This window comes from Vanessa atalanta, chromosome 11 (genome assembly GCF_905147765.1).
Source record: "Vanessa atalanta chromosome 11, ilVanAtal1.2, whole genome shotgun sequence".
In the NCBI taxonomy this organism is placed as follows: domain Eukaryota; kingdom Metazoa; phylum Arthropoda; class Insecta; order Lepidoptera; family Nymphalidae; genus Vanessa; species Vanessa atalanta.
In genome coordinates this window covers 4,246,150-4,534,507 of record NC_061881.1, presented here as the reverse complement: position 1 = coordinate 4,534,507, position 288,358 = coordinate 4,246,150, and the positions used below count along the sequence as shown (strand labels likewise).

The window sequence follows — 288,358 nt, the reverse complement described above, 5'->3', positions numbered from 1 at the left end:
TGAAGAATAACAATGAGAGGATACTTCAATAGAGTGAAAATTTTAAGACATATTTTGTAGGCCCGTTTTTGATATTACATGAGTATCCATGGCTTTAAATAAATCGTCGTACTTTATAAGATGCTGCGGTCCTGGGCTCCAGGTCGGGCGAATCAAAACTATCGCATTACACTATCAAGAAAGTGGGAGTTAACAGCCTGGTGTTAGGGAGTTGGTAGCAACACACTGATGTATCATGAAAACTCGAAAAGCTGTCGATCCTACACCAGATCTTGTTACCGTTATATCAGATTGTCTTTTAGAAGTCTTTCTGTTTTTGTAAATGCACTAAAATGTCTACCGTGCAGTTCGACTGAGAGACGTCACGAGGACTGTATGCGCACATGACTCTATCTGAGATGCAAGATGTGCCGCCACATTAGAGGGTACCTCATCGATGATGGCCAAGAGGAACCATCGAAATTGGACCTTTGAATCTTTTCTTAGTTGTATCGTCAGATCTTAACTTGCAACCGGGCGCCTATTGTGCTTAAGATGGGGCTGTAATCACATCTGCTAGATCACGGTAAACATCGCTATAGTAAAAAAAAAAACGTACTAAAAAGAGATTTTAAATCAGTTAAATCAATATAAAAAAAAATATTTATTTTTACAATACTAATGAAATCACAATAAAATGAAACACATATATAAATAACTCATACGTATAACGCTATTATGTTAGCATAGAAATTTACATATACATATATTTATAGATATAATATGCATAAGTAAGAATCAGATACGCCATTTAGCTGTTTGTTTGTTTTCATATTATTGCTCGCTGGAATATACATGATAGGCACGTTTTAGGCAATGTTTGTTGCTTACACAAAGGGAGTTCAAAAAGTAAGCGTGAATTGTCTTATCAGCATCATGTTTAACGTTTGACGTTAAACACATTAAATTAACAAGCGTAATATAGCTACAGTCGCGTTACATTGTGATATTGAAACATATATAAATTTATTCATTTTTATTCATATTATTAAAAATAAATAAAATAATCTATTTAAAATATACTTTATTCAAGTTTTTATTAGCACTTGGGAATCCTCATTTTACAAAATTAATTTATGTAAGTGACGCTACCACCGGTTCAGAATGTAGATTCTACCGAGAAGAAATTCAAGAGTTACTATTTTCCAACATTTAAAATACAAAAGTTAAGTGAGTTAAATACAATTTTATAATATAATATAATTGTATTTAAGTGTAGTCTGTACTGTATATATTATATCCTGCTTGGAATTCAACAAGTACCTATTAACTCTACGCTTTTATCAGCATAATATGCTTTTTTTAATAATGTTGTTTTTACAAGTGATTTGAATTTATGAATCGGCATAGTTAAAAAATATCTGCGGTATGTTATTATAGAAATGGATCTGAGGATGTATTGACTTCGCAGAGTCGGAAACATGGCGTTATAAGCATATCCTTACGTCTTGAGTACATACAATTATTATCACTGATTCTTTCATAGTGTTACTATTACCCGTTTGTCCCGTTCACGTTTACGGGACAATAAGTGTTTACATACAACATTTAGATTAAAGAATATACATCATTTTTTTACGGCTAGGCAAGATGAAATAAATCCTCTTAAGGCACTCAGTTTATATTTAACGAAAGCCGCATCAAAATCCAATGCGTAGTTTAAATAGGCTAAGCGTACAGACAGCGGGGACCGATTTATTTTATACTAGGTTAGGTAGATATTATAAAAGCGTAATATATTTTACGATTATAATACCTATGGAGCTGGATAGTGGAAAATAAGGATTATCTTAAATTAGCTGCAAGAAACAACAATTGGGATTATAATTCCCTATATAAAATAATATTTTATTTGTTAAAAATTTAAAGCAATATGTTAAAGTTTCATTTTGTTATTTAAGTTATCAAAGACAGTTTTGCAAATGCAATCAATACTTCAGCAGAGCGGTGGCGCAGTATGCACTTGCAAAATGCACTTGTAAATATTGTACGTAGTGTTACAACCCTGCGTAAGATGGCGTTAGTTGATAAAGTAGTTATTTATATATAATTTATTTTTATTAACTTATTAAATTTATCCACATTAATAAATGTAATAATTACATATTACAACATTGAACATTTACTTAACACAGGGACTTAATAATTCAGCGTAGTTTTAAACTCGAACCAATCTCAACGTGTAATAGTTTTTGTATAAAGTCATAGATGGCGCTGGAGTGCCAGTTTAAAACCTGATTTCACCTAGGTCAGCAATTTAAATTTGTATAATTATAATGAATTTTAGTAAGTTTAAACAAAAATATTATAATGCTTAAAGCATTATGATTACAATATTTTAATAAACTAATATAAATTTTAGTAAGAATTTAGGTACTATTTAAAAAACAAATTCAGTGTTTATGTATTCGGTCTTTGTACAAAATTTACACACAAAAAGATAAAAGATAGGTCTTAGATCTTTGTTTGAAAACAATGAAAAATGATAAATTGAAGTTAACTGAATTCTAATATGAATATAAATAGGTTTAAAAGAATAATCCAGTATTAGACAGTCATCACTCACGTGCCTCTTAAACAAACGTCCACGTCAATATTTCGTATACCTATCTATTTTTACTCGCGTGTTTACTTTTAAACATTCTAACTGAACGTAGTAGGTTAAATGATTTGATTGAAGTATGCTTTGGACTTTTATTTTGATGTTATTCATTAAAAAAATATATTTTTTATGTAATACAACGCTAGCGCTAAGATATGTAATTCGAGTAATTATCTGTTTTATATATAAGCGTATATTGAAAATAAAATCATAGTATTTTTTTTAAAGCATAAACTCGTGCTTAATTCAAAGAATATACGTACCTCAGACTTGAAAAATACTCGCAGATGAATCTCAGTAGCTATTATAGGTACTTTTTAACGTTTGCTACAATTTATAATAGATACTATAAGACCAAATTTATTTATAAAAACTTTAAATTCTTGTTACTCCTGATATATTTCAATAAGGACTATTGACATATTTTAGTACACCAGTGTGATTGAAAATTAAAGTGCATTGTCTATACCCTTATTCTAATAATCATTCGGTAATAATATCGAATCCAGAAGCTCAGTCGAGGCAGTCGTTTTAGAATAGTAGGTAAAACAATTAAACGCAGTCTCCAACGTCTCTTTATTGAGAAAATGAGTAGTGGCAAAATATTTCTAAGATAACTAAACAAAAGGCCGAGAACAGGAGAACTAAAGTAAAAAGGTCAATTTTTAAATCCAATCATCTATTTCGGTGGAAAGTGGGTCCCAGTTTATAGCCTTACTATTAATGCAGCAGGTCGTATGTAAATTGTAACTACATATTACAAAGTGAACGTTTAATTTTTAATATTTCTTTTCCATAAGACGAATTTCCTTGCATTCTATAGATTCACCGTGCGGGTTTCTGGTCCATTGTGTGGCAGAGAGAGAAACTCCTAGCAGTTCCCGGGACTAGCGATCCGGGTGTAGTTTTATGGGTCCGCTTACAATGTACCCTTAATACTAATGTTACCCTTCTTGCTTGGCCAAATTTGATAAGAACCTATTAGCGTAGTTTTATTTCTAGCGAAGAAGTTAGTGCAATTTTCCACTGACCAAGGTGTTTTAGTAGGTTATCGAGAATTTTTTCTGGTTTACTTTTGTTCGCATTGTCACTGCATATAAATTAACCACATTACCGTAGATTATATCGTAATATTTGTTCATTTTTGAGTAGTGTAGCTCATTGTATCGCGGGAAAAATATACTTAATAATTTTCCCGCGATACAATGAGCTTTATAAGTAGAATAGGTCCGGTCTGGATAACGAAATCCTCATACAGTCCAGTCAGGTGCAATTCTTGAGATTGAGTAGGTCTTGCTTTTGGTGTTAGCCTTAGTTTTATAAAGTTAATTTTTATTTTATTTGTGGATATATCCTTTTTGAAGCCTTGCAACCTACCAATAAGTGCTTTGCAGAATTTTAAAAAGGCAGGAGACCAGTTTATTACAACGCGTCACACTTTAGGGCTAATAGGATGCAAAACTCACCTATGGTTAACCACTCAGCGATATATAAATATCCCGTGTAAAATACGTTACACCTTCTTGGTATACGTTTTTATATGTTGTTTTAGTATTTTCATTATGGACACATAAAAAAAGTTTCCTCATTTATTAATATAAGTAGATTATTATAATACTTATATTCATAAGATTGTGTAAGATGTAGAACTATTCTATAAGAGCATATGTATAACTCACTACAAAAAAGATCAAGGAATTTTTGAAAATGAATTGTAACATTTACTTTAATTATTATTAAAAAAGATACACGCATCCCAATAATACCGTAAATCCATTTTCAACATTCTACTTCATTCTTAATAACGACACTGAATCATAAAATTTGTAAACAAAAACTACTTATTTTGTTCACATGACCTTTTGAACTAACAGACAATATTTTGACTAGGCAGCTTAGGGTAGGTATTTAGGATATACCCAAATAAATTAAATTGTAAGTATAAAAAATTTAAAGGTTAAGGAAATATTGAAAAATATTTAAGTTAATTATGTTTGTTAATGTACCTACTTGTAAGAAAGATAATATTTAAAAATAATTTAATTTTTTTTTTTTTGAATATCAATGTAAAATTAATATAATGTATAAATTTGTAATTTATGTAAAGTCGACTTTCTTCGAATGAAACGTCTTTAACAAAAGTCTAGAGAAATCAAAATTCCAATGTCACCGTTCTTATCACGAAAACTGAACGAGAATCGTAAAAACCACTGAGAGTCTACTAAGTTCAAGATTACGAAATAAAATTACACGAATTTTGAGTGCTAACTCGTAATTTAACGTGAATATTACTAATTTGGATATATTTTTTTTTTTAAATAGTTAAGACAGCAAGTCAGGTGAGACACAATAATCAATAAACAAAAACGTACATAATGAGTAAAAATATAAGTGTTAACAAACTAATGTAATTTCGGTAATGAATTCTCATTAAAACTATAGTTATAGTAAGAATATTAACAAAAACTTCCTATAAGAAAGAGTTCTCTTAAGCTTCGAAACATAAAATCGATTCTTGCGAGCGATTTTTATTCTTACAAAATCATCGTAAATAACATCGATGTATCGCTAAATAAGAAATACCTTGATTGTCATGTCTCAAACATTTACTCCATCATACAAAAATGGCTTGATATGTCGTTACGTTCACGCATGCATTGTGTAATACATTCCTTCTCATCGAATAGAAAAATGATGAACCCGCAGATATATACAGGGAATTTATTAAATAATGTTTGTTCGTAAAAAAAACAAACGAGTTACTTTTGCACAACTTGTATCTTTTGTGTATCTCATTAGGTAAATAGAAAATTTTGAGATCGTTAAACAAAGCTTTTGACTAATAATAGTTTAGTAGCAATAATAAAATAGGAACAAAACCAGGTGTATGTTACTAGTATAGCATATATGTACCTTCTAAATGTCGCGTAAAAGTATTGGGAGCGAAAAGTCGCTAAATTTGAGGCGTTCTTGGAGGCTTTTGAGGAAAGCCCGAAGCTGGTGTTATAGGCAATGAGAGGGCCGGGAGGGAAGGCTCTATCGGCACTTTACACGCTCTACCGGAGCTAACCTCCGCCCAAATGTAATAACACGCCGCCTGCTCTCTGTTTCAATTTGGGAACAAATTGAAATTGTTTTTATTTGAATAATATTACTATAGCAGACTCTATGTGGATTGAGAAATGATAGTTATTGTATTGCTTACTGTCTCGGAATTATATTATTGTTCTCGGTCCGTCGTCACGGCTGGCCGCGTTTTTACGTACTTGCTTTTGTTTAATTTTATTTTTTTAATCTATGAATTCGTCTCTGACTTCATATAGAGTTAATGTGTTGGATGACCATTTAATGAAACGGCTAGAAGTTGTTGAATAACATTAATGCAATAACACATTTTTACATCATGTTTATGTAGATAATGTATTGTATGTTGTTTCTTATGCATGTTCTGTTTTAAAATATACTTTTGATGATTTTTGTAAAATTTTAATTGTTAACAGTAAAAGTTAATAATCAAACTATTAATACTATAGTAACTACTCAAAACATAAAGAATAATATTAACAGTTCCAGTCAGATAACCACGTTTTTCTAATTACCAGAAAGGATAAATATCTTCTTGTAATGCGAGCCTAGAGCTCATTCATTGGTAATGCAACAATCAACATACTCTTAACCTTACAGCCAAAGAGCCGAGGAGACTGAGTACATTTCAATCGATGAATACGATGTTACACCCAGACAAGTAGGGCTAGTCTTTCACGAGCTTAAATTATGTTAATACTTCAGCACACTTTCAGATTTTTTTTTACAGCAGTAAAGGAATAACCATACCTAGTAGTAGATTTACTTGCTATTAGTAAAGTATTCTTCATACAGTTTCACACCAGAAAATACAACACATGTATACAAATGTACTTAGATTTCTTTTAGCGGATACCACATATTACTAACCATTTTTTATAATAATTGAGCATTGGAGTCCAAATATATGTAGACAGAGCTGACCATAATACCATTACTTAAATAAAGATTTAGAATAAATTAAATAAAGATATTTATCCAATAGATCCTACGACTGGTACCTATAAAGTTACAGAATATAAACTGTTTATATTTAATTTAAAAAAAGTACACAGAAAATCTCAAACTCCTAGTTTACAAAAACCGGCCTTTACATTTACATACAGCAAAGCAAAAACCAGAACTCTATGAAAACTACTAAAATATAATTATTTCCTCACTCCCATTACACTCGCGTGTGAATTACATCTGTTTGATTATTTTTTTCGGGATAAAAATAATATATGTGCTTTTCCAGACTCTGCCAAAAAATTCATTAAAATCCATGCAGTCGTTCTGACAAATATCTATCCAAACTATCATATCTTTAATATTAGTAAGTTAGATTCATTATTATCAATGTCAGTTAGTCGTTTTATTTTTTGAAACGCGTATGGTCAAACGCTTTGTTTCTATCTTGTATGGCACCCCCATTGGACCGTGTCGAATCTTAAAACTACTGGAATTGAGACTCACACTGCAGCTTCGAAAACTAAGCCATTTTAATACCAGCTTAATTGCTTATTTGACTTATTACGTATTTGACTTTGGATAGTTTGTTTTATTGCTATTAAGCCCAAATTATTAATTATTATTTTTAACAATTTATTCGCTTACATCGTACAGCGTACTAGATTTTATTTGATATGATTGGATCCATTTGTCAACATCAGAAGGCATTAAAGCCGTATTTAATTGGAATGAAAAAAATATGCAAATAAAGATACTGTAAGAAATAATTCCGATACTACTGAATAAAGTTATTCATTATTGACTTGAAAGTGATCATAGTAAGTATAATGAGTTTTATAAATTAAATAGGTACACAACTATTTTCAAATATGTGAAGGAGGGAACCTATCGAGTTAGTCATTTGTTTTTCTACGAATTAGACAATCCCGATACTTTTATTTGCAACAAGTCATATCAAATTCCTAATTTGTTTCAGATTTTAGGTACATTGACCGTAGCATTGGCTGATTAATAAACTATTAATTAGTGTTGTTATATATTTATACTAAATAACATCATTTATACGTAATTCCTGTAGGAGAACATCGCTGCATCCTTTATCAAGGGGAGAGGGGCGTTGGAAAAATTGCACATAAATATTGAAGCTGCCACTTACACGTGCGCCCGCTGCTTTACTATAGCTAAATATGGATACACCCTGAATATATTTTACTGTTAATACTATTTAAATTCTAAAATGAATATCGTATTAAGCACAGACCGTGTAAAATTATTATTAAATTTTATTTTATACTAAATATATTTAAAATAAAAATGTTTTTTACAACATTAGGCGTTTTCAATTTTGAAAAAATAGTATAAAATTAGTTTTATTAGCCAATTTTGCTGATAAACGAACTTCTGTTAATATTTAATACTATTTAAATTCTAAAATGAATATCGTATTAAGCACAGACCGTGTAAAATTATTATTAAATTTTATTTTATACTAAATATATTTAAAATAAAAATGTTTTTTACAACATTAGGCGTTTTCAATTTTGAAAAAATAGTATAAAATTAGTTTTATTAGCCAATTTTGCTGATAAACGAACTTCTGTTAATATTTATATGCTTAACAAAAATCAATGAACCAAAAATCGTTTTATTATAACTTAAATTATTGTTTCACAAGCGCATATCATAATACATAATATATAAAAGCGTACAATTATTCAATAAGTACTAATAGGTACTTATTGAATAATTGTACTCTTTTATATAAATTGGTAGATAGCCTAGCTTTTGCCTCCTGATAGTATGTGATCACCACCCCCAATCATTTATATTACAAAAATAAATATTAAAAATCCCTTATATTATCAATGCTCAGCCAATATTGTGGAATAAAATTTCAGTTTCACTGAAGTTATACTGACTTATTAAGTATCAAATAATACTAAGAATTGTTTTTCAATTCTTAGTATTGTTGGTGGTAACAGAATATGTGAATATTCTACTACCACCAAAAATACTACTACACCGACAGACTTGTACAAATTATTTTTAACTATTAAATAAACAAATAACTAATAAACTTAACGTAACTTAATAACGTAATGTTATCACGTTCGTTATGTCAGATGACAAGTAGCAATGGTGATAGCCCATGAATGACAGGAATTTTGTACAAAAGCTAAGCACTAGATCAAGCAAAGCCTTTAAAGCATATTAGTAACATATTATAACAATTTCAGATATATACTAAAATTGTGTTTTATTAATAATTAATTGGACGATCTATATTAGTCCCAACCAGCTGGTACGGCGCGAGCCCTCCTTCTTTTTCTTGTAGCAAATTTCGCAACAATCTCACTTATTATGCCACACAAATATCCGCGCCCCCGGCCGCCTCTAGAAGTGAAATTAAAATTTCCCACTTACCCCCGCTTGTGTACGACGGTAATAGCTTAATAAATATTGTTTCCTGCCTAAGTACAAATTTACAAACTAAGATACACTTATATGTTGATATCTATTGGTATTATCTTCGTAAGATTTGGATAAGAAAAACGACATTTTCATGATTATGAAAATATTTCGGTTTTAATTGTTATAATGTCATATATAAACTATTTGTTTTTGCATATTTGACATTAAACTTCTGTTTAACGCCACAGAGTATAGATGTCTTAGTATTATACCTTATTAATCCCAATTGCATTCAACTGTTCTTTGAGCCGAGATGGCCCAGTGGTTAGAACGCATCTTAACCGATGATTTCGGTTTCAAACCCAGGCAGGCACCACTGAATTTTCATGTGCTTAATTTGTGTTTATAATTCATCTCGTGCTCGGCGGTGAAGGAAAACATCGTGAGGAAACCTGCATGTGTCTAATTTCAACGAAATTCTGCCACATGTGTATTCCGCCAACCCACATTGGAGCAGCGTGGTGGAATACATTTCATCAGTCTAACTGAAAAATAGTTACTTTACCTACCTAATATTTTCACTCGCAGTTAGTTTAATCGCAGTTGGTCCATTCCTTCATTGACATTAATTCCAATACTCTTAGGCAATAAGCATATTAAAATATTTTAAATATGTACTTAAGTCAATTACGATTTGCTCTGAATTTTAATCATATTTATTTTGTTCCAGGTGACATTACCGTATAGTAATATCAAAAAGGTAAGCAGAATATTTCACATCTTCAAAACGTAGATTTAATGCATATTATCATAAAAATATATAAAATTCTAATTAGAAAATTGTGTCTATTTTTAATAAGTAGGTACATTTATTTCCAAATGCAACAACAAATCCACTATAGAAGGGTAATTTGAATCAAAAGTAATCTGATACGATTAAATACAAATAAATTTAAAAATATCATTAAGATGTACTCCACGGGTACTTACAGCCTCGCTTCCCGCTTTGATGAGGTATTGCGAGTGACAAAACAAGTTCAAATCGAATTTAAAAGTGTTCGTTCTATAAACTGATCGTTAAATCTCGCTGGCGATAGTTGTAAATATCTTGAGGAGTTGAACATTTTTACGATTGACATTCGCTCCTCCCACCTGGGACCTCGTGCCCATGTGATGGCTCCTATACATCGATCCCCTATAAAACCTACCATCATGGCCTGTCGGCGATTCTTTGCTCCGAGCGAAATTTTACACACTATAAAAATTTTACACGATCTTTAGTCAATTAGTTATTTGTTCGTGTAATGTTTTACCACTTGAGTGTATAATCAAATACAATTCAGAGTTTATAGGTTTTTGAAAGTTGTTACATAAAACGATCATAAATTTGCAACACTGAGAACAAAGTAAATGTATATATAGATGTACCTATGTATGTATTTGTGTGTATGAATAATACTTACATTAATATCCTTGTAACTATTCACTGGATAGCCATCTGTTAGGCGGATTTATATAGTCATGTTAGAGCAAGAAATTTAATAGCAGTACATATAGTCTTACATTCATAAAATTGTTAATAAATATTGTTTATTTTTCATACAGTTAAAACTTAAATAGTTATTGCCAACTATTTATCGACCGTGATTCGTTCGCGTTTTAGGATGTTGTCTTGATTATAGTCTTAAGTTATTCTGATGTGTAATTTGTAGGTAGATATTATTATAAAGTTTCATTAAAATAAATTCCGTAGTTTTTGGATGGAAGAGTAACAAACATCCACACATACAAACTTTCGCCTGTTTAATATCAGTAAGGGTAACTATATGACAAGCAGATGTATCAAAATCAACAATTCCTTTATCAAAAATATCTCATATCTAAATTTGTTAAACAAAGTATTACTATTAAAAGTATAATTATTATAAGTATTACAAAGTATTACTATTGGTCAATATTTTGGATCCGTACACAGATGCGTCGTGAGCCAAGTTAGACTAAGATTTTATTTACTACTTAATGGAGATTTTTATTCAAGTGAGTCATATCTTAACTAAGTTGTGATATTAAAAATAACTAATGTATTATCTACATTACTATTTGTTAATGAGATTATTTGTCTTGTGGCCAGATAAAAATAAAAGTTTAATAGCACTACATTTAAATTTATAATAATGAATACATTAAAGTAAGTAATAAAGTTTTTGGTTTATATCCAATAAATATAATATATCTATTTATTTATCTTAATGTCAATAAGTAATCTATCTTTTGCATCTAAAGTGTGGTCTTATTATTTATTGATTTCTAGGCATTATATATAAAAATGCAATTGTACTTTACTGACATAGTCTATAATTAAAATCGTGGAAATGAATAATAACTGAGTTTCTCGCCGGTTCTCGGTAGAATCTACTTTCAAGCCGGTGGTAGCTTCACATTTAATTCAACATTGTAACATTACGATTCAAAAGTGCTTATATGAGCCTACTTGGATAAAGAATGTTACGATTTAGATTTTTTTTGATAATATCATATGGGTATATGTATTTATCTTATAGAAATTATAATCGGTGTATTTAATGCAAATTTTCTATTAAATACCTATGTTACAATTCTATCTTTGATTCCTATTAAAACGTATTATTATTGTATTTTTATTTTTTGACAAGTGAAATTGGAAATACTAAGGTTCGTTTGAAGGTAAGTTTCATCAATTTAGCTTGTAAAAATAACTTGTACCTACTTATGATTAAAAATGTAACTAAAGTCTTCTAATGTAATGTATACTAACAAGACTTAAATCAAATGGTCCGAAGTGTAAACAAAAAAACTGTTTTAAGATTAAAAACGAAAGTGCGTGTGTTTAGTGAAAATAGTTATTTTTTTATTTTACAGGTAAGTTATTACTTATTATTTTACTATAGTGTACTTTTCTATATACCTACTTACCGCATTAACTAGTAAATTTAATAATCAAATAAAATTAATATAAAAAAAATGATTTGTTTTAATAAAATATACCCATATGTCCTAGTTATTATTATTACATTGGCAGTAAAACATTATGATTTTATAATTGATTCAAAGTTTAGTTCAACAATAAATTATACTTTTTACCTACTTAGGTATAACTAGTTGTCGCAAGTGGATGTATGAGTGACAGATAAACAGACGAAGAGTAAAGCTTATTAGACTATTTTCATATATACTTAGGTGAAAATAAGTATTCTATACAGCATCACAATTTAATCTCATTTTATTTATAGCACTAAGGTATAATAAAAAAAAAGTTGGTGGTAGGACTGCGTGTTCGCTTTTTTAATATACTTAATTGATAAGATCAAAATAAACTAGAAAATAAATTCTTATATGAAAATCATACCTAATAAAGTTTTATAAAGTCTACTAATAATGAATAAGCATGGGACAAATCTGTATCTAATTACATACCTATATGAAATGACAAATTATTTATCATAGTATCATTAATATAGAGTTGTTCTATTTTTAAAATCTTATGACGTCATTTAATTTTTTTTTACAATCAAATACCTTGGTAGTATTTACCCACAACACTAAGTATTTTATTCAAACATTCTCAATGTCCCAAATTAAGCAAGATTTACATGTAAAATATATACCTATTTTGGAAGAAATGTATTCATTTGTTCTTCTGATATAAAGGTAAGTAATACCTATATAATTATACCTATATTATATATGGAGTAGTTTTATTGCTTGAATTTATTAAACGTGTGCTATGTTATGTTTTTAATATCAATTTCGCAAATTTAATAAACATTCAGTTTGGGAGTATATACATATATATTTAATTAACTCTTTATAATTCCTGCGTCCATTTAGTTGTTAATCTAAAATGTATCTCTGTAAATCTCTAATGTGACAATATTTTATACCTATTAATATCATAATTGGACTTAAAAGTACTTAGTTATCGATTTTATTTACAAAGATAACCTACCAATTACTTAACTTTTTTATTATTCTAACTTTTAATAATTTATCGATTCATTGATAAAATTAATAATTTTTATTCATAAAGTAATTATTTATTTATAAAACGAAGTAATTTATGGCATCAATGTGCTTTATTATCGTTTATTGATTAATAAACTTAAGCGTTATACTTCTTGTTTTGTATAAAAAAAAATCAATTGCCGAACAATAAAAAAATATGATCAAATCATAAAACGAATGACCTAAACTGTCCATATCAAGCTCTATATACATTTACGGCATAAACATCACAATAACAACATAAAACCTATACTTATGCAATGTTCTACTGCCACACCGTCGTACCGCCGACCTGATAAAGCTGAAAAGGCAAGTTAAGCCTATAAAAACCATGCACTAAACACTAACCAACAATCAAAACTGTAATAAATAAATAAACATCTCACGCAATAAACGGTTTTATTTAAATAGTCGTAAAGATTGTTATTGCTCACGTACTCGATGTTGTTACGACTTGTGAGTATGAATGAAATGTGTAAGAGAGATAGAACGTCTGTTAGAAAAGGATGCATGTTAGCAGTTCGACCACGTGGCCGGCGTAACACCGCTTAGTGCAATTCTTGTTGGATTTTATTGTAAAATTATTATTGATATTGCGGGTTTCTAATAAGTATTTTTTTATTATAAATAAATTATATTTTTCTATATAAATGGACAAAAAGGACAGCAAAAGATGTTTGGTTAAATTAAAAAAAAAAATTAAAAATTAAATTTTATTATCTTATCAAGAATTTATTTTTAATCATAGTTATATTACGATACAAATAATTTCCATGCGTATAAATCAAAACACGAGTGAAAATGAGATAAATGTATAATATGATGTTTTCTTAACATCCAATATAACTATAAAAATTAAGGTGAAAGTATACTCTGTATTTATGCTTTTTAAATATATTTTTATTAATACAACCGACAGATTATGTATCAATATATATACATTTTTTAATTATAAACTATTAAAAATTTACAAAATATATTACATTTATAAATATCACAGAAAAATACTGAACTCAAAATAATATAAAATTCTTGGTGCTGTACCGTTTAAGGCCATTCATTTTGACAGCTAGAAGTGCCGGAATGGTTTGTGATTGGCGGTGAATGTTCTGCACCGGAATACTATTGGCGTAGACGAGGAGAACGCGGGGTTGCGCGGGGCCTGGCGCCATTACGAACAATGGCCGGCTGAATGGTCGTTAGCAAAAAGCTTTTATCTCTTTCTAATATAAGCCACGCAGGTAGGAATTAATGAGACGGAGAGGTTTCTGGCGCGTCGTCGCTTACAATAAATGCGTCTCGCTCGCACGCACGTGCTACGTTTCGCCGTCTCACGTGCGGCGCGCGGCAGCGGTAACGCTCGCCACGACGGGAATTCAGAGTCGTAGAGCCTCATACGCGGGTCATAAACGATCCGCGGCCATAGTAGAGGTGCACGCGCGAGAATCGATCCGAATCGCCGGCGATAAACGCATCTCCCGCGAGGCGATCGTCGCGCGCCGCGTCGCCGCCGAGCGATGAGTTCCAAGTTCATCATCGATAGCATGCTCCCCAAGTACCACCAGCAGTTCCATCATCAGAACTTGTTCGCGGGTGCTGGAGCATCACCTATTGAGGCATCATTGTCCTCATCGCTGTCATCATCGTTGTCGACGTCGCTCTCCTCATCGTTGTCTGGCGGACTAGGGGCGGCTGCGCTGGGGGCCGGCTCGCCAGGGGCCGGGAGCCCGCAGCGCTCCTCTTCGTCATCGTCGGCGTCACCAGGCGCGCCGGCGAGGATGTACCCGTACGTTTCTCACCACCAGCAGTTCGGAGGCTCAGTGCCGTTTCCAACTGGCGGTGGTCTATCGGCTGACGACAAAAGTTGCCGTTACCCGACAGCTGTGGGAGGTGATCCGATGGTGAATTATGCACTGGGTCAACACAACGGCGGTGCGGCAGTATCGGCTGCGTCGGCTAGTATGGCAGCAGCGGCGCAGTTTTACCATCAAGCAGCAGCATCAGCAGCCTCAGCCGCTTCAGCAGCCTCAGTGGATGCAATGGGCGCAGCGTGCTCCCAACCCTCCGCCCAGCCTCTGCCAGACATACCTCGTTATCCATGGATGTCAATCACCGGTAAATGTTTTACTCCTTCACTGCATGACTTTTAACTGTTGAGTTTTTTTATGTTATTGCGCCTAGTTCTGAAATTTAATGTAATGTACTGTTTAAATAGGTACTTCTTCATTTATTTATTTCTTATAAAATAAGCTTATTGGCATTCTGTTAAATTTATGTTTGGCTGTGTTATTGATTTTAGTTCCACGTTTTTATTATTTCTACTTATAGTTATGCATGCTATAAATGTTGAATCTTAGATATTTTATTTAAAAGAAAACATTCGATTTTGTGGCATAAAAGTTTTTTTTTTATTATAATATAATCGATATTATAATCGAGCATATTCATTGGGTACTATTCAGTCTAATAACACTATGGTTATAATTATATATGTATATTTATAATACATTATCCATAGCCATAACGTACCTCCATTAAATTGAAATTTAGGTACTTATTACCAATTAATCTAATAAGAATAACTATAAAATAATTTCAATTAAGTTTTAATTGACAAATGATTTTAATTAAACACTAATATGTACCTAATTCAATAGTAATATACGTATATTTATTACATTTATATTATATGTATAATATAATTATATAACAGTCAAATTATAATTATTTAATATTAATATTATTTGAATAAAATTTAATATACTCTAAATGACATATCGGTAATAATTAGGTAACTATATATAAAGTCACAATATACTATAAAATTAAAAATCCCGACGGCACGCGGTGGTGTCTATAATAAGTTTATAGACACTTCAAACAACATAATAATTATAAACCTAAATAACTAATATACTAAATAAATATCTATAATAACTATTAAATAGTATAACAAATTTAAATTTTAAATATACATTTCTATTGTAACGACTTGTAATTAAAAAAAAAATAACAATAATAATTATTATATACCAAGACAAGTGATACATTGACGGGGTTAGATGGGTCACATATTAGCCACAATTAACAGCAAAGTAATACTTGATGACGTTATTATATTTAACAAAGATCATAAAATATAAATTTGTGCTTTTAGGCTTAACTTGACTTCTTTATATCAATTATTTTTTACCGTCGATAATTTTGTAGGTATGTCTGTTTTAGTCTTATTTACCGGATGATATATACGAAATTATAGCTTGGTTCATATATCTATAATTACTTAGTATCAAACAATGTCGCTTTCTGTCTGCATCTGGATCTTCGCTTACTTAAAACTGTACTGATCAACGGATTTCCGATACGATTTTCACTAATGGAAAGAGCGATCCTTATTCAGATCAATACGAAAATTACCTTAGGTAATTAATATTGATTGAAATTGTATTTTATTAAATATAGTTCGTAAATACATATCAGAATATATTACCATGTTTTTAAACTACTTGCAACCTAAGGTATAGTTCGCTGCTAATCAGTCGCTCGGATAAATGACTTTTATAATAATATTTCGAACATGGCAGTTAAAACAATCCAAATGTCAATCTGTAAGCCGCAGATACATTTATATGTATGTTTAACAAACGAATTACTACTCAACTATTTTTTTTATTACTCACATTTTTAATTTTTGGCATACATACCTACATACCTAGTTAAATACCAACATAGATAGTTAAAAACGTTATGAAATAAATATATCTACTTAATCTTGTCTAAACGAACATTTCTTTTCTTTGTTGATGTTCAACCGTGCGAAGCCAGAGGCAGGTCGCTAGTGTTAATACTTACTTACTTATCAAATACGTAATTAGTAGAAAATATATAATGATTATTGTGCACTTATAAATATTAATTTAAATCTTTTAATATATTTAAAGGGTAATTAAAATTTATATCAATAAACGAATTAAGAACAGTTACACAGGTATACAGTTATACGGTATAAATTTATATAGGTATATATAATATAGCAGAAAAATAGATAGAAAACGTCTAAAAATCTAGACTAGAACCCAAACAGAACTAACCTAGGTCATTAAGCAGATTTTGGACGTACGTCGACTCTACGTACGCGTATTTCACTTTTACATGTGAGGTCCACTTTGTACTCAAAAACGTCGATCCATTACAGCTAAACTACCTGTACGCTTTGAATACAATGGTACAATTATATTTATACGCGGTTTTATGTCTCTCAGCGCTATTCTGACCATACATTTGGCGACTTAATAATAATTATCTGTGCAACATATTATGAATATGAATATATTTTATTAATAATAATAGTCTACAAAGAAATATATGACTATTAGGTGCATAATAATTATTTACATAGAGGAATTATTTCATATCATATAATTTAATATACCTAGATAGGTTATATACATAACTCCAATTACCTATAATAGATATGCTTATAATTATAACAACTCGGGTTGAAAGGTGCCTTATTAATTATATTTTTATACGACAGTTATACTTCATACGTTTTCAAATCAAATAATTATTTGATTTATATTTATTTATTCTTTCTCAATTGTTCCAAATAACGGAATAATAAATTTACAATTGGATAATTTTTAATTGATCGTTGCAATGATAATGTTATATTGAACGTAGTTTTATGAAAGCAATATTATTTTTATAATTTTAAATTGTAAAGATTCATTTCAAAAATTATTTTTCTGCTTAATCTCGTTTTGTATAATTTATATACTTTTATATTTAATTTTGCAACCGAAACTCATCTCGTTAAATTTATTTATTTAAATTTAGAATATAAAGAAATAGACTAATTTACTGTTTACATGAATAACTTTGAAGTCGAATTCAAGAAATGTGTGAATCATAAAGATTTTTACATCTGAAGCGTAGCGGCCTTCCTGGCACATGACGGTCATCAATAAAGTAGAAATGTAAAAGAACCCATAATCAAAGCCGATATGCCAGAATAACGGGCTCGTAGCTCACTAAAATTATACAAAATGGCCTATAATCTACTTGTTTTTGTTTTAAATGCGATCATTTTCTTGATTTATTGGCAATGCTAGATTATAAGAATTACTGTGTGACAGAGGCGTCGAATACTCTCAAAAGATATAAAAATATATCAGCAGGTGCTGGCAACACGTGCTTTAAAAATTAAAATGGCATACATGTCACGCGTTGACATTTATTTTCAATAATGCTTAACATTCGCCATCTATTAGACAGTTATAATAATTGTACTGTGAGATCTACTTACGTCATAATATTATTACGTAGTCGTTCATCTTCCTAATTATTTTGTTACATAGAATTCTAAACAAAAATGTTTCTTTAAAATTGTAATTAAAATAAATCATAATATTTTATTTTAAATTAGTTTTATCTTGAAAATCATCGTTTAAGACCCCGTGTCATATCGCTATAAATAATAATAAACAACCAATTTATAAATAAAAAATATATTAGAGGAATTGAATTAATTAAAAACATAAAAAAGGAAAAGCGAGTTAGATGGTGCACGACACATCCCGCTTGTTTCTCTTGACGTGATATATCGCTAGAGATGAGCCAGTCACATGTGTGCGCGCGGGTACAGCGCATGCGCAACAAATATGGCCGACGTCACTGACCAATCACAGGGCCTCGTCGGGCAACTCACATGATAGCGACCGTTCTTAATGATATTGATTACTATTTGTAGCACATAGTATATTTAATTACTAGTTATTTTAATGGACGGTACTGCAAATAATTTAAAGCATTTTCTAAGAATTGGTTTTGTTTGCGATGGGTAGGTAGTTATGCAATAGAGTCCAATGTAAAATTAAAAATAGGTAACTAGTACATACTACATACCCTCCTTCAAATGTCTGCAAAAAATGAAAGCGGATAGAATAGTAAATTTATATATTTATTTAAATGTTAATACTTTATTTTAATTTTGAAAATTTTGACTATTTAATTTATTTTAAGTAGCCTACGTACCTTTGAGAACATTATAGTAATTCACAGATAAAATTAGAGTTATAACTATGATTTTTGTAAATTATACTTAATTTTGTATTAGAAATTCATAAATGTTAAGTAATTGGCTAAAATAATTCCATAAAAATAAATATCGTACGTGAAAAGTAAGTAATTCAGATTAACGATACTTATTATTTTTTGTGCAAGTACGATACTTAATTTTTTAGTTATTTATGCATGAGCTTATTATATAGGTATCTAATTATTACACATACTTAATCATAAGGTAGAATTATAATTAGTGCCAAATTATTATCTTTAAAAGAAAATAGAGCAGGAGCTGTTATTTAATTTTTTATATAGAGGTATATAAATTAGTATATTAGTAATAAAATAGAAGATAATATAGTTCAGATATCTTTATATGTTAAAGTATATTTAAAAATAAACCTATAAAGTTATTTACGAAAGAATTATTTTAAGATTTTACTTTCCAAATTGCTGTGTTATTAATCTCAGAATATAAGTAGGCATCGGTTCAAAAATAAAAAGATTATATAAGTATGTAGTTTGGTACCTACCTACTTACTTACCTCAATAGAAAAAAAAAAGTATTATAATTGTTTAATATATAATAACGTATTTTACGAGTTCGTTTGTTGGAAATCTTTTATTTAATTTATTTCACACATGTCAATGATTTATTATCTCAACCGAACAACTTTCTCGCCAAGTTTGTTTTTTTTTTAAGAAAGTTGATGTCAGTTTTTATCACTGATAATATCATGTATTTCGGTATTACGATGCACTGCCAATTCGATGTATCGAATAATCGAAATTTCGGAACACTTTAAACCATTAAAGATTATCCAATCAATGAATTTAATGTTTCCGATTGACACGACTTGCTTAATTTAAGACCACTAAAAAACCGGAGTGTGGTTTTTAATCGGTAATACGAAGGTACCTAAATTAGATTCTGTATTATTAGTGCATAAATTTTCATCGATATCAGTCATTCGGTATTGTACACTTGACATTTATTGATAAGGCTGCCTGCCTAATAGCCGGCCTATATATATATCAATGTTATGCGAAAATTCACTTGCATTTTTCGTACGTTACGTTGTTATTCTATAATTGCACTGCTTTTTTAACTTATAACTATTTAAAGATCTTAATACCTACCTACCTACATATATAAGCATTGCTATTATAAATATTGTAGTAAATGGTTAAAAAATTACGTATTGCATTCAAAAGCTATTCCTAAACCAAATTCTTTATGGTGATAATTAAGTACTAAAATTTAAACTCATAATATACATACAAAATTAAATTAATCACAAAGTATAACTGTATATTAACTAAATATTAAAAAAGCACGCTCCGAAAACACAGCCCTAAATATCCCTGACTACATCATAACATGCAAAGAATTTTTTTAAAACGAACTGCTAAATGTTAATAAAATATAAATAATCTAGGAACGTTAAAAAGGTGTTTCTTATCATCTAACAAAACGCGAATTAATTATAAAACTATAAAATTTAATTATAGAGGCAAAAGAAAATCTACGAATACAATAATGCGATTGCAAAGTAAGTTGTTACAATAAAAACTCGATCAATTCACATAGTTACCGGAATAATTCTTTTATCCATTTAATATTTATGTGAAATCTTCTATAAAGTTGCATGCGTATCGTTCTTAATAGTCTTTATTGTGTTTGCGTCGTGAAGTTTAGTAGCAACAAAAAGTATTGATTGCTCGAATAAAACTTTTTCTTTGCTCACTTCGTTAATATCTGAAGCAATCTCAATAGAGGCGCGTACAACAACAATCCGTGTACGATAGAAATGTATTTAAAAATAAAATTAAAATATAAAACCATTTATATTATTTTTTTGACCCAAGTCTTAATTTTAGCTACATTATATACCTAACTCGTTCAACACATAAAATTCTATTTTTCTTAATATTATTATATTCTGAGTAGGTTTGTGCAATTATTAATAATTGCTAATGATCAACATATATTTGATAACAAATTTCTTAACCCAGACAATTTCATAAACTGTCAATTTCACTTTAAATGTCACTGGTTTTTTTATTATTTTATAAGTTTCCTTATAATTTAGCATGTAATTAATTAAGTTAATTGAACACTGATTGTTTTAATTTTTAATTAAGTTTTTTTTAAAGTAAAGTTGTTAATTTATATTTACTCTGTTGTTAGTTGTAATCGTTTTCTATATATTAGTGCATGTATTTATATCGGAGTAAGAATATTCATTACGATTGATAATAGATTTTCCGTTTCCAGATTGGATGAGCCCCTTCGACCGCGTGGTCTGCGGTGAGTTCAATGGTATTTATCGTTTCAATTTTTATTTTTTTTTAGTTCTAAGTCCTTAGCTTAATTATAATTTAGATGACTATTAAGGCATTCATACACGTGCGTTCAATGAATTAATTGTTATAATTATTATAACCGATTAACAACGCATTGTAACGCTCGTGTATAAATGCCTAAGAACATGCCTTCCGTAAAATTTTGTTGCAATTATTCATTTGACATGGCTTCGTTGAATCATTGCAATTGATATTTCTACTGCTTTTTTTATATCAGCGCGGAAATATTTGTTGTAAACAATGAATTAACTTCAATTTGTTACGATGATTTGGTATTAAAATAAAATCGTCGATTGCTCAATCATATGTGTCCGGTTCATTTGAAATCAACACGTAAACATGATGAATCACTGTACAAATATTTCTCTAAAATATTTTATATTTCAATAAAGTCTCAAACGTCTGATACAAGTTCATTGCTGCCACTGTATAGTGTCAAGTCAGTTACGTCTCTATGTTTTCTGTTTATTTCAAATTGAATGGTCTCTTTACAACCGTGACTAATAAACGGCACTTTGAGTTTGCAAAAAAGTGACGGAAAGGGTTTAAGGATTCGCAATGAATAGAAACTTTCTCCAAAGACAATGAATCAATAGTTCAACGGGATTGCGCTAACCAAAGAAATTAAGGTACAAACATCGACGACGATAACTATCTTCTTTTTAAAGGATTCCGTATTATTTAAAAACAAGATATAAATACTTTTTACTTGTATGTAAATTTTTTTTTAATTTCACGAAATATTTTAATAGCCTATAGGTACTACTTTCATAAATAAGTTATAGTCGCTATTAATATTTTAATATGTATGTGTAATTGCATTGTAATTTAAACAACAATATTCAACATTATCTTCATAACTGTAAGGTTTATATTCAGTTTAAAGTTATCGATCGTTTAGTGAGTTTTATAGGAACTGAATTTCACTCGATCATATTTAGAGAAACAACGGAACCTTAATTTTGACAATTATTCGTTCACAGCTCTCACCATTTCGTAAAAAATAACTAACAAAAGATTCACGGCAATAGGGTTGTGCAATTTCTCTTTTTGTTAAAAATAGCAATCCTTTGTGCCCACGAGATGTTTACAAATAAGGTATAAGTCAAAGGGTTTTAAATCACGGTGTCGAAAGCTTTTAAAACAAGCTTAGAACAGGGGCCATTGTTTTGTTGGCACGCTCACAAATTGCTTTATTACTCGACGTTCCGCGGCCGTTCTGCGAAAGTCGATATCGCCAAAATCGCAGTCAAAACAACACATGACAATATGAAGTAGTACATCTCAAAGTTGTTAATCCCTAATAGTAAATTAAATCAGTATAATTTGCGTTTCTACATACAATCTCTCGATAAAACTGTCGCTTCCAACGTTTATTTATTATTACATGTATTTTGATTATTTCGCTGCGTAAACGTGGTTTTATAATCAATATATTACACTAATCGAGCAAACAAAACATATTACACGTTTAGGGTTTATAAAAGTTGCTTTATAGCGCTATAACAATTAATAACTAATCACTGTCAATCGTAAATCTACTGGTATAAAGCGATTGACGCTAGTATTGTGAAAAAAGTCAGTCCGCGAACAATAACGTCTGAGAATTGACCATAAAGTGACGACCTTGTGGCTATAAAAATTTAACGAGGCAAGCCCGTAGAGTAGTGTAGTATAAACATTCGGCCAGATTTGTGAACGTGACTGTCATAGAAACAGCTGGCTCAACATCTGTGTATCGCCTTAACGACAGCGAACAGCTCTTCGTCGTTTGGATTATAAAAATAAAAGAGTTAAAACAAGTAACACAAAGCCTCAAATGATTCATCAGATGATCGCATACAAATTTGTTTTAACTTTTTATATCATACGTTACATATAAAAAATCTTACCTGTCTACACACTAAATTGTTTTTATGTAACCTCAATCATAAAACCTATTATTAATATGTTTTTGTTTTAAAATCTTTCAACCGTCCAATTGTGGTACGAATTATACGGAATGTTTTATTTTTCATGACAATAATCATAAATCAAATATAAACGCGTTCCGTCGCAAATACTTAAATTATTATAGTGTCTTATAACAATTTTTTATATTTGTAATCCGTACTATGCACGGGTAAATTTAATAGTAAGATAAACAGGACGATATTGCCGAAGCCGTGAAAATGTTTAATATCTTATTTAGAGTTCACGAGTATGAATTGTCTGCGAATATTTAAAATCAAATGTCAATGCCAGTTTCGCGACGTGGTATTGTACTCGCGCGCGCTTGTACGTTTATACACATAGCATAACTTTCCATTGGGCGCATGCCGCTCCATACTGTACTGTGTATCTTGTCTACATATGTCGTTCAAGGCTATAGTTGTTGCCATTACACATATTACGCAATAAACTATTTTAGTTACGTTAAAAAATGCACTAGGGTTGTCGACCTCTGCGAATTAATACGTTATGCAGTCCATGAATCTCGCGCGTATGTGAGTTCGAGTTTATACATACCGCAACGCATTTGATAGCCTATGTCTAATAGTTAAACTTTGAAAATATAAGCAATGCTGCCTTTGTTTAACGATTATAGTTGCGTGTAGAAGCTTTTACGATTTGAAGACATTTGACAGAAGATATTCGGTTTTATGTTGAATGAATCCGGAGGTTTTAAGTGGGCTTTGGAAATGATAGATAGCATGCAAAGCAGACGAATGCTTTAGTGAAAGACTATAAGCATATAGATTCATTGTATATTTTGTTTTCTTTTTTATTTGCTTGTACCTAGACATGAAATATATTATAATAACCAATTAAGTTATCATTATTGATGAATTAATGAATATATTTTATATATTCATTTTTAAATGTTACTATTTTGCGCACGATCTGATAACGTCGAACGTAGCCATCGATTTATCGTAAAATCACTCATAATTTGAATCTATAAATATCTACAAAGCACGTTAAATCAACTTTCGTTCCAGTTTCGTCTTATTTCATCCGTCGTATTACCTTCGATAGTTCTAATATCAATAGAATTTCTCAAGCTCAGCTCAAGTGATCGTAAATAGAAAGTAATGTTATACAGTATCAGCTCACCATTTCCGCTGTGCAATTTACTCAGACGATTGCTGTTTCGCAAGGGTCAAAAGGTCTCTATCAAATATGAGTTTTGGTCAGTAAATTTGAAATAGGTATTACTCGACCCGAACCCTTGCTGAATAATATATTCAATTTTATTAAAACCTTAATAGATTTTTTTCTTAACATACGTATCAACGTCTATTTTATTCGTAATTTAAAATTTTATATTTAATTACGAATTTCTGACCTCAATTAAAATTAATTTATTTGAATGCATCCGTTATCTTTCAAGGCCTTCGAATGTCACAATTTTTTCTTTTTGCGTGAAATGATCTTAGTAATTTGTGGTTTGTTAAAGATCAACAGCTCTACCTTTTGTTAGTTATGTATTTGCCGTTGTGGGTATATACATCAAAATATCAGAATATCTTCCAAGAATGTTAGTTTTCTCATGACGAATTTTTACTTCGTTGAATATATAATATAAAGTGATGTTGAGTATAAAGTGATGGTTAGCTAAGCGGCGTTTGTTGTTGCTAGAAAAAATATTTGAGTCTATCATTGTGTGCTAATTAATACACAATTAAAGAATTAAAGAGACACAAATTTGCACATAATTAATGACTATTTGTTACAAATATATCATTGCAACTTTTTGTAAAATTTATTTTAGTATTACCATAGAGACACGAAGGGTAAACTATTTCTTACACCGTCAAATCGCTGTCGATCATATAGTTATATTATTATTAGCTCGCTTTAAGCCAAAACACAGTAACATACAGTACAGAGACGTAGCGGTTTGTATTGTCTAATGACAAGAAAGCTATGAACATTTTAAGACATTCTGTAGTATATGTAGCATCAGCATTGCACCCGTACGAAGCCGGAGCGGGTCGCTAATAATTCATAAAATCAAATTATACCAGAAGTGTCAAAAAAATTTACTAACAATACATTAATAAAAAAAAATTATCAACTTACCCCAATTATACAAATTAATTACTAGGCGATTAACAAAATACGTTGCTCTACGTACAAACACGCACGCCTACGTCGCAAGGTTTCTCTTTTAAATTGTTTTAGCAATCGTAATAATAATTTCAATGGACGTATTAATTAAATGCTCAGCGAATCTAGTATCGCATTGTAGATATTAAAATACCAGCTAAGGTTATAGCTTATTGAAGTGTCGTTAAATATAAACATTTCTGACCGTGTAATTTCTGTTAAATAATATATTACAAAGAAACTATGGTCATTATTAGATCATGACCAATAGCACATTGGATAATGGAAGTGTTCAATCAATAGAGCCAAAATTAATTCGATTGCTGCTCACATACGCGTCGACTTCCTCGCATAAATCAGAGGGAGAGGCCACATACTACTAACTACATGGATACATGCGAATATAGATGGGAGACCATCTCAAATATGTCTTTATCCGTTTGAATGATATCAATATATTTTTTTTTTATTTAATGGCTTTTATGATGTATCATTACACTATTTAAGTATATAATTTTTTTTAATTGTACTCGAAGAAATTTTGTATCATCTAAAAATATTCTTTTGTTGAATATTTACTTCAAAAACTATACCTAATATAATAATTATCGCTTGATAATCATTGACAATTTACTTATTATAAAATAGAATAAAATGTGGCTGTCACGGGACACCCGACAGATGTAAAATATAAAATTTGATGTTTATTGAAATAATTATTAATTGAGAAAAAAAAACAATAAATAAATACATTTAAACAGAATTTCATTAATAAAATGCCTAAGTATATCTTGCTTATTGTTATTATAAACTATATACAATAATACACGTCACATACAACACTAACACAACACACACACACACACACAAGCGAGTAGAGCGCGGCGGAAGGGGGAATGACGGCTTAAGAGAACGTCATACCGTATGTCGTTACGGCAAACGAGTCGGTCAAATTCCCAAGGCATAGGTACCAATGGACGTTTCACATTGAAAACAAAGGGCAAACTAGTAGTTAAATAATTTAACAATTTGTTTAGTTTATAATCACGTCAAATAGGTAATTTCCAACTCGCTACATTGCCCGATTCTCAACATATTAGATATGACTTGGCAAGCTTGGCTTAGCGTTTTGTAATAGAAAACATATGAAATTTTGCAATTTTAATTCATATCCTGTTGACATAAATGTATAATTTTATAACCATAGCTCAGACGTGATGGCGTTTACATATATCAAAGATATATATTTTCACCGAGAACACGTTGCAGCGGATGTAATGAACAATAGTAGCATGTGAAATGAAATTGTATGTATGTATGACTTTTAAATGAGGAAAACAAATTATAAATACATCCTAATAGACTTTATGCATTTAGATGCAAACGTGTCTAAAATACACTTAAATCTATAGATACCTTCGTCTTTTGCTGGCATAATAAATCTTTTCATAGATCTAAAGTGTTTAGAAACAAAACAAAAATTTAACATTATTTCAGTGACTGTGTTTATTGAAAAGTTTTAAGTAATTTGAACGTATATGTTTTTTTATACATTGTGTTTTAATTGCCTTAGTGATTTATGTGTTGAAAAAAACAATATGATATTTAAAATGTAACTTTAAAATTTTAATTAATGTAATAATTAATTCAAAATATTTCTGTACAAATTCTGTAAGATTATATCATATATAGGAAGTGTAGTAATTTGATATTTATGTATAAATTAATATGAAGTTATCGGTTTCACAGTTTTATTGCGAACCGTGGTTATTTTATCGAACGATCATATTGCGTTCAAATACAAGGAATATATCCTTCAAAATCTTCTATTCATATGAAGTTATAACATAACCTTCTGTTAGGTTTCATTTATTCCTTGAGATGTTTAATAATAAGCAAAAAATAATGTTGCAAATTTAGCTCAATTGGATTTACTAAATGTAGCTAGTAATTTACTTGGTAGTAGGGCTTTGTACAAGCCTGTCTAGGTACCACCAACTATTCAGATATTCTACCGCCAAACACCAACACTATTGTATTGTTGTCTTCTGGTCTGGAGGGTGACTGAGCCAATGTAATTACAGGCATATTATCTAGCGAAGTTGATAGCGCATTGGCTATGTAAGGAATGGTTCATATTTCTCACCCTATGGTAGTCACCACTTACAATCAGGTGGTTCGTTTGCTTGTCAACCTACCAATAGTATTAAAAAAATTCAAGCACTAACTATACATACGGACAGTCTGTTTTCTACTCCAATAACGACAAGTGTTAAGATTGAGATGATTTTGAAGGACGGAATGATACTTAATATTAATGTGTATAAAAGTAATAATACAACTCATATAAATGGCGGTTATGATGTAGGTATCGCAGCGGTTCGAGTCAGCTTTATTCTCGACGATGGTCACTCGTCTCGTACTATGAATACAGCAATAATTTAATCGACTCGACGTTTCATTTGCATATTGTTTAGAAAATCATGTCATTTGTTTTCTTATACATATTTTCTAACGAACGGTAGGTAATTGGAAATTATATTAATATGTCTCACGTTGTCTCACCCCGTGTACGGAATTTACATGATTCTTTTGTTTGTGATTTAAATCACTCGCCTCTTGGAAACAATAACAGCTACTAGGTGTAAGATTTATATAAAGATTGGATCTCAATTTTTTCCATGAACACATCGTGTGATTTGAATTGTAAATGTATTTTCTTATAAATATATACGAGAATGTGAAAAGAGTAAATCTATATAAAAATTCGGTAACAATCGTTATGATAAATTCATCGTGTCTTTAATAACAGTAACATAATTTTATCCATTAATAATAATAATATTATAAGACTATATATCAAGACTCTTCTTGTTTTCGTGGCACTAGCTTACATCTGTAGAGATTTCTAGCAGCTTTGTTTAATAATACCGACATTGCACGATCAACTTAGTCCTCTCTAGTTCTCCCGTTCCATGCCAAATACGTTATGCTAATTTTGATACTACTATGTCGTCTCCGACTACGCCAATTCAAATTTATTTTATTTGTCTGCCATGAAGCAAAATGCCTCTGCTGATGCTAATGTCACGTTCGAGACTGTTTATTATATGAAATTTAACGGTACATTTGTTAAAACGTATTAACTATGGACATATAAACAAGTGAATTTATGTGTTTATACATTGTATTATAACAGTAGCTGTTAGCTTAGGATCCTAGCGAGTAAGCTTAGGGTGATGTGACGTTTGTTTCTCGTTGCGTAAATATAGCGAAGCCCGAAAATCCACACATAATGAACTTCAGACGCCTGGCTCGCACGATAGCGATTTCATAATGCTAGGTGTCGATTGCTCTCAAAGGAATTAAATGCAATGCCTACAATTTATATCTCTATTAACGTTGAGTATTGTTTACACACGTCTGACCGCGGCCTCGGGCGCCGAGCGCAGACGCTTGTGAAAACATACGCTTCAAGATTAAAGGTAGACCTGGTAATGTACGCCACTTAAGTCGGATCCACCTGGCACGGCTCAGTTCTCATGTCTTACATCACAAACGATGAAAGCGTTTTCCCTTTCGAAGGTCAACGATGACTGGTCTTGCGAGTTTGTTTACGGCACCTCAACGTTTCCTACCAGTTTGCATAAGTGGAGGGTAGTCTCAATAAAAACAAATTGGCTGCCCGCTGGTCGAAGTTGAGCACTTACACACGTACAAGGAAGCGGAGCGACACGTCCGAAGATGATTTACAGCCGTTTCTCGCCGCTCGCATTGTTGCCTATAAAGAAATTGTTGAACACACTTTGATATTTATACTCATAACTTTAACTTCTTACTTAGTATTTTGTATATTCAATTTCTTTCAACCAGTAGTTGAGAATATCTACTATTAATCACAATCGGACAATTAAAATGTCAAAAATCTTTGTCTCAGTAATATTTTGGTGAGTATGATTCAATTAATTGCATTTTAAATCACTGCTATTAATATTCGTTTTATATATTTTTTTCGTACAACAATTAACAATTTAATACAGACATCTTTTATAATTTAGATATGAGAGCCGAATCAAATGTAATGCTATAAATAAGTCGAGGTAAATATGTAAATAAATTTTGAGATAAAGGCACGGAATAATGTTACAGGTTCGTAGGCTGGGCCGTAGCGACGCATTAATCTTGTAGATACAATCGTGAGCCGGCGAGTAAATCTGTGATAGGATCTTGAGATACAACAGGTCGGTAGGGGACATTTTCACCTTCGTAGGACACGTTTGCGGAATGAAAATACGTAAAGACCATTCCTTTGTTTCTTGGTATAACGTCTTATTTGCCGAGGTCATTTTTATTTTAATGTTTTTTTATTTATTACATTATATATATTAATACGCGAATAATGAATTATTTGTTTGTTTTATTTAGAGTTTATAAGACGTTAATAGGATTGAAACATATCTTTAGAAACGTAATCTGCAGTAGAAGTTTACAAAATGAGGTTGAATTTTATGGAAAAAAAAAACAACGACAATTCAACCACAAGCAATACTGGAATAAATTAAATACATAAAATTAGATTAATGATAAGCATAATATAATATGTAGGTATAATTAAAATTGCGCAACATTCGTTTTTCTCGTTTATATTCTAAATTCAATAATATTTTAACATATAAATAAATAGGTACTATATCTTATTATGAAGGAAAAACATTTCGAACAAAATTTTAACCAATTAAAACAACGTTAAAGTATTTCATTGCTGTAAATATGTAATTAAAACGCTACTTTATTGTAGAGAAGCTTAATTGCAAGTATTTGACGCGTTCTCCTTTTGTGGAAACCGACTGAACTCATTGCGACGTGCCTTGCATAAAAATATGAACAAACGATTCGATATATAACGCTTTTAATGACTTTATCTATAGAGAAACTCTTTGTATGTTAAAATACAACGGATTGAGTCATAAGACTTGTCAAGTATATACAAAATGTATTGTCTATTTTAGAATATTACATAAACATGTGTATTTAGAAAATAGTATTGTATTTTTTTTAAGTTAATATTTTTTCGAAAGAGATTTCAACTTATCAATATTGTAGTTACTGAACTATCTGAGTCATACTTTATTTCGCGAAATCGATTTATTAAAATACAGGAGACGCGAATGAGTTGACTGTTAATTTTGTTAATAGGTATAGGTAGGTATTTTACGTCGTCGATTTCGCGAAACTTATTTAACTGGAATACTTTTGATTAATTAAAACGGCACGATACAGGTAAAGCTAGCATATTTTTATTTGCAACATATTAGCATACTTCTTAGTAACCGACCGACAGAAAAGATAAATGTCATAATAATATTTACAAAGTGTACACACTTGATTATTCGCAATCGCATGTGCAAGCTTTCAGTAATCGTAAATATCTTAAGTCGGCTACTTTTGCCGGTCGCATTGCAATAAAAATGTATTCAAATCGAATTACTTGAGAAAGTTACATAACAAAGGAAGCGTCAAATTTTAAATTGTAATCTTATAATAAAATCTATGCAATTGATATAATTTTATTTAGACAGGTTCAGCCCTTAACATTCGAGCGGTGTAGCGTAATGTATGTTAGAAGGATTCGAGGGGATCCCCGGGTCTTAGGGTTGGCATCGGGGGACAAGGACAGGGTGCGCCTGACATTGAAGTAGTGCCAATAACAGTGGTATAAATAGAAGGGGCCGGCGGTGCGAAGGGCGTTACATCGGTACGAGATCAGAATATTTTGTTAGTTCGCCTGATATCGCATCCTAAACAACGGATTACAATGCGGGAAGGCTCGTCGATACCGATCCGAGTGCTTGATCAATTGCAAAGTCGATACAATTTATATCCTCCTCGCGCGAATTGATGCTTACTTTAACTGAGCACCTGTACAATATTGTACAATTATTGGATCGTAAATCGGAACGAGCCTCGTTTTGGTGCACAGAGTTTTCATTAATTAATTATAACGAATCGATTTTAAAACTCCCGTTTGATATCTGCTTACGAATCGAATTGATATATGAAACAATGACTCGAATAAATATAATCGCACAAAAATATTTCCTGGATCATTAAAATCGCTTCTGAAGGTGATAAATTATACGATGTAGGTTAATACACCGTAAGTAAATTATGAGTCACAGATGTCCGCTTCTGACTCAAAATCTTACCTATAAGACATTTACCGATCCACTGTATCTTTCGTAAAATGTGAATTTGTAGTCAATCATCTCACTGGGTTGATCAATTGTCTTCCAACAAAATGGTCTAAGTATAAATATTTAGACGTAACCGACATGTACAAAGGTAGTATTAACACCGATAGATGTAATAAAAACGATAAATTTTCCCCCCAAGAATCGAACACCCTCGAAGTAAAAAATGACCAGGATAAATTGGAATGGTAGTGGCGGGCTATAAAACATTCAGTTTATGGGGTGTCATATTTACATTCGGGTGATATCGGTGGGAATACTGATAAGTATTTATCTATTACAACGATAAAAGGACAACAAATGACAATAATTCGTTTGTATTGTTTATACAAATGCTTACAAACAATTACTGATTTTTTGTTACTGAAAAATATTTCAATAATAATAAAAATAATACATGAAGTTCGTGTATTGTTAAATATTTGGCAACCTCAAAACATTTTTAGATTAAAGACCCCTCTTTGAATCATAACGATTCTAGTATTATTTAAATTTACATGATATCAAAAAAAATATGTATATTCTTGATAAATAAAACTAAATTGATTAAAGTCGTAAATATTACTTTCGTATAAATAAATAGTATATGAGATTAAAAGAGCACTTAGACTGAATTACTGAAAGTAAACATCGGCGTAAATTTAGCTGTTCACATTGATTACGTAAATGTAAGTTAGGTAGAGGGGGCACTCTTCATTTTACAAAACGTTGCTTTCAATGATATTTCTTACTCTTTCATACCTTATAATAGTTATTCACGAAGAAAAGAGACGATCTCTTATATAAATGATTCATAGATTGGAATTTATGTCTAAGGAGTTGGTTCATTTAATTAAAGAACCAGTTCTTAATATGATAGGATATTTTGAAATTAACAAAATTGTCTATTATGTTAATTTACACACAAAATATCAACATTAATCGTATCTACATTTTTATGTACGAATAAAGGACATACATAATGTTAGTACCTAATCTTTTGCAAGAGCTCGCAGTCGAAGACCATACAGTAGTTCTAGCGTTACTACTCTTTTTTACTTCTTTATACACCTCAATCAATTTTTGGTTTAGACAAATAACTTCCAACATACAATAAAAATTACTTAATTCATTGAACTTTTAGGAAAACATTCAGACGTGTTGCAATTTACAATATTTATATTACAAAACAGTCGTGAACACCCTTTAAATTGAAGCTTAAGATTAGTCGGCGCCGAGTTACGGGAATAGCGTTGCTACCAAATAAAATGTTTAGGGTCATTTTGGCCGAGAACGAGCGAACCAGCTCCTCCAAATGCCGATAGGCCTATTCCACCCCACGCCCCTCGGGATTCTCTATAGGTACACGGCTATCATAAATTTTTGGCCGCAAATTTGCAATCGTATCTTTTTGCCGCGTTGTAGGGGGCTCGACATTAACATAACTGCTACTATAGCAATTTACCTTGTAACTTTATGGGTATACCTGTTTAATGGGGATTCACCAAATACTATAGTTAATTTAAACAATATCGCTCCAACTCTATTTAATTAGGTGCATCGCCTATCGGCTGTATCATTTTGGGGCGCTACCTGAAAATTCTCTTCAAACGTAATTGTTTGAAATTAGAACACAATTTGTATTAATAAATAAATAATTTAATATTCTTATATTACTATCTTTCCTCACAGCTACTCAACAGCTAACAATGGAATATAGTAATGGAACATATCTGCTCGAAGCTGGATTAAATTTTAATTATAATTGCGCCGTAGCAAATGGCGCCCGCTCAGCGAAGACGAGACTTGAATGCGTGAGATGCGCGATTTAATCGGTGGACTTATAACGAGGGTGAGGGAGCGTAAAACGCATTCTTGAATTATAAGGGCCACATAATTGCACATCTATATATTCTTTATTAAAATTTCTATTTACTTTCAAATGTATTTAAGTTTATACTAAACGAATTACTATTCGCTTATGTCGTCTATAAAGTCGAGCGTTTAAAATAGCCTCTAATAATTTACGTGTAGTTCTATGACACATAATTTAGCCGTTACGTAGTTTACAAGCACATTACAGCACATGCCTTCGTCGTTTCACACTTAAGGGCACATAACACCCTTGGAATAGAGCTCTTGTAATTAAAACCCTCTAAACGGACAATTATGTAGTATGAACATAGCAGCGTCTCTTGAGGAAGATTCAACTGTTACGCTACAAGCGCAGGAGTAAATTTAATATTTGCCAACTAAACTTAGTATACTTTACGCCAGACTCGTACTAACATATTATAATTAATATCTTATCGCATGCATTTAATAAACATCACAAAGATATAGAGTCGAGAGTTATTTTTATTAATATATTTTTGGCACGAATCATTTTGACAATATTAAAACATAATTGATATTAATGACCTATCGGTCAGCGTGCCTTCCATCGAAACTAATATTTTTAATTGCATCGAACCAATCAACGCATTAACTGCATCCACATTGAGCCGTCTGAGCCCGCATTAACTTCCAATCAAGAGAATTTATTCCGACCGACACATAATCTATAAATAACATCGTTGAATTAATAAGCGCACAATAGGACAGCTAACGAGCGCAGTTGGGGGCCAGTGTTGCCAGTGGTGTATTAAATTTGCATGTTAGCAACCCTATTATACCCTTGCCCCGCCTTGTCCATAGCCAAATGCTTCGGCCGCCATTTTTGGTCAATGCAAGGGTAAATGCAATTATATGCAGCTGTCTTTAATAGTCGCTACATTTACGATATTTGAATTTATATATTTCTCGATGTTATTATTTTATATTAAATAATAATACGTTGTCTCTTATATAAGACAATATACGGTTTGTGAAATTAAAAATATAAATTATTCTTTTAGTATCTTACAAATAGCTCAAATATTCACACTTTATATTTAATTTTCGATTTTAAACCCTTACAGTAAATAAGAATAATATGTAGTAAAAAATTTTCACCAATAAAAGCAACAATTTTCATACGAAACTCTCGAACATCGATACTATATTACATTAGGGAGAGTATTATACGAAACATTTGGGACTCAAGGAGAAAGAACCCGGTATATTATAAAATATAACAGCGTTCCTCCCTTTGTTTTTAAAAACGTATCAGGTACCTCCAGAATGGGGCGCGAGCATTGCGGTATTCAAATTTGCCAGTCTGTAGGGGAGGCCAATTTGTTTTAAATTACGTTACGATATTACATTCGGAGTTAAAATATTGCTGATATACTCGCACCTATAACGGGAGAGGGTTGGCATAAAATATGAACCTGTTCCGATGCTTAATTACATTATCTTATTATACGGACGCCCACATTCGTATAATTTATTCTAGATGCCTAGAATTATAAATGAGTTGTCATTATTCAAGATAAATAATTAATAAGCCCTGCACCTAAGCAACATTTATATGTATAAATGTAGTACAAATAAATTATCATTACAGTGTTAATGTATATAATAATGATTAAACAAACGTACAACAATGTATACATTATTTTATAGAAAAAGATTAAGACTTCAATATCCGATCTGTAGTAACCTAGGTAGCTAAACATATATTTTTTTCCGGCATAATTGCTAGATCGAACTATAATACGACGCTTAAAGTACAGACAGAGTAAATTTAATTTACTAGAGCAGGTGTACAGTTGATTGATATGTCTTATAAAAGTGATAACTCCAAACGAGTTCGGAGTTAAATCTTATTCACAATAAACGAGTCGAGACGAAACGAGAACGTTAATAAAGATATAATAATAAATATCTCGGGGAAAACCTTTCGGGATTCGAATCAAACTAAGGGTAGGAAAATTGCGACAGTCCCTGAGGAGGTGCGGGGCAAACGACAGCTGTAGCCTAATGTCCTTTCTATTTATCTGCGATCGGGGAAACGTGGGTATGTAGATATAGATATGTCATAATATAATATATATTACGAGTTATCCCCAACACATCGACTCACAAATCCCGTTTTGCACAGATGTGCCAATTTTATGACAGATTTATATCATTTTAACATTAGATTAACATGAAATTGTTATGAAATTGTTAGAAAGATGTCAAGCGTGCTAGGGCACTCTAAATTCGTTTTATTAATAATAAATATATCCGGCTTGCTTTATGATTTATATATACTAAAACCATTTGCCAAGCGCAAGCGAATTAGTTCATGTTCGATTGCTTACAAACTGACATTGCGTAAGCGATGACAATCTCAGTTTTATGAAGGAGACATCGTAAATGTCTATTAATATGAATGGGCTCCAATTACTTTTATGATTCGCGTTTTGTTGAGAGTTGCTCTAAAAAAAAGTTTACGATCATTCGCGCCCCCCATCTGCTTGACTTTATACCTCATGGGGGAAACGCTGGTAGACGCTTGGACAATCGACGTCTCAGGCAGATGTATCTCGAATTGGACCCACCTGTTTACACTTCGATACTGAAAGACATTTTGTTTTGAATGCTTAATAGAAATCCAGTTAACAAGCGTATGTTTCTTTCATTACGATAACATGTAAAGGACGCGCGTGCCGATGTCAAAGTCAGCCTAATCAATCTTCGTATTTATAAGTACTATGGCGTCCCTTGTTGAGTTTATTATTCAGAGTTTTATATTTTTGGAATTTATTTTGAATTTGTTATTTATGAACATCGATTCCTTGAGTTTTATATAATATGCGATACAATTATGAGAATATTTAAATTCTGCTCGTTTGATGAATTTATTTATAATAACTCAAAGCAACTATTAACATCGCTGAATATTCTTATGAAGTAGCAAACAATTTTATATAAATTTATTTGATCATACTCTTGGCTCGTTTAGTTTGAAACACAGCATCAGGAATCGTAAATCGTTTTTTAAGGCCATACCTAACAATATAATTACAAAACCCCACCAAAAGCACTAAATATCTCAGGTGCAAAGTGCGAGGAGTCTCCGAAAACGACTTATGAGTCATATAGCCTGAATTATACTCAATTCTGTAGGCAGTTATTGGCTCTCAAACACGTAAAACAAACAAAATCGACATCGGAACATCTGAAACGAACAATAATAGCCATTCACTGAATCAGAATGCGTTGATTTGAATGAATATCGCCCAATAACGAAATGCCGACTTCCTGTAGTCTGTGCCAGCGGGCCGGTGCGTCTATCAAATCATATGACCCGTTGAATGCGTCTTACTCCACTTTTATCGGTTGTATCAGTCATAAAATGCTAATGAACGAGCGTTTCGGACCAAACATCCGAGCGCGATATTCATATGACGGTATAAAACGTAACCCGAAGTCGACACTTCGTTGGAAACGTAATCGTAACCGCTGTGTGCGCTTTCAAAACATCGCGCGTAACTCGACCGTCTCAATGGCGGTTAAGATAGCGCAATGTTTTCAAAAGCTCTCTTATGTACGACTGATATATGCCAACAAATATACATTGTCGGGTTTCTTTGACTTCCAAGCTAGCGTTTAACGATAATATTAGCTTTTCTTGTGTCAATAAATCAATCGTTGTATTAATTCTTTCCCATAATTATCTATAACAGGGACGGTAAATTGATGATTAGAATTTCAATAAAAATGATATCCAGAAAATATGAGAAAAAAATGTCGACAGATTTCAATCTAAAGTTTAATATTAAACCGTATTATCAGGTTACCTTAACACGTTTACGAGTCACGGTAGAGTGTCATTTAGATTAGCTCACTTTTGTTACATTCGCGTTTTTAGGTTAATTGGTAATATTAGGATAGGTCATGTCATTGTTAGCAATAAAATATTCGATGTCAAGTCACATAATACGTGAATAGTTGTAATTGAAAATAATAATAATATCCGAGCTTTTATTCTAGAAAGGATAAGTATTATTTACATTGAAAAAGTTAAAGTTTTTTTTTTATATTTAAAATAGGTTGACAGTTGGTGTGATTATATATCGAAGCTTTAAACTTCACTTCACTTCTAGATAAATTAAATTACAAGCTACCACTGGTTTGGAATATACCCATAATCTATCTAGAAGAAACAGCAAATAACTAAATAGTAACTCTTTTTTCATCTTGTTCAAAATCAATGAAAAATAATTCCAAGATCTTTTATTGTACAAACTTATATTGTATTGTAATTTATTGTATAAAACAATACGTGTTATCGATTAATTTATTTATGTAAGATGATCTTGAAATTAATTTAGGTAAGGACAGTTATCACTGGAGCGCCTGTAACATACAGTAAAGCCTGTAAAATATCTATCAATGTCGTCTGAACAATATTTAGTTATTTTAACATGGTATGTGACACATAATACTGAGCGTAACAGTATTTTTTTGTGATACTCAGAGCACGTTATCGGTGAGTGATGGAGTCATTTTCAAAAATAAAACGTCCCTCTCTCCTTGTCAAGAGAACGTACGACCGCTTCACATTAATATATTATCAAAATAATGTTCTCTCTAAGCCGTACGTATGTTAGTAGATGCCCGAGCGAGTAGGCTTATCTCCAAACAAATACTCACAAATAATATCTAATAGGAAATGAAGTACGTACTTAGCGAGGTAATTTGAAGTTTTAAACATCCTGTTATAGTATTAACACGTGGTGGGCTAGTGTAAATATTGACGACGAAAAATTAAAGCAGAATAAGCCAATTGTTTCCGGACGTCCGAGATATACACAGATTCATAGAACAAATTCGGCTTGTTATTTCAACGAATCTTGAGTCTCATACATTCTTCGTAGGAGTTGCTCGATCGTTATAAATAACTAAGCTCATGATAAAACGTGTAAACATACGGCGAACGAAATATGCTTACGAAAAAGGTTTATCAAGAAAAAAATTAAAATTAATTGCTATTGCTCGAAGCTTTGTCTCCATTAAAACATCAGACGGAAAATGTTAATTATTCTCTCGGCATTCGCCAACAGTCGCTGCACTTGTTTTATTTTTGTAAGTAACGTTTGTTTCAGGACTAAGCTTAAAAGAGTTTTTTTACCTAGTGTGCTATTATTGCACACGAATAACATCTCTGTGTCGTAGGCACACGAATATCGTCTCTATAAACCAAAAAATAAAGCGAATTCTTCTTGCAAATAGGTTGAAATTCAGACGTTATTCTAGCTATGCAAAATTTCCCGTGCAAATTTTAGTTAATTATGTACGGAAAATTTAAGAACTCTGTAATAACTACTAAATATTTACTAAACTTTTTGCTTAATGCATACCTCTAGGCGATTAGTTCTTTGTTTGTTTCGAATTAGTTACCTACGAATATAATTCACAATGAAATAACGACATCATTTCATTATTATATTAAATGAATGTTTCTACCTGCTAATATTTATTGATATCAATCTAATTCACCGCACATTCGTTAAGGTAATTTTTAGAAAAAAAAAACCATACTAAATATTATAAATGTCTCCGTAACTCATATTCATAACAAAACCTTAGCTGTATTAATTGTGTCGTTTCTTGGATGACTTTAGAAAAATGTCCATAACTTAAAAAAGCGGGTCCCCGTTTCATTCACATTAATATTTGTGTATGTGCGTTTACATTGCCCATTCCGTGTGGGTTATGATGCGATTCGAGATGCGAAACCGGTTCGGTCGGCTACTGAGAGCTTTTACGGTGCACGACAATGATCTACAACGCCTTTTGAAAGATATCTGCATACGTGCCTGCAAAATATATGCATTTTCCTTCTCGAATGTACTCATGTGAAACTTATGCAGGGTCACTGTTGCGTTACTCGTAACTTCTGTTTAATTTCATCATATTTTCTAATGTGTTATATTTATTTTATCATTTGATATGTATAAATCATTATTTTAATTTTCTTAACCTGAATCTAGTGTAAATTGACAATAGTCATTCTGGCTGCAAATGTTAATAATTTCATGGAAAGTTACAACAATTCCGACAGTGTTTGCATTTTCCTTCTCCGTAAAACAAATACATATGTGTTCTAACTTTCATGGTAATCGATCAAACGGTATTAATATAAATATATGTACCATTAAAATAATTTCAAACAGATGTACTAATTGTTATTTTTATGAGTATATAAATATATTAATCTTTTAATATAGAGCTTAACTCTTCACGGTATGTTAAGAGACATTACCCATGATTTTCATTTCCTTGCAGTTTCAAATATTAGTAGTATACATATTGTATTAAACTTATTGACCGTTTAAACAGTTTTTTAATTATTTATGCAGATACTTATAGCATCAATTGGATAATCAACTAAATACTTTATTTTCAATATAACCTACGCTAATTCCTAATACAGTTTATTATAGTTTGTCAAAGGATTTCAATATGAATATTAGTACTTTTTGCATGTAAAGCCATAAGCACTTAATTACCGACTATAAAGACATATAAAACGCAGAAATTTTCATTAATAGGCAAACACAATGACAGGAGTGCATAATTTAGCATACGTAGAAATGCACCTTGCATGCGCGCAGACTGCTTACGAAAACAAGTATAAAATATGTAAAATATCGTTAATTAAAAACTAACAACGACCATTTAATTATAAAACGCCAAATACATAAAATGTCTCTATGTAAATAGTAACTCGCTTGTAAATATCTTATTTATATAAGGACTTAAGTATATACAACTTCATTTCGACCGACATACTTACAGAAACGAATAACGTAACTTAATCGCATTATAAAAATTTAATTTTATAAAAAGTGAAATAAACGAGCTTCATCAGAATGTATACTTAGACATTTTTTTTCATTAAATTTGATACCAATAAATGTGTGACAGTTTAACCCAGTCTTATCAAATTAAAGTCGATTATAAATAGTTACGAATAAGTAATGCTGTATAATGGAAACATTCAGACTAATTAAATCGAATATTATGTGTCATTTGCGATATCTTACGACCTTTTTATCTCGGGTATAGTCATCAATTTCAATAATAGTTCTCATAACGCTCTTTGTGTATAATAATTATACTGTTAGCTATAATAAAAAGCATTTTATAACTACAATATACGTGCAATCTGCGATTCAGTGACCACTGTCTTAGGATAGATGTGTGTTATGTATTTATAATTGAGTCGTTGATTATTGTAATAACTTTTCTTATCAGTAACGGATAATGTTTCTTACATAATAATGTTACTTAATACTTATCTTTTATTTACAAGTAATTCTTTCGTCTATATAAGAATTATAAAGCTCTTTGATTTTGAATTTATATTAATTATGACGTAATCGTACTATATCTAATGATAAATTATATTTACCTACATCTTAATTGTCTTTATGGTCTAGTAGCTTATAAGACTTCATCCCGAATCCAGGTCGGATCAATAACGAACAAAACTACACTCGAGTGTCACAGAAAGCACGTAAGGCTTTTAGTGCTGCATCTGACTTAGTCAAATTTTATCTATTGGAATAAAGAGTGCTCTGTTGTGCAGTTGGTTAGTCCTTGAGATTGACCGCTGTGGTGAATATACGCTTAAAGAAGGCTTTGCCCTGTACATAGGTAAAGGTTCGAACCACAACTTTACTTCTCCAAAGAATTAAAATCGTTGCGTCTTGATAGTATATCGGCATAGGCATTATATAGATTCCATTTTTTTTTCATTAACTACTGAATCTAACAATGCTAAAAACAAAGTCTTCACATATATAGTTGTTACAACTTTTATTATACCTCAACAGACTAGTCCTTTTTTCTTGTATTATAAAACACAAAAAATATAATATATAATATATCAAGCATACAAGTTCATAAAAAGAAATCCAAGCTTGAACATCAAATAAATTTAAAATCGAAAAATTACCGAGCTCCAAATTGCTTTGTTCATTATTCTGAATAATACTACAATATTTACTGTAAGATTTAGTATTCTTTATACAAAAATGTAATACCTACTGAAATACGCAAATCTCTTCGCATTTAAAAATAAACACATTCTGTTTCTGTTATAAATTGTTTTATTTTAACAGTTAAGTCGGGTAAATATCTCTATTTTGAAGAGCTAACTATATTATAAGAAGCAATAATTCTTATTTTATCTCGCTAAATAGGAATGTATTAGAAGATAAAGCTTACTTGATTGCTCGACTTGCGTCTATAAATCGTCTGCTGGCAACTAATGCATATTAAGAAAATCCGAGAGATTGTTCTTACAGAATATTCAAAAAGAACTTAATGGACGTAGAGCTCTTATTTTAAATTGTGACCTAAATTCTTTGACATTTTCAGTTTCTCGCATTGGCTCTTACTGCACGAATATTTCATTCATCAGTATTAAAAATACCATGACAAATATATATACATATAATAAAATAAATTTAACACTACATCACATTAACGTTAATATTTATAATATTTTACTGAATTTATGTCGTCAGAAACGTATCGCATTGAATTATTCTTAATAGAATATTTGATTTCTATTGTACATACATAATTATAACATTAATTCGAATTGCATCAAATATTTAATTAAATAATTTCTTTTGATTGACACTTTACATGCATGAATATGAATATATGAACAAATCATTAATTTTGGATCAATTTAAATCTTTTATATTATGTTTGATAGTTACACTATTTCCGATTTACTTTTCAAATTCATCATTATATTAAAATAATTCTGAAAGAAAAATAGTTCGAACTTAATGCAATATTGTAAAGTCCCATGCATAGACATTTAAATGCTTGAGGCGTTGACCCGTCGTGCACTAAATCAGGTTGTCTGCAGTTGTTAGTTCGTTTGTGCGTCCGTCCGGAGCTCGCTCAACTTCGTGCCTACAATTCTGAGTGCGAAAAGATTTATGCAACGTTTGCAAACACAGAAATTAAAAAGCTATGAAATATTTTTCAGTGATCAAAATTTAATTTAATTTATATCACTAATATGAAACTATTATATCGTTTCGATTCATGAATTTGAAATTTAAATATGCAATGATTTTTATATTATATTTTAATACTAATACGGAATAACGATGCGTTCACTCGGTAATAAATAGTATACTTACTTTTTAAGTGTTACGATAAGATAAATAAAGATTTATGATTTTTACATTAGAAAGTTGAATGTCAATGTTTTGTAAAATCGCTATTAATACTAGGAATACAATTTCGTAATGAAATAAATTTAAGAATGTTCCTGAAATTCAAATGTCAAGATATTGTGACAGCCCTATGTTCAAGGCAATGTCCTTTAACCAGTGAAGTACAGAACAACATTGTGATGATTTAACTGGCTCACACAACGAGCAAAAATAGGTCTTGCCGACTTGTACAAGCTGGAAACATTTATTCTGTAGGCAAATAAATTAAGTACTTCATCAGAAAATACGCTTTTCCTGCACAACTCGAGAAAGTCGTTTGTTTTATTTTATATTTTATAATTCAATAGTAAAATATATTGCATAACAATACTTTATACAATATCGTCTAATCTAAAAGAGTAAATTTGAACCATATCAAGATTTTCATTCTCTCTTGCAATACAGGTACATGAAATATTTGTACGTTCTTTTATTATGTGGTATACACATTAACGTTGAAATAATAGTCTATTAAACAGCAAAATCAGTTATTTCGAATACCAAACTATTAACATTAACGTGTTCTACGGCGCTAATATTAAGCTTACCGACCGAAACAATTCAAAACTCGTGGGTAATACGCGATTTCTTTTTTAACCTCTCAATTCATGTGAAATTAATTCATTATTTTTTTACCAAACGGTAATTTTAGTTCACTTTAATGAATTTATGGCTCATTATATCTAGATACACACATTAAAAGTATTAATAATTACGAGATAATTTGAATTTTATTACTAAAATAAAAAAATAATCTTAATATTTTGCACCTAACATTTATTGTCCTCACTTGTAAAAAATTTTCAAAGTTCCCATTCATTTTATTTAAAACTTCAAAGCGTATATCAAAATCAGACTCAGTTTTATAGATGTATACATTTCAAAAATCGAATGCAAACTATTTTAAGATGGCACTGGATGCAATAAAGGCGATTGTCGAGTTACGATGCTATAAAATGTCGCTAACACGCAGCTACAAAGCCCTTAATAATGAAGAGCCTTAAATGTCATTTAAATGAATACTAAATAATCAATAAACGTTATATATAATTACCGTTTAAGTATCACCATATTAAAATTATAACTTGCCTATTGCAAATATCTTCTCAATATTTGATATAATCTACATAAATCTGATTTATATTTTTTTAGGTAAATGACATTTATAAATTCTGACTTTTACACTTACTGTTAAAATAAATAGATGCCTATTAAATTTATCAATTTGTCATCATTTAAACTAAGCGCGTTTCGAAGTTACGAAACGTAATACAATGTATTCACAAAAACAATATAATGTACGTAAAACTCTACCAGCTTTCAATTAATCCAATAAATAAACATTGCCTTGTTATTCATGCAGATAATTATAATTAATTTTATGTGAACTGTCACACAATTAACCTTTAACGAATATTTACTTAGTACGTAATTTGATCATTTGAATACAATCGATCGTTAACACATTATTGAGTGAATTAATTGAGTTTACCACACCTATGTTTTGACACACCTACACTGACGTACAATAATTTAGGAAGAGTGAGACTCTAATCATGAGTTCTTATGACTGTAGCCGATGTAATGAATTAGCATGATCCTGGTAAAAACACGATGAAAATCACGATAAAATTATACTGAAACATTAATTCGAAGCATTCAAAATCATAATTCGTTCGGTAGAATTATTAAAAGCAGCTTTATCCGATTGAATATATCGCTAGCCATAATAGTTAATAATAATTCATCGCCTCATAGCAGTCACATAATTTCTTGTTTTCAACTATCTAGATACGGTCTCCAGAAGCTGACCCGAACTCGCTCTATAAATAACCCTCTTAGCAGGCCAGCGATATAATTCACAAACGGACCCTTAATATTCCACTCCGACGGGACATTTATCAAATGCTATGTAGAACGGGTTCGGTATAAAAGGTGAGCAGGTTTATACAAAGTTAAATAAAATAATAAATAAGCAAGAGTTAAGATTTATTTCAAAGAAAAAATGGAGGTAAGAGCCAGGTCTTGTCGCCGTATGTTTATAGTCGTCCGGTGTCGGCGCACGATATATACGTCTCTAATTAATGCCGCGCTCCTCCCCGAGATATATTGTGTTCGGCGTCCTCCTTTTAACTTATTTCTTTTAAATTCTAAGATTAGAAATAAATAATTGGATTGCTGCATTTTATCTGACGAGTTATCTTGTAACGAACTTTAGAAACAATACCCGCTCTACACTAATTCAAATGAAGAAACTGGGAAAATAAATGCTAATGAGCTTAGTCTGCATCCTGTATAGGTAATCTGTGTCGAGTCATGGGAAACGCTCGACGATATAAGAAAAAAAAAGAACAGGTACGCCATACATGGCCGACTTTACTCCCCGCGACTACAATGCAAAGAGAATAATGGGACCCAGCTGACGGGAGGTGCCTTCGACCGTTGTCATGGCGACCGAGCGAAGGGTGGCCAACCTGCCTGCGCTAACATATTACAAGCACCGACAAAAAGCGGATCATCTCACCCCACTACACACAGATTTAGACTCTGTGATGTAAACAAGAAGGATCTGTTTCAAAGAACAACACCATACTTTATGACCTTTCACTTTGATAGGATAATCGGGATGTGTGTATTGTTAGTTTGGGTTCCATCTTTGCTTTTTAAAATTAGAATAACTATTGCTATCTCGTTTCTGCTCATCTTTGTCGACATTACATCAACCGCAATATTATAATTACATACAATACTTCGTTTATGATGCTTTAAACATTGTTTTAGTTACTTTTTAACATCATCATCCGTAAATGTTATGCGACAATAAAAATGCGATTACAGTAATTTATCGTTCATAAAAATACCGTATCAGGTATACATTTTTGGTCACGTGATTTACCTGCTCGTTACATATTTATATTCAAGTAGGTTAAAAAATGTTTATAGCTCTTGAGAGATTCTTAAATGAATTTCATTGCTTTGTAAATAAGCAAACATTAATTACGTATCAAGTGTTCTTTTTTAAAATGCTTCCTTTGTTCTTTAATTAAAACCTGTAAAGTTAACATCACCTTTTAAAATAAATTTAAATCTAATCTGCTTGAAACTTGATATACGATTTTGTTTTTTCATTTAATGATTACAAAATGTTTCGTGTTTTTAAAACATTTGAATACGAAGTTTAGGACGATGTACCAAAAAAGTTCTTAATAGATCAAAGACCAATTCCCACATAAAGCTTAATTCTATAATAGCTGTATCTACCTTACGGTACTACCATATACTAAACGATTAAAACTAAATTTTAACTTACAACGTAATTAATTTAATTAATCTTTATTAATTAAAAATAAGTCACAAAATATCGTTTTGTAAATAGCACTTACGCAGGTATGTATAGAATGAGATGTTTATAAAATTTATTGCATTTTGGTCTCTATTCTTAGCGATGTAAGAGCTACTTAAAAGCTTTTAAAGTTACATTCCAACGGCTGGTCCACTATCAATTATACACGTAGGGTAGACTATTTATCTTGTCTTATTTATTGGCTGACTCAAAACCTGTCTGGGCTCGGCTCGACCGCCATGTAACCGAAGAGTAGACCCAAAGATGTATACCTACGGATATATCTAAGAAACGTGTTATAGGTATATACTCCTACTTAAGTTTTTGTTTCCGAAGTAACTTTTAATTATATTAAAGGATATATTAATGTTTTTTTAATTATGTCATCGTATAAATACATAATTTTATTACATTAAGTAAACGCTTTTAATAATTTTAAATTTCGTAAGTTGAATAATCTTAAACGTTGTTTGTACAATAACGCGATAAATTAAATTTGAATGTTTTATCTTTGTGACGGCAAAGGGTTAACTTTCACAGTTTCTTAGAAAAACTCTTTACCGTCCCAACACAAAGCGCCACCTCACAAAGAATTAGAAAGTTGTGCAACCCTTGCGCACTCGGACTTTTTTGTAACGATTTCTTTTTGAAATCCCCATTGTAAATACTTGGTCCATTTACTTCTCTTAACCCTTTCCGTTAGTTTTCTACTGTGAGAAAGGATCTTGTACTGACACTCGTACATTTAACGGTTCGTTTATTGATTTGTTGTTATCTAAATGTTACATCGTAAAACTATTTTTTAACCTAATTGTTAATCTATTAACTTCGGTATTTGATCTACTTTGAGGTTGGTCCCAGTAGCGGATAGCTCTAAAATTAACTTTACAACAGCGATAAAATATTAATGAGCTATTAAAATCTAAGATGCTATAAAAGTGAAATTTAATGGCCTGCTCGAAGCCTTTGCTTTGCGATTCGCAGGCTTCGCTACGGGCCAGTGATATATGTTCGCAATAAATCGAATTGATGTAAATGAAATTATTTACCTATTGTCATAAAACCGACCAGGATTCCGTTATCTCTTACGAATGTGACATTAATTTATTATTTTCTTTTCTCTTCAGGACCAAATGGCTGCCCACGACGGCGAGGACGACAGACATACACAAGATTCCAAACACTAGAACTAGAAAAGGAATTCCATTTCAATCACTATCTGACGCGCAGGCGTAGGATAGAGATCGCACACGCACTTTGTCTTACAGAGAGACAGATAAAGATATGGTTCCAAAATCGACGCATGAAGTTAAAGAAGGAACTGCGTGCCGTTAAAGAAATCAATGAACAAGCGCGCCGAGAGAGAGAGGAACAGGATAGAATGAAACAACAGCAGCAAGAGAAGCAAGCCAAGCTGGAGAGCCAACACCATGGCCATCACGTGACCCACCACCACGACCCAATGAAAATGCCCATCGACAAAGGTTCCAGCGACATCCTCAAAGTGAATAAAGTGCCGACGTAAGGCGCCTGCCTACCGCTTAGTAAATCCTGACTGATACTGTATCATATAGTGTGAATACATGAATGGAAGTGTTACGTCCATATGGACCTGCGGGCAGCGTTAGTCCTCTCGTATCCACTAGTTTTATGTTTTGCGGCTGATTTAGTAGGAGTGTCGCCTCGTTGTGGAGGTGTTCGTGACTTTTATTGTATTAATGTTCCTTTAGTGCGAAGGACTTGCCTCGGTGTCGTTCGCTGGTGGACAGGCTGGTGATGTGCTTTAAGCATTTATTTTGTTGCCATAACCACACCATGTATTGCAATAATATTTTACTAAATTTTACAAAAGCGTTAGTATCGCTCTAAGATTTACAACTCCGAGTGAACTTCGGTATTGTTAGTTAAGATTTAAAATCTGTGAATCTCATAGTATTTATTGCTACCATTTACTTTAATCCATTATGTTATATTTTTTTTATTAATAGATATTATATTATGTACATTTTGATGTATATTTTATTATTTGTCCACTTTTAGTGGACTGGTTATGTTTTGATAGTCACATTTTTTTTATGATCGTAAAATTTGTTGTATTTTATCAGTTGATTTCGAAAGAGTTGCTTTTATTATTTGTCCATATTGTGATTCAGTTGATAGTTAGGTTCGGAAATTGTTGTTTGATTTGAACGTATACATTTGCAATTATATAAATATAACATTTACTATTTCCATATGAGCGTTAGACGTATGATTGTAACAAAATACGTATTGAAGTACAATTGAGAGTAGGTTTCATCATGACGTATGTTGTGTTTTGTATTCAATGTTTTCATGAGAATATATAATTCGGTATTTTTGATGATAGTTCTACTTAAATCTTGTCCAGATGTTTAAAATTCTTATAATGTAAAAAAATAAAATAAACTGCATTGTGTCCATGCATCCCAAAACGTCAGATGTTCAAAATTATATACGTAACATTGATACATATATTAAACAATAATGTGACTAAAATAAATTTTACATGTAATTTTAAAGTTGACTAGCTTAAGTGTACTATACATAGATAATATACGTTCGACTTTAAGTATTGCTAAGACGAATAGAATGCCTACCGCGAGGTAGAACTTGAAATAACTACTTTGATTTGCCTAATGATGTTTCTGAAGCAGCTTTACCCTTAACCGACGATCAAATGCTCATAATTTCAACCATAAAATGTATTTATAATCATTTAAAACTTATTCAATTCAAAGTATTTAAATTTGATCGGTTTCGTGTACAACATTACTTTGCTCTCAAGTCCACGTTGTGCCAAAATATTATAAAAATTAGCTTCGTATCATGAAAAAATTACGAAACAAATGCACTAACAAAATCGTTTCGCTTTGAACAAATAATCATGTGTTTCTTTATATATAAATCAGAACAAATATTAAATAAGGGCTAAAAAAAAATTAGTATTCATAGTCACCATTATACGTAAATTAATGTCAGGGTAGAATTAAAGAAAATTTAAAATAAATATGTGTACTAAATTGAAATTATCGCTTAATTTTTATAATCATCACTCAATATACATCTGTCCACTGTAATGTTCGTATTATATCAATCAGTAGGTGTAATTTATATCTGGATATCATTAGCACAAGTCCTCTTTAGACTTAAGATATTCACGAGGACATTTTTTCTCAGATTACGAGCGAATCTTAGGAATCGTAATTATACTTTCTACGAATAATGAATAATCATATTTTTCCAAAACAAACAAAAGCAATATTTAGTTGTTAAAACGATTTCCATAGTTCGTTTCGATCTTCATTACGTTACGGAAAATAATCGTCAATTCGATACTGTTACTTAATTTAAATTAATAAATATTGAAAGAAAGTAAATATTACTCAAGTAACGAAACTTAGGGACTTAAAATCCGTTACGTAAAAACGCTGAAATATTAATGGAGTTTAGTTCATTTTACTCGTTTTACATTGAGATGTCGGCGATAGCCAGATATTTGCAATAAGAAATGAAAACATTTCATGAGCTATAGACGTCGCGTAAGATTACTATAAGGTTGTCATTAGTAAGTAAAATAGAACCTTTATCCCATCTTACTTTTAAATATGAATCGAGAATGATAATCGAACAAAATGTACTTAAGTAAATTTCGTATATGTAGGCTTTATAAGTTATAATGCATAGTTAATAAATAACTTAGACACTGGTAATAATATATAAGCGTAATAAACCAGGCGAAGTATTTGATTAAAAGCGCTTAAATACCTATTTAGTATCGTTCGTAATGATTATGATTGGAGGAAACGATAGTACTATTCGGAGTAGACGGGCGTACACACTCGCACACGCGTCGAGGACGGTAACTTTAGCGCAATGTGTGTATACGAACTTAAATTGTTGTTTCTGGATTTGATAAATAATATTCGATCCCGTTGTGAAAATTCGCTTTAACAATAACTGTTTCGTTACTCGTATGGGTCTGTGCAAATTAATAACTCCCTTTAATCTATACGATATCGCCTTTATGATTATTATTTACTGTTACGCGATTCCTAATTAAGTTTCGTTTCTAACAATAGGTAAAACTTTTAACGTATTAGTAATAATGTTTGTGTGTATGTTCGTCGGATGATTTATGTCAGGTTCTCTTTATTGTTTTTGCCTCGTAAAGAACTGTAGATAATTCACGAGGAACAATGAGCAATTTGCTAAATAGATTATATACGACCTCCATCCGTAATATTGTCTTGCCATACTGCTAGTGTTTCGTAGACTATAGGTATTAATATAATACCTGGCCGAATATAGATTTCAATATAATAATATACCCTACCGTATTAATCTTAATTATAATTTCTATTTCTCCATTTACATAAAATCAGGCGAGGTTTTCCAGTTCTGTAGATTACTTTATTTTATAATAGTTTTTAAAACATCGTTAAGTTGAAGTACCCATTACGCCATTTATTTTTTAAATATATATTTTAACAAGACTTATGTTCTGTTAGGTTATATCGAATGATTGTTAATTTTTATCTTAATATAATTGTAGTTATGTATGTATGTACCTATATCTATATTTTCGAAAATAGTAACTAAATCGTCGTAAAATTAAGTTATTGTAAATAGTCGTGAAAGTTTTATGTGGCGCATTATATGAATATATATCTTTTTGTTTTATGTTACGTATTTATGTAATGGACGTACGTGTTAAACGGATTTCACTTGACTAAGATGAAAAAGTTTACTGAAACTCTTTTAAATTAGTGAACAGCCGCCTTCTAAATTGTTTAAATCTTTTGCTGAATAATTGTATTTTATAATATTTGATGATATTTTTTATCATTATGATTAAAGTGTAACTTTTTTTGAAGTCTTTATTTAATACTAAACATATTTGAAATATTTTTATTTATAAGCAAAAATGTATTATGTTTTTTTTTAATAGTTATTATTGTAATATTTAGAAAGAGATCTGGTCAAGTGAAATCAAACGTACGACTCAACGTGACTGTGTCGTGTTAAACTAAGAAAATAGATGGGTGATTGTATATGAAGCCCGCATTCAATATTGTAATATTAATTTCGAAAATTCAAGAGAATAAAGAGTTAATGAAACAATTGATATTTTAATATTATAAACCTTACCCCTATCTTCAAATACATTGAGGAATTATTACCTATACGAATAATTTATTACGTCCAGTGTTGTTATATGTCAATATGCTTAGGTAAATAACAAATTATTGTTATAATCGATTATGTTTTTTTTTTCGATTAAACCACTAATTCGATTAACGTATAAGTACCTACAGTTAAAAAGATAAAAACATTTGGATATTGTCTTATTAAAATTATATTGCGAAAGTTTGGATGGATGTTTGTTAATCAATCACGACGGCTAAACGGATCTAAATGGTATATGGCCCGTAACTTTTATCCCGGAATAATGTACCTGCTATTTAAGTTAACATGCTATTATTAAACAAAACAATAAATAGTGATTACGAGAGCCATTTTTTCACATTTGTAATACGTAAATGATTCAGTTTTCAAATTCATAAACTGGACTATTAACACACATATATACGATATCTAAAATAATATAGGTACGAATTAAAGGAATTACTTCTTAAATACACTACCAATAAATTAATATTTTTAACAATCTTTGTACATTACAAACAATTTAACGTCAGTGAAATAGCTGAGAGGCATAAAGCGTCTCTGAACACACTCAAAGCTTTTGCGTTTGAGTTGCGCAATGTGACAATATACTCTTCGGACAAAACGTAGGTACGTCGTGGGGTAAATTGTAAGATGGCTGAATGTTACATGCAACTATATATACATATCTTCATTATGTTTGTAGTAATTGATGTAGTCTAAAATTCGGATGATTCCCGTGGCCATAGGAAATACATATAAATACCTAACCTCGGAGAATTAATTAAACATTTTGATTTACGTAGTCCCTCAGTTATAAGCGGGCTCGGTGGCTTAGCGAGATAATAATGATAATAAGTTTAACTAACCATACAAATATATATACAAAAGTAGCTCTGTCCGTCTTATACGTTAGTTCAGTTCACCGTTTGACTAATTTTAATGAACTTAATTAGTGGCATAATTTATCATGTATACGTACAAAATATAAGCAACTTGGTAAGACTAAAACAAACGATATAAGAATGATACCTATTAATGTTAATTATTAAAATAGAATAAATGACGTTGTATTAATAATATTTTAAAATAAAAAATGTCGATTCCTTTAATACATTAACATCATATTTATACTTATAAAGTATTAGAAAAATCTTAATTAAAACATTGTGACATAAGAATATTCGCCGACAAATATATTTTCAAACTTTCAATATCAATTACCCTTTTTCAAATTAAGGTTAAAGCTTGTGATATTTTATTATCATTACTTTCTACAGAAATCTATTTGTCGATGCAAATGAATTAGTTCTTACTTTGTATTTTAACTCATGCGCAATCACCTACATGAATCACACAGGACTGTGACGCTATTCCGATAATATAATTCTATAATACTAGCTTCATTGCCGACTTTGCAAGGGAAATATTAACCTAATTGTAGCTAGACATTGCTAGAATGTCATAGTTTAATCAATATCAATCCAAGCTATTTATTAACCCCTAGTGTTAACACAGCTTACCGCATATTTAGTAAATACCAAATTATAAACTGTAATTTATATCTACGTGCAAACAAGTAATATGTTATTTACCTATATCGATATTATTTTATTATTGACACAAGAAATGGTTAATGTTTTTTATCAATCGCATATATATGCTGTCATGAAAAGGTGTTATTCTTTAAAAGATTATTTGTGTTACGTGAAAACTACTGAACTTGAGTAGTATTGGAGACTATGACCAATCGATGCGGAGTCGTCCGTATGGTTAAAGGCCAATAGTTTTTTGAATTCCTTTAGACCTTCCCTTTTTTATTTAATGCACAGCGAAGCGGACGGGTGACAGCTAGTGTTAAATATTTTTGTGATGCATAACCCTCCTACATCTTCTTATATACATATATGTATATTAGTTATATACTTGGCAGCGTCCGCTTGAAACGCTCCCGGACCGACAATTTTCTCTCCAACTACGTGGACGTTGATATTAAAATATGTCTCTCTCAAAAATATGCATCACATGTCTAGGTAGGTACTTTGACCATTCTTAAGCTACAAGCTATCATAATGTAAATGTATAGAATTAATCGAATTCATACACTACATAGTTTTTTCATACTAAATACACCATGACTTAAAAAAGTATTATATCCAATAGTATTCGATTATAAATTATTTAAAACCGATTATAGCCCATGAAACATTTAAAGATAACATATTAAGACACATTTTAATAGACTTTATAAAATAATTAATTATAACAATAATAAATATACTTTCAATGGCTCTATCTTAGTACAATATCAAAGAAAAGAAAAATATGATTATTATTGGACCTTTTATGAAGTCTGAATTTCATAAATGTGAAAAAATGAGGTTCTGGACGTCACTAAAGACCCAATTTTCATAAAATAAAAGGTACTTAATTTTTTTTCTTCTTGTCAAACGATATTTAAAACAATATTAATTCCCACCGTAACTAACATTCACACTGTCGGCAACTCATTCTTATAACAATTTCTGTCACATATTTCACTATAAAAAAGAAAATGGCATTGCCCCTAATAGTTTAATGCCCCTAAATACCAATAACGTTTGTCGGATCCCCGCCAAAAACAAACCATGAGTTATATCCATAATGTAATGTATTCTGCCATTCCGCCATTTTCCATTCTCCACAGACACTGGTGCTGTCAAATAAATTTCAAACCTACAAAATTCACAATAGGTGGGATCGTTCTCCGTTGGACACAGAATTGCTCAGCAATCCACTTCCTTCTCTGAGCAAAAGCTATGCTAAATAGCTGCGAGCCGCAAGCGATTTTGCGCTCAAATTCATAAATATTTTTTGTATCGACCTTTCGTCTCATACTTTGCCTTATAATTTTTTGTTGATACTTTTTTGGAGTACCCCTATCGTTTGACATTACCTTTATGGCGCCCAGTATCTCGTGGTGTGATCGTAGCAAATTCTAATGGCAATTAAAAACAACTGTAGTAGCTTTTTATCGACAAGGAATATATAAGTGTAATTTTATTATATGTTTCAATTATAAAGACTCGATGTAGAAAAATTGTTACAGGAATAATTTAATTAATAATATTTAATAATAGTGTTTATGGTAGAGTTGTTCTATAATGATCATTTATAAAAATATCACCATCATAGCAAATGGATGCAAATCACGTAACATTTGATAAAATGTCTCTATGCTAAATAAGTATTTATTTAAATTTTCCATTCACATTCATATTTTAATATATTCAATACAAAGATATATCTAAGGCAATGGATTGATTTATGTCATTGGACATCTATATTTATTAATATTCATTATTTATAAATGATATTATAAATTATTTATTATAAAAAGTCAAATGGAAAACTAAAACTCAAATAAGATTACAATATGATATACTAAGGTCAGGACATCATGTCGGATTGATTAATTAAGTAATTATTTTACTTCCTTTTGCTAAGTTCGCATTGAGGTACACAAATTAAAGAAACAAGAGAAAATTTAAAAAATATGAAAATATATCCTTCAGGATATTCTTACTAATAATTAATTAACAAAAGGTTTCTACTTTAAATGAAGTCTAAAACAGAGGAATATTATTCCAACCTTACATTCATGAAATCAGCGTCGTCGTCATGAAGAATCAAAGGCATGTATTTAGCAATAGAAACGTAAACATAAGCAAAATATATCTTTAAACTTTATACCTATTATTATTATTTTTTAATGTACGAGATTTTTATCGATTTTAAAATTAAATTCGACTGAAATATATATCGATACAAATCCATTTCATTAGCATAAAAAAATACCTATTGTATGAGCGAAACCACGCTAAGTCCGTTAATTTATGAACAGAATGATAGCTTTAATCCTATTTGCGCTCACGATTAAGCTGCAGTGCGTCGAAATGGCATAGACTGAGCCAATTTCATGCTCTGACGCTCCCTCTCTGCACCAAAATCTCTTAATACGTATTGGAATAAAACAATAAAACTGCTATTGCCATTACCAATGAGACTTTAATCTATTTTTCTCTATATCTATAATTTAAAAAAAGCAGACGTTATAAATGTAATTTAATTAAATCAACTTTAATGATTTTTTCTTTCAAATTTCTCTCCTTGAAAATTTTATCGTATTTGCAAACGTCACTTTGAAATATTTTACTTAATAGCCGTTATAAGCACGTTTACGTTTTCATTTAATGTAGTTTTAAAATGTTATTGCTGCTGTAAAGTTCGTTAATGTGCAACGCTTAGATCGATTCGCATTTCAAAAGTATGTATATATAATATATAGACATCTATGTACGTAATAGGAGCCGAGCTGAATTGAACATGGCGACTGCGATCCGCTTGCAAACTATACCGGATACGATAGGAAACTCCATTCTTTTATTTTATTTCGGTTTTGTTTCTATTCAATCGGCGAAATTGTTTCGTTTCACCATTTTAACTTTCGATAGGGATTGGACAAAAATATTTATAAATCTGAATAATGAATTAAAAAAATAAAGATAAATATTCGAAATGATAAACCTACTAAATTACAAAGCTTCGTAATTTAATTAGATTAGAACAGTAAAAAGAAATGTTTCAAATAATAAGCAAATAGCAAGAAAATTCATAAAAGTTTAAATATTACCACGTAATATTCGAAAAAAAAATAGGTTTATAATGTTGACACGAAAAAACACCCAAAAAAGGAAAAAACCATATTTCTGTTAGAATTAGCAAAACTCGGCTTATTACGTTAAAGCTGAGACGAATAATAATCATTCCTCATATTTTATGTAGCTCCGTGCCGGAGATGACGTCCGAGGCATAAGGCTAAGTCAACCGACATTGCGTAGATTAATAATCTCAATATAAGCGCCAGCCTGCAGTAAAACAAGTTTCTACCGTCTTGCCTTTATAGATAGATACTTAGATTCTTTCGTCATAAAATAAAAAAAATCATTGTAATGGACGCATTTCTGTTCTTACCTTAATTTCTTAATCAATAATCTGATTATAACTGCAAATAATAACCAGTGGCTTACTTAGTTTAAAGTTAAGTCAAGATCTTTATTCAATATAGAAATATGGTAGGTGGGTACCTATACCTGCTTATTGGTTGTCGAATGTCTACCATCAAACTTGATTGGTACGAACAAAATCATGAATGATTATATCGTCAAGTATTAACAGCTTGTATTGCTATATTCCAGTTTGAAAGGTGAAATTACAGGCATAAGGGATGTAATATCTTAGGGCCTATAATAATAGGAAGCGCATTGACAATAAAGAGAGTGATTTATACGTCTTGCAATGCCGTGTCCGTAAACGAAAGTACCAAGTTACCATTTGAGCCATCTGCTTGTGTTTTCATAAAATAAATTAAAAAATATATGTACAGATTTAGGTACTGAAATGATTCGTCGTGGCTTAGTTTGTAAGTTGTGTAAATCAATGTTATTTGACCAAACAAAAGCAAGCAAGGATACAACAACGTAAATATTTGTCCTTTTTTTATTATAAAATAAATACTTATTATTCAATTAACAATTTAATACAACAATTATTCATGCTGTATTTAATGACTTTTATCTATGTTTTACGTCAAAGTTTAAATTTATCTAAATTTCGAACTATGTAGATACTGCTTTATGGTAAGTTTAAAATATAATACTTAAGTATGATGAAGAAGATGATTACTATTCATAATATCGTAACTATTCATGCTTTAGATGTAGTAACTGAATTTTATCTGTATTACATTCTCGAAGTTCTTCATTTTGAATCAGACTTGACCAACTTTACCTAATTTTGTTATGAAAATATGTTTATGTTTTACTAATTATTTATTAAACTATTCAAAGAACTAAAGCTACGGATTACTTATTTTTTATTCAATTCGTGGAGTGTGGATTCTGTTCCATAAGCTAAGGGATCACGAACGACGGAAAACGATTCACCGAACCAAAAAAAACTGTCAATTTAAAGACTACTACTCCATGTTGTATGTAGCGTTAATGAAGATGGCAATATAAAAATTGGTTATTTTATTGTCAAATTAAAAAATATTAAAAGAAGCTTCAAATGTGGATTCATAAAAGCTGTCAAATATTATGTCAAAAAAAATGTATAAATTACTTTTAAGATAATGTTGTCTTAGATTTTCGCGATTATTACACATTGAAATAAAACTAGTTTTTAACGGATTTAATCGCGTATTTTAATTATTTTAACATCCCGACGTTTCGAGCACTTTGCAGTGTTCGTGGTCACGGGCAGACGTCGGGATGTTAAAATAATTAAAATACGCGATTAAATCCGTTAAAAACTAGTTTTATTTCAATACTTTTAAGATAATTAAAGTAAAATATTAATAAGCAATTGTATTTTTCACCAATGAGTATTAGCGGAAAGCACCAGTTTTTCCGATGAATTTTACCGTATTGCTCATCCTTTTTATCACAATAAAATTGAAGCGCATAAAAAATTTTCTTTCTTCGTCATAGTTACATAGTATTAAATTTAGATTTCTCGTTATAACTCAAAGGAAATTAACTTAGGTACGTATACTACAGTGAAGTATTACACGATCGTTTCAGAGTATCGTAAAACTGTACAGCCGATGTACCTAAGCCTGGCTTCATAATAACTTAGTACATTCCTTATAATTTACTATCGTAAAAGGTCATAACTACAACAAGACAGGCTTAGATGAAGCCGAACACTTTGTAATTTTATAACTGTGTGAAAATATAATTTACGGGTCAGACCTTTACAGACCTCTTTCATATCATGGGAATATTAGTATTTGTATACAAAAAGTTCAGATAACGTAACATACACAACACGTAAGTACATATAGTTGTATTTTATTGAATACAACACATTATATAAATTAAATGAATGATTTCATGCTATTTATAAAAACCTGTGTGTTCCGAAATGCATTTTAACAATTATTCGATGTTATGAGTTATGACCTTTTGGATTAACATATGATCGGAAACGTTCTATCCCTGTTTATTGTTTCTGTCATCTTAACATTAACATAATCATAAAGTTAGTCGCTTATATCGTTAACTTTCTATTCTTCCGCTATCTGTATAAAGACAAAGAATACATTTATTATTACGAAAAATATTAAAGATCATGTTAACATTATTCGTTCTATTTCTGAACGAGGATTGCAAAGTTATTATAAGTTTGTAAATAATATATATTTTCTAAGTAAAGTATAATATAATTTACACTTAGTTAAAGTGTAAATTATATTATTGGATAGAAAAAGAAGTCAAGAAGATCAAACGATAGTTCGTTTGATCCTCAAGTATAGAAAAAGTATCTTGAACCATCATTAGTTTTATTAATTAGAGTTGCTATACTGAATTGAGATGATAGGCGATTCTAAATAACATGTAGATTTCCTTCCGTTTCGCGAAATATAATTTTGCCAGTATCATGCAATTAAATAACCAGATCCACAGGAAGAAATCCACGACACTGCATATATGCAAACAGACCGATAGAAAACTTAAATTTCTAATAACAATTTTTATCTTAGATATTGAAGCATATTATAAAACACAACGATAATTCTAAGTAATTTAACATAACTAACAATTCAATTAACCACATAATTGCTTAACATAAAGTAAGATAATCTAGCTAACATATATAAAGCTTATATTATATACTACACAGAGAACCGGGACTGCAGTATTGATTGGCGTATTGTAACTACTAGTATACCGTATACTTCACCTCCAAGGGCAATGCAAAAGTGAACGGAACACTTGGAACGGCTATTTGCAATATAATTTAAAATGCTTACCAAATAATCTCACAATCACTTTATTTCAATAACTAAAATTAAAATTTTCTTTTAATATATGTATAATAGATACTTAACTAAAAATACGATTATACATCGTTTTCTATTCAAATTGTTAATGAAATTATTAAGCTTGATCAACCGTTTGTTATAATTTGTATGTATTATGTTTGTCTCAAAACCGGTACTATGTCTACTTCACTCAACGTAAAATAATCATTGATTATGTTAATAATATTTCATCATAATAAACATAAGATATACCTTCACCTAGACTGGATTAAATAATGTAAAGAAACATACGGAAAAGTTATAACTTTACTAAATTTTTCATGTAAATCGCCACATCTACATAGGAAATGGCGTTCAAAAGCAAAGTTCCTCCAAACTGGTAGTCTTTCAACGTTTTGCGACTGCGCGAAAAGTTGCTAATGGCCACATTGATTTTGCAGATAGAACCCGGCTCGGTGAGCAAACCTACCTACTACTACAACTATAACAAAAACCGACCCTAATGACGCTAGCTGTATCCATAAATCCAAATGAATGCACTTTTTACAATCCTTTCATTGCCAACACGCAATGGATTGCGAAGCTAAAATAGAAACGAACTCTCTTAAAATCATGGTGAAAGTTTGACTGTGGATACGTATTAATATTATTACGTATGCTTCCAAGAGTAGCTGCTTTCCGCATCTATTTACCGTTGAAAAATCACACATGAGAATAAGCGAAAATTATATTAATTCCAATTTAGATTACAAATATAGGCACGACTTCTCACGACATTAATTCATTGCTTTGCTTTATTCCACAATGAAAACGGTAAGTATAACTGCGAATATCGTGTGTAGATTAGCTATTTTTAATAGCAAGGCTATTGGCATTACATTTTTATAGTCAAAAATTCCAATATTAATGAAGAGAAGATTCCAATTCCTAGCGGCCATTCGACAGTCCCCGTAAATACCTATGAAGTATAATTATACTCTATCCATAAAAATATTACAATAGTCCTCTACGGAGGTAAGTTTAAATTTTATAAAAAGGTATTTTAGTTGCAAAATCGTCACCTGCAAAAAAGCACAGTGCCAGCATAAATTCTTCCCAATTTAATCTGATGGTGTTACGTAACAGATCGTAGAGCGGGAGCCGCTGCAATATCGGCAGTTATTCGTACGCTTAACTATCCAACGCAAGTTACGGCCCGGTCTATTGTTCTGCTTACCCTTATTGCGATCAGCTTACGAGTCGCTGGCAAGTAAACTTGTACAAACGTTCAACGTGTTACAGACAAAGAACCTGAAAACTTAGATGTTTCTTCTACGTTTAAACTCTTTTCAGAAGGCATTGAATTTAGTTTCAATAAAAAGAGATTATTTTAATTTAACTAACTAACACCATCCGTCGTGCCATCGAAAGGTCTATAATAAACTTTAATACACTTTGAACGGTTGTTCCAAATTAAATAACAGATTCGAAGGATAACATAGTCATCTTAAACATAAAATTTGTAAACAATATTTCTTGGTACGTGTCGCAAAACAAAGATCTCCCGCAAAGGGAAATGCCTATTCTGGGCCCACTGTGTAGGTACATACTTTTGATCGAAATCATCTTATGCATTATTTTGTTACCGAAATTAACGAATTCTACATATTATTATTCATTCGTAACTTTAACAAGGAATAATTCGTATAAAAAGGGATATTTATTTGATATTTTTTAAATTCATTAAATATAATGTTACATAAAGCTGTGAGGAAATAAATGTTTGATTTTTAATTATGTATTATAGTTTTGGCTGCGCGTTAATATTCAGTCAGTCAAGACTCAGGACATTGCCATTTATATATAACAACTATTATCATTAATGCTAGGTACACTCGTTGGCATATTTGGTTAAAAATAAACGAATATAATGGACTTATTCGTATGAGTACAAAACAATTGGTTTTTTATATAACCTCAGAAACGTATTCCTGATATAATCTTATATTTGAAGATCCAGACTATACTAGATGCGTTTGACAAGCCAATGGTATATCAGAAGAAATATATTTCGATACACTTTATTAGTGTTAAAGTTTTGCAAAATTAATCTTTTCAAAGAATATTTAATCTTTATATGACCCTTAAATTTATGTTAAATGAATATAGATTTAAAAGCACGCTGTCACAGAAGAGAGAGATCAGTCACTACCGACCAATACCGTTACAATTTGACTTATATCCTTGAAACCGAAACACAGTATTGCTGTATTGTACTCAACAGCAACAATGCTCAGTATTGCTGCTCCTTGACAGACTAAATGGATGATACCTACCAGACATGAGGCTTGCTCAAAGCCACCTGGCTTCTGGTAGGTACCAAGTATTTATTATAAAATTTTATTGTTAATAGAGCAAAGAACCGAAATAAGTATACTGACTTATATGTTTTTTTCTTTAATTATCAGCCTTTATTTAGTCAGATTATATCTACTTAGAATATTATAAAACTTGTGATAAATGCTGTCAGTCTATCCGTCCGACAAATTTGTAGAAAAAAATTGGTGAATAACCTTGCTGTAAACAACATAACGGCGAATACATGATCAAAAGTGTTCATTAATGTCCATAAAACCACATGATACATGTAATTGAACCAGTGACGTTTTTTATACATAAGTAATAAGTACCTACCTATATTTGTACGTCACAATTTTCAATTATAGTAATTATAAAGCATCCCTCTGCTACTACGTATTTTTATGATAAATATTTAAAGCAACAAAAATAAAAATTCTCGTGACGTAACTAACTTTACAGTCGAGTAAAGAAAAATCACGTAACAGAGCAGAAAATCTTCATCCGTAACGCCGAAATAACAAAATTCGTTGAGCTAAGAACGACTGTATTTTTTCTCTTTGTTTACCTGCGTGTTAAATGTCGAGGGGAGAAGAAGTGGGTCTTGTTACGTTGGTCGCTGTTCTCTGTGTGTGGGTAGGGTTCTAACGTAATTCAGGTATGGCTGGATGTGTGTCCTTTTGGTGCACCACAGAATATATATTTGAACTTATAGAATGTTCGGACAGTTAATAGGAAAATATTATACAACACTTGGGCCAATCTTTAGTATCCTTTTCGATATTCATATAGATTAATCTGATAAAATCTTACAGCAATCTCATGTTAAGAACATCGAATGTGTAATATTATTTCTTAGTTAGTCTCGGTTCATGTTCGTAAATATGCAAAGATACTATTTTTATATTTTATAACGAAGAAGGTATCACGAAAAATAAGCGAACATCCTTGATACATACGCAACATTTAAAAAAGGTACATTATTTTATTGACTATTTTATTAACCATCATTGTTTTTAAAATATTTTATGTATTTGTTTATTTAAAATTACATTCGTAATTATTTATCAATAGAGGTAGATACTATAAAAACTATTCATATAGAAATGACTTTCTGAGACGATTGTACAAACGAGGGTCCGCTCATCGAACGAGTTTGAAAACTTAGATCGAAATGGCAAAAAGCTTCTACCAAAGCAAAGAAAAGAGTATCTATCTCTTTGTTATTAAGTGTCATTTTTGCTTCGCTGACTATGTGACATACGCCTTTTAAGTTTTAAGACAGGTGAAAATTCTATCGAACGAAACCGGAAGGTAATAAGTCGCTTTGTGGAACGGACTTATACGACTTTTGGAGGTAGAATGGAAATGGTCTTATCTCGCCTGTAGCAAGGTGATTTACTATAATTACAAAGATAGCGTTAGATGCCTTTTGTTATAATTTTCCAGGCTGGCTCACGAGCGTTTTCCCGTGCAAACTCGTGAAAACGCGGCCATTTTGTAATGTGCCTTGTTTTTTGATAAGGGTGTTAAAATAATGGTGGATTCGGACGGCTCTTTGCTTAGCTATAGAACGTATTTGCGTAGGCATTAGGTATTTGTATCTACGTGAGCTCCCATTTTGAATACTAATTTTCAGGCGTTAATGAAATTGAATGTATACAAAGGCTTCTCTGTAGATGCTGGAAATGTGTTTTATGTTAACTTATTGCTAGATGAAAATATACTGTACCTATTTCTATTCAAGATATACTTAATACTTATTTGACTCCATACATTTTTAGTATCAGAAATTAAAAAAATCACAAATAACTAATTTTGTTAATGTACTTGAAACTCAATTGTGTTTCACCTTGGTAGTACTAATCACTTCAAAGGTGAAACTGGAATATAAGTAAATTATTTTTTATTCAATCATCAAATGGTTTTGACCTAACCAAGGATACTAGAGATATTTTATTTATAGTGATCACTTCAGTTTTCTGATCCATGTATACTTATCGTTCAAGAGACGGGCGTAATTTCTCCGGCTCACCATGCGAACTACATAGCACATTTACGGTAATTTTCCTGAGGCTTTTCGAAGGGAAATCTACATTTGCGAGTAACAACGGCGCGAGTTTTTGTATAGCTCCGGTATTAATATCGCGATAATGCAAATTTCGTCGGTTTATGGCTCCGGAGCTCGTTTTAGACGCCATTACCGAGAATTCGGCAAGGTTTCCACTCTCGAGAGCTTTCTATATATTTTTGCTGCGTTATCAAGTGCCCTTTTAATATTGATAAATGTTTACTTTCGTTTTTTTTCTTTAGTTATATTGGAGGGTTAATTTTATTATACTTATCTGGAGAGATATTCCTTCAGGTATAGTAGTGTCTATAATAGAATAGTCGAAGATATAAGATTATTATATTTAACTGAATAAGTCTTATGTTTACGTTATTAACAAAACTTTAATATTTAAATCACAGTTTGGATTTCGACCAACCATTATTATAACCTATATTCATGTTTAACACTTTAGTAAAAAATAATATTACTTTTCCTCACGAAATAAATGAAATTGTTACAGTTGTAATTCACTTTTTCTACCCCTAAAATCATTTCAAAATCAAAACCAATAGATAATGTAAGTATACCGTTATGAACCTCTTTGTGTAGAAACATAATCGTATTGATAAAATTGGCACATTATAAGTTTTTACGATTTGGAAACTAAAATCTTAACTTTTGTAATGATAATTTAAACCGCAGAAATGAATAGTGCCCCCATAAAAATCCTATTGTGACGCCAACACACCGTAACGTATTCTATTCAATTGCATGGAAAATCAGCGGAATTTCAGCGGCCCACCCTGCTATCGCATCATTCGTCTGTCTCTCTCAGTCTCGGAAAATTCACATAAGTTGGAATGAGAGGCTCTGTGAAGTTAATGTAATTGAGGGCAATATCAGAATAGTTTTAGTCTAGACGAGTAAAGTTGTAAGTTGCAAATTACCGGCGTGATACGGCGCTGGTTAAAATATATTGTAATGGCACTTTGGCTCACGCTTACTTAAATTTATGCGCCTCGGGATAGTGTGGGACATTCTAGCTTCAAGTGCTTGCGAACAGCCCACGTATCTCAATATATACTTCAACACTCATATTCCTAGAGAAGCTACTGAGAAACCTTCAATGTTCTAACCAAATTTTATAATAAGCGCTCGAATTCTATGGTCGTGGCTTATGAAATAAAATGATGAAGTTGTTACACGAATAACAATATACTTTAGCTTAGCTTTATATTATTTACAACTGTTTCGTTATAATGATTTCTCGATATGTTGATTGCTTAACACAAGATAACGATGGATTCCTTATTAAAATAAAATTAAAGTTAATGATGGGGAATTCCAAATAACGTTCATTTTAATATATCCAAATAAAAATTCTCCTCATGTCTCCTTAAGAAGGGAATACAAAAATCGATTGCATATAGGATTCTACTTGAAACATACCTACCTATAAGAGGTCAATTATAAAATAATAAAAGACACATGGAAGAATCAAAACAAATACGGCCTTCAATCACCTGCCAACGCTTTATGAGCCTATAAACCGTCACAAGCACCCATAAAAGCATTATTGCCTATTAATTTCACACCGCATTAGCGAAACACACAATAAAAATTTAACATTTAGTTGTGACATTGATTCTAGTTTTGTTCTAAGCGCCATCTATGAGCGGAGGGCGGAGGCTTCGGTAGAAAAAGATTATAGCCTATAGCCGAGTTTTACGACGTCGTAAAAGTATGCCATAAACCCGAAGGGCACGCACGCCCTCTGTTAATCGTTCAGAAACCGATATTGCGAGGCCCCGAGATAGATTGCTTTGCGTTACGAATAACTTCTCGACATTTGTCTGTTTATGGTCACGAGCCGAATTGCGTATTTATGTGGTAACTGTAACCAGTCGGTACACATCTTGCATCCTAGATGCGTCTATTTTCATTAACCCCAGAACCTGGCAAACTTACATTTGATTTATCAAACGCTAATTAAAAAAAAGGAAAAGATGATTATAAAAAATAAATAAGTGCGTATAAATATAAATATGGCTTAAAACAATAATAACATTTTCACATCATCTTTATATTACCAGCGTACCAATAGTTGGAATCCTAACTCTTTTTATTATGCCTTGGTTAATTACATTAAAGGCTACAAACGAATTAGCTAGACCAGACGCGAAAAATAGACGAAGTTGGAAATTAACCTATCCCTAATCTAGTTTTCAATATTCCTTTGTTCTCTTTCTAAACATATAAATACAATTTACGTTAAAGATACATAATATTTTGAATTGAATAATTTAGCAATATATTGACTTTGTATGATAAATTTAATTAAATATTAAACTTTAATCACCGTCATCGTCGTATCGTGTTTCTGTGCACGCATTAACACCTCTACATCCGCCTCAAAGATCTAAACTCGAATATTTTCTTTTTTTTTTCGAAAGGAACAAAGTAGTACAGTAAAATACGTAACAATTTAATTCGAGCACCCTCACAATCGTTAAATTTTTATTGACTCCAAACGGCATGACTTTAAAAATACACAAATTTATGGTCACTCTGAGTGAAAACGATTATTCAACACGTCGTAACTATTTTATAGCTGAAATATAAACAACGGAACGGGACATCTATTAGGTTCGCATTATTATTACCAATGAATGCGGTCGTAATCACATAAAAGGAGATAAAAAATCAATATTATACAGCTCATAAAAGTAATATGATTACTACTTAAATTTTTTTACACAATTTTCCGGTTTATTTATTATTATATTCCATTCTTATATAAACGATTCAATCTACTTACGTATATTTTTTTAGACTTTACATAGTAGATGTAGTACCTATATATAATATGTACATTAAAAAGATAACATTTACATATTATTTTTAGATTTGTTTTAAAGATCGTCATTTTAAAACCAGTTTCAGACTAAAGAGCTTACAATCCTAGTACCACAGGATGTAAGTAAGTATAATATATTAGTTACGAATTACTATCAATACAAACAATGGGTTCAGGCGGGATTCGAACTCGTTACTATTGGCATTAAAAGATCTAAAATGGAGAACCGAACCGACTGTATAACTTACATTTTGAAAAGGTACTAAATATTTTATCATTAAATTTTTATATCTCATAATGGAAAGGTTTTTGGTATTAATAGTACCTAGGTCGGTAAATAAATTTTAGGTAAACTGTGTAAAATATTATTCGGGTTACCAGAACGCAGCCATTTTAAGTGTAACCCTACAAGGCTGTTAGGCCTCCTAAATGAAATAGGAGAATGCCTCTAGAACACAACAGTTACAATCTTTCAAGTGAAAGTGACTACTTAATTGACCGAGTTTTATAGGTAAGTTTTGTTATGTAGGACGTGTTTTAATAACTTAAATAAGTATATCACAGAATCAATTTTAAAAGCAAAGCAACAGCCCGTAAATCTCCCTCTGTTCGGCTAAGGCCCCTTTTTCCCTTGAGAAAAATATTTGGAGCTTTTTCCACCACCTGCTCCAATGGGGGTGTGGTGAATGAATTTGGTAGAATTTGATTTAAATTAAACATGAAGTTTTCTCACAATATTTTCCTTTACCACAATTTAAAGCATAATATTAATATAAATAATATATATCACGAATAAGAAAAATATAATGATATTAGGTATATCAAATTATTTTTAACGAGTAGGCTCATAAATAATATACTTACATTTATAAACAATACAATACCAGTACCCAGGTAATCAGGACCGGATCTACCGTATGGCTTTTTGGGTTTCAGCCCAGGGCCCCGTGGATTCAATGGGGCCCCAGCTAAGTCAAGTCAAAGTAAAAAATAGACGATAATGCGAAAGAATCCATAATTTTAATAAATTAAACAGATCGTATGGTTTGCAGCACTGCGAGTCCTGCAATTAATCAAACCCATTTAATTAATTGAATTCAAGTCTACGTTCAGATATGCCTTAGGTGGGCCATTAAATAGTGCTAGCCCAGGGCCCCCTAAAATTACAGTCCGACCCTGCAGGTAATAGTTAGTATACATTTAGTTAAAATGTTTCCTAATAACAAATAATATGAAATCTCTAAAAAATACTTAGTATTGTAAATATTACAATATTATAAACTATTAAACTATTATGTCTTTTTTTAAAAAAACTTTACATATAATTTGTATAGTTTTCATTAACAGCAGCATCTAGCGTCAAGTGCTAAAATCACGATTACGACAAGAAACTTTCGTTGCATGTGAATTCACTATAGTGTTGCGCGCATGCTCATAGATGGCAGCATAAGCGTTAAAACCGAACTAAAATATAACTGTGTAAATTGACATACTATCAATAGATGGTGCTTTAACGCAGTTTATGCATGACATTAATTTAATATTACATAACTTTTATTTTATTGCATATTTTGAATTCAGGTAAACTTAAAATTATTCTTGTATTTTTAAATATTTATATTTAAACTCTGGTTCATAATTTATTTAAAATAAATATGTTTATAGGTAATTAGTAAGGTTAATAATATTAATGATTATGCAAAAAATTTACAAAAATAAATGATTTTATAAAAAAGCTTATCTTTATTATAACTAAACAATGTTGTCATTACTTACCTATTTAAAAACTACTACTTAAATCGTTAAGTATTCCACAACATATCCCACTTAACACATTATATTTCTTTAAAAGACACAATAAGTATATACTTATTTTTTTTATTTCAATCTGCACAAACACTTCATTCCATGTAAGGTATATTAAATTAATTATTGATATTAAATTACATCGCTTTATCAACAAGTTAGCGTTAACTAAGACTAATCGGTTCTAAATAAAATTTAAAAGAGTGTAAAATTAGAAATTTACAAACTGTAATTTCGACCAGTGAAGGGTTTATTAACGCTTCCTACTTCTTTGTTCTCAAACTCTTTAAAGTACGCCGCTCTACTATTTTACTTAATTACTTACCAATAAAAAATCTCAACAAAATTTACAACGGTACTTTACATCATAAAAAATAATAAAAAAGAAAGTAAATGGTAAAGTTTTTTTTTAATATTATTTCAGGTAAAAAACTACAGCCTATAACTACAGATCAGCAGCTTAAATGTAAGTTAATTTAACTATTTTTTAAAGTTATATTGAGAGATATAGGTATATATATTCTTTCGGAAAGGTAATCGAGAATTTTGATTGTATTGTATTGTATCAATGGCTATTTAATAAAAGTAAACAAAAATCTAAGTATGTATGTATCACATAAGATACTTCAATACGAATTGTAAATCATCTCAATAATAGAGTAACTGTTTTAAAATCAAGGTAAGGCTTTAACGAGAAGATCCTAATTAATAATCCTACTACAAACCTTCTAATTTCTAAAATCATGTATAGACATTAAATAGGTGGACATATCCTAAACAATGACACCCTTTCATATATTCCGAGACTATAGAGCACACGAGAACATGGGGCTCAGCTGAAAACAGAAACTGCAATCGAAATAATATTTTTTCAAGTAATTATTTAAAAATATATTGCTAATACATAACACAATATCTACTGATTACATATATTCAAGTAGATAATGTTTCAATGTTAGATTCTCTTGACAATTAGATACTACAGTAGTTATTGAATTTGAATTGTAAAAATCAAAACGACAAAAAACTCGGTAGGTGACCTGCCTTACTAGTTTACTTTATTTTAAGTTACAATTAAATCTTACACGAAAACGAACAATTTAGTACGAATCGATCACGCTGTTTATAATCTCTCTATTTTTATACTTAATATTCAAGCACGAAAATAAATTTTCAAAGCAGCGTGTAACAACATAATTTTGTTTTAAATACCTACATTCCTTAGTTATTTATACTTTATACTACCAAGATATTGTTTCATATTATGACCTAATATGCGTACAGATTATTTTCTAATGAGAAGGTACACAGAGCCAAGTAATAATCTATAACCAATATTATAAGATATGCTTAGAAAATTAGCTATTGAAACAGCTTAAACCAACTTACATGATGTTTTTTTGTCATTTAAAAACACGTCGGCTCAATCCTATTCAATAAACCAGTCACGTAATATATTCACTTATATATGTCGCGGGATTAGATAATTCGAAATTTAAAAACACGACTAATTACACACCGGTAAAATGATTGTAATCTTACAAACTTGATAGTGCAAAAATGACACATACCTTTAACTACCATACCTTTATCCGATTTTAAAATTTGTTGATAAACAACCCAATTTTAAGATTTGTATTGAAAATATTATCATTATCTAAATATCCGAGTTTTCACAAAACTGCTAGGATTTTCACAAAAATTCTAATTATCAAATCATCCTACAACATATATATCTACTTATATGTAACGGCTATTTAGGTACTTCTTATGGTAAATTTCGTGTGAATATTTCAGTTAGGTACCACTTACGCAAACCCATAAATAGCTTTAATATCTTATCATAGAAAACATTAAGATTAATTAAGATGGTCTAATTTTGAAGATGAAACTACGATTAAAACATTTAAAATTCCTTGACGAAGCTAATTAAGTTACAATAAATTATTATAAAACCTACATATTTATTTCCATTTACATGGAGATAAGGTCGAATGCTAGGCCGACCTACACGATTCCACCCTTTTTTTTGTACCACAATAGGAATGTAGATATCTATACATAGGTAAGTAGTTAATTTTTTGTGTAACACCAATCATACAGTTTCGGGTTCTAGTTTTATAGTAAACAATCTTAATATAACGCTGATTTGTACGATAATTTTAGATTTAATAGCATTAATAGACAACTATTCTATCAGAATAGACTAGAACCTATTATAAGGTCTTATCGTCTCGTGTGTGGTCGAAATTAGCATAGGTATTTTAGTTTGACGGAGTCGACCAGTTTTTGTATGCCATAATTCCATTTGAATATAACTTTAATTCCTCCCTCATAAAATATATAGATATTAATAAATTTCGGATTTCCACTTGGGTACATATTACCTACCTTATTATTTTTTATTAACTTTTCAACCGAAACAGTTCCTTTTTAAAATCTAAATTTTGAATAATCATTTTGAGGATATCGATTTTCAACTGTTTATGAAAACAAATAATAACTGTGTGTAATGGTGGCTGGAACTTATCTGAGAGACAGAGATAATCGTTATTTTTATTAGTAGGAACTTATTAAAATATTTGTTGTACCACATATACAAAAAATTTGTTCAAAGTTAATTAAACTATTAATTCTTATAAACTATATATAGCTATTATTGTCATTTATATTATATCAATATAATTATTAATAACATCAATTAAACATATATTGATATAGGTATATCATGTTTAATTGACAGTATGTTGGTGTAATTTGAGATTAAAATTCGTTGGACACATTGGCACCTTACGATGGGACTTTAAAGCCTTTTGCAACGAATACCCAAGTATGAACTATGATAACAAGTTACTTATGAGTCGCAGCTGCCTGCTTTTAAAGTAATTTAAAACTAAAAAGACTAGACATAAGTTACAATATCAAGTAACTTGTATTATTAATTCTTCAAGTGCCACCTGCGGGACTATAAATAGGTTTTAAAGTGCGATGTATGTAGATAATTTAATTTAATATAACATTTTATGGTATCATAACAATAAAATTACATGTCAATATAAATCTGTCTATTACTGAGTATAATAAAGCGAAATTGAGTGATGTTTGTCGTATATTTCAGTACGAAAGTTTCTAAGAAAACAATGAATCTAGTACATTATTAGGACTTATTTTCCCACAGCCTCATAATCCGAGGTGACAGAATTCAGGTGCAAGAACAACCGCTTAACTTTCATTTCGAGGCATGGAAGCTGTACTCCCGCACTGACGCTCTGAATTATCTTTGTAAGAAAAGCTAAAAAGATTATTTATCGAACAGGCACCAGGATATTAACCAAAGATCTTGGGGTCTCCTCTCTATATAGTAATAAATTATATTAATTAACTTTATAAAATACAACTTACTTTTCAATCGAGCGTGATCATTGAAATATTTGATTAAAAGTCAGAAGTTAGGAAATATCGAATAAATATTCTAATAAACAGCCAAAATTAGTTTAACTAAATAAGTTTTGGAACATCCGAAGCATTATCAGTAAGGTTTTAGGTAGATTAAAAAACTTCGGTGACTACATCTCGTCTGATATTTGTTATAGTAATAATGTAAGAATTTATATTTCACAATATATATCTACTTAATCTTATTACTCGGAAGATTATATTACTCGGTAAAAAAATACATCAGTAGTTTATTCAAAGACTTCATAAAGTCAAGAAATTAAGTACCTATATGGGGCTAAGTTGGAAAAAAGTGTCCGAAACTTACAGTATAGAAATCCTAGATGAACTCTTTTCAGACCATCAATCATAATTTTTATTTATATGCAAAAAGCTTCATTAAAAGTATAACACCTGGCCTTATTGGCTCCCCTGGTGGCAGGAGGACTGGTCCGTTTTTAGCCCAGAGGATCGGAATTGCGATTCAACGGGGTACAGCTGCTAGCATTCTTGCCACCATTCCACGCGGTCAAGATTTACCTATACAGTAACTATTATTAATTAATATTTATACATATTTAAGGACTTAATATTAATAATTTTTATATATTGTCCCTAGGTGCCTCTCATACACTGCACTGAAAGTAAATTTACCAGAAATATATATAGTATGTATAAGCGAATATGAAGCGAATGCGAATGCCTTTCGGGACATCAGTGAGAATGATGGCCCTAGTCCCGGGCCCCGTGTGTCCTTTTGATAAAGACGATTTCAATATATATACAACCTGGCGACAGGAATATCGCAGGATAAATCACGACACCTTGTTCTATTATCGTACCCAAATTTCAAGCTCAATTTATCTAAATTGAGTTTCAAATTATTGACATATTATATTATACTATGTAGTATAATATAGTATGTCAATAATTTCACGAAAATATCAGACTTTTCCACCAGTTTGTACCAGCGAGTTAGCGAGTCTAATAATATGTGGATCTGGGATCAGAATGCATTATATTTTGGGGGGGGAGGGGGATCGGGCCTCAGGGACTCTCACATACCGGACGAAACGCAATAGCATAGCTACCACTTCACGCCGATTTTAAGTGAGAGAGTGGTACTTCCCCGGGCGTGCCGGCCCATTCGGCTGCAACCCGAAAATATGCAGTGTGGCACTACCACTAGGAAAAGCTTGTTTTAAGCTATTTATCATATTACGGATCAAGGAGAAGATGCGTTTTGTAGCAGACAATAGCCTAAATTTAAGCTGTTTAACGGGTGGACCGTTGTAAATTTAGGCTATTGTCGTGAAAAGCGTGAATTTCATATTTTTAATATTGCTTTATATTTCTATAACAAATTTAAATGTTTCAAATTTATACATAAGATAGTCTACTAAGAAAAACACGATTGAATTGTAAAAGTAAAATTACTTTAATCTTGTAAGTTGATATATATTATTATTGAACACCAATAATAATTTAATATATGAGGGTCGGGCCTTCGTGAGTGAATTTCCTTATAATAATATTAGATTGTATATTTGTTTATATATTTAATTTCTGCTTATGAGTGTTTTTCTTTTGATAATAAAGTCGCAAGCACAAATATTTGTACGTTCAAAGGGCGATGGGATGGTAATCCAACATCACCAGAAAGAGATCAGGAACTTTATCCTTTGGTTCCTCTTGCTTTCCGTTGCTGACGCATGTATCACCGCCAATTTCTAAACTCTGTTTTCTATGATTCTGTTCTCAATAGAATTAGAAAATATTAATTGACATCAAAACCAAATCAGCAGCTACATAAACTAGACATTAGACAGCGTAGTAACAATTTTCATTATATTGTAATTATATGCAGCGTGTAATAGTTACATCGCAGGCCTATTTTCATATATTGCGTGTGATGTGTTGCAGTAACCTATGTCTATTGAAACACATTCAAGGGACTATCAGTTCCCGCCATCAGAGAGATCTCGACAATTTTTATCAGCTGATTAAATCTCTCAGCTACCCCTTTATGGTCCCGTCACAGATATTTCTTCTTGTTTGTTTTTGGATTGAATGCAAGATAACTGTTTCATGAACTTCATTGCTGTTTACGCTATCACGTTTAATAATATTTATAGTACTTTTATATAAACAAAATGAATATATATTTTTTCTGCTTCATTTGATTTTGAATGTTTAATACAAGTTTTTTTTTTTATTGACGTTGTAATTAATTTATTTACACAACAGAAATGAGTTTTAATTGAAAAAGAGTTTTATTGCTTTTCATTACATTACAAACATATTACAGAAATATTTCGAAATAGTTCGCTAACAAAAATTTGTAATGTTTTACCTTACAATAAAATGTACCTTAAAATTTGTACATTTAATTTGATTTGTTTTAAAGAAAATATCTTATATCTTAATATCATTTCTTTGACTGATATCTAATAAAATCTTATTTTACGTGCCCGCCAAGCAAATCTACCACCTGATACTATAGATAAAGAAAATATTAATGAAGAATCATTTCATTAATAGGTACACCAAGCGTCAATCCTACATCAACCACGACTTTGCTGATTGTATGTCCCTTGTGCCTACAATTAATCCCTCTTTATTACAATTGAAATGACGATACAAAGCTATAGTTGAATATATTTGGCGATAAAATAACGAGAGTGAATTGTACCCATCCAGGTAGGTCTTTCCAAAGATATACGACCAGTAATGAATGGAATTAGTGATGTATTCGTTCGTATAATTTTACAGATCATTTCGTAATGCGATCGTTTATTCGCACTTATGTGTCCTATACATTATGTATGACTTAATTTATCAACACTAATTAATGGTGTTATTGTAACCTGTTGTACACAGAGAAACAAAAATAATACGTCAAGACCTTGACTTAAAGGGTCATTAAGTTTATTATCACGAGTCCATCGAGTTCTCCTATGTGAAGACATTACATTATCTAAAAAACACTTTAATCGCCCATTAAAAATTCAAAACAGAGTTATTCTGGTATCGTATCGGTAACTTGAGGATTTATCTCATTGATGTACAAAGAAAAATCTTAATTCCACGCGAAGATTTGTGCGCTTAACCTACACGAAAACCATTAAGTGTTTGAAGATTTACGACCAATTAAAATCTATATCGTGGAGCCAATTAAACCTCTGTTGGTTTATTAGTATTGGATGCTGACTTTATCGTCTTTAGATGGCAATTGGACCGGTCGACTCTCATGTACATGACTGTACGTACCTTAATTATTCTTTCTATCTACCTACACCTAAGATTTCATTTTTGGACCGGTCGACTCTCATGTACATGACTGTACGTACCTTAATTATTCTTTCTATCTACCTACACCTAAGATTTCATTTGTTAATTAAATTTAAATATTTTTATATTGAATATTTTACTTTTACATCCTTATTTACATGCCCAAATGTCCCAAAGTCTTAAAAAATTGTCTTAAAGTATGATATATCTACATCTAGTGTGGTCTTTTGTCCCTTTTTGAATATACAATCCATATGAACGCGAATTTAATTCCATTTGAATTTTGTAATTTCATTATTGCTTTAGAAAAATAATAAATTTATAATCTATTTTTCTATTATTTTATCTGTAGTTTAATATAAATCTATTTAGGTAACTAATAAGAACTCCTTCATACCTGCGAATATATGTAGGTATCTTATTGGAACTATTTGTATTGGAATTTTATTTAACATTTAATGAAGGCAATACATAATAACAATATCTATAATACTATTAACATGCTAACTAATAATATGCACTTCAGTGTAAAACCATTATTCTTCTTTTTAGTCGATACATTCTTGGCCAAGTTGGTCGTGGACATCATGAAGTGGTGGCTGATGTTACTCTCTTCAGGACACCAATGGCAGTATCATCTCTTTCAGTCAGCTGTCATCCTAGTATACTTATGCAATGGTTTGCCTTTCAAAGATCTGATTTGGTCCATCCAACCGCGAGCTCAGATTCTTTCAACAACACCTAGAACGACGAAGCGTTTTTTAAATTTTAATATGCATTTATTAAAACTAGGACCGGGCTAACGTGTTAATATAATGCTATTATATTAACACGTTAGAGTAAGATCAGTAAGTAATTTTATTAAAACTTAATATGATCATAGAAAAACAGTCGTTGTTCTTTAGTTGCCTTTTTTGGTATTATTCTTATTTTTAATGACCGATATTATCAAATATGAGGAGGACCAAACATAAAATATCGAAATGGAATTGGAAACGCAATGGTAGTTAATTAAATTAATCCGAATACCCATAGGCCATTGGGGGTCAATACAACAAATTTTCAATTACCCATACTAGTCGCAAATTCAGCTTGAATGTAAATTATTTGAGCGTGTGCATTATAAATATAATTGTAGGTGGTAGTGGGCGGAATAATTTCGACCAATGGGTGTAGAGCGTTCGAATTGGGCGGAGCTTGCTGCAAGACTAATGTTGTTCCTGCAAAGCCTTCGCCGCGAACACAGCGCGCTACGAAACATGCTACGCAGTCAATGCACTGCGATCACATAATCCTGTGTTCTGTATGACGTAATCGTTTCCTTCTTCAAATGTATTTCAGTTTTGTAATTATTAAATTTTATTAAATAAGAAATTTTATAATCTACATCACTCATACTCGATACATTATTACGTGTAACCTGTTTTGTATGAACGTTAGGTTTATATAAGGGAGTGCCCTTGATACTTTAGTAGGAAACATTTGTAATAGGAATAAACAAAAAAATCTCTACAATGAAAGCCTCTGGTAATCATTAAAAATAAATATAATTTTGTTTAATTAATACAAATATTTTATCTTAAACATATGTATTTACATATTATTATCCGTGAGAATCGAATCTTGTTGGACTATTCAAATACGAATAAATTTCCACTACGAACATTATACAAACGAAATAATTTCGGACATCTGCTTCTTACATGGTTTTTATTATACACACAGGTATACAAAAAACTATATTTAACTTATGTTGTAAATTCTTCTTCTTATCTGCATACAGATCACGGACATGATCGGATGAAAATGTATCAAAGAAATTATAGTTGGGTAAGGTACCCATCCATTGGTAGTAATTACTCAAATAACTTTTTATACAATTTTCTATTATAATTTTACATAAATTGTTTATACAACTTTATAGGTAAGTTAGAAAGGCTATCTACATTCAAACGCAGAAATCAGAACATTCATAACATTTTATTAATGTTAAATGTATTTCTATTAACAGTAATCATACTAATAGTAGTTCAAGCAATACTTAGGTATATTTACGAATGCTTACCCATATTCTAAATACTTTTTGATAAAATGTTGTTATTACATAATATAATATGTTGTTGTTGTGTCAGTTCGTCTAGATAGGTTAACGCTACAATTATCACATATTCTACCAACAAAAAGTTAGTACTGTTGTGTTTCGATTTGTTGCTGTTGTTGCTTTGTTGCAATGTTACTACAGACGCAATAGACATAACATCTTAGCTCCCAAGGCCGGTGTAAATGGTAAATTTTTCCTACAGCAATCGTGTCTGTGGGCATGTGCCCATCCGCCAACCTATATAACAAACATTAAATACATTCTAATTATATCCTGAGCTATAAGTTCTTTTATGACAGTATTTTTTTTCTGTATTTATATCATGTATAGTATGAGAATTATTTTGTTGTAAGTAACAATATCTTAACATCATGGTATGCATATTATTACACCACGTTACTGAATCGATTTACTAGCCGGTAGGTACATGTGACAGAGTTTCAACCGATACATGTAATTTTCCTTATGATGTTTTCCTTGCATGAACTATAAACACAAATTAAGCACATGAAAACTCAGTGGTAGTTCTCATATCCCATATCTTTTATCCCACGTGTTCTTTACGTTTTGGTACAAAGAAATAAAAACTATAATAAAAGAATAATAATATATGTATTAAATAAAATATATTTACATACTTAAATATTTACGTAAAGCTTATTAATAACCAATGCTAATTTGAGATGATGAGCTGGTTTTTTGTATTGGTACTCGTTATTTTTTCCGTATGAACTGGTCTGTTAATTCAGTAAGAAAATAATTATAAGTGTTATATTCTAAATTCAAATACAAAATTAAATCTCTTTGTTCAATATCGAACACTTATACTTAGATATTCATACGAGTACCATGGGGAAAGGAAAACAATGGAAAAACAATGACGTCACAAAATTTAGTTGTTACAAAAGCTATAAATTATATACTAATTATAACATACAGATAAAATAGTATAATCAATAAAATATCGATTATAAAACCCAATAGAAAAAAATATTTCAAAATACGCATCGGTGATAAAATCAAAAGTGAAACTCGATACACCTTTACGACCTACACGAACTTTTAGTACAACCAAATGAGTCATAAAATTGCCCAAATATACCACAACAGATGAATTTATCGTCTAAAATGTCGTTCAGATCGTAAATGCGTCGAGTAGCGCAATTCCCTTCGTCTAAAACCGACGAACTCTCCCATGTCAATCATTTACGTCAAACAAAATATAAAAATCAATTTAGAACCACATTCATACCATTATATGGTAGGGAAACTGCTTCATTACCACTCACGAGACTACAAAGCCACTCGAATTGCCGCGTACAATGAACTCGGTGATTTAATATTCGAATACATATATCTTAGTATGTAATAATAGTTTGTTCATTGTTAATTCGTATCACAGCGAGCCTCGCAACAATAAATTTGCGATTAGGTATAAAGCAGAAATGCGTCGACTATGATTTGTGGACGAGGGGAAGCCATTTTGGATTGTTCCCTTATTATTTACCTGAAGTGTTGCAGCACAAAAGAGTTTTAGAGTCGTTTAAATTCGACCACAATGTGTTCGCAAAAAATCTTTTTGTGCCCGTAAAATCCAATTTTGCACGTTCATTATAAATGCCTCTCTTTGTAAGGACCGGCAACAATTAAAATACCTTAAAGTACATTTGACGTTTATATATCTCTACTAAAGAAAGTAGAAATGACAAATAGTATAGATTCTTTATATGCACATAACATTCTTTAAGTGAACTATAATCATAGATTAAAAATATCATAATTACTGTTCTTAAATTCAATAAAAATTATATTCATGATTCTCATGTTATAATTGCTCTTATTGTTAAAACAGAGCAATTGACCCCTTTAAACTAACAGCTAAATAATCGGATCCCATACGTGAGTTACAAAGTATTATGTATGAGGCCATTAATATTTTTTTCGTACTTTATTTATTGAGTCCCGAAGGAGCGGACCCAAGCAGGTGGTCCCTACTTAATCAAGACGTTACCAAAAAATGAAAAAAAACTTGTAGTTATATACTTTTTTGCCTGAGTTATAGTTTTGTTTGTCGTAAGTTATAGCGGCAGAGCCAATGATAGTATTGTTTGGTTATTTATGTAAGGCATTATAAGGCAATGGGAAAGACGTATGGCTAATGAATATATCAACAATAAACTATGGATATGTGTAGGAAACCAGTTGTACGTAATAAAATAATCTCCGTGACATTTTAATATGGGGGACGAATACTTAATATGTTAAAAATATTAACCGTGAGATTCATTGGATGACAAGGGTCAAGATTGATTCAGCTTCATTAATGCAGTATTTTAATAAAACAAGAATCACCTATTGATTAATTTTAAATTGACGATACAATATAAGGCAATTTTAAAATTGTTTTTTTTAAATATTTATTTCTATCTTCTTACAAACAGCGTTGATACGATAATTTTTATCAGAAAATTACGACGTATCAAGACTATCACTTCTTATGAAGACTGTAGACTAGATTCTAATGAAGAATAAAAAATTACAACAAAAGTTTTAATCAGACAATAATAGAATACCTAACGGAAACGCCACTAATTTATTCGTTTTGGTTGCATAAACAAATTCTATACTTAATCGAAATTATTTCATCACCTTTGCAGCACCAAAACAAAGACAATCTGAGATATATCGGTATACTTGTTTCCAAGTTAATAAAACGAGAAAATGATAATAAATCCGAGAGATTCCAGCTGAGATAGTGACTTGATTTAAACAGTCAGCCTCTTAGATTTGTTAGCGTATACTCGAGGCGTATTTACGAAAGCGACGTTAAATTAAGATGCCATGCCTAGAATCTCTAAAGATATTTCGTGCGAGGCTAGCTCGTTCGTTTCAGACTTGATTCCGCCATATTTCTTATATCAAAAGGTCAAAACTGATATTATATTGCGACTACTGCTTACAGTCTTTATGAGATAGACATCAAAATAACTTTACCGTTATGTTTTTGATATCTTTAACAATAATTTTGCGTTCAAAAACGAATTTAAATCTGAGACAAGATAATAATGACATTTATTTTTTTGTTATAAGGACATTGAAATTTAAGAAGTAAATTGTTTGTAAAAAATATCTTCAAGATGGCCGCCGGTGACTAAGACATTAAAGAGATTTGCTTTTAAAGAAAATTGTCTTCACCATCGTGGCTTAATTTCCACAAGCGATTAAAAAAAAACAATCTCATCCAAACAAATTCAAGTGTAATCTACTCAACTATAATCCGGTAAAAAAGGCCTGAACTTTTATCCGGCAGAGGGCAAAGGGGCGAGGGCCAACAAAAGATAAAAGAGATATATAAGTGGCCCTCGGCAGTGCCATCAAGTCGTTACAAGAGCAGTAAAATATTTCAAATTGTGCCCAATGTCGCGGAAAACGGAAGTTACACATTTTGCTCGCTCCCATCACGTCGGGATCGCCGACACGACCTTTACGGGAATAATTATAATTTGAGTGCATTCTCATATACGTTAGTGTAATATTTTAGCGTAATTCATTATTGAACGATTATTTTAAAGTTGATAGTTCGCTGTGCTATCGAAATGTTTGCAACGTAATGGAATATAGTTTATGATTATTAAACACTTCAGATATAATATAATTTGTGTTAAATAATCAATTAAAAATAAAAGGCTCTTAATACAAATCTTGCAAAGTAGCAGTAATGTAGTAGGTACCTATGTATGTTTAGTGTATATTTTAAGGAAGTATTTTTGTTTAAGATTATCTTGAAATAGAGATTAGTTTTAATAATTTAAACATTCAATAACACAACCTTCCAAGGTTTTTAATACCTATCAAAGAACTAATTAAAAGTCATATACATAATTTCAACATTAAAATTACATGTTTTTAAAATTATACTCATGGCACACAGATATCAAAGACACACACACATAGATAGGTATATAGGTACGTACACAACCTACGCATTCGAACTAGGCATACATAAGTGCTCGCGAACAGTATGCTAGATATAATAGATACAATCAAATTTATCACTGCCCCTCGCGGCCATTCCCATGAAACAACAATGGATTACAATTAAATGCAAATATCATTCGAGCAGGGAGATGTTAACGCGTCAGAAGGGTCAGCATCCATGCAAATATAGACCGAAGTTGTTAAATTTCCCCAGTGACCACCCTCCTATGAAGCTATAACGTCCATTTTAAACTTCTATATTCAATATCAAAATGTTACAGACGAAAACATATGTACATAATATATGTACTTGGGTGACAATTGAGCAATAAAACTCAAACTCAAATTTGCTTACAGGACACTCACTAGTTACAGTTTTCTAATTAATCGTGTAATATTAATTTCGAAATGATAATCATAATATACAAACGTATTTGTTAAGATTTAGCGTAGTAGACTGTGTAATTTTAAATAAAAATATAATAATTCATAGAAAATATAATTTTAAAGTTGAATTACAATGCTTCAGCGCGGTTAGTTTACGCGAAAGTAGGCATGGCAGCTTCTTGTATCGGTCCAGTAATATAACATTCTAAGAGAGTTAAGACATTGTTACATACATATATTATTATAACTCGTGATTATTTTAATTTCTGTTATATTATAATTTTTTTAAAATACATTAAATATGACTATTATATCTGAATATATGTATACGTAAAATATGAAAATTACGTATGTTACAAATAGCAAAAAAGATATAAGTATAATAGTTAAATTTGTGTATATTCCTATAATATTATATAATATAGTATTGCTAAAAACTCGATATCACAAACAATATTTCCAATAGCAGTGTATCAAATACAGGGATATGTTCTGTTTAACGGAGCGCGCGATCGTTTCACGCATGGTCGCCAATGGACGATACTACAGTGGACACAGTAAGCTGAATTTATTTTGCATTTTGTCTTTACGTATTATTTAACCCAAAATATAAATTCAATCTTATTTGAAATTCGTAATCCGATAAAACTTGTAACTGCTAAAACACAGATGGCGCTACGAGTATCATTTTATAAATAAATAAAAAAAAAAAAACAATAAATAACATTTATAATAACTGTATAGATAGTTTCAGTATCATTCGTATCTATATGATATTTTTTAATAAGGAGATTTGAGCACATGTTCTGAGATGAGATGAAAATAAAAATGTGTTCAGTAACGCCTGCCTATAGCTTAATGTACGTGTTTTCGATTTTCGCAAGTTTCCCATATGAACATGTTACCATAAATTCCATATTCTTCCCAACATTATGCATGGAAATGTACTTTGGATGTTGGAGAGAAAATTATTCCAAGTAGGCGTTCCCTTTGACGTTTATGCGCTTGTTGAATAATGTTTTATTTTCATAGCCTTCCGTAACATCGGCACATCGCAGGCCGCTATTGATGTACTTCTTGATAAGATAAACAACTAATAATTTTGTTTTAAAATATAAACATTGTATTAAAATTGAGTGGAAATTAATAGACAACGTCAAATCAAATAGCACATAGCGCAAGAAATATAAATGTTTAAAACCACACGACTTGTGATTTTTATAAAATTTAATACAGTTGTGAAATCTTTAAATCATTTTGATTTAACTTATCAATGATTCAGTTGATTTATATCGAGAGCAGAAGGCGGTAAAAATCTGATACAATTGAATTATTATTCAATGGTTTATTACAGCGATTTTATGTTATTAATAGGATTAATAAAAGTAATCATCAAATTCATTCAAAAAACCCTAAAATTATATGAAAGAGATAAAAAACTTATAATTATTTTACGTTCTTAAAGTATTCGGTATAGTTTTTTTTCCCTAAAAATCTACCTATACATAGGTAGTATATCTAAGAGTCAAGAAAAGGTCGAGTAAATGTACGTTATGGGTCTATGGAGCGACATTGTTATTGAAATGTGGTACCCTTGTCCATTACTTATCGATGGTAGCTTCTTCGTGACAATGTAAAAATATTTCTCACCCATTCTACGTATATTTTTTGAATAAAGTTCCAACGAATATATTTATTAAACGTAACATGTTTACTAATTTTATAAAAATATACGAATTCTTTAGAAATTACAACGTAATGAACGAAAGTTGTCTGCACATAAATTTTAAGTAAAATATAATTTTTTTCCCCTTTTCAATAGTGAATTAACTTACGAGTTTTAGTATTATTTAAATGGTCAGTAAAATAGCTTAATTGACTATGAGTGGTCACGCAAATAGTGCCCGCTAAAGTAATGAGTTTACATTAATAAAAAAATTAAACTTGAGTCGAACACATTACTTTTAAACAAAAGTTTATGTTTAAGTTTAAAAGTGTTATACTCTATGCTCAAATTTCGATTTTAATATTCCTTACACAAAATTAAAATACATTTTTTGTGCTATGAAGCATTTGTTATAAGTTACTGTATAATATTAAGCAAAATAACGATTCGCGTTTCAAAAGCAATTTTAATAGTAAATAGTAATAATTTTAATTGAGTGAACCATATCGGTTACAGTTTAGTTGTTTGTTGCTTTCGTTTTTAAGAAGACAAACAGTTGCATACAACTATTTCACGGGAAATACAACTATACCTAAATATTAAGGAGAAAATAAAATACTAACATAATAATGTGTGAAGTATTAGTTTAAGTTAATAAGTGAAGAATACATTTTATTATCATGTACAATAAATATATATAATCTTTTTGGTATAAAGGCGAAAAGGCTATCCTTTGGGTGAAATTATTTTAACGTGCAAACAGTAACATACTCCTACAGCCTACTATGAAATTATATAAAACACATCAAAACTAACAAGGAATAGCATTGAACGTTGGGGCGAAACAATTTACGCCTACAAATACGTAAGTTACATAACGATACGCGAACCAAATAGGCTTTCGGCAATAACCGGAACATTGTAACAATTTAATGTGGCATAAACAATACGAATACGCGTACTGGCTGGCTGTACGCGCCTCCGGCATATGTAGCCGCGTACGGGCCATATTTATTGTCTATGGTATTGTGGTGCGATCGTTACCGTATATCTGAGTGGGGGCGTAGAGGGGAACCCTATCATGAATCCTCATACGTACCAACCATTTCAATGCGACCCGCACAACATTGCTAATGTTACCACTATAGTACCGGTGTGATGGATCGCTAGGGCCCGGTGGACCTGGCGGAGGCGAAGGGGTTGTTGATTGGACAGGGACGCTCCTGGGCCTCGGTGACCCGTGCCCGTTAATGGGTTTAATCGTCCTCAGTGCGTCTCAACGATTTATGTTTCATTTTCGATCTCGTTATGCATGCTGGATTATGCGCGCCTGCGATCCCTACAGCGGAATGTTTAATGGTAATGAGTGTAGATATGTAAATTTAATTTGTTATTTTATTGCATGGCAATTAACCTTAGTAGTTAAGGTACTAGAAGGCAAACTATTCAACAAATATCTTACTTTATAATTAGTTCCAATGATTATATTAGAGAATAAGTGTTGTAGGCGTTTTGATTTGCTTAAATAAATTAATTATTTAAAATATTGCTTATTTGATATAGGTAACAACAGTGACTACTCTATTGCTTCTTTATTCTATATACGATAAATAAATAAAATTCTTGATTAAAAAATAAATTCTCGTCTATTTGACTAAAATATTTCTTTAACGAGGCAACAAATTAATGGAGTTATATATTTGAATTACAATTTCTCTCTCTAACTTTAAATCGGTCTTAAATAATTCACATGTTTAACGTTTTGGACAAGAAAGTCCATATCTATATGGTATTTAAATCTAATATATGAGAAATATGAGGGTTCGTGTTAATACAGGTGCTTTTATCAGAATTTAAAATAGGGATTAACACCGCATCGCTAGGCCGGAGCGTATCGCACCCGGCCCGGTCGGATTCAACCGGATTTGACCGGATTAATCCGGACGCTGCGTTACTGGCGTGCTTTGTCGCGATATCGGATTGTTTATTTTACGTTTTGAATCGTTTGCTTTTATTACTTGATTTTAAATTAATTAGTATAATGTTCAAAAGTATATCAATTTTAATATCGGCTATTGCCAGCATTCAAATTATGGAATTTATTGCCTTCAACCGAAAACAAAAAAAAACATAGAAATTAATAAATTACATAATGAAATTAACTTTAATATTTTAATTGCTAATTCGAAATTATGTTTACATCGTACAAAAATGTTTTCAGTTAACCAAAACATTTTCTTAGAAAAGCTTAACAAAAGAATGAAATAAGTCGTAAATTAAATACCTAAAACTACCAACTGCGAGTACATTTTAACAAAATTTCAAACAATCCCTTCAATCCCCCGCTGCGACGTAGACCCGCTACGGCGTAGCACTAACATATAATCCTTTTCGCTACAATAGCAATTTCAAACTTCCTTAGGGGCTTCGGATAATCTTTCTTTATATCGAAGTACGAGCAACTGTAAGTATCTTGCATCTTTTTCTTTCTTTTGGATTCAGACCAAGCTAGAAAGAAAGAAAGCGTACGATCTAAAGAAAATGCTTCACTTCTCAATAGAGGGGAGAATGGTAATGTGTATTTAAATTTCGGGTTCAAGTGTTATAATTCTATTTTTTAATTTAATTTGTAATTTCGTCGTAAATCTAGTTGGGGTGAGAGCCTGAGATATTTTGATGGAAGTAATGTTAATTCGATGCAATCTGGTTTATATGCAAATATTGTAATAAGGACCCATGCAAATCCTTAATGTATGTATATTTAAGTAGTAATAACATATTCATATTTGTGCAGATTCAGGTTTTGCTAACGTTACCACAATGAGCGTTCAATATCTATTATTGACGTGCTATCGTTTAATTCTTAAATTTAATTTATGTTACTCGTAATTTTTATTTCTTAAAGAATAACATAAATGTTGGCCTTGAAACTAAAAATGTAATTATTAATGTTTTTTTACTACTTTGATAAAAAAAAATCTTCGTAATTAAATAATATAGTATTTCTAAAAGAACAAATTTAAATTGAATACAAATATCTTCTGACTCTTGAAATAATCTATATGAATTCTTATTAATTTCGGGAGTGGGAAAGTATTACTTTCATAGCTATTTTAATGGGTAATTTTCATAAACAAAGTCGGGAATCCAAGGAGGTGGGGGAGACCGGGGGAACGTGGCGCGGGTTCCTTTCCAAGATAGAAAACAGCTCTGGAGCTCGTATAATGGGTTTTTGGAATGGCGTCGTCCGTCTTGCCCCCCTCTCCCTCCCCGCGCCTCCCCGGGGCGAGAAAGGATGAATTCTTATTTCCTCATCTGGAGGCGTCCGGTGCAACCCTCCATGTAGATTGCCTTTTTCTTGTGGAACCTTCGTATAACATAACAATGGCTTGTTTTCAATTTTGTTTCGTTTTCTTTCTTTGTTTGATAATAATGTTTTTATATAATCAGATAAATGTTATACACTTTTTCGTCACCTTCTAATGTCTTCATTTTTTCGGCCATCTGTAATAAAAAATTAATATTAGTTCATTTAAGCTACTCTGAATATAACTTTTTTTTAAAACATGCCTTAGCTATCGTGTCTTTACTAATAGATCACGACTGTGATTAAAAAAAAACGCTTAAATATATTATTGATATTAAATATCACAGATGAAATATCCGCTGATATAATTAAATAGAGTCATGTGTGTACAAGTCGTTAGTGAAATATATTTAAAACGGCATAAGCAACTGCATTCATGAACTGCAATGTGAGCCAAAAATACTTTGATACTGCGCCAAAACACGCAGCATCAAGCATCTCATGCTATGACACACATTTATTTATTTTATATATCCATATTTCATACTTTAAAAATATTTGTGCTGTATTAATGCATTTAATGGAATCTCTAAAGTACTTATTTTATTAAAAGGTACACGAAGTTTTCCGCCAAACATATTTTTAATGGTTTTCTCGTGTTTAACTATTTTCATTGTACTATTTAGGGAATTCTTAAGTTATAATAATTATATTTTAATAACTATCTCAAGTGAATAAATTGTCATTATCTTTGATAGATTTAATTATATGTACTATTTTGTCCGCATTTAATAATGTGTTTTTTATGCCTTATACAAATAGTGCAAACACATTTAAATCATTTATTTAAGGTTACCTACATGATAAACAGTAATATTTATTATATGAATAATGTACAGAATAGATCTAAGGGTAACAGTTGCCATACGTATAGGTAACCACGTCAAAAGAGATACGTCTTTATAAATAGTGCCAATCTCTATAAGCGATGGTGACCATTTACCATTACCAGTGGCACACTTTCTCGTCTCCCTTGAAAATAAATAATTAAGATTCAGAATATTAACAACGAAATTATGATCAACCGTAAGAAATTAGTGAAACGATCATTGGTATACCAAATACGGTTAATTGTGACCAAATTAACTCGGCCCTCACTATCATACCAGCTTATACTAGCTAAATCTCCTTAAAACTGGTTAGGGGAGCCAGGTTAAACATCTCACGCTATTACACAGCAATCATGGCAGTTGTTTGAAATGAGGACTCACCCCAAGAATAAACAAGTAACGTGTGCGCAAAACTGCCGAGACGCACTGGATTCATATTTTATGTCTATTCGCGTTCCCTTCTTTTGAATATTGCGTTATAAGAAAATGTAAATTATATAAAGCTAACACTCTACTAAGTAGAATACTTTTAAATTATTCAATTCAATACAAAATGTTCGGTATCGTATAACATATTTCAAAGGTTAACCTTAAGTATTTAAGCTAAAATGTTTCAAAACAAAGTTTCTTTTATTTCGGGAATGAATATTATTACCAGTATATAAAGTTCAAATGCCGAGATGGCCCAGTGGTTAGAACGCGTGCATCTTAACCGATGGTTTCGGGTTCAAACCCAGGCAGGCACCACTGAAATTTCATGTGCTTAATTTGTGTTTATAATTCATCTCGTGCTCGGCGGTGAAGGAAAACATCGTGAGGAAACCTGCATGTGTCTAATTTCAACGAAATTCTGCCACATGTGTATTCCGCCAACCCGCATTGGAGCAGCGTGGTGGAATATGCTCCAAACCTTCTCCTCAAAGGGAGAGGAGGCCTTTATCCCAGCAGTGGGACATTTACGGGCTGCTAATGCTAATGCAAAGTTCATATTCAAAGATTTTGATTTGGTTGAATTACATAAACAATAGAGCATTATATATATTTATATTATGTTACGTAGGTTTACAGGCATCTATATCATCATAGGGTCTTTATAAAGCACCTGCATGATCTATTTAATGATCTACTCAGAACGCCATGTCCGTAAAATATGGATAGTTTTTTTGGTAAAATTACGTTACAGAAAAAATATATTTGATCAATAACGACGTCTTACATATATTCTTATCATTTGGTTTATTTGTCTGCATTGTTTAATATTGTTTTTATTCAAATAATCCTACATGAAAATACGATTACAAGACAATCATTGTTACACTCTTTTTACACTTACTCAACAGTTCGGTTTCGTAAATAAATTCAACGATATAACAATAAAGTGGGATGTAGACTTACCGTCCGCTAGATTTATGCTTATCTCATAGCTATAAAGTCGTATTAATGCATATAAACATATCAAGAAACAGAGGACGGAGGGTGACCATAATTTTGGTGATATTAGAAACGGTTCCGCTATAAACGATTTTAAGCAAGATGTATAGCGTTAAATATGTGTATTTACGATAATTGTCGCCGAATATGTTTAAATAATTTCTCAGTAATGCCGTGTTATGTTCGTATTTATTCATGATTAAGCAATAGCTTTTTAACATTGGTAGATAAGTAAGACTATAAAGTTCCACTGCTGGGCGTGGACCGTCCTCTTCAACTATTGTATAAGATTTTTATCCCACACATGCAGGTTTCCTAACTATGTTTCCCTTCAATACCGAGCATGAAATGAATTTTAAACGCAAATTATACAGTGACCTTTGGTGAGGATGTTCTAATTCATCCTTCAAGTATATATTGGAAGCAAAAGAGAAATGGTTTAATTCAAATTTACCACATATAATACATTGTTTACCATATCAAAGTAAATAAAACCATGATGTCTATACTTTAGCAAATTTTCCGACTGCGAAGGCACCCTACGAATCCCTTTCGCCGTCTCGGCGGGAAAGTTCCTGGGATCCGTTTCCTGTGTTTGCCATTTCACCCCGCGCTACCCGGGGAGCAATGTAACACAAATACGCTCGTCCCATGAGAACTAGATAAATCTTAATTATATGAAATGGTTTATTTATTTATAACATAAAGTGTAGGATATTTTTATATACTTACATATAAGTTTGATATAGGTACCTCTATCCCTCATACGGCGCTGCAATGTTGGCATTGCATATATTTTTGAGCTCAACCTCTTATTTTTTTGTATGCCCATATAAATATTTCGAGCATAGCGTTTTCTTTCGGGTATCTCCATTTTCTCTCTGAAAATAAATATTTCATAATCATTATTACAAATAAGGGAAAACCATTCAATCGTTGCATATAAACTAAACGATTAAGATAATATTTAGACGGTATAAAGAGTTACAGTACGAATACTATTTATATTAAAATCTTAATTCAAAGAATTCGAAGAGTAAATTAGATAAATTAATTATACATCAAGTTATTAAACCTTTTATTTATAAATACATTAAAAGTTCTTTTAATAACAAAGATAGTGCAGCTAATTTTAAATGTCGATTGCGCTTAAAATCTATATTCTCTCAATAAAAATACAGATAATAATATCTGTTTTATTCACATATACCTTACAATCAAAGGATGCGGTCGCACATAAAAATTAATGGTTACAAACACTCCATTCCAAAGAGTATAAGTCGGAGACAAATCTCGATGTTGGAATCCTTGAAATAAAAATACTAGAAATAATTTTGAATAACTTGAACTAATCTAAAACGAAAACGTAAAAATTATATATTTTAATATGTATGTATGTATATTTTAATATGTATGTATTTATATTTGTATTACTTTTTTTTTTAAAACCTAATGTAATTTTAGGGAAGAAAAATATATAAACAAAATACTTCTTTATAAAGAAAATAGCTTTATATATGAAATACATCTACACTCTATTCCAACCAATAAATAAACAAAAAAACAACATTTGACAGCAAATTGACGCGATATCATTGGTCGAGAGCTTAATTAAAGATCTATGATATTCACTATGGATTTGCGAAAAAATGGCGTTATGAACGTCGACGAAACTGTCATCGGAATTTTGGAAATAAAATTAAAGTGAAAATAACTAGTTAAGTGCAACGATAATAAAGATATATTAATCATAAACTCTTAGTAGTGCATAATATCGCCCTTGTTATTAGCAAATCGCATGAAATACGTAAATCTAAGGTTTGCTTATCTTTTTTCTTACTTCCATTGGAATAGGCTTATGACACAACATCCGTGTTATGGAACAAAAAATAATAGCATATTAAATAATTCATCTTTCATTTCGCGACATGGTATTGATACTATTAGAATATTACACTGATAAACCCATATATTTCTCAGTAATTAAAAGTATAAATAAATATATATATAATTTAAACGAAACCTGTCGCTTCTATCACTTCTATATCGTCGTCTCAAATTCCACGTTGCAGTCAACAATGGCGCTCAATAGTGGTACAATAACCCGCCTCAAATGGCCCGGAACTTTTTCTTTAATGGTTTATTTAAAAATCAAAATTTTCGTTCAAAGTTTCCTTTTGCTCGAATAAATCACTTTTATACGTCGCTTGAGACATCTAGCTTTGATCTAAAATTGCTTTTATGCGATGTTTGCGTTGTTCCACTGTATAAATGTGATTTAGTGCTGTGTTTTGCACATAAAGATTGTTTATGCGTCTACCTTAAAGATATTTCATATAATACAATGCGCTTTATGAAAATAGTTCCTAAGTATGTTTCATTCTTAAACGATTTATTATAAGTATGTTTGTAAGTAAACACGGTACAAGGTGATTTGAGCATTAGATTAATTTAATAATAATATTTTGTTAACTGTTTATGCATGTGTGCGTTTTATAATATGGTTTTACGTTTTATTCTATGGGTCTGTGGCGTTATCAATGTAATTAGGCTTATTTATTATTGAAAAAAATCTGCCGCCAGTTTCGAATAGACTTATTTCCAACATTATTTCTATTACGCATCTCACTATACACTATATAGTTACGAAGAAATACATAAATACGTTTTTAAACATGATAGGAAATTAGATCTTCAAATTTCGTTTAAAAAAAATATCTGTATTTTCAAGTTTCAATCACGCTTTAAATCATATCTGATTCCGTTAGCCACTTTCGGCTTCTTATATTCGTATAATCGGTTCGCCCGAGCTCTGCCCTCCCGAGGCAGTATCGACGTCGTCAGGGAACTTAACAATCGCTTTTACGGCGTATAAAACTTAGTCTTTATAGTCCCCGCGTATATAAACGCCGTTTTTACGTCTTTTTAATTAATTGTATTGTCGTTAAAGACCGTATCAGTCCTGTCATGATGACTTTAGTAAAATTGACGATCCGGTGAATCAATAAAAGTGATTTGAGTGTATAACACTTTATAAAAGTCTCATAAATGCTTCGCAAAGTATCCTAGTAACTATAAATAGTTAATGATGACATACATATAAACAATACCTAACGGATTATGTAGAAATATTTTTTAAAATTGAATTATCATACAATCTTTTATATGTCTTAATATTGATATAGAACCTCAAAACAGATTATTTGTAAAGGTTTTATTATGGATACACATTTAGGCTAAAGTATAAACGAAAAATATATTTACTTTAGTTAACAAAATATTTATATTCAACGAGATCAGGAACGAAGTCGGCAGTACAACAGATAGCTGTATCAGCTTCGAACAGTATCCATATAAAGTACATTTATAAAGAAATACATTTTGTCGTATCAAATACAGAAAGTTATGTAGGTTTATGCAAAAAATGCCTGAGTATATTGAAATCCAATTAACGCGAAGATGATATCAAATTAATGGACTTAATAAATTACATAATCAGTAAATGGCTTCATGCAGTTTTACATAAACCTCAATCGACCTTTTCTCATGGGCGTAACTAAAAATGGCTTTATAAATTAAATGTAATACTAATTTATAGGACTGTGTGAGCGCAGCATCTATTAGTCACAGCGTGAGATCGTTTTGTAACTTACAAATAACTTTATCTATAAAAAAATATCCTAAGCAATATTTTACATTTGGTCTTAAGCGTATTATCAATTTATGTTTAACCATCAACCCAGTGTATTATGTTATTAAAACAATTATTGCTTACTTAATATGTATTATAATATCAAAAAGATAGAGCTACTAAAACATCAAATTATAATTTAGATCTTAAAAAACCAACCCCCTAATACCGCTGATGGTATTTACGACCCGTACCAATTAATTTTTTCCCTCTTTTTACTCCGTCAACAGTAAAGAGTACAAAGTGGCCATAGACACAAATACAAGTGGCTATAAAATGAATGTAGCTGACTCAGTACGAGCTGGTGTCTCTATTGCGCATGTGCGGTACATTCCGGCACTTTTATTGATTTCAGTAGCACTAACGGTCCATAAAGCCGACGTGCCGGACTGGAGCCTTCTCTCTATACCCCTTATTAGGTACTCGCGATATCCACTGAATTTTACTCGTTAACTTTTTAAAAGAAAGTCAGTCTTTTCGTTACAATTCTATAATTGACACATTCAATTTTTATTTAAGGAATGTATTTTTATTGGGTATAAATTTAATTGACTTTTAGTTTTTTAATAAAAGAACAAATAGTATCTTAGTATAAGAAAGAAATTAACGATATTGAAGCATTAGCTTTCATTCCACGTCGCAAAATAAACGTTCCCATAAATGTCATTTACAGCCAATAATCTCCCAACGCACGTATTTTCGGATTAACTACATAGGAAGTCGCCGATCTTAATTGTAGCCGACGTAACCGGGAGTCGCGTGGTCATTACGACCGGCAGACCTGCACTATATTATTTTGTTAGGACGAGTCATTTAGGAGGGTTGACTAAATGTTACGGAACATGCGGTTGCAATTAACGGTTAAGATGCTTCTGCTTTTTATAGATATTAAAATAACAAAAGAATAACTATTTGTTTTCTATATACAGTACCAAATATATATAAAAGCTGTAAGACCGAGATTGTGGACCCGAAGTATATAATAATTCTTGAATGTAATACGAAAAGAGAACATTAGTGGGTGTTCGTCGTGTAATATCGACGGAGCGACGGCTGCAGAGGTTCTATTGCGGCCTTTATTAAAAGTAAATTTCTCGCCGCAAAATGTCCACAAAGTCTGTTACGATTTCAACAATCTTTAACCGCAGGACCTTTTAATTCAAAATATTTGTGTTTGTATTCCTTATGAAATGAGTTTTCAAAATTAAATAATTACTTCTCAAAGTATTCGAATAATTGATAAATCCGTACTTTTTATATTGTTATACTCGTACAATCAAACACGTTCTTTTAGTAGTACGTTTTCTTCGAAGAAACATGATCAAAGGGAAAACTCACACCGATCAAGATGTTAACCGATTCAATTCGGTTGTACAAATAGAATCAAACATCGTACCTACAATAAGGTTTCAGTAGGTACAATATGTTCAATAGCGAAAGTAGCGCGGCAGTGAAGCGATGATTTCGCTACATTTCCCGCGACCGTAACGATGCTCGGAATCGCCTTGATGGACGCCATGAATGAGCTCTCACAACATAAAGAAATCCCCTTAAAAAGGGTAGCTCTAGGGTGGAATAACAGAAACCAGAAGTGCTCAAACTTTTCGTATTTATTTAAATATGGCTAGTATTAAATCCCAACTAATGATTACGGGTCATCACTGAATAATACGTAGTTATATAAATTATATAGCATTCTAATTATCTAATATATATATATAAAATAATGATGCTACTTAATACCAAACATGTAATATTTTTAAAGTAATGATACTATTATAAGGAATTAGTTTTCTTTCTACAATAATTTTATTATGAACCATCTTAATTATATTATATATTTATTATTATCTTATGATTTATTGTATCGTCTCGTGTGACCTAATACATATATATTAAGTAGGTAGGTATCTACTATTAAAATTTAAAAATAGGTACTTAAGACAATACTTCTATTCAAACATTACCTAAAATGTTATTAAATATTACTTCAAAATAATACGAACCTGTTATACGGATAAGATACAAAATTCAATTCAATTTTATTAAAATATTTCCATGAAACTTTGAGAGCTTGTGTAAAGGCAAACTTTGTACGACGTCGGGATGAGACTCAGCTGAGGGTGCTGTTTCATTACGAGCTAGATATTCTAGGATTTTAGGCTATTTGAATAAGCTCTTAAAACAAGTACTCTAATTATATACTTGCATTTTAAATATATAACGAATGCAGAATATGTAAGCATTGCACTATTTAAGAAATCGTAGTGTAATATGTTATGATGTAAATTGAGTATCTAGAATTTTATTGACTATTGATGTATAATCAGGCTCAAAAATAAATACACTTTAGAATTAGATGTTGTTAAGATCTGTGTTCATATAATTTTTTTACACAATAAACTCGAATCTACCTACATCAAATATATATACTTTAATAGAAAATCAAGCATTTTTATTACGTGTTACAACATTTTTATAACTATTTTTTAACATAGACTGAACTTTATATTGGTTATTATTTTAACTAAATTAGCTATTATTTGTTTACAAGTACAAGGTAGTACTAAATTTCCTTGTTTCCTACTTTCCTTAACAGTCTGCGATAAAATTGTGATTTACATTTGTGTTTACTTAGAATTGTACTTTCAAACTGTTTGTGTTAAATTGGAACGTTATTTGCCTGAACCAAACTATTCTCCTCAGTTGCATTTCGTTCGTAACGAACGAATGAATTTTAAAAATAACGAAATATAAATGTTATTTTAAATATAATTATAACTATAATGTATGATAATTTATAATGTTTTTAAATATTTATTGTGTAATTTAATAAAAATAACAGCAAGGGCGTTATATTTTTAAAAAGAGTTTATAAGCATATCTAGCCTACCTGTCTTTATGGAAAGATCATGATTCTTTAAGAGTAAATAATTATCGCCAACGTAATTGAAATTCATTCAAACATTTGCACATTGTGCGTACAGACAGGCAACGAAAACATGACAAGCAGAAACTTTGTTAAAATACTGTACATAAATGTAAGTGTATTGTATATTCAAGCAAGATTTTCTGAGCAATTTTTATTTTAGTGCATTTAAGTACTTAAATACTAAGAACAATTAGCTGTAAGCTAAGCATAAATTGTTAAGAGCTCACAAGTATCCACAAGTCATGAATAACAAGGTATATATTGTATTTTATTTGTAAGTATTATTTATATTATTTTTGTATAAAAACGTCCTCTATGTTAAAGCATTTTTATAAATAACTAAGAAAATAAACGACTATTGCACAGAACAGTCAATTCTGAACGGAGATACGTTCAGGATTTACTGCACCAAAACAAGCAAAAATATCTTCTTAAGGTCGTAGTAAATCGGCAAAGTTGCTACCGAAGCGTATTTCTGACCTCCCTCCCTCTCACGGAGGGGAGTAAACAAAACAAGTTTTTTCCTCGGATGAATAAATAAGGAAAGGGTCGTCTTTCGAGGGGCTATCCCCACTTGTAAAACTGTCTGTTTGATTTGAATGTTTTAATCCTTTCGTATAACACGGTCTCAGCTGGAACTTTGTTGAATAATTGCTCTGTTAAATTTAAAGTAAAATAATTTAAAGCTATATATACAGCTGGAGCGAAGTTTAATTGTATTTGAGGAGTTGTCTTTTGCAGTTTCTTTAGAAAAATGAGTTTCATAATGATAGTATCGACGTATCTTTATTTAACGTTGCGTAATTTTATCAGTTATTGATATAAATCAATTTTATGAACGATTGTCAACGTGTACTTTATAAAAATAATTTAAGGTGTAAATGGATAGTTATATAAAAAAAAAGAACCTTATGACTAAGTCTATTCGGCAATAAAATAGCGACATTTCTATATCTGAACTAAGCCTTCTGAAATCCTTCGTCGCGGGGTCTTCTAGACGACCCCGGGCGATGAAACTAACGACCCGGGGTATCAACAAAAGAGCAATAAGATATGCTGGGAAAAACTAGTGTGTAGGTCCCGGGGGAGCGGTCCCGCCTGCGCTCGTATCGCCTTTCGGGGCTCAAGAAAATGTGTTTTCCAAGATTCGCTTCGATAAATACTACAAAGAATTATACACCTGCCATAAAACGAATTATTCTTGAAATAAAATTTGTTTAATGTATATTTTACATGCTTAATATGACTAAATGTGTTCAATGCAGTAATTTTAATAAAAAAAATCGTTAATTAACGTATGTGTGTTGATAAAAGCTAATGACTTCTTATCGTTGGATGACAATATACCTTGGGAATGAAACGTTTGCGTTTTAAGTAGAAATATGAAAAAACGCACTCTAGATACAATTGCCGAAAACAAACTTATTGAGGTTCCTTCGCGGGTTCTTCTCAGGTCTGAAGTGATTCTTACCAAACCAGAAGTAGATTTGACAATCAACTTGTAATACCCCTATGTTGAAATAATATTTTTCGATATATACAACATAAACTATATCAGATTTCATTATTTGTATATAAAGGAGTTGCTTTATGTCAATGTTTTTGCAATACATAGGTATAATTGCCCTTTCCCCGGACGAAGCAACCCGTCACCGGGATTGCGGCGTATATCCCGGTAATTGGAGCGCAAGCCGCGATTCCACTTTCTTTATTGCAAATAAACTAGCTACACTGGTGCTGTTCTTGTATATGGGTGCAATTTAAAAGCGATTATCGGATAAAATCCTTTGGATTGCAATTATAAGTATTCAAATCTTTTTTTGTATATACATATAACTTTTTTATTTTTAATACGTAGACGGTCTGGCAAATGAGCTATTAATAACCATAACCATTCCTTTCATGCCATGGCGCATTGGAACCATCAACCCTTGGAACACTCACCCTTTCATCCGGAATTCAACATTACTAAGTGTTGCAGTTTAGCGGTAGAATAAGTGATGATTGGGTGGAATAACCTACCAAAAACGGGCCCGCACAAATTCAACCCATCAGTAAAAATAGCCTTGTAACAGTTTAATTTTTGTTTGTAACTTAAAACTTAGATTGGAAGCAGTGTTCTCTGAGTATACTGGTTGAACTTGCGATCGTTCTCATTACGGAAAGTGTTTGGAAACGATTCCTAATGTGCGTCTTACTTTTAACGACCAGTTTATTTTTTTTAAAAGAAAATACGAATTGTAACAATACAAAAAAAAACAATAAAATATTCCAAGTCTATCATTAATTATTCGTTTCATACAATATCCTGGTAATTAAGAATTATATTTGAGTTTATATAATAATTGTAAAACGAAAATATAACTCGGGTATATCAAGAATAATTACTTAGTTTCTGATATATGTATTATTAAGAACTTAATAAAAAACCTCAAATCCCTCAAAGTTTAAGATGATCTTTGTGCCATTTTTATTTATAGATATTACTTGTGCTTTTCTCTGGTACGTGCAATAAATATTAAGTAATATTGTATTGTATTGTGTGTATTGTATTGTTTTATAGAGTAAACTTTCTCATAAATTTTACTTTAGGTGTTTAATTTTTAAGAATTTTGTCGAGTATTTGGTGTTTTTAGAGATTCGAAACGTAACGGTATTTGCCCCGTCGGAACTTTATAACTAGCTAGCCGTTCTTTTGTTTTCATTTTTATTCCATGTTCTGTTAATATTTTATAATTAATATCCGTATAATAACATTTTACTAAGATAAAGTTATTTTAATTTTTGTATTTATTACGCAAGAGGTTTATTAAGTTACTACTATTATTATATTAAGTAAGACGTTTGTCTTCAGCCACTATTCAGCTAGTTATATGTTATAAATGGTTTTTTTTTATCGTTAAGATTAAAATAATATTATAGAATTCAGTTTAATGTTTCAAAACATATTCTGATAATTGTCTTCGTCTAACCAAAGACAGTAAATCCTAACTTGTGCCTAATTAATATATTTACTTTTATAATTAATAAGAGTAAAATAAAAGAGTTTTTAGTCGGTTGTTCTTGGTAGAATTGCCATACAGATCGTGCGGGCAGTTTTACATTTACTCTAATCTTGTAAAAGATATATTCAAAAGTGGCCTGTGAATTAATATATATTTTCATTTGTCCTTCGTATTCATAAATAAAACACAATAATATTTTTTTTAAAGGTAAAATTATACCATACTTTTTTAGAAAATGGGTAATCATAATATATAAATTGTTAGTAAAGTATTAACATAAACACATAACTAGAGAATGCATAAAAGAAAGGTTAAACACACAAAAATCAAAATATACTTTATTCAAGTAGGCTTTTACAAGCACTTTAGAATCGTCATTTACCAAACTATTTAAAGGAAAAACTTCCACCGGTTCGGAATGTAGATTCTACCGAGAAGAATCGGCAAGAAACTCAGTAGTTACTCTTTTTTCAATATCCAAAAATACAATCATGTTAGTTAAATACAATTATATATGTACGTTATGTAAAGATTTCCCAAACTATATTCTTAACTAAAATTACAATCAATACATTAAAACAACTCTATTACAATAAGAAAATTATAAAACAAAATTAATATACCAAATAATGTACGTACATGCACATATTGCTCGGTATATTACGAACAGTGTAAACAGTCTCAATCGACCACAATGAATAGCAATTTATATGCACTAAATGTGCCAAGCAATTGCAGTGCAATTACGCCTGGTGCTGATACAGGCATACAAATATTCTACTTATGTATCTTTACTTATATTTACGATCGTTTTGTAGTAAGTAGCCTTGAACTCTTTCAAGTATTCGAGAAAATAACTCAATTTCAAATAGTTGCAATAATAACAATGTATCTGTAGTTCTGTACCTTACTTTATTTTAATATAGCTTAATGAAGATGAACATGTAAATCATCTCATCTCTTTTTGACGCTGAGTTATTATAGATAATGATATTTCCATGTTCTTATTGTAAAAACAATTATAAAGAACACGTACTTATAATTCAAAATCTACTCTAGCAAAACCGCGCGAATTAGGTATGCCAGGTGTACGTAAAGTCGATAATTTTTTTTTATAATACATAGTTTTGTACGAAATCGCATTGTACGAACGAAACAAACCCTATAAAAACAATGTATCGACATTAAAAAACAAAGTGTGGCGAAATTTATTTATAATGGCCGCCACACTACCAAGCCAACATTACAAGAAAATACGCCGACGCAGAAATCTGTGAGCGTTACAAGCGACTTCATATAAAACGGTAAGGGATTTCTGGGCCGGGTTGCTTGAAAAGAAACAAGTCAGCTGCCATAGTTCGTTACAAGGCGCAGCGGCAAGCGACTAAAAGACCGCGGCTTTCTCATATAGAGTTGTCAAGGGCGGGGTTTCGTGATGAATTGGAAACGTTGTACGGAGGGGGAGAGGGGGGCTTTTTTGAGGGGAGTAAGAAGGGTGCGCGGGCACGGGGGTTGATTAATGGCCCCCGCTAGAGGGAGCCATGTTCATTATACCGACGGAACGATGTGTTACTTGCCTACTAATATATTTTGCTTTCGGTGGCTTTGGGTCGAACGAGCCCGGTATGTTATTAGTTCATTATTTTAGGCATTTTTATTTCTTCCGGAGATGAAAAATGACATCGATGATTACGGAACGCATACAAAAATAGGTTATGTTCGTTATTTTTTAAGATAATAATTTCGAGCGGCATCGTGTGATATTTGGATTGGACGTTAATTGAGTTTATGGCTCAATTTAAACTTGTAATGGATTCTTTAAGGATTTTTTTTTGATAAACTTAACATTTAAGTCTCGTTCAATTTACGAGGTTAATAAATAATTACATAAGCTTTATTATTAATAACAATATCGATAATAAGTTTATTTGAAATTAGGAATTTGAATTCAATCGCTTGGGAAATACCCGATTTTCAATATTTAAAAACATACATTTTCGGAGATAATTTTTTTCAGAAGATCGACTACCGAACATGAATACTTTAGAAGGGTTCTCGGTTGCTCACTAAGATAATACATTTTTAACGTAAATGTTATGTTCTCTATGCTAACCTAAAGAAACGTACTATACGAAGAATTTTAATTTATTTATAATTATGAGAAGGTCGCAGCGAATTTCATAAAAAAAAATTAAGATTTATATATAATATTTATTTAAGCGTTTTACTCGATAAAAGATTATTTAGATGATACAAAAAAGCGGTAATTGATTTTAATTGTTTGATTTTCTAAGGAATCGCTTAATTTCACGAGTTCGTATGTGTAAGTCAAGTTTTCAACTGAATTTCACACAACCGATTGAGTTCAATTTTTGAACATATTTTTGTGGCGAAAACTCAATCTAGTATAGATATGCGATTTTATTCTTTTTAGCTTTAAGCAAGAGTGTGCGTTTAAAAAAGATTCTGCTTATCTTGATAAATTGTTGACATTTGACATTGCAAAGATTTTTTTGCACAATGAACGCTTATTTCAAAGTGTAGTGTTATTTTATAATTTGATAAATGGGCAAAGAAAATATTTCAAGTACCATGTTAGTTATGAAAACCTTTACAATTATTGATACTTGTATATGTAATAAGATCATTTGATATTTTGGTCATAATAAAATATTTCGAATACTTTTAAAGTGAGTTTATGATATCAAATTTGCGTTGTACTTAACAACATTAACCTCAATCCACGGAGCGCCTAACAGTGAACAGTATCACATCGTCATCATCTGTACGCAGGCCCGCTAAGCACATAACATTAAGAAAACAACAAAACGAGTCGAACTTGAGTATTCCATTCGCACGCCACGCTTAAAATAGAAACAATGGCCCCATTAAAAATCCGCTCTCGGATATTTTCTCAGCGTATCCCGTAGCTCGCATAAATCGGTAGCTTTCCGCCGAAGCTATTTCCAAAGGAGCGTTTTCTATTCCACACCGTGCACCCGTTTTTCTTAGACTCCCATTATAAGGCGTGGAGGCACGCTTACCCCTAGAGGGGGTGACTCACCCCCGAAAGTAGAGGTTAAGTCGACGTATAGGCCGTTATGAAAGTTTATAAGTAAAATGGATGATAATTATACAAGCTTTACGTACAGGGCGTGTTTTTAAATGATATTGCATACGCGAAAGTGTTTCTGGTGCGCCGACTGAATCGCAAAAGATTTTCGGATTAATCTTTGTGTGAAAGCAATGACGTGCTATGAATAATTTTAGAATATCTTTCGTTTTAACGCATTCTACATGTCCCGTGCGTATAGCAACAGCGATATAAGAATCGATAGTGGATTCCTACCACACCTCCAGCGAGACATCGTTATTTTTATTAATTACCGACATTTGATAACTTTACTTTCCAATGATACAAGTAATAGTCAATAATACAATAACATTATGCGTTATAAATCAATGTGCTAATAAATAAGTTGTCCACGGCAGTAAATCAAAGATATTATTTACGTATAATTTTAGTTGAATATACATGGCGTGTAATTTACATGTAGTTATAGAAGGTAGGATCATAAAATAGGTACCCTAGACAGATAAGACGGACACATCTCCTTTGCCGCACCGCAAACTTAGTAACGCGCCAACTCTATTTACATGTAAATACTTTGAAAAAGTAATTTGAGCGTGGCGTCTCTCGCGCCGCTCTCGAGATTGCGAAAAGGCGCATTAAGCGTCTTCCAGGTGATGCATGATAACTGTTATAGCCGAATATAATTTTCTCAGGCCCGCAGCGCCCCCTTAATCCCCGCAAAAAGCCTTCGGAATTATTCCTAAAGATATTTACGGTTTCGTGAATAAATAAAATTATGAGCGCTTGTATACGGGGATCTAACTAAGTCGACTCCGTCTTGTTTATTATTATGCTTATATTAAGTTGTTTATCTTTTTAATGGCCGGCGAGAGTTATACGGGTCGAGGCGATTTATGCCGTGTAGGATAAGGCTTGGAGGATAAAAAGGAGGAATGTCGGGACTCGGCTCTGATGCCACGCTGAGATTGGATTTTTAAATTTAGATGTGATATTGTTCTTTTCACATTTTTTTGTCATGATACGAGGGGAAAATATGTGCCTGTTTATTTTACATAAACACGATTTTAGGGAAACATGTGAACGGGTTTTGTAATGGGTAACGCGGATACACCCTTGTACCCGTGGCGGAGGAGGCTTCAAGGAATATGATTTCAGAGTTAATAATAATCGACAGACACCGTCGCGTAAGATAAATTAATCAGTTACAACAAGTACGTAAGCTATAGTTATTTGAACTTCAAACAACAAGTTTTCTTAACTTTAATTGTATATTTTTTGCCGTTAGACGAAAACAATCAAATCTCCGTGGTCAATAAGAACAATAGACACCCACCCTGTTTCCATTGAATATTAAAAAATATTACACAAAACGACAATTTGTGCAATCTTTTATTCTATAGAACAATGAACAAAGAAAGGGTGACAATGACCAAAGCCCTTAAACCCCTTTATTTCTCTGCTAAGAAAAACAACCCTTTCATTCAAAGACTTTTGTTACACAGGAATCCGTTACTTGACGCAATGCTTTCAAATATTTCTTGGAAAATGAGTGAAGACATTTTGAACAATAGCAACGAAACAATGACCGTATATATATATTTTTTACTGGACTTATTCAGGTAAACTTACACCTTCAAATGTAATGTAATTTACATTTCGTTATTTAATTAAATAATTTCTATTATAAGTTCCTCTTTATTTTATATTTACAAAATATTTTATCACTTATAAATAAATGGTTTATTAGTTAACATACTCATTATATGTACAACGCATATACATGAATTCAATTACTTTGCATACATAATTTAAGTTGTCATTTGATAATTGATAATTTTAACTCAACATTTCATACTCGGCAACTCGTCACGATTATAATTACGGTATTCCACGGTGTTAATAAATAAATAAATATTACTATACAATCTGTACAGAACTGTGCAATCTCTCGCGAGATACACTACAATATTCCCAGTGCTAATACCGCTTACATGTTATTTAGCGCTATTTAAAATAATTTGAATTATATCCATAGGCTTTATTACAAAGTCAAGTGTTTTATATAAAAAAAAAATAATTACTCGATACTTTATTTAGCGTAATTCTTGATATTTTATCAAACGTTTAATATTAAATTAAATTCATGTGTTTGCCAAGAGTACGTTATTTAATACTTTCTCAAAAACAATGTCATCGTTATTATAAAACCTACATTTAGTAATTAATTTAAGCCGTCTATGTATTTTAAGTGTCTCTAATAATAAAACGTGAAGATTTAATTTTTATATCAGAGTCCTTATTAATGCCGCAAAGAAATAAAGTATAAACATGTACAAAAAATATATACGTCAATCAGTTGTCAAAGTTCCCAAGTGAGAAGTCGTAAACTAGAGTGCAACGACCTCATTGCAGACCCTACCCAAGGTCGAGCTAGTAAAATGTTTATGGTCTATAAAAGCTCGTCTGCACTGTGTTTGTGTGTCAAGGACTCCAGACAAATTCTATTGACCGTATCTGACGATAATATTTACTGTTGTCTTTGTTGTAACTCTTTTTATGGACTAGGAAACACATGTTTGATTTTACAGTTGATCTAAAGTTTTTAATCTTTAATAAAAAATTACAAAGGAATTGATTTATTTGTTGTTTTACTAAAAGCTTTTGTTCGTTTGTTCCGCTAGATGTAAATTGATATATAAAAAGTAAGTATTCTCGGTTTTAAATTCATAATGATTTCATCTTTGACATCTAAAAACCCAATAGTCGTTTAAATTTATAACATAAGTCAGTTTAAAATAATAGCACTTTTCCGACTTTTGCTAAGACGTCTCTCATATATTATAATATGTAAAATGAAAAATTCGTTTCCCCGCGGAAGGGTCCGAATCGTTCAATAAAATGGCAGCAGTTCTCAAAGAAAAGCAATATCGGATACGCGAGTGGCTAAAGACAATTTGATGCCGACGGAGTGGCGCGGTCGTAAAAAATCACTAGAAATGATCCCATTTTGATTAAAAAATCACGCGATCTCGCCCTAAACGTGTACAAAAGGCAACTTCCGAATGATTTAAAAGTTTTAATAACGAAATTCAAGTGAAATGACATTATACTTTCAAATTAGGAGTGAAAATTTAATTTAAAAGTGAGACAACTCGACGCTCGAGGGGCGAATGAGATCCACCATCGTAAAAATGTACAAGCTCTTCTTTCACTGGCTTTCTTTTCAGACTGCAAAATTTATACCGCTTAAATCTCTCCGAGGAAAATTAGAAGGGGCCTGTATTTATTAAAGGAGATGGCTCGCACTCGTTAGAGGAATTTTAATCGTCAAAGTTTTCCTTATGAATGCGGCATTCGGTCTGACTCTCGAGTTATCTTTTATTAGATTTTAGGGCTTTTAATTAGTGTCGTTGAATGTGCGGGAATGAAATCTTAAACGCGCTCCCTAAGTATCGTTTTTGTTACAAATCGGTTTCATAGATAATACGAGGAGCGAACATCTGCCAATGCTCACACAAAATAAATAACTTAGTATATATGTACATGATATATTGAAATACAATAAATTTCATAAACACTGTATATTATGATATATAGTATCTGTCTAAATTATAAATCTATTAATATAAGATAGATATATAAATTATAAACTCAACCACGATCACTTGTAATGTAAACAAATACATTTATGAATTGTAATATGAAGTATAAAACAAATATTGCAAACAAACTCCCCCTTGTGCGCATAATATAGCATTATAATTCGGCGTTACGTGCTCGCACAATCGCGTGTGCTCAAAGCATTCTCGTGTATCGCTAATTAAAATACGCTGTCGTCGCCTAAACGAGCTGCGGTCGCTTTATACACTGCAATATCATTTCCACCATATGAAAATTAGATTCGGTATTTTTAACCAACAACGGTCCACGACCCGGGATGAAGTACCGGTTGTAATGAGAAGAAGCTATCCTTTGTTTTTACATCATTCATTCATTCGCAAAACTTGTTTTTATTTTTAATGTTATAGCATTCTTAATATTTATTTCATTTCACTCAGCAAAAGTATTAAAAAATATAACGCAACTGGTTAGTTTTGCACCATGATTCACAAGTATTCGTTGAGTATATTTGGTATTTGGGTAACTTTTTACATTGATATTATCTGAGAATCAAAATCTGAGAAAAGTCGGCAAAGAATCAACTATGCTTGTGCTTATAATCACATGATTTTGAATTTTACGAAGTGTTTAGTGGCCGTTTAAAAGCTTAACAACATGGCTATTGACATTTTATAACCCATTTGCCAACCGTTTGCCCATAAAATTGACACAAGTCGAGCCGTAAAGATTAGTAGAAGTATAACAGGCAATAATACTGGCCCGTAAGAGCCTTCTAGATTATCTTCTATTTGTTCTCGTGTCAAATATTTATTTATAATTTTAATCAAAGCAATAGTTACAGTTTCTTAACTAAGATTTAGTTGTATTGAATGGTTATCGTTTGTTAGAACGTGTAACAAACAGTCATTATATAGATTTGGTACAATAATTTTGATAATAATCGTTCCTTACTATTTATTTGCTTTATGTTGGGAATAAAATTACATTACAGTACGTTTTAAATACTGTGTATTTAGTTTTTTATTTTTTTTGTAATATTTACATAAGTAAATTCCTTTATCATAATTAGACAGTATAATAATTTATTATTTTAAAATAAAATTAATTCGTATTTTATACCAGTATTACACTAAGCAGAAATCTTAGTATTTACTAATATGTTATTTGACACATGGTCTGCAATCTTTAATATAATAAATCTAATAGATAGTATACAATTTTAATATCAAATCGCATCGCATCAAAAATGATATCGTTCACCTAAAACTAAATTAATTGTATTAAAAACTATATTTCAAAATTATGAACATTTAAAAGTTAATATTTAAGACTTATTAACATTTTCAGTTCATTCACAACAAATAAAACTCTTTCAGTGCGTAAAAATATAATCACGACGAAATAAAATAAATAATGAAATTCTCTTTGAACTGCTTATACAAACAATCGTTACTGTCACACGAAATGTGATTTAATTGTCGTTTATGACATTTCATTCCTAATTTCGTTGCCTTTATATTTAATTAACTGTCAAGAACACGATTTAAATTTATAATGTCGTTACTAATCGAAGCTGGATACCGTTTATTGGCAATAAAAATAAAATATTAAGACATTTAAAGTTATCATTTTATAGTTGATATTCATATAATGTCATCGTACGGATATTTTGATATAAATAAGCAGTCCTTGATATATTTACCCAAACTAAAGATATGAATATATAATATGTATGATGATATATAATATTGGATATTAAAAATTAGACGCTATTAAAACTAGATGTAGGCGTAGAATGTAAGTTATTATAAAAGATCCAAAATAAATTAACAGCGAATAAGTCATAAATTTAAATAAAATATATATTAAATATATACATATTTCATCTAGTATTTAAAATAGTTTAAAATCTTTTGATCAGTGTCCTTGACCATTATTGTGTTTACAGATAGACAGTTCATATCGTATGTAGTTTTTGTTTTTTTTTTTTTATATATTTCTGATTTAATTCTCTTAGCGATAATTCATGACCACAAAGATTTAACTTTTAGAATAAGAAAAAAAATCTGTTGATCTGTAAATTGTTTTGATGACGTCATAAGTATTAGAGAGGAATACTGCTAATGCGTCGCCGTATGTGGAACTTATTTGATGTCCCTTGCGGCTATAATTACACCGACTCACTCTCTCTCCCCAAGTACAAGCACACATTTTAACTTAGCCATATAATATTCAAAAATATTAAAACATATTATGATATTCGTGTAGGTACAACCACTTACATGCACTATAGAATCGTTATTATAAAGCGACCACAGTTTCATAGAAATGTAGATTCTACCAAAATTACGTTACTATGCAGTGATCATATACATTTAAATTTGTGCAATGTGTATAAGAATCAATCAAACTCTACTCTATAAAATACAGTCTCTTGTATAAGCTTTTACTTTAATGCCTTATTTAATAATTCGGTTGCGAAATTAGTCTTCAATTGATTTATTGGTAAATGTAAAATAGTGTCCCCGATTTATTTGATGGAAATCCTGTGTCTATGACATTAGCTAAGAATTAATTGACAACTAAGTATAAACAAAGAGAAAAGAGAGTGAATTTTAAAATAAAACACTATATGAACTGTAATGATAACAGTCCATACCCAATATCTTATCGCCGCGCTATTGTCAATTATTATAATGTACAGAAAACATACCATCGTGGGCGGCCCTAGGAATAGGTGAAGCTATCCCATAACGAATGGGAACGACCGATTAGGGCACCTTTTAACGTATTAAATCCAACTTATCGGCTCAACTGTCGCCGCCCTGACCCCGGGGCTCTTATCAGGGACACCACTCAGTTCAGGGGTATGAACAGCGCCCGTTTGAGGTTTGTTCGTAAAACATTATAGATGCGTAATTTTGAGGTTTTAGGAATTGCGTAAAATTATTACCATTATATGGGTCATAGACAATAATGAATATTAAGTATGTTTTAATTATTGAATTTACGATATTTTAAAACAATTAATATTATTAGAATAAGTCAAATTTATATTATGGCTATTGCTGTAATTCAATCAGCTCATTAATTACAAGAATAAATATACAAATATATTGGCGTAATCCAAAGCTATTTTCATTTACGGATTACAATAAGCTTTCAGTTACAAATAAGTGAAAGCTTAGGAATCGAAAGCACCGCCGCGGCTCAACGTGGTTCGTATCGTAATCAATTTGATAGCGTCAAAGCCTTCGCCACCACGAAATTCTGGAAAACACCGCTAGATGGTAGCACGAGTAACAAAATATAATTTTATATGTTTACTACGTTGTAATAAAATTAAATTAATATCACACCTTGTATAAAGGACGTAAGTAGTTTAGCCTAGAAATAAATTTATAAATATCTTTATGAATGTTTTGTTGTATAAATGTACGAGTACATTATATTGTGTCCAGGCACAATCATATTATTTTAAAATAAAAAATAATTACATTCATTAATATTTAAGTCATGAACAGTCACGCAGGCAGACAATAACTTGGGCACCTCCATGATACGTAATATTTATTTTAAAACAGTTCTTGTCGCTACTACAATCCTTTATAATTATATGATAGAAATAAAGTAAACGCTGTTTGCTAAAGAAAAATGTGTTGGAAAACTATTAAATTAATTTCAATGTCATCGCTTTGTATTGGTAATACTTAAGTATGTCAAAGCTTAGCATAATTGAAAATTAAAAATGGTGTGTTATATTATATACAATTAGGTATTGAAACAAAATCTTACTAAAAAACTATTTATTTTCCAATTATTCTACTTTTTTCCATATTGTATATTACTCATACCTAAATACGTTCTTTATATAATAAACAAACCTAATATATAAAAAAAAACTATTACCTAACCGCAGAATTTACAATTCTATTATTTCCATTTTTCTCTAAAACTAATATATAAAATCTTATTTTTTTTTCTTGTATTTTGAAAGTTATATTTAATATATATGTACATATATCGATCATGTATAATATTAAGGATGTTGATTAGTACTACGAATTAACCTTATCAATGTTATAATAAAAATATGAACAAATTACTCTCATCTTCATTAAATTATGAAAAAGAATGTGTTCGTGCAATGTATCTAAATAGTACTTAGTAGCTAAATTAAATATTCGTCTAGAGTACCGAAGCTTAATAGAGTACTTCATGGATTTAATACTTATTAACGATTGAAAAATATGTCTTTTAACAATATTAAACATGAAAGGTTTATAATTTTACACTCAAGGTACAATTATTATTGTAAAAAAAATAGCTATAATATCAACACATACATATTAACATAGAGACATGGGTATTTTTACTATCATACAAGTAATGAATTAACGAGAAAATATGAAAAAGTACAAATACAAGAGCGTATTAAACATTATATAAGAATCAAAAACAAAATATACTTTATTCAAGTAGGCTATAATATCCACTTTTGAATCGTCATTTAATAAACTATATTAAGTGAAGCTACCACCACTACCATCACTACTATCACGACCACCACCGGTTCTGAATGCAGATTCTAGCGAGAAGAACCGGCAAGAAACTGAATAGTTACCCTTTTCCAACATTTAAAAATACAAAGTCGTGTTAGACTATGAAAATAGAAATGATTCTGACCGAGCGCAAAGCTTATAACGCAAAATATTAACTAAACATCTAACTTAAACGGGACTTCAAAAATACGTAGGTGCTTAAAATTTCACTGTTAAGTCTGAAATAAACAATAACAGGTGAATTAAGCACTTTAAAGCATTCGTTGTAATTAAATGCAAACTGTTCAAATACTTATTACAAGAGTTAATTTAACTTCACCTGTTCGTATTTATAGAGCAGAGATGTATGGTAGAATACATGTAACTTAAGTGAAGATATTGGGCTTAGACTCGGGCAAGCATTTTTGAAATTTCATGTGGAAGAAAAATGCATAAGATCTATAGTCTACTACAATCAGAGAAGGAATAAAGATAAACAAATTCACTTAGATTCACGTATTCCTTGCGATATGCTCGTAGCTCTACTATTGCAGCTCTTCATTTATAAATCTTTATTTATAATACAACACTATTTCACTTAACTACTTATCACTTTAATTTTATTTCCAAAGTTCCGATAACAAACGGAGAGGCCTGGACTTAGTGAAGACTAAGTAAGGCCTTAAATGTAAATCACAATTAATTGTCTTATAATTGGGCCCTAGCTCAATTTAATTTCACTGAACCGATTGTTCTGAAATATTGAAACATATCTCTGGTGTTACATATTGCATTGTGAATTAAGTAGGAATATTTTGTAGGTAACTATTCTTATTTTAAATTTATTTAATATTGTCATATTGTTGCTTTTTGTCTTATCACAACTACTCCATTTAAATATTCAGAGTCAAATATAAGTATCAACCAAACAAGCCCCTCAAATGAATTCAAATATAAATATTACTTGAGTATATATGTTTTGTGTAATTAAACATACCGTCACCCTACTTGAAGTAACAATGCGACGATGTACAAAAAAAAACACATCGGACATAAACAATGTAAAACTCATTTCTTCCACTTAACACCGACTGAACGCCCCTATACAGTCGCCATTTCACATCATTGCTAAATTGGTACCACATAAATCGTACTGTTTAATTTAATCAACGCCCGCGTAATTCGTCTGCTTGTCTGTACATGACCAATAAATAAAGGCCCTTCATACTTCAACCTATTATTCGTTTTGTACTGACATTATCAAAGGTCGCGATCTCGGCGGGGATCACGTGACGGTGGTTTGAAAATTTATAATTATTAAATTACGTGGGAGCACATCGTTAATTCGTTAAAGCTCACACTTATGACGATCAAAATTATTATAAAAGGGCTTGAAAAATACGCAGCGTGATTTTTTTAACACGATTAACTAAATTCAAATTAAAATAAAGTATATTTACGACAATACAACTTAATTAAAAGAATGCGATTTCGTTAGTCTCTTTCAGTTCGTTTTTCAATCTTATTTAAGAATATAAATAAATAAATATTTCGACAAAAGGCAATTAAAAGTCAGTTTTTAAATATAATCTGAAAAATCAACATCTATAGCACTACCAAAAAAGTAAGTAGCCTTACTCAATATTTGAGTATTATACTATTTTCATTTAAAAAATTATTTGGAAAGTTGTTTTACTGAATATCAGATACTAATTGCTGCAAGTAACATTACTCTGGAGACGGATAAATTTTCCGAGCACACTTTCCGCGTATTTAATTTTCATGCGTTTTTTTCATCAAGAGGTCAAAATTGCAAAGTGTAAACAGCAATAATATGTCTGATGCATCTAAATGTATGTAATTTTTGTTAAGGATAAATATTTTGTGATAAGCTTGCATACATTTTTAAGCAGATATTTGGTTAATGTCTTTTTTTATTTATTAAGGATTGTATTGGGAGACAGGAATATGAACTCAATTTTTTTTTGAAAATGCACATATACTTATTATAGAAATTATAAACGGTAAGGAGGTATTTCTGTTATTGGTTATTATTATTATAGTTTATTATTAGTTTGAGCAGCATTAATTGTACCTATATAAAAATGGTTTTATTCAACTGTTTATTACCTACATAGCTTCCAACCGTCTTACAACTATCACAATAAGATAAAAAGTTTCATATCGGATTAGTAGATTTTGCGATGCTAAGAAAACAACACACAAACGAAACTTAGCTCTTCTTACTATAAGTATGGTAATTTTACATTGCTATGAATTGTTAGCGGACTGTACTATTAAAGTAAATATTTCTAGTTTGACTTTTGGCGTTTCAGGTTTCGTTGCCGTGTCATATTTAAATGGAAGTCAAAATGGTGGAAAGATCTTCTTGTAGAGCTATCTCTATTGTTTTTAAGTTTTCTTGCATATTGGGATTGTTCCCTATCGTATTAAATATGCTTAGAGGATTTTAACAGTATCATCTGCAACGAATATTAATAGATTATATAGTAATATCCGAGTACATAGTTTATATAGTAAAAGTTAATATAGTAATTTAAATTATCCTCAATTTAAGTTATGCCTATTGCATATTCCTACTTTAACATTTAGAATTTTAAATGAAAATCACCGTCTTCTGACCGCTTACGGCGGCGGCGTCTTATCTTAATTATAATTAATTATTATTATTACGATAAAGTAGGCGTATGTACGCGAACACAGATGCACTCCCTATTTTCTCATAATCTGATGAAATAGCAAATCGACATTAGGGGAAGGCGTTTTAGTTAGGATATAACACGGAAAATATAAGAGTATCCACTAACCATCTCTGGTCTACTTCGATATTTTTTTCTCAGAATAACCCAATATGATCACAGACGGGAGTTAAATCCCAAGACATCACGATTACCAGTCTCACATAGAAGTTAGCCATTTGACCATTGAGATTGCAGTTAAATATATTAAAATATAATATAACTGTTTAGGCTGTGCTTTGTATGTCAGTCAGTCGATTTTAAATTCAATAGACGAAATTTACTAAGACGACATTAACTAAAATATTTTATCCTGACAAAAAAGTAAATTGTTTTAAGAATGAAGAAATAACTTTTCATAACAATAATACATTAGAAATTCTAATTTAAAATGGTGTCGCATCAGTAGGGTGACTCCCTCGCAACGTCCATGCGTTCACGTCGGAAATGAACGATTATTTATTAAAGATTTAATAAATCATATTTTCAACATGAATTAAACATGTTTTTTTATGAGCGAATTGTACTTGAATTATCATTGACTAGTCATTATAACCAATTTAGCTGATATATTGTTTCATCCAAACCTTATAATGTTTTCATATATTCGTATGTTTATGTTCTACCAGAGCGTATCCAGGTCTAAATCTTACCTTGCATATAGGTACGAAACTGCAATAACATATTAAATGATATATAATGGACTTTAAAGCTTTTTTTTAAATAATTAGCAAATTATTATTAAAAAAACAACTATTAATAATAGGTAAAGATAAATATAATGTGTCATTAAATAGAAGTCAAAATTATCAAAGAAATGTATTTATCTAAATAAACTTTTATCTTTCGTACGCAATTGAAAGAGTAAATAAAGCCACTAAGGCAACAAAGGGACGTTTCGAATGTAGATAATGAGCGTGGCTAGCGAGGAGGAACGAAATGTAGGGAGTCGGATATTTCCGCGCCATTTCACACATTGTTGCTACCCTACACCGCGTCACGGGCACGCGGCGAGCGGTACTTAGTTACCGTATACTGTAAATAAAACAAATCTCTACTTTCTATACACTTAAAACTATATTTCCTAAAAGGAATGAAAAAAAAAACATTTAGGTAGGTAGGTTTCTTTTTCTGTGATATAATCAGAAACGATTTTGATCCTTGAGATTGGTATATTTAAAGGCAACTGTTATTGTTGAGGAAATTTTGTATTAACTTGTTAAAATTAATTTTATATAAAAATTGATCGAAATATATAAGCGGTTCGGTAATTCATTTCTGAGCTGCTCATGATAATATTCAAGAGTTGTAAGCCCCGAGATTTATTCCGAACAATAATTTCCAAGCACTCACAGCGGGGGGCGGAGTGTGTGCAAATGAAAAACAGCCAATTAGCAGCATGTATATGAATTGATGTTTCTGTTTTTCAAGACTCTTTTGGATAACAGATTTTATATCATGTATTTAAGACACTGACCAAGAACTATGAAAATTTTCAGTCGCAGCTTCGTTTCTCTGTATATAGTATATAAAAGGAAAAAACTATTTATCTCTGAGCCATTAAAATTTATAAAAGTATTATATTGATCCGTTAATTAATTCCTTCCCAGTGTGTAGATTATAGATGTATTGCATTCATAATGTTCAATTATTTTCATTATAATAAACTCATTTAATAGCTTCTGGTTTCTCTAAGAAAATAATAAAAGGCTATTCATTTTCATCAGCTATAGGCACATCTAACCTATAGATAGCGCTTTGTTCGTCTAACAAAGCGTACAGAAGAGCGAATCCCGCTTATTTATCAGAACGATATCTTAGCAATAAAAATGTCAACGATCGCTTGCCGTCTATCGCCTATTGCCTATCGGACATACGCCCTGATTTACGTTAAGTGAACGCTGAAAATTAAAGCTTTAAATACAATGATTCAAAATATCCATTCGATCCAAATTTTTTCAATTCGAAATTTAAAAAGAAAATGATTAAAATTATAATTAATCTTACTGATATTTTAAATACGAAGACGTATATGTTTGGGCGCCTGTAATAAATATGTCGATAATATCTTGGAATGTTGCTTTAATTAGTACCTACTTCACTTACCCCAAAAAAAACCTACCTTCCGAAATAGAAACACTTTAAAAGGTTGTTGGGTAGGGCATGTACAAATTGCTTGTGAACGAACTTAATTAGTTTAAATTATAATATTATTATAAATATAATGGTCTATCTAGTTTTAAAAGGAGAGCGTAATTAAAATTTAAATGTACATTTCATAACGTTTTTGTTATCTATTTAGATAAAATAAACCTGATGAAAGAAATTATCGAACATATATATATATGTTTAGGTGTATCTATATTTCTATAAGCTTTTATAAAAATTACAAGACTTAAAAGAAAGTCCATTCATCATCCTATATCAATTTCTTAATCAAATCAAGGCCTTCGAGAGCACATTTGAATTAAAATGCATGAACTAATTACTTTAGGGCGTGTGCAAATGAAATAAACTAATTACGAGGCCTCGCTGGCCGGCCAATTACACTCGCTTATTTATCAGAATTGTGTGATCAAATAATTAAAAATATGCCGACTGGTAGATGGAGTTTGTGACTATAAATCGTGAAATGTCCGCGTATTCAATTTGCGAAATAAAATGAAACGCGTCAGCTCAATGCGCAGAGCGCAATAGCTTGTGAATTTACAACTAGCTCGTGTATTTCATAAATTGGTTCAGGCATGCGCTATTTACGTGCTATATACGTCCCGAAACGTTGATAAACTATCGCTTCGACCGTGTCATACCTAATATTACTAACCTTTTCTATAAAACTTATTTCATGCAATATACGTAAGGATCTATACTTTTATATGTGGTAATATTTAAAATAATCGCTTTTATTTTTCGATTATATTATTTTAAAAAAATGAACACTAAAGAAACATCTATTACGCGACACATAGTAAGTCAGATCGTGCTATAAACAAGGGCCCGCTATAACTTTTCACCTTTGTACATGTTTACGAGTCTTATACTAATTGACGTCACGATGAGCGACGATGTTGGTGCCCAACGAACCTGCTACGAACGTATTTATGGTCGTTGCATCCGATATTTTTCCTAAAGGCATTAATGCGTGATGCGCGAATTGATATATGGGACGACTTTGAGATGAAGTGAGTTAGTGTTCGAATGCTTTTACTGACTTGACTTGTAGTTAATCATCTCTGCTCCTGAAAGTATATTCATTTTCCTTTTCGTTCAGATAATATCTTATATAATTTACGAAAATAAAATTAATTAAATTTGCATAAGATCTAAAACAGACATTACTTATCACGTGATTTTGTGCAAAACAAAAACACATGCAGACACAAAATGCCTTGAATCAAAGCTACTGGTAAACAGCGAAACAGGAGAAGTTTACTGACATGTAGTCGAGCTACAATGGCCGATCCATCTTCATTCCACCACCGTTGACTAGTATTATCAAGACTGTCAACGTAACTACGCAGAAACGTTTGAATTTATGTTCAAAGCTATCTCCATGCCGTTTAATCAAATCCATCTCGTAAATTCAACGTGATACGCACACAAAGACATGTTTTTAAATACTGCATTCATAAAACAATGAATGTATTTATGGAGACTATAATGTCATAAATAAAAATCGTATAACAACTGTATAATTCTTACTAGTTGTATCTCAATTCACTAGGACTCGGAGCTCCTGCAAAGGATTTTAAATGCATAAATATTTATTTTCTTTGAGTAAATTGTTTGAGTGTAAATTATGTTATTACTAGAACGAATGTTAATTTTAATAAAAATCGATAATACTTATCATTAATGTTATTTATGAATGCAAACTTGCAAGAGAACTGGCTTCGAATGTAAATGAAGCACAGAAGTTATCTCGAACTTTATGGATTGAAGTCGTGCTGAAGCACTGTGTTCTGATCAGCTTGCTCTTAGCCTTGAGGGCGTTGAACCTCCTTTATTAATCATGCTACTGACTTCAGACTTTAATTGTTACTGTAGATAAATATTTCGATAATATATTCTAAGCTCTCATTGTTTGGTTTTAAAGAATTTTTTTTGAGTAATACATGTACTTGGAAATTACCCTTATTACAATTTTAAATTCAAACCTCCATTTAAATTGTGTCCACGTAGTGATTTATATTAAAGTTCGCAAATATCCTACAAGGCCTTCTCTTAAAGAGCGCATTCAGAGCGTAATCCACAACGCTGCTCAATTGCGGGTACGTGGATAAACATGTGGCTGAATAACGTTCGACACCTGCAGTCGGATAGATATAAATTAATTACAATATATATTTCTTCTTACCTTAAATGTTATAAACGATCTACCATATAAACATTATGTGAAAATAATTATAATGTACTTACTTACCTGTATCGAATGTATACTGTAAATAATCATGATCTTATTTTGTGTTAAAAGATTATTACCTTATTTGTTATACAAATAAATAAATAAATATATCGTAATTATTTGAAATAATATTTTATAATGTTATTAGATGAAATATAAATCACTACTACATAAGAAATTTTAAATCTGGTTATGATTAGTTATGTATTGAAAATAATAAAAGTGAACTAACCCAGATTATACGTTAATATTTAGTACAGCATTTTTATCTTTTAAGTTATTGTTACATTATTTAAATGCACCAAGATACCTATTGAAAAATTGGCAATATTTCAAGTTGCTTTTAAAGCGAAAACATAAATTCAAGTTAAAGGGGTGTATAAATAAGAGAGCGGTTGTCTACATAAAAAGCCGCAAATCGCGAACAATGATCAAGACGAAACAGTATAACCATTTTTGCACGTACAGAAATAATTACCCGGCCTCCTTGACAAATGCCAATTAATTTTTATCATTTCTGGACACGTCACATTGCACGGTCCCCGTATCGGCCTCGAGGTGCGAGGAATTCATACGATTAAATTGATCTTGAGTTTATTCGCTGTTTATAGGCATTCGAGTATGAAATGCGCGGTTTTCAATGCCGAGCGTAACTTATTACGTAAATCGATGAATATTAACAATTTCACGGACGTGCTAAAAATTTTTCGAACCCCATAAACATTCCTGAACCTTCAAGATATCGATATTTAAGCGTTATTTCGTACTATTGAATCAAACTGTGCTATTAAAGATGAAAAATAATTCATAAATTTAAGAGTAGGTATCTGTATGTTAATAAACAATAATGCCCATGATATCATTAGTTGCGCCAACGTCTGTAAACTTTTAATTTGCATTATGGTATAATTTGAAAACTTAAAGCGATAACTTCGTAAATCGCCGAAACCGAGACGTTTTCAAATTATACTCACGATGACAAACGCGTCTTCTGTGTTGTGTTCGTGACTCGTATCAAACGTGTTTTCATGAAGATGGGACATGGCGTTCGTATTTTGAATTTTGGAATACACTCATAGTGGCCGGCATAAACACCACGGACGCTCCGAACTTATTTGCATTTACACGGGCCGAGTAATTGCACCGCGCTTCAGGGAAAACTTTAATTAAGCTAACTGTCTTAAATATAAGTAGATATAGAGTTAAGAACTTAATAAGGAAAGTTTAAATAATAAATTATATTAAACTACATTGTCTGAAGTGGTTACTGAAGTATATCTTCATATAAAGGGCGCCATATGTTTCGTCTACCATACTATATAGATACACAACAATATTAAGTTTTTACTTAAATTATTAAGGCTGAATTGATTTTATAAAATAGAGCATATAGTTCTGTTCTAGATTCAAATTAATAATAATAATAGATAATAATTAATTTCATGCAGGATATCTAATTAATATAATTGTTAATTCATGTAGATAATAAGTATGTTTTTAACCGAGGTGGCCCAGTGGTCAGAACGCGTGCACCTCAACCGATGATTTCGAGTTCAAACCCAGGCAGGCACCACTGAATTTTTATGTGCTTAATTTGTGTATATATTTTATCTCGTGCTCGGCGGTGAAGGAAAACATCGTGAGGAAACCTACCTGTGCCTAATTTCAACAAAATTCTGCCACATGTGTATTCCGCCAACCCGCATTGGAGCAGCGTGGTGGAATATGCTCCAAACCTTCTCCTCAAATGGAGAAGAGGCCTTTAGCCCAGCAGTGGGAAATTTACAGGCTGCTAATGCTAATGTTAATAAGTATATTTGAAGACAAATAGTCATTACTAAGTTTTTTAGCAATTCATCTTCGTTTCATCTATCTTCATTCCGTACCTTTGGCAACGTTACTTTTAGTATACATATATTATAATTTTTCAATTAAGACATGCTTTTTAATTAAGTTTTCTTTTCTATATAATCCGCCACATGGTACCTACTGATGAACTTGAGAGCTTAAAGATAAAAAAAAATATCCAAGGTTATCCAAAATTAATTTATAACATTCGTAATAATTTATATATGAGTAATTTTGATCTATATCAACTATATAGTCTTGTAACTATACTGACTATATAGACTAGTTTTTTTTTAAAGATTTAGCAACAAAAAATCTTCATTTTTAAATTTAATTTTAAATATTATGTATGTGTTACTTATATGTTTTAGAAAAAATAATCAAGTAAGTATAATAAAAATAAATATATTTTCTTATAATATGATTAGACGTTGAATATAATTATAAAATTAGTATTTTCAAATAATTATTAAATCTGCGACGCAAAACGAAAACAAATTGTACTTATAGCAAGTTCCCAAACTAAAATGAGTCAACTAAAAAAACTTAGGTAGAAGGGACATGACATGACATCCCATAGCTACCGACATATTATTGTTGCTCTAAAGCATATCTTTTATACTGAATGATGTCTATAAGCAGAGCCGTGCACTTAACATTACTCTGTCTACATTTCTATTCCTAACGAAATACGAGTTTTAATTATAAAAATGTGCTAACAAAACTCTTTATCATTTTAGCGCGATCAATATTTATCACTTTTGTATAGCAATTGTTAAGATATATAGCTTCCACTTGTAGGTGATGTTCATTACTTCAATATATTAAGCTATCATGCTGAAGGGCCTAACAAATTGATCATCACCGCTTAAAATGTTTCGGAGCGCAGTGAGAGGGTTTAATGTTTCATCAATGTAATATTTATGACGCCTACCGTTGAGCCTTTTCAATGCTCCTTACATTTTATTTTTAAGTTTTAGTTTTAGTTCTTTGCCAATGGACAAAAAAAATTAAAATGACGTAAGGATCGTAATTCCTTTGCTATGTAGGTCCGAAAATATTTTCGTAGTAATGTTAGGTATATCTATAATAATGCGTTGTTTTTATATTCTTGTACTTAAGCACTATTTTTTTAATTTACACATTCATGCCTGAGTTACTGAATCTTTTATAAAAACTGTAATTTTTTTAGTATTTAAAAATAAACCTCATAAAATGAAACAAGAATTCGAATAAACACAATACTATTATATCTATTAAAAAAACTATTAATTATTATTACTACTTTTGAATTAATGTGTGTAAAGTACCGTACTCTAAATCTGAATAATTCATATTATTTAAACAATTTTGTTAATAAATTTGATGTAGTCGTTTGATCACGGAAATGCAACTTTGTTGCAATGTCAATTACTTATTTTAGAAACAGATATAATATCGTTATAACAAATCCACCCACACAATTTAGGTTTCCTAGTTATTCTGTTTGCGTTCTGATTCGCTTCTATAACACTGATGTATGTTGACGTATTTACGAGGGACGCGACACAAATTGAAAATTATGGGACGTAGCTTTGTAACGAGAACGTTGCATTATTGCAATCACTCGTAGATTTGCTGATTACATATAAATCTAGTTAATCTTTTTACATAAAACCTTTTTTAAGCCCATTCGCTTATATGAATATAAGAAATTTATCCACGTAACGTTTTAGAATCTTAGAATACGAATTTCAAATGATTGAATTTAACTGTCGGTTAATAAAATATTTATTGCGAAGTATTTAGGCAATAAAATTAGATAAGCTAGCTGTTAGTGAGAAATACAAAATTAAGATCTCTCTCAGCTTAATATGAATATGATTTACGAAATAGGTCAATCTTTACATTATAAAGCCTATTGAATATTACTGAGCTAAAGCGTATGAATATTTTATGAACCTCATTCACGAAAGGTTTATAAACGTAGAAATTAGATTACAGCATTTATATTTATCTAAAATGAACTTTAATTGGGAGTAAAAAAGGTTTTAATTTAATTAATACAAAAACGAAAATGAAACAATGTTAGGAATTTTCTCACGTTTTCATGTGCTACTACATTTCAAGGTGAGATCTTCCTTGATAATTTAGAACTGTTATACGTCAAAAATGTTGTTCTTGACATCAGTTGGCCACTGAGGTCATGACACTAGTACGTGTCTGCTTTACAGATCATTTAATCTTTGATAAGAGAATTTGATATAATTTTGGAAAAAAAAACATAAACGCTTGTTGTTCTTTAACATCTTACAAGAATAGGAAACTTAATTTTAGATTTCCCGTAAGCAATTACCCATACAGTTCATATTTAGAAAATAATAACGATATGGTAAATGGAACACATCACACAAAGTTCATATAAATACCACAAGTTTAATTTAACCGCGTGTGGTCAAAGTCATTATTTAATAGCGCTTACATTTGCAAAATAGTTTAGATATCTTCTTTTATTGAGGGTTGGTAATAATGATAATTTTTATTCAAACGAGAAAACAACTATTTCTAGCTATGCTAATTTTTTTAAAAAAAATCACAATTACGATATTCTGTTGATTAATTAATGATTTGTGAACCCTTATTTTTTACTAGAGGTAAGATTGCGTGTTCTTTTTTTAAATTGTTTGTTGACTTAATTTTGTTTTTTTAAATCATATTTAATACTAAATAATATCATAACACAACTAACCGCTCTTATAAATAATACATATCTTGAACAATCAAAGCGTCAGCAACACACAGATCAAAGCAATACCAGAACGTTAATTCGACACGTATTGGCTACAAAGAAGGTCAAATGAATTTTTACGATCTGCGAATTATCTTTGTCCTTCGAACTTTATCGTCTCCGGTTCAGCCCTTGTATGGTGAGTGTTTTAACTTATGTTTGTCTTTTAGAGTCTGTTTTAACACTTATGAGTCACTTGTACTTTGCTTGTATTAATTGAAGTATCCTCAATAAAGATTTAATTTTAGACGTCTTAATGTACTCTGATTTATTTTGTTATTGCATTATTATTCATGTCATAATCAAACATAATCAAATATGAATTTTGTTTATTACTTTAATTTAACTTTATATTTTATTAATTGAATCCTTAAATAAGTTTATCTATATATCAGCGGCTAGGCAACCGAGCCTGTGCATAAAACTGTTTCTTTTCTACTATCCTATATATAAAGTGTTGTATCAATTTCGGATATAGATGCTGCGTCGTGAGTACGAGAAACTTTTTTATTTCAAAAATGAAATCTCGGAAATAAGTGTCGGTGGTTGTATATGGCTCCCCCCAAAAACAATTCCGGTAGCGTACACACTGCAAGCGGTGTCTTTTCTGCCATCTGTTGGTTTCCATGGTTTAGTTAAAATTACTATTAGGTTAGTTTATTAAAACCTAGATAGACCTGGTAAGCAATGAGCTTGTATTAAGTATGTAATTATAATTTTATTAATTGTTCAATTTTAAGATTGTATTATCAACTATTATTGAAAAACTTAACATTTAAATAATGCGTTAATATAATCCGTTGATTAATAGCTTAATAGCAAACGTATGTAACTAACTGTTAAGAAGTATTTTTACTTCTCGCAAGTAGGTAATTTTAGCACTTCGTTGTCGGCTCGTTTGTCTCCCTACGCATAAAAAGATCATAACCAAGGCACGCGCTACCGTTCGTGACTGCGATGATGGCAGATTGTAAACTAGTTAGAGCCTCCTTCAGTTAGCCTGCAGCAGCCTCTCATAGTCGCTAAAATAAAACGTAAGCAAAACCTTGAAGGCATACTTACAGATAAAATAAAATACTTGATTCTATACAATTCACTTTACTATAAAATTACCTTTGTAAATATATAACATGTTACATCATGTGTAAATTAAAAGTGAAATTGGTGTAGCCTTCAAATAAATCAAAGTTGTGAATAGTTTGCTTAAAAAGTTTCAAAATCCTCATATTCATTAGAATTAATTTATATATATTAATTTAGAATAAGGAGTAAAATATACATTGAATTATCAAACAATTTTTATTAAATATAGATTTAATTTGATTTTAAGTCTCAACATTTAAAGGCACAAATATGTTTACAAAACTATCCTTCAATCTTGCAGCATTGAAGATGTATCGTATTACTCGTTACTTTGAAGTTATTTCTAGTTAATTTCACCTCACAGCTAGGCCTCTCCTATTGTACAGTTGGACCAATCCTGCGTGGGTTCGAGGTAGTCCTTCATAACTTCTACTAACAAACCCTTTGTGTGCGCGAGTTATTGCCAGCGCAACTCTAAACCCTGTCCGTACCCACCATATTTATACCAGAGGACGAGTTATAACCGTGAGTAATGGAACTTATGTACCGGCTACATTATTCCATACTAAATCTCCCGTAGTGTCGCGTTTACTATTTAAATGTATTCATCCGTGAGCTTATCCGGGCGTCATGCAGAGAGCCTTTTGCGTGGCGAGTGTATGAATAATATTCCTATAAGCTCGCCGCGGCTTAGGTATATCGGCAATATACGCAACTTACTATATCTGAGAAGTTGGAACAGTTAGAATATAATATCATTTGTTATACGTATCTTCTATCACTTTACCTATAAGCCATTTTCAATATATAGGTACCCTACTTATTTAAAAAAATAAAAATCAATATCATCTACCTATATTTGCGGATTAAACGTTATGCACATATACTTGTAACTAGTTCTGTCTTGACTTTCGACCATTACTAAGATTTGGATAGGAGAGTAATAATTAAGTAAAAACTAAAAAAGCAGGTTAAAGTAAAAGCCTGTTAATTATCCAACAGTCATTGGTAGGCAAAGCCTCCCACCTTTTGGATCGAAGATTTGGATCTCCACTATGCTTCTTTTTTATGATAAAGGTGGCAACAGATCAGGAGGCTCAACTAATAAAAAATGACTACCACGGCCCATGGACATCTGCAATACCGGGGGGCTTACAGGCACGTTGCCGAAATTCTCTATTGTGGGTTGGACACACGTGGCAATTTCTGTTTCTCTTGCCACGGTCTGAACTTGATTTTTTTTCTGTATATGGGGCAAACAAGCAGGAGGCTCATATGATAGAAAGTGATTACCACCGCCCATGGACATTTGCAACACCGGGGGGACATCTGTAACACAGGTGCGTTGGCGGCCTTTAAGGAATGAGTACGCTCTTTTCATGAAGGTTCCCAAGTCGAATCAAAATTTAATTTCTACTAACCACTGGGCCATTACGGCACAATTAAGTAATCAACTCAGAAATTCCCACTGCTGGGTAACGCCCTCTCCTCTACTCTTTAAAATAAGTTTTCATCGGGCAGCAGTAATGCAGAATGGTGATTATGCTTGTGACAAAATTGCTGTTGATACATGTAGGTACGTCCCTCGAATATTTACACGTGGAACACCAGATGAAGAATTATATTTGAAAATAAAGCACAAAAAAAATCAATCATGATAGCCTGGATTTGAACCCGAGCCTTCAGATAAGATCCGTGTGTTCCATTTAAGGGTCATCTCGCCTCCTTTGTAAAAACATTTATAATATTCATCACCAATTATTTCAATCTTTGAGCTTGTACTACCTCTCTACCTTTTTTATTGACGATTTATATCTACTAATATTATAAAGAGAACTTTGTTTAGTTTGTGACTTTAAAATAAAATCCGAAACCACAGCTCCTTTTTATAAAAATCTTTAACTATTTGAACTATACTTATTTCAAACCATATTTGTCCTTTACGCTATATAACTTAATTCAATGTCTTAGGAGTTATCGTGAAATTGAAAATCTCGTGCATGAAGAACAATTATCATGGAGGTCAGCGATGCGATGGTGGACAATGTGATATTTGTAATATTACAACAATATTATCCATTAGTTCTAAATTACATACATAAAAAAATTTAAATCTATTGCAATATAACATACAATACTAAATACTATATAATACAATAGTAAATTAGTGTAGTAATATAGTAAATATTACATTTTTATTGTATATAATATTTATATAGATTATTTTATTTGTTTTAAGCACTAAAGTAATATTCTTATTTATTTTAAATATGTAGGCGGACGGGCAAATAGACCACCTGAGGCGGTAAGTGGTTGCCATCACCCATATATATTAGCGCCGTAAGAACATAAAAATACTGAGTATTGGTGTTTAGCGGTAGAGTATATGACGAAGAGGTGGTACTTACCCTGACGGGCTTGCACAAAAGTCTACCACTAAAACTCTTTATCTATTCCCAGCTAGTGTCCCTTCTTTGAGATGGAGAAAAATAATAAGATTTTTATAGATCATTAAGTTAAACATTACATTACATACCAGCTATTACGATTAATGATGTTATTTTACGTTTTCTACGTATCCAGGCTTTGATATCAAAATCAATGGCTGTACAAATTATTATTGGTTATAATATAAACGTCTAAAACTACTTTGGATTTAACGCCACTCTGGACGCGAGTCCTTACTTTCAAGTGCATTTTTCTTTGCAATTTTTAATTGAATAAAATGTTAGTATAATATTTATTGTTTAACATAAATATTGACTTATGTGCTTATGTTGGGCCAACTGTATAAAAACATATTGATAATACTATATTTTAATGACACTCCAATTTAATTAATATTTTTTGTTGTAGGTAATACATTGTTAGTATCTACATATATACGTCTCATTTTGTGTTAATGTTAACCAAACGTTAAAATTATTAGATTAGATATACACAAATATAAACTGTAAGACTGTATTTAAAGGTCGATCCAAGTGTTAAATGTTAAATATGTTGAAAGTGTTAAATGCCTTATTTTAGCCGTAGGTATGTAGTCATGACGAGAAGTCCACTCTCAGTATAGATTTCCCGTGAAGTTATCTGCTATGCATTATTTTGTTATATAAATATGTTCTAACCACTCATCAGTTTAATCAGTTGTATCAGACAATGCTTCGTTTTACTGAGTGGTTAATTACAGGCACAAGACTTAACAGTTTAGATCTAGGTTAGTAGTGCACTGGCAATGGAAGTAATAGCCATTTCGGTGCCAAAATCTAAAGACAGACGTGTCCACTTACCTACCACCGAGAATAATATTTTTTAATCTGTAAGTCATATGATATTCAAGTGACATTTAACAGCTGCTCGGTGGCAACGAGCAATTTTATTCACGTTTTAAATAACCTTTTTTATTGTATCATTTTGTACCACATCAATTTATTTGTTAGTTAGGCATCTACAACGAATAACAGCCTGTAAACTATTGTATTACATTAAAAACAAAGTGTCACTAGTATGCAGCAGCCAGGATACTACATTATGAAAATGGATACAAAAAATATTATAAATACTAGAAATTTTAAAAAATACCAATAAAGTACAAATATAAATACATTGAACGTAGGAAATCTTTTTTATTATATGGGCATGGAGACGGGCAAACGGGCAACCTGAGGGTGAGTGCCTACCGCCGAAACATTGGCACCGTAAGAAATATTTCCATTTCTTACATCGCTAATGCGCCACCAACCTTAAGAACTCAGATGTTACGTCCCTTGTGCCTTTAGTTACACTAGCTCACTCACCCTTCAAACCGAAATATAACAATTCTAAGTGTATTACTGTTTAGCGGAAGAATATCTGATGTGTACCCATCACATCTACACCACACATCTGAAGCTGTGGTACCTAACATGTAAATCTGATCATATATTTTTTAATGACTTAAGATTTTATCGTCATTTTTTTCAATACTTTTTTTATTAAAACTTTTTCTCGGGGTTAAAAAAAGTATTAATGAAATCAGATCATTCAAAAGCAATATATATGTTTATTTTGGATTCGAAGTTAAATTTCTCAAATAATCGTTTTATATGGTTAATACAAATGCTTTATGTACAATCTAAATAGATGTATTGTACCGAGCTGGTCCCGTAAATACAAAACGATCATGTTTTTAAACGAAGGATGAATTTACATAATACTCTGTTTTTCATGTGATAGATTTTAAGTAAGCAACTGATTCTATGCACGGGGAGAATTGGTAACTTCTATATACTTATATAATCTACAATAAAGCAACGTGCTGGAATAATTTAAAAATTATATATTTCCTTAATAGGTAACTTAATATGTTTATATAAGCCCTTCTACATTCTGCTCTAGATAAAAACTAATTTATGAATGTAACATTTAAGACGCCAGCTGATTTGAAAATTAAAATATCGAAGTGTTTTAAGTAGATATGCAGGTGTTAAAACGTCGGGCCCGTGTCATCTAAAAACACGCAATGTTGAATTTACACGCGTCTATGTAAATAATACTGTTTTTATTTTTTTTAATATTCATTTCCATTTTACGTGAAGCAGATGAGACCTTCAATGTTTAAAGGTTTTATATATTTATAGTCACAATTTAATTTTTAATAATTCCTTAAAAAAATAATGTCTTGCTGTGACAAGGAAAGCCAACGGAGAGAGTAGATATATTATAACAAATTATTATCAGTCTTGATATTCATGGCGACCTTTAAGGCTGATTTCCATTATTTTTACGAAACGTAGCCAACCAGTTAACGAGCGAACGATGTGACTTTTTGACAATTTTCTCGGACGTGCCTCAGGGCTCGCTTCTCGGTCCTGTTTTGCTTAACATTTACATAAATGACCGTATTTCATTAATAGCAATTAAGTTTAAATCAAATCGATGGAGTTGATAAAAATTACTCTAAATAAATAAATGCAGTAAAAAAATATAATAATATGTCTATGTATTTATGTTTTTAGGGACATAAAAACATTATAAAATTTTGTATTAATATTATTATTTTTAGTCTAAAAAACATCGCCTTGTCTCAGCAAAAAAATAGTAACTACACAATATGTTAATTATTATCTTAATATTAAACCTTTTACGAATATTGAGGTAATATTATTTTTCCCATTTTTATGAGTAAAACCAAACCCAAGACTTACATTATAATAAATATATATTATAAAATATATTATAATACCTAAAACAAAGCTATTATTATATATTTAAAAAATAATGCTTGTTTTCTCGATTGAGTTAAATTTTTGGATGAAATTTTTGTCAACCAAATAATGGTAGCGCATGTTGCAGAACATATTTTTTACAAAAAAAAATCATAGATGTATTACAATCATGCCATGGCATTAACTAATTTATCTGGTTTCGGCTGATGACTCAGGTAATGTCAACTGATACGGCACCCACAGGCTGTAAAAGTATGGCCCTGATTTACTTCGCTGAAACTAAAAAACTAGAGTCGAATGACTCGAGTGCCGAAAGCAAGTCGATCTTGCATGCCTTCAATAAATGTCACCGCATTTCAAAGAAATATAAATTGTCTTCCAAAATATTTAGCATACTATTTATCTGTAATACGGAAATGAGTATATAAAATCATGTTACTTGTGAAATTATTAACAAAAGTGTCGTTAATCGCTTGTAATGAGTGACCAAAACATCCCGTACTCTGGCCATCACACACAGTTTTATCGGGGTCAAAATCGTTTCGAAATAATGAATAACATCCTGTAAATTGTATGGCAAGACAAGTCGCCCTTTATGCCGTTGAAACGTGATGCGGTAATTTTAAAAGAAATATTCGAGAAATTCCGATAGCGTGTTTGCGCTCATTGATTCATTGTGTAAGTTTCCCTTCAGGGTTGAACATAAAGCAGCCGCGGCCGATTTATTGATATTGAGTTATCTGAAATACAATAAGACAGTGCCTAATAATAAAGATAAAGTAAGTGATTGAAAGTCCAAGATACTGTTATCAATTTTGGCTTGAAAAGGATACCTCATTGATAGATATAATGGTTATGCTATTACGAATATATATAAGTATATAAAATATAATATACTGCATACCTGATATATTTTTAATATATACTTAGAATTAAATACAATACTAATTATACCTTTGATGAAAGAGCCATACCCAAAAGTTTTTTGAAGCAATGATTGCATCCAATTTTTCGTTATAAACACACCTTACGTAAAAAACAATGGCATATAATTACCTACTTTACTTTACCGAATATGGAATATGGGCTTGTCGCTATCTCATTGATTTATATATAAATTAAGCATTGTTGCCATATCATGCGATCAATGCCTTACTAAGTGACCACCATCCCATTGTGCCTAAGCTAAATAATAAATTGTCCATCTTCTTATAAAGGCAGTATTTTCATTCTTGAAATACACCAGAAAACGAGTTTTTATTAAAACTGGCTAATTACAAATTCAAAAGAAGGATCGATGGCTTGAAATAGTTTTATAATATGAAGCAATAATCCGGACTAAAAACCTGCTACTAGAAATTATACATGTTAAAAATATTAATTCTGCAATGAAATACAAATTGGTAACCTTATTTTATTAATGACTTAATTTATATTTGATTATAATTGCAATGTTTTTTTAATATTATTTACTTTTAAATGTTACCTACTTACCTATTGATGTATTATTAAAATAGTAAATTCGACAAATGGAAATTAAAAAACTTTCTAAAGTTCATTATTATTTTCGGATCAAAAATTGAATTGATCTGACCTTTGCTTTTTTAATCACTTTTACTTTTTATATAAAATTACGAACTTATAAGTTCGTCTAGGGTATGCTATATACTCGTAAATATATAATTATTATTTATGTTGAAGAAGAACAGTTATGATGCGATGTTTATGGTACTAATTCAGGTTATATGTTAATCGCAAGCGCATGAAAATAAATTATCATATCATTATACATTACGATATACCAATGTCTAATGACATACAAAACAATAGGTATAAATATAAAAAAAAAGTTATTCCAACAATTTTCTGTGTATTTAATTCCTTTAACTTAAACCTACAAAGATGTGCATATTTTATAAGCATCGATAAGTGTTTTATGTGTTTGTAATAAATTAAAGATAAATCAAAGAATGTTACTCGTATACCGATGTCCATAAATTTAATATTGTCCTCCTTTTTCCTCTTTGAAGAACGAAGCAGGTGTGACTGAAAGCGTAAATATGAGGAATTGTTTGTCTTTTTGTATTCGCGTTCGCAAACCAGTTTATCATCCCGCCAAAACTTTTCTTTTTTTAAGAAGCGTAGGCGTCGATGGACGTTTTTTGTCCCGTGAATTTGTAATCTACCTGATAGGCAGGTACGGATACATTCTTTTATACCTACTGTATAATACAAGACATAGTTACCGATGTAAATTACTAAAGGTGGTTAAAATGTCGTATAACTGTTTCATAATTACAAGATCATTCCAATATAGCTAATGTTTTATTAAGAATTTTTACAATGTTTTAAGTTTTTTATTCACAAACAACATTAACAACTAATATTTATTTGCTAATAGACGTAATATGTATTTTATTTTTTGTTTTGTAATGTATTTTTTTCGTGATCGGTGATTGAATTGAATAATAACCAAAAAAAAAAATATCTAAGATGGCATAAACTTATTTTTATAAATACTAAAAAGTTAATTTAATTTTTTATCGTCGTTTTAAACTTGCCGTATTACTTATATAGAATAATCATTCGATTACACTTAGAACTTAATTTACCCAGAAGTAAATTCAAATTTCTTAAGCTTAATTGTTTATGAAATAACTTACAATTAATTATTTTTATTACCTCTTTTTCTCACATTAATGTGGTCAGCGCCGGTTCGAATGGCTTGTATAACGATAATTTCATTATAATTTTATACAACGATCGTAAAATCGATAAAAAATTAGCTAACGGCTTCAAGCATTGCGCTATCGAAATTAAATTTTTGATACATAAAAACGACACCTTTACATAAAATTTATGAATAAATTATTTAATATTATAAATACCCTATCCACCTATCTGTCTTACGGTTATTATTTATAGATTGGGAATTTTTATATATATAAAATATTATCATATTTTATATCGACTGAAAGTTAAAAACTATAGCATATAAATATCGTTGAAGTTTAAAAAGTTTTAAAAGAGCCAAGTTGGCGCGTTGTCAGCGGCTGGTACAGTGTTGTGCTATAAAGTACGCGCCTGGTGTAATTTAGCGTTGTTCAAAAGTTAGCCCGCGACTCCAGGATAAATTAAGCCTTTTAATAAACACTTGCACCGTCATATGATGATCAAAAAAAAAATCCTACATCTAAAAAAAGTACATATTAATTTCGAAAAGGTTGGCTTAGTAATGTACCTATACCAAATGATACATAGGTCAATAGATGTGAAATTGTTCACATCTATTGACCTATAAGTTGGTATCGGTAGGCAGGTAATATAATTATGATGATTAGGTGAAATTTTTACACCTAAATTGCTTTCAATCAGGGGATTGTGTGTTACGCTTCGTGCTTAGGACTTTCATATATCCGTAATTAAGTGAAAGTAACGGGAAATGTTACACTAAGATTATTGTAGCTTAACTGTATTAAGTCTTCTTCTATGTCCATTTTGTATGTATTAATTAGTGTTTCATAAAAATTAGGTGTGATCTTGCTTGGAGCGGTTGGTCCTACGGATCATTTCTTTCAGATGAAACGAATAATAAAGGCGAGTACAGATATTCGCAGTTCCAACACGAGCTATACATAAATTGCACTTCAGCTTCTAAGACACTTTAAATCATGACAGTACCAGATACAGTGCGCGTTATCAATTAGAACTGCCTTACAATATTACCTTTACATCATATCGCAATTTGTAACTAAAATATTTAACTTATATCAAAATACCTAAGGTTGAAATTTGATTAACATTAATTTTTGATAACTGCAAATCGGAATGGCAAGCCGATTGCTCGCTCAGGGCACGTAGCGCTTAATAAATAAAGGCTGAGAGTTAGTGTTCGCCGTGAGCAGAGCCTGTTCCTTATCTGTCCTAGAGCACTAGACTAGGTAACCTTACACCGCACTTTGATCTTGAAACCCCTAGGTTCCTTAATATTAATGTACATGTTTTAAACTATTTGTAACTTCATATAAATTCAAGTGAACATTTATTACTATGAATTCGAAATTCTAACCAGACGTCAAAATATGCAGTTTAAGTAATTGCATAGATAGCATCCCAGTTTCCCAAGACAACATTTTATAAAAATCTCTAAGAAAACTTATATCTACATTACTTTTAATGGATTCGTGACCATTCTTATTGTGTTGGTCAGATGATTTGGAACTTTATTGCCTTTAAAATAAGATATAAGTTTGATCGTGGTTAAGTTTGGCAAGCAACGGGGTGCCAGGCAGGGGCTGATTTATATTGGAGCAATGCAGTGGAGTAGTGTGCAGTTAGTATTGATTTCCATTCGCCCCTCCCCTGCATCTCACCTCACGCACAATGGCATAAGGCCAAGTGGCTATCTGAGACCATTAAAAAACACAACAAGCGGAATAATAATTACAGGCTATGTGAACTTAAAAAATAATACATTCCTTGTATTACATTATTCAAAACATTACTCTTGTATTAAACTCTATATTCAAAAGCGCAATATCCTTTTGTTACGAGTATTTTATTTCTTCCTCTGTAACTACGATACCTACAATTCCCTTTTCACCTGTACCTAATAATAGGCTTCTATTAAATGAAAAACAATTTTGAAAAATTGCAATTATTACTTGGTACAATGTAGAAATTGAAGTATTAAATTGTATTTAAATGTTTTTGTTCAAATATTTATCAATATAATAAACTTCTATATTATAACGTACATATTATTATTGTAGGCCATGAATTATATGAGCTATATCAGGATGATAAACGCTTTCGGCCTCGACCAACCGACACAGTCCCGCTTGGTTCAATGACCGTCATTTCGGTTATGAAACCAAGTTCGCGTACACTGCTAATAACTATTTTTGTTACGTAAATTTACTAATGGAGTCTCCATTGCAACATTTTTTGTCATTAACTTGAATACCGAAAGCATGTAAAAAACATAAAAATAAACGAAATGATGTTCATTTTCGTTTATTTTAAGTGAATCAAGTATAGAACAATATTATGTTTAACAAAACTAATAAATATAACATAAAAAATGGCCATCAGGTTGATATGATTTATTTATTACTTGTTTTTATAACAATTATACGCATTAATAGTTAATATAATTGCACATAATAATAAGATAATATGTATTTATGACTTCTTGCTTCTATAATATGAACAATATATTATATTTTTCAAGCGTAGTTACTCGTTAATAACCTACAGTTAATATTATTACAATTCTTATCTAATTCAATTTATATTGCTAAAAATGCAAATCTATACAAATTGAATCCTTGTGCTCTTTCAATAAATAATAATAATATAGTTACAGTAATGTAATAATATAAAGTTAATATTAATAATTATTATATAAAACTATTTCTTTTTATTTTATGGTGTCTACCATTGTACGCATACTGTTATAGAAGTGGAATTATATTAAGACACATTTTGTTTAGACATTTTTGGAAGCACTTTAGAAGATTGTGTAATAAATAATAGGAAATTTTGTTACATACCTATTTATATAAACCGGGGAAATAATTAAAATTAAATGGTTGGTGAGAAGCACTTTCCTTAGTCTACAATTATTAATGTAATTTATCACCAATTTTTTAAACTATTTTCTTCCTTTTTTTTAAAGTCCACCAAAAACCACCAAAAACCAGAAGTCATTTGCAATCATCAATTCAACCTGTGAGACAGATACTATTATTGATACTCATCTATAGAGGTTTATTGAAATGAATAATGACTTCAAAAAAATTTTTTTTACATATAGGTCTTTGCATTTAACTCAAAAGTCAAATGTAAAAAATAAACATAAATAACTTTTGATATTTTTGTTTTCCATACTCGAAAAACATTTAAATAAAACATGCTTTTCACATTCAACTTGTAATTGTGGTTCCTATAAATTCGACCTGCTGTCAATTTGTTTTCACTTACACTTGAATTATACGAGCGGCACAGCTTTCGACATCCGACTGTCTTGATTAATTTCATGTAAAAATATCCGAATAACTGGTAATCGGTTTATTTCGAAGGAAGAGAAAGCAAGATGTATCAAGATATACTTGTATATACTATTAGCTACACGAACATCGTATTATAGCTTATATTCTCAATGCTATAAGACCGTAAATGGTGTACCTCATTTAATATATTGTTACAATGTATATGTGTACATATGTTTTTTCCGGGTTATATATAATTATATGGTATATATGGCGTAAAAGTGAAATAAATAAATACGTCGCGTGAGACATCGGATTCTTATCGTGTATTCGAGAGATTTATTCGGAGCTTCGAGCTGGGATTTATCGCGTTACAAGGAACCCGTTCCGTGTCTACCTACTTAGCTTAGTAAATAATGTCGCATCGAAATTAATGGCGTTCTCTTTTAAATAGATGACTAAATACTATAGCTCACGTTATATCAGTTACCACGTCTCGTTATAAACGAGGCAGCATTCGATGGCTTACGTAATCTAAGATTTTGGATCCATTAGGACAGGTGACTATTCCTTTTTAAGCTTGGAGTTTTGTTATTTATATATACTTGCAACATAAATATTTGGTCATCATTATGTAGGTAGGTAGGTATATATATGTTATTCATATTTTTTATTATCTTCCAGTATCGTTTTTTTTTTAATTACAATTAAGCTATTTTATGTATTTAATACACTACGAACTGTTAAATGTAGTAAAGGCATATTACATTATAACTTCTTTTTAGTTTGTGTTGTATAGAGCTAACGTCAAAACATTAAACAGAAAACTCTGATTCCGGAAAATTAATGGGTTTTAAAATTAAACAGCCTTGAACACTGGGATTTTTTGAGAGAAGTTTTTAATAAGAAATACCGTCAACACACCACGAAAATAACCATCGTTATTTGTAGCCGTTAAACGTAAATACGAGCTGTAAAATAGTTATTCTTTTGAAATTTATTGCTGTTAAATGTTCTTGATAACTGATAAACTAATCCTCTTTATAAAGTTCTATATACAAAATAGTTACGTATTTATGAATTGGCTTTTGGTATATTTTATCTTTAATTATTATATTAATTTATAAATTGAAAGTGTTATTAAAATGTGTTAGTATATAAATTAAATTCGTAATTTGAACACAGTTAAAGTGCTATCAATTGTACTTTTAATATTTTTGTAATATTTAATAGTAATCTTAAGAATGGAAATTTATAAATCAAACGCTATGCCTACATATTAGTTATAAGTAAAGAAACATATTTTTATTTTAAACTAGATTTACAAATAAAATAGTATTCATGAAGGAGTATATTGTACGATGGAAACTGTTAAAGAGATACTTAAAGACAAACTATCTAATGTAGATTGATCTAAAACAACATTGATAGCAAAATCAAAGATATCTTGTCTTAAATTTTCCTTATATTATAGGTAGTAAGAAGAGTTTAGTAAGACAGTAATACTGGTGTGAGAAAATAACAAGAAAGCGGCAGATAGTGTAATATTGCTATCACTCGTATAATTCTGTCCGCTCATACGTTAGTCTGGCCTATACTTTATCCGAAGCCCTTTTCCGCATTGTTCGCGTATTCTTGCGTGTATTTTCAGCACTGACACCGAAGCGTACTTACGTATATAGCACAGATAATGTTCAATACAAAGATCGGGTACAACACCGAAATCCACTTACCCCTTACGGTGGGGCCTGTACACGTTAGCTGTTTACAAGAAGGGCTCAATTTATTTATTCGTTCATTAAGCGAAGCGGGGGATCGCTGCGAGAGCTGAATTTTAGGATAATGGTCGTATGGCATACTTATAGACAGAGTTAAATGAACATTTAGGCGCCTGTGGCTTCGAAAAACACCTTTCTACACGTATCAATGTATAATGTTTTCGTAATATTGTAACGGTGTAACATACATCCCATCATTCTGCGTTTCTATTTAAAAATGTCTTTTACAACAAATCGCTCGTTTTATTGTTATCGCTAAGCATTAAATTAAAATAAAATGCTTGTGCAGCACCCATTGACTACACGAATATATCGTTTTAATCTAAATAAAAACGAACAAATCTGTTAAATGAGAAAAATATCAGAAATCATAATAGTAATCGATTAAAAATCAGCAAATCAAGCAAGACGCGCATAGGAAAAAGGTTAACGAGACAAAAACGTGAGAAACGAGACGATTCGATTTGGTGCAGTAATCGCCTAGTTAGAAATGAATCGCCTCTCGAAACAAACGTTATAAAACAAATCGTACGAGAAACCCATCATCTATAATGTTCGCTTAGCACTTCACACTTCCACAGACTAATAAAACTTAGAACATGTCCCGCGCGATATAACCGGTTGTATAAATTTCAATTGAAAGAATCGCATAGTCTGCGGTCGTTTACAAATTGATGACTATAAAACAGTTTGAAATTTTATGAGCCTCTCACAGAAAAACATTAGATCGAATTCAGCGTGAAATTCAATAATGGTGTCCAAAGACCGGCGGCACTAACAGTCTAGGTTAAACTATTATATATAATCATCAATTCGATACACCGAGATCGACCTTTTGTTGGAAAATCTTAAAATAATGGAGTGTTGGGAAGTGATCGTATGCATATGTATGGACGCGTTGACGGGAACTTTCGAATACTTTTATGGATTTTATATTGTTGTACAAACTACCGTTTAAATGCTTTATTGTAAGAAATTAAATATATCGATAAAAATAAACTTTCTATAGTTATTAAATATATTATTTTACCTTCTTAAATAATAGTATAAGTTTAAGCTACAGCTACGTTCGATGAAATAGCTTTTACGTTTCATTAAAACTTCTAAACATAGCTCGTCATGTGTTTAGGGAAGTAGCTGAACGGGTAACGTTATCATCCCATAACAGCCATCTAATAATCCTTTTAAAAGTACTCGTGTTTGCGTTGCGATAGTTAAACTTCTAAAGAATTTGTTAGTAAAGACATCTCCTTTACGGTAATGTTCGATTTTCTATTAAACTTGAAAGCGTTCCTCGTCCCACATTCTTATCTCGAATGTTCTACGACATATTTTTCCAAAGTTTCCCGGCGCGAGCTTTCAGGCTGCCGCGTATAAAGCTCTATTCACACATGGCGGGAGATAAGGCAGCTTTCACACCATTAAGCCGCGCGCTGGATCCCGGGGCTTTTCCAGATTAGATTATACACTCGATTTATGACGTCATTAAAGCTTTGATAATTACTCGGGACAGGCTGCGTAGGCGAGACGCGGGCGGGGAGGTATGGGGGGTGCGAACTCAGGAAGGGGGGGAGTGCTTGTACTGTTTGATTGGATTCCTGGTACTGCGAGGGTTAAGGGATTAAAGTTATGGAGATTAGTTCGCCGCCCGCGGCCGCTCACTTCGTTTATGTTAAAAGGCCTATAGAGATGTGTGCGGATAAGAGATTGCTTATTGCCAATTGTGATAGCGAGGCAGCTTTTAATTTCGTTTCGCGCACGATCGTACGTATGTAAATAAAGGTCTGATTGGCTCCGGGCAATAATAATTGCTTGTCCACGGTATCGGATACTGTATCTTTTACAACTGCCCAACTGCTCGTGGTTAAATCACAGCTACATGGTACCTTACTTGCTGAATAAAAATACAACCATGCATTGGATGATATTTTTTTTACTTTTTAATGTCTTTCAATACGTTTAAAAACTAATTATGCTGTTGAAACGAGAATAACAGACATTTACGACGGATCAATAGAATTAAAGTAAAATAATTTATTCGTAATAATGAAGACGCATATTATGTAGGTACCATACCTAATATTAATAAGGTAACCTTTAAACTGCGGTTTTCTCGGTACCGTTTTGGAGTTCCCTTGGTCTTATAAATTGTTATAAATTATAATACAAGGGATCAATTTTCAACCTGCTAACATTTTGCATTTACAATAAACAATTATGGTTATTGATGCGTATGAAATAGAGGCAATTTTCCAATGCATCGGTTTTATGTTGTGAAAAATTGTACTTCTCGGAACCAAAAGCTATTAAGACGACTTTCACTAAGCCTTATCTATTATGCCTGCATATCCTTAGTCGCTTAAACGCAAAGTAAGCGAAAAATTATTATATATACTTATTATATCAGTTTATAACGCTTTTGTAACATTTATAAATTCGAGTATTTATTCATTTTATTAAGTTTAACAAAACTATTCCGAAATATTTTAAAAACTACCGAGTTACGCATATAAAAATAGATTAACTTATACAATATTTGTTAAATGCTTGCTTATTAGGGCTCAATCAGAGTGTACTGAATAAAGTACCTATTTTGAATATTATTATATTTTTAATTATTATTATTCTTTTGAGAGTAAAATCAAATTATTTTGAATTGAACTTTTATCTACTTAAGACAAAATTTTTTTTTTTTATCAAACCAAATAACTTTTAAAATTGAATTAAGAACAATGAACAAACATTTTCCATTTCAAATGAATATATTTAAATTTGTAGATATAGTAAATATTCTGTAACAAGTTGTACAGTGTAAAGCTATTTCAGTCGGAAACCGGCCACCAGGGTCTAACATCGTCCGCGAATGGCCCTTCAATTAAGTGTAATGAGCCGGTTCGTCCTACCGCACTCTTACCTACCCATTTGTGTAAGTACTTATACTATGAATTGTATAACACAATATTGCACTATTAGATCTTATTTAATATTATCAAAATAAAATTTACTTAAACTGTTCAAGCCTACATTTTATTGTTTAAAAAAAAAATCATGCGTTCTTAAATGCTTTACAATACAAACAAAAAATATTACTTATTTGATCACATATAGTCTTACAAAAAATTTGAATGATTTGTTTCTTCAAGAAATTAGCAGTGGACATAATTTACAGGTATTATATTGCTTACCGATTATCATTATCAAAGATTAAAATGACGATATGTGCTCTATATAATGACAACCCTCAACTGAATACATTATTCTAATCTCAAATATTCTACGCGGAAGTGTAGGCCTAACGCGTTTTCCAAAGGATTCAAATCGTATTTTACCAGAGGCGCCCATTAGACTCGATTAGTGGTCCCATAAAGGGCCCATTAAAAGTGACGCGTATCATAAGTCCAGGCGCATTTGGCAACAGTATTGTGATCCTGATACGTCGAACAAACGCGTAATAATGATGGTTGAGTTATCTCCCACTACGGTCACTGAATTCAACTCAATTTAGTTTAAATAAAGGCCCAAGAGTAAGCTAATTGTATGTGTGTCCGTCGAACTTATTCTATATGAAGCTGATGCAACACCTTACAACATTTTAAACTTTTCAAGAATCTACTCTTTACGCATCGAGTTATAACATGTAGAGATTTCTTGCTTGAATAAACATAGTTTTAAAGCTTATTTATTTTATACGTTTTTACTCATTTTTACATATTACTCAGTTTAACTAATATTACTAATATTTTCACGTTATCGACATGTACTTACTCAGGTATATATAATATGTAGCTAATATTAATCTTATTTAAGTTTTCAAAATGTATAAATCCGATCAACTTTCTTAAGTATGTGACGTGGTAATATTATAATGTTGAATACGTTCGAGTAGCCAATGCCAAGCGCGTAACAGGAAATGGTATAGAGCTACCGATAGAGGCCAGTCAAAATAGGCGATAATTATGAAATGTGGCGCCGATTGTCGCTCCATTAGGCGGCTTTGTGGCCCTGGACACTACGTGCGCTTCTAGATATGCAAATGTATTTAATATTTATGAAAATAATTCACCTACAATTTATGATATTACTCAAATGTAACCTTCAGCTACAGATGCGTTTAATACGCAAAGTCTATTTCAAACAATATTGGCAATAACACGATTATTATCGAATATGTTAAACAATTTTGATTTTCAATAAAATTGACTTACCAATCGGGTTTTAATATAATTATCACTTTAATTTAAACTGGAGCTAAAAGAGTTTTTAAAAACACAATAGTGGACTAAGTGTAACTAAGAAATAAGTTCGACTAAACTAAAAGCACAATATTTTACTTCCTCAGCTAAAAGCCATTGTTGTTGTTGTTGCCCATAATTCACCTGTACCTAAATATCTATGACAATAACATTCATAACGATTATTATGCATTGTGCAAATTTTGTTCCAACAATGGGAGAAAGACTTTCTTTTATCGACGCCTAACGTGTAATTATATTTTCAGCTTTGTTTTTTAACAGGGCTAATAGCCCGGAACACCTTTTTACTTTGTTACGTTTAAAGCGAGGTGCTTTTTAGTGGTTTACGGGGCAATAAAATTGTACAGACAAGGCCAAACATTGCGGGATTCCTGCAAACTTATACGCAACGAATTTAGAAAGGTGCTTTTAGCATTATATTTTTTTCAAAATAACAGTTTTATTTCGTCTTTCAAGGTTGTCTTTTCTATTACGCAAGTTAACCCATTAAAAACTTGCGTCAAAACATCGAAATTCTTTGTTCGTATAGTAAGGGTTATTTTATGTTTTCTAACAAAAAAGTTTTAAATTTTTTAGACCGTAGGGCTTCTTCTGCGAACGCGGCGCGATACAAAAGATTAAATCGTTTTGTTTTCATGTTTTCTTCGTTTTGTTTTATTAAAGATAAATATACGTTTAAGGCTATTGTGTTAGAGGAAGCTCGTTGAAAGCAATTTAGTCGCGAAAAAATCTTTCAAGTGTACACTCGGATTTATGTTAGTGATTGTTTAATGTTTTGTAGAAATAAAATAATAAATGTTTTTTAACAATAAAATAATAATAATAATAATGTTAGTGCAAAGTTCATCGTGGCATTCGTATAAGATAAGGTAAGGAAAGCCATTGTTCTTAAAGTACCTGATTATAATGAGTTTTAGTTGTCATCACATAGGTAATAAGATTGTTTTCAAAATTAGATTTTTTTTTAAATGTAACGACATATTTGAAATTAAAACTAATTTGAATTTATTATTAAAGTAAAACTTTTACTACTGCTACACAATTACGAATCTAATTCAACCCTATGAATATGTTTGCAAAAGTTTATTTTTACCCATTGTTAAGAATGAAATATGTATAGACCTATTACATATTACTATCTATTAGTTAAATTCCCATAAAGTTGCTAAATTTATTTAAAACCAGACTTATAGTGAATTATAGAACACAAAAGAATTAAATAAAAATCAACGAAGCTAACGTCATATGAGACAAGATGGCTGCATTCCAAAGAACCATCTTCGTATTGTGATGAACTTTATACTCATACGAATACAAGCCACAACAGATCGGTGGAGGATATCTGGAGTAGTAACTCAAGTCGTGTCCGTAGATATCGGCCCCCGCGCCCTCCCACCCAAACTTAATACCACATAACTCACAATCGAATAAATTATTGCTATCTTATTCTTTAAATTATTGCCGTCTTATTCTCGCTCGAGCTCCTTTTTCTAGTCACGGTGATACCTATTTATAGAGGTAATGGTCCGCATTAAGCGATCCGCGATAAATGATTTACAAAGCGCTGTAAGATGAAGCCTTATTGATTTAAAGATTGAAACGTGCAACAAAATGTTGTGATAATTTATTATACAATAAATATCTGTTTATGTGTATTCTTTATGGAGAGAGAAAGTGAAGAATCATTAATATGTTACCGAATGTTCCTTAAAACACACCTATAAATACACACTTAATCAGTTGTCATACGTTAAATTATTTAGAACCATTTTATTCTTATAATAATCCCGGTTATTTATTTCAATACACTAATATTTCTATTTTCCATTGTGTCTCATGTATAAGTACGTATATTTCTATCTTAAAAAGACGGTAAGAAGTTGGTATCATTCAATCAGACTCATCCGCACTAAGTGCTAAAGAGGCCCAAGTTTTTTTTTCCGTCGAGCGTGAGTGGGCACAGACGATACCAAAGAGTTTTTATCTCAACGTGATGTATACTCTGTCACGACTGTGGGATGAACGTGACTGAAATACAAGACATTATTTCGGATTTAAAAGGCTGTTCCCTCGATACATTGCTTCTTTTTAAAATTGATAGGCTCTTGTAAATAACGATATATGTTTGTACTTAGATAACTCCATCGTACAGTGAAATGTTTTAGAGGAAATAAAGGCAAAGTGTAAAAGGGTTGTCTTATACCGACACAACACGCTACACGGAGTAAATATAAAGTCAGTACATCGCCCAGCGGGATCGTTAGAAATAGTTGTGAGTTCGCGAGTTATGGACACCGTAAAAGGATGTATCTGCGGCGACAAGGGACGATAAAACTACAGGCCCTGCGAAGTTTCAACACGGAAACTAGATTTGTTCGCGTGTAGATAGTTATCTTTGTTAGCAAAGAATACATACTCTGTATTTGTTGATACTTGGAAATAACAAAGCAAGCGTGTTAAAGACACAATTGTTTATGTATGCATTATAATTACTAATTAACGCGGATCTTGTTTCTGGATTTGATCTGGCTCATATGCCTATATAAGGTGTTATTTACATATTATTTTTAAAGACTCATAATTAAGCGGATAAAAATTGTCAAAATACTCAATCATTATAATTTTAACGTACTTAAACTAAACTCATAATAAAAGATAATTTTCTATCAAGCAACCGTACATATTTCTTTACAGAGTTAGTAATACGTTTTCTTTTTATAAAGCTATTCATTTTTCCAATAATACAATTAGGCACCGATAGTGTTTTTTCATATACCTTTATATATAAATAAATACATTATTTGATTCCTTCAAAATTCAACAACGCTAACGCAAAGCAATCACATGCGACCGAGCAGTTAATTCAACTACACTTTAACTTACTTTAAAATATATCAATTACATTGCATATAAAATGAAAATCATTGTTCAAACAAATAAGATTCATATTTGCGTGCCGATATATAACTTATAAACCCTTTAGTAAGGGACAAAATGCACAAACTTATAAGACTCTGAACGATGTGTAGAATATTGTTTTCGGTCCTGACATTCATGTTTAATGTCTTTGTTGCGATGAGATTCCAGCGAGAAATTATTGAAACAATGAAACTTGTTCCATACAATAGCCATTTAAGTCTTAGATACGAGTAAAACCTATCTCAAGACATTTATCGATCTGAGTACCTACTTACATTATATAAAGGTATGTACATAATATGTATTACAACAAGAACGTTATATATACCAACTTAGAACGTGTTTTTCTATACGTAATATTTACCTAATCATATTTATGAACATTCCCTTTGAATAACCTCAATTAAAGGGTAAATATTTCTTTGAATGTTAATAAGAATTTTCTCATATACAAATGTGACAAAAGCACTACATGTATTTTAGTACTTAATATTAATATTGTATCAAAATATTTAGAGGGTTTATCTCCTAAGGTCTCTTAGCGTTAATGTAAATAATGACATAGCCTTTTCAAATTTTACTCTACTTTCGATTATATAAATAATGGCCTATTGCTACTTACTTACTGCAGTGCCATATTTATGGGTAGAGGCGACCACTTACAATCCCAGGTGGCTTTTTGCCCGTTACAAAAATTATTAATACTAAGTATATGTTATATCTAATTATATTCCATTGAGTACAAATAAAGTTTTAACTTGAAAAATATCCAATCATTAGTCAAATATAGAACTTGAGAATCACCCGTCGGTCAGCCGACCGCTACGCTGTAGATCTTCACATAGGTACTTTACTTACCAATTTAACACATTTTATTTCAAAAGTATTTTCTAGTTATGTAAATTTTATGTGCATTTAATTTTCATATGTAACGAAATACCTGTAACGAATACCTTACTTATAATATTGGAATGAAAGGCACGTCGTAAAACCTGTTGTATATGAACTTTAAGAGATAAATGATTAACTGTTAAATAATAAGCCACCGTACACTCGTAAAACAAAGATTAACATACAGTTACGGGTGTGAATAGCCTATTACTTTGATTTTTACGACTAAATAATCGTAAAGGAACCCAGATTATGCTACCGAGTTTAGAAGAAGCACGAGCAGATATCGCTACGAATAAGTTTATTCCTCCTAAATTCGGTCGGTTTTTAAACGCGGACAATGCAAACGGGAGGCCTGTTTTGATGCACTTTTATTTTACGACGCACTCGTAACATAAAACGCAAAACGTCTCAACAACGGTTACGAGCCCATCAGCGGGAAAAGGACAGAACTATATTCGTAAAGTTGATCTTTTTCAAGCACGTAGGTATTTCAATAATTATTTATAAACGATATTAGCTTTCATTGATTCTATACAATCGACGAATCAATAAGCAAGTTTTATTAAGTAGGTACAACGGTATAAGATAGGTTGGTACCTATATGTTTATACACAAACTAAAAAATAAATTTTAAATGAAATAAATAATTCCTAAATGTTGCCCATCATTACATTGATAACATATAAATACAATAGGAACGTATACTTAGGCATAGGGTAGCTACCTACATATAATTGTGACTACTTCATTTGGCCGAGCCCGGAGCGGACTCTGGCAATTCGCGGTTTCCCTAACCCAAAATTCCGAGTAATTAAACAACTGAAATTTAACTGTATCTAGTATAAATTTAATAAGGATGGGCAATTTAGAGCGCAAACGGGCTGCGCGTTTCGGTTTGGCTTAAAACCAAAATGAGGTTTGTGAAACTATTTTACATAGTTGAAGATAGCTAAAATAATAAACTTACTCATATCTACATTATATATCTACAGATTAATATTTTCGGTAGAAAATGCGTAAAAACATACTTTTGTGTTCATCTAAAAATGTTACCTATATTGTGTAACTTTCAGTTCAGTAAATTTGTATCGGTACTAAGGTACATATTAGGTATTACTTACAACGTTTTTTACCATATTATTTATCTACCTACCCAAATTGAATAAGTAGATATAATACAAGTAAATTCTTAGCCATTGCTAGTTAGTCTTCACTAACTATGGGCCGGTATTCCCTACATATACAACATCTTAAATATTTTTTGTTCTAATTTAAAAAGATTTGATTTCATTTGACATACCTACCTATGGATAGGTATAAGATGCATATCTATTTCTGTAAGCATTGAAGTAAGGAAGACAGCGAATAAGTAATAAGAAAACGATATTGCAGTCATCATATGATTATCTTAACCTACATAAGTATTAGAAATTATTTCAAATGATTAAATATCGTGCCTTTAATTTCTATAATATAATATAGAGTCTCCAATATTAATAAATTAAATATCTTATTAAAAAATAAAATAAAAAAAGGCACAGGAATCATCTAATAACAATCGACGAAATTTTAATTTGAACAGTGGAACCGAGATTCGAGCAAACGCCGGGTAAACGTCGTGAATCGCCCGATAATAATGAAAGTGATGGCAGTGACGCCATCAGTGTATGAAGCGGCCGTTTCGGCTACATAAACAGCCCGTATACTGCTAAGACCGAATTATAATGGCACCTATTTGCACTCTATTACAATAGCCGTAAAGGCGAAAGTTGATCGTTATTCGCTCTGCTAAAACAGGACGTCCCTATGGCTCTCCCTCTACCGGTGACGGGAGGGGCACGCGCGCTCGGCTTACATAGCGAGACAAAATGGCCGACGATTTTGTCGCACATACATTTGGATCATCGAACAGTGTGATTGTCTCACTGGATTTGATTTTTTTTCATCGGTAAAGATATTGATAACTGGTGTTTAAAAACGTTTTGTTCTGCTTGCTACTTAAATAAATACTATAGAAACACAGAACTTTTATTGTTTCTTAGTTCAATAAAATAATGAGCAAATATCATTATTAAATAATAAATAATTAAATTTAAATTCAATGTTTTATTACGAATCTCTTGATGTCCTGTCGAAATCAGCTACTGAAGTCGTTCTCGAGAAAAACTAGCCTACTGCGCAGGATCTTTTACTTTTAGCGTACGAGTGTGTATATGTACAAGATGGGACGGCAAAATCAACTTGACAGAAAAGAACTCAACCAGAACAGAACCAACATGCATGAATGTGCTTTCCAAGACACGTGATTCCAGGCTGATACTGAAAATATATTGATAGAGAAAGCCAATAACTTTTTACTAAATATTTTGGTCGGGTTTGATTCTAGGCCTCGGAATCTGCAATCTTGTATGCTAACCACTAGATAAACGCGGCATGATTTGTGAAGACATCCATATATGGAAAGCAATTGCATATAAAGAGCTAGACACAATATATTCCTATGAGAAAAATTGATACTTCTTAGAAAAAGCCTGTAACGTGGTAACGCTAATAATATCATTTGAAAACAATTGAATAGAATCTAACTTAGGTTGATTTCTTAGAAATGTTTTCTTGATCAATAGATACAACCAACACACAACCACCGATCAGATACTCGTATGTTACCTGTAAGCAGTCGCAATATATGTTCTTGTCATAAAAAGCCTAACCTATACCTACCTGATGAAGTGGCTGATGCCGATGTCAAAATCGTTATTAAAAATACAGTAGTCTGAACGATTTCGTTTTCTATAGATATGATCAAAGCTGACATTCCGATAAGCAATACTTTGAATCATAACTTCTACTCTCTACCGCAGTATAAAAAACCAATATATACGAGATTTAATTCTTCTTTGGCTTTTTGAATGTTTTGGTTGGTTTCATAACAATATAAATCTCATCAATCATTATCATTGAAAAATAAGAAATGATGCTATCGGCTAACTTAAATATGACTTCTTTGGATACCTACCTATCTATCAATTTTGACTAGTACCTACAATTGTATTTTTTATTAGTAAGTTCATTTAATATTATGTCGGTAGGTACCAGCTACATAGTTGATACCTACCTGACACTTTATCTTACATTGTTGCTTAAAAAATCTAGGTATTATATAGCTACTCAAATGAAGTGTATATAAATGTAGGTATGTGTATTATAACCCGGTACGCTTAAAAACGGCTTGTCTTGAATCAAACATTTGATTTTTCTTATGAAATGATCTCCGTTGAGTGTTTATTTAAAAAATCTGTAATTATACAATTTAATGATTATAAAAATATAGATTTTTATCTGGATATCTGTTCAAATTATTATCTAAAGCTACTGTAAATCAGTAACTACCCACATATTCACTTTAAGCATTAAAACATACCTACTTGCATATGAGACCTCTAACTTTATTACCTCTTATAAATAGATTAATTAAAGTTTCAAAGGTAACACCTACTCAAGAAGACGAAATCAGTTTAATAACCTAGAGATAGCTGGATATGTTATACCTGCTTGTTGAATAAAAACGCTCGGTAATTGCTTATTGATTCACACATGTCTACTTAAACGTTGACGATAGTAGACAACGTGGGACCTAAGCAGAAAATAGTAATAAATATCTCATTAGAGTTATTTATTTATATATTGTAGACAAAAAAATCTGAATCAATAATTTATATAATTATATTATTTTATATAAAATCATAATATTTTCTTATTATAAGTACTTTTTTATCGATTTGGTGAATTTCCTTAGTACTCATCTTTTTTATATAAAATAAAATTATGATATCATTATAAGTAATTTCTTATATTGCTGTTTTATGTTTTACACATTTGATTACTAGGCATTTTTGAGTCATATGGGTTGTCGGAATGGCAAATAGGTCACCTGACGGTAGGTGGTATCCGCTGCCCAGAGATATTGGTGCTGTAGCAAATATTGAAGATTCATTATATTACCAATGTAACACCAACCTCGAGAACTAATATGTTACACTGTACTAAAACTACTACTTCTTACTTCATAGTAAGTAGTAGGTATTTAGCTGAAAATTAAACTAAGAATTCTGCTATCTTCCCTAATACTTACTGAGGATAATGGTATTATGTTAATGTTATAGGCATTCAAAATTGTAACTTTACATGTTGGTACGTCAATCAGAACTTTCTGAGAAAAATAAAACTACTTATCTAAAGGTTAGATACGTTTAGAATAGTTAACTTTGTATGGACAAACATGCCGAATGCCGATTATAGCAAATAGCAATCCGTTTTCAAAAATACTGTATTAGGACCGAAAATATAAAAAAGAAAATTCTTTCTTTATATTGTTATTGAACTGTCAATTGTCACGAATACTTATAGATATATTTTAATAAGTAAATGAGTATAAATATTACTTTTGTTTTTGATATTTCTGTCACGATACAAAAAAAAATCCTTAAGAAAAAAATAATTTTACTTTCTAATCTCGCAACATGTAAGACCATCATTAACCATGAGGCGGGGGCGCTCGGATATTTTCAGCCGCTTCCCGCGTCGACCGGCGCCGACTGCGCTGTTTCTTTTTGCCTTTTTCGACATTTCACCTTTATACTGATAACTATGTAGCTTTATGGGCTTAGATAGAATGTTTCCGAATGAATTTTTTGCTTTTTCCATTCATTGATATAGGTACCTACCTAAACATAAATTAAACTTAAAATTGCAAAATAAAATACGTTAAACCAACGAATTTAAAATCGAAGAAAAAGATTACTACATTTACTACTATAGACACTAAAACTCCAATGCGAGCCTAAAAAAATTCCTTGCCTGTCTTCCCTATCAATTCAAGTGTTAAAATAAAAATTGTAGATGTAAACTCACTTTAATTCGAAATATTAGTATGTACCTTATGAATAAGGGAGAAATATATCTTGCGATACAATCTTTACCTTATCGCGTTCATAGTCAATATATTTGAAAGCTATAGCAACAAATTCAAGATAGCAAAAGGAACTGAGAATTGTATTAATTTTAATTCAATACAACCGCGCGTAACCGGCGGCATACTAAACTAGTAAACAATGGTGGTGGTCTAAAGAAATTATCACATACGCCATTGCATCGACTTCTTGATATTTTATTGATAGTTCTAGATAGAACTTCTGGTACATGAAAGCTATTTAAATAAGATCGGTCTCTGGTGAGAATCTCATAGAGGTAACTGTAGAGGTATTTCATTAGCTTGTAATTTTTTTTTTTATTATCTAATTATTGGAATTATTTTTGTTGAATACAAATAAACTAACCTAATATAAGAAATACCTAAGTGATATATCCAGTTTTTGTTAAAAATAAATATATAGGCATATTTCAATATAGATACCTACATACATAGGTAGGAAGATATAAGATATATATGTAGATACCTACTAGAACGCCACAAAACTTTGCAGTAAAAGAAAACAAATAAGTATAAATAGAAAAATTAACGAAATCATTTTTTTTTAAGTTAGGCTATCTAAGTAAATAATCAAACACAAATGGTGTCTTAATAAAAGGTATTATCCTCATTTTCTTTTTTTTTAGCATTAGCATTAGCAGCCTATAAATTTTCCCACTGCTGGGCTAAAGGCCTCCTCTCCCTTTGAGGAGTAGGTTTGGAGCATATTCCACCACGCTGCTCCAATGCGGGTTGGCGGAATACACATATGGCAGAATTTCGTTGAAATTAGACACATACAGGTTTCCTCACGATGTTTTCCTTCACCGCCGAGCACGAGATGAATTATAAACACAAATTAAACACATGAAAATTCAGTGGTGCCTGCCTGGGTTTGAACCCGAAATCATCGGTTAAGATGCACGCGTTCTAACCACTGGGCCATCTCGACTCTTTATCCTCATAAGTGCATTAAATTTTTTATAAACTAATCAAAAAATAATTTAAAAATACTGCAAATTAAACGTAGCTAATGAATTGAGCCTTCAAAAAAATTAGTAGGTATCAATCACATTCCGTCACGTGACTTCTTATGACGCCTAATCGAAGCAAAACCAAAACTAATCAATGTAGGTGGCAGATCCGGTATATGGACACATGATCTAAGTGTTATAAGCCATTATGTAATCGACATACCACGAGGTACTCAATAAAACAATCACGCGATTGGGCCTCCGTCGATAGCGTGAAAACAAACAACGCGCGAGAGTTGAATGCTAACACGCACCGGCGCCTGCGCACGCGCCGCATGATATCCGTCGAAACATTTATTTTTATTTACGCTTTATGTCCGGGATGCAAGACTGCGACGATGGAGAAACGACCTACGAAACTGATGCTGAATGATTGGTGGTGTTCTTTGTTTTTTACATGAGTCGAATGTTATTTTAACACCATTGCTAGAGGGCCAATTTAGATTTCAATTACACCGTGTAATCTTTACCTACATTCAGTAATGTCAGTTTAAATTGTTCTGGGGTTTATAATATAAAAGATAAACAAACAATAGATAAAGCTGCTAGTTATAGGAGACATAGCCTCAGATAATACTAAAAAAATCTTTGCATACATATTTGTAATTAGTGAGACTAACTTCATACACAACGTCAATTTTATTGTTTTAAATATCCTTTACTTACAAATACTTAACCGATTCCTATTCTAATGTTGTCTTAGATTTTCGCGATTATTACACATTGAAATAAAACTAGTTTTTTAACGGATTTAATCGCGTATATTAATTATTTTATTTCACGGGTCACGTGTTAATCATAGGTCACGGGCAGACTCTGAAGTCTGCCCGTGACCACGAACACTGCAAAGTGCTCGAAACGTCGGGATGTTAAAATAAAATAATTAATATACGCGATTAAATCCGTTAAAAAACTAGTTTTATTTCGATTCCTATTCTGCAATGAGCAATTAAATTAATAAGCCTATTAATATTTACACATAATCAATATCAACCGAATTGTATTAAAAGTATATGTAACCATTAAGTCTACTCATCAATAAATCCTCCACTTTACTGAACTATCTCCTAAATTAAAACTGAACAAATAATTCAGAAAAACAAGACAGAACGAGACAGAAAATATGAATAACACAGTTCAATTTATACCTGTTACAATTGCTTACTTAAATGATGCTTAATCGGTGTAGATAAAAACAACTTAATTTTCATTATAATTTTTTTGTCCATTTACAATTTGACTGCTTGAAATTTATTCTTGCCCATGCGTCTTAATTCTTGCTAAAGTTCATTAAAAATGCTCCCGGACAAATGATCTTGTTTCACTAAGATGACTAAAGTAACTCCAAAAACACGCTTCATATACTTATAGACATTATATAAGTTTGTGTCTGTTTTTAAACTTCTAAGAGAAAGTTCCATATTATCCGTTAAACCTCTTCGTACCTACATATATTTATATAAATATTGTAATAATTTCATTTAAACATTTTAAGCCCCAAGTCAAAAAATAATAATAAATCCTATTTAGTTTGAGATAATTTAGAACCGCTTAGTAGATACCTGTAGTAACGCATTAAATAATTGTTATAGTTTGTTATAAATTGTATACTATTAGGTACTTTGTTTTCATTTAAGTACCTATTTCAATATGCGACATTTAACAAGATAATATGAACAAATGACTAGGACTGAGTAGAACCTCATAACTTGGCAAATAATGTTAAAGATAATAAGCCCTTTAAACTGCGATACCGTTATTAAGGTTTGTAGTGTCATGTAGGCGTGTTTGTTTAGGAACTTGTAGAATAAGCGGTTGGAACTTTATGAGTTTACTTGATTACCTAAATAAGGGTGAAACGGTCTATTCGGAACACCTTTGCTATCGGAATAAGTGAAAATGGCTTTGTAAGGAAACGGGTACACATTGCTTGAAGGTAGAAGTAGGTGGTTAAGTATATCTATTAAATGTAAGGAATTTCACTCTGAGTAAGTATAACCAAATACGTTATAATTTACGCATGCTTTATATGTATGAGCTATTTTAAGTGTTTATTGTGATATGCGAGCGCAATTTTAACGCGTACCTAAGTACCTATCTAATTGGCAAATGTTTTTCTGCCCACAAAATACTGACGCAGCAAATCTTGTTTTTGAAATTAAAAAAAGAAACTTTTAAGTTTGAATTATAACATATCGTTTATATACTTATGCATTACACATAATTTCACATATGCATTACTAGCAAGTGATGGTAGACTGGTTATTTTTATGACCTCGTTAATAATCTCATTGTTTCAGAAATTAGATCTTATTTTCAGAACAATGTTGTACTCTAACATCTGTTTACACTTGAAAGACAAAGAAATATCAAGTAAAATAAAAGCTATAAACACACATATGCCAAGATGATTATTATAACGGTGAACGGCCTCAGTACAGAACACTTCGAAATGAATCAATGTAGGGTTGTCATTATACTTAATTTATTCAAAGTTCCATTTCAAAATAAGAAACGATTTTGGAAAATTTCAACTGTATTTACAATATTTTTGTCTCGATTTTAAATATATAGATATATATCTAAATAAAGAAAATCAAGATTCATATTTATAAAGATCTATTCAATGGTAAGCAAGGGAATATACTTACTTATTATATAGAACTAGAATACACATCGTAAGTATATTTACAATAAATATTACAAGTAAATTATTGGATTATATGGAAAGCCAAATAATTCCAAAATGTATGCCCCTACAACCCAATCAAAGGTCAATAGGATAATTGCGGTTCAAGAAACAAATCATGTTGTGCATAAATCAGTAATCCTTTCTCACATATCTTTGACATTATCAAGGCGAGAAAAGACTGGGACCGACACAAATGATAACAAAAACGTCACCCACTTGAGAGCGAAGAAAATTTTACAACCTCTGACACACAGATTGGTTATCTCGAATGATATATGTATGTATTTAAAAAATATTTTTCTGTGATTGTGTTCTGATTGAATCTACAAATATTTGCTTACTTGTTTAGGGCTGCCTGCGACAGTTGGATCTTCGATCATAACCCGGATATCGTAGTCCCCACTCGTAGCACAAGTTTTAATGCATTTTTGAGGGTTAAATATGATTACCAGTGATTCCTCGAAAGCAGTCATCGATACTATTCTTTTCACAAACCATAAAAATTACATGGCTGATTTTGAATTAAAGGCAATAATGGGTAGACGTTCCTTCAAGTTTATATTTTTTTCAAATGGTAGGTACTTAGATACTATTTGGAGAAAACTAGCTAGTTACTTTTTTACTAACTTACTTGTTAGTTACTAGTTCACTTATTTGTACTTTAGCTAGTAAAGTTCTTAACAATTCCAAACAAATGCACGCAGTTTTTTTACGATACTTAGTTTTTATGCACCAAATATTTTTACAAATAACTATTCACATGATTTTTCATTCATAAACCAAATCACTTCAAAATCTGGCATTGTTAAATTTGACAATTGTGACGGTATTTTTTTAATTATTTGTCTCACCAACTAAAAATTAACTCGATCAATAATATTGTTACCTAACCTAGTTAAAAGTTAGCTAGCTACCCCTACCTAGCTTTTGTATTTGCATCGTATTTTTTTCGTAGATAAATAGTATGTAGGTACATTGATATTTCATATGATGGAACCAATTGTTTGAATTACATATATTAGAATAAAAAAGCCCAGTGAGCTTTTGATACTTTTTCTTTTATTTTTACACTTTTATTTAAGATTATAGTTACGCCCGCTGCTTCGGTCCCGTTTTAGAGGGCATCCCCTGCGTTAGGTGTTAAGCCTAAAACAGTAGCTTATGCCCTTGGTGTTCAAGCTTGCTTTAAACCAAATTTCATCAAAATCGGTTCACTGGTACGGCAATGAAAGTGCAACAGACAAACGGACAAATTATGATTTATTGCAATAGTAAATCACATAAATAAGTCAATGATGTACCTAAACTGAAAATTAAAAACATTGTACATTTTACCTATTTTAATGGTTTAATTTGGGGTAAATTTTCATTCCTTAACTAGCAACTCTTATTTCCTGAGCTTTTTACTATAGGTACACACTTGTTATACAGTTATATAATAGATAATTAATAAACTACCCGAACACTGCTGTATTAAAATGTTTGTTTAAATATTATACAATACCTACTTAAAACTAATTACCTATTTATTATATCAAAATAAAACAAAATCTTATGAGTTTCACTAAGCATCTAAATGTAATTTTCCAATCTTGCATCAAATGTGAATTTCATATCAAAAGGTTATTGTGGTTCCAATACTAAATATTTACAAACTGTGACTACTCTAAACCCTTACTCTAAAATCCCTATAATAAATTATTTATAAGTCGTTTTAAATAATTAATTATTATAGTCATTAAGTATTTAATGAATATAATTAGTAGTTTCCTGATATTATATATCTATCTATCTAAGTACGTGTTTTTCTCATTTTAAGGAGTGGAATGCCGTAAACATATGCGCTGAATCACGAGTATTGAATTTAGATATAAGGGATTTTACCAAACCGAACCTGTCAAATTCATATAACCTATTGCTGCTGACGAAATACAAATGCGTGAAAATATTTATTTCATTTGAACGTCATCCAGAAAAACAAAAACTCTTTTAGTCACAGCTGCTATGCGATTCTTTTCGAAAATTGTGTGAATTAGGAAGGATCGTGGTTCATAATATGGTGGTTGTGTTATGCGTGGGTTAGTGTTCACCGTCGGCAGGGAAACGATACACGTGATTCTGAATTTAAATTGCCCAATCAATTTTTAATTTCGTTGCAGTAACTGGCCAATGTGGTATTTTGTTTATATTTATTCAGCCATACACAATAGAAGGAATTTTAAGTGAAGATTTAAATATATTCTGTCCACATATTTATAGGTATGAATTAAGTATTAATTTCTTTTATCAAATTAAATTATCAATGTAGTTATTTCATTAAATTGTTGAATAACAAAATAATACTAAGTACTATAAAATAATACTAATAGCAGTGTAAACTTAATCATAGATAATTTTATTATGAGGTTTTGTTACCTGCTAGATGTTAAGAAGCACTTAGATGGCTGCACAATCTATAGAAAATATTTGACTATCTACTTAGTTACTTCAATTGTATGAAAAAGCAAAGGTAGGTTTATTATATAGACGTAGTTAAATAATATAGGTATAGAAAACGTTTGAGTAATTCAATTTATCAAAAACACATTATCACATAAGTGTGATGAACTACCCATGTCCAAAGACTGGTTTTGGACGCCATTAAAGTATCCAATATGGCGGCGCGACCTCGGCAAGATACCTACAAAGCACCAAAATAACTTTCAAATATACCTACCTAATTAAGAAGGTACTTATTTAATACATAATAATACCAAATTCAATCATTTTAATTCATTTTCCTACAAACAACAAGGAAAACAATTGTTGGTAGGTAAGTAGATTTTAATTACCTAATACCTAATTACTTACCTTACTTAAGTACCTACATAGTAATTCCTAGTTTTTAAAATAAAGATATACCTACCTACTTACCTTATAAATAAACTCACTTTAAATTGCAATAAGTATCTATTTACTGAAATTTTGTACCTACCTATAAAAATTTTGTAGATAGGTATAGCATGGGAGCTATAATTCTAAAATTAAATAGACCTATAATTAAAATGACTTGCTTTGTCATATTATAAAAATTAAATCTTTAGGTATCAATTTTATGCAAAAAGGTAATAATATTTCCACTAATTAGTGAATATTTTATCTTGATTTGGTTTCAAATGATGATATACCTACCTAAAGCAGAAGCAAGAAGGTAGGTAAATAACCAATATATAATTTATTGTTAATATGAAATTATTTATCACTGCTTAGGTACCTGTGTAGTCTTAGATATATTTTATACTCTATCAAACAGAAATTAAAATAAAAACTAATGAAATCATACCTTAAATTATTCGGAGTTTAAAATAAATTATTATTCAGTACTTTTAAAGTTACCATACTGAGGCTTATTTTCAATTTTTAAATCCTTAAAATGGTTTCAATGATATTTTTCTCAATAACCAAACGTTCAATCTTGTATTTCAACTTTTTCGTATGGAGTGAGGGAGATAACTATACATCTAGCGGCTGTTAAGGGAACGAACGACAGTAATGGCGGACGCATACAAACACAATATTGCTTAAAAGTAATCATTTAATTGTTACTTTAAAGCGACACTCACTCACAATACACTTTGTATAACTAGGTATAAGATAAACTAACTTTTATAATTATTTACCTGTTTTAATGACCAAAAATATATTTTATAAGACACAAACTATTATCGGTCGTTCGTCACACACGGCAACCGTCGCCATATCCAAATCCGGTTATCCAGGGACGTAGTTTGATCTATCAATTTCAATTCAATAATATATTACAAAAAAAAAAAAAACAAAAAAAAAACATTTCATAACTTAAATTGTGACTAGTTAAATTGATACATTAGAAAACTTTTGTTCAAAAAATATATTTAACTTTTAATTTTAAAGTACTTCATATAAGTATATACTCATAAATAATATCTCTCTTGTAGTTATAATTTATCAAAAGTGGTGTACTAGAAAATAAATTTATTTAACCGTTTAGCAAAAGTACCTTCTAAGTATATATATATATATGTCTTTACTAAATTAGTAAAAATATTATCAAGTAGGTAAGAAGGTGTAAGGTAACTTAATTTAACGAAATGTGCAATGAATATGCAATAATAAAAAAAGAACAATATTCGAATGTAAGTATTTAAATCATGAAAAATGAAACGTAAATAAAGTAAATCGTAGCTGACTTGATAGTAGCATTTATGTATGTCATTTATCTTCGTCTTCTTGTCTTGACTAGGTATATATTTAACAGATTAGTGTATTAGTAGTTAACTTTTCTTTTCGAGTTTGACTGAATCTTTAAAGTTCAACGACATCTTTAGACGGTTAGTAAGTATTAAGAATAGGTAAAAACGAAAAATACAACAAAACAAAATAATATAATCATGTTTTTTTTAAATGGCTTTATTTTTTTAATATAGCTTTATACCTAGGTACCTACCTATGAATAAAGATAAAGGGCTAGTTCATATCTAAATCGGTCGCGAGATATAATTAAGCATTTTTTTATAAGTAGATAAAACTATCTACGTAAAATACGAATTCGGTACACCGTGTTTACTAGAAAATAAAATAAACAACAAATTAAATATAAAATGTTACTTATATATTACTAATATATTGTATATTAATTATTTAAAATTAACAAACAATATAATTTTACTTGTTGGACTTACGTCACATTTCGTCCCTGTAGTACGCTCCGCCCATTACAAGCAACAAAAGTCGACAGCGGCGTTCCTTCAAAACATCTCGTTTGGAGGCCATTTTGACGAGTGAGCGCGAAAGAGATAGCATAACTAAGCGGTATCGCTATAAATGTACGTGCGTGAATGAGACAATTATGCAAAGTTAGTATCGTTTTAATGTTGCTAAGAACGGGGAAAGAGCGTGGGGACAGTTTCATTTCCACAGTTTATTTTGTTCACTCCAGTGCGCATCGCGACATTGGATATCACCTAATCTACTTCTACTATAAATAATTAAAAATATATTACGAGCTTCACAAATCAAATAGGTATTATTATTATATTATTGTTTCATTATTTGAAGTACATTTTCAAGTGAAAATAGTGTGGATAAATTAGATAGTTTGCTTAAATTAATAGCACATTTAAAAATAGAAAATAATGTTATAATTACATATTGCCTTATTCATCTAATAAAAACACGATTAGATATAATTAACCTTTATGTTTGTTATTAATTTGTTATTTGCTATTAGTATTTCCTTACCTATATAATTATTTTTATGATAGGCTCCAATATGGTTAACCTAAAATCCACACACACTCGAAATTTCTATTTATTCGTACCTGTCGGTATCTCAGTGTGTTAGTTTTTCATCGTTAACAAGGGTATTTTTTATTTGCTATATTTGCAAAGTAGCTAAATGTCTCGCACAGATTAAATACGAAACGTCAGTAGTTAATAATAAATACGTACAATCTTTAAATAGGATTAAAATGTAAATAGATAGCTGAAATGGAAATAAAGATACCAAGCACCTCATATCAGGCTATTGCGAAGTTTTACTAAATCTTCAAATCCACGTTTACGACACCTCCATTCATTTGAGCGCTACAAACGAGTCGTAAAACTTGGAGCGAATAGCCATCAAATGACGTCAACTTACGCCGTGACGTGGTCTCGCACGATGCCGCTAGATGGCGTTTTACGTAGCCACACTAAGCATGCTCATAAAAATAAATTTTATTGTTATGACGAAAATAAAACGCTTGTCGTCAATTTAAACATCATTTTACTGTGTAATAAGATTTATTTAACGATTAACAAGTGTCTTGATGAATTTATATAGCCGAATGATGAATAAAGTAATAAAATCCGTTTTTACGACCATGTTATCGTCTCTATTGGCGCTTACGCTACGTTTTCTTTGCGATACTACGTAACGTGTGATAAAAGTAATAAATGTGAATCATATTGAATACAAGACGTTTTAGGGATTGATTATTTTTTGATAAGCTATCAAAATGAACAATAATTACTTGTGATTAGATACGTACACTACAAATAATTTATTTTTAGAATTGTATCAAAAGATAACTATTAATGGGTTGAGTTATCTCTATTGACAAAATATTTAAATGACACGTAATGTTTTAAATATTGCAATCGCATTTATTATTTAAGATGATTATCTATGTTCAATCATTCGAAACAGCCACTTGGCAAATTAAAGTGCTTCAGAGTTTAAGGCCTGTGCCACTAGATGGCGATTTCATGTACTTAATAAAAACTCTAAAACAAAAGTAACCCGTAATAGCTAAATTACGTTAAGATAGATTTGTTTAAGCAATACAATTTAAATTATGAAGATTCACATAGTAAATTACAGCAATATGTTTTTTTTTATTTATTGTAAGCTTAACATAATATCTAATAGATGGAGTAAGTATAGCGAATGCAGTTGCATAGAAGAATATTATGGAATTGTTATTGTTTCTAAAATTATATCTTAATTATACTTAAGTTATATCTTTTATTAGTCAATTTTTAGGTATCTAAGGACTTAGCTACTTAAACAAAAAACATTACTCATTAAACAACATGGGTTTATATATCTACCTAGTTACTAATTATTTTTTATTAAAAACAACGTAATATGATTTTTAATTATTAGAAACATCTTATAATTTTTTGTTACGTTAAATATACTAAACACGAATTATCTGTAATCTCATGATGTAATTAATAACAATTTGTGCACGTGTTACATGAACCGAAAAAAACAAATCGTATAATGTTTAGGAGTATTTATTTGAAGCATAATATTTAATACTAGGTATTATGTTACTATAAAAGTGAGTATAAAAAATAATAATCTTAGTAAATAAATCGAGGAAGTCAATGTTTACCTATTTCTATTATCTATTGTTTTTTTTTTATATTATACTTACCTTGCAAGTGTGTGGGTGTAGGTTGGTTATATGATTTAAAAACTGATACCTATACCTTACAGTATCTACTGATCTCTTTTCCCCGAGATTATGGTGTTTTGACGAGTCCCAAATAGTTATATTATTTGTGAAATGGAATTTAATTGATTTTGACGGCATTACTGTTGATGTCCATTTGCATGTATGATTTACCTAATTGCAGATTCAAAGATTCAGCGCTGCAGCATTTTGCATTTTCAAAATACTCCTAAGTATATTTTATTTAAACGTATTACGCAGTTTCTGCCTCGTTGGTCTTGTTACTTATAAAACTCCAGATATCCTGAGTTCAAATCCCGTGTCCAGCCAATAAAATATTACGGGTTTTTCTGTCAAAAAATTATCAGTATCTAGCTTAGCACTGGCAGTGCCAACACTCCCATACCTCCGAAAGCACTTTAAGCCATGGTTCCCATTAGCATAATAAATGTGAGCTAGGTAGCTTCGTTCCGAAAAAATAAAAAGGAAAAAGCACAACGCTGTAAAGAATGGCAGGAACAAATAGAGGCTGATACCTATTAGTGGGTACTATCTACAGGCTATCGTAGATGGTGATAGATAGGACGTTTATGTATGAAACTTTACGATGAATAAGTTTACAGATAATAGCACATCTCGGGAATCAAACGATTGCCGAGGTTATAGTAAAATTTGAATGATTACACAAAAAATGTACTTGCTGAGTTTTTGGTTTTTCTCACGTTTGGGTATTTTTTTTCTATATTATGATGGCAGTTCTTTCTTTGACTAATAATAAGTAATTGACCTAATGCTAATGTATTTTCTATAAATTTATTGAAAAAATTGAACCAAAGAGATCTATTGGGTTCGTAGATCTATGAACCTATTTATGAATAACTATATAAGAATGAGAAAGATGTCATTGGTTCATAATTTATGTCATAATCGCAAACTCAAATCAAACGGAAACAAACTTTAAAGTTTAGTAACATTAAACTAAAATTTAAGTAAATTTTAGTTACATTTAAGCGCAATGAGTTTTATGGGTTCGATTTATTTTGGTAGGTAGGTATATATTTTAGGAATAAGTTACCAACTCAAGAGAAGAAGGCCTTTCATAGCTTTATTAAACATCCAAGATAAAGGGGTTAAGGCAAGGTAAAGATAGGTAGGACCCACCCAATATTCGCTCACGACCCACCAGTGGGTCACGAGCCAAATTTTGGGAATACCTCATCAAGTTTTTAAAAATCCTCTAACTTTAAAGGACTTCATAATTTAAGCACTTCCCTTATTTTATTATATTTAAATATTTCAATGAAATAAAGTAAAATTTATTTATTAAAGTTCATAGAATCCGTTAAAAAATCAGAACCTAATTGTTTATGTTTGATTAAGAAGTTACTCCTTGTGACTGATATTGCAGCGTGCAGATTTAATAATTAGTGTTACTTATAACCTATCAAAACATTGACAATATGAAGGAATGGTAAATTATTTTTATCGTCATTATTAACTCGAGTTCACTAAAAATTGACTTCAAATCAGTAAGTGACGCCTACGTAGAGCGAATCACATAAGCCGCTAGAAAATGTATTAAAATCAGGTATCGATATACAAAAGCGAAGTGATGCATTTAGATTCGATAACATAACAGAGAGTAAGTAGTTCGAGTGATTTATTGCGACCAATTGATTCATTGAACTAATGCCAAGGTTTACTGCCAAGTCCAAAAACGTCTGTTCACTATTAATAACAACTAATCCTTCTAGATGAGTCAGTTAATCTTTACGAATAATAGTTTAGCATTCAAAGCTGACTGACTGACTTGGATAATGTGACAATCATTTTAAAATAAGAGATTAATAGGTTCTTAATGCTAATGTTACACCTTAATTATCATATGTAATTGTAATGAAAAAGTTGACTAGATTAGGTGGAGCATTAATCAATTCGAGCGTAAATCGAAATTCTATATCTACAGTCTCCAAGGTTGGTTTAAGTCTTAGTATAAAGGTGCATTCTTAAATAAACTACATAAAACATACCTATATTAAATTGATATTGTATACCCACTGACATTTAAATACGCATTTAATAATGATGATAATAAACTTTTTTCTTATATGGCAATAGAATATAATAAGTACAAAATCACCACAACGGATTTTTCTCGTAGGAATACATAAAAAGTAACGTTAAGATAACTGGTTTACTGGCAGCAAGTTAAATACTTTGATATAAGAATATTTCAACTTCTTTCAACACACTTAATGAATTTTATTACCAATAAAGCAATTAGTCTTTTGATGTTTTAATAAGGTTCCCAAGTTGGTGAGCCTAACCTGCATGACGGTCTTGCTTCAATATTATTTTATTAAATAATTGCCCTCATCAAACCCATTATATCATATATACATATTAGAATCTACTGAAATCTTAACAACCAAAACCCAACAAACCGACCCACACTATAAAATTTTCAATTTCATTCATTAAAAATCTATGAAATTTAAAAGGTCTGATGGTAATTTCTAATAAAAAATAAATACTATTTTCAAAGTCTATATAGATATTGTAACATACTTAGATATTATTTCACTCGAAAAACGTCAAAAAAAATATACATATATAAATTACTTAATAATATGATCGATTCAACATTTTTTTAAATCGTTGAACTTTAGATGTCCAAGTCATTCTTCGCAAAATCCCCTTTTAATGTTTCGTTTACGAGAACAAAACACGCTCAAAACTATTTTATCCATCGTTCAAGTGCCTAATATATAAATAAAATATAATAAAGTATATACAGACATAATATTACCACCAGTCAGACATAAACTACTTAGATAAGTAAAAAAAATTAATTAAAAAACTTTTAATTTTTTTTTATGTTCATTATTTGTGAACTTATTTTGAATAATAGAATGATGTTATTATAATTGTTGTTAGGTATATCTTTTTTTATTTTAATTTCATTATTTCTGTGTATGTACCCGCTAAATAATGTTTTTTAAACGTGTAATCTTTACTGTACAGTTTGTTCTCCAAATAAAATTAAAAATATCGTCATCGAGTTTTTAGAATTCTTCTAATTGAAATTATTAGGATTGTATAATTTAAGCATTTCTCTTATTTTTTTATATTTAAATATATGAATGAAATAAAGTAAACTTAATTCATTTAGTTTCATTTTAATAGATATCAAGTTATTAGAGACAACGAATTAACGTTATTCCTCAGGAATTTCTCATTATATTTACAAGCTTTACTGATGGGGTTACATAATATATTTTAGGCTTATTTTTAACTTTTATTGATTTAGAATTAGTGTAACCAGATCTGTCAACTATTACAATGAATCTACTGTTTATATGAAACTTTATTCCAACGACGAAATTTAAATTGTAGTAGGTTCAATTAATTCTATACTTCGCTCTAAGAAGACACATTATATGTTATTATTTATTTAATAAGTTGAAAGAAATATGTTAACAGCTCATGAGGCCATTTAAAATTGCCCAAATATTTAAGTCTGTTTTGATTTTTTTTTATTATGTTAAAAACGTATATAGTAGGTACATAGAAATGTTTGAAAAGTCTGTATAAGCTACATTTCATGAAGCAGATTTTATTGAATTTATGTGTTTAGTGTGAAGATTATCTAACTGAAATATCCATCTATCATCATCCAATAATAGCGCACTTCGGCAAAAGACAGGTTCGATTTCAGGTCATTTATTATTTTTATATATAAAACTGTTCAGTCTTTCTATATTAAATATAGTTTTATTGTTGTATTGTTTGCTGACAATCCTTTGTCATTTTATAAAAAAGCTAACAAGGGCGATTTGAGTAATCCAGTATCACTGATTTGTTAACAAAATTGGGAACAAAAAACTAATTACTTACTTATTCTTAATTACTAAAAACATTTACCTTTTTAGTTTTTACTATACTATAACTAATGTAATAAAGGCTAATTTTAACATGGCATTGAGCAGTACTTATTATACTTATAGGATAGTAAGTATTATAATATACCTACGTGAATTTATTTTAACCGATTTTTCTATGTGTTTAAGAATCACTTTGGATTCGAAGCTTCAGTAGGATCCTCATTTATAGAGCCGAGTCTTCCAATTAAGGAATACTTCCAACACAAGCTGTTGGTCACAAAAAGAGCTGATCACTTTTAATACATAAATATAATTTAATTTAAAAAAATATATCATTATCATTGATTCGCCTTTAGTTGTGTTAGCTAACAACCCATTTTTCAGGGGTGTGCTAGTAAATATCTATAATGTAAATATAATGTAATCGGTATGTATCGGTATAATAAGCTGACTATACTAACTACCTACCTAGGTAGTGACGCAGACTGATTAATTTATAAAATAGTTGTACGATATAAAAACCGATAGCATCCTTTTAATTTTCTTACTTCAGACATTTAATATTTCCTTATTTCGGTTTCTAGTTTTTATGGTCGTACAAAAAAATAAACAAAGCAAGCAGGAATTACCACTTGTTAATAATAATCCTAAGACATCAACGAACTGGCAGATAATAAAATATCAACTCACACGTGCGAAGGTTTTCGCCTGAGACTTGTATAAGCGAAACGTGTTCGTAATAAATCGATCCAGTTCATAGACAGACGTCATAACAGTCCATTACGGGCGCATTGATTGATATCAATCATATGGCTAGCAATAAACCCATGAGGCTCGATAAAAAGGAAAATTACAGTCATAAAACCGCCAGTAATCGAGTCCGCGCAGACAACTAGACGCTGCGTCTCGCTTCGCTCGTATCCTCGTACGATGAAGACATAAACTATCAACGACTCCTTTATCTCTATTATGCGGGTGATACTTTAAACAAGTCAATAATGGTTCAATAAATGTCTAAAGAACGGCATAATAACAAACCACGTGCGTTCGCCGGCTGCCTCCATAAAGTTTCGAATTTATATCGAGGTTTAGCCCCGGAGGCGTATACGAAATAATCTGAGCGGTGTTTACTGAGAGTTCTACAAACGGCGCAATTCACGTGACGTTTACGAGCGTTCAAGTGGTAGTAAAAATCGTGTTTACGAGCCACAGAGGGCACGCGCGGACTGCGCGGGCGCCGCCGCCCGCCACGCGAATATCATCGCATCTGTCGCTTGAATGCGAATGAGCTGGCTTACTTAGGATTTTTCTTTGCAGGTAATGCGTTAGATAGAGCTTTCAACTTTCAATATAATATTCAACATAGTTGGAAAATTGTAATTTTTCTATAGAAACCTCTTGGACGAATTCGGATCACAATGTTATTTTTGAGTATATTTTAAAAGTATCTTGATATGTAATACTTTAGTACCGATAAATAGATATAGAATCTATTTATATTATTCCTTATAAACAAGTTAAGCACAAATAGTATTATTTTTTAATTTGACCAAAAAGTAGAAGCAATATGCTAATACTGCTCGTTTCTTTCTGATTATGTACATACATAATCAAACTAGTTTTATAGTCTACGCAAAAAAAAAAAATATTCAAATGATTGAAACATTAATTGTAGATGATTATTATCGTATGTCTACTTTACAAGCCTATTCTTACATGATAAGTAATATTACATGATACTTTAAAATCTTATTTGAATAATACAATTATTCTCATAAGGAATATCTATTGGTGATCTCCTAATACCTAAGTTAGTCTATAATGCTATATTTGCTTACTATTTAGTACCAAATTTCGTGCCACGTGTTTTAGGTACGCATTCCTTGGATATTACGACCTTGATGACCGAGTGCAAAAAGCTTAGATCTTAACCGAAGATAATGCGTTCAAACCTAGGCAAGTGCTAGTAAGTTCTCGTTTGTTTGCATAGCGTGCTCGAAGTGTTTGACAACATAGTGAGTGTCGATATGTTTATCCACAAACCTGCCTTGGAGCAGTGTGGTGGAATATGCCTTAAGATATCTTCAAAAACGAGGCCTTAGCTCGGGCCATTGTCATTGTCGGGCTTGTTTTTTGTTATATTACTATTAAAGTTAGTTGGATTTTTTGAAAAAATATATATATTATTTTTTTAATGTAGATAATAAACATCTAGAAAGCTTTAAATTTTCATCTTCCCACAAAATGTATTCAGCTTAAAATACTACGCTCTTTTACTGCGAGTTGATTGAACTCCGAAATTCGAATACTGCATAATATGCATCCATGGTCGTGCTCAACTTCCAAACATATATTTTAGATTTAAATAAACATAAAATTAAATACCTAGGTAGACAAGAAGTCATCATAATATTTAGGGTATAATATAAGAGCTGATATGCTTTATTCTACCTACTATAATAAATGGGAAAGAAACTTGTCCGTTAGTCTGTCTGTTAATCTATTACGTATAAACAACTGGATCGAATTTGATGAAAACTGGAATGACGCAAACTTGAACGCTAAGGAAGGCTTCTTATACGAGACGTCCAAAGCATAAATAGCGAACAACGCCGCAAGCAGCAACAAGTTACCCATGAATTATTTGATGATGAACCCTTGACTGATGACTTTAATTAGAAAAGGAAATTAAAATTAAATCTGCTTGTGAAAATAATGTGTAGCAATACATATGAGCCGAGATGGCCCAGTGGTTAGAACGCGTGCATCTTAACCGATGATTTCGAGTTCAAACCCAGGCAGGCGCCACTGAAATTTCATGTGCTTAATTTGTGTTTATAATTCATCTCGTGCTCGGCGGTGAAGGAAAACATCGTGAGGAAACCTGCATGTGTCTAATTTCAACGAATTTCAGCCACATGTGTATTCCGCCAACCCGCATTGGAGCAGCGTGGTAGAATATGCTCTAAACCTTCTCCTCAAAGGGACAGGAGGCCTTTATCCCAGCAGTGGGACATTTACGGGCTGCTTATGTTTATGTGTGTACATATTCTATTAATATAAAATATTTGAGCCAAATAAACAAATTAGGTACTTCTCGATAAGTCAAACTTATTAAATAAGATAAAAAGATGTTTCCAGAAAGATCATTGTGATCTTTAGAAATATTAATTTCTTCAAGTTACCTCATGCATGCAAATTTGCTTAATAGTCGTTCTTGCGTAATCAAGTAGGTATTGAAATATTTGTAATTAATGAAATTAAACCATTCAAACATTGACAAAATAAAACGATAAGCAAATTTTAAGACCATATATTTAAAAATATTTTTTTGTTATCAGTAAAATTTCACATAAAATACGTCGATGACATATTTCAAGTTTATTACGTTTAATCCTTATATGTTTATCAGTCCAGTTATATTATAGACCTGTTACCCGCCCTTTTATAAGTACGTAAATATTTGCTTAAAGAGTTGACTAAATAAAAATGCGAGCGTGTCGTTGGGTACACTCCACCAGAGCCATTCATTCGCTTGATGACTTCATTTGGACGCGCGAACCGACTGCTCTTGCGATAATGCGCTATTGTTTACCCTTCGATAGTGCGTCTTCCACTGCACGCGCCAGACTGCACCGGACAGAGACAGCTATACATATCACGGCGTCCGCTACGCAATACGCGTTCCACAAACATCGGCCGTCTCGCTCACACATGCGGCTTATCCGAACATCAGACAGTGATAGGAACATTACTCGTATAAAACAGGTAGTAGAAGAAATAATAATCATCTTTACGACTTCTCACTCTATTCAGCACCTTGTTACGATACTGCGCGCTCATTGTGGCCCGACCGAGGAGTGGTTGTAAAATCTTTTCTTTACTGGCCCGTTTCACTAATTGTACGTTTATGAGTTTACGACTTTGCGGCTTAACTTTTCAGTAGCCGAGTCATTATTGGCCTTTTGTAGACTTTTTTTGCTTGTTGATTGTGATGAGACGTGTTTAGGAATAATAAAGGATTAATAAGTGCCACTTAAAGAGACTTAAACAGATTTGTAACCTTATTTTAGAACTTTTATAAAATCATTTAAGTATGTTATGATACAAATAAAATATTTTCAGATTGTAGAGCATACTTTGTAGATGTTCATATTTATAACCATTGATAGATGTCGAAGCTATGATCGAGTATAGTGCTCGGGCTTGGTCAAAGACACGTGTTTCAGGAGGAGTGATAAGCAAGGGAAAAGAGAGCGTTACTGATAATATTTATAGTCATTAGCGAAAAGGGGACGGAACAATCGTCGGTGTTGCGATCGCAGGCGGCGCGCGGGGCGGCGCGCGTGTCTCTCCGTGCTCTCAGTAGACTGCGTGAGCCGAGTCGCGCCGGTCGCACCCGGCACATAGTCGCGCGCTCCCGCCACACGCGACTGCAAACTTCGCTCGCGACACACGCCTTCACCACATGTCCAATTGTCCACTACTACAATTTAAAACGACTATTCCTCAGACACTCGCACGTGACGACGGCACTGTCGCGATACCACCCCGAACCGGGAAACGTTTAAAAACTCGTAAAACCCGCGGCACGTGCTTCAGAGTCGTAAAATAATCGTAAAAAGTAAACACACGTCGACCGGCCTTTATCGCCGATGAAACACATTATGACGCTCGAGTGACGTTTAATAGGCAATAAAATTAATAAAGTTAATATTCACTCATCTATTCGGAGTGACGGCGGAGGTCGCGTTATCACGGCGCGTGGGGCCGCGATGACATAAGTGTTTTCTAACTCAGTGACGTTAGTGTCGGTGACCAATCAGAATGAACTCCTATTTCGAGCAGGGTGGTTTCTACGGGGCCCATGGAGTGCATCAGGGCGGCGGTGGCGGCGACCAGTACCGCGGTTTTCCCCTGGGTTTGACGTACGCCCAACCCCATGCCTTGCACCAGCCGAGGCCCCAGGACTCCCCATATGACGCCTCAGTAGCTGCCGCTTGCAAACTTTACGCGGGAGAGCAGCAATACGCAAAGGCAGATTGTTCCAAAGCGGGTGGTGAGCAACAAAATGGCTATGGAGGAAAGGAGGCATGGGGCTCAGGCCTCGGAGCACTCGTGAGGCCCGCAGCGTGCACTCCAGAAGCGCGGTACAGTGAATCATCAAGTCCAGGTAGAGCACTTCCCTGGGGAAACCAATGCGCGTTACCCGGAGCCGCAGCCTCAGCCCAACCGGTCCAACATCAACCCACCAATCACACATTTTATCCTTGGATGGCCATTGCAGGTAAGATCTTTTCTCATTAAATATGCCATATGAGATAAAAACTTTTATCACTGTTTTAATATACAAAATAGTTACACTAAATATAAATTTAAAGAAACGATTGATTAAGCTTTTAATTCAAATATGAAACATAATTTATATAGTTCTAAGCAAAAGCAAAAGAAATTAATTAACGGTAAATCAAAATAACTGTAGAGTAACTTAGAAGAAAGCTCTAAAATGTAGCCGATCCCGAATGAATCAATATGGTCTCGTAATAAAAGAAAGTAGGGACTTCCAATAAGATGCCAATAGGTTCTAATAAGCTAGAAAGAGGTGTATATTAAATTAAATATTAATTAAAATGCATTATATTGATGAATTATTTGCGATAAATCATTATGATACTGGTTATTTGTAAAAGCCTAAAAAGTTATAAAATACTGTAATTATAATTTTTGAATTAAAACTATTTTCAAAATGAAAATATTTATATTATTATAATTTTAACTTTTAATATTGTTACACTATTATAATCCACGTAATATTTTTTCTCTAAAATTTTAAATAGCAGAAAACTGAAAAAAATAAATATAAATGATTACGTACACATCACTTATTTTTATTTGAATGCCCTCACTTAATGCTCGAATTAAATTTATTGTGATATGTATTGCCAAGAATATATAATTTTAAACAACTATTATAGTTAATAAAAAAAGATTTAGTAATAAAGTAAAAAATGTAACAGCTTATACTGAATTCTCAACATAATTCATTTAATTGATACGAAGTAACAATAGTTAGTTATTTCATTTTCAAACCAAGAATCAAATTGCAATGAAATGTAAAAAAAGATAAAATCATCAGACTAGCACTAACTAAAAGACAAAAAACAAATCATAAAAGAATTCCATTCATTAAAATTTTACACGTTGCGGGTAAGAATAATGATTCTAGCAGTTTTGTCATGCTACATTTTAGTGCTCTTGGGTGCGCGAGCGCCGCTCCGCCCGCCCGGGTCAATGGCCCGGTCTAGTTTGGGCGCATTATTATTAACTTTAGCTTCAAGTGCTAACCAACATAGCCGCTATTTTGTATGTCGAACTTGACACTATATAGCAATTGCAAGAATTTAAAAACTAAAAATGGTGATAATTATTCTTATTTGCATAAATAAATAATTAGTATCAAGTTATTGAGATAACTGGTTAGAATCTACTTAATATGAGATTCTTATTTGAATGTCTTGTTTGTGATAAATACAATTTTAATTTCAATGAGCAAATGTTAAGACCTTTATATTGCAAGCACGAAGCGGAAATTAATTTAATCTTTTACCTCATTATAGTGTATATTTTGCAATTTGTTTCATCAGATGTTGTATCGTATAATATCAATTAGAATTAAATCCAAGTGACACGCAGAGGTAAGCGTATTACTAACGCGTAATTAACACGATGCGTGTGTGGTCCTGATTCTCATAACTCATGCGACTTGATAAAATTAAGTAACACGGCCTAAAAAATAAAAATAACCAAAATGAGTAGTCGAACTGTCGGCCATATTTCACTCGGGTTCACGCAACGCGGCCCGCGAAAACAATACAAGGCCGTGTCCATGTGGACCGTATGAGGCCAGCCTTGTCTGTTCTCGTCCTTATAACGAATTCGAACGCTATCGAATTTTATTTGTATTTTGAATGCGACAAATTTGTTTTCATAATTGGAACGTTAATTCCAATCTGTTAAGCCTACGAAATTATATAAAAAAAGTTTGATTGGTTTAGATCTGTTGTATAATTATGCCATGAAATAATCTTTTTAATTTAAATTATCCAAACCCAATAATTAGCTTTAATCGCAATTTTAAAAACGTTATTCTAAATTTAAAAATTACGATCAATATTTTAATGAAGCTCTTAATTTTAACAAAATGTGGTTAAATATTATTTAAAAATTAAATTCTTAACATTTTATTATAACTTAATTAGTGTTTTTATATTACCGAAATGATTTATCATATAAGCGTGGAAAAACATAACATAAATGTAGCCGTGTAATTAATTCTTGGAGAAAAAAGCAAAGTGTAGTTCCTTATAAATCACTCGTCAGAAATTGTTTGCATACAAACTCTGATTTAGGGTCCTCTTGCGAAACCGTTGCCGCGTGAATAATTTTATTTAATAAGTCTTTTATATTTTTTCATATTATTCCAAATAATATTATATATACTCACGTATAACATACCTACATAAGAATAGTTTTAACGCAATACATCTTTGTATACTGTTTCCAATATTTTTTCGTTGTTCCAAGATGTTTTTCGTGTGACATTTTTTAGATAAAATATCATTCCATGTAACAGGGTAGAACTTTTATAAAATTATTAATTAGGATTAAAAAGAAAAATAGAAAAGATACTTATATTAAAACCAATTATTGTCATAAATATCGTTGACGATAGATGGCGCTACTCTATTTTAATGTTCATTAAATCACGATTAATGTTCAACTTATTCCTCTGTACGGAACAGCGATACTTTCACATTTTGTAAGAACTTTGTTAGTAATTAACCGGACGAGCTTAAAGAGGAGAATAATTTGATGATGCGCTTAAAGTGCAGCGTCATTAGCACAATTAAACGAAACAAAAAAATAGTTCAAAATATATTTGGAATTTCGATTTTTTGCGAAGAAATTTTTATTCTAAGCACATTTATAATCCTTATTCATAACATGTTTCGCAATTTGTATATAACTATAACAAAATACATGCATATTTATAATATAAAAAAAGGGTTTCTTCAGTATTCGTAGAGTTTTTCTGCCTTGCGTTACAACCTGCATCTAACCTTAAGCTGAGGCCTGACCCTATAATTTCTAAACAGGTTCCAAAATTGGCGACTGAATTTCGCTCGAGGCAGAATATTTTAAATGCTCCTTTATTAAAGGGAAATGAGATATTGTAATCACTACCTAGTTGCTCCTTCACGTCCTCTGTACATGACTCTCTTATTATTTCGATTTGTCTTTTTATAATTCGAATTCGAGAGCAATTGATTTCATTCTTTGTCTTCAACGTGAAATATTTCGTAATTTATTCCAAATTGTTCAGATCGATTGAATTATAAGTTTCGAAAACATTTTACCATGTAGGTTATTTAAGTATTGGTTATTATACTAAGTACAGTAACAATTTGTGATTGTCTCAAAGCGTTTCGTTTATAAAGAGATAAGTATATTGGAGCGAATTCTACCGAAGTGTCTATTGCATCTTGCCTTTTAACTACATACTAGTACAATGTGAAAGGATTTCATTCGAAACATGCAGGTTCCACTATGTTTTCGAAATCGAAAATAGTGCTTACCCGGATTAGAATCCGCAATCTTTAGCTTGTTACGTTTTCTATTAAAATTACAATGAAATAATTTCATCGATCTATATAAACTAGTTCGCTATCTACAATACGGTAGCTGGAAAATAAATGCGGTACCACAATTATTAAGCTTCAAGGTTATTTTAAAATGGCCGGCGGTATACTCTAGTAATTTGTAAGTACAAGTGCCTTTACCCAATCTTTTGTATAATGGACGAACCTCAATTATTTAAAACGTGCGATAATGTGGTTTGAACGAAGCAAACTTGCCTCCGCTAAAACAAGTTACGATCCAAACACTATATGAAGTTTGAGAACTTCATATTATTCAAGTCGTCTTAACTATAATGGTTGCACAATACCTACTAATTTCTATTTCATTTGTCAAACTTGTTAGCAAAGTTAAACTCAATATGATTAAATTGTTTTCGAAATAACGATATTTAGTATATTGCCGTTATTTCGAAATGAAATATAAATTCAACTCCGTCTAATTAATTAATTAATTTATAAAACTCAGTACTTAAAGCAATTGTAACATTCCGTCGCATTGACGACATTTTGTAGATATTTGATTTAATCTCAGAGATTATTTTAAACAAATTAAAAGCTGCTTAAAGAATTAATACCGCATTTTTTAAAATATTCAATGCGTAAAATCAAAACGTACGGGTAACTGCCTGGGAATACGTCATGAGTCATTCAAAACCCGCCGCGGACGGTGCTCTACTTTACAACTTCGATGCGCGTCGAATAACAAAATACAATGTTGAAGCTAATCTAATAAACGACTATCTTATAAATTTATATTATTTAAATCTATAAATTTATAATGATAGTCTATATTATTTTCAGATAAAGTTTTAATATTGTTAATTGACTTGATTTATCATAGTTGGAGGTAAATTTAGTAGCTTGTATTTACATTTATTGTGTAGGATGTAATCATTCTAAAGAATGTTTGCTGTTTCATCGTGAGTAATTGAATGATGTCTGCCAATAAGTTGTTCTACTAAAGCTGAATTAGCATTCAATATAAACTCTGTGGGAAAATTCAAAGAAATTAAATTATTTATTTTCTTACGGAATTTGCATAATTTTACATTTCATTTCATCCTATTCCATGACTACATTTTGGCGAAATAAAAGGATTTTAAAATATTCGCATATATTAGTTTTTTGTAACTAGCAGCTTCGATTTTACTTTTCGCACTTCGCTATGCATCGCACTTTACTTGAGTTTAGGTTATAAATCTTTAGTTTCTATAGAATGCAGACTAACGCATCCGTGACTCATGATACACGTCAAGAAGAGTGCTCTAGTTTATGTTTTCGATGCGCATCGAATCTAAATTAGTTTTTATACATACAAAGAAGCACAATTATTTATTTATAGATAAACAAACATTTTTTTATTACTACAAAATTTATATAGAATAACAGTTATATAACTACTTATAATAATTAATAAAAGATGTAAAGAAATATACAACTTTGTTGTTAATACTCGAAAAAACAAAAACTTCTTTAACAAATACTTAAGCATGGCTAGACAAATGAAACGACCTTGACAAGTAGTTCATAAAGAATGCTCTACGTACTCAATAGAAGCGTTTGTAATGGTTCCCCAAATTGGCTCGTCCGTCCACCGCACACAATCAAAACAAACACTGAATACACACAAAAATAACAACATAATAGCCCGTAACAGTCGCAACTCGCAAGCCATAAACTAATAATGGGGGAGATATGTTTTATGGCTTTCAAGTTTTGAATAGGTACGCCTAAGTTTTTTGAATTTTAGTGCAGCAAAAATCGTGTACGAGTGAGCACGCTTGTTTGAACTTAGCGTGTTGATAATATAATTAATAAGTAGAATGCGTTAATCAATTGCGTGCAGTGAAAAAGATTGACGGGTCCGCGGTATGGCGGAGGAGGTGCGCATGCGCTTGTATCCCGCCTGTTCGCGCGGCGCGCCGGCGGCCATCTTGGATAAGGATCGATCATAGGTGTGCAGCTGTGAAGTGATAAATATGAAACCCGGGTGCATCTTCGTGTGCGTACTTTCTTTTTGTGTGCGACTGTCGATGAAAGCTCGCTGTGATCTTCGGAAACTCATGCGCCGCTGCAAAAATAACATATATTTTATTATAATATTACCATTATTTTAATCTGAGATATACCTACTTTTGTATTGGGTATATTTGGAGTGAGTCTTTGTGAGATCTAGTACAACTGTAAGGTATATTTTAAATTAACTAGTTTGTAAGTTTATTTATAACTTGAAAATGAGTTTCAAAGTGTTAAACTAATGTTGTCTCAGTAAAAGTTGCATGTAATTAATAAATTAATTGTTTGCTTTGCAAAAAAAAAACTATATATGTTCACATACACTTTGGTTAAAGTTATTCGGTTTTTTCTAGCGCTTGGGAAGTCTATAATTCATGCAATAAAAAGTATCTAACATGCACTTACTGTTACACAGGTCATAAGTTAGCCAGTGATAGCTTTTACTATAGTAAGCAAATTATAAGGTAAATAGATAATTTATTCGTATAAAAATTATATACACAATTCTTATTTGTCTCAATATAATTATAGACTGTTGATTCTAATACATGCATAATAATTTATTAAGTTATTTTCATATTAAAGGTAAACATTTAATATAACGTAGCTATATACCTATGTGCTTATGTATATGTATTTACGTTTAATAACCTATGTAAATTGATTTCACCTAAAAATTCAAGTGTGTCTAAGTAGATAATGCTGTATGAAGATAGTAAATGAAATCCAGCTCACGCTGGGAACCGCGGGGTCAGGTTATTACGCGTTGCATTGAAAATCATCGGTTACGTACAACCGAACCGTGACTCTCTACAGTAATCTTACAATTGTTTCGATTCCACTCTTTGTTTGTTGAGAAATTGTATCGGTTACTTTTATTTTCGATTTCATAACCCATTGAGAAATCTATAATTGGTATTTTATTAATGATATAACTTACCCTTAAGAAAAATAGTTTTATTTTTTAATGTGACGTTGTGCTTATACGTATTACTTTTAATTTAAAAATAAATTATAATCGTATTTTTCATTAAAGATTAAGAGAAAGGAGTTTACATATTTTATAACATAATAAGCTTCTTCTTAAATCTTTTATACAGCTTTAAAACCGTAATAAAAAATAATGATCAATAGTTTTCATTAAAAATGTTTATAATTTCGTAGAATTTCATAATAGTTTACGAAATAAATCTAGGTATATAATCGTGTTATGTTTATCATGAAATGTACATAATGCACCATACACTATATCTACGTTTATGGATAAATAGGTATTATTATACATTCGAAGTTAGTCGGTTCGGTTGCCCGAGGGTGTTATTTTAGGCCACATATCCATATCTCAGCTTTATTTTTAAATTATTATATAAATATTGTATATTTTAACAGAAAGAAAAGATGATAAAGTGTATAATTATTACTATCGCAGTAATAAAAATAATATAAAACAGTTATTTATATAAATTACGTACTTACTTACAACTTAGTATATTTGCACATAAATATTACACTATATTCTTAATAAATATATAGTAAAGTAAAAATAAACACTATGATCGATCGGAAAACGCATAACAATATAAAAGAATCAAACTATATTCAAAGTACATTTTGATAGAGGCCGACCGAAACTGGATTGTTGGCAGGAAACGAAATCAAATTTCGACCAAATTTAAGAGGATTGTAATAAATAGAATCAAATTTTTAATAATATCCTACTAGGATATTATTAAAAAAAAAAAAAAAAATTTTAATAATATCCTAGTAATTTACTTAAGTTAATTATTAATTTTCCGTATTTTAAAAGGAACCGAAACGTCGATCAGTTTTATGAATTTTCACAATTTTATTATATATTTATATTTTTCACGGCCATTTAAGTCGATCGTCAAGTAGAGCGATTACTCAAATGAAATTATATGAGAAACTCGAACCGCTCTGTGCTCACTAATTACACGTGTAGCTTGCAATCATATGAAAGGGCGGCCAACGTAATTATGAATAAATATAACACAGATTATACTCATATTTACCGCAGGAAATCATAGACGGCTCATTTAAATACATTCAGTTTTTCTCATTTGAATACAACTATGTACCTTTAACACTACAATTATAAGAGACAATATAACACACGTTGCTGGATTTCCTTTGACCTGCGATGAAGTATTCAACTAGTATTTTTCTAAGTATTTAATTAAAACTATAAAAAGAAATAGCATAACGCATTTTATTGTGGATTTTTCCTTGGAAATGTAACACTCACGTGCATTGAAGTAAAAGTGCTTAATGGTTTACCATAAAAAGTGGGCGTGAAATAGTTTTTTGTATGCTATTAAAAGACGATTCCGTTTTAATTAAACAAAAATATAAAGATAGTATTTCCATTGATTTCAGAATACCATATATTTTCGCTCAATATGGCGAACACGCCTTATCTTCGCCGCTTGAAGACTGCTCGGCAATTAATAATTTTGCACGATCCACGGATCCACCACTACAATCGACCGAACAAGAGTTTAGTGTGGGCTCAATATATAACTAATCTATTATATTTTATCATTAAACATTTTTTAGAAATCTTACGACTTCGTTTAAACACTCATTGGTAATGTTTTAACGCTTCGTTTATTCGAGTAACGATTTGTCATACTTTAACATTAAGCATTCAGATCGACGTGTACGAGAGACGATAGCGTAAATTGTTTGTACATTATTATTATAATCGCCTTAAACGTTTCTTTGCACAAAATAGTTGACGCTGTATGAAGTATGTCGTGTTTTATAAAATTGCGCCAACTTATTAAACCGAGCCCTAACCCGTTTCTAGTAAACTATTAAACCATATTTAATTTCACATAAACAGTGCATGGCAACATACACCTCGTATAAATAACCGCACCACCTTTTCATTCGATGCAAAAATCTCAAATATGTCAAGCGATAATAATTTTTATTCCTTTCACACTTACGCTCAGTTTTCTAGCACACGAAAATAACACCTTTTCTGTTCTCCGAACATTAGGTGGACTCTATTGAATAGGATATAGAGGCAGTTATCGCTTGACGATTGTTGTGCTTTGTGACATTGTAGAATTGCTTCCTTGATATAGAGGGCTTCGTGCCGAAACCAGCGTTTAACAGAACAATGTGTCTTCTTTTTAAACTAAGTCGGTTAATCGTGTTGATTCTACTATGGCTTTTTACTTGAAATGCTTTTTATTCAGTGCTTTTGTTACATTTTACAATGACATAAACATTAAAAATGATTAGGAACATCGTAAATAAAACTAAAGGTAGGTAAATAAGAAACGCCGATAAAGAACGATTTGAATGAATCCATTCGCACTATCTTTAAATTAAATTACAGTATCTTAATGTGTAAATTGGAAATTATTGGAGAATTATTCAGATAAAACATTTTAAAGCGACTTTAGCGCTTAAAGAATAATATTATTTATAGTATTGTTATTTACGATAGTAGGGAATCTAAAAAAATATTTTTAATTAATATGCGCTATGAAAATGAATAACGATGTTTATGAAACAAATGACTTTATTTATCTCGGTATGTGATAAATCAGAATAAATACGTGCAGTGCACGCATGCAAGTTCAGTTACCTCTCCCATTAGGCACTTGCTACTTTTTAATTATTCTTAATCAATCACACGTTATGTTATAGTCCGTGTCGAATCTTCTTGATCCGTCACGCCACTCTAAGATTCGTCTCGGATCTCGATATAACGATCAATAAAGTTTATCACACCATTTCGGTAGGAATCCGATAATTATCTACCAATAAAATTTTATAGACGATTCGATTGTTAGCGTTTTATAGTCTACGAGTGGTGAAAGTTCGAATATCAATTTTTCTATTCTTTTTCTATGCTAAATTTTTAATATTCTTTAATTTTGTATAACGAAATGATGGCTCCGGCACTGAATAACTAATTCCGTTAATAGAGAATGGTCAAAGAGAGGTTACGATCATTCCAAAAATTGAAATATTCACGGCGGTAAGAGAACAGAAAGCTTGCGCCGGCGCCGATATCCATGATGTATGGGCCCCTCCACATACTTAACTCATAAACCCTTCTAATATTAGAAGACACAAACATGAAAATATACCTGTCCTTTTCTGGTAGAGTTCGTTTACTTAGATTACAAAAAATCTTTACATTTATTCATAAGTAATCGTTACCTATCTATGAAACTACCTAATATAAGTTTAAAAACTTGATAATAATAGATTCGAAAAATATTTTTTTTTCTATTAATTTTTATAAAAAACATTTTTTCTTTTTAAAATTTTCATGGACCTAATGTTTTTAATAATTTGAAGATAGAGTAATATAACTATTTATTAATTATTTTCGCTTCAGTGACGTGTTAAGGCAACTTAACTTTTGTTATAATTGTTTCATAGAAAGAGACAACGATAATAATCAAGGTTCTTCCTTATCTCATAATAGTGAACTACAACTCTACAAAACGGTTGAAAGACTAACTAACGTAAGTGATACATGCGGGTAAAAAAAAGACGTTTCTATTATAGACTCCATTTTTTCCTAGCGGCCGATGTCCAAAAAAAGTCGTAAATTATAATTTATTAGCCCACAGGACAACGAAATTAAGTTATCCGCTGTTCCCAATCAAAAGCGGCGTTCCTTTAGATTATTATTATACAGGCTGTAGTAGTGTTCGGAAATTCGTATGTAGCGGACGTTCAAAAATAGTCCAGTTCCATATATTGTAGCCGGTGCAAGTCGCAAGAGGAATTCTAGTGTTCGTTATGCATGTGGCGTCAGAGTTGTTAAGGCGTCGTCGTGACCTACCACAGTTCAATTTGACGGCGGCGCGGCAAAGCACTCCGATCATGCTATGCGACCCACGTATCGCCAATTTACGCGCTATAATCAGCAACTTGGGCAGCTGTCACCTTCTGAGAAAGTTTCCATTCCAATATTGGTATTTATCTTCGGTTACCTGTTAAATGAAGAGTACGAATGCGAAATAATCGAGAAGACTGGATAGCGTAACGATTTTCGTTAAAACAATGAGAAGTTTCTTAGATAGATGGCGATTTGCTTTTACTTTTCACACGCCTCACGGGAGATGTGCTTGACGGTCAGTGCACGAATGTTAGTATCAACGTTGTCCGCGCAGAATTATAATGAGAGTTTCCTTCTGAACTGCACTCGCGATACATAAAACATGCCCGTCGTCATGTTTACAACGGAAAATACGATCGCGATCCGTGTGTTAAGCGCAGTTTTATAATGTGTTTTAAATTAGCCATTAAACATAAAATTGAATTATCGGAATTGTGACTTGCAAGTGTTATATTCAAGCCATTGACATATGTGATTCGGTAGTCAATGAGATAAACCACTGTTAATAGATATATTTACTTTAATCCTTTAGTTAAAAATGTGTCAGTGTTTTTAAGGGGTCAAAGTCCGCGTAGTTTATGAATGCGAATGCACGAAACCGGCGCGCCGCGAAAATATGTCTCGACAAACAAGCAACACCCAGCAGTCTTCAGCAGTTTGAGTTACGAGAGCCATAAAGGCTTAAAATAGAGTAGTTGTTAACTTTAATATATAAAAACGAAGTTTATTTATACTATGATTATTTTCTTATTTGCAGAATTAAGATTGAAAGACGTTTTTAAATGTAGAGTAGGAACTAATGATAGAAAAGCGTATAGTTTTATGAGTATTCTGACAATGCTAACATTTCCCAAGATAACAAAATATTATCCTTTTAGACACACAAATTAAATTCTCGGAGTTATTTAAAAAATGTTTGTATATGCATAATTTATATTTGCTTAAATAAAATACAATAAAAAATATCGACCAATTAAAGTTACATAACTATGTAAATATTATTTTGGCGACACATTATGTACAGATGCGGAATAGTATTATATGCCTTTATGCAAATATTATAAATACCAGCAAAACATTATACCCTAATTCAATAATTTATGCGCTACGGTCTGTCATTTCAACTGTTTATTTCGCACGCGTACCATAAGCGCATTCCAATATAGACCAGTCAAACTGAAATTATAGATACTATAATAATTTCCTAAAGAATTTCTAATGTAGGTATTTCAAATACTTGACTGAGATGTTGAATGAATAAGCTAGTGAAGTTATTAATATTTATCGTTTTCTCGAATTCGAAACGTATGCTTTTATGGAAATTTTAGAAACGATTTCCCTAAGTACCTATTACTATGTTTATTTACATCGTATTTTAGTTCAAAATTTGTTTTTATCGATAGGTCATTATTTAATAATAGAATATAATTTGTATTTCAATACCATTTTGTATTATTTTCCATCGCATTTGTTATATAACTTTTTATTTATGTTAGAAAATAGATTAGGTACAAGTAAAATATGTTATCTATTGTATATTTTAGTGTGTATTTACTTTAGGTAAAGGTAGCAATATGCTCGGAAGCAATACATCGATGTAATAAGTATGGTGTTCTCGTATTTTCTGTAATGTTACAATATTTTATCCATTCCACGTTTTTGATGGACACAGTAAATTATACGCTTGCCATTCGACTTATCATTAGGACAATAGCTAGGTATTTATTAGTTATTGATTTAATGAATATCGATTGAATTGTTCATGAAATTCAGTGGAATATTCGTACGTGATCAGATATATATTTTTTTAGCGTTCATTATAAGCCAATGAAGCGTTAATCTTTAGAATAGTTAGCCTGTTAATAACACTTTTTTTAATGAAAAATATTGAAATGTACAACATGATTAAAAAACCAACGACGATATCGTTGGCTTTATAATTGCGTAACTAATGATATTCATATCGAGATCCCCTTTTTCTTATATTTGTACATTGTTTTAAATAATTATTTTATTATTAAAGTAAAGAAACTAGAACTCGCGTCCTTAATTAAATTATTAATCATAAAATAAAAAATATTATTATAACGTATGTGTATACAAACGGAGTTAATCAAAATGAACGCGAAGGCTCGTGTTAGGTGGTGAGGGCGAATGGCTACGACCTCCGCCCTTCCGGCCCGCTGACCTCGCTAAAACTGAAACTACGATTTAGCGCTATTAATCCAGTATAATACTTAACTTACCTTCGATTCTGAATCGAATCAAGTATTACCGTTGAAATCTCTTTTATCTGCATATTTAAAGTTATTACAGCGTAGTTTTGTATTAATAAAAACAGATGTTTGATTTGCATATCTATAATAAATATATAACATCCGTTGTATTCGTTTGTGAGATTAGGATTTGGATTTTAATCTATTTCGAAATTTTATATGCCATAAAAACTATCGTAATTGATATATTTGGCTACAAAACCAATAGTTTTCCTTTTAATAGTTATCGAAATCATATTAAATGTCATGAAAAAACAGTAATCCATTGTTAGGAAAGAAAATAGTTCCTATAACAGTCGCTTATCCAATTTTAATCCTTATCACAACCGACTTAAGTTTACAATCGACATATTTTCATCTTATAAAACAGCATTAAATCACAAAGACTAAATAGGCTTTAGCGTCAGTTTTCAATTTCAATAAATGAATGAAAACAGTTAATTTGAATAAATTAGCAATTAAATACGATAAAAGACTCCTCTATTTACACTCAATAAGGATTGATGTATAAACAGAATGTCGTGACGTTAATAGAGTTTGTATTGGTTAATAATATTGTAGTTTAATTTATCGCATACATGAAATTATAAATACATGTATAAAAGTATTAACAAACATTTTAATATCAAACAAGCCACTAACTTCTATAGCTAATCAACTGTTATCAAAAGCGGTAATATATAATGAATTGTAAATGTATCGAAGCACGTGTGGGATAAGCTTTATTTAATATCTTTCATAAAATTTTAAATGCAACTTCGTGGCAAATGAGTTGAAAATAATTGTCACTTAACAGATACCGACTTCGGGTCTAAAGGTTCGGATACTGGGTATTTAAGTGTAAAGCCTGCCTCTCGATCGCAGTAGCGACTGAATTAAGATAATGTTCACACCTGTCCGCGTATAAACGTCACAATACGAGCCCGATGCAGTAAGACAGACAGTTTACGACTCTACGCCGACAACTCGAATATTTTTTTAATAATTTTACGATCATCGCCTAAAGTTATTAATGTCGTTATCGATAAATGACATCGCTCTCATTGAGATTATTAGAAGGATAATTTGTATTTATTTTTTAATAATTTATCACTTAATTTGAGGATTACAATTATAGCACCTTTTTGCATATAAAAGTGATTACTTTTAAATGATAATTATGAGAAATAAATTAAAAAAAATATTTTTATTTTTGACAAAAGCTGAAGTGTGCGCTACCTACAAGCGGGCCGTCGCGCGTCGCGAGGCAACTAACGCTCCCTCCTTTTTATTGCGGTTCTGTTTACAACATATTTTATAGGATCAGCTGCTTGATTGCGTCACTACAGATGTTAGAATTGGTATTTTAGGGAAATTCGGAATTTAAGTCCATTAAACTAATTCCTTCGAATATATAATTATATACATTTTAAATGCATTTTAAGACAAAATCTAAACAGAAAAATCTACACAGCAAGCATAACTATTACACGGTACCAAAATCTTTTACTTTTAAAACATAATGGCCTTGCAAAAATAAACGTACAAATGTTATTTGAAATAGAGATACAGGATATATTTTTATTAGGTTACGTAACCTTAAAAAAATGTACGTTGTAAAAACTTAAATTTTAGGTAATTTGCCCAATAAAATTGTAAAGATTCATGCGGTCAGAATAATAAAAACGTAACGTCAGGTACAAATCTATTATTTACCTTGTGTTCTGTTGAAATCTTAACTGCTTTACAATTCAAAATGGACGTTGCGTAATTATTAACGGTCTGAGTTAATTGTCTCATTCAAAGGACAACTGTTTTAAAATCTTTCTAAAATACTGACCAAGGATTCGGAGAAGTAGTTTTTACCTTTTTACAGTTGCTTCGTTTTTTATAGAGAAGGCTCATAAACCCTCGCCTAACGATAATTTTACAAATATACCCACTACGTGTTTAAGTCTCGTCGATAAATAATCTTCGTATGCAAATGAATTAGGTTAGAGATATGCTGCATTAATTAATTTAAGGCAGGTGGCCTATTATCGATCAAGTTTAAAATCAGTTCTCTTATTACGATAAAAATCTACGGTCAAACTGAAATTTGTCTGAAATCAAGTTCATTTTTAATTCGGTATTCTTATACAGACTCGTTTTAAAAATAATTGCTAGAAATATTAAATAATATTATCATTGTGGCAACAGGAAAGCCACTTTCGTAACTGCTTTTAACAGTGTCTGGTCTTGCCCTTTGTAGTTATTTTATGAACGCGGCAACTTACAATAAATGACTTAAGCTTAATTGTGACGTTGGAAAAGGAAACATTAAACCGCCATGTATTCCAATTAATATTTTTACGAGCACTGAAATCACGTCCCGAAGACCTTTATTGTTTTATTATTACATATTTTTTTACATTAAATGTATATATAAGTTCCTAAGTTTTCCTGACTTTCATACGGAACCCGTCCCTGTTAATCCCGTTTCTCATCCGCGTCACGTGGTCGCCGGGTCGTTCCGACCGCGTATTATTGAAACCGCGACAGTCGCTGCACGTCATAAATCTCAAGTCGCGTCTCTCCATTGTTCCCGCTGATGTCAAAGATCAGCAATTTGCCATTGTTATGCTGGGGCTTTACCTCATACTACATTAGTATTCAGTCATAATTAAAAGTTTTGAGGTTTTGATTTAGTATCGGCTTATGTAAGCATGCTTTGTGATAGCTAAATAAGATCTGTTTGATTTACTTTCAGACCAGTTTGTTCTTTCACCTCCAGTTTTCTGATTCCGGATATGTCGACTGTCGCCGACTCGTCTACATATTTACGAAACTAAAATTCATAAAATACTCGCCTAATACGCGGAAGAGTTAAATATATCGCGATGTTTTTAAACATCCTCATGTGAATTTAATTAATGTTGTAAAATACAAATAAAATTCTCGGCCTTTACTGCGGCCATAAATAATTTTAATATAAGCGCTAGGTAGTTAAACAGAGCGTCAATTTGCAAGATATTCGTAGTCCTTTAACTTGTTTTTCGAGCCCGAAGGCAGACATAGTTCTTTAGCGTTGGTACAAAGATCGATGTAATTATTGTTAACAGAGTAATATTTACTGGTTGAATTGAATATAAACAACATTAATTCAATCAGAACTAAGGATAATAACTTTTTCATTAATTATATATTAAGAAGATGTGGATTTTTTGTTTTCATACGTGACTAATGTTCAACCGTTCTATTTTAAATGATATAATTTTTAACCTAAATGTAGTCGCGGGGACGTGTTCGCCGCTGAATTATCGACCGGCCAAATTGTGAACAAGTTCAAGGACCCAATAAAAAGCAAGTACCCACGTGGTTAAACGTACAATTATGGAACGTGACGAACTATAATAACGTCTCCCATTAGTTGAGATACTGTGTGTTTACAACTTTACATTGTAGTTTCTCACTCTCGCCATTCATAGACACTGTATAGAATCTAAAAAGCGCCTTCAAACCGGACGACGTGACAGTACTCGGTATGATTCGTGAATTAATTTTTCTATTGATAAAAAATATTTTTAATAAAAATATAGATATTTATTTATAGAGACAAAAGTAAGTTATCGCTTTTAAAAGTCATTGTTTTATGGTAATTTCTATAAGTGTCTTTATATAATTAAGAATAAAATTAACATTTTTATTAATTTATGAGTTTCCTTTTAAGGTTCAAGTTCATTGTAGGCGCAACGATGCGTGGTCGTTATATGAAGGCTTAATTGTTTAACTATTTCATTTTATTTTCGTTTTTGTATCTAGTGTCACTTCTATCTATATTTTTTATTGAGTAATGGCTTTTAAAATGTCAACCTGATAATATTTCGTTTCGTTTCAATCTTGTACCGCTGTTAATGTGAAAGTAAGGGGAAACACATTTCGACAGTTGTTATTGTAGTTTTGATGTTACGAATTGCTTCTTGATTACAATCTAAAATTCTTTAAGCAAGAAACTGTAATGATACTGTAATAAAATAAATATTAAGGCTTAATTAAGTTGTTACCGGCTCAGCCTATGAATACTTAAGATTGGTTAAGGCAGTAAAATTTTTTTCACTCTCCTAATTAGTACAGAAGTAGTAAAATCTATATCGTAACATCAGCATTAGTTAGCATTTTAATTTTATGTATCTCGTTAATTCTTAGAAATTTTGTAAAAATGATTTTAAAGATATAGAAAATTAAAACTTTTTACGTTAACGCCGACAGCCGAGGCTTGTTGATCGAACAGGTTGATTTTGACTGAAGATTGTGGGTTCGAACTGGGCTAGCCACCATAACACTGAGTTTTCACAAATATCAAACCAAATGTCTGTATTTATAATTCATCATCAAAGATAACATTCATACACCATATAAATATGTTGATGTTAATATACTTTATTGTACGCCACAAACATAAAATACTGATCTTAGGACTTAGCACAAAAAATTAAATAAAACAAAAATAGAAATAATACTAAAAATAAAAACTTCACCGTTGGGACATTTGTATGAGGTAATTTTCTCTCCAATGGTTTTAATTGTATAAATCTAAGTTAAGAAATATTAAAAAAGACAAACTGTTAGAATCCCTATTAGTGATTCTATTTATATAAAATTCTTGTTATGAGTAATAGCGGTGGCTGGCTGAGTCCGGACGTAGTGGAAACGTTTATTGTAAGCATTGTCGTCTGGTTTACACATAATAAAAATAAGGAAGTGTGATAGGCATTACAACTTTATAAATTGAATAAAAAATATTTTCTCCTTTAATTTGCACATTTCGTTAAAAAATATAGTAATCCTATATTATAGGTACCTACCTAGTTTATTGAATTATAAAAATTTAATTAAATCCTGTAAACATTGTTGGTCATTAAAAATTGTGTAGAGAATTGTTTTAAAAGATACCTAATAATCATTTGAACTACCATATTGTTGTTAAAACAATGTTCCGTAATTATTACGGTCATATTTCTAAAGGAATTATCATCACTCTTTTTTTGTTGTGAACGTTAACACGCAATCTGCCATGTTTTTTCAAAATATCGCGCGAGTTTCGATGTCTAGCAACGTCATATCAGAGTTATATTTTTCTAAATTTGTCGTCAGCTATTACAAGGCTATATATATTATCTATTGTGAGTTTTCGAGGATGAAATTGTACTTACAATACAAAGAGAATTTTTATGGAGCAGTGTAGCAGTTGTTGTTTCCCACATCTGTATAATATAACCGTCCATCTATATGTATACCGACGTAGTTTTCTATTAATCTAAGATGTTGTTTTCAGATTTTTACATTTGTTTGTGTATTTTAAATATAACTAGTATTCATATTGACGCGATATGTGTGATTATTATGTTCCGAATTTTTTATGAAATAAAATATTATATATTTTTGATTTTCATTTCATGAAGAAAAACACCTTTAGGGACACAAAAAAAGTTCACTTAAGTAAAACTATGAACATGTGTACAAATTTTGTAACACAAGTACCTATGTTGAATTTCTGTCACATATTTGAAGAAACACGCATTTTAACGTTTAAGAAGGTAAGTTTGAAATAAATTATAGATAAGTTTGACCACGTTTTCACTAACCTACTAATAAAAGATAAAGTAATGAAAACTGTTAAGAAACGTACACTACAAGCATTCCATTAGAAAGTAATTACACAACAACATTCTTATAAGTAAATTGAATGTTAGAAATTTAAACGTACGATTTTTTCATTACAGATATAATTCAATTATCTATTAATTATGTCACTAGTGGCATATTATTACCTTTTGCGTAGATAAAGTGGGCCAAAATAATGTCTTTATAACGAGTTTGCGTGTATTATGGCAGTATATGATCACGCGTCCTATGAAATACCTATTTTCGGATATAATCAATTACCCTTCCCGAGGTTCCCACGTCCGAAAACATGATTACAATAAAAACATTACGGTGTAATAAGATTATCCAGATCCAATTTTTAACTTTTGTTTTTTTTTACTTTACAAGTTTGTACAGGTATTGAATTGAATGAAACTTTTTCATTTATTAAAATTTTTAAAAATACAGTAAGAGTATGTTTTTCCTCAAAAGATAAATCACATGAAATTTCTTGTTAAGTAATAAACAATACGAACAAATATAAGGTTAAATATAATTGAATAATAATAATATATTTTTACTAATGTTTTACGAACAAACGTACTAGCAATTATTATAAGAGTAAATTTAATATATTTAGTACATGGACGTAACAGTGATACTGATTGTATCGCTTTACGTTTCAACAAATAGTTTTGATATTTGGCACACCAATGGTTTAATACACGGAAACAGACATACCGAGCTCTTGTTTCGAATGAGTTTTATGAATACGGGGCAGGTGAATCTGCCGATAAAAATTATTTTGATTAAACGGATAATTTATGTTAGTATTATGAAATTTATGCATACATAGTGTTTATTTTAATATCATGATTATTTGGTAATATTCGATGTTACTACAATTCTACAAGAATCGATTAAACAAACTTTCTGATATAGTTTTGCGTGATATAAAAATGAGTTATTACACTCGCTGTAAAACATACGTACCCATTTATTTTATCGTTTTATTGAACAAATTCTATGACTCAAAAACACGATTACAAGTGATATTATTACTTTTACACAAATTAGAACTGGACTATTAGCGATACAAGTTAGGACTAATAAAATAGGTTCGCAGTAAAAGATTTTAGAATGATATAAGCTAAAAGATTTTATCGTAAATTGCTTTATTCAACGCCTTAGTAATTGATATTTAATTAAAACATTTTATAATGTATTCGAAATTAGTTTTTTTTTAAATAGCAAAAAAATGTTTAAAGTATAATACCAACGTCATTACGTCATGGCGAAAAGGAACCGCCTAAACTGGTTTTACATTGTGGTGTAGATTTCTGATGGCTCTTTTTAAGCTGTGACGATTAGGTTACTTTTCGGTAGCCAATGACAACTCATTTGTCAACGACAGATTTGGCGTTAAAGCTCTTTCGTGTATTCGCCACCCTCAGTCATACTGGCACAACTAAAATCGGCTCAGATAATAATTAAATAAAGCGTATGACACACATAGGTATAGTGTATTTAAACACATGTTTTATGCAGGAAGCACTCTCATAATGCAACGGGACGGCAATCTGTCAAGACTGGAGAGAGATTAGGTGCAGGGCTAACGGATCTGAGTTCATTCCAAGGCACACAAGTCGAATATTGTCAAATTAAGATTAATTTTCACTAGCTAAAATTTCTTACCGGAAAATCTAAGAAATTATTTTGACACGACTCGGGACTTGAACAAGGGAGTTTGGGATCTACACTCTTATAATCTAACAATTAGATCAAAGTGGCAGTTGATTATTAAATAACATGATATTGTACACAGTATCGTTCACTTTAGATCGATTATTGTTGGAAATTCCAATAAATTCAACGTTACCGACCGACCTCTCGTAACTGCTGTGATACATGTAGTTAAGGGCTTGAAGAACTCGATTAGTACAGTTCAATTCAAGTCCATGCACACACGTAAATTATATTTAAAAATAAATAAATCAATTTGTCAAGCGAAATGTATTAATTAATGATTTTATAATATATATTTGGTATTGTTGTAATTTTTAAATCAAAATAATGTGCGTACATTTTGAACTAGAGGGTATCAAAGATAAGCTTTAAAGCAAGGTTAGGACCTTTTCTTTTAACTGCATATAAGTACCTACCTACATTCGCAGAACGATCGAGTACCCAGTTATGTTTTAAAAAAACTTTTTCTTCAAATTAAATTTATTTTAAGTTACATCTGGTGTTTTTAATCTATAATATTGTATAAATTTAAGCGAAAGAAAGCTTGCGTGCAATACGCATTATTTAACCTGCATTTACTTTTTATAAATATGTAGTTATAAATTTTAAAACATTTTTTTAGTTAGATAAGGTTCGATAACGTTATGTTGTTAAACATGAAATAGTTAATATACAGTGTTTTATAGACAAAGAGGTACTATCACGCGGAATACGTTCCTAGGGCCGACCTTGCTTTGGCCATAAATTTAGCAGTTGTGACACGCAAATCTCTACTAACCGCGCATGATTTATCGTCAGCAGCGAATACGAACAATTTGCTTGCAGTCATGTCTGATAGTGATAGTTGGGGATCAGTCACTGCATTCTGTAATAGATTCGTTACCAACGTAAATTGTTTCACTTGTTTTTGATAATGGAATTTCTATAGAAACGCGGTAACATTCCAATGTGAGCAGGTTTTTGTAACGTTTTCATCGAACGTCATAAAAAAATATGAATGCGGAAATTTCGACATTTCAATTGCTTAGTTGCTAAGAAAGCTAAACTAAGAATTCTAATCACTAATTACGCAATGGCTTGATTCAATGTATTGATTGTCTGTGAATTCAAAGATTAGTTCCTTATAGTATTTCTTATTGTATTTGCACTGCAGAACTCAGCGGGCGATCGTGCGCAGGCGCCACTTTACAAGGTTCCTATTGGCCCTGGAGCGATAGGGCTGCCTATCTAGAAATAACGAGCCCACACTGTTCGCCATTATAATTTAATTGAGGTCTCGAATAAATTACCAAGTGATGCGTCAATGCAATGAGCACTTGTCAACAATATTAATTAAGCACGCTGTAAAAAAATAAGAGAACATTTATTGAGGTACTTTTAAAACTATAAAAACGTAAAATTTGCAGATATAATCGTATATACTTAATAAACGACGAAACTAATGACGTAGAGATATTAATAAAGAAATAACAGGAAAATCACGAAAGAATGTGGGGTAGGTGACGGCGTTAAAAATGGAGTATTTATCAATATAGCCAACGCCAAGCGAGTAGTTTATTCGCATTAAATCATACCAGTCATAAATCGCGCAAACCCGTTCTGCAGCTTATCAAAACAATACACAGACACACTTCCAGTTGTATGGTGAAAAACGTCTTCTACACGGTCTCCTTAAAACAATTACTCAATCTATTACGTTAAGAACAAGGTCTCAATTCCATTGTCAATGATATCACGTTTAATACCTTTTCGAAATAAGCGCGAGATCATTTCAAAATTAAGCCTCAAGAGTATGATAAATTTTCATAAATCAGACGTTATTTATTGGAGTATAGACTTTAAGGTGTTGCCAATTGGTTTATTTCGGTTTTATAAGATTTGTTGATTTAAGACGTTTGTGTTTTAGAAATTTATGGAATAAACCGAATATTGATTCCCGCTCGCTATTCTGTACCTATATAACAGAAGATTGTAAAAATGATTATTATGGCCAGGTAAGAGGAATATTTCGCAGAGTACTCTTGTTCTAAAAATAGCATTTTATATTACACTGTAGTTTGCAATATTCATTAATTAAGCATTAGAATGTTCGATGGTTAATTGCAATCGAAGCGTCATAATTTGCGTCATAGCAATTACTGATGCTATGTATGTATTTAATTGTATTATCTAAATCAAGATTTCTTCAATCGTTGTACTAATGCTGCATTGAAAACCAGTTAGTCTTACAAAACAAAGTACCTACGAGTTGACACACTTTATCGTCGTATCAATATTCAAACCTTACATGTCCGTTGATAAGAGATATCGCTTTATTTTCACACAATTAATTTTAAATAAATTACGATGCATGTAGAAAATGAGATGCCAGTCGCCGCCCCGTGTGGCGTTCGCTTCGCGACCGCCATCGGACCACCTCGATACTTGATCCTTTGACATATCTGAAAAAAAAAATCATACTTTTAATTTACTTCACATTACCTGACCCTTTTTATTCATTAACGCGCTCAATGTGCCAACGCAAATGCCAGGCTACATGGCCATTAACACGATTATCTACGAAACGGTCGACTTTATATTATAATTATTTGCAGACCGAAATCATCTAGATTTCAATTTTGTGATGCATCCATGCATTTGACATAATTATAAAATATAACAAGACGAGCAGACTTTTAAGTTGCTTGTTTTTTTTATTCGAATTTTCATTTTCATCAGATTAATAGGAAATTAGAAATTGTTGTAAATAGAGCATTTATATTGAAACGTTTTATCCATTATTAGCAGCAATGAAATATGTGAAGAGCAATAAATTCGATATTGTTTTTCAGTATAATTGGATCGGATCAGACAATAATTGTCGCGTGGTTGTAATATTGATCACAGAAAATGAATATTCCTCGTCAGCTGGCGATCCTTAAGTAGAGTCTCGCAGCTCGCTGTTACAAGTCTTGGGTATAAGATGTTTTGCATTAAGTTGAATTAAAAAGGCTGCTATATAATTACACGTGTAATCGTAATTCATAGCGGGAGTGACGGGATGCGGCTTATATCTGGCGTGGAGATTACGATCGTAATTGTGCAAAATATTACTGTTCGTCCGTGTGTCCGCTTGCATGTAGATGTGAGATAGCCCTTTGTTATACGCTGGTTGGTCTTGCTCGAGTTTGAGGATCATTTTTGGGAAACTCGTAATTATTTTATTTTTTATTATTTGAGCTCCATATTCAAAGGGTCGTCTTAGCTGGAACTGTTATTTATAAATGTTTGTTCGGCTCAAATATACTTGAATGAAGATCCATAATCTTAAAATTTGAAAACGAATGAATGTACGTTCATCTTCCATACGTTGTTAAACGAATCATCCGATTGTAATGCAACTTTTGTGAGTGGCTCTACGTTCCTGGACCAATAAAAATAGTATAAGAATTATATTATGTTTGTGAAGGACAAACATTTGTCCTTCACTAAAAAACTTTTTATTTAGATCCATATGCTACCAAAGAGAAGCCGGGACGGGTGGCTGGTATAGTTATACAGTTCCCAGGCTACGTTTGCGTCTTTCAGAACAATCCGTTCAGGGGCTTAGTCGCGATGAGGTAACAAATACAACGACAGAGTTACTTTTGCATTTACAATATTAGTTCGATTTATGTAGTATTTATGAAATATATTTTGCTCCTTGATACGTATCTATTGCAAAAAAACTATTAAGCATGTAAAGATCAATCTAATGTTCTTAGCAAAGATTTATTTCTGACTCTACGACTTTCCGTGTTCTTGAAATAACTCTTAAAACGGAAGCATAAGAAATACAATGTTAAATAAAACAGGGAGCAACACTAAATATCCATAAATTCAAAGTTTTAATATAACATACATAAAGGAATATATTGGGTATCCAATTGTTTGAATGGAATAAATATTTTATGTCTCTACAATTATTAGATATTATTGATAAAGTTACCTATAATGTTGAATAATAAATTAGATTTTTTATTGAATATTAAACAAAATAAAGAATTACTACATTAAATGTTATTATGAAATTTATTTTCTCAAATCGTACAATTGTCATAAATATATAGTTACAATTAATATATACACATAAGGATTTCGTGTATTGCTGGAACAAAAAACATCTAATTAACGCTGTACCAAAACCAGTAGAGACTAAGCCGAAATGCAAGATGGTGGATAATTTTACCTCATTAAGTTATTTATAACCGCCGCATATGGTTTGAGATCGAACGAATTGCTATAATTTACTCGCAATTTACCACAGAGGTCGCTCGAGGTACGAAAGAGAACACTATTGTACAAGAAATAGTTTTTTGCTACGTTATTAAATTGAATAAATCAAAAATCAACGTCTTATAAAAAATACTGTATTTTTTACATACGTACGAATTGTTTGTGTTTATAAATTAATTCATTGAAAACTCTTAATAAAAATATTATGTTTTGAATTATTTTATATACTAAAGGTTCAATTCACTTTCAATTTCAAATTTCTATCAATCTTGAAAAGAAACAAAAAATAAAAAAAAAATAGGTGTCATACAATATTATATTCAGGTGTTAATATTGTATATCTAGTTTCTTTGTGGTAGGGCGTTATGCAAACCTTCAACAGACACGTCAAGGAACATAAGATCTTGATAAGCTTGGTAACGTATTGATAATATGAGAAAATCTTAATATTTCTTACAGTACTTATGTCTATGGGCAGTGGTGACCACTTACCACCAGGTGGCCCATTTGCCGCCTACCTATATCATATAGTTGAATAATAGTATAGATAAAATCAGGTTATTCTTACTTTAAGAAGTTATCTTAAAAACTAAAATTAAATTTTATAGCATATTAAAATATTTCACTTATCTGGTACTTCATTAGTCTATAAATATATATATTAATCAGTCACCAATAGAGTAATTGGATGCCATCAGTCTTAAATGCTATGACGGAAAGAGATAACAATATATAATTGTTCGTAGGTATAAAACAATGTTCTACAAAAACCGGTTGTTGTGTTCCCTGATTTAAGAATTTATTTGAAGCTTTAGTGTAATTATTTTATATGAGTAATATACTTAAATGTTTTAAATAATTTCTTAATTATCGACGCGATATTCATAATTATTATAAAACATCGTGTAATTTTAAAAAGTTTGTTTTATTGCGGAAATAAATTAATTCAATTGATTATACGATACGGTTGGCTATATCCTATAATTATAATTTATCATAAAAATGTTATACATTGTGATTTATTTAGTAATTACTAACGTTTATTATAAATATAATTTATTTAATGGTGTTTGTAATTTATTTTGTTAATTTTTGAAAATATTGATTTTTAATACTATTCTATTACACATACAATATAATTGTAACCTAATTTTGTATTAATAAAAATATGTTTGATGTTACATGTTAAAATAAAAACATCACGCGAAGCCATTTCATATGAAAGACGAAAATGTTCATGTAGTTAATCACGAATACGTCTTTTTTAAATTTAGACGTTGGAAATGAAAATGATGAAAATAAAACTATTTGGTAACTGTCTGTCGTCTGGAAATAGTTTACTTTTCCGGTTTCATATTGTATAGAAAAACAACTTATTTAATACTTACTACTTGTCGCCCGCAGCTTTGCTCGCGTTTTAAAAGTTGAGTGACAGATGTTAGTCATAAATCAGGAGGTACACTGTGTCCTTCTATGGGGCTTGGTTCGTACAAAATTTAGTTTGGTTTGATCGTTAAAGGGCAGACAGACAGTTACTTTTACAATAATAGTAGATAAAGATTATAGTTACATGGTTATTAAAGTTGAATGATGTATTGTAAGCATGTTTTTGGCAAGTGTACATATTTAGGTAAAGCAAGATTTTTTCTTTAAATATAATACAGGTATAAACACAACCCGTGTTTTATTATGAGTATCCACTACCAAGTTGTTACCTTAGTAAATATGTAAGTATTGCATTCAACACATACACTTACTTCATTTAAAATATAATATTAAATAATATACCTACTACATATATTCATCTAAGTATATGTTTTTTGAGGTTGCAGAAGTAATAATAATATAATAAATATAACGTTGCAATAACCTAAATAAAATATATATATAATAGCTTGTATTACAATATCATTAAAACAAAACAAAAAAGGAGACAAATTTACATAACCATCATAGAATAGAAATTTATCTTAAGAATTTTATCTTACCGGTATCTGGACTAAGCGCCGCGGTATCGCCAGTAGACGATAAATTACTACCACTTAACATTTGAAGCAAATCGGTAGGTTGTAACCGACTTACGATACACTTGAATTATTACAAACACGAAGAAGGCTTAAAATTATAATCATAATTAGACCACCACGTGTGTTCCGCCATACAGAGATGCCGGATGTTTATAACCTATTGAAAATTCATCACATGAGAACCAAATGAAGCAATCACGATATACCTGTTTTACAATTGCTACGTACTTACCAACTTTATTCTAGAATTCGAAAACTGTATACAGACGGTTTGAAATTCTAAAATAATGTATTTTTATAAAAGTACCTTAAATACCAAAATGATTGGTTAAATGGATTTAATATCAGTTGGAAAAAGAATAATCAAACGAACATGTTACGTAAAGCTTCATGTTCAAATAAAAATTTAAGTCATAATCGCTCTACAATTTTCTTCGACTAAAGTAGAGCAAACTTCGGTTGCGCTTGTTTGTGTGAAACGAAGAACATTGCTATCTCTTTCTTGAATCGTCTTAAGCACTAAAAAGCTCCATAGATGGCACTAAAATCGCTGCTACGACTTGAAACGGCCACTAGTGTCGCCATCTACCGTTGAATAACCGAACTTTTATGGCACGTTTATCGAAGAGGGCACTTCGGCAGCTCGTAAACGATTTGATGAGCGCGAGCTCCGGTCCCGTACTCGATATTACCCGACCGAGTACGGTTGGGAATGCAATATTCGGTGCTTCTGTTGAGCGGTATAGTATTCAATTCAACCGGTGTTCATGGGCTTTTATGTGCGATTCAAGGTGCGATTGGATGGCGTGCTCGAGCGTTTATTTGGCTTTATTGTTGGGGTTTGTTTATGCGATTGCTGTTTAACCAAGTACGGGGTTTTGTACATGCTTTTGTTATGATTATTATGTTGTTGAAGATAATGAAGAGGATATCGTGGGAATTTTAAAACCTTAATCGATTTCAAACTTTCAAAATCAATTTTTATCATTAATGTAGCGATTTAAAATGAAATTCTGTAGAAACAAGAATGCGATGTGAGATATCTAAGTCGGGATCTTGGATGAATTATTGCTGATTGTGGCCAAAAGTTTAAATCTGAAATATCGTATCCAATAGCAATTTATCATGGATTTATATTTGAATTTTCCCCAAAACGTAGCCGTGAAAAAGGCAAATCATAAATAAGATCCGATTCAAATTTGTAGAAGATGCTATCGGTATGATTTGTAGGCTCGCACCCAAAAGCGTTTGTCTAGTGATGCGCTAATTGCTGTTGCGTTTATCGATAAGCAGAATAAATGGGTTCTACATTGAAACTTACATAATAAATTACATTTGTAAGCCGTCTCAATGGATAAGGCTGTTCTATATATCACTGATATGTATAAGATATACGTTTAGAAAACTTATTAAGTACAAAAAGCGTTGTATATAGTTTTAATTGTGTTAGATATTTGTTCAACAGGTTATGTAGGTATAGTAGATATTTTTTTATACTCACATTAACGTTTTGTTAATCGGCACTGACCTAAATATGCATCATATAGGAGTGTTTATTTATAAAGACTAGTCGAAATAAAATTAGTAGTTTGCCGGTCAAGTAAAATGCTTGTTTCGAATATTAATGAAGGTTAACGGTACTCATACAACAGATAACAGGAAATTGCCGAAAATGGTTCTAACCACGTCGAAACAAACAGCAGTTACCGAAACATGAACAATAAATAATCGTTAATTTAAATTCGACACTCGCCTACGCACTATGACAAGACGATGATTTAATATTAAAATATTTGTCATGCTAGTCTTTAATAGGATTATTTGTAGCCTAATAGCTATCGGCGGGAACATTCGAAGATTATTTTTAGTAGGTATTCTATTGAATATCATTATCAACAGTAAGTAGATACTTACTGTAAGTTAAAAAGGTCGTAAGGTGTAAAAAATAAGACCCAAGTTGAAACTAAAATATGAGCATATTTTTTTTAATTAATTTAATTCTTTTAACTTTATATTATATGTGCGTTAGTTGAACCATGGTATCTAGTAATTTAAAAAAAAAAATATTAAAGTTACATTAATAAAATATAAAGAAATAATTAGTGTTCATGCTGTCTTGTAAAGTACTCAATTTTGACATATGACCTTTTGTACTAACGTAACGTAACGTACTTACTAACATAACGAGAGACGAAAACGCATAATGTTCGATGTATGCTTTTTATAATAGGTCATAAACTTAAGGGTTCGAGTACATAAGTTTATCTTTTTCCGGTAAACAATGCTTTGATATATCAAATCGGCCTTCGTGGCACATAATATATTAAATACCCAATGAGCTTCAAGCCACCCTGAAGGCAACAAATAACAACCGATTTGACCGACAAACATTTTTTTGTGTAAGCTACAGAACCCAAACAATGTGTTATCTGTCCTAAATGTGATTTAACAGGTAATTTTTAGAATATATTACCCCAAAGAGAACCAGATTTATCCTTGGACATACTTAATGTAAAATAGGTAGGTGAGCATCAGAATGAGGAACTACATTTATTTTCATTTACCTCCATTTGTATCGCGGCTCCACGTGGAGATTACGTGATTTAACAAAGGGAGTGCTATAAATCTGAGGGCGCTGTCTTAGTAGGCTTTGTGGGCATTTTTGATATGTGCCTTTAAAAGCTTTTTTCTGTATTTAGATGAGAGTTCATTGTGTAATTCATTAGAGCAAGGGTAGGTCGCCGCGTGGCAATGCGGCCTGCGGTCGATATCAAGAGATAACGCAGTATTTATTGTCGCCCAATGAGATGTCCAACAAGGGCGCGATATTTATAACGTCCTCGTATTAGTTAATACAAATAAGTGTTCAATGTATTCGGTGTTACAAACAAATACAAACATAACATCAAAAGTCAAGAAAGTAGCTCTAGAAAAAAAAAGTCTTGAACAAACGAAGTTCTATTTAAAGGAAATTCAATTGAATTTAAAAATACAGAAAACAAGGTTATAGTCGACACGTCCATAATAAATATATCATTGGTAGGTATTTATAACGTAAGTCACAGTTTCGATTCATTAACATGCTGATCACGTGTAGGCCATCATTCGCTTTTACAAATGACTAGACAGCGCAATGCTAATGCCGAGGTGTGATTCTGATTGGGGCTCTCATAAATTTACGCAATTTAATTACTTTGTTTAGTAAGCAATGGTAGGGTAAAAATATAAGCAAATAAATCTCAATATTAACGACATTAAAATTCTGCAAAATAGTTGTGTAAAGTTAAGGAAATATTTTTGATTAATTAACCGCAAGAGAAGTTGTTTTGTAACAAGGTTCGTATGTTTGCTTTTATTTTCCTATAGGTATGATAGTATCAAATTAGTGTGGGTGGTCCCATAAACTAGTGTTCGCATTGTCTATTCTCGAATCGAACTTGCGATTTGCATTGAGAACCTACTCGGCATACATTACGCTGGTGGCACGGCACGTAAGTAATTAGCGCGTATGTCGATATCGATATTCGCATCAGGCCCTTCATTACTGCTTCCGTCTGTTTTATCTCAGTCAATAAAAATGCTAAAGCTATTGTCACAGTATTTTTTAATAAAGCAACGTTTCAGTTGGATTGGAGTTAATAAAGAAAACAGAGCGGTATTTCACACTGCAGAGCAAACTGACCTGACCGACCGCCAGCCGAGTAATACGTCACGACTAGACAGCTGCCCCCTCCCCCGATCCCAAAGCTCCTGCTTAACGCTAGACGGAGATGACAATATAACAAATAATGGAAGAGCGATAGAGATCGCACGATCTCGTGAAACATGGCGCATAACGCCCCTTGATTTATGGTGCAGTGTGCCAAAGTTCGAACTTTATGTGTGCGTGACGCCACACATACGATATAATATTTCACAAAATAAATTTTATTTGATAAAACTTGCTTTGGATATAAATATTCAAAATAGTTTAACGAAATATATTAAAAAGTTGAACTATTCCGTTTGAATTTATATTTTATCGAAATGAAAAGATCGATATTTGACCCCGCTCTACAACTCAGCTGTGGGATTGCCTTAACTTGACCATGGGGTCATCGCGTTAATTTCGACTGTCATAGCCAAAGGCTATCTGCATGCTTGAGTGATATTGTGTGAACAGTTTGCCCGTTTCTTTACATTTTGTAAGTTTTATATACAGTTTTATATCTTTATAAAATTAAAGATATAAAACAATATCAATTTTACATACAAAATTACATATATATATATATATATTCTTAGACATAAATAATTAAAAATATGTTGAATAAAATGTACCTATGTGATTGTATATAATGTTTTAAATAATCAATTCAACTAAATCAATAGAACTAAATAAAGACAAATTTTATTTTAAAAGATAGTATTAAGTTACCTATGTATATTTAGGTAAAATATTAACCATGTATGTATTTTTGTTACAGGTATGTTCATCCTTATTAGCAATAAGACGTAGTCGGTAAGTTATTGGTAAGTTCTAAGTTTTTTAATTACACAGGTTTTAATCAAATCTACTTATTAATTATCATGTGTTAAATTAATACTAGTATTTGAATTAAGTAGTTAGTTTTAGCTTCACAAAAGGGTAAGGGTATAATTTAAAAATGAACGGTATTCACGGTGGTCAAGTATAAGTAGGTATTAACGATATAGCCAGTGCCCAGTAGTTAAAAGACGTGATTGATGTATCGATCAAAGATGCATATTCAAAACCAGGCAAGCACCACCGTATTTTCTTGTGCTTTATTCGTGCTTTTAATTCATCTCATGCTCGGTATTGAAGGAAAACATCGTAAATTTGCATGTGTTGGTCAAAATACACTTGTCACATCAGCCACCAATACGCTTAGAAATGCATGTTGTAATTAGCTCAAAACCTTAGACCGACCAACACCTTTATTTTTGACATTTATATTTTGTTACTTTAATCTTTATTTACTATAAATAGGTTGTTATTATATTTATTGTAATTCATTATTTAAGATATTGTTTATAACAATAATTATTACAAAAGGTGGGCGAGTAACAAGTGCGGGTATAATGGCAAAGTTACTGTTTCACAAGCGGTCGTTTAAACACGAGGCGTTGAGTTCGCCGCTGCGTGGTATGATTAAAATTTAAATATGGAAAAGTCCTGGCTTCATTAAGTGGTTATTAGACACGCTGAGCAAACTGAGCAATTTGCTAAGTAAAATATATTGCGTAGGTGGGCACAATACTGCTCGGGTAGAGCCGTAAACATCTCCTGGTGCCGCGCTAGGTGGTCTTAACTCTCTCTCGTATTATTTATTAGCTAACCCGCCCGAGAACAGTAGCTCTACACGTATTCAAACGTAACATCTGTCAGAGTCCTCGGTTTAGGGAGTTCTGAGCAAAACTGAAAATATTTTATGCCATGTTACTGTACAACGTTCTGACACTCCAACCATACGTACTTAACATATGTTGGAACTAAAAATACTGTTGTTCTTATAATACTGTCCCATTTCGAATAACACAATAAATTAATTAATTTTATATATCAAGTTCTTATAAGTACGACTGACCTACTACTTCATTATAAATAAAACAAATATAAACATATATAAAATTGCATTGTAACGAATCATACTTTAAAAAGCCGATTAACGTAAAAACATAAATTTCACTTAACATTTGACATAAAGGAAATCGCAAAGACTCCCAAATCGAAACAAATATTATTCATTTTTAGAAAATAAGCCTTGAAAATCGGCTTGAAGTGTGTAGCTATCTGGCATCTCCCGCACGGATCCACGTAACGTAATATTTTACTTCCTGCTAATGTAATACCATGTTAACAACATGAAAAAAAAATCGCTTAAATTTTTCCAACCCGTAATTATATGAGGACAAATTGAGTAAGATAGTCGGTGTTACGAGGGTACGCATTGTTCATCCGATGACAAATAGGCAATGGTAGATAATACCACACTATCGGGTGTCCGAAGCGAATTTAGCACTGTTTCGAGCCAATATTCCGCTTGATAATAAACATGCGTCGGACCTTTAATACGTTATTACGTACGCAATTATCATTGGCGTTTATTTAATATATGCCTTCATAATTTTATATGCCCAACATATCATTACGAATTTTACACCAAATTCAGCATATTGTCGTACTATTTAGTTTATTTAATCATTCTAAACATCATTAAAAATGCATATTATTATGCTCAATTTAAATCTATATTTCACAAAAATGGTCGTGCTATTTAAAAACACTACAAAACTGAGTTCTGTATCGCATTTGTATATTAAAATGGTCATAGTTTACCATTGTTATAACGAACCTAAATGGTATGGGTATCTTTAAATTGACCATACTAGTGACAGAGGACTTGAGTTCAGAACGTTAGTAAGGTAATCCACGCCAAGTCGTGACCCTCGTGACTGAAGCTCTCTCTGACAAACCTAAGATATTTTAACGAGACCTCCAACACCGTTATTCGATGACAATTCAATAGTAAGCCTTATTGTGATGTAAAAGATTTTATAATAGTCTGAGCTGCTGTGTATGTATGTATCAGTACAACCTTATTGTCCCTTAGTCTGAAGTTTTTGATATATATTATTAAGTAGGGTTTTTTGAAGCAAATTCATTAGGCATTTATTATTCATAAACAATGTTAGTTAAACGTATTTCTTATAGAATATTATATTAAACATTTAATATATTATTATCTGCTGGTTTTGTCAATCCTTTTAGCGGGCTGAGTAAAATAATAGCTCCACATCAATCTCTTATATTAGCCAAAAGAATGATGAAACGACATAAAAACTTCCCAAACTTTCCTATACTCGATCGTAAATCTTACGTTTTTTAATAGATAAATAGGGCTTCGCACAAACGAGCAATATCGCATTATTTGGCCCTCCCTCAGGAAAGGCCCTTCTGATAAAGCCTCCTTCCTCACACCCTTCATGTTAATGTACTACGCCAGACGGTGACAACCATTTTTTGGCCCACTTGGTTACATTATAGCCGCTATAAAGAGTATTTCAAATTATATTTTCCGTCTCCATTAAAAGGAGATGTGGCACCGTTCTGAGTTGCTTTTTGGAAGTAACTTTTGTTGTCACCTTGAACTTTTTGGACTAATTTATCATCGTTCATTATTCTATTCATACTCAAATAACAGTAGCACGGCGTTAATTTATGCAGTTTTACTGAATGAAAATACAGGTAGCGTGTTAATTTTAAAAAAGTAGTTTACAAAACAACAATTGTTCCGCCGTTCTCGGTCTTGATGTAACAAAAGTGCGAGCTCAAGGTACAGGGTAATAAAATGTTCAAAACTTCGAAAAAATATGCCGTCATAAACAAAGCGGTTCGGATGCAAAGTTAGATAAAGAACATCTCACACACCTGAGCTAGGAAATTGCTTTTTTCTAAGCGCCTCCAGTTTTTTACGCAACTTTCTCCGAGAATAAAAGAAGTTTCGTAGAAAAACTTTCTCGCTTTTTGCCGCTGGACGTAAATCATACAAATACCCGTATGATATGACGGGTCGGGACACAAGAATTTGACAACAATAAGGAATGTTTTGACAAGCCCAAGTTCCAACGATATATAAAACTTTTGTATTTGTTAGGCCTCATAGCTTAACAAAATCTACATCTTAAATTGATGAAACGGTTATCTCTTACTTCAAAGAACTTTTATATTTACTTATGGAGTGCGCATAAAACAGCGGACCCTTATCACAACTAGTTAAAAACTAATTACTGGGGTGACACCACCTTTCTATAAATCTCGCGGCTCCACGGAATTGCCTTGACAAAAGTTATTTTTAAGAAAAAACCCCTCGAGGCTGGTCCGCCTCGCCCCGCTGCCTCGGCCCCGCACTTACCCGCTTGGAATTTATCACGATTTATATTCATGACATAACAACGTAAGCCAGTTTAGGGTGATACTGCCTAAATTACAAATTTACAAAAAATAATTTAGGTATTTAATGCAAGAAAATTCTAATTCGTGTTTGTTTAAATTATTTGAATAATTTTATTTTTATTTGAAACATAAAATTAATGAAGATATAACTAAATGCATCTTGTTACACTTTTTAAATTCTCTAGAGTACCTTTACCTAAAGTAAACTAAAATTTTAGTTTGAAACAAATATATTAAAATATTATTATTATTAGTGTATTTAATTATTTATTATTGTAATACAAATACTAAAAATGTTCGTAGAGAACTATTTTTATCTATCATCTTAAATTTTTACCTAGATCTTAATATTCCTATGAGAATCTAAGTTAAAAATTTATTATTATTTTCACACTACCTTATTAAAGGATTATATTAATAATTTATCCGCAGCATTTTATAAGAAAGGTTTCAAACCGAATATGTTTTTAGGACCTATGTTATTTTTAGCTTACGATTAGATTTAAACGTTACGACGCTTAGTTATAAAATAGTTTGGGATGAATAATACCTTGCTAAAGTAACTGATTTTTCATTTTATTGTATTAGGTAAGCAGTCTGGTAAGTGAGCCACCTAATGGTAATGGTGGTCACCTCAGCTCATTTTCATTTATATTGTAAGGAATATGAACCATTCCTTACATAACCAGTGCACCAACAACCTTGGGAAATAAGATTTAATATATCTTGTGCCTGTAGTAACACTGATACACTTACCGAAGAGTAGGAAAGTACTGTTGCTTGGCGGTATATGATGCGTGCTTGCACAAGCACCAAGTACTTTTTGTGTTCTTAATTAAATACAATTAAACAATATATGATCAATGTGAGATATTTATTGGTATACGTAAAGCAGGTAGCATATGGCTCGAAATGTTTCGAACAGGCAGTAACTCTTGAACGGAACAACAAATCAACTGTGGTTTGGGCGGAAACGTTTAGTGTCGCTACAACAACTGCTTAAGGGCTATAACTTATAGCAGGGCTCGGCTTTGATTAGATATTATGCCATTCAGCATACATTGATACTACTAATTAGTTCTCACGAATAAGATTTTTAAAGGTACTATAAATGAAAATGATAAGTTAATCAAAAAAGCGAGTTAAAATATGTGTTCTCAATATATGGGTATATTATATCTGATTAATTTTGGAAGACCGACACACGCAAGCACCGCACAGCATATAAAATGTTATGTTCCTTGTGAAGAGTAGCAACTGAGCTTACCGATAACCGGTGAAATTCAACAGATACAGATTCGATACGGGCACTTTTGCCCGTAAAGACTTCCTTGAATAAATTACGTTTTGATTTGGCGCTTGTTAATACACTGGGTAGTCACCCAAGTCAACTTTCTCCGAGCTCCGAAATTATGTGTAGACCGACCGTTTATAATTTTTTTTAAATGGTTCTTACTCTAAAATTCCTTTGGATCGACAATTTTTTTATATACCCAACAGTATTTATTTCAAGTTCTTTAAGTCTCCATAAAAGTAGTTTTATAATATAAATACATAAAATTATTTATATGTACGTTTGTTTATGTACATTATCTATAAATACAAATGCTAGTGTGGTAGTGTTAATAAATGCATTAACCTTGTTACAGTTATATTTTTTTAAGAATAAAATGCTAAGTCATTTGTAAATGTAAGATACGTAAGTAAAATTATTAAAGAGCTTTACTTAATCTCAAGTATAAGCACAAACGAGACTGAGATGTAATATATAAAAACTCAATTCATCCCCCAATAAATATCTTAGGCATCGTTTACTGGGAATGAGGCAAAAACGTTATTCCCTATACTGTTTATTTAAAGGTGGATTTGTTGAATATTTATCCTTGGATACACATGCTCGGGGCGAATGTATGCGTGTCAAAGGGAGCAAGTGTAGCAGCCTGTTTTACTTTTAAATACATTTATATCTTTCGTTGGTCATTTGAAGAAAACATGAACATACACATCTGTCGTAAATTTTAATCCACTTATATATTTTATTCAATTCCAAACGCGCTACAAATTATTCCCATACTTTATATGGTAAATTAGTAATCATTAAACATTTGTATCTTTGAAGAATTTTTAGTGTCTAAAACAAACTCGACAGGCAGTATAGGTAGTCATTTGTTTCATTTGATGAAGAATATTTCTTATTATGATAACAATGTAAACCTTTGCAGGAATAGTAAGTGGTTATCGTTGCATATGATATCTAGTTTCTGTATCATGTTTTCTCGTATACTCATATTTCTTAATAATTCGTTTCTTTCGCTAAGAAAACCTACGAATCAGATTAATTCTGTTTGAGGGGCTCGGTCGGAGCCAATTTGTCTGATTGCTACCGCCAGTGTAACCTGCCTATGTATCTTCAATAAATTCTGACCCCATCGCGGCCCTATCTATAAATATTTGCGCATGATTAAATCAATAAACTTACTGCGCACTGTTCAAATATTTTTTGTCATTTATTTAAGAAAGTGCAATGGATTGAAAATAAATTGTATATTTTTTGTAAGGCTATTTCTTACCCTGTTGGTATGAATACAAAATTGCGCATATAAATATTTCTTGACATAAGAATTGCGTGTATGATTTGTCATGTTTTCTTTAACAATCGAGAAATTTAATACATTCATGTACGACTACTAGCATCGGTTATTTTAATTATTCACTTTATCTATAGATTTTTGTTTTAATTTGGTAAATATAAACACTAATAGTGATGTTTGTTCAACGCGATGAGATAAGTATTATTAATGAATACGGCAATTTCCCTTTAAGAAAAAAGGTGGTCATAAAATAATCAAGTAGCACCTCATAGATAGGGCAAATTGTTAATTAGGTTTGTTACGGTACTGCGGCCATTACCGTCGCCGGTACACGCCTCTTCCTCGTCCCGAATCAGAACGAGGGGAAAAAATCAAACTGTAAATATCGGAAAGCAATCCGGGTGATTCTATTAGATTGAGTAAACTTGCTTTGAGGTTAAGGTTTACGATAACGAGCCTTGATTTGTTTTTATTTAAGTTCCTTCAAAAACGAGCGAGATTAGGTATAGGAAGGTTACCTAATTATATATTTTAATGTACTTATTTAATTTTATTTACTGATATTCAAATGCCGTATTTGACATTATTCCTATTTCAGAATTACTTCAAGCATTACCTACAATAAATCAAAGCATTTTTATAATTTCAATATGATGATTTCGCAAAGTTAAGTTAGACGATTTATGGTTAACAGTTTAAATTCGAAATACAATAATTTTCTTGAAGATTGTTAGGACTTCGTGTTTGAAGTTCGCGTGTTCAGTTACAGATGGAAATATATCGCAATTTAGCTAAGTTCTACCTCTATCTCAATCGGAATCACCGATGAGAGTTAACGCTTTCCTTTAACAATTGACACTGTTATATTATTTATCTTTCATACAATAACATCGGTAACTAATGTATTTATCTCTACATAGTAACTATAAAACAAAAACGCTTCCCGCCGTCTGTACGCTTAGATTTTTTAAGCTACAGAACGGATTTTGATATGTTTTTTATCAATAAGCAGAAGTGATACATGCATAATAGAGTAGAAAAAATCTGACTATTTCCTAGGTAGAAAAAAAACTTGTTGGTAGGCCTTTGTGCGGCTGGGTAGGTACCACCCACTCATCAGATACTCTTCCGCCAAACAACAGCCAGTGTAACTACAGGCATAAGGGGCATAACATCTTAGTTCCTAAGGTTGGTGGCGCATTGGTGATGTAAGAAGTGAGTGAGTGATAAGAAGTGTTAATATTTCTTACAGCGCCATTGTCTATAATCGGTGGTGACCACTTATCATCAAAAACCAAAAAAATAATACCATAAAAAATAAATCCGTTATGTTTGTTCTTCAGTCTAAATGATGAATATAACCTACCTTTACACTTATTCTACCCGCGTAAAGCTGCTACGGGTAGCCAGTATAACATAAACTCGATATAAAATACAAACATTTATTGTATATTTATAATTAATGCTATATAATAAGCAGTCAACCGTAACGAAAATTAAATTAAAAACAATATTATGAACGTTGTAGCGTTTTTAATAAACTGTATAGGTTGTATTAAAGATAAGGATCGTGGTCATGGTCAGGAGGACATGTGAAATGTGAAGCTAACAGTAGTCTTTAAGAAATATAATAAATAAATAAACTGTAAACGGTACCTTAGAAATACTAATTTTATATAAAAATTGTATTTAAAATATTCATAGAAAAATTTAAATATAGGTATATTTTTAAAAATGTAATCATTTAACACAATACGGAATATCCGTCGTTTTTTCGATAGCGGCATAAGAGTGCTCCAGTGTAACCTAAATCCTCAGATCGAGATAAGCCGTCACATTCAAGATATTTAAATCGATTTCCCCAATTTTCCGACAGAGGGCGCCGGTGGCCCGAGTCAATTTATCCGGTGTCGCTGCGGGGCGGCGGGCCAGCTATTGTTCACCAAATGAACTACGTTCAATCTACGGCGTTTACACCACTAACTACATCGGGAAATTTGAATACGATTCGGTTGTATGGATGGTAACTCCGCAGCTCTTTTGCGCTTGGTTGCAGAACTAAATTATTAGCAACTATGCGTGTTTTTTATGTATTATGTAATACTCGTAATATTCTGTAATTTATTGATTCCTCGTCGTTTTGTATATGTTTCTTTTTCGTAAAATTATTATAGAGTCGGTCTTTTTATTAATTATTTAATGAAGTGTACCAGCAACATCACTACGTCAAGTCAAAGAGACCCTTTAAATTTTCCTTCATTAAGGAGTTTTGCTTATTTCTCCCAACCGGAACCTATTTGTTGGGTTGCTATTTAAAACATTCGCCCCGTCTGTTTACATAGATCAGATACGTTCAACAAAGGCTTTTGTAATTAAGAAAGATATTTTAAGTCGGCGGCAGCTTGGCTTTATACGCAAAATGAATTTACTGGATTAAGTGCGTTTCAACTTTTGTTAAATGGTGTTTTGTTTCTTTATTGCTAAACAGAATCTAGCGTAATAAAGTTTCACTGTAGTTAGAAATAACAAAATTAATTACATCAACGCGCTGTTGTTTCGTTGGAGCGAAAATTATACAAATAAATTTCATATTTTGCGTTGAACAATGAACAATTATTATTGGACATACCCTATATCGGGCTTATATCCAAAAGATAGGTAAAACACGCAAGGCAATATTTCGAACTGCTCTTAAATATAAATTTCCCAGCTCCAACCCCAATTTAGGAGTGCATTATTTTCGCTTTCGCAGACATCCGATACAATTAAAATCTTCTTTAATTAAGGGACGACTATGAATCATTCGCACGTGGTGCACTGAGTTTTCCACTTGTATACTTGCCTTAATTCAAAATGCTTTAGGATCAAGGTGGATTATACAAAAATAGCTCATATTATAAGCTCTTATGGTTCATATTTATTTTGTAAATTATTGTTTATAAGGCGTAGTCTGTCTTGTTTTCGTGTATCTCTTTTCACTTTGTCGCAGTGTCTACGATATTTATCCGTACGTGAGGGATGCTAGCAATAAATAGGTGAACGCAAACATATTTGACGTTTACAAATACCGTCCAAATTGGTTTCCTTGGTGTAACTGGCTGTTATTACGCTGTTTATTACATAAGGCTTCCTAAAACTTATTTATCGTCGTGAAGTTTTGTTTTCGTCCATTCATAAAAATTACTTATTTAATTAAACATAGTTGTGTGCGACACTATTCTAATGAAACGCAGACATGTTTATAGCATCCTTAAATAGGAATGCTTTAAATTCCGATTGAATATACAGGGGTCACAAATAAAATGCTTACATATGTTTGCTCTACGTCTATTTCAAATAATGTGTTGTAATAAAAGCATTCATTTGCGTTATTGTGATGAGATTAGCATTTGAAAATAAATTTCTTTTTAACTAACAACAAATAAAAAAATCGAATACACGCTTTTTGAAATTCGAAATAAAAAGAAACGGCAATACGTTCCAAATTTGAGTCAACCGAAAATCGGTTAAAAAATAGATCATCCAAACGAGGTGCGAGTCCGGTCGGCTATCCGTCGGGAGTTGTAATTCAAGTGACAAATATCGAAAGCCACAATTCATATTTCTGCTATCTGTGCGCTTGTGTCGCCATCTGTGCCGCAGGGACGCTATTGGTTCTCCATCAAGCGGGCGTATGATCTATTTTTGTTGGAAATAAAACATTGTTTTTTTTCCTCCGGGAAATGTTTTATAAGTATTTTTAGGGTCGGTACGTGACATTTGGTAAGTTGTTTTCAAAGCATCGATTTTTGGACTGAAAATTATTCAGAGAGTTTTGCTATAATAAATAAAAAGAAGCGGAGTCGATTTAAAATGATCGTATAGGCGAGTAAATAAACGTGATTTATTTTTGTGTAATAATTGTGCGAAATTCATTAATAATTTCGTTGTCAATGTAATTAAGGCAATTTAAAATTCGAACAATAAAAACAGTAACATCAGAAAATAGTGCGTCGCGATACAGAGCGCATACATTATTATCGAGATCGAAAATTTCACGTGCCCATATAATTTTAAGCTCGTAAAGCCAGAACAATAATTCACCGGGAGCATTTGCGGAAAATGCATTTTATTGTTAAAACGTGAATTTTATTTATCGTCGACAGTAGTGGAGGGCGTGGGGGGTGGGGGGTGATTTGCAGTAGCGGCGCATCGAACCCACCCTTTGGCACGGATTATTTATACTAAAGGTAATTTCCCCGGTTCATTATTGGGAAATGCAACATTTGTGCATTTCACGGACTGTCATTTGCAGTTCATTAAAAATAAGCTTCGACCGCATCGCCCTGTACATGTAGATTTTTATCTCGTACCGAAATTATTTATTTTGTTTTATCAGCGGTCACCCGCGATAATATCACTTTGGTAATTTCAAAAGCAATGCAACGAAAATCTCTTCATTTCATTAAAATTGTTCCACAAAAGTTCTGCTATACCTAAGTTACTTGATGCGATCTTGGAATAAAAACTTGGCTCTATTACCTGAGTCCTACAAATCAAATTACACGGCCAATTTAAAACGCTCAGTTAGCAGTGAATAACTCTAGGAGTTGAGCAACGATATTTCATCTAGCCGTCTAACACGCGTAGAGGCGGTCTTCCGTGGAGATATTAATCGTAGTGCTCATGCATCTTACAGAGCTCTTTAAAACGCCCTTATCAATAACACACTGAATTATAAATAGTTATTTATTGATTTGCAATTACGTTTACTACTTTGAACAATCTATTATTATTTCAGTAGGTAATTACATCGAGAACATATTTCATGCTCGTATTTACAAAACAGATCAATGAGATGCAAATATTTATAAACTTTTTAGAATCACCTCGGTGCAAAGCAGTCGCGTCGCAACTTCAAACTCAATGAAAGTCGTTAGAGATTTCTTTCTTCATCCTACGCTATTTAAGGTGAAAGAAAAGCAAACAAAAGGCCAACTCTTTTAAAAGCTATTTAGTTGCAATCCCTAGATAGCGTCTACCGCAGCTTCGTTTTTTCTCGCTGAAAAGCCAATTTGGAATGAATCACTGTAACAGTGGCGAGCAGCTGCGCTAATTTACCTACGGGCGGACAGTCTAATGCGACTCGTTGGCTCGTAAATATCGAATCGCGACCGAGCGCCGAATATCGAAAGCCGGCATTAGTCGGATACAGCTAATACACACGGGGGCACGTGTAATAAATTATCGCATGTTCATTTGGCCCCCGATGTTTAATCTGTCCAGCGCGGTCACCGTGCTGCTTTTCCACTACGTATAATGCTAAATTTCATACGCCGAAATCAATGGATAAAGAGTTACTTGGTAGAGAAATCTTTGCTATACCAAAAATTTTATAAAGAACTTAGAATTTTCGTTCTGTTTTTAAGAAGTATTTAATTTTTTTCTCTTATCTGAGATATATTATATTACTTAGGTATTACTACCCATTTAAGTTAGTTATTAAACTGATAAATATTTATTAGACGGTTTTAATGTCATGTTAAATGTTATAAATTCAACATTTCAAAAATTCTATTGACCTATATTATTCTAATTACAATAATAATTAAATTCCATTTCATCAAATCCCAAATCACAAAAGTAACTTGTAAAGACAGAGAATGGCATCGAACGCAATACAACACGCTGCGTCTGTTGGGGCACGTGTTGTTTAGTGTAGCACAATTCGTGTATAGACATGTATCGGGCCTTTATTCCAACAAACAATGAATGCTAGACTTTATTTATAAAATCTTGTACATTATAAGATATTTAAGTATTAAATAAAATAAATCAAACAGTGATCATCGTATATACGCATGGAACGATGTCGGTTGGTGGTATTACAAGCGCTGCCCCTGTCCGTAGTGCGTGATATAGTGCAGCACAATCCGTGTATAGGCTTATATCTCTGTCCAATTAAATTTATACCATTTAAGGCTTACGAGGCTTTATTTCTGCCGAATATATTAGGAAATATCTACGAATTTTATTGATAAATATAGTAAATAAATTATATCTGTGTCGAGTCCATAAATAATATCAGTGCTCATATTACTTCGTTTGAATTAAGAAAAGAAAATTACATATTTATATAATATTTTTATAAGCTTTATTATTTTATAAGCCGTATACAATATTTTAGAGGGCAGCATATCTACAAAATATCAACTAACTTTATTACTAACAGTATTTAAAACGGGATTTTTACCATGATTTTTATTTTTATTTGGTGGAACTCGAACAAGACATTCGTAGATAATGTCGAAATATTGAGCTCAACCAAATAAAAATAAAAAACATGGTAAATATCCCGTTTTAAATAGTGTTAGTAATAAAAATAACCATGTTAATTTAAATCTTATATCAACTAACTCTATTAAAATTTCTTTTTCATCGGCCTCACCATACAAGCAATTGAAAAGTGTCATCTATCACCGGTGCCTTATCAGGTATCTCTCTTGATATGCAATAATGGAGGCAATGTATCAAACTAGCTATCTAAGTTAAACGCAATTTGAAGTATGGCGGCTCTTAAGGCGCTTTCACCCCCAAAAAGAAGGTGGGGCGGGGGTGTTTCCTTATCGCGGAACTGCAGGCACTCCACCCGTTTACCTTAAGATCTTTAATATAAAATAATATACTACACTTAAAGCCGCCTTAAATGTACTGCCTGGACAAAGTTTATTGGTCCGACATTACATTAAATTTTATTAGTATACTATTAATTTCTTCATAATTAGGTATAGAAACGAAAACTAAAAAATCAATGAAAAATATATCTAGATGTGCGTAGCAGTCGCCTGTAACTTTTAAGACAGAGGCGTAGACTTAGTAGAGTGTTGAAGCATAAAAAATGCTCCCAATAAGACTACTAGGCCATTGTGTCGTGTTGATGGAGTTCAGGAACTGTCCACCCTCGCTAACTACGTTATAGACGTTACTATTTTATACTTGCAAATGTTTATAGAATTATGTAGGAACTGGCAAAGTTCATGTATCTGCACATCCGCGTGCCGTCATGCGATGCGTGCACCGCGGGGAATGAAGATGTTAAATAATTTAGTTGGACGGTCGCATACTTTATACACGCACGGGCCTGCTCTTTTAATTTAACCGTCTAATAAATATTTATCAATTTTTGATTGAGTTTCAGTGCTTTTCGAGCTACAAATAATGATTTGTAAATTTAGTACCTAATAAACATAAATTTGAATGGAACATTAATAATATTTGTATAATTTATTTAGGCGTGTTACAGCCTACAGGATTTTACTCTTAAAACTCAATTTGTTGTCGAAATTAGTCGGTATTAAGAGCGAGCTGAATTCTTTTTAATGTTAAATACATAGGGGTCTTATCTTTCCAACATTTTTATTTAAAGCAGCTTTACATAGGTAGCTATAGATATATACACATTAGAAAAGAAATTGATTTATATGAAATGTACGTCGTTCAAGGTCGACTAGAAGATGTACAGCCGATAAAGCAGATGTAATGTTCCCGTTAACAAAAAAAAAAAACATATATAATTTTTTTTGATCACTAGATAAATTTAATTTTATCAACATCAAATGTATGACACTTTTTTATGTAGCCATCTATATAAAAAACTAGCAGAACAAGGGTTTATCAGTAGTACTTAGTTATCTACTAAAAACATAAAATCGCAATATTTTACTAAACAATAAAATTAGCAAACATTTAATATTCTAGTGTCAGTAAGTTTTGCAGTTTATAACATGTTTTGTAAACATAACATGTCTATTACGTGCATTGTCTCGTGGCGAGTTGGGTCGCCATAAACTACGGAGGCTCGTGGTGACGGCGCGTGGGCGCTGATCTACAACGAGCTTTATATTGTTTTCTAATGACTCAATGCGATATGCCTTTATAAATACTATGCATAAATAATTGGGAATAAAGATATTATTTAAAATTAATTAGAAATTCAACCTGGTTACAACAAGACAGGAGTCTTTTAAGTGTCGATAAACATCACTAAATGATTTCATTATCTGTTAAAACGTCAAAAACTAAACTACATTAAAGTAATTTTGTTGACAAAATTATTATATAATTAGCCGCAATAGCTGCGGTTATAACTGAATTTACCAACAAGCAAAATAGTATGTAGTTACGTTAGATATTATCTAGTCATAATTATCAAAGTTATTACCTATTTTATTGACCCCGGTTCACACTATTTTACACCACACCGCACATTACCGAAATTAGAATTTATCGCTCACGCAATGAAGTGACTTAGCCACAGTTTGGCCCTAAGCAACGCAAGGCAGTGCGTCCCTAAAGTATATGACAAATAACGGGAGATAGGGAGGCAAATCTTGACTAATTTTACTAATGGATTTATACGTGCTACATACAACCATTTCCCCTAAGAAAAAAGGTACTTTGTTTTGACGAAATATCAACCTTAACAGGTAGCTTTATTTGTTATTAAAAAAAAAATAATGACAATTACTTACATTATAATCAATGAACATGGAACTGATATATATAGAATTATTACATAAAGATATTATTATATTTTTATAGGTCCTCTATTTTCATAATCAAATTACATTTTTTCCGTATACAACCTAACGCTCTTTTCCTATAAAAACTATAAGCCACATTTTAAAATAACGATCCCAATTTCTATAGGTTCTTTGTTTGAAATTGGATGAATGGCGTAATATACTTAGTATCGGAGAACACGTGACCGCAGAAGATAGATGAGTCTCTTGTGTACCACTAATGAGATTTTACTGTGTAATCCACAGACAACTTATGTATTGATATCGTTCTATGTCCTTTGGCAAAACTACAAACGAATACCTACGTTTAATTTAATCTTTATTAAATTTAACTCTGCGTATAGAGCCACGTTTTCATTTATTGCTGATCATTGTTTTATTAACACTTGCATTATAAATATACCTACCTGAGATGATGATTAAGCTGTTTTATTGAATAAAGTGTGGTTATCTATTTTTGCTGTTTAAGTAGGTACCTACTGATTCATACAGTTCAATTATAATAAAGCAACAATTTATATATAGAAAAATAAAAATCAATTTTGTTTTTGTTTATCTACGTTTTACAAATTTTTGAACTCTAAAGAATCTGTACTTTGTTTTATACTGAAAATATCAGTTTGCATTTTAATGATGTTCTCATTTTATATTTTTAAAATAAAAATGCAACAAAACTATTTTTTTACATAACTAATACCTTACATGACCAATATATTTCATTAAATACACAGCGCTGTGTATTAGATAGGTATCATCTCAGACATTCGAGTAATCAAGCATGCCTTTCCCAGTATCATTGTTACTTACAATATTAAAGCAACTTCCAACTGTAGGTATTCAGTAGGTATATGAACTGAATCCGCACCACTTAATATTCCGCTGCAGATCAAAAGATTCATATTGTTAATTAAACTCAAGCTGTGGTGTTATTTTTGGATCGTTTATTTGTTTGCTCTGAATTATATCCACAGTACCTAAGTTATGTAAAAATATAAGTATAAAATAAACACACGTACAATTTAAAAAGTACAAATAAAAATGATTTTGGGTTCTGTTTTATTTGGTATTGTGTCAAATTATAATAAAGTGCTTTTTGTTTGTGTCGCTAATATTGTTTGTACTACTGTATTGAGTTTTGTAGCAAGATAATGAAAATAGAGTTACCTTATAAAATACTTAATAAAATAATAAATATGTCCATTGAGTAGATACAAAGTTTGTGCTTATTATATGCCAATAAACAAACCATCGTATTGTAGAGATCGGACGTTTCGCTGGCGGGCGGCGGGGGTAAGGGAGGTACCACCCTCAACAAAATTATGTACGACGAACTGGGACTAATATATCAAGGGGAGGACGTGCCAGACTAAGGAGACTGGGTATTATGGGGTGGGCCGGTGGAATACTTAAGAACCCTGTGACACCCTATTAAAACACACGACCTGCATTTTTAGGTAGACGATTTAATTTGGTAACGACACAGTACTGAATGCTTGGAATTCTTGCATTTTCGACTGGAATTTAGATACAAGTTGACATGCAACGTTCACTACTGATGTTATAAATACTATTAAATAACAGTCTTATAACAAACAAATAAATACGCAGGTATATATTTCCTCGATGTTAATAACACGTGAAATAAAATATCTAACTTCTGCATTTCATATGCAGGCAGGCTAAAGTAACTCTAAATATTAATGCATTACGAGCATCTATTGGGCTATAACAGATTCCTCATTTTATTTTCGATCTACAACTTCTCTGGAGTGCATAAATATTTCAACGCAAATATGATATCGCCGGTGCAGCTAAACGGTTGCAAGCGACCGATATTACAACGAAACGAGGCGTGAAACACACGGCGCCCGGAGAACGCATCCGGAATCATAATTCCAAAATAACTTCCAACCGTACCCTCCTACCACATCAACCCCGCGCTTTTTTTGGATAAAATGGAATCCCCGTCCCACCGTTAATTCCCAAGATAGACATAATTTGGAATTGGATCATCTATCCTGCCTGCCTACAAACAAAAATAAGTTAAGCGCGATGTACAAGCGATTTATGTGAGCGAAAACATGAACAAATACGAAGTTTTCAAACTTAGTAAATTATGTATTTTCATTTATGAACTAATGAATAACCAGAAAAAATTTACTAGAATCGAAAACATTCGTTATGTGACATTGCAATTGATTATGACAAATGAAAAATTTCAAACAGAAATCTTTAATAAAACAAACAAATAAATTTAATATATAAAACTTACAAAAGGTTAACCGCTGAGCAATTAATTTTACGAGCGATCCTTACGTTTACCAGGTCATAAAACGAGTCATAAACATGCTCGTCCATTCAAAAAACACTCCACTCTATGTTTACTTACCGTTTTAAATGCAAATACGATTATAGCAGTGTATTCGTGTGACGCTTACTTAAATAAATTTGTGTATATTTTATTTTTCACGGTACTTTGAACCGTGTTGCTCCGTCTTCGAGAATCCTCAAAAACAAAACTCAATTTTGGTAGGTACATGCGAAACTCGACGATCTGCAGACTTTAGGGAAAATAAATAATATGCACGTTTTTTATTTCACCTTTGACACTTTAATCCAATTTGTTTCCTTATATCCTACCCAGGGGACGGGGGAAATTTGTCTTTATAATTGCTTTTTTGAGTGTCTATTTCTTCTTTCTATATGATAAATTATCTCAAGAGTCCCGAAAGACCTGTACGATAAACTTTTTGAATAAATATCCGGTCTTATAATACCTACTGCATACATTTCATTTAGATATATAAGAGCGTATAATTTAATTTATTATAATATCATCTATTCACCGATAAAAAAATTATACTCAAATATATTGTCTTGAAGCCTCAATGTAGACTCGTGCCGCCACGACCACCGAGGTCACTATGGCGATTCTTTTTATAGCCAACTAAGAAAATTGGCTCATTAATCTTTAAGATAAATGCTCAGGGCGTATTAGGCTCGTCTTATCAGCCAGAAACGAATGGAAGTGTGGATACCCCGTTATCGCTAACTCTATGCAGTATCTTTAGAATCATTTCTCTTCCACTGATACTTTATTAAATATTACATTTAATTTGATATTAGTCTTAAAATAATAAAATATACATATTTAATTAATCTTTATTCGTTTTTTTTGTTCTTAAAGCAAATATTGAACGTAAATCAAATAAATAAAATTAAATTTTAAATAATACCATTTAAATTTTTAAGTGTGTTATACTAAAGAGGACCTAACCAATATTTTTTTTGCAAAATAAATATTTCTTGTGAGTTTTTAACGTTCAATTCGTTTTTATTTTAAAACACGTAAAGAGCCAGGTGTTACTTGATTTACATCGATTGAATAAGGATGCAATTTTCAAATGATAAATAGTTTTTTTTATTAAACCATGAAATATGTATGTGTAGTTTTTGCACATAAATAGTGCTATTAATTATAATTTATAAATCACTAACAGTAATGGGTACAATTACAATAAATACCGATCAACCATGTTTGGAATTAGGTATGTCCATATAAATAGTTGTGCATCGTGATATATTTAAACTACTTTGATCCGACTAGGGCTTCCCAGAATCCTGTCTATCATATTGTACAAAAGTTTAGAATACAAAAGGAATGAACAAAAATATATCGCAGACGTGAGACGTCTAATATCGTTTATTATAATTTAACAAGCATTTTTCATCGACCTACATAATTTATTTATAAATAACATTTATTCGTTCAATTAATTTATAAGTTATATAAAACATCAGCCTTAAGTGCCTTACGTAAATAAATACGCGATTAAATTAACTATATGATTTTCATTTGAAATGGCGGCAAAACATTACAGAATATCAAGATTTTAAATAATTTGAAATTCTATAATAATGTAGGTAGTTCCATTGTGTTTCGTTCGATATAATAATTCCTACTTTAAATTGGTATGAAATGATACGTCATTGTTGAATCCCAATAAAGACAAAAGTTATCTTTGTTGCGGTTTCATGTGATTTATTGTGTCAAATAACAAAAGTTGGAGAAAAGACGGATGCCGTTTCTTGGCACTGAAAATCTCAACAATGAATCGGCAAAATAATAATATATATATATTAATGCAGTTTATTTTCATTTTAATTCTTTATAAATCCCGTAAACGATGAAATATGCGGTCGAACACCTAATGCCACATAAATCTCCATCGACATCCGCGTTTCTCAGGCGAGAAAAATGCAAGTGACAAATAAAATCACACCTGATCCTGCTCTAACTGGTTACATCATTGCTCGCAGGCCTGACATTTAAGTGTTGGTTCCGGACACACATCATACGATAATCATCACTCGAAGTTGCATTCTATCATTTTGGTTGTTTATTCAAAATTTATTCCTTTGGGGAAATACAAATGAGTGGTGGACTAGTGAGGTGATAAATCTTGTCGATGTCTCGACGTGTCGCGCGTCGGGTTAAAAGCTCGATAACCGAGACTCGCACACACCTACCCGAGCCAACAATAACCTCTGCTTTGTTTTATTTGAGAGCGTTCTTCGGTCCGACCAGATATAAGCCAAGTATTTTATGCATAAAAATATCGATATATAATTGCTTCATTACGTCCCTGTGTTGGTGAGTAAAATATGTGGGAGTTACTTACAGGTGGTTCCAATCGAGGCACACTGAAATATCCTAATTTAACGTTTATCGTTCATAACTTTATGAACTTTATCTTACAATGTAAGAGGTCAATTTAAGTATTTGTGATTGATATCTACTTTTGTGTATTAAATGTATGCAGTTTTTGATATAAAATTGATAAGTAACAGATTATACCAAATTAATATAATTTACGCTATGGTTAGGTATAATAATATTTACTAACAGTTGAATTTTAACTCTACGTAAATTTCAAAAAGCATTCATATTATTAATTTTACTTGTACTTGTACGTATAATATATTAAGTTATTTAAGTAGTCCTTAGTTTAAAGCTTAGAGATTATAATATTTAGATATGATATATTTGGAACATCCTGTAGGTATCGTTCGGAAAGCAGACGCGTTCTCTGGTGTCTGTCGGGTCTGTGTCGCTATCGTTGTATCGCCGTGTCACGCCGTTTGCTTTATGGTGCCAGCTCGGGTGTAATATTTCATGAGGATCGCACGCCATGATTCATTCCAACTCACTTTTTTACTTCTCGAATGTGCCTTTAATGAAGGTGGAACGGAGATAATAGAATTTAAAAATGACGAGCCGGTCTCGACAATTTATTTGCATGTAATTAACCTTACTAACGTTATCTCGACAATAATTCGTGATTCTTTGATGCATGGAGGCTTATTCAATTAATTCTTGGTGCTAATTAAAAATAACGAAGTTTAAAGAAAAGTATAAGAGAAAAAATGTTTCGTAGCGAAATACGTGAGTTTAAAATTGCGACGATACCAGCCGCTTGTCAGTTATAATTGGCTGAACTTGTTGGCCGACTCGTTGCGATTTTTTTTACTCTTCACCCTATACCGACATTACTCTTCGTCTCCCACGAGAGACGTAAATTGCGGACATAGAGCCTGTGGAAACAAGCATTGATGTGACGTATGAATACAGGAACATGTTATGTTTTATTAAAATTCAAATTTCAAATGGAATTTCCTAACAGCGTCAGACCGTTTCAATTATGTTCGCATCCTGAATAATGTGTATTTTTTCACAATGTTCATTACTATATACCATTGAATTATTTAAATAAAAACCTTCACAAGTTCTGTTTATTTTTAAAATTTAGTTAAAAAACTAACGTTATCCGACATTTTATTTTCAAACTTAGACCAAACTACTGAAATGTTAATTTCATATAAATTCATTTCGTTGTTTATTTTAATAGGTACATATTTATGTAATACTATTGAAAGTGAGACAAAGAAGCGATATAAGCGATTTTCAGACAAAAACTGTAACTTGGTAAGCTAGTCATTGTCCGGCTAACGCGGACCGGTGCGAATCCTTACATAATTCATAACCGTTTATGCATATCGGCACAATTGACACATGTAACACTTGTTTCGCTTGTGTTTTGTTTTGTGAGGATTTATCACTATGTTAATACATACTAGCTTTATACGGGCAGATACATTTTAGAGTAATCGATTTTATATTAATCATAAGATGTTTGGTTTTAGATACGGTAGGTACCTATACTTTATTTAATGTGTAAATTTAGAAGGAATTGATATACGATATACATTTTTAATAATGTCTAAAGATTTATAAAACAAAACAGTCTTCACCTGTATGTTTAATAATATGGATACATATTATATATATAAAAATAAATGTTCTTGTATTTACTTTTAGACATTTAATAGAAAGTATATCTAGTGAATTTCACTTTTTGCATTACTATGAATTTTATGAATTTATATACCTATTTAAAATAAAATTGTAAGTACGGTTTAGGTAATAACAATGATATAAATGTAAATAAACAGAAACGAATAAGAGAAACAAAAAATCTATTGACACTTGATTGCACCAACAATGACTATAAATTACGGTTTAGGTTATTTTTGTTACACTGTAGTTAAACTATTAATATAAAATCCAGACAAACGTCTCGCTATTTTTCCACACGCAAGCAGCATTAATTTAATAAAAGTGCAAAAGCTTAACTTAAGCCACAGTAAATAGTCCATTTTTTACACGCGGGCTAAGCCAAAAAACTGCAAGTGGCACAAAATAAATTATAACAACCTGAATCTATTTATGGGCAGCTCATTAACGGTGCCCTGAAGTCTTTTAGTCCTTTATAACTTCTTCTGCATGCCTGGTATTTATATATTATGACTTTTCAGTTTGATTAAACCATTAATATTTGGAAATTTTATAATTGATTCATATTATTTAATAGAAACAAAAAATATAGACATTTTCATATAATTATTACTTAAAAATATTCTTAGTTCTGTACACCCTAATTACCTCTAGGCTAATCTCAAAATACTGTATTTTATGACATTCTAGAACATTCTTATAAAGACTAATTTATCAGATATTTCCTTTTTACATTATAAAAGTATGAATTAGTGGCCTTTTTCTTTTCTGTTTTATGAACGAGTCTCTTCTATTAACTTTATGAAGGTGTAAAGTTTAGTTTTCAGTTAGTTACTGTGCGTAATTAGTTACCCGACGCGGTAGTTTTAATGGGAATTTTCTTTGTTTAAGTAATTGTTAAGTGGCTTTGTTTGTTTAATATTAGTTTTAATTGCTATTACATATACTGGTACTTTCATAAACTGTGTAAATCACTTTTAGATAATATTTGCATTGAAATTGTTCGCCGTACGATAAATATTTCCGATGATTTTTAGGTACCTATTTAAGTAAGTACTTGCTAAAAAGTCGTTCAAGTCGCTCTAAAGATATAATATGTTTGTTTTAGTCGATAAAATCTTATCCACTCAGATACAAAGATAATTACTGTATAAGTACAAAATTATGCTACTCGTTTTCTCTTATCGTCACACGTTTGAACTTTATTCACCTTTGACTGTTGTGCACTCTATATAACCAGCCCTCGTTGACACTATTGACTTAGAACATTATCCTTTATTTATGATAAATTAAAAGCGTAAATTTGAACTATTATAGGTCGCGTTTAATTGGACACCAAATAATAAGAACAACTGTGAGAGCTTGATATGAATGTTAGTGCAATAAATGACTTGACGTATTATTGGTAACAGATGATTAATTTAATATATATAGATAATAAAATTATGAGTCTTAAATATAACGCTATAGTGACAAAGATATCTATCGATTTAAATATCGGATTAAAAATTCCTTATAAAGAGAAGAACTAGTAAGATAGACTTTCTTAATTATCTTCAATATATTCCAAGTATTATCTGGTGTTAGTAATTTATGTATTGTAGGTACTTATTTAAAAGTAAGAGGGTAGATAATGAAATCTATGTATAAATTTCAAACGTATCTTTAGTTAAATCCATGATCCGTCACACTTCCCGCTAGTAAATCTAGATACCCACCCTTACAGCATAAATAAGGCGGATCTCGTTAAAAGTTGCGGTAAAAAAACCGTACATTTTTCGGTATTTTTAAACCAAGACGCTCCCCTTAAGACGGCTTCCGGTTTCATAAATATGTAGATATCCTTCACCTGGGCTAAAGGAGCTAAGCGACCAAATTTAGTATACCAATTTATCGTAATAGAAACATTGTAAATAAAGAGCCTGTCTTTGGGTACGCCTAAAAAGATTTGTATGTAGACGTGCTTTTGCATAAGTAGCGTATTATGGTGTTGTTTATATAGGCTCATAACGAATAGTAATTACGCGGCAATGAAGTTTATTTAAATAGTTATAAATATAATAATGCATTTAAGCAGTGAGTACTGTTTGAGATAAATTTTCTTAGTTCCCAATAGTCCAGTGACGATGCAAGAAATTGCTAATATTCCTTAATACTAGACCGCTTATCTTTTTAAAATAATAATAATAAAAAAGATTTAATATATGATTACAAACGTACTCAACAAAGCGTGTTTTAATGGTTTGTTTACTTCACGCTGTCGTTTAGCAAATTAGGTGCCTATACCTTGTTGACAAACGTACGTGATAGCTATCTAATTAAAAGCAAAACATATACTACAATTATTTCATTACTCATTAATTACTCAAACAAACATCGATAATAATTGTCTAACATCACTTGTCTTGCTTATCATAAATTATGATATTATGTATTAATAATATAAATATCGTATAAGTATCGTTTGTTATAAAATATTATTTATTTATATAGAATTATTATTATTAAGTATAAAATATTTTATATAATAAAAAATATAGTCGTATAAAAACAATAGGTACGTATGATATTGTTATTTTTTTTATATCCCTTTTTTCTCTCATATATTTTATAGGTAATATACCTGCAAAATATGTACCTACCTACTCTACATTCTCAGCTTTTAATTCGAATCTATATTAAATATGATACAATTCAAGTACCTACTTATTTCATAATTTATTTTGAATCCGTCATTATTTATGCTATTGAAAAAGTTATACCTACCTAAACATAGACGTATATCCAATAAATAGCAATAACGAGTAACATTAAGGATTTAGAACATCTTCGCTATTTATTTATTTTACATTATATTTATATATATGTAACAAAAATGTTTTGAATCTAAATTGCGATCATCAATCAGGCGTCCAATTAAATCTATTTGCGGTTCCTACGCATTACGCTCACTCTTGGCTCACTCATGCCTAACATTTTACTCAGCGCTCCATACAATATTCTACATTATCTCATTCACACATTACATAAGTTTGAAACGCAGGTGTTAAAAGCGTATTACAGCTAACAAACAGGCGTTAAGCTTCGGGCTTCGGCAGACCATGGCTTGGTAAAATGGTCGAAGATTAGCTCGCGGACTTACGGATAATATTCATATTTCATTTCTAACTGTAGGTAAGGCGTAATTATTATTATAAAAGGCCTTCTTATATCTTCAAACTTCAGATAATTAAGTATGACAACTTCAATAAATTTGACAAAAAATTCATCAATATTTTACCTACTATAAATGATTGTGTAAAACAAATTAGAAATCATAACGACATATCGTTTTAAAATCAAGAAAGCCGGACCTTGAACTATTGTAATAATAAAATAGGTATACTTACAAATGTTTATATAAATAAAGGAATGTTATTATTATTATCAGATGTTACATCTCGCAGTTGTTCTGAACATGGTAAAGCAACATTCACGTAATCGCTCCATAGCAATACGCATCACAAGCCTCACATGTGAGCTCGTACAGGCGTGCCAAGTTTTTCTCAGAACTTAATCAATAATGTGAAGAGGTATTGAAAAGCGCGCAAGTGCTAACTGCATTTACACACGCCATGTTTTGTTCTTTCGTAACATTTAAACGATCTATATTGCATGGCTCTACAAAAGAAGTTAGGTACCTAGGTACTTGTATTTTCGGTAGATATATCTTATTCAAGGGTTGAACGTTTTCTTAAGAAACTAGTTTAACTACTGTATCTAGCGCGTTGAATATCTCCGGCAAGTGAGATTACGTTGTTTATCCTTTAATAATGTTAGGCGAAGTTTGACAATTTTCATGAGGCACGATACCTACCCGGTCCGTTTTGCGTTTTCGTTAATTCTGCGTAGTGCCGGGCCCGCTCGAATTTGCATTTTGCACGCGTGATAAGTGGGCAGGATTACACGGGATTCCCACCTACAGCCTCTGTTTGTTCTGAAATAAAGGGCTGTTAAACTTTTTTCATGGTAATTTGGGTCACCTTCAGGAGTAACGATCATTGTAAATTTGTTTAAGTAGGCTTAGGTCCGTCCCGTTTATATTTAAATTATTCACGCTCAACTAATTACCCGACTGTGATGAAACTTAAATGTGTCAAGTATATATTTTTAATAAAATAATATGAACATAGGTATAATTTGTTTTTTATGATGGAATAATAAATGTTAATCATCTTAATAGTCATAAAAGTTTAAAATATGATGTACAGTATGAAAAGACTTCGGAAGTGGGGGATATTTTTCTATCGTGATTAATGCGACCACCACAAATGCAGCCCGGCTGACTTCCAAAATTTCCACACTAAATCTCGCCTTTCGTTTCACTTCTTTTGCCCGAGGAAGACTTGGCAGCGTATATTATCTCTGTAATGCAAGCTTTGCACTGTAAATAGCAAATATATATTACAGTCTTATAGAAGACCATAACGCCAACGATGTTTTTAACAATGCAAATTTAATGTGTTAAATTATTTGTTATGTTTATAATGTCTTCCAAATTTAATGGTAATGATAGAAGCAAACAATACATCATTAGCTAGGCAATAATATTTCAAAATGTTACAAATATAATCATAGTTGTAGAAGACATGATTACCTATTTAAATCTTAATACCTAGTTACCGACTGAGATAAGTATCTACTTACACATTGTTAATAATAGAAAATTTAATTATTAATATCAAGTGATTATTTAAACGGTAATTTATTTACAATGACAATAACCAGTATTATCCAGTTAATTTAAAAAATACTGTTTAAAGAAAAATTAATGCTTATCCCGCGACGCGACGCTCTTACTATTTAGTATTGAGAATTCTTCAGCAACGTCCAACTTTCACAATATCGCACTATTGCACTCCGAGTTTTATCTCCAACTTAAACTACCTAAGGAATATTCAACGGTCGACTCGAAATGTGCTGAGAAGAATTGTTTTACTTATTGCAAATAAAATATTACTTCTCTTAATGTTTAGTTCTTAAAATATATTATATGCAGCAGGATAATAATAGAATACTTCTCATAAGTTATTATTCTACACATAAATGTAACCGTCCGACTTTTCGTTGGTTGGATGTGGCAGAATTTCATACGATATCATACCTTACTATTTTATCCTCTACAGCCGAGCACAGTATGGAATATAAAAATGAATTATAGCCATTAAAATTCGAGTAAAATTTTATTAAGATTAAGAGTAAGGCTCTGATTTAATTGTATCTAGCATCGGAGATAGCTAGGTATAAAAGTTGTTGAAATATCAGCATTTAATAAGTACAGTGGCAATTCACAAAACGCGCATGCGTTAAATTTCCGTCGGCGCTACGAAAATTAATTCCGTCGGATCTTGATTAATTTATATTTGAAATACTTAAATAACGGAATAAAAATTAAACTATTTATTATTTACAAATAACGGACAATAAGAAATGTTCTAAAATAAAGAAAACTCATAATGTTATTACTTACCTACATAACCTAAAAAAGTGTATATATCTTTCTTTCCTTGACATTTGTGATTATTTCGAAACAAGAACAGAATATTATTATTATTTAAGATGTGGGTAAGTGACAATAACTGTAATATGTTTTATTGATGAAATAAGTATAACTTATCTATGATAAAAGCTATGCCTATGATATTAGAATCTTCCAACGTGCATGACATAAGTAGTAGGCTGATTTGATGTTTCCTTGGCTCAATAATAGATTTGTTTAATCACCTATTGATTATACCTAATAAGATTTTTTTGTGTATGATTTTATATTCATAATAAGTCGTAACTAACTATTGTATTCAAAAATAACATATAACAATAGGTCACTATTCAATTTGATGAGTCTTATAAGAAGTTTATGGGAACATTATAGCATGTCTTTATTATTATAATGTAACGATTACTAATCACTTAATAAGATCACTCTATGAAATTTATAAATACACAGAAAGTCTAAATTATTCAATACTATAAACAAAACATTGTCTGAACATAGCTTTAGGTAGTTTTGGTAGCGTCTCGCTTATTTTCACTCATAATCGTATCAATATTGGTTAAATATGATACTTGCCTGCATTATTAGTATAACACACCCAATAAAACACTGATTTCACTATAAAATAACCGTGAAAACTATTACAAATTGGAAAAAACTTATAAAAACAATACGGAAAGCGTCGTGACGCGGTCTTCGCATAAGTTCGGATAGGTGGCGGGTCGGTCGCGTCATTCAATATGGCGATGGCTCCGCGCGCTGCGATTGGTCGCCGCTCGGTGCGGTGTGAAGTTGGTTCGGACGAGCGAGCGAGGCAGATTTATGTGATGTTATAGCGTCGATGAAAGACGGAAAATATGTTGGAAGGGTAGTACATTCGTATGCCGGCGGCGTCCCAAACAGGTTTTGTCAGAGGCGTTTACGAAGTGTGCGTATGTGCGCTCGGCTATGTGTCGAGGGCAGGTAGATCGCTACCTATTTATAATGACGAATTGGAGCGCGAGCGCGCTCCGTATGAATTAAAAACTGAATTTTTAATTTCAATTTCTTTGTTCTCAGGTAAATATTTTTGGCGTTGGAAGAAGTATTGCAGAACAGATAAGTTATAAAAGTAATAATGTTCAGAAACAAATTTGCATTTATATTTGATTTTTAGGTATAACCTAAAAATCTTTATTTATTTGGATTGTACGAGTATTTAAAGTAAAAATATATTTAATATAGTTAATGATAAAATAAAAAAACATTCTAATATTTGTATGAAAGTAACAGGATCGTATCTAATACAATAGGTGTAGATAAGGGAGAGATAAATATTAGTCATCTACCTACTCCCAGATTGAAAATGAAGTAAGTATCAAGCGGAAGCAGGAATATGTTGAGCCAAAAAAATAGAATATATCTCCGACCCAGCGGGCTTAGATAAATTTATTTTGTCGTGTAACTAGCAATAAATATGCTAATTCAACACTATAACGTCCGTATGTCGCCTAGAGCCTCCGCCATTGAAAGAGTGAAAAAGATATCACAAAATTGCACTGCGCATTCTTCTTTTCAGTCATACAACCTTCTGGTGGTATTGTACGAAAGTTTACTCTGTTTCTTTCAGTCGATGGTCGTTTATTTTTCTCCCGGATTTATTGAGATACGTCGTTCTGGCGTCGGTTTGTAGTTTTATCGACCTACGGCAACTACTAACCTAATAAATTTTGGTGTTTCGCTCAGTGAATCCATTGCTGAACGAATGCATCGTCCCAGATACGACGAATGAGCGGGATTTGACTATATCGATTTATTCCGCGAATTATTACTTACTAGTTTATTATAAAAATAAATAAATATGTTGCCGGATATAATCCGATACAAGTTTTTATTATATTGAATATATAATAAACTATGTTATATAGAAGATTTTATTATTGTTAGCAAATGCAATATCTCAATTTAACGAGTTTTTCGTTATTAACCTGTTTAGCACTGCGCAACTTAATTAAGAACGAGATAGGTATTTAAATAAATCACGATCTCAGCGGCAAAATTAAAACAATGAAAACCAATATTTAATTGATGGCCAAACCTTAATTAACTTGTAGTTCGCCGGCGCGCCTCAAAGCTCCAAGATAAAAGAAGCCATCTGCATTTGGGTATTCAAATTATTTTTCAAACATGTTCTCCGTTCTATCTGAGGGGCTATTGACAAAATCGCTTCATCACACTCACTCCTGCGCATCCGAAACACGTGTGAACGGTTCAACCCTTTGCTTCAGGACGCTCCGTAACACAAAGGGTAATTTAACATACGAACTCATACGGACCCAAATAAAACATAACAAAAAGATGACCATCACAAAAGTTTGCCTAAACTAACCTCGTTAAGAGATTTCTGGATAAAAGAATACCGTTTTTCAGTATCATCACGATTGTCCGGCCGATCGGATAGCTCGATCGCTGTTTTATAACTACTGTCATATTTAACAGTTTACTCATAAAATTGGAGTCCTTTAAAGTGCTGGTTCATTGTACAAGTGCATGGAGAAAGTTCGCTTTATGTTCGGCGAACAAAGGACATTACTTTTTTGAGTCATTGCGCAAGAGAAAGTCGCGATTGTTAGATAAAAAGCTTTTGTATTGAAAAGAACCGGAGAGTCAACGGCTTAAAGTTTTTTAGTTTTCGAATAGCCAGGCGGTAGACCGCTTGTGTTGCGTGCAAAATCTCATAAATAGTGCTTCAGATGGTATTAGAAATAGGTATAGATCGCCCAGCTCATCATTCTCAGTGGCAGGTAATTATAGCTTTTATTTTAAGTTCGTAGTAAGCAAAGAATAAAAATATTGCTTGAAGGCGATTTTTGTGAAAAAGTCGCACCAGCAAATGTTAGAAAAATTAACCCCTCGCCGCGTCTCATCCCAAGTATAGTGACATGAGTTACGACATCATGTTACTTTATTCCTCAATATTAAAACGTTGTATGGTTTGAAGAGATTTGCTATCTCTAAAATTTAAAATCAAAAACTGTATTTACTCATACATATGTTAAATGTACCTATATGGTTTCTTAAATCAACAGGCGGTTGTAAGTACTTTAAATCGTATAGTTTAAAAATCGAAAGATAGAGATAACAGGCATATAGAGTAGTTTATAAAACACAATTTTTTTTTGACATTTTTGTGACCGTCAAGGTCAAAAATGAAAAAAAGTACCTATAACATGAGTCCACATGGCACGGGCTTATTCTCACACTATGTCCCGGGCCAGGAGCGTACATGTTGAACATTACGCACATACAGACAAAGGAGACGCTTAATTAAACTAGCGGAGCGGGGCAAACGTAAGCATTTAATTTATATCCCTGCAGTAACTCCGCGAGATCCTCTGTAAGGACGGAGAGGCATGAGAGCCGCGGTTTATTGCTTGTGAAAATATTTAAGCAATCATTTATCTTTAAAACATTTATTTCAGATCTAGAAATTACTTGCTTCATTGATTTTTTTATTTATTTTTATACTACCATAGATTCATTTATAATTTACAGAGCACGACACCAAGTAGGTATTACCTAAGGATCTATCCTTATCTATACGTATCAAAGCTACAGTTTCCGTTTTATTAAAATAGCTATATTATAAAGTAAGCGTCCACCGTAAAAGTTTGCAGAAAAGTAAATAACATTATTCGTAACGTACTCAAACAGTTTTTACTAGTTTAAAATATTTTATTTATATTTATTATCAAATGTTTTTGAGGTCTGCTCGAACAACGTGTATTATGATGAATTATCGCTCTCAGCCTATATCTTCAGACGCATAATTTTCGTTGTATTGCACCATTGAAAAACACTCAAAGGAAAACCGCGTTGAGAATAAACTATTTTAATTACGACTAGGTATTGTTTACTATACGATACAAGAATAATCAAATATGCGTAACTGAAGGACACCATTAAGACGGTATCATAATATGTTCTATTGAATAATTTATTTATTGATTTTTTTTTTTTTTAATTTTTTTTATTGTTTTAATCGGTTGTCTACTCGAATTGTATTTCATTACATTATAGGTACAAAAACTATTAAAAAAATAATTATATCTTCTTATACAACCTCGATAATAAACGAATAAATAACAATATAAATAAAACATATACAAACTTTTTTAACATACTGTCATTTTAAAAGTAGAATAATAATGTTATAGAATTATAGATTTACCTCCCTGAACAGTTTTTCATATATTTGAAAATAAAATAGGAGCAAACGTGTACCTACTTAAATGTGTTTTCTAAGTTCTAAGTCTTTTAGGTTAAGTTAGATGAATGCTCTTTCACTAAATCTGAATAATTAAAACTTATTTAGAAAGCCATACACATTAATTATTTTGTAGGTAAACGACTTTAATTTAGTTAAATTGTAAGTAAATGTATATAAAGAGTTAATTAATGTCTTAAGAACGACTATCTAATATAACAACATTTTAGAGATTTACCTTAAGGTATTTATATCCTTTATTCATCTTTTTCTATGAAAATTTCATATCAAAACATATTTTTGGAAGGAATGTTATCATTAAAGTAAATAAAAGTTATTTTATACATTTAAATTAAATTTGACATGGGTCATCTGAAAAACGACAAATAGATATTTATTTTTATTTTATTAATAATAAGTCTTTAGTATATCTATCTTTATTTTTACGTATAAAATAGAAACAACGAATCGAAATATAAAAAAAAGAATTGTATATAAAGTAATTAAGATAAGACGCCCTTCAATGTGTTTAATTAATTTTGCTTCAATAATTATAATACATAGTTTTCGTTTCGAAATATTAATAGAGTAGGTACCTAGTGATCCCTTGTGTACAACTACTGACCGCAGCTGATACTTATACCTACCTACATATCTATACAAGTTTAGTATCTTGATTTCCCTGCAGCCGAATTTGAAACCAAATACTGTCTTAACACTGTTAAACCGTATTATGCAGTAGATATATAGTACATTTTATTGATATACCTATCAATAATAGGTACTATATAGGTAAAGGTATATATACTTATCTATATAAATATATTATAAATACCTATATATACCTATAAATATAGATACTAACTTTTATATCTAAAATGAGATAAATATTATTAAAATATCAAAATCAGAAAGTAAACGTTGTACCTATCTTGTTCATATATAGAACCATTGAATAAGTCTCAATTAATATAACAAAGATAGGTGTATATAACTAATTATATATGCTTATAGATTTACTACGTAGGTTTTATTTTAAGTCAATTGCCTTATTTTTGAAAATTTGATTGTTTTAGATATGTAGGTGCTAACAGAAAAATTAAAAAACTATTAACATCATTGCAAAATACATTCCGATGAACCGTTAAGGTGTCAATGATTAAAAAAAATAAAAATGTTTTATATAGAAGGACATATTTAAAAATAGTAAAATACGTATATTTTATATAAGTAAATGTAGATATAGATAGGTATCGTAGAAACTTATCGAACCAATTTAAACAAAGCAAATATTTAAGAGCCATTCTAGAACACTCGGGCACCTAACACGCGCTCGACTTAGCCCGCCATGCCTGAATGCCTGTAGCTCTTCCCACCTATTCCTTTCTTAATTAAGTCCATACTCGGAGGCAACAATGGCGAACCTCCGATGGGCTGCGAGATATTCAAATATGTCTAAGGCCGCTATTATATTGCAGCCATTTATAGTCATGTGACTTCTGAATTGAATTTGAGTGCCTTACACACTGTTAATTGGAAAACAATATATGAATATGTATGAGTTTTGATGGCTTAAAACTATTAATAACAGCTTGATAAGTTCAATTAACTTCTATTAATTTCGTTATAATAGTATTTGCAATGTAGGAATTTATGCTAAACCTACGTAAATGCCTACATTTCTACACTTTTAGTGTTTTTTTCTTTTATTTTATTTAAATTATAGTTCATTAACAGTTAATGTAATATTGTTTTTATATGTTTATCTTAAATATTTATTAGTAGATAAAAATGCAATTAATGGAATAGATGAAAATAATTGGGGTTCGTTAAAAAAACAACGCAATTTTAACAATTTTACTTTAGGTAGGTACCTATATAGGATATTATAGTACCTTTTTTGTATAAATTAAACTAAATTAATTTTGTGTTAAATAAAAAATAAGGTTCTTATAATAGGTATATTTATATATAATGTGTTCACTAATATACCTATATAATGAGACTTAAGATTTTATCTGTATATTTACGATAGTATTATAATCAGACAACTTCAATTAAATTATAAAGTAAATAAACGTAAGTACGTTATAATGTTAAGATAGGTACTTTTATGTCAAAATTAATTAATACAAATTAACATTCAAGGTCTATTACTTGCTCTACTAATTGCCTTATCTAAATCTATGTTCATGAATCATTGACTAGCAAGTAAATAAAAAAACACCATGAATATTGAATTACTAAACAGTTGTAAAATATATATACTTAAGGCATGCATGTGAAATACCGAAATAGTTTATTTTTATATGAGAGACACAGAAACCACTAAACACTACACACCTTTATATGATACGTACTTTATTTGTAGACTATATATGATATATAGCAATGACGATCTATATTTAGAAGCATCTATATTAAAAAAAAATATCTAATAAATGTCTGCCTTTACATTAAACTTTTAAAAATAAGTCACGGCGCATTATTTAAGAATTTAAATATTATTTTTATACATCCATATTTCCTCGTCGATATAAAGAACCTTTTATTTAAAAATAAAACCGCGGACCAGAAAATTTTATATACTATAATGCAAATGTTTTCAATAAACACATTCCAATTACGTGATGATATAATTTCAGGCTATCCAGCTGGCAGTATAAGTGAGGTCTTTGCTCAGATATTAATTAATGTAATATATTATACATACTTATATATCTGCAACTGTTTTTAAAGAAATAATGTGTCAAAAAACCTTAATTGGAACCGATGCTTCGGTACAGCGGATCATTAATAAGATATATCATATTTGGAAATGTTAATCATTTTAAATTGATTTTCATCTGAGGTCTCGTTTTTTTGTTAAATTTTGTTAAAGAAGTAGGTAGGTACAGTAAAATACAAATAAACTCATTATGTAGGTAAGTCGATAATATTTTACTGTTATTGAAATAACTAATACTAACCTTTAAAGATACTTCTTTAAAATTATTAGATTAAATGTAAGTTTCATTATTTACTGATTAAGAAACTATTAACATATAAGTAAAAATACGTATTCAATCAACTATTCTTATCAATAATATAGTGTAAACACACTATATTATTTGCATTATATTATTGTATTGTATTTTAATATACCTATTAAATTGTTAAGTATATAAAAATGATATACGTATGTTTGACTTGCAAGTAAACAAAAATATCATACTTTGCATTTATCAATGACCGCCTTAAATCCTTATTTTTATCGCATATTCCTTTGATGTACCTAAGTATGATGCGTATAAAAATACGACATTTAAAGTCACTTCTCCATAAAGTTTAAATACAGTCTCAACTCGATTCCCGGTTGGGACGTTGATCTCGGCGTCTGCTTCCAATTGTATTTTTACTCGCCCTTTGATACACTCAATATAAACTACGTCATTTGTGAGTGTATTCGAACTGCTCGTTGATGTTTTAATTATTATGTGGTTATGACAAGTGAATTACACTGATACAAAACGATATGAGCACATTCATAAATCATATTGTCTAGTTAAATATAATCTAGATCAAGATTTCATTCACTATTTCTTTGAATTGATTTTATTTCATTACTAGTAAGTAGGTAGGTATAATTTTAGGCGTTAAAATTTTATGTGGTTTCATTTTTATAAAAAATTGACTGTTCTGTATATTGTCGAACGTACTTCAGACAGTTTTTACTGCTTACTATAATTCTAGGAAGATAGAAGAAAAACAATAAATATGAATAAAACAAATTATTGCCGTTCAAATATATGAATTATTAGATAAGAGTTCAGAAATAGACTAAACAATTTCCTTCGAGGTAAAATTTTGTCTTCAGTAAATCGAAGGAGATTGAACCGACAAAGAAAGATACGAGATCTTTCTTGATGAATGCCTTAAAGGAAACTTGTCGCCAAAGAAGTGCACGTTGGTACGAGAGACCGCTACAAAAGGACTACTGGCAGTTGAGAACGGAATATTTATTTGTTTTACATTTAAATAAATAAAATACTACAATACAATTACATTTAAAGTGAATCGTACATAAATAAAATAAAAAAATGAAAAAAAAAAAGTTACGAAGATAGTTCACATATTCCCACTTGAGGTGAAAACATTTCCAACCTACCTACCTATATTATGAAATAAATTATTATCGGCTTAATAGATCTTAGTATGGCAAAGCTATTCTCGAATAGCTCACAATTTCAAAGCAACAATGTAACGAGGTTCTGAAATCGAAAGAAATAAATAGCGTTTCTCAGTTTACAGGTGACAATCTGATCGGCAAAAGAAATAGTCCAGTTTTACATATGGTCGCGGTAAAAGTACGATACTCCGAGGACTTGCTGCATAAATTGGCTCGTTCGTGATACAGTGCCTCGTTGAATATGTATAGGTACTCCCTTCCGTGCTTCTCATTTTACTAATAGATTTCTCTTTGATTAAATTTGTATACGTTTTATTCATACGGCCGAAGCAACTATTGTTGGTTGGTGGCCGCTTAAATCACCGGTTACGGCCTTCCCTACGTTTTGTTTCGTTGCTGCCTCGCGTGTTTAAATATTTGTTTTCGTTTACGATAATTCTGCTTATTTTAGTATAATATTTATCACGTATTAAATAAACTTCTATTATAAACCCGTATTGGTATCATGTTTTAAAATTAATAAACTATAAATATTACTGTACCGATATATCGTTCATACATATTTTGTAAGCGCCTCAGTCACATACAAATATAATAATAATCCTTTGGTATTTTGTGCTAACTCTTAGCCATACGTCGAATATAAGATATTTATAATGTCTTTATTAAGACAGGCCATCGAATGAGCTCACGCCCGCTTATTATTATAATTTAGACGATTGCCTAAAGCTCTTCTAATCGAATGAAGTCATCATATTGGGAAGAACCAGTTTGCCGTAGTAACTCATACATGTTGTTATATTGAAATACGAACATTCTGTACTTTTTCGACCATTTCGATAATTCTTACAATTTATAAAACGAATGTTTTATTTTTATATTAAAATTTTCATAATGCCCTTTCAGACGTAGGGGGTCACAAATCAAACCCGTACCATATTACATATTATGCAAGAATGTTAGTGTAGATTTCGTGACGCCAGGTCATGGCGATTACCAGTACATTTATGGAACTCCTGGTTTTTTGCAGGTTAATACGAAATTATATAAGCAAATTACCAACTAAAGTTTGGTTTAAATATAACTAGATTGATATCAATTTTAATAATATCATTCTTCGTTATATTATCATAAAGTTATAATTACACTATGATAAAATTAAACATTCATAAGTAATTAACTGTAGGTACGTCTCAGCGTTACGCGTTACCCGACTTCCGTAAAGGGCCACTAATCTTACGAATGGAAATATTTATGGACGCCTTACCTCATTAGAGGCATTAAAAGTTTCCAAGTTATAACTGTAACTCTTACCTACGGCGCTTCATTGTTCATTCCGCGTGCGTACATAATATTGTTCGAGTTGAAATTTGTACGCGGCTCTGAAAAAGTGTCAATTCATCATAGTAAAGCCCTGGGACCGAGACCGAAGTCCCCCAAATAAATCTCACTTCCATACTTTCGCGTGGGGAACGACTGCTTTATGAGATCCTTAAGGCTGTATGGATTTGGGAAAATATTTCCTCTGCGTGCTAGCCCTCGACAAATGAAGGAGCGCTGAGCACATTAGAATGTGTGAAAGGGCCCACAGACGTTTTTATTGTTATGCCGACCAATTCGTTTAAAAGCGAGTGCTAGTACAGATGGTAACATTCATACGAAGTGCCTACTTCCTAATATTTATTGTACCACTTTGGTTTTTGGGTTAGAGAAATTTTTTATGCTTTTAAATGGAAAAGATTGGACGGTACTACCTATTATTAGAAAAATAATAGGTAAATTTCTAAAAGTTTTTGGTTTATTCGATAATTAGTATCTACTATATTACATATTTTTGTTGCCAGTGTCTGATCTGGTCATTTATTAACGGATTTCTAGATATAAAATAACAATTTATTGTCTCTCAGAAATAGTAAAATAATTGTAATTGCGGTAGGTAATCATTAAAATTCATACCTAAGCACATAAACTGCAGTAGGTACGTAAGGGCAGCGGCCTGGGCGCGCCTCGTTAGACCGTGCGCCTCCCCTCTACTCTTCCCTGCGCTCGCGCACCCGTTTGTTTTAACCTCCGCGACATTTCCATTGCTAGCTCGGAAAATGGACTTTTAAGGAGAGTCCGCTAGAGTTAGAGATAATCTTTATTGTGTGTTAATAAGTTACCATTTCCTACTTGTGTATGGCTCCAGATGGCAGCTAAAAATATATTTTTTAGAATTGGTACTTGTTAGTTTGTATTCCTAATGATGCACTATAGTAGTTTATTATTAACGAACGGACATGAAATAAAAATTAGATATTTCAATAAAACATACTTAATTCTTGTAAATATGAAATATTGTGCGAGAAAGCGCTACACAAACACAATCGTTTTACCGTACAAGGCATTGGACCAGTTACAGATAAATTGGAGGGCTCGTGGGCGATGTGATTTGAATTGAATTAATTATGAGACGCGGAGCATTCGCTCACGAGCTCCTGCAGGAAATGCAAACGAGCGGAGAAAAATTGCGAGAATATATGATATTTTCGCTGCTATTCTATAGAATACGCGCCTTATCTCGATACCGAGTTCAATAAACCATGGGACGCGGCTGCCGCGAGTCTGAATCGCGGACGGTGAATTTATGCGACACAATACGTATACAGGTGTCGTCGAGCTCAGCACCCCTTCAATAAGCCGACGATGGGAACTAAATAGGATAGGAACCACGTGAAAATATTCAAGTGCTAGGTTTTTTTTTTTTGCTTCTTACCTACGTGTGAAAATTACTCACTAAGAATGTCCCTGATATACTTATATGTAACTTAAAATAATGTATGAAAAAAAACTTTAATTTATGAATAATATAACTGCTTAATCGAAGGCAAGTTAATGCAAGGCAAATCAAATGACTTCTGAAAAGTTCGTCGTTAACAAGATTCGATCAGTGAACAAAACAGAGTCACTCATAAATCAGTGCTGAATATTTGCAGCGCGTTCGGAATATGAATTATTCGCGGTGATTGTTCTTGCGACCACGTCATGGTTCATACATGAAGCGCGCTCTAGTTTTTTCGTAACTCTGTAGCCATAAATAAAAGCCATTTCGTAAAATTTTCAAATTTAAGTTCCTTGCGCTGGATCAGTTTTTCAATCAATCTGAGAATTCCTTTCTTAAATTCGTTCATCATGTGATCGTCGTTGTCCTCATTTTGCTTATAATTAATTTTATCGCCAGTTAGCGTACTGACCAAAATTGGTTCTCCAGGAAAGCGGACGTTCGTAGCGCCCGAGGTTCTCTTCGGAAGATAACCTGAATATGTTTGGGCGAATTTTTCGAAACTTTTTATCAATCGGCAGCCTGGCCGGTAATTGGCAGAGCGGGCGAGGCGGTCAGGCATAATTGACGGTGCTATCATTCTGAACTACTCTGTTCGGACATTCGGGGAAACTCTTAATTGGTCCACCTTTGTTGACGTTCAATATCACCGCTTCGATAATAACGCAACAATTATTAACAGATCGTTGCTTTTAATTAGTCACTGAGCTTGAACTTATTACGCTCAATATTTGATCAAGACAATGATTAAGTATGATATTTTTTTAAGTTAAGAAGTATTTTTCTCTGTAATTTGTTAAAGTTCCAAAATATTAAAGTTCAATCCATCTTGTTACTTAATATTAGGATAATAACAAAAATATCTAGGGTTTTCTTAACATTCCTTAATTAAATAAATATACGATTAGAAGAACTTTGTTTGATTAAGTTCTTGTCAATAAAATGAGTTAAAATTTCAAACGCTTGATACTTTTTCGGCGTTTAAATTACGATAATTTATTTTGATAAATGATTGTGAAACAATCTCCACTAATAAGGTATTGTCAAGAAGTCCTCCTAAGTCACTAGAAGAAGTAGATTTCTTATTGGTTCATAATTAAAGAGTCCTGAAGGTGACCGTCTATTCTGAAGACGAATAAAAACCAAGCATTCGTTGAATACTAACGAAAGCAGCTTCACTGAATTTCTCCAACGAAAAAGCTCCCGAATGATAGGTACTTATCAAGTGTTTGAAATGACACAACCGGATTCCATCCCTTTCGACATCTACTTTTTTCCAAACGGGAAATAAAACTGACGAATTTCTCAATAAAAGGGAGATGACCGGCGAGTTGTCACGTACTAGGGGCAGAGTGGATATTTGGAGCGGTGCAGCAAAAACTATTCAGAGGCCATTATTATGGCATTTTTGTCGTCTGACAGGGCTGCGTGGTCGCGGCCATTACGGCGCGGTGGAGAGGAGGGTTGGAGTGGCGGGGGAAAGTATTCGCGGCCCCGTCCCCCGCCACTCACCCCGTCCCGCGCTCGTCGCGCACCCGCCATCCATCTTCGATATGCACATAAAGCGAACCGGACCCGTAACGGCAGACCCACATTCCCACTGCTCTTAAATTTATTTATCTCTTTATTAATTCTCGACTTGAATTTTAATGTTTGTGAAATTCGTCTTTGAATATTTTCGATTTAGTCCGACAATTTTATTGAATGTTTATTCATGTCTGAGATAAGAACTTCATTAGATTGTCGGTTATCTGCTTCATAAATAAGGTTTTAGAAAATGAATAAAAATGTTGTAACTGACGCCTTCAAATAACCTAGATCTGAAAAGGTGTTAATTTAAAATTAAATACAGAAACACCTAATTAAGTCTGTACAAATAAGGGCAACTCAGTTTTTCATTATTTAATATTTATTAGGTAGGTACTATGTAGTGTAACTACTCTGCCTACATGCTAGAGATATAGTAAGATTATAACTTTTTTTGCTTTTTTTAAATAACAAAGAATACCTATACTACATTCCAAATTAACCCATTCTTACATCTTTAAATATGTTGAAGTGTTTTAAGTATAAAAAAATAAAGTTTAATAATAGTATTTTTCAGTAGTAGCAAAACAAATACAAAAACTGCGCTATTTTTGTTAAATAATAAAAAGACAAATTAAAACAATTAAAGTCAGCTGTTTACAATAGAATCGATAGGGTTGGCTCATAAAGCATGGTGAAGGCTTGCGTGGAACCCCTTAACGAAGTACGCTGCCGATATCGGAGTGGACATGTTGCCTTCAAGGGACACTTTAATTAATGTAAGTCTGTTGACTTCTCTGTCGTTTATGTTGCCTGAACGTATTAATACACCTACATACATATATTATTTCTGATAATAATTTGACTTTACAATATAAAAAAAATTCTTTTGAAAAAAATATTTTTTTTCTATTTTTATATATATTTACTTTAAAACGAATTATATTGTTAAAATATAATTGAAATTTTTTTTTATTTGGTATAGGGTTTAAGAAAGATCATTTAATGAAAGTCATGATTAAATACGTTTTAAAATTAAAAAAAAATGATAATTTTTATCCTTTAGAATTGTTAAGATTTTAACAGTAGGTAAGATAGGGGGGTTAACTACGTTCTTTTAAATTTGTAAAAAATTACAATTACAAGAGATAGAGAACCTTTGATAAATAATTAAATATAAAAACTTGATATTACAACCCCTAACATTAAAAACAACATTAAAAACCTTAAATAATTGTATTACTTGTCAATTTTTAAGTCAATGGAATTGCGGATACAAATTGTTATTTATTCTGTAATATATTTTTACAGAGACAAACTAAAGGAACTCAAGATATACTGAGGTACGAAAACTAGATTAAACTTCTAAAACTAGTATAATAAAGCAATAAAATAATAATACATTTCATTGTCTTTATTAACGATTTGTACTTATATCTCGTAAGGAATATTTATTAAAGTTATAATTTAACATCTAACATAGCCTTGGGTTAGTGGCCACGAGGGACCAGGACAGATGACTCGGCTCTGTCTCTACACTTGCAACAAATGCACGTCGTTGCAATATTGCGTTAACCGTCTGTCTCGGTTTGCTTATAAATAACGAATATATTGCAGTATCTTTGCGTAACCAATTATAATTATAACAATAAAACATATTGACTGAAATCTAAAATCAAATATTTTTAGAATCCAAAATATGTGTCGCAATAAAGATATGAAAGTACCCAGTTGAAACATTTAATAATGTACTATTCGATGTTCGATACCAACTGCATACAGCTTATATAGCAGCAGAAGAGTGCTGATGATGGTAACATTGATGATGTTGATGAAAAATTTAAATATATTCTGATCAGAATCGATTCGAACAAATTTTGTTTTAGATGTCACGGCCCATCACAAACGCAAAATTTCGTGTTCAACGTTTCAACTAGTAATAATTTTTCTCCTGCAAATGTTTAACATATTATTTACATGATAAATTATAAAGTAAGTATATTGTCGGATAAAAATAGAAAACCTTAAAATTTTCATTTCCACTGAAAACGGCAGTGCGTTCACGTGTGAACGAACTACTTGTGTCCTGTCGCGGTTATAGTTTTTTATTCAAATTTGTCATACGTCCTGGTGACAAATGTTCTAGTATTCAGCTTTTAAAAAATATTTATTTTTTATATGACATAATTACAAATTCCTAAAATCTGAATCTTTTAATAAATAAAATAAAAGCTTGAATGGAGATAATATATACCTAGAACTCTTGCACGTAAAATGACGCTTTTAATATAAATTTAAATTTGCATCTAAAAGTTATAATGATGTAATAAATTAAAGATTTTGTCATTTCGGCTTCTGTTAGTCTCAAAAACGGGGAAATATATAGGCTCCATGCATGCACGATCCGAACTTCGAACTGTAACCCCCGACTCAAGCCATAAGTCCCAATGACAATCACTGAACACTGACATTTGTGTATCGAGTTATTTATGCCTAAATGGTAGTCAACTGTTCGTTAAATATATGACTCGATTTACAACTTTCCAATTTTAAGTCTATTCAAAGCAATACATTTCTTAACTAGCTATCCGTCCTGACTTCGCACGTGTAAAAGTAATTTTATTCTGTGTTATTATTTAACCAATGAGAAAGATATAAACATAAAAACATATCTTTGGCAATTTAAGAGAGCTATAAATCTATCATATAAAGTTTTCTATATCTATTATAGTTTTAGCAACGTTCCGTTCGAAAGCTCTTGAACCGCTAATTATAATTTACATCAGATAATCATACTATATTGAATATATCCTATGTCTAGCTATAATCCATATATAGATAGAATCTAAAAATATAACGCAATTAACTTTTTTTACAAAATCCTTAATTTTTTTTTCTTTATTATTAAATTAATTAAAATAGCGTTTCATGAATGCAGTTAGATTTTGCTTCCGTTCCGGCACAATCAGGAATACCTTACATCTATAGGCATAGATGTAACCTATCACGATCAGGTTAGTGTAATTTGCAATTGCGTCTTTGTGTTAATTGATCCCGCCGTGTTGGTTACGATAATTGACAATAAATTGTTACGCACATTAATCTGTACATCAAATAACCTCTTCGTAACGGCTTATAAAGGCCAATATTCCATGGTGTTATAACTTCGGTTGACGCATAAATTTATTACGGACAAGGAACGCTCTCTTTTAAAAAAAATATCTTAATATGGCAACTTAAATGATCAGTATTTCCACACATTCGTCAAAACACGACGCACTCTTAACTTGTTACCTATTTCTTGAGACAGTCGTCTTGCAAACATACATCTAAACACGCTTAAGAACGTGAGGAACGCACTAATTAACGTTCAACGTGAAACTTTGTCGTGTAGCTTCACCAGGCCAACTTGATCTGCTAGTTCATGATACATATTCCCCTTTTTGTCCCATTCGTTATAACTAAGGAAGGACGGGAAGGTCTCATTAAACTGGAGATCTCGTAATTGCGTGTCTAACGTTCCCTACACGTAACATGGCCTTTTATTAGGTGGAAATTCTGTATATGGTACTAAATTCAGGCTTCGGGTGCGAGTTATGAAGTTGGAAAGGGCGAAGTTAATGTGGTCTTCAAAACATTTTTTATAGTGTCAAATACCATAATAGTTTACCTGGTATGTTTCAAAGATAGTAATAATAAAATATCGGAAATGTCAATTTAAATTGTTTGCAATTCAGTTTTAAATCGCTTGTTTTTAATTCAGTTTTTATTTGGTCGACAAAATTTATGTTCCGCCCGAATCGTAGATTTATGCACCGCGTATCTAGCTCAATGAGGCTTGATATAGTTGATGCATTATTGTCATGTTACTAGACAATCGTAAATGTCTGCATTACATGCGGCTATTGTTTACGATCCTTTAACGCCTTGCTCGCATTATACATTCAAAAGAGATATCGCTGCTTACTTTTTATTCATTGACAAAGTTAGCGTGTAAACGATAGGTAAATAAAAATAAATTATTTCAATTGTAGAATAATAAAACATAATTATTTATCAATGTATAACGTAAACATTTTGATAAAAAAAACTGTCTGGACCTCATTTTGTTAATGTCGACATAACGACGTAATTGGAATGAATGTGTAATGATTGCTACAGGCCGTGCAAAGAAAAGCACAAGCAAACATTCTACTGTGACTAGTTTCTTATGGAGATGCATACATACTTGTTTCCTCAGCATTGTTCACTAACAAGCTAACCTAACCGCGCCTTAACACGACATCGCAACTTGCACTTGAATAAATTCTCATATTATCCACCAATAAATAGATTATTTCATTTCAATAATAAATTATTAAAATACTATAAATATAAAATTATCTCTCAAACACAATAATATAAACTCAATATCAAACTAATGGTTAATATGACCCTGTTGATAAATACTTATTCTTATAGTGCTAAACAGCTGTGCCAAAACTCACGAGAATAACTAAGGGACGGGCCAACATCACTGGCCCCCTTCAGAGCTATATCTCTCACAATGTGTTGTTGTAGATACCACGTGCTTACTCGTTATTCTATCGCCAAACAGCAATGTCAGATCCACTATTATTACATACAATATTATAAGACTCTTATTAATATCCAACTCTGAAAGAAAGGATATAACTATAAGGTAACTCACTAGTCTGGATGCCTTCTTAATATAAAATGAATAACCTAACTTCAACAGTTAATGTAAATCTTATACATGCTTAGCACATTTCTTTCAACTTTCTTAACTCTTTAAAAGGAATAACTGTCAATAACATTATGTCATACGTAAAGGGCCCACCCCACGCTGTGCCGTTTTAAAAACAGCTAACTTTACGCAGGATACAGTTTTATTTCTGACAATAGACAATATCGAATTTTAGAAAGCTGACCGTTCGTTGTGCAACTTTCTCCCTTTATCTTCAACACAAAGGTAAGCAACTTTAAATGTACAGTTGTAACTTTTTTTATGATCGGTTATAAAGAGTCGAACGCAATCTTTACAATTAAAACCTCTCCCAAAAATGTATATCTTTTATTTTTAACTTCTTTGTTATTTATGACTTCTTTGAAAACAAGATTAATTCAATTTTATTGATTTTACTGCAGAACTCATTGAGTTAAGATCTATAAATGACTTATGGAAATAACTATAGTCAGTTACAAATGCGATTACAATCAACAGAATGCATTAGCGTTTAAATATATGTGTTTTAAATTTATCAGCATCCAATAAAATTTGTAAAGCTTTTCTTTATAATAAAACATGCAATAATGTTTACTGATAAAATTATATCAATAACATTTTTAATGTTTTAATTAGTTTATTAGTCATACAATAGATAATATATAAACATAATGAAACTGGACTGATTTACATCTCAATATTTATATAATTTTCATTAATTAGCACAATAGAATATAGATCGAACAGATACGCATCTAGGCGCATAGTTAGGTATTAAATTGTGCCGGAACGACATTTACGAGCATATTGGCGCCATACAGGGTGCAACATGCTAAGGCTATCAGTTACCCCGTCGGCTAATTCACTGTGACAAATTAACAGCTAAATTTAACCCTCGAGTTTAATACCTACTTACCTATACGAAATATCTGTTATTAGTGTATATTAACAGATATTTCGTATCTCCACATTATAATCTATTACAAATATGCTAATTACAATTGATACGAGTACGTATGTACAATAAATATCGAACCTTTTTGGTATTTTTATTATCTGTTTCGTTCGTTTTATTAATTTGACAAGCTGTCTATTATCTGTATTTATCTAAGTTATGTACGCAGTCAGGTTCGAAAAGTATACCTACTTTAAATAATATTACCATTTTATTCGAATAGTAACGCGTATAGTTTCCACGGGAAATGGTTTGGAAACAATTTTACATGAATTTAATTCCGCCTTGTTTGATAAAGTATTCATTATAAAAAATAAAAACGAATTCTCAATTTTAAAAATATTATTTGTTAGTCTTTTGTTTCTAGACAATCATGAGTTTTTTAGAGAAAAGTATTAGTAAAATTAAGTCATAGTAGAGAAGGGCTTAAAGTTCGCTGCATTGCTATTGTTCTTACCACGATGCCATATAAAGGAGCCCTATATGTCTCTTTGTACATATGTATAAGACTTACGGGAATAGAACAGATATTGCGACAGAGCGAGATGTAGTGGGGAAGCATGTTTTGTATTCCGACTAAACTGGATGCAGAATACGAGATCTATTTGTAGGTAGATATGGAAGTTGCCTTACTAGTGATGTATGGGGAGTTAAGATCGCGATGGGACTACCTACCGTTGTCTGGAAGAAAACTCTGATTGTGGCTATAGTTTTCAACGACAAATCTTTATAGAAGTGATTTTGTTTCGACAAATATTTTCCTTGTAATGATAAAAATGTCTGGTTATATTGAGGCACTAAAATTCTAATTAAAAGAGTATTTCTTTTTTAATATTTAGTATTAGATAATTATTAATGTAAAATATTTCAAAACCATTTAGAAATATTTTACTTAATATTAAAAAATAACTCAGATGTTTTAACTAAATATATATCGTTAGCTTTGTAGTATAATACCCTATACCTTTGCGCAAAGGATTGCGCATGACTAACAAAATGAGCAATCTCTAACGAACTCTTTTTACAGAACTTTAAAGTTGTTTGCATATTAAGTACGAGGGCGGCGTGTAGACGAGACGTTGGTTATGAGTTACAGTGCTCACCCGCGCCATTTATCTCTGCCTGGTCCAATGTAACCTAGATACTTAGCCATGTCGGAATATGCTATACGACGTACAAGACATCTGTTGTCGATGACATGTCTATATATATATATATATATAAAACTGTAACGGGACTGTCTGTATATGAAATTATATTAAGAAAATTTTATTGGTATTATATTGTTGGCTTGCGATTGATGCATCGTCCTGATTTTACTAGACGGATTTGAGTGTTCACGATATTGTGATTGAAACAGAACATGTATGTCGAGAAATAAAATGGCTTCAAGCCAAAAAAACTTATCTCCGTATCAAAATTCGACGCGAGGAAATTGCTAGTGTTAGAATCTCGACTTGTAATAAAAATACTCTTGTATGTAAATATGGAGCTTCGTTTTGCTTTACTAGAAATACTTTACCTATAAAAGTAATAGATATATTTAAAATTTATATACAAAAAGTCATACCAGTGCCTACAAGCGGCTAATCACTCTTTGAAACTGAAAATACAGTACCTATTATGGAGATAATTTGATTTTTAGTAACATCATCCCTTGTAATTAATGTCGCCCTCGGGTAATTTGGCGACATAATGATGTTATAACATATTTTGTTGGCTACCTTTTTATAAAGCGAAATTTTGCTATACTTGCAACAAACAAACTAGCATATTTAATATTACACTTTTAAAGGACTCAAAAGTATATCACACTAGTTACTTAATCTAACATATAATGAGATCTTCACAAATTTATAAGCGATAACTTATGTCCGATTTTCCTTCCATTGCCATGTACGTAAGTAATAAACATAATATCCTCACTCGATTTGTTTAAGCGTCTCAAACGAAAGTGTACATAGATTTTTTCTTCGGAAAACTCTTTGATCTAGTCACGAATATCCAACGTCTGTTCCCAACAGTAAACTTTTTCAATGATATTTCGAGAATGTTGATAGAACATTTTTCTTATGTAATCACCGGATCTATGAATACATTATATGTCAGCTAGGACGCTATCATGATCGAGGACAGTCAGACGAACAAACTTAACTGATCTCAGAAGCCATTGTTAGAAGCGCACGGCATTTAGATTTGATTTTACTTCTCGATTTTATTGTCTGTAAGAAGAAATTTCTAAAACTCTTGTTCTGTTACATAAACTATTATCTTGGTAAGTATACCCTTATTAATTCACGAAAAAATATTCTATGGTGCATGTTTTTAGTATTTATGGTATAAGAAACTTATATTCTAACACAAACACGATAAAATTGAACGAATTTTGTCCAAAAATAGAAGAAATGGGCAAATTTTAACCACACGCGATACTAGTTCGCATTATTCGCCATTTAAAGTTAAGTTAGCTTTTTATTCACACGTCGTTAATATGGTTTAAAGCCATATATAGTATAACTGTATGTTATTAAAGTTTGAAGTACCTAACTTTTAATTTAATTAATAATATATAAAGTTATAAGCCAGCGACATTAATTTTATTGATATCAAATAAATTAACTTATATCATTTCCATCTACAGGATATAATTTTTAATTGAAAGGTTTTTAAATATTCCTCAACGTTTAATTTAGTAGAGGTAGTACAAGGGTACTTAAGTAGTATAATGTTTTTGTTTTTCTTTTGAAGAGCTCTCCATGATTTACTATCATGTCCATAAGGGAATGAAAGACAATGAAACAAACATCGTATGTAGGAGGGCTCGCGCCGCGCATAATCGATACTGCGATGTAAAATAGCAACATACGCATATATCATGTTATTCAAGAGTTGAACGCAAACCGTAAACAAATCAGTCAACTACGCAATCCAACAGCTAGACATCTGACTGATATAAAGAGTCGCAAAACTAAAAAATAGCTTTGTTTGCCAACAAATTTCGCTTGTTTGCCCGCTTTCCGCGGAGCGGTGTTATTCGCATAAATCGAGTGAAAAAGCCAAATTGCAGCGATAGCTCACTGGTCTCAACAAAAAACGCGATGTACCAAAAACAAATATTGGATGTGCACGTGTTGTTTAGTTTTATTTTATAGCTTTATTCTTTTGACGCGATGAATTATTACCTACGCATTCACAATTACGGAATTCGGAAATGCAAATCATTGTAAGCAAATAATGTGGTTTATGTAAAGTTTATTAAAAATAGCTTTATATTTTAACATTTTTATTTGTTCGACAGCTAATAACTAAATCAGGATTTAGTGCTTAGTTTTGTAGGTATATAAAAACCTATCTTACGAGCATTTATGTCGACGCAGTGATACAATTTCGTTCAACATTGTACCGTCGTATTAATCCCTCAAAGCTTTGCAGCAGAGAACGCGCTGATAAACTGCAAAACTAATGCCGCGGGATTGCATTACGATGCAAACTTTTTCAGTAACGGCGCGCGAAAATCGAACAAAAAGAATGGGAATATATCGGCTAGTTTTTTACGCCACGATGCGACATACTATCTGATAATGATTCTGGATTTTCGTTTAGCAAAAAACATCTCTATTCACATAGACATGAATAAGTAATTTGATATTGCTATAGTTTATGACGTTCATAACATATTGTATGTGGGCGAATGAACAGCTCCTTATTTTATATTTCGGCAATATTGTTGAGGGAACTTGAGCGAAATGTATAATGTAATGTATAGGTACAAATATAGAACGGGATTCTCATATGATGATTTAGTGTTGCGCGCGACAGTGCTGGATGGATTTACCGCCGTATGAACGGATTATGTGGGCGAGTGCAAACACGGGGCAGTGGACGCCATATTGTGATTTATGGCGGACTTTTGATTCGCAGCTTTATTGCCGCTTACTACGAGGGACGAATTTGAAAGAGCCGGTGCATTGCTATTTTTTCGCATTGTTGTCACGCATTCTGTCTTAGTGCATTATTTTATAAATAAACAAGTTATATAAATGTACCGCAAAATTATTATGAAATATATTTTAATCTGTTACTTGAAACATTTCTTGAAATATATGTAGGTTTCTATGTATTTTTTAAGTTTGTTAATTTGAAAATACTTACGTACATAAATCAAAATTTGTACGAAACTAATCATACCATAATATGTGTATATTACAAGGAGGACGTCAAAATAAATCGCAATAACTCTGCCGCAACCTCGGCAGCATATTCGTTAATAAACCTGGGAAAACTTCCAATGTTTCCCCCTACGATTTTTCTTTCCCGAGATAAATAAGATAAGCAATAAATCATAAGCGCCCATTTCCTTGCTACAAAACAACGGACAGCGGAGGGAGGCTGGAAAATTATGACAAATCATGCATTAAACATAGAGAATAAATGTTTTCTTATCACGTATCTATTCCTGTTTGTATTAGTTTTCCTTTATCTTTATTGACACAGGTTTCTGAGGGAACGTTTTATTGGTTGTTTTAGCGTGACTGCCGATTGCGGACAATCGCTATATCATAAAGAACCATATTTGCTTTTCCTTTTGTTCAGAGGAACATTCAATCAGGCTTATAGTTTTATTCATTGGTTGTTAGTATGATAGAATTGATTAGGTATTATTTCATAATGCATTGCGTTATGTCTATATTAAATGGGTAATATATATGTACATAAAGCCTATACCTAAAAATCTTAAATTAAATACCTTAAACAAATCCTTTTGTATTTGGCTGGAATAAATCTTGAATGAAACTCTGATGTCTTAACGTAGTATTCAGACTGCAAATCTAGAATATTTATTTCGAATGCAGACAAAATCTCCGCGCAATCCCTGTTTCAGCGAAACTTGCATTTAGGCATTATGCACACAGTACTTAAGCGAATTTATCTTCCGTACTTACTGAGACGTACTATGTATATGATATAGTTTTAATATCTTTTCTTACGCAGTCTACTTCATACTGATATAAGACTAAAATTTTCACTAAGTAGGTATCTATTTGTTTTGATAAAATGAATTAGATAAAGATACATCCCGCTACATATTAGGTACATGCTGAACAAGTTCTTTTCCATATGTTAAACGTTACTAAAATAATAAAATATTAATTCTTTTGTAACTGTTTAACTAATAACATAAATATTATCTTTTCAAAATTATAAAATCATAACTATATTTGTTTTACTGGTTGTATCTAAAACGTAATATAAAGGTTTAAAGTTTGCGCCCTCAAAGCCGCGGTTTCTTTGTGAAACTTTAAAACTTTCTTTAAACGACGATTACCGAAGCTCTAAATACGCCTTCCTTCCAACTGACTCGTACTTTAAAATTTTCAAGAGATTTCGAGATTCTAAGTTTTTGAATACCAAATGCAAGCTATCGGTAACAGTTAAATCTATTAGGTATGTTATATCTATTTATATTTATTATCTATATCTATATCGGCTACAAAATCTCAAAGATATTCCAGTACAATATTTCAAAGAAGTTATATGAAATAGCCGTATAGAATTTCATGGTACGTATTTCGCACGTACCTATTCATTTACAAATAAGAAAATGGTATTCAAAAGCAAACCGCAGTGCTAATATAATTGGCTTGTGTCAACAATCTTTTTGCAGCAATTTCATATAAAAGGCTATCAATATAATGAGCCACGGAGCACAGCAAGTTGCAAGTCGGTATTATTTCTACTGATATTTTATTATATTCGACCGTGTACGGTTAGCAGGAACAGTCACGATGCACTAAGTTCACATTGAAAACTTTATAATCTGCATTCTTCAGACCGATAAAATTACATTAACAAATGCATTTTGCATAGCACCCTCATACACTATACCTATAGTGTTTATTGATGTACTAAAAACAAAGATAAATTTAACATTTTGTACTTAATAATATAAATTGTTAGTAATATTAGGTACATTGATTAATAAGTAGTTAAATATTTTATCCGAAACCATTGTTCATTGAGAAATAAACAAGACTTGAAAGAACTTGAAAGAAAAATTTATCTATGTAAGATTATTTTTGCTGCCACTACTGTAATAACATAAAATCAAGTAAGATTACTATCGGAATGTTATGATTCCCTTTCATGTACCTACATAGGTTAAATCGCAAATTGTTGGTTCAGTTAATCGGACACTTTAGTAGTACGGACGTCTCACGTACTGTTCCGTTTATGGAAAATAATGTTCCTTAATGTCTTAACATAAGGGTGAAATTGTGGCTCGTGACATTTTATGATTTGTATCGTCGATGGGTACGTGGATGTAGGCAGAGTCGCCCGCCTACTTTGCGGTCTGCAATCAAAGTTGTTACCGCACCGATAAAGTTTAGCGATTTGCGGACTAAGTAAAGACGATGTTTTTCATCTAGGAATCGAAGAAATTACACGATTTGCAATATATTGTTCAACGAAGTTCTTACGATGTGTTCTGATCTTAAAACCATTTATTTTTATTTTTTTATAAATACAAAGCATTCTGTCAAAATATGAAATAAAATAGGCGCAGATCCTTAAAAAGAAAAATGAAACTAAATCATGCAATCGTTCATGTGTGACGTTTTTATTGTTATTATAAATTTAAAATTACAAAAGAATAGAATGTTTTGGCTTTAGCAGTTAATATAAACTACAAAAAAATATTTCTTCGCATTCGATGTAGCGCTATAATTTTACACCTCCAGAACAAAATATCAATTTATCAAAAAGCCGTGAAGTCAAGACATGTTTTACGATAAATACCGACCACTTGATCTTTTTTGTACACAATAGGACCATTGGTATTGTCACTTCGGATTGTGATTCTGTTACGATATCATGATTCGCATGAATTCTTTATTTTAAGACAAGACGAAGACTAATCCCAACGAAGAAAAGCAAGCTGTTATATATCAAAATTTGACAGCTACAAGCTCAGTGCAATATGGCGACCACGCCACCCAATGAGGTACTGCGCCGTCACACGGAGCGCTTCGTACGTTAATCATGGCTGATTTATTAGGGAAGGAGTGCCACATTTTATATTCTATTTTCGAAAACGGTAACGAGTTTTTCAAAATGGTCTCCGTTTGAGAGATCGCAACAGCTGCATCTTGTTAGTGTTGTACATATATTTGGTTTTTGTTAAAATTATTTGCGTGGATGAATATAAGTGTATTACTTCAAATGAAATAACATTGCGCCCCCTCGGCAATTTTGAAATGAATTTAGATATCAGTTTCTGTTATTCGAGCGTTATTCAATTTATACGCTGCACGACCTCGTAAATCAAATATCTGCAAGCATTATAGATTTATTGAGTCATTCATTCTGAGTAACGAATACATACATCATATTTATTGACATAGAAAGTCCTTTATATGTTATCCACTGAACGCGCTTAACAACGTCGATGGTCTAAATACACGTTGAAATTGATTTTTAAATTACCCGAAATGACTTTCCCCACACAAAAGAAAAAGTCTAAGGCTTTTCCGTGCCACATACGTCAAGGTTTAGCTTAATCCCATAGGGACGTTCAATTTTTATTGCGTTCGACCCCGACATATGGCCTAATACGGAACCAATATACTGAAAAACGATGTCAAAAGGGTTTACATATTGTTTTGGGGTGCACATTTGATGCGTCGAATTCTTTTATGAAAGTTAATATTGAATCTGAACATCAAAAGAACTCGCACTTGTAAAGTATAAATACCTATAAATGGCAGTAATTATTTTAATTTAGTTATACGACCATGATGTTTTTATCTTAATTTCGTAACGAATATTAAAAATGATTATCTTAACCACCAATGAGCAATTTCCATTTAGAATGTCAGCTTCATTTATAGTCTAGGAGCTTGATTAAAACCAGAAAGAGGGCGGGTCGAAGCAGCTATTTTGGCGTGCAAAAATGTTAAACGTTTTTATAATATATTGTGGCATGTCATCCATCCATCGTAATTATTTTAATAACATTTCGCTTATATGCCTCCAGGGTCACCGTGCAACGGCTTCGTAAATATATTTATAAATAACAATTTACTCGTTTGTTGCATTTTATTTAATGTTTTTATCATTCACATGTGAAACAGATGTTCCCTACTAAATAAACATAACTAATACCTAGCAACAAAACAGTCGTATAATAAAGTTGGGATCTATTGATTAATAACGCTATCTCAATATGTCTGATATATAAATAATTGATCGTTATCAGTTTTATTGTATGTTTAAATACATTACGCGACTTTATCAATAGCATTGAATGAATTAGTAATTAGGTATGTTAAATTATTACTTTTTCAATTAGTCTTACGCTTGTTCACAACCATTTACATATTATTGAATTAACATTGGATTGTCGATACTTAGGTACATATTATCTCTGTTTAATTTGATATTGTAATATCTCCTTACTCACTCTGAATGTACAGTTCATTGCAACCGATTTAAATGACTCCGTTATACGGCCCATGTACAGTTTGCAAAAAAACGTCGATGCTTCATTACAAAAGTTCTTTCATTTTCAACCCTTGATTCAATTATACTTTGCCAATTTAAGTGTACGCGAGCATACTGCATCGGGCACTAATGTATTATTCATATTGTGTTTTTGAGATAACAAGCAGCCTCTTAAGTCGATACACATCTAGTGGACTGATTGGAACTCCGCTAAGTAGATAGCAGTAATGTTTTACTGGCCTTTCGGAAAATCTATTACAATTAAAATGTAGACACGTCGGTAGCATACTTATGTACCAGCTTTTTGTCTTCGGAATGGTCTCGTATGTGCTGAGAAATTAATGATTTCAAAAAACAGTGTGAAGGAATTTAAGAATCCCATTTCAATTCTTTAACAGTTTCTTATAAGAATGTGTCTAGCCTTACTCGATTCAAAAACTGTTCTATAAATGAAACAATGTGTTTTTTTCTGTTAGCTGTACTAAAATGGTTCTTTAATTACACTGCGTATCGGTCCCGTAAATTCAAGTGAGGTTTTATTTAAATATTAATTACATTTTGTATACAGGTTGATTCCGTACGTTAAAGGTTATTTAACGACATTGAAAACGTGACTTTTTGTACAATAATTATGAAGTTATTACTAAAGAAAGCTATGTATTTAAACATGTGCGCGCTCAGTGTATACCTATATCTTACAATACTTATTAAAAAAGTGATTGATTTAAAAATAATACAATTGACATTAATAAATACTGAAATTATTAAATGACAAAAATTCGGTCTTATTCAAAATTAAGACTTAAGAGCTGGCTAATAACATGTCCGACCTGTATAACGCATGTAGATACCAAAAGAGGCGCGGCGGCTATATACTTTGTAATCGCCGAGGTCGATTTCGGACCACCCAAGCGGTAGGTAGCTCCGGCACCGCGTATACACAATACACATGCTTAGCTTAACATGTAAACTTTTATATCGTTACATAAGTTCGATTGCACCAAGCATCGCCGCAACCGTAAATTTTCGTACGATTTAATAATTTTCGTTTCAATCTACCAATTTGCGTTATTGGTCAGGAAATCTCGTCGCTTCGAATTTATAATGAGAGAGATTCGGGAAAGTAATCGGTAAGTCGATGACTTGAAATTCGTTTCACCTGAAGTTCGTGATTACGTTGATAAGTAACACTATGCACATTAAAACTCATTAAGAATGCTACATGAATTATTCTGTTTCTTCGATATATTTTATTATAACTATCGATAAGATATTAGTTCGATAGTTAAGAAATAATCAAACGTAATTACTTTCCCGGGTAAATTAAATGAATCAGATTACCGCAGCTGATCCAGTGAATACAAGGCCCAGTTACATTTATAACCTGAAAGCGCATGTTCAGCGCAATCGGACGCACTATTTTATCTTAATTCGTCTCATTAAGACTCGCCGGGCAAATATATACTTTACATAATTTTATCAAAGAAAATTGTGCGCGTGGGTATATTGTCGATTCGATCAGATTTAATGTGGCCATTCTAGTAAGATATGCGTGCACGATCGAGGCACGCCTCTGTCGAAATAAATGCTTTTCTAACTGACTGTGTCAAACAGTGGTTACGGCAAGATCAACAGCTTTTGTTATCGCTAAACCTCTAATGATCCTACAAGTGCGAATAACTACTTCCCGCACATTTACGACCACATGTTTCTCTCGAAAAAATTACCACTAGTATTCAAAAGGCGGCGATTCAGTAAAATAAAAGTCGTAAATCACATGGAAAAGTTTTACGAATTAGAAACAATTAAAACATTGAAGCAAACAACAGTTGTTGCGAATGTCCCCAGCGATTGCGGGAACATTGAGAATTACGGGCGGTTTACAGGCTATAGATCTTAGTCCAAAATTCTTTACGACTAATATAACTTGCGCAATCCTTTTGTCGCCCTGTAGGGGAAGGGGAGGGGGAAGTTGGACAAGTTTCTTTTGTTTGCGACACGTGTTGCAAAACGGGTTGGGCCTGACACTTGTTCGGAGAGTATCTCGGATACGACTTTAGTCGTTTTCAGTGAAATTATTATCGTCCATCTTAGGTTTGATGTTTAATAGCATACAAACAAGTTACCGAAGGAAATTTTCGAGATTATACCACCGATATTGGTAATTTATCGCTATGTATTTTGAAACGATAATAATAATATTGTCACTTAAATGCTCTTTGCCAATATTCTATATATATATATATATATATGTGTGTGTAACATTAATGCAACGTTTTAACACGTAATATGATATCAGTTTGAAGGGCGGTACCCTAGCAACTCGACTCCGGAAACCGATACACAGATGATGTTAAAGATTTGCGGCTTACGGAAATGTTCAGTGTCATTATATACCTATTAAGGTCTTTCACGCATCTTTTTTGCTAGCCACGAGTCCCGTCTCTTAATGAAGTCATTTCTGTCAAGTTTATTGCTGTTGTGGCATACGCCGGATTTTGAGAAAAATTTACAAGGCGCAAATTGACACTGAAGTTATACGAGGGTTAATTAGTCGCACATGCGTGAAAAGGATTTTTCAGTTTCTTTAATGGCATCGGTGAGATTTTTTGTTTCGTATATATAAGAACAGGTTACGTTACGTTTAAGCAACTGCATCGTTAAGCGTGACCGCGAGAGAATACTTGGTTTTCTCTAATTAATCCGAAGCCTTAGACTTTTAATTGCTCACAGTTGGAAGTCAGGGCTTATTCGTTAGACTTAAACAATTTCCTTATTATTGCTAACTTACATATATATCTAAGTAAGTGTATTTATGTTTCGTTAATAATATTATTAAGAAACGCTCAATAATAACGATTAAGGTATATTAGTTAGGTCCAACTAGGTATGTACTTATCGTTACCGAACTGGTTAAATCAAGATATAAATAACTGGAATAATAAAAGAAAGAAAAGGTCCCTATTTACGTTCCGCCCTCAAGTTTCTACGGCTTGGTCAATTAGCGTCACTCAATTAAGCACAACTCCCGTGCAGAGAAATTTTCTTAATTATTAAATAGGTGTAAGAGTGCTTACTCTTAATAATGAATAAGGAAAACTAAATCGATCTTCTGTAAGTAGCGGTTTTAACCTTACTACTGAATAATTACACCGGTGCTTTGTATTTATGATGAAATAATAGCGTTAAAACCTATGTATATAGGTAATTCGATTCGTCTTATTCATATTGATACAATCCAACAGAAATATACTGGACCCCCTGTATATACAGGAAATTATGATTACACACGGTAATGCTTACCCATGTATTAATTTCGGTGTGATATTCATAGGTATCTTTGTAGTGTTGTGAAAATATAGAATATAAATCTGTAAAGGTATGTTTGATGCTCACGCCAAAATCTCGATGAAGTTGATAAACTGAACACTTCAAGTCTACTTGAGCTGTTGTTCAATAAAGTGTATAGATAAAGCCGTACATGCACTGTGGCTTTAAAAGCAGCCTCGATCGAAGTACTTGAGATAATTAAGCCATTAAATCGGTTGGCAACCCTTTTACACTGTGAGAAGCGCTGTGCGGGTTCGTTCCAAAATGCTTTTATTTTTGTATCAATTTAAAAAGCAATATGTTATCTGAGTCTCTTAAGATGTTTAGAGGCGTTTTATTATTTCATCTCAGAATCTATGCAAATACGACTTCCAAAAGATTCGTTGCGCTTCTTTCAGAGTGCAATAATTATATGTTTTATTTATATAGTCGGAAGATTTTACTTATGAATTAATAAGTCAACATTTATTCGAACGTGCGACAATAACCAGATATAACTTTCATATACTTTTAAAGTAAAAAGTAATTATAAATCATTATTTACAAAAGCCTTCCTTATTGGCTCTCAACCAGTTACGCAAGTTCCAAAGTATTTTCGAAGAGGAATAAAATTGAGCTCAGCATGCGTGCAAACCTATACATTAAGAGTTCGACATGCAATGAAGACTTTCTATATAGATATATATATATATATACGCCCAACGCTACAGGTAATGTAGTTAGTCAGGGCTGTCCACTATAATGTTCCAAAAAAATATATATATTATTACGTGTAACTGTACTGTGGTTATGGCTCACTGAAATGTTACTGTTTTAAGGTAGTTATTTTTATAATTGCCAACCCTATACGCACGTGATCGAATTTTCACGACTCGCGGCTATTGGCCTCGTATTCGGCTGTCTCGCGAATCGATTTCTTGGTAACCGATTCGAAGATTTCGAGTAAGGAGGAGAATCGATGTACATTAATTATGTCCAGATCTTTTGACCTTTTACATAAAAGCAGTAATATAAAATTACAGACCTGATATAATTTGAGTGACCTGATATCGCGCGTATTATTATTTGTTCATTTTAATATGTATCTATAGATATGAAATTTGGAATTTACAACGACCAATTTGCATATGTGGATTGTTTATCCATTTGCTTTATAATTAACTTTGCAACTGATACTAATCCCCTTCGGCGAATGAAAGGTGTAGAACGCCATTACATTTATCAATATTGGCAGTTGAACGAAATGAAGCTGTCGTCACAGGCAATTGTACCGCCATTTCAACTAAGCTGTGTAAGACAACCACTCCCATTCAACGATCAAACCCTAAGCGAGTTACTGAATCTTCTTTTTTCTCTATTAAGTTGAAGTGGGTACTTAAACATAACCGACGTCTGTAAACGGCCAATGAACTATCTCCAATGTTTTAAGGCTTAAATTAATTTATTATTTTTTTGTTACAGGAGCGAATGGCTTGAGAAGACGAGGGAGACAAACTTACACTAGATATCAAACGCTAGAGTTAGAGAAAGAGTTTCACACGAATCATTACCTCACGCGGAGGAGACGCATCGAAATGGCCCATGCACTCTGTCTCACGGAGCGACAAATAAAAATTTGGTTCCAAAACCGAAGGATGAAATTAAAGAAGGAAATTCAAGCAATAAAGGAATTAAACGAACAGGAGAAACAGGCGCAAGCGCAGAAAGCAGCAGCAGCGGCGGCGGCAGCCGCGGCCGCTGCGCAGGGGCACCCCGAGCACTAAAATTGCGCGCGCGCTACCTACCAGTGATACGATCGCAGTCCGCCGAACAGTCTTTAGCTTGTGTTTGTAAATTGTTTGTAATTATTTTCGTTATTTAAGTGTTGTTCGGTTGTTGTGATTATTTTTTTAATTAATTATATTGAATTAGACTCATGTTTTTCTAATATCGAAGGAACAATAAACTGTTTAATGTTAGAATAGAAACGGGTCGTATTATTTTGTGTTTCGGGTTTTGTTTTTGTTGATTTATTGAATTTTACATATTTTAATTCGCGCTTTCGTGGTAAATGTTCGCGTTTGGAAACCAGTGCAATTTTTAGAAATCTCTTCCGTGTAACATAGTGTAGGTCTATTGTAGTTGGTTTTTCATGATGTGCTACCGTAGCGCCTCGACTTGGCAGCGTCGGCGATGAACTTTGTTACATTGTACAAATTTAATATGCCTACCAAAGAGACCCGGTCTCGTACCCTTAACGCTAAGTAAACAGTCATAAGTTAAATCGTCTATCTGCAATATCACATCGGACTCGTATAAAACCTTATAACCGCGCCATCTAATCCTTCAATACTCTCGCATAAGTATAGTGTAAACGTGGTCGTGTTCCTGCAGTTTTAATAGTCGGTGAAGTTTAACAAATTGCCATAATTATAAGTAGGTATTATTTTAGCGATTAGCCGTGTAAATAGTTAGGGTTATGACGATGATAATGGAAGTGAGCGGTTCGCGATTGCGCCGGCGCCGTGGAATGAGCAGAAAAAGTTACAAGGGAGTGCGGACGAATGCTTGGCGAGTGCGGGACGAGTCGGAGGGGAGCGGGCGCCGCCGGCCACCGGACAGGACTAGGTGAGTTTTTGTCAAAGTCCGCGGCATTATTTATCGAGTGGAGACGGTTGCGAAAAACTGACTCGTCGTCACCAGTCGATGCGCGACGCCATTTTTGAAATCGTCCATGCGAGACTTCTACGGTATTGCTGTTTAGCAATGTTTTAATTTACTCAGTCGATTCGAATTCGCCTTTGATCTTTCCCGACCGTCTCTGCTATCGAACCTTGAACAGCGCTTCACCCTTTCCAGCAACTCAATTACTTAAATTTTTCTGACAAATATTGTACGAGTCCTTAATAATCGCTTAGGTATAAATAATTATATAAAAATTATGAAGCAGCGCAAGTGTCCGAGATATGGCTCGTTAAATCATTTGGCATTTTTATTAAATAATTTAAAAGCATCACAACTAACGATTGGGTGTAAAACGAAAAGGAATAAAAATCAAAAGATTTTAAAAGGGTCTTTATTATTTCGTAAGTATGCATAATGACTTCATCGCTTCTATGCTATAAATGGTCGATGGGAACGTCTACTAATTAAATTGGCTATAGACAGTATTATCATTTTTGCCGGATACGGAGTCAAAGAGTCTAAAAACTGAATTCTTAAAGTCTCACTCAAGGTACCTATAGTTGTTGACAGAAAACTTGAAAATACCTTTCAACTTATTTGGTCTCCTTATTGATGCTGAGAAATGCTGCATAACTTAGCATATCTAAGTGTTAACATGTTAAATTAGGATTAAAATCATTTATAGAAACTTGAGCTACAGAAAAAACATGATCAACGGCATCGTTGCAACGAGAATCCATTGAAGCTGTCTGTATTACATTATGTACGTATTTTAAAAAATACATTTTCAAATAGCAATGATAAAATTTATTAAAAATATCTACATATATATTCCAATAAAACGTACGATATTCAAAATTAAGTCATAGATTTTAGAGATAAAATTTGTCGATAAACGGATATGAATTATTCAACGAAAATTCAAGATATATTTTTTGACGCAATTTATAAGGCTAACGCGTGCAAGAAGTGAAAAATGCATGGTGTGCAATATTTTTGCCGTCTGTATTTGGCCGCCATCTTTTCGTTCTTCGACCGAAATCAATTCAACGATAACAGATAATTATTTGGCCCGATACGAAAAATTATTGGATGTTGTGATGGCGACGTATCGCGTAAGGCGAATTTTTAAACGGCTCAATTTTGCGATGCAGCTCGTTTTGTTTTTTGATTTGAGATCAAATATTTAAACCTTTCGGACGTTTTATATAACAATATTCGCTTATAATAATAGTTACTCTCAGTAAGGCATCCATGTTAATTACGTCAGTATTTTACTTGAATAAAACATTAACGAGCTCGGTAGTCAATGAGCGATTAAGAATAATGACTAGTTCCGTGCAATGTTTCTCACTTAATTAAAACATACCGAAACATTAACGTTGGAGAGACAGATGCGAAAGCAAAAACACAATATATTCCTTGATAATTCGACCATTTGAGGTCGCGACGCAACGATGATTGTATACCTTAACGAAGTGCCGCCCTTATTTTTTTTCTAAGTATCAAAGAGCCATCGGTTACTTTTTTCGCAATAATTATGATCATAACTTAACATAATCATCTTATATACTTCGCTCGATAGACACATTTCGCGTTTTTTTTTATTGATTAGGTCCAGAGCATAAAACCTGTTCTGTTCCATTAAACATTGCTTTTATTGCGTTCTTTCAACCAGTTTCAGACACCTGTAGTTACGCATTGAAAATAAAGTTTCGAGAGCGTTGATAATTGTGTCCAGCATATAAGGCTGAGGAAATTTTCATATAATTACGACCATTATAATATTACATCGAAGGGTTTTCGAGTTAATTAGACCAAAACTTAAATAATGCATGACTGATTAATCAGTACAGGACTGGGTGCTTTTTTATTTGGCAAATTAATTGATATTCAGCGGCGGTTTCTTATTAAAATATCGCAATTTTATAAGGCTCCCGTGGACCTGTTTGGTGGAAATAAAAGGAGTGTTGTCGATGGTGCGGCGCGGGCGGGGGTCTGCCCATCGACCGCCCGTCGATGTTGCATATATCATTATGTACACGAAGGCCGGCCCGGCAGCTGAGCAAGATGAGAGATCTTTCTTATGTGAAGTCACCACGACGCGAGCCAACTCTCAGCTCTTATTTATTATTCGAGATATTCGTGAGGTTGATCGACCTTAACGTAAAGGAATTTCACTACGTTTTATAAATAATGATGATACATTTATGATACCTTTATTACTAATTAACTTAAAAAGATTTCTTCCGCTTTTGACTTATCCGTCTGGGTAAGTACGTAAATACTTTTGATAGGTATATTACAACATTGTATTCAATTGTTTTAATTAGGTACATATCCTTTTTAAATCACAAGTTATGAAACGGCATTCCTTACAATAACTCAACATTACATTTCCTTATGTGACAATTACTTTGTTAATTATAATTGTATACACTTATCTACTCCATTACTGAAGCTGCAAGAATACATTCCTCATAGCACATATTTACTAAGTCCAATACAGGAACTCCTTGCCGTATAAAGCAGTACGGGTTCGGTACACTCGTGTCGATACTATCTCGTCACCCGGCCTGCCCCGCGCACGACTAACATGTCCCATAGGTTACTCACCCGCATCTGAAGCCTTTAATCGATAACGATTTATTTAATTAACTGTACACGAGCACAATTCTACCTTCTAAGGTAATAGAATAATGCTTAAAGGAAAATTGCCCTTATGAGCCTTGAGCAATTTTGCACTTTTCACTGTATGGGATCTCGTTAAATCGTTTTAAATTCAATGTTCGCACATTAACTTTGACGAGTTCGATTATATCGAACGTTTATACTCACTTAGGTTTTGCTCGGGTATTAATTTACTTGTTACTTTTGTTAATGTCAATAATCTTTTGTAATTGTTAATGTAAATTTCTTAGACAATGACCGTAAGAGAATACTAATTAGGTTTACGTGTACAGTAGGAAGTTAGTAATGATAAGGTATGCAATACTGGTTACATGAGATGCAGTCTATCCACCTACGGGCAGCCGTCACCTACACTTACGAGTCTGTTTTTAGATTAACAATCCGTAAATGTCCTGCTAGGCCTAACGATATATTTGGAACTTATACCATCTCCTACTTACAACCTTCTTTGTAGATACATATGACATAATTTCATCCGACACATGTAGTTTTTCCACGATGTTTTCAACTCAATATCGTTTACCAGGATTTGAAATCTCGGTATTCGGTTAAGATCAACGTATTCATATATACCTACCTATATAGGGGGCATTTATTTATAATATTATGACACAAAATAGAATGCGAGAAAAACTACTTCGTAAATTGAACGGATAAATATTTATACAAAATATATAAAGCACATATCCTATTTCACTATCAACACAGATCATAAAACAAAAGTGCTTAACCGCTCCATGGAGTGTAATCGAGTTAACCCCTACAAAATCACGCAATAACCGATACGAAATATCGTTTTCCATGACAGCTATTAATTGTTAGCGCCAATGAGGCTTCGCATACTTGAGGCTATAAACAAACGCTATCTAACCGAACTGCCTACTTAATAGTCCTTTAGTATAATTGCCGCAATCAATAAGTACGCTACATACTGCAGACATTGTACTTCACACTGATACGTTAAAGGGTACTGTTGTTCGTTGAAGATAGTGGTCAATTCGTATTGATTTAAAATCGATTTTTCGCAAATCGAAATTTAAATTTTCACTACCACAAGATGGTAAACTCGATTTCGACTCGATGCCTCGATGATTTCGAATCGAAGATTTTATAATAACATATCGATAAATAGGTAGGTAAGCTACTAATGGTAATGTTATTATTATCTTTTTAAATTAAAAATGAATTACTATGACTTATTTTTCCCTAAAGTTGGAAGGTACCTTCTATACATCCCGCTGTAGTACCTACTTATAAAATTATGGTTTTGTTTAATTTTTTTTTAACTTATCTGCAATACGCACGACCTAGGTTGCCTAGACAGGATTTAATAAATACATGTTACGCAGATACAGTTTATAGAATTTCTTTTGAGTATTTATATTAGTTATGAGGACGTTTGATATAGGTATGTTTCACCGTGCCCAACAATGTTTTTTTACGTTTCTATAACATACAAATTTCTCCTGAAATTATAGGAATATAATATGAAATTTTCTTAGCAATCGAATATATATTTATATAGTTTATTTAAGTTATTTAAATTAAATAAACTATCGATCACAAATATTTGTACGATACCTATTATTATATTTTAAAATAATATAATAATAATTTGAAGTTTATTTTCATTTTCTCTACAATCAACTACTTATTTTCAAGTTCAATACAGTTTAATGTCAGTTGGACTTGGAGTTATAATTTTTAAGAATAAGGAAAAAACAACCGTTTTCAAAGCGTTTTTAAGCAAAATACGATTTGTTTAAAATCATTTTGAACATTTGTTTATAAATAGATTTGTCATGAAGGAAATATTTTAAATATGCGTTCAACAGTTATAATAATTTAAAGAGGCCTTTCATTATACTAGCTGTCCGCCCGCGACTGCGCCCACGTAACTTCTAACCTATTTAAAACCAGTTAATAAGAATCGAAGCATCTTTGATAACATTATTGATATCATCCTTAAAATATATACGAAATGTTTGAGCGTTATTTGAGTCATAGTGGGCAATTCACATAAAATTATATAATTCCGATTATAAATATCTTGGACTGGAATACATATTAATAATTTCTTTTTTCGTTAAATTGAATGTCTCCAAAACTTTAGAAACAGTGGTGGCTAATCTCGAAACTAATGAAATTTTAATTTAAAAAAATATTCACTTTATTTAATCGTCGTAATAATTTGAAATAGTCTTCACAGATTAAATATGGCAAAATATTAAAAAAAAAAAACGACTGCAGAGGTGCACGATCTGAACAAGATCATCCATATTCCGTTTAAGAGTAGAGGTACATAATGTAAAATAAGAAGACCATTTAAAACCTGGTTGAATTTTCAAGCGCCATAATTTAGTTTCAAACAAGATGTCTCAGAGTTATCTCATCACAACGATACATGTGATTTAGAGGTTATAAATCTCTTTCTCCATTTATTTACAGTCTGCATATCATTATTAAGGCTTATCTTATTTATATTTTAGGACAAATTCAATTCCAGGTATAAAAATCTTAATAATTAATGCGTAAGAGTTCAGTAATCGAATACGGTACGGGGCTTTTTTAAAATAAAATGTTTCAATAGACTTATAATATGTGAATTATGTACGACCTCGCACTGAAAATCCGAGAGATTTTTCAGTGTTAAGACATTTAGATGTGTCGATAGAAACCCTGACGTGTTTACCTAAATACTAAGCGCATTCTTTGGTTGCCTTGAAATTTAAATTACATGTCGTCTGCATAAGGTGACTCCTTTGCCATAAAAAAGTAAAAAATAACAGCCTACACACCCTTGGGCAAAGGTCTACTCCACTGCTTAATTTTTTTTCATCATACTGCTCTATTACGCCTTGTTAGTTATGCAGAATATCTATCGAGACGTGTAGCTTCACTCACGATGTTCCTCTTTACCGCTGAGCAAAAATACATGTAGGTTTTCAATGAAACTTAATTAATCACCTTAGATAAAAACATTTTAATATTATTTCAGTGGTTTTTTACTTCGTTTTAAATTTATGGGCAATAACCAGTCGGTATTAAACATCTTACAAAGTTATAAAAATACATTGAGACTTGGTATGAAAGATCTTTGAAAGTCATTATATAAATTTTACGTCTCGTTTTTTAGTTTAGTTAATTTAGTTAAATATAGTTTTTGACATTTTCTTCAATTGCTAAGATATTGACTAGGTATATAAAGCGTACCTACTCAACGCTGTCTATACCTACTTCGTAATCTTTTATAAGGTATAATCGTTTGTCCTGATTGACGATCAACACACAGCCAATACTACTGGGCCTAGAGAACTGAAATTTGCCAAATGCATTCCATAAAGTAAGTACCTATAAACTTTAACTTACCTGTAAAGTCCAGATGCGCAGCTAATCATAATTAAAATAATATTGTATAGGTAGGTACAGAGTTACATATATCAATTTGCGACAATCAAATGTATCTAATCCTTGTAGGCACTAGGACATAAACTTTAATATGGTGCCGACCCATTAGCGCATGTGACTGCCAATCACAATAAAGTTTAAAACAAAGTGTTTGTCCGCATAATAACTAGGTTGCGTGTAGATACGTAGCATTTATGACTCGTCCTGACAGTCGTCGAGGGACTGCGGTAAAACTGACCAATAAAACTTCATTATCTATCGCTTGTTCGCTTCCAACTTTCATTTTATTGGTTTATGACACCGAATGTCGTAAAACTCGAGGTGTGGTTTGTGGGTGACAAATTATGTGTCGTTACGTTTTTACGATTGCAATCCCAACAGTGTCGTCCCGATATCGAGTGATATTCATTTGTATAGTTTAATTTATTTAAAAGCCTTTAATATCACTTTGACGTTTATTGACTGTTAATTTCGTTAGTTCAAGGAACATGAAACAATATTAAGGTGTTAAAAGCATTGCATTTAATTAATTAATTGATATAAAACATTGTTTTCCTTTCATTGAATCTGATAGTTTAATAGATTTTTCAACAGTCTTCATGAAACGTGGGCGTGGCAACGTTTATGCAAAACTTTTAACGAATAAACACGCAACGAAATAGTGCAATGGTAAACTGATGTCGTAAATGTTTGTGTAGAAAAAGTAACTGTTTATACTGTGTGGACTATGTAAAAATTTTATACAATAAACCATAAATCAATCTGATTTGCGATATATTATTTACTACGACGAATGTCTGTGACGTGTTTTGTAATTATAGACACTACTTTAATGTCTCACAAAAATACTATTAAGATAGATATTTCAAAACCTGTTATGTGCAAGTGTGAATTTTATCAGCCTGTAAATGGTTCCGTACGTTTAAGATTCCCGTGGGAATTTACAGACTTAAGACTCTCCTTTAAGTTTTCCTGAAAATTAGAAGTAAAGTTTTTTATTTCACATTTTTTAAGTGTTAGAATCAATGTACCTAAGTAATGATTTATGAGGCAATACTGAAACAATGCTTATTTTCGCAGCTTTATTATATTTAACCTCTTATGAACTTTACATTTAAAAATAAAAGACTTTCATTTTTTACGTCACATGATGCGATTGAAAATAATTTTTATGTACCTATATCTAATTATGTATTTCTTTTAACACTTAAAAAATTATAAATTAAAATTAGAATTTGTTTATTTATATAGGTAGGTATCTAGCCTACGTTTACCTACCATGTCTGTATTCTATATGAGTATCAAATTTTAACGTTTTCGTCCTGTATGTTCGAAAATATACTGTGGCAGACAGACACGAGACTGAAACTATAAAAGGTCGGTTTTTTCAACCGATGGATTTACTGAACCCTAAAAACTATGTGTTATATATACCTATTTTTATTTATTTATGAATACAGTATATTTAAACGTTGTATTGGCGAATGTTTTTTTTCTCGCGTTGAATTTAATTTCAGGCTAATTGCAGGCATAGAATAACAAAATACGCATAAATTATCTTTTAACGATGGTTAAATTTATACATATATACCAATTAGGTACTTGTTTAGTGTTTCTGCGTACCCACATGCATTATTTTGTTTTTTGTAAAACTCGTCATACTAAGGAACGTATAGATTACCTGTCTACATAATAATATCTACATAAAAAATATTTTAAATTCTTACATTATGTACTTAATAGGTGTTATGTAATTCACTTAAAAATAATGCCTCATTTGCTATTTAAGTAGGTAGGTATATATTATTAATTTAGGGTTGTAATTTTTTTACGTGTTATATAAATTTATGAATATATAATTAATTATTAAAACAAGACATAAATTATGTTAATAGCTGACATTACTTATTATAATTTACATAATAATTTGATATCTACATACTAATTATCAGTCAAAGAACTATTGCTTGAACACTTGTCCTGGTTACCATAAATTGTTTCTATAATTCAATTAGGTAAATAAAAACATAATAATAAATGCTATATCTATTAATAAACAGGTTTTAATTTATATCGTTTGTTTTATATAAATGAGACAGGCATCATTCAGCTGCCTTTGACGGACTGTCATTAAGAGGCGCAGATGTTGGGCTTGAGACAGGCTGATCTAACTTATTACTATTTAAGTTATTCAGCTAAATTTATACTATAAAATACAGGTGCAGTTTAAGTAGTTTATGGTGATGGCACGCTCGCTACTTTCTCTTATAGCTACAATTACAAAAAAAAATAGGTAGGTAGGTAGGTATATGTATTTCTTGCTATAGGTAGGTAAGTAAAACAAAAAAAATATATATTTTACTCAATTTATTACGTGAGCAAGTATCTATATATTTATAATTATTATACAAATAAATGATAAATCTAAATTTTATTTAATGTTTTCATAAGACGAGTAGGTATAGTTATATTTATTTTCGTAGGGAATAATTGGGTACTTAAAGGCTTCCTTTGATTGATATTATTTTCTTCGATCTTCGATTTTAAAAATGTTTAAAAGTAGAACGCTTTTATATATATATTTTTCTAAGAGTTTCAGTTTCGTTTCGTGTAATCGTTAAATATGGGTTAGAGTTCGTAGTAACATTGTATGTACGCCTTTATTCGACACGATCAAATTTTATTACGTCAATATACAACTTTCATTACATCAGCTAAGATCGAAGGTGTAATTATCGTAAGTTTCTTCAAGGGATAATCCTAACATTTATATGTAAATATTGCAAAAACCATCTTCACACACGAGGCACGAGGCACGGCCAATGGTCTGTAACCAATCGAGGGCTTCCAAGCAAAAGTGAATAAATTAGAAAAGATATAAATTGTCGGAGGCGTTTTAATTGAAATCGCAGTTGTTAATTGAGTGCGTAGCGCAGTGCGCATGCGTCCCCGCTGATTTATTATACTCAACTATTTACTATCCGAAGCACGTATGGGCTTGAATGGGTATTGCATTTTCTAAACACTTCAGAAATTATTTAATTAATTCGAAATATAGAGTTATGGCGGCAAAAAACTGACCTCCTTCAAATGTATCGCGATACATTTTTATTTATTTCTGAGAATTTGTCGGATTGCAACGGCGGTATTATAACAAATGTATTGTCTTTATATGGATTCAACGATGATTTAGTATCAATAGATACAAGTACTCACAAGTTCGTGTAAAGATTACCATTATTTAATTTATAAATAAAAATGGTAAAATATTTTGTATTGTATATTATAATATACTTAATAAAAGTATTCGATATTTCATTCGTAGCTATAATTTATTTTGCATCTATTTTGTATACTTATAAAAATTGTAATAAAATAATAGTTATATAAATAAATTATTTTTGTTTCTTTAGTCGTAAATAATTTTAAATTATATTTTCATTTCGTTTAGCTACAAAAGTAAAATTATTTGAATTTAACTATTCTTTATTATTAAAGTTGAAACGAGGTATATAAGAATTTTTATTTATTGATGATATCTTACTTTTGCTAGGTAAGTAAGTAGGTAGATATTATTAAGCATAACAAAGGTAACGAAATCTGAAGGAAAAGTTAAAAACAGACTTACAATACCTTATTATAGGTAGGTATATAGGTACGTGCTATTTATACCTCTAATACACATGTAGGGAATTTAAGCTATTTTTATTAAAATTCGACCCTAAAATTGAGATAACTAAAAACTCTATCAAACCGTAGCTTCGGGGACCGTCTAGTAAATAACCGGAGAGGGTTTAACCCTTCAACTTTTTCTCGGGGCCTCAGCGACCCCTATCCGTCTTCTCAGAGATACGGCGTATATCTTTATTTATCATTCTTTATTGCTCCAAACTCTGTCTCGCGGTATTGTTCGAGATTAAAGTAGAAGCCTATTGGATTTTATCTCTTTTGATTAACTTTAGAGAAAATTCTATTTAGGTAATTTCGTTTTGTATAAGAACATAGGTATTTTGAATTAAATTGCTACTGAATTTCGATTCGAATACTTATTTAAAATTAACATACAACATGGAAGTGTATGTTGTAAATAAACTCGTTTAAATATTAGTAATTTAATTTAAATACTAAACACAAAGCAGTTTTATCTACGTCGATTTGATATCAACACACTAGTTAAGAGGAGGAAGCTACTATAATTAAGATTTCATCAGATCTATGACCAATAATAAAGACCCGTCACATGGTTCATTAGAATATAGAATATGAAGTGTAAGGGAGGTCCAATAAGAATGGCAGTTTAATGAGACCCCGCCCAAGGAAAGTCACTTGAAACTCGATCTGAAATATTTTGTAAACGATACTTAATATTATTATACTTATAATATTTCTTATGGGATACATACTTACGTAAAACAAGAATGACAATACGTACCCACCTACCTACCTATATTTGAACCTAAAAAAATATATTTCGATGAGAAAAATCGGAGAATTTACAAGAATTCTATGAATACCTATTATATAATAAAATCAATAAAGTAAACCAAATAAGTAATTCGTTTAAGGTTATCAAAGAAAGATATACCTAACAACTATTTAAATTGCCTATGTAATATCTATTTGGGTAATTTACCTAAATTTGTTTAACAGTTTTTCATCAGTGACAAATTATGGTTGGTTTTAAATATAATAATGATATTCAGGTAGAAATTTAAATTATTCAAAAGCGAGAACCGGTAGTAGTTTCATACGGAAAGAGTAAGTAGCAACTCAACCAAATAATTGCTATTCTATTCACACCGAGAGGGCGATTTATGCCCGAATTATTTCCTTGTTGTTTTATTAGAGGATTTGTCACTCGCCCCAGCTTTTATAATTACCCTAGATATCGGGTAACTTTTTAGATTGGATTTATGTAAAAGGCTTGGGTTCAGTTTCAGTGGATTAGAACTGCTTTGTGGATGTAATTAGGTGGGTTTCGGAATATTGTTGAACATAGTCTTATAGCGTTATAGCGTTTATAATAAAATAATAGTCTTATAGCGTTTCATATAAGATAATATACCAGTTGGAAGTTAGATTGAGATGATTATATATGCGATTTAGAATTAATGTTTTAAGCCTATTTAATGTTTTAAATTGAATAATCATTAACATATACATCGATATATTAATATAAATATCTACCTATTTAATAATGAGTAAGAGAGTAAATAAAAATGATACAATTCACCTCGATAGGTTTGCCATATCGACTTAAATAACCAAGAGTCTGTGTTAGTAGACACAAATATTTTTTTAAATATAATTATTGATTTAACAGCGCCAATATTCATTCAAATGTAAAATACTTTTATAAGGTAGATATGTATTTTATTATTTAGACATAGGTGCTTAGGTACCTGTTTTTTTTTTCATAATACACTTATGACTAAAAGTAATTATCATGTGTGGAATATATTACCTATAAAATATGTTTCGTAAATAAATAATATGAATATAGTTTAATCATACAAAATTATAAATCTCAAATTTAATTTCAAATACTAGTAACGCCATCTATCGTAGTAGTGCTAAGAACTTTCTTTTATGAATATTTAATAAATATATATTCGGTATCATTTTATGCTTTAGGTATTTACTTTAATTTATTTAAATATTTAATATATCGCTGATTGTTTGATAAACTTGGCGCGTTTTATTTATCTATTATGAATAACTGGTCGTCATTTTGGTCAACACACTAAGAAGTTCGCCGTCTCGCGGATAGATGTCGCATAAATCGTCGGCAATCGACTACAGCGCATCCACGTCTGTGGTGAAAGAGAGTACTAATAAAAGCGGGAAAGCTTGCCGGGTGGAAGCGTACTGCGGTGGCGAGTGAATGTTTATGATGCAATTTACAGTTCGTATATTGCCAGCCACTTCATATAATACGACTGTACACATCCGAATTTCCTTTATTTAATACGGATTTCTTTACCTGTATTTGTATGGCCCAAGACGTCTTAAATTTTTATTCAAATTATTAATGCCAATTTGGTGCAATATTATTCAAGTATTGTATAAGTATTTGTTATTTATAAACTTAAGTTTATTAATTTAAAAAAGTTAGCTTTCTCAAAATTGTGTAGTGGACTATTTAATATCCGAATACTATTATAAAATTCATATAACGACATACAGGTACCGATTACGCAAAGCTATTCTAGCGGCATCATCCGAGTTCATAAAACATTTATTTTACGATGTGACGACCTCAAATGACTCATAAAAAGCTTCAGAGATTCACTCACAGATGGCGCTAGGCTTCGCTTGAGAGATGTGCGCCATCTATAGTTGTCAAGGGGTAGTTCACGATCGCCTCTCGACAAGTTATGGTTTTATTGGAATACCCATAAAACTTACGAGCTGCGACTTTGGGCTCGAATATGGAGATATCGGAGGGTGAATGGGCGTATAAGACAGGAGACCGACTTTTATTGTTTGTAAATTGGTTGTAAAATTATGAGTCTCTCGTATTGTGTGTAATCACGGCTATCAGCTGTTACTTTATGGGATAAATCACTTTATTACCACAAGCGATGTTTTATGAGGCTATAAAGTTTGATTCAAATGGGCGAAGAGTTGTCACTTTATAAGTAGCACTTAAGTATTTTACTACAATAAACCAGCTTAGTTTTTTTTACATCAATGTCAAATTAACTTGATATAAGTATTTTATAACAAGTCTAAAGCTTTTTAAGACATTTTAGCTTAATTGTCAGTAGTTTATATTATTAATATTTATTTTTGTTTATTACAAATGAAGCAACCAAATAATTTGTTGGTTGTTTTTTACGTGGAATGAAAATAAAACATTTAAAATAAACCTAAGGCTTCCAATGTCTTTGAAAAAGGAACAAATTCGAACAAAATAATGAATACTGGCTCGATACTAAATCGATTTATTACTATTCGATAATAGATGGCGTTCATTGCCATATTAGCTGCTTGATCCTTAAGACAAAGTAATTTGAAAAGAAACAACTTAATTTGACGCTTATATTATATAATGTAAGAACATTTTAGGTGGCAAGTACAAATTAGAAAGAAATATAGTAAAATTACTTTTATAGCTATATATAAGAACTTCAGTCATTTTCGCTTAATCATTTTTCTTAATATTATTGCTATTTCCAAGCTGAACTATGAAAGTCAATTATCAAAACAAACATCCTATGGTAACAGAGAAACAAAAATGCTTTTTACACTAAACGGTAAAACATCGTACCTAGTTAATTTTTTTCTTTAAGCTTACGTAAGTATGAACATGTTTTTAATCATTTTTATTTAAAAGGTAATCAATACATAATATTATAATAACAATAATATTAATCATTAATAATTATATACTAACTAATCTCTCACTTATAGTGTACGTAGATCCAATATTCACAAAATCATATTTTACATTTTTACCCTTAGAAATAATATTTATTTTATAATATATATATATATCTGTCACGAAAATCCGTGTATAAATTAGCATAATATAAAAATAAATTAAAAAAAATAATTTATTCATTATAGTTTATAAAATCAGCAAAAAAGCTTAAACTTCTGAAGCAGCTGTTCTGTTATTATTACATTTGAATCAGGCATTTAAATTAAAAAAAAAATAGTATAAAATATTTTATTTAAAATTATTTCTAGAATAATCACACATTAACATGCGTATATTTTTTCTCGTTGCAACCGACTTATCCGAACAGAAGTTTACAGCGCTAATTATTTGTTTTACGAGACGTTTACGATTATCGTGATCGTTAAGTTGACGTTTACGATCGGTTAACACCTCGGTCGTGATTGCGGCTCGGTTTTAGTGCCACTTGAAATTAATTTTGTAAACAGATACAATTATTATGATATGCTCGTTTTGAACTACTCGTTTGTTTTCTTTTCGTTATTTATAACGGGTACCGAAATAAATAAAAAATTTATTGCTCTGTGTTAAGTCCTTTTATAAATCAATGAAACTTTAATGCATATGATTTGATTTCGAATTCTTACGTTATATTAAAGGTACTTAGGTACCGTATGACTTGATAAAATAAAAGCATTATAGAACTGTCGCGTGTTTAAACTTTACCGTTTCATTGTTTGAACAAATTATTTTATACACTTTATATTTATATATGTTATGAATAATCATGGCTTCGAGTCGGCAACAAAAGATCAATGTCGTGGGTTAGCTCTAAATCTTACTTTGAAATAAAATAAAATTTATATGCAGGTGAAAATTTAATGGTCTGTATTAATAATATAATATGTATACATACACACAAAATGCATATTTTAAATGTAGTTCTCACTTACTTTTAACAAATTTTAATTTTAAACTTCGCATAAAATTCTAACAATAAACATTTTGTGTTTCAATGTTTGTAAGATACTTAATATGATTCAAAAAACTCGATAGATTCTAATTATCTTTATTATATGTCAATATAGGATCATCATGTTTCAATACCAAAGTAAAAAAAAAAAATAGTAAACTTTGAGTCGAGCCAAGATAAGCAAACCAGTAAGAACTGGTTTTGTAAACAACAGAAAGTTTGGTTACAAACAAATTGTTATTATAAACTCAAAATACATTCATAATCAACATAACAATAACAAATTTCTAATTTATTTTTTATCAAGCACGTATAGGCCCCAGTGGATTGACCCTGTTAATAAAGCGTAGGAACAAGACGAATGCGAGAAAGAGAAAGGTATAATGAAGGAGCGGCGTAATTTATGAGATGCACATTTGGTATGAACAGCGCCAAATAAAAAGATATTTCCCGGTATGGTAACAATATTAATTTAGGATTAATTTTTTTTTCTTCTAAATATTGAATATTAAAATACTGAGCGTTTAAATATTTATAAACACTGGTATTTTAAACATTATGTATTATCTGTGCAATAAATAAGACTAAACTGTTCTCTATTTAAATGATCGTCTCGGGGAAGATGAGGAATATAACGTAAAATATAATAGTCACTATATTGGTAATAAAATAAGAAAATAAATGACACAATAAACCAGTTTATCAGCGTATAGAGAAAAGTAGAAAACCGCTTTAAAATAAAAATAAAGTGGACATGTTTTTCGCGACAGTACCGCCTATCGCTATGAGTAAGTTATGGCCGTTGTAGGGTGAGTTACACCCTGCTTAGGTCACGTGGCCCGAGCGGGATGGGGCTATACGAACGTTCTAACATCTGACGGGGATGGATGATGTTGGGGCGGCAAGTTATCTTCGTTTCATTCAACTCACACTCGCGCCGCCCGAACGTCCGTATAGATCAATAAAACTACTTTATCTCTTTTTGGCACATCCCCATCCCGTCGGCGACTTCCTAGAACGATACTTCACCGAGCTATGCTTTCTCTTTAAAAAATAAAATGCATTCTCTAAACTCAAGTCTCCTTCAAAAATGAAACAAAGCGTTCTTTACGTTCTATGGCAATTGTGAGAAACGTGACGAATTTTAAAAAAGGAACGGCTAATTTAAAAAAAATGTAATTGTCGGTTTGTCAATAGATCTCTTGTTCTTTTTTTAAATCTTCGTCCTATTTAATGCAATTGTCGTTTTTTAGCCGGTGAAACGTTTTAGCCGTGTTTACAAAGGTAATGACCATAAAATATTATTACGGGGCTATCACGACGAGCCACAGGTAGCCCCGGGTCTCAGTCTCTAGTTCATTGCGATAGTGTACCGTCTGGTAATTGATGTTATTATTTTTCCTGTGCAACGTTTTCGTTTCTAAAACTATAGTAATAAAATTGTGTCTTAATATCAAAGTTTTTGTGAACATTTATTTGTATTTAATTATTAATGTATAAAAATGTAAGTACTTCTTTGTAAAATTGTCTATGTTACTGAACAAAAAAAAAACCGCCCTGAAAAAAATAATATAAGTAGGTATATAGTGCTCAACAGACGTGACAGAAGTAAAACCTTCTTGCATTTTATATAAAAAGTTTCTCATAAACTCTCTTATACCTTTACTTGACATTAAAATACATTAGATCCGATTATCATGTAAGTAATAAAAAATATTTTCAAAATTTTCACCAACCACGCTATTCTATGGAATCCATGTCTACTGGGGTTAGTAGTAGGCGTTAATTCGGCGGACGTCTTTCTCGTCTAACAAAGTAATTACTCTTGTTACCCGTAATCACTTTTATCTTAATACTTAAAAGATCATAGCTTTTTTTCGTTTTATTAAGAAAAGTTCAATTTTGGAATTCCGTTACGAAACAGGATTTATTTAATTTAAACATGTCGTGTCGTATTAATGTTGATAAATAATTATTTAAATATGATTTTCTTTTTTAATTTAGATATTGTATTACTTTTTTGCGTTAATTCTTTCGTTTTTAGTCACATTCTACTTAAGCTGTTATCCAGACACTGGTTCTCAAAGATTTGTAAGCATGGATTATTTTAGTGCATCAATATTCTCAAAGTATAACAAGAATTTGTATTGAAATAGATAATACTTATGTTATTTTTTACCAATGTCTTTTCAATAACTTCAACAAAATACATCCACCAATGGCACCTAGGCGTCCGTTTACCTATACCAAAATAAATAAATAAGTAGGTATTTTAATAGCCAAGGAACCGTGACGGTTGAAGAATTTAAACTAACCTCATATCTTTGTAAATAAAATAACTTTATAAATAACATTTTAAAAATCCGCCCAAAACAGTAAAATATTCAAGATAAATATCAAACATGCTATAAAAATAACACTACGAATTCAATTTCCCTTAATAATACCTACATAGTTTAATTTACATCGAAATACCATTGTATAGGCAACTTCCTACTTAATGAATTTATTATCTAAACCCCTCAAGCGATATACATCATTGAAAAAGTTCTTAATTATGTCTATTTACTCAAACCACCTCTAATTAGATATTGTCAGTTTTAATGAGTTAATATAAGGGCAATAAATAAAACACCTAATTATTTAACGTATATCGTATTTATAACAGAAGAGATAACGCTTGGCTCCATTTATCGAACCTTCATCTATTTATTAATTAAAAATATAATCTTATTATAAACATGCGAGTACATTTCCACTTACGATTTACGAACGTTTAGCCTATAACATGGTTTTATTTAATTTAAAAATGGAACGTTATTTTGCAAATTGAATAATGTATTTTATTTCGTTGATTCGAAATTTGAATTTGTATGTTGATAACATTTTTTTCATAATTTCATTTTGAATAGAAAATTTAAAATATTCTCTTTACATAATTGTAAACAAACGTAAAACGTTTTAATTATTTATAATTAAATTTGTAATGGCGAATGAAAAACTTTTTAAAGACATTATTGTCACAAAACAGACTGGCAATTTATAATTTAAGTATTTCTTTTCTTTTATTGGTAGTTGCTTAATATTTAAATAAAGAATTTAGGTATATTTAAGCGACATAATATAAAGGCGTGTACATACTTTAATAGTACATATGCTAGATAATAAGATTTATCTTTCTAGCTTTATCTCGCCGGAATCGAGTTAATTCTTCAATATCCATGTTTCTTCCCCCTATCTGAGGGATCGGAACTCGTGATAAAAATGTGAACGTCCCTATACATGTGTTACGTGCTTGCAATCGAAAAGAAATAAACTTAAAAATATATTCAATTAGTACATTTAGATTATGTAACTAACGATAAATAATTAGTAGATTTTTTTTATCTCTTCTATATAGTAGTTTAATTTTAATATTGATTATTTTTATCGTCGTGTTAATAGAAATTTACTTTTATATAATAAATAATGAAATATCTACAAGCGGATTATTAACGTTACCTACGAGACAGCGAAATTTACATACTAAAATCATCTCGGTTAAATGAATATTATATAAAATAATTCTTACAATATATTACGAATTACCATTATTTATTTAACTAGATAAGAGTGTCGCACTACAAAATAAAACAAATGGGCCAACTTAATTATTCTTGTGTGCGTGACAGCTATGCTTGACTCTTGCCAAACGTCATACTACTTTACCAATGTGAGTGTACTCAGTAGCTAATAGTTGGACACTATTTTTTTCGACGCGTTCTCAGCTTTGACAGTTTGATATTATATTTGCACATTAATAGTTTAATTGCAAACTCTTTTGTATATATTTTTCACAATTTTTTAAAATTTAAAGGAAACAGATGCATCTAACCTTGTTATTTAAAAAATCTTTGTTTTAAGTTTTCGAGTGCAACGTAGGTATCATCTCGCTCATACTCACATTGCTGGTATCAAACAAAAGTTTGGTCACGCTTAATGCCTTTACGACTGCCGGGGGTGACATAAAGAAAATGAAAAACATTTTGTATTATTCTTGTTGCGCTCTTGTCCCGCCTAACTTCAACGACCCTCTGTAAGTCGCGCGCATACTTGCCACACACAACTCTGAAACAATTTAAGACACATTCTCTTAACCACTTATATTTTTAATCTATTTTCCAGAAAGGGAAAGTTTCTCCTGACGAATAGAGCTTGCAATTTACGAGTCAGAAATGTTTTTCTCTAACGTAGTATAAAGAAACGTATTATGTCCCTGACCACGTGACAGAAGTAAATCCTTTTTGTGTCAAATACAATACTAAAATTGAAGCCTTTCATCTACAAAAATGACATTTTATGAGTTCAAATTTTAATTCGATATTTACATTATTTAGTATTAAAAATATATAATTAGAACTTGCCTCAAACGCACCGTTGTGAGCGCCCTAAATCTCTCCTCCGCTCCCAGTAGCTTCTGCTTAGACAAATATCTACAGAAACTAGTTACGTGTTTCGACTCTAATGTAAGTAGCTTTTTAATATTTATCTCTTTTCTGTGATGTATTTCTTGTTGAAAAACATATAACACCTTTTTACAGATTCGTTAAAAAAAAAAGCGCTAAATCTTTTTCTTTCGAATCTACGTAATGAAAATGCGTAAGAAGTATAATTACGGCAGCGTTACTACATTAAGTACGTACTGGTTTTGCTTTATGGAAGTAATATATCAGTTTTATTTTTCATATTATTATTGTATAAATTCATATAAACTTCTGAAATCGCGAGTGGCCGGAGCGCGATACGCTATATATTTGTCAACTCAAACTATTTCTGTGCTGTTTGTTTTCGTTTTGACAAATCGCGTCTCGGGCCGGCGCCATCTTGCAACATTCCGTTGACAAGCATTATTTGGACAGAAGTTTTAATGCATATTTTTTTATAATTACTTTTAGACGATGAATAATTTCTCAAATCGAATGAGAAATCCAACTAAGATTATCATTACAGATAATATATCATTAATATTATATACCAGAGTCAAATAACTCAACCCCCGCAGCCCGGGTTCGCTCGTAATTCGTCGTGTGTGGCTCGCGACTATTCTATATAGCTTTTCTTACAAATCTAGCCTGTGAACCATATATTTATTGTTGAAATTTGTCCTTTATTCAGTTTACCAAAGGGTTTCAATTTCAATGTCTCTGAATTTGGAGTTACTTCTATTAACTTAGATGAATAAAACCTTAGACAAATGTGATCTATGATAAACGTGATTTCGGTAACGAGCTAGGAGAAGTTGATGTATGGCCACGATTGTTATTTTTCTAAGGAATGGAGGAAAAAATATAAAGTGTGAATACAGCGCCTTACTATATAACAGTGATGAGAAATAGTTTATTGTGAGATCACGTGATTCTAAGTAATAAAGATCACACCCCAGGAGTAATCTTCTCTCCGTGATACTGTTATATTTTCTCTCTTGTTTGTTAACGAATGAAAGATTGTAATTTTGCTGCTAAACGAAAATATTATTTATAACAAGACGCTTGTAGCGACAGAGATGCTGATGAAGTATCACATTTATCTCCTACCGTATCAAACAGGTCTACTTGAGGAGTACATTGTTTACTATTTAATACATCACCTGTACTTAATTATAAATACACTTCTATTAGAAGCTCTTATATGAAATTATAATATAAACACGTATAAGATATTGCAACACGTGGTTGTGAAAATAAATTACTCTGAAACAACAACTTAAATTACCTTAATAACAGCGTATTAAAATTAACCTTTGACTCGTATAATATAATTAGTATTTTTTCGAAAATTATCAATTTATTAACAGGTATATTATATGGTTATAGGTAGATATCTAATGATATTACTGTATTACCAAAATATATGCAAAAGTGTTAGATAAAGAAACTAATTTTTTAAGTCAGCGATCATGTTTAATATGAAAAACGTTTCTCGCGAAATGGCTTCTGTGCGACAACACTTACCGCTTGTTACCGTACAGATAAGCTAAGATATTTATCACGGACGGATTATTCATAATTAATAGCGCCCTCAGTCCGTGACGGCATCACTTGCAGTAGGTATGACAGATTATGTATACGTAGAATAAACTGCAATGTTGCCAGCAGAATATCGTCTTATTTCCTTGGCATCGACGACGACTCGCTGATTTATTTTTCCGTTCCAACCTACAAAAGTTTTCGGATTAAATAGTTTTTCTCGTTTCAATATTTGGCAACAAAATAATTTTTTTTTTATTATTATTCTTAGTTGGATTTTAAATTAAGTAAGTGAGTTATGTTCGTGAATGTTGATGTATAGTGTAGGACAAGCAAGCTTAATAAAATTATTTTAATATTAAAAATGGTAGAGTGTAGTTCACGTTTTAAAAATGTATTAAAAATGCTGCAACAAAGCGTGCTTGTTTATTCAAAAAGTCATTGTCGTCTTGTCAACCTAACGATTTTCTAAGATATCACTTAATTTGGACAATAAATACAATGTTTGACTTACTACTAAAGGTGGTAACCGAATCCAGGTTAACCTGATCTTGTAATATTATGAAAACCTTTTTTTAACCTTTTACTTATATCTTTACGAGAAAACATTGCTTTGTAATTAATAGCTATATGTGTACTTATGTTATGAACTACATGAATCAACATTGAAATAATTTAAACTAAAACAATTTAACTAAAACCGCGTAATCGTTAACCTAATGTACGTACCTAAAATAGTTACATCGCAACCCTCACATATTCGGCCTAATGGTGACACATAACAAAGTGTTACGGAAATAAATAGCAAGAAAAAAGAAGGATTAGTTCGTCCGTCGGTCGCATTAGCTGACTCTAAAAATAAAATTAATCTCTAGTGTGAATGTTTACAACGGGACAAATAAAACTTTCTAAGTGCTTTTTAAAAATTTTCGATAATTGTTTTATTACCAGTCCTATTAGATTAGATTTATATTTTAACGTATTTTTACAACAAGTCTCTAGAATTGTATTAAAGTCAGATTGGGTACACTTTATTTAAGTAGGTACTTATAAGCTCATTTGAATCGTCATTTAAAAATATATATCAAAACAATTGTTCTTTGCACCATTGAAATGACATATATAGTAGGTATTGACATATATATAAATACGACAATAATTATAATAAAAATTTCTAAAATTAATTCTAATAATTGTTTAAAATTTGTATATCTGTTAACTTAATAAGTATTTGTTTTTAAATGATTTTATTTCTTGAACTAGTCCAAAATTTTTAATATTTCTCGTGTTTGTGTTATTATACGTTCAAATGTTTGAATTAGGTAACGTAGTGTCATTTTTTCCATAGTGTCATGTTATATGAAATTTACGCTCGGCTTAAAGCGTTCAAAATTTTAGCTTCGCCCGTCCAAAATCCTGATTAATGTCTCGACAGGGGGTGCATCGGAATTCAGCACGAAAATCTGTTTTCAACTCTTTTTATTTAATTTTTTGGGTTTCTCTTGTTATAAGACTTTTGAAATTTAGTTTTTGTATGATACGAAATTAAATAAAAGATTCAAATAAAAAAATATCGTACTGTGAAAAAAATAACTATAAATATAACATAATACGTAAACAACACGGCTGTTATGTATTTTCCATTATAATTATAATTAACCTTATAATATAATTACTTATTATAATATATAAAAAATAGGTACCTAATTATTGATATTATGTAGCATGTTATATAATTACGTACAAACTTATAAAACATTTGTAATTATAAAATAATTATTAATAATAAACCAAATAACATGTATGTTTCGTTTAGAAACAGAAATGGCGTCGGGCGCACGTCACACAGCCCGCATTCATGTCGGTGGGGATGAATTGATAGCCCAGGTAGGGGTGGGATCTACTCGCCCAAGTCATTTCAAATATGGTACCCTAAAAGAAACGCGAAATTTTGTCAAACTTGTTAATATAGTTTGATGAATAAATTATTTATAATTTTAGTTGTATTTAAATGAAATAAAAAAAAAATTGTATTTAAATCGGATATTGCTATTCCATTCCATTATTACTTTTAATTATTAAAACGAGATGGCCCAGAAGTCACGACGGTTATAACTGAAGAACGCATTTGCATTTGTGCTCATTTATAATCTTGTACTTCGGGGGTAATGGAAAAGATTGTAAGGAAAACTGCATTTTTGCGATGTCATTCTGTCATATGTTCGAACATTTTAATATATAAAAGACCTTATCCAGTTAGATATTAACTTTACTGTACTTTACTATGGCTATTGTACTGTACATTGGCCATTTCACTTGTTGCGTTTTGTATTTATTGAAATACATATAAGCAGCTTGATTATTATGCGTTTCCATTTTTTTTTAATTGGCAATGCCTGTGCTTAATCTTCGTACAATTTGCATACAAATTTAAAGTGTTTACACATTAATCTAATATGCGTTAACGAATGTAATAAAATCCTCCAGGGTGGGGAGACTGAATCTGAGACAATTTGCCGTTCGCGCCCCTCGGTAAGCCCACCTATGTGTCTTTCTTATTGCCGGCTAAATCTCGAATATACAACGAAGATTAATTCCCGCTGAAAGAAAGGGTGTGCCAACCCTTTTTGTCTACCAATGCACAAACGTGCTAGAGTGCACTTTAAAGAGCTTTACACATATAGATATAATCAGCGAATCTGTACATTAAAGTTGCAATGTATCATTTCTTCATAATATTTCAATAGTCATCAAAATTAAATATTTCAATAACAAAAAAATATAAACTTTTTCGTCGTCGAAATGTTTAAACTCAAATTCAAAATATTTCTCCCATCGTGCCTAAGCAAAATTTCCTTTAAAAAAAAAACAAATGTATAATTAAGAAAGTGTTTCCAAATTATCATTGTTTGCAACCATCAGATATATTTGAGCGCGATAAAATGCCGTCAAGTGATAATTTAGCGATTAAATTCCAGAAGCCGGTATGGAATTTAATGATTCAAGAACGATGCTAATGTTTTGTATCTTATAATTCAGATTGCAGTTTAGATAAAACGAATTGAGTGATTGCGATTCAGTCAATACGAAAATTCGAGTCCGTGAAATTTATCTTAACTCAATCAGAATTATTAATGGAGATGAATTGCATTCGATACCGATATCATCGCAATTTTAGGTTACTAAATAAGTAGCTTCATAATGTTTCGCAACAAGGCGGTCGATATTCATTATTTCCACGGTAGAATGCGTGCAACCCTTATCAAGGGAAGACGCCCGTTTTTTCTCGGTTTTCCCAAATAATTTATTTAGCGGGCCGCCGTCAATTTATCTCTGTGGGAGCTAATTTCGCGTCGGCCCGGTGGCTGCCTGGCGCATGCTGTAATTCAACAAATTGCGCGTCCTGTTGGATTTATGGGCCCTCGCACTTGACGGAGCGCTTGCCGCTCTTCTTCCATTGTTCTTACTTGTACTGGTCAGTGCCTGAAAATAGAATTCAATTCAGGATGTTTATCTAACTTAGGTCATTAAACACTCTCTATATTGAACTCACGAAAATATGTTTTGTGTTGCTATATTTTCTTGAAATACAATTGTACATTAAAATATTTTAATTACTTGCTAATATCAATATGAGCGAGAAAATGCAATGTTATTTTAGTCTGGCACTATTTTATAGCTAATACAAATGACTATTCGAGACTTGCGTGATGTTTTAATCTGATGTTTTTTCCATGTTTAACATTATTTCATGTATAATCTGTAATATCAAAGGTCTTTTTAGTTTTTCAATATACTTATTCAAAATATAATACAAATCAGTAATATGGCTTTTAATAAATATTTTACTGTATTGATTGACATTTACAAAAACATAACACACAGATCATGTTATAATGTTATTAAAATTATGTCTAACAGATCAAGCTACTTAAATACGTTCCATATTCATCATTGAAGGATACTGAATGGGTACAAAATTATGTTTATAAATTAAGGTATAACATGAGACTACGACTTAGGTATCGCCGGTGTCTGTAATAGCAATACAATTATCGTATCAATTATTCGGTTGGCGTCCTCCTTCTTTATCACTTCCCGTAGGAAGGAAGTTAAGCAGTCTTGTACCGTTTTGACTTCTTTAAAGTAGTTCGTTTATCTTTTTAGCTTTTATTGCGTGATTTTACGAAGACAATACTCAAGTACGTGCTCCGTTTGATCGGAAACAAAGAATTAATATGTCGAATTTTGACTTTTCTTTAATTTATAATTTATTGTTGCCAAGCTCAATTAGGTATCTTAAAGAAATTTGTTAAGTACCTTGGTACTTATATTCTAAAATTTCATCATTTCATTTCATCGCGCTTGTTTATTTATGCTTACCTAGAAACTGCTGTTCTAATTTTGTTTCCGTATATGATAAAATTAAAGTAATAAAATATATATAAGTTTATTTAGACAGACTAAATTAATTAATCTTAGTGTTAATTTGTAGGTAATAAAACTGTAAGTAATGTCGTATAGGTCTATCGGCGAAAACCGGGGCATGGCTAGTTTGTTATAAAATTTAAATTCGATGATATTTAATCTGTAGTTAAAGCTCGGTTGAGTTATACAGTGCTACGACTGTTATATCTTTTTGCTGACTGCGGACGGCGAGACAGCCGTCCCGCTCGCGCGCCTTCGCGAACGGGCAACATCAGCACCGAGGGAACTATAAAGAGCTGAAAATATAATTTATTATCATATTATAAATAATATTGCACTATATAAGTTAATATCACTAAATAAAATAATAAATACCTATCTATATCAAAATTAAGAGAAAAACATCTTAATGAAATTGTTAATTATATTAAAAAGTTAAATAAAAAATAAATATTTGATACGTCGATATTATTTAACACAGACTTATGTAACTTTTTAATAAAGAGTCAACAAAAAAAAATAAAACCTATCTAACATCTCGATCTAATGAACGCAACTTTAATCAAATTATTTATAAAAGCTGATATAAATGACACAGTGGAGCGATACGAGTCACACTAGTTCCAGCTCTATACGATATCCTTAGTCTTTGTAAATCAGCATATGCAAAGTGGTATAGCAATAAATCTAGCAGCTCTTGCTCGTTCTCGCATCATGTTACATCTTAATTTCAGAGCCGGCTCGTCGGAGCCTGCCCGCCAGAGATACGGCCTTTTATCAAATTCGCATTACGCTAGAAATTAACTTAAACTTTTAAAAATATTTCGTGAGAGTGAGCTATAACTGATACAGCTGTTTGAATACTGACTCGGTTAGACGGCCTTGGGCTCGCTTTACTTATACCTAATTCGTTCGTTCTTTTGTTTTTGGCTTTACGAAACGTTTCAACTAACACCTAAGATATATTATTATTAATGTAGGTACTTAATACTCGACATGTGTGTTTTAAATTTCATTCTAATACATTATGTGTACCGGAATGCAATTCGTCGACAGCTGCTTTAATTAAAATTAAATTTATTTCGCAAATAATATACGTCGATGCGTTTTAATTTTGTTTTTTAATTGGCATTTTATTAATTTCGCTTTCCTTTTGTTTCAGGTGGTCGTCGCGTGTAATGCGTTGTCGCTTGGTAGGTGGCGGTAGATGTTAGGGCTCAACGCGAGTGAATGTCAGCGCGCTCCGTGATATGTCATAGCATTCCAGATCTCCCATTTTGTATGCAATAAAATGTGCTCTGTATGGATTGTCGTATTGCCGCTTGATTTACTCCACTCGCCCGACTCGGTTTGACGTCGAGAGATCAAGATATCAAACTCGACTGTCGAATAAATTTTTGTGCCAGCCCACACGAACGCTTAGGCAATCGACTGCCGAAGATTTATTGTCAAAATTTCCCGTTAGTAACGCTTACCGAGCACACTCCGCGTATCACTATTTCACAAATAAAAGAACCAGTCGCGATATCATCGTCGACTATAAATTATATGAAGCTCGTATGAAAAATACACGTTTCGATGTCCGCTTATTTATCGCTTAGCTTGAGTTATGTATGCATACGTTATGTTAATCTCGACTTGTTATTAAATAGACGTTTCTATTAATATTAATTAGCTTTTGTCAATATTTTAGGGAAGTTGTCTAATAATGTGAACGTTAGGTCGACTGTTATAAATAGAGACGTCGGTGTACAGACGTGTATCGAGAGAATGGAAAGGCGAAATTGTCGATATCGACTGGCTGATCCACTATCGGTACCATCGGGACGGTGGCTGTTCCACACTAGGAATAGGTTGAGTTCCCGCGTTGTTCTGCCTCGTGATATATTGTTCCGCATCTCCCTGTATAAATCTTGAACGCCTGCTGAGGTACACGGGACACGCCGCCGCGCCGCAGCCTCGAGCTTCAAATGGAATTGTGTTTTTATTTATCGTGCGAATTGTGCCCCACTATCGCTCACTCGGAATCGCAGTTTATCTGCCAAAACGCGCAGTTGGATCGATGCAAATTTAGCTCTTAAGTTATTCTATGCCTGTATTCGAATAAGATGCTGTTCTCGAATCTCACCTATCGAATTAATTTTACAACTAATTTCTTGAAGTACAATTTGAAATTAAAAAAGCTCTGCTTGTAATTTTGCGTCCAGGACAGAATTTTATTTAAGATTTATTAAAATTAGTGTAAGGAAAAAAAAAATGAAAAATGTACAAATACCTACACACATTGGGTTTATCGGTAACTTGCCACATTTCTGATCTAAAATGTTCCATATTAACCCAAATAGTGGGGGGCAAAATAAATATTAATATTGGTACCACGTTATCTGTGCAACTTATATTTAATGTACATTTTTGCTAAGGTCTTAAAGGCTTTTTTGAAAAAAGGCTCCGTCTAATCTCACTTGTCGTGAATCTGTGCGACTCCTAGATAACGTTGGATACAGTAACGTGCTACCCAATGTTACTTGTGTATATAATTATAAGTTTAGTATGAATTAAAATTGAAAACTGATGTACAACGTCTGTATACGTTCAGAAATTAATTAAAATTGTGTCTATATGGAAGATTGCAAAGTACTGGCGTGACGTGACGTTAAAATGATTTATCAAATATTATAGTCTTAAAACTGTTTGTATTGTAAAAATATTATGTAACAGAAAAGTGAATAGTATAAATATGAGGTAAATAAACGAACATTTTATATCCTTTATTTGTATAAAACCGCTTTCTTTTAGAGCAATCTGAAGTAATAATGTCTTTTATAAATATTTTACAGATAAATGAATGTCCATAACGTTGACGTCACTCCTAGAACCTATATACGTAACGTGAAAGGCTTTAGTATGAAAATATTCCATTTTAGTCGATAGCTTAACTTATTCTTAGCTTACCTATAGTCACTTAAAAAATGACAAGAATCAAAACTAGTTGTGCCCAGTATACGAATAGCTATTAAAATTAAGGAGTAATATAATTTATTTTAAGATACAGTAGTGGTAATATTTTTGGATTCCTATAAACATATACGTAATTTGTCTTCTTAAATTTAGTGATCGTGGAAAATTTGGTCGTGATTCTTTCGATACTTTTATTAAGTTATCCAACGATGAAGTGCCAAATGCAATTTCAGTGTATTCTTAGCTAATATATATCTATATTTTTTATTTTCAATAATTTATATTTTATCTTTGGACCCTTTTAAATCTTTATAATTTCGATTCAACCGGTAATGTGTTTGTTAATAAAAGAATTGAGAATATTTTAATTAAGTTCCGCACAACATTGTCGCCAATCGCAATTTTGACACATGGCGAACTTGTTTGATGAAATGTAATTTATGATGAAACATCTAAAAATTATAATACTTAAATTATATACGTACAATAATCACATAATAATATGTATGTATGTAACGTGATGAATTTAAAAAAAAATCAAGCTTGTTAATTACAATAATTTAAAAAATAATCGTATTTAGTTAGGTGATAATTTTGTATGTGTATATTTCCTGATATAATTGCGAATAACAAATTAATTATTCAAAATGTGGATATATAACACATAGGTACATTTAATTATGGTTTGTATTAAACTAAATCATACTGTCAAATAAACTTATACATATAAAAATCGTCAATGATACATACATATGAATTTTTAATTTCAACATAGACAATAATACTATCTTTATGGAGGTGACATAAATCGATTTTGATCCGACTAAGATATATGCGAACAGGATTATCATCGTGTGTGATTTTTCCTAAGACTTTCTTCAACTGTGTGAGGGTCTGGAGATAAAATATCCTTATTTTTATTATTAAATTACCTCGAAAAGTTCCTTTGGTTATTCCTACGTGTAATTGGTCTGATAACTTTGCAATTAATTTTCATTATTATTTTGTTTCTTTCAAACATACGTTTCACTCATAAACGTAAGAAACAAATATTTAGATTAAGTGTCACTTATTTCTCATTTTATCAAGAAAGAATCAACGTCTAAGTTTTATTGTAACACTTCGTTAAATATATTGTAAATATTATAAGCAACTTATTTATAAAGCTTTTTATCATTGAGATGAAATTAATATCGGAATTCAAAATTTTTTCACTCGTTTTGTAACACACTTTTTTCGAAGTTTATACAAATATTATTTTATTATTTTACAATCGTATATAAATGTTTATTTATTTTATATGGGAACGTGCTCACGGATGTAATACGTAAATTTTGTTAACAAAACATCGATCATACGTAAATAGGTAGGCCCAATTGATTGTAATATACCTATTATAATTGATTAATATTAATTAGTAATAATGAAGAGAAATACTTAAAACTCGAGGGATTCTAGTTAAAATGATTTAAATGTTTGTGTTTTACAATTGTAACTGTGTGGAAAGTGTAATATTATACAATTATGTATATATTACCGATAATATTATGAATGAAAAGCGATATTATAATTTTTTGTACAATATCGGCTACAGTGCAAGATGGATCTGCATTAAATAAAAATTCTGTTACTGTAACTAGTTTATTTATTTATTTCAACCTCACCTAAATATTACGAAATAGAAAAAGCACACTATTAATTATTTTTGAGTTTTTGATGATCGCATTG

General features: G+C 31.4%; 3 protein-coding genes across 8 annotated transcripts; 2 read left to right on the top strand and 1 right to left on the bottom strand.

Moving 5' to 3' along the window:
- The first annotated feature begins 12,848 nt into the window (after positions 1-12,848).
- LOC125067184 (homeobox protein abdominal-A homolog) lies at positions 12,849-51,344 on the top strand. Of its 3 annotated transcripts, XM_047675619.1 has the most exons (4): positions 12,849-12,853; positions 14,659-15,244; positions 21,459-21,518; positions 47,517-51,344. In XM_047675619.1, exons 2-4 carry the CDS (start codon positions 14,674-14,676, stop codon positions 47,912-47,914), a joined length of 1,029 nt encoding a protein of 342 aa, XP_047531575.1. In that variant the 5' UTR covers positions 12,849-12,853; positions 14,659-14,673; the 3' UTR covers positions 47,915-51,344. The 3 variants fall into 3 exon arrangements, with proteins under 3 accessions (XP_047531575.1, XP_047531574.1, XP_047531573.1); XM_047675618.1 differs by lacking the exon at positions 12,849-12,853 and having other exon boundaries at positions 14,522-15,244; positions 21,474-21,518; XM_047675617.1 differs by lacking the exon at positions 12,849-12,853 and having other exon boundaries at positions 14,522-15,244.
- A 116,347-nt stretch (positions 51,345-167,691) lies between these two features.
- LOC125067199 (homeotic protein ultrabithorax) lies at positions 167,692-287,043 on the top strand. Of its 2 annotated transcripts, none has more exons than XM_047675648.1 (3): positions 167,692-168,597; positions 257,560-257,936; positions 285,862-287,043. In XM_047675648.1, the coding sequence occupies exons 1-2, from the start codon at positions 168,138-168,140 to the stop codon at positions 257,859-257,861; spliced, it is 762 nt and encodes a 253-aa protein (XP_047531604.1). In that variant the 5' UTR covers positions 167,692-168,137; the 3' UTR covers positions 257,862-257,936; positions 285,862-287,043. The 2 variants fall into 2 exon arrangements, with proteins under 2 accessions (XP_047531604.1, XP_047531603.1); XM_047675647.1 differs by having other exon boundaries at positions 257,560-258,705; positions 284,835-287,043.
- Positions 173,440-226,519, bottom strand: LOC125067200. 3 transcript variants are annotated; one of them, XM_047675651.1, is made up of 4 exons: positions 226,400-226,519; positions 190,891-190,986; positions 187,541-187,586; positions 173,440-174,080 (listed from the first exon to the last, which is right to left on the bottom strand). In XM_047675651.1, the coding sequence occupies exons 1-4, from the start codon at positions 226,403-226,405 to the stop codon at positions 173,959-173,961; spliced, it is 270 nt and encodes an 89-aa protein (XP_047531607.1). In that variant the 5' UTR covers positions 226,406-226,519; the 3' UTR covers positions 173,440-173,958. The 3 variants fall into 3 exon arrangements, with proteins under 3 accessions (XP_047531607.1, XP_047531605.1, XP_047531606.1); XM_047675649.1 differs by lacking the exon at positions 226,400-226,519 and adding an exon at positions 224,147-224,221; XM_047675650.1 differs by lacking the exon at positions 187,541-187,586.
- Positions 287,044-288,358: the final 1,315 nt, after the last annotated feature.

Excerpts from the sequence above, each read along its gene's own strand:
- LOC125067184 (XM_047675617.1), top strand. The coding sequence starts at position 14,647 with ATGAGTTCCAAGTTCATCATCGATAGCATGCTCCCCAAGTACCACCAG. Across the intron at positions 15,245-21,458 it reads TCCATGGATGTCAATCACCG|ATTTTCCGTTTCCAGATTGG; the intron begins GTAAATGTTTTA and ends GATTGATAATAG. Across the intron at positions 21,519-47,516 it reads GGTCTGCGGTGAGTTCAATG|GACCAAATGGCTGCCCACGA; the intron begins GTATTTATCGTT and ends TTTTCTCTTCAG.
- LOC125067199 (XM_047675648.1), top strand. The coding sequence starts at position 168,138 with ATGAACTCCTATTTCGAGCAGGGTGGTTTCTACGGGGCCCATGGAGTG. Across the intron at positions 168,598-257,559 it reads TCCTTGGATGGCCATTGCAG|GAGCGAATGGCTTGAGAAGA; the intron begins GTAAGATCTTTT and ends TTTTTGTTACAG.
- LOC125067200 (XM_047675649.1), bottom strand. The coding sequence starts at position 224,205 with ATGCAAATTCGAGCGGGCCCGGCACTACGCAGAATTAACGAAAACGCA. Across the intron at positions 190,987-224,146 it reads GAAAACGCAAAACGGACCGG|ATATGTCAAAGGATCAAGTA; the intron begins GTAGGTATCGTG and ends TTTTTTTTTCAG. Across the intron at positions 174,081-187,540 it reads TCATTCGAAACAAGAGCTCG|CGGCGCATGAGTTTCCGAAG; the intron begins GTATGTCTGTTT and ends TTATTTTTGCAG.